General features: G+C 38.2%; 2 protein-coding genes across 3 annotated transcripts; both read right to left on the bottom strand.

Moving 5' to 3' along the window:
- Window positions 1–20075: 20075 nt before the first annotated feature.
- SP5 (Sp5 transcription factor) lies at window positions 20076–23040 on the bottom strand. The gene is given in 5 exon segments (XM_058028500.1): window positions 20076–21128; window positions 21679–21884; window positions 21887–22202; window positions 22433–22698; window positions 23007–23040. Coding segments are annotated over 5 exon segments (1875 nt in total).
- A 19191-nt stretch (window positions 23041–42231) lies between these two features.
- Window positions 42232–230579, bottom strand: MYO3B (myosin IIIB). Of its 2 annotated transcripts, XM_058027793.1 has the most exons (37): window positions 230496–230579; window positions 225510–225575; window positions 225273–225309; window positions 205851–206034; window positions 204297–204431; window positions 201070–201174; window positions 200708–200807; window positions 197138–197214; window positions 184849–184994; window positions 165000–165065; window positions 153734–153889; window positions 142623–142719; window positions 141641–141757; window positions 140702–140806; window positions 138736–138819; window positions 137859–138061; window positions 137405–137503; window positions 136691–136805; window positions 136191–136317; window positions 135837–136047; window positions 134616–134763; window positions 134226–134379; window positions 131122–131210; window positions 129476–129605; window positions 115771–115850; window positions 112719–112739; window positions 111617–111694; window positions 109550–109755; window positions 103555–103666; window positions 102315–102477; window positions 101535–101615; window positions 92807–92927; window positions 85891–85954; window positions 84869–85007; window positions 44555–44661; window positions 44134–44180; window positions 42232–42864 (listed from the first exon to the last, which is right to left on the bottom strand). In XM_058027793.1, exons 2-37 carry the CDS (start codon window positions 225514–225516, stop codon window positions 42732–42734), a joined length of 4044 nt encoding a protein of 1347 aa, XP_057883776.1. In that variant the 5' UTR covers window positions 225517–225575; window positions 230496–230579; the 3' UTR covers window positions 42232–42731. The 2 variants fall into 2 exon arrangements, with proteins under 2 accessions (XP_057883776.1, XP_057883777.1); XM_058027794.1 differs by lacking the exons at window positions 197138–197214; window positions 200708–200807; window positions 201070–201174; ... (3 more) ...; window positions 225510–225575; window positions 230496–230579 and adding an exon at window positions 188543–188625.
- Between the last annotated feature and the right edge of the window lie 2210 nt (window positions 230580–232789).

Raw genomic sequence — 232789 nt, forward strand, 5'->3', positions numbered from 1 at the left:
TACAGATTGATCTGCTATTTTAAAATGTTTTTTTAGTCAACAGTCAGTTTAAAAATGCAAATTTTAAACAACCAACCAGCTAGCCAGCTAACTAACTGAGCACAAAAGATGCAAAATCCTTTTTAAAGCCATACAACATCCAACAATTATCCTTAATTTTCACTTTGAATTAATTCTCTACAGAAGAACAAGAATACAGCGGTAATGACAGTGACTCCAGGAATGATCTGAGATGCCACTGGGACATAGATATTTATCTTGGACCAAGATAAAGTACTGGAGAGCTGCAAAGGTACTTCTGCAACACAGGAAGATCTCTTTGAGTAATTAATCTCCAAACCTGTGATTTCATGTTCTTCATGACGCTGGGGTTAAACAAAGAAACAGACCCTACAAAGCTAAGGCCTGTTAAGAGGCACAAGTTTTCAATCACCATTCTCTGTCATGTTTATCCTATTATTCCTGCATCAGGAATTACTGAAAGGAAAATAACACAACACAGAGATATCACTTTGGCTAAAGGCAGAAAGAAACCCATGGAAGTTCTTTTTATGGGCACACCTATCTAAGCATGAGAATATTACCCTGTTATTTCTCCAAGACTTATAAACTTCATTAACTATCATTTAGACACATCATTGATAAACAGAGGTTTTTCTTACACTAAGGTAAAAGAAATACACACAATATTATAGCATGAAATGATTACAATATAGCCCTAAATACTACTACCAGGCCCTAGAATTTCTGCAGTGAAAAGCAATACTAAATTTTAATGTACTCATGTGTTAAATAAAATATGTTTATTGTATCTTTTCTTCTGTCTACCCCAGAACAGCATGTTAGCTGTGTTTGGTTCTCATTAGTTAACTTTACTGAATGTGATTACACTCAGTCCAATTCTCCACACCCATATAACTGCAGGTTTTGTACAGTAAAATTATTAATATCTAAAAAAACCCTGTAAATAAAGTAGGAGATGGGTACAAGCCTTACCTGCAGTAGCATGGCTCAATCAAAGTACTTTTTCACCACCTTAAAACCAGAGAGTAGCACCATCTGTCAAGTTAGATGCATACCTTTTTACAGGAATGTCAGCCAATGTACATCCAAACTTCTAAAAATATTTTAACTTATCTATTTCTTTCTGCATTGTAACATGGTTCACTTAGTCCTCACCATGTGGACACCAACTGATTTGAGGTAATACATATGGCAGACATCCCACATAGATGTCTGCATTAAAAATGGCAAAGATATTAGTATAAAATGTAAACCATCTTGAGTTTTTATACATGATCTATTCTTGAGCTACTCTACTAAAGGGGAATTTGACTCTTAAGAGCATATCTGAATCATTTTCAAGTTTTAATGTCAGTCCAGAAAAATAAGCATTTTTATAAAGTAAGAAGAATGACTCCCAGCCCACGTTTTTTTCCTGTCATTAGTAAAAGCATTCATATGAATTCACTTAGTTTTTCAGCAAATTGTTTTCTCTTAGGAAAAAAATGCAAATTCAAAAACAAGCAATAGAAGAAAAACAGACATAGCAAATTCAGACACCAGGTTAAACCTTTGCTATTGCTCCACAATAGCAAAACATTAAATTCTCATATTATTTTGCATACCACTTGCACATATGCACTAAAAAGTGAGCAAAATCAAATTCAAAAATCTCACAGAGAAGAATAAATTTGAAGATGAAAATTGCTCTAATTACATCCTTCAAGATTCTGTTAGACACTGGCTGTGCAATTGTAATTTTTCAAAAGCTAACACAAATTTTGTTAGTTTTGTTATAGCAAAGTGCCAGTATTTTGGGGTTTACCATCCTACCTCCTCTTGTCCATCTTCCTTCTCTACTGCATTTTCTACAAAACCCAGCTGCAGTAGTTGAAATGAAGGTTCCCTTCCCCATCCTAAAAAACAATGCATGCAGGAGCTTGTGACCAAATAATGAACAGGGAGCCAGGAGAAATCAGCTGAAGTCACTTGGAGGCAACAACAGCAACAGACATCAAAATAAATATCAAAATAAAACACCAAAGCCAACCATTAAATTAAGTGCCAGCAGTCAGGCAGGTGAAAGAGAAACTGATATAGCCCTGATCATCATGTACTTAGGGCCTCCAAAGTTGTGCTGCTTCGCAAACACAGCAAAACATGGAAATATATTTCTCATCAGGAGCTGTCACTGGGAAATCACAGGAATAACTGACACAATGTAGCATGGACATTTCTCACTATAAACCAAAATCTTGAGTAAATCTAGGTCTGTGAATGAAAAGCTGTCTAAACAACCTGGTCTAGTGAAAGGTGCCCCTACCCATGGCAGGGGGTTGGAACTAGATGGTCTTTAAGGTCCACCCAAACTAAGACTATCCTATGATTCTGTTGTATTATTCCACAATTCATACACCTCTTTTCAAAATTACCAAAATCTGAGTCAGCATGTGCTGTGAATACAAGTGCAGAAATTCTGGAAATTAGGCCTCAGTACATTGCCCATATTGAAATCTCCCTTACACTGTGAGTCCCCAGGAGGAGCAGAACCTTGCAATGAATTCTGATGCACTGCAGTAACAGGACATATACACACACGACTTCAAGACCAGAAGAATAAAAAACCACATAGTACCTGGTTTATACTTGACATGCTCATAGGTTTCTCTTAGCTTTAGAAGAATTTTAGCTGCAGTGCTTAAATTTTCCAAGTTCTAAAGGAAATACAATTCACAAGTCCACACACATTAATGCTCCTGACACACTTTCTGTTGTTGCTGGGGCACAGAATGGACCCTGGAGAAACATTTTCACAAATGTTTTTTCAACTACTGGTTCTAAGTGTAATTAATTGAAACATTCTATACAAAACAAAGGCATGTAATATTTATTTATCTATACATTCACCTATAGTTAGAATAGAAACATAAAAACAGATTACAGGACAAGTCACAGAACATGAAGATGCTGGCTTCCCATAACGTAGCTCACCCAATACTATATTTTATTTGATCTAAATTACAATGGTGCCAAGTGAACCACAGGTTAAATAGTTCATCCATGCATTTCCAGTCTTTCAAAATTAATTGGGTGACAAATTGTTGTATTATTGAGCTCTAATTGCTTAAAAAAGCATGTAATAGATCAGCTGCAAAACTGAAGACATATTACCATGGTACTGCTTGAACTGCCACTTCTGAAAAGCAAATTCAAAACAGTTGTTTCACATTTTGGTTCACCTGATGGAATTTTGTTCCTCAAATCAAATATTTCTTTGACTTTAAGTTTATGGTGAAATTTTTTAAAGTTCCACTTCAAATATACACTATCAAATTGTTCAACCCCATGCTTTGTTCAATTTCCCTGATTAAGTGATGCGTATTTTAAAGCAAACAGTATTATAAAAGTTAATTAAATAATTTATCTTTTGGCCTCTAAACACATAATTTTTCATTTTGTTTGCTTCCAAAACAGAGGCAGTAACTTTAAAAAGTTAAATTTCATATTCATGGTATTACTTAAGTCCTGAGGTAGTGAAAATTTTCACCAGTTTCAACACAAATCCATGTAAGGATAATCTGAAATTTTGGAATGTCTTAATTAACTGCATTAATATGTGAAGCAATGGAATGTAAAATATTCAATAATCTATTTCACCAAAGGAGGTGTATATTAGATTCTGGACTAAGGTGATGCTTACCTTGTTGGTCTTTGTCCTTTTTAAACAACTGTCTCTAGTAGAAAATGAAATGACAAAACAAAAGACCAACCATGTCTTTTTCTTTACAGCAGACCATCAGAATTTTTCTGAACAGACACTGAATAGCAGAACAAACAGAACACCCTTTTCCTTCTCTTTTAAAGAAGTCTTGAGACAGCACATTTTTACTTCACTTCAATTACTGAAAAAATTAATTCATATTGACTTAAAGAAAAAAATCCAACAAACAAAAAGAAAGTAAACCAGTGAGGCCTTGAACAGGGTTTCCTTTCCTACAAGTTCTTGAGGTGGGCTCTTTGCTGGGGTCTCCATCACTATTCTAAGTCATCTTTCCAGCAAAACACTGATATACAGCTCATGATCTATCTGATTATGTAAACACCCACAGCTTGTTCTCACATCCTACTGAGATCACTAAAACTTACATGGGTGTTTAAATGAATTTCTCTGGAGATTCTCCAGTAAGCAAACCACATGAATGCAACAATGATGCTCTTTAGCATTTCAGATTTTCTAGAATTTGTGATTATATTTTCTGATAGCCTTGCTTTTCCACTGTTATTAAACCCTCACACTCTACAGGTAGATTTTTGTAGTCCTAGCAGATCACCACAACAAAGCAACATGGAACAAAAATGTGGAGATTTCTGAAATGCGTCTAATGTCTACTCTTTGTCATTAGAGAAGCAAAAAATTAAGCTTCTATTTTTAATAGCCAGAAATCTTGCTGTAGAGTAATTTTAAACTCTGATTTGGTATGTCCTATTAAAATAACATTTAAATTTACCAGTTATTTCACCTCTTGCATACAACAGGCACCTTGGCCCACGCCTTGGATAACAGGAGTTGAAAAACTTAACCTGGGAGAGAACAGCCAGGACAGAGCCCTCCTGATTCACTGAGCTACTGCTGGCACTCAAGGAGAGCAAGCCTTGAACAAGACAGTTCTAGAAGCAGAGTGAAGCTGTAAACCATGCAGCCCCTTCTCCTCAGTCTAGCAGATGTCAAACCATGACTGGAAGGGTTATTTGACATCATATGACTGTACAATGGGGAAATTCTCCAGCATGAGGCACAACAACAGTATCTAGAATTGTTCATCCAGAAAGGAGTGTGAATTCCAAGAGATGTATTGCACTTTCACAAGTACCTAACCTAAAAACATTCTACAGCAGCTACAAAACCCTACATTTTTCCTCAACTGTAGCTACAGCATGACCTCCATAACTGCATAAAATCAAAGTACAAAATTTGAATGCAGAAATTGGAATAAAAAAAGCTTAAATTTTGACACATCACAAAAATTATGCCCAGTGCAGTAAGTACCATACTTAACCTACTTTGCCCTTCAGAATGTGCACTATTTATTATAATTCTAGCTTATCCACTGGGTGGATTGCTCCTTTTTTATCCACTGGGCATGATCAAATCAGTGCAATAGAAGAACTGCTGATGCATGAAATGATAGGTCAATGTAACCTTGTCATGGAGTAATATCCCTGCAAATCACAGAAAACAAATAAAACAATTCATTTTATTTGCTGTAGGTATTAGGCAAGGCATAAATTATCAAAATCTAAAGGAGGAACATTTTAACTGCAAATATAATATATTGCCCCATATTGCTACACAAAACCCTCATTTAAATAACACAACACACAATATGGGGGAAAAGCTTTTACAAATAAATGCTGGGTTTAGTCAGACTACCATCTACCACTGGACTTTCCCAAATCAGTATAACCAATGGCCTTCATACAATGAAAACTTTCTAAAAGCTTTTGTCATGATGTGTCTTTCTTTTCTTGCCTTGTCAGTTATAGATGTCTCTGGAATAAGTTCATCTAAATAACTGGCACAGTATATTTAATTTTATATATATATATATATATATATATATATATATATATATATATATATATATATATATGTTTTCTTATTTAGTTTACAAAAATAAAGTTAGAATTGCATTCTTGGAGTTTCCATGTACTTCAAAAGATATTTGTCTATGAGATGATTCATGATCATATAAGAAAATACTTTGGAAGGTAAGCATAAAGGTGGCAAAAATTGAGCTACTACCCCAGTGGTCACATGCTAAGATATCATCCTATAAAACATACTGGAAACATTAATGCATGATATTATTCTCATCAGCATAAAATGTTCTATACAGACCTCTGCTGTGCAGTCTCATTAATAAAAAATCTTTAAAAAATAACTTTTAGAGTAAACTCCATATATGTTTGTACCAGCATACACACACATTTGGAGAGACCATGACTGGTAAATACAACTTACAGGAGCTTACAAGGCTGGTGTTGTGCAATTCTCAGAGTACATGCTCATAATGGTTTTATGTAGCAACAGTAAAATGAGATGTAAACAAAATAAAATGGTATTTAAACTGGAAACTACAATCTTGAATGGTTTGTTATATGTGATAGCTGTATAGAGAACAAATTACATATACTACTGAGAATATAATGTGTACTGAACTTTTAAGGTGGGTGGGGTTTATTTTCTTCCCTAAAACATCCTCAGGAAAAAGCGTTCAACTTCACAAACAAACACAGAGAAACTATTTTAAATGTTAGGGATTAGTGAATGAGGGGAAAATTACATGATTATCTTATGTGAGACAATAAAAGTTTAAAAGGCATGGTTTAACATAAATAAATAAATAATGCAAAGTCATTCAAAGGTCTGAAATATAGTATTTGTAGTTATACATTTACATGAGAAGGAGGTGTTGGAATGAGGTCTTGAAAAAATTTCATTTTTTATTTGGGACATGAGTGGGAACATGTATGTTATCATGATAGATATCTCAAGTAGAATACCCTTGTCAGAGCAATTTTCCAGCAAGTGGATACGTCAGCTCATTATAAACCCCACATAGTATACTACAATTCCATTATTAATTTTAAGCAGGGCCACACAAAAGACAAGACACAAATATCAATAATATTTCTTAAAAAACTGACTAAAAAGCAAAAATAAAATCATTAGGTACTAAAATGTGTTACTGATGCCGTCATAGCAAACACACTTGCCAACATTTTAATAACAGACTTGGAAATTAGAAACTCTTACTAAAAATACTACCACATTATTTGTAGTCACTTCATAAGAAAATACAACTGAAATGATCTCTTCTGGCATTCCAAACTCCTGAAAAATAAAATTAAACATAAAGAAATAATTTTAAAACAAGTTTCACAACCATATCCACATAAAATCTAGCAGAGATCTGAAGGCTCCTATAAACAGAATCAGCTGTTTTCCTTTAATCTTAGGCTGAAAGGGTCTGTGACACAGTAGTCATTTACCAAATAACCCCTAGGAACATTAAACATAAAGATCTGCAACTTTTCTGGTCAGTCTTAAGGATACCTTCATTTTTTCCATAGCAAACAAATTAGAAGTTCAGAAGCTCAATAACAAAAAGCAGAATTCCTGAGCACACAGTAGTTGCTGATCCTTGAAAGCATCGGACCAACATCTCCCTGCTCTCCTTGCCAGTACTGGCATTTATAAATGTTTTCCCCTGGCTGCTCCCTCACTTTGAAGCAGCTAAAGCAAGCTGGATTTTGTGGCTGGGTTTTGGGCTCCCCTCACAGAAGGCACACAGCTGTCAGGAAGGCACAATGTTTTATGTTTGAATTCCACTGCAGGGCCAGACCCTGCTCCCTTAAAAGTCAGAGAAAGTTATTCCTTTAAGTTAATGAGGAGCAGAAAGAGGTCTTGAGCAGCAAGTTTCTTCAGTATTGTGTGTATTTATAGAAACATACAAAGGTTTGGAATGAAAGGGACATTAAAGATTATCTAGTTCCAAAGCCTCTGCCATCAGCAGGGACATTTTCCCCTAGGCCAGGCAGTTCAAAGCCCCTTCCAGCCGGGCCTTGAACACTTCCAGGGATAGAGCAGCCACAACTTCTCTGGGCAAACAGTTCCACTGCCTCGCCATCCTCACAGTCAAGAATTTATTCCTAATACCTGATTGAAACCTGCTCCCTTTTAGTTTGAGCTTATTACCCCTTGTCCTGCCCCTCCTTGGCCTTGCAAGAAGTTCCTTTCCAACTCTCTGGAGGCCCCTTTGGATACTGGAAGGTGCTCTAAGGTCTCCCTTGGAGCCTTCTCTTCTCCAGGCAGAACATCTCCAACTCTCTCAGCCCTTCCTCATAGGAGAGGTGCCCCAGCCCTCTGATCATCTTTGCGGCCTCCCCTGAATTCACTCCAAAGGTTCACTTCATTCCTACGTTGGAGGCCCACAGCTGGACACAGCGCTCCAGGTGGGGACCAGAGGGGATTTCAACCGGGTGAAATAACAGGCAGAAAACAATGCTACTGCCTGAGGAGATGGCTGAACTTCAGCTAGCTCATCTCACCCATCTCTGGGTGTGATCCCACTCACTCCGCTGACAACAGAGAGGAGAGGCCACTGAAATAACCGTGGCAGCACTGCACAGGTGACTTCTCAGTGCAACTCTGCCTATACCTAAGGGCTGCCCCAAGGGCTGGCAGCACCACCACACAGCTGCTACTTCTACCCCTGCCTTATTCTCACCTGCTTTTACTTTTTGTAACTTGGGCACTGATAAGACTCAGCCCAGGTAGGTTATTTTTTATATTTTATATATATATATATTTATATTTTATATATTTTTATATTTATATTTTTATTTTTATATTATTACAGTCAGCTCACGCTAGCTAGATCTGGTTATAAGACACTTTGTGTGGACTAATTCAAGAGTAGGAACAAAACAGTCAGACAAAGGGAAGAAAAACAGAAGACCAGTAATTATTTAACCTCAGCTAAGTAGCACAGAGTCCAAACATTTGACCATGCCTCTTGCAAAAAATATCCATCAGCTGAAGCATTCAGGAAATTTGACAGGTCTTGTACATTGTATTGAGAATATATATGTCAGACAATAATAACGTGTTACAAAGTTTATCCTGGGAAAAAGAAACTATCAGAAGGGCTATCACCTTTCAGATGTTACCATCTTAAATACTTTCATCTTTCTGTATGATGTAATAAAGGGAAAAAATAGAAGTCAAGATTGCTTGTCTAATCATGTCTTATATTTTAAATTAAATCAGCTTTCATGCTATACAGGCCTATAACAAAAAAAAAAATCCCAAAGACAAAAAACCTTATATTTCAACTCACTCCTTTAACTCCAAAGTTGTCCACTAATGAGAGAAAAGCTTCTCTGGAACTCACATAGCCTGCTTCAGAGACAGGGACATTTTGTAGCCCAGGGACAAGCTGTGAGGACAGAGCTGTGTGTGGAAATGCTGTTGCACATCTGACCCTCAGGAAAAATGAACCATAACAATGCCAAAAGCTTATCCAACTGCAGTGAAAGATGAACAACCCACGTTACAGAAATGAAAGCCAGAAGTCTTGAGGGCCATGTGCATTTAAAACAAAACAAAAGAAAAATCAAACGAAAACCAAACTATCAATCAAAAAACCCAACACCCCCTCCCCCCCCCAAAAAAAACAAAACAAAAAACACCGCAAAAGAAAACCAAAAACAACACACCAAAAGCCACTATATAAAAAAATTTTAGGTATCTATAACTGGACATACATACGACTCTGTAAAATTATTTCCAAGTTGCCACACAAAAAGTCTGAAATGAGTCCAACTGGTTCCTGTCAGGTTTATGTCCCCAAGCCCTCACGGCTACCATGGGTCCCAGAGCAGAGCGGGGTCAGCCCACCTGCTCAGCGCAGCGGCACGGCCGGCCTGGCCCCAGGCCGCACGGGCGCACCGACAGCCCGGAGCCCCAGGCCGCACGGGCGCACCGACAGCCCGGGGCAGCCGCCCCCGCGGGGCCACAGCGCGACCGGGCCCGAGCGCTGCTCTCCGGCACCTGCTGCTGTCCCGCCCCGCCGCCGGGATTTGTGCGGCAGGGGCGCGGCTGCCGCCGCCGGGCGCAGGGCGGGCCCGCTGTCCCGCTGTCCCACGGCTGCTCCGGGCGGGAAGGGCCGGCTGGGGTCAGCGGGGCGGCCTGGGAGCCGCTGCTGCCACTGTGGTTATGCGCCGGGGAGTGCGATGTGTGGGTGGGAACGGGCTGGAGAATGGGATTCTGTGCCGTTCCTCGGTTTTAAGGGTCATTCAGGCAACTCTGAAATGGTTATAAAGTCATCATGGTTGCTCAAACAACTCTCAAAGGATGTTGAGACTCACAAAGTGTAAATCCAGTCATAACGGGGTGAGGGAAATCTGTGATGGATTGGCCAGCCTGTGACTACTGAACACAACAAACAAAATGCTATTCCAGCTCAGGAAGTTTGTGAAGCACTGCTCCCCAGAAGCTGAGAGGCTGTGCCAAGGGAAATATCTGTTTTATATATGCCTTGTTTTTAATTCACTTTCCATAGCATCTGTTACTGGAAAACAGGCTTCTAGGTTAAACAGACCTTTGGTCTGGCTCACGATAGCTGTGCATCTCCATTATGTTTACCATTTCCCCTGAGAAAACCATTTCAAGCAACTCCATTCCTGTTTGCTCAGGGAAGCTGCGTGTAGCAGGGGCTCACCCTGCGTTCTGGGACTCTCTAATGATTATGTGGTTTGCCCCAGGGGCATGTGCAGCTCTGCAGTTTCCTTATGGCCTCAAACACATGCTCCCCCAAAGGCACCAAAATGATTTTAAACAGATGTAGCTGGGATACTGTTAGGTCTTCCCTGAGAGCATTACAGTAGAGTAGGAAAAATACTCTGATCCCAGAAATATGAATCAGAGCTCCCCCCCAAGAAGTTAGGAGAAAGCTGAGACTTGGTGGAGAGCTACTAATGAGAGTCTAATTACTGATGCCTGAGAGCTGAAGGCAGGAAGATGTGATCTTAACCACACTCATCTGTTGTCACAAAAACTTGGGGGCATTAGCTGTGTAATCTGACATGCCACCTATCTCTGGGCAGGTCTTCAGGGCCGATTCTATCGTTTAGTGAACCTTTTTGGCTGAAGTGCTGCTTATTGCAGTCTAGTTCAAAGTGAATTTTTAATGACTTATTTTAAATGAAAATAAGCTTGGTAAAAGTCACACTGTGAAAAAATGTGACTTTACACGCACAAATGTTAGAATTTATTTGTAGAATTCACATTGTAAAAATCCTTGGTATTAATCATCATTAATATAGCTCTAAATGCATCTCACACTAACAGGCATTAGTGATACATTCAGATTATTTTGTTAGGATTAACAGAAGATTGCCTTTCTGGCCAACAAATAAAAAGATGTTGCAGCTTTCTAAAAGCAAGTACCTCTTTGTGTCAGCCAAACTGCTGAAAAAAAATATTTTCCTTTAAAAATTCTTATTCTAAGACCAGATTGTAACTGGTGTCTAAGAAGCCGCTATAATGGAAAAGGAGAAGAGAAAGTCAGGTGAGCCATAGTTTGTCTCTGACTGATGTAAGACTTCATGGCTTAACTGATGAGAAGAACATCTCCTGCAGGCAAGAACTCAGATGAGACTATTTTATGCTTTTGATTTACCTTTTTGAATAAATGATGATAGAGAAAAGTGGTTATCACTACAAAAAAAAAATGCTGTGGAATCAGCAGCAAGTCAAGAGATTTGGCTGCTTTGATTGAGGTTATCACATGGCACTGGGATGGTAGGAACTCGGTCATTTCTGCAGCAAGATTTCATGAGAGGATGTGCTTACTGCTTTTGAGATCAACAGCAAAACGTTCAGGACATATTAAGGATGGTATATTACATATTTAATTTTAAAGGAATGAGGCACACCTTTAATTGGAGGTAATCTTGGTTGGATCTTGGGTTCTGTTTTAAAAAATGTGCTTTGTTGTATGCTGTGTTTTTCTTTTACACCTTTTTAATAAGAAAGAATGTTTTCTGAAGGGGTAGAGGCTCTGCTGTGATCTAGTAGTCTGCCCTTGGGAGCAGGGCAAGGACAGCAGCACCCAAGGTGGCCTTGTGCAGAGAGGAACAGCTCCTTACCCAGAGGCAATGGGTGATTGCAGCAGCTCCCAGCAAGGGTGGAGCTCCTGTTGCCAAAGGCCCCAGCCAGCTCAGGGAAAACCATCATGTCCCAGCATCACACCTGCTCTGGGGTGGCCCGTGTCCCTCTAGGGCACATAAACAGTGAAGCTGTTTCTGGACCTTGTGCAGAGACAGTGAATTCCATGGGTTCACACTCTATGCTGTCTTGCAGCTCCGTGCAGGAACCATGGGGAATCTAAACCTACATCATCATTCTAATTGTTTTTACCATCATCTAAGTTTTTAATCTTTGATAGTGTGTGTATCTTAATTAGGAGCTGGTTCTCAAGTGTATTGAAAAGCAACCAAACAAACCAAATAACTGTGTAATTCTAATACATCATTCTGGGTATTCAAAACATCTAATTGCTGTAGCTAATTAAAAACAGGCTTGAACTTACCCTCCTCCTTGTCCTTCCTTGAACACACTCACTAAATGTCAGAGGTTCTAGCAACTAGATCAGAATCTAGATCTCAGTATTATATCTGACACTTGACACCCATTTTAAATTAAGTCTAGGATGAATGAATGCATATAATAAAAAGACAAAGGAGATTCTAATGTACTTAGGCACTTTATAAGGAATTAGTTTAATGTAACATACTACTCTGCTTTACTGGCTGTTTAATATTTAATATTTCTTAGCAGATTAAAACTGTGGTTCTAATGAGAAAAATAATTGAATGATAAATCTAGAAGGTAATTCCCACATTTAAGTCTCAGTGATTTCAGTACTTTACAGTCACTTTATTTAGCTTAGGAAACTTTCATCTTCATGTGTAGTGAGGCATAGAGATTTGAAGTTTTTGGACATGAATGCAATATAACAGCTGCATAGTGGAACACCCTGCAGAAAACTCTGGGGTTGTACCAAAAACTCTCCTGAGTTGTAAAAGGAAACTGAGGAAAGTGAAGCAGCTTGAGGCTTCTAAAAAATTCTTGGGTCTTATGCTTCCTCTTTTCATCTAGGATGTGAGGGGAACCCAGACTCCTTACTAGTGTTGAGAGTTGTGAGGGCAAGCAAAGGTGGCCCATGAAAAGGAAGGTTGCCTATCTACTTTGTTTTCTCCCTTGCCCTCCTCCTTGACAGAAGCATAAAGATCTTCAGATCCATGAAGGTCTTCTTCCCCCTCTTGTGGGAAAAAACTTTAAACAAGCCCTTCCTCTCATGAGAAAAAACCATTTCCCTGTAGACTGCCAGAATATGCTGAATGTGTTTAGTGTTGCTCTGTGTATATTCAAGATCCCACTGGGGTAGCAGAGTTACAGTTCCAGTGTTCACATGCAGTTCTAAAACGTTACAGAGAACATACTTCCCCTAAAAAGATTGCTCATGGTTTGCTCTCTCCAACCTAAGTATTCAACCATGAAACACAGCTTTGATTACTGGATTTTGCAAGTAGATTCTCAGTGTCATTATACAATTTATTTAAGCATTTTATTAAGAAGCTCAGACATAGCCTTAGGCCTCATGTAGGCACATAAGAAGATTTGGTTAATATTTTGGAAAATATAAAAGTGTAATCTTTGCCAGCTTAAAACTTTCAGTTCTTTCAGAGCAAATTAATAGCAAGAAGTCAGTGGAGCCACACTGCTGAAGGGTCAGGTCATGCTGTGAAGAATGGGCTTCCTGTATTAGGCTACTAAGGTGCACAAGCAATGTTTTAGAACACGCAAAGCAAGCAGATGTCAAGTGTTTGGCTGTCCTTTGCAGAATTAAACAAGAGCAAAGCACTACCACTATTCCTGCTCAGAAGAAAAGCTAATTATTTAGATGTGAGGGGAAGAAATGAAGCATTTTCACACTCCTTTGGGGTTAACATATAATAGCTGAGACCACCTGACAGTGTCAGGCTGTGTTATCTTTCCTGTCTAATCTTTAACGCGTGAATAGTGTGCATTTTCCTTTCTCTTCTTCACATGTGGATTCTAGACCTGTGGAGAGCTGTCTGAAATACGGGCGAATGTGGCAGTGTGACTGACATCTCCTTTCCATACAGATGAGAAATCTGCATGTGGAGATCACAGGCACACCATCTGATCCTGAAAAAAGCATGTGGGATATGACCCTAAGTGAAGATATGGGCTTTGGCTAATAAAATTTCTTTTAACCTGCTTTATAATTAGAGCCTGTTTTGAAAGCATGCTCTGTGATGTCTGGTTCCTATTAAAAAGGAAAATGAAAAATGTTTTCAAGTACTATACAGGGTAATACTGGAACATTGTTTAAACAGCCAGTACTGTTATAAGAACAGGAACTTAGAGATAATAGGAATATATTGCTTTTGCAGACAACACTACCTTTTAAAAATGCAAAAACATAGGTACATGCTATTGTTTCTGATAAAGCTGTTGACTTTGGTATTTGCAAACTGACACGTTTAAGTTGTGAAAAATATAATCTTATGGCATTTGAGTATTATTTTCCCCCCTTGTGGTTCATCATTCCTCCATACTAAATGCCATGGTGATGTAATATACTCAGTTCAGGACATGTCAGTCATTGTCATGGTAAAGGCCTATAATTCAATGGCAACAGAAAATAAAAAATGTAAAAAAGATTGCACCTTATGATGGCACAGGTTGACAGGAGTTACTTGGTCATTACTGGCATTAATGGCCACGACCAATACTTCAGAGAAGGCAGATTGAGATGAGCTGCCTTAGTACAAGGCTCCTTTAAAAGTGCCTTGATAACATGTGCACAGAGACACAGATTTGTCCTATTTGTGAACTTCTGAGTGGTCTGCCACATTCATTGAATATCACTGAACAGTGAAGGGTATATTTCGTCTAAGAGCTTCAAGACAGGAGCACTGTGGAATCTGAATTTATACAGACACACTGTACAAGGGCTCTGCACCTATAAAGAGTGCACTTTAATTATTCAGTGAATAGCAGCTCAGTTTGTACCTCAGTACAAACTTGCCAGTTCTTCAGAAGGTCTTGGCCACTAACTTCAGTACATTGCAGCACAGGATGCACCCCAGAGCCACCTGAAGAGGACATGGAGCTCTGCTGCATATCTACATGTCCCTGCATGCCCTTGAGAGGACATCCATAACCCTTCTCAGGAGCACACAGGCTTTGTGCACCGCCCCAGCTTCGCTCCTGCTGACATGGCTAAGGATTGATGTAATCACCAGGCCTGGGTCAGGGACACCATGGGATTTTGTGTGTCCTTAAGTAAATGTGTAACACAACAGATATTAAGAGATGATGAGAAGAAAAACAGTACTGATGTCCTCCAGGCTAAAAGCCAAATTTCACTATCCATAATCTCCTTCTGACTTGTCACAGTCAGAAGGTCAAAATACATGTTTGTTTTCTCTGATTTTCATTATCCATCCTGAAACACCTACATAACTTCAAATCAGTTTAGAGTAAATATTAACAGGAATAAAACCCATAAAGTTATTTAAGAGACCCTTTGGATTACATGCACTTTTATTCCTTCAATCAGCCTGGGGCCTTGGATCCCTCTTCTCTATGCTGCATATTAACACTTACCTGACAAGAGTGAGCCTTGCTGGGTGCTGCACAGTTCCAGGTCCTCGGTGGCTGGGACAATATTTAAATACAAAGTTATTAAAGATACATGTTAGGCAATCCCTTTGAAGGAAAGCTCAGTAGTCTTGAAGATTAAGGGATCCTCTTTGGTAAAAAGTTTTTTTTTTTTAAGTTTGGCAAGAAAATCCAATAGGTCTTTGAGCTGATTCTATCATGTGCCAGAGTGGAAGACCCCACATTCACAAGAATCTCATAAAAAGTGTGAAATAATGCCAAAAACTGTAACAGAGGAAAAACAATGTTCTATGGAAACTATAAAATCTGACAATAAGCTGGACATTATACTTCTGTTTCTTACTGCTCAGTATGAGAACAGGCTGACAAGATCCATAAATATTACAAGACTCATTTAAAAGGGCCTCAGTAATCATGCAAGTACTTGCACAGAGACACAAACCTGACCTATTTATGAACTTCTGAGTGCTCTCCTGAGTCACTGAATATCACTGAACAGTAAAAGGTATCTTTCATCTAAGAGCTTCAAGACAGCAGCATATTATATTCCCTATTTCTTCAGTATTCAGCACTATTACTAGATATGTGAATTTACCAAATGAGATAGTTAAGTTGCAGTTACTTTAAAATGCAATCTATCAAAATCTGCAAATAATTCAAGATTAAATATTTCTTTTAAAAATTACACCCTTATTTTAATATGGAAGGAAAAATTACACTATGATAGTTTTAGGAAGTACATCTCCTAGTACAGCTTAAAAATCTTTATCTTTTTCTCTAATAGTAGTTGAGGATGTAGGAAACATAAATTTTATAAATTTGTTGGATTATTGCAATGAAAATCTGGTCAGCTGGGACCAAAAGGGCAATCCTGCAACCTTCTGCCAGGTGAAAGTCTTAGTCCATTTGACCTTTGACTAAAAATAATTTGATTAAAAACATAGTAAAAACCCCCAAACTATCTGAAAAACAATATTGATTAGTTGTGGATTTTTTTAAATGCTCGCTGCCTAAAGACCAAATCTCAACTTTTTTTACTATATCCCATTTTTTTGTTGAGGTTAATTTATTTGAATTAAATACCAGATGAATTGGTTTATAGGATATGTCTATTATACCAATGACATTTAAGTTTTAAAATCAGGAAATGAATTGACCTTGAGCAGCATATGTACTCAAAAATTATAATTAAGAAGAATATTAATAATTTAATTTCATAAAATGAACAGCTGTTCTAGTTGATTGGAAACAGCTAAAAGTATAAAATGTATTTTGTGAATGCAAAATTAAAAGTTAATTTTATTATGGAGTGCAATTTGGCAACTAGAAATAAATTCTTGAGATGTAAGCAATATATTTTTGTAATGCTCTACCTATACATCAGAAAGGTCACATGTATATTTAAATACCATATTACTAAAAAAGTTTAATGATTTCAATTGAAAAGCTATCATATGATTCAGCTATTTACAGATGAGTATGAAGCAGCTATGATGCATTTATACTTCCTTTGCCCAATGAACTAGTTAAAAGCTTTACAAAGAAATAGTTTTATTAAATATTTTTTGTATTATAAACTGTTAGTTTCACTTACCTAAGTAAGTCTCCTAAGTCCTTAATTTTCTGCCTTATTTTTTGTGCGTATGTGATTCTTAGAGATTAAGATTTTCCTTAGCATTTGATACTATGGGTTTTCACTTAAAATACATTTCTCTCTCTCATGACAGGCTTTTAACTAATTTTGACTGTTTGTATTTTAACCTGTGCACTTTCAAGCTTAATGTAGTCATTACACACATATACAAGGTGCATAGGCTACAACACAACACCACTGTGGTGGGTTTTGGTTTTTTTTGGTAAATCAGATACCACCACCCCTTCGAAATGGTGCTGACACTGCCTGGGCTGCAGTCTTTTGCTTCAAACCTGGATTATTTGCAGGCTCATACTTAAGTGAGTGGTACAACTTTCAGTATTTCAGTACAAGCTGTGTCTTGTAGAATGAACAAGAACCCAAAATAGTCTGCTAGACCAGACAACATACATGTTTGGCAAATTCAGCATGTCATCAAACTGGAGAAAAATCTTTCCATAAGGGTCCAGTTTAGAAGTCACCACATCTACCATTATGAGGCTAATTTCTGCTAGTTACATCTGCTCTGAGAGGAACAGGTCTGTAACTCCTAGGCTAGACTTGCCCCAGAAGCCATCTAAGGCATTGATTCAGCTCACACCAATACTCCATCCAATACACGAATACTCCATCCAATACACTGATATTCCATCCAATATACTAAAACTCCATCCAATACACTAATACTCCATCCAATACACTAATACTTCATCTTCATCTTGGCACTCACTCTGCAGGAAAGGCCATTGCCATGAGGGAATTATTCTGTCCTGTAAGAGACCTCTCCTACTCTGGGACACTGTTGTTTCTCCTGTACTGCTACCAACAAAAGCACTTTCCACAAGTCTCCATTTTAAGTAGTTTTGATCCATACACAGAATTGAAAGACTGTTTAGTGAAACAAACTCTCTTTTAAAGCAATCTGAAAAACTCTAACTCTACGTTCTTAGTGTAACTTAATATCAATAAAAGGAACTAGATTGCCACTGTGTGCCATGAAACATTTTAAAAAGCAAGAAACCCTTGCACAAACACATTTTAAAATTACAGAAACACTGTAATTCCTGATGAAATATTTCAATCCTACATCAGTAGTAAACAGGATGCACTTTTGTCTCAAAGATTTCTTTTACTAAGGACTTCTGGATCAGGTCCATCGTTTATTTCTTGCCTTGCTGTCACTCCATCTGGACTACTAAAGACATCTACTTAATATCCCTCAACCACACGCTTCTGACACCTGAATCTTTGGCAAAGGATTGCTAACTGATGAAGCTAAACATATTCCTCTCAATGTTTTCTATAACACAACAGTTTATAGAAGATTCTCCAGTAGAAAAGAAGATAGCTGCTTATGATTATTAATTCAGTAAGTTGACCCTAAGAACATGGTGTAGGAAATTAATTCATAATAATAAATATTAAAATATTGTTAATGACCCATACCATGGTAACTGTCCTTTAACCTCTCATTACTTCAGATACGAGGGTTCTCGTGCTATTGTCTCATCTCATTATTCCCCAGAAGAAATTCTTGGTGGTATTTGACATACATACAAACACATTCGTTTTACATGTCCTGTCGTTCCAAACACTATTGGGCTGTATTTTTTCTTGATTCAGAAGTCCATGGCAAAGTGTATCTCTATCAAGACAGCTGTGCCAAAGCTTGCTTGGCACCTCCACCAGAGGATCTCACCTGAAGCTGAACAGTTCCAGATTAGTCCTGGTGAAGTTTTGAAGGCACTTTTTATTTCACTATCTCATTAGGTAATCAGAAAATAAAGCTGATGTTGTAAAAATATAAGGAGCAAATAAGTAGAATTCTCAATGTTAGAATGCAAAATTCAGCAAATCACTGATCAGATTGCTCAGCTTGTTTGGCTACATAGATTTCAATTAAAAAAATAAATAGGAATCTCGCTGCAGTAAGAAAAGTTATTATTTTAAAAGAAATATGTCCATACTTACGTGATGCCAAGCGAGAAATAAGAAACCCTAAAGGCTGTCACTATCTACTAGATACTTCTAAACACAGTTTAGTGCCAAGGGTCTTCCCCTTTGCAGGACAGTGACTGCCATTTTGTGTACTGGCAGGGTAACACGTATCTCAGCCCCTCAACCGTGCAGCTTTACAGAAAGTTAACATTCGGGAAGCATGCTTTAGCTCTGCTGTGCCGCAGGAGCTCAGGCTGGCAGTGGCTGTCTGGGGCTGGCCCTGTGGCCTGGACCTCTCTGAGAAGGGGCATCACTAACACTGACCGCTGTCCACTTCTGCACAAATATAAATCCCGGTCTTAGAACTTGACCTGCATGTTCATTCCCAGTACTGACACCATGCGTTTCTCTTTTTTCCCTCAGCTTCATGTGTGGGAAACAAAATATTGAAAATAATTTAAAAAACCTAAACCCAAACCCAACCCACCAACCAAAGCCAACAGACACACCCGTCCGAAGCAGCTCCCGGTATTTTAAAGGTGTTTACCATGAGCAGCTCTGGGGTCACCGTGCGCTGAGCTCCGCTCGGCCGCCGCGATGGAGCCGGGGCCGGAGCGGGCCCGCCGCACCAGCGGGAAATGGCGGGAAGGCGGCGGCCGCGCGCGGGGCCCCCGGGAAAGGATCAAACGAGACCGACGCGGCGGGACCGTCCCTGCTGACCCCGGTGTGAACGTATTTATTTCACGCTGCGGTCGCGGGTCGCTTTACAGAAACATCTCATGCTAGACCCCGCGCGGGGTCGAAGACGGAGGGGAACACGTGTATTCAAACGTAACTATTAAATAACCTGTACACAAAACTTCAGTCTGTTACCCTGAAAGCACGAAGGCCGAGCCCCAGCACGGCCACACCGGCGCTGTCACCTCACCCCGAGGTGTCTGTAAGCCTCGACCCCCGCGGCCGGCCCGCTCGTGCCCCAGTGCCCGGCTCCCCCCCTCAGCCGCGCTCCAGGGCGGCCACGGCCCCGGGGCCCTATGAGCGTCCAGTCCCGGGCCTGAGGGTCCGCGGGGGCCGCCCCCAGCCGGGGTACTGCTCGCCGTGCCCGGCGAGAGTCCGAGAGCCAGCCGCCCTCTCCCCGCCCCCCGGCCCGGGTCCCGCCGCGGCTCGGCTCGGCTCGGCTCGGCCCGCGGAGGCAGCAGCCGCCGGCTATCCCGGCGGTCACAGGTCGCGGCTGTCCTCCCTCTTGACGCCGTCCGCCGCCGCCTTCAGCTTCTTGTTCTGGTGGGTCTTGACGTGCTTGGCCAGGTGGTCGCTGCGCATGAAGCGCTTCCCGCACTCGGGGCAGACGAAGCGCTTCTCGCCCGTGTGAGTCCGCAGGTGCCGCTGCAGCTCGTCGGAGCGGGTGAAGCTCTTCCCGCAGAAGAGCCAGTTGCAGACGAAGGGCCGCTCGCCCGTGTGCCAGCGCAGGTGCGCCTTCAGGTGCGAGGTCTTGCCGTACACCTTGCCGCAGCCGGGGATGTGGCAGATGTGCTGCTTCTTCTTGCCCGGCTCCGCCTCAGGGGCGCTGCCCGCGGCCGACTGGCAGTTGGGGCAGCGGCAGCGGCGGCACCTCCTGGCCGTTGCCGCCAGGGGAGACTTGGTCTGCAGCAGGGCGGCGATCTGCGTCTGGTACTGAGCGAAGTCCGAGTGCCCCAGCACCAGGCTCCGCGGCAGCGCCGCCGCTGCGGGGAAGCGGTGGCCGCAGCCGCCCGGGGCGCTGGCCTGCTGGATGCTCCACCAGGGGATGTCCTCGGGCGGCGGGTTGGGCGACAGCTGCCGGCAGGGCTGGGCGGGCGGCAGCAGGTTGGAGTACCCGGGCGGCAGGGCGGCCTGGGCGGCGTAGGGGACGTAGGCGGGCGGGCAGCTGGACGGCAGGGCGGCCATGGAGGAGGGCAGCATCTTGACGGGGGAGAACTCGTAGGGATAGGAGGGGTCCGCCGGGGGGGTGAGGGGCAGTTCGTGAGAACCCCCGAAGGAGGGTTGCAGGTGGTTCTTCTGAGGGGTCAACCCCAAGCTGGGATGCGGCGGCGGCAGCCCTCCCGGGGAGTGCGCTGGCATCTCGCCGCTCCACGGGTGGAAGATCCTAGAGGGGGATCCCAGCGTCGGGTCGTAGGAGACCGGCAGGAAATCCGAGGGCGCTGCGCCCGGTTGCCCGATTCGGCTACAAGTAGCGGCCAGAAGAGCCAGGGGCGAGTGCTTGGCCAAGTCTGGGGAGGCGCTGGGGGTGCGGTCCTGCGCAGGAACGGGAGGGAGGGGAGAAGGGAAGGAGGGAAGAGAGCGCGTTACTTGCCGCCCGCAGACACCGGCCTGCGAGAAACTTCCCGCACCACTGCCCGTGCGCGGCTGGGGCCGGCCCGCCGCTCCCCGCACGGCCGGTAAACTTTCCCAAAACAATGCGCACCCAGAGGGCAGGACGTGCCCGGCCCCCCCGCTCCGCCCAGAGACCGGTCCCGCCTGCGGCCGGCGCTGCCGGCCCCGCCGCCGCTCCTTGGCCGGGGAAGCAGCCGCTGTGGGCAGGGAGGCAGCCCCCGCGCCCCCCACACCCCTTGCCACGGAGCACTGCCTGGAGTTACTGACGGGCTGCTAGCGGGAGAGGGAAGTTCCAAGCCCGAGAAGCCCGAGCCCGGCCTCCTACCACCGCAGGGTCCCCACCTACCTCTCCGGGCCGCCCGCCGGGAAAAGCCCCGGGAGGGAGGCGGCTGACGCCAGCTGCCCCCGCGCAATGTGGGTCACAACCGTGGGACTCGGCGCAGTTCGAGGAACACCGGGTGCGGGTACTGACCTGGAGGAAAGCCTGGAGGGAATCGTTCCGGAGGACTGCCACCGCGGCCATGGCTACTGCGCCCGGGGCGAAGGGAAGGCGCCGGGGCACTGCCGAGGCATGAGGACGCCAAGGGGAAGACGAGAAGCTGCCCAGTTTCCTTCTCTCTCCCCCTCTCTCTCCCCTTCCTTCTGATCTCTTCGCCTCCGTGCGCGTCCCACCCCCCCGCGCTGCGCGATCTCCGCGGACTGTCTGACTGCGCCAGGATCACCTCCAAGAATTTGATAAGGACTTTGCCGGGCCGCCAACCAGTCAGAGGGAAGATTTATGGCTTTGAAGTTTGCCGCTACCCAATCATCAAAGAATAGCGGCTCTTTCAGAAGCGAAAGCAAATCCTTTGAATCCACAAAGCTCCTATGGTGTGTTTGTTGGTCTGGATAAAAGAACTGATTATTAGGGGGGATGGGAAGGGAGGAGATAAAGGCGGGACAATTAATGAAGTAATCACTATGTGGGAAATGTATATACACAAATAATTGGATTTTCTTGATCAAAGGACCCCTTACCGCCTAGAGACCCTCGCGTTGGATGTGCAAGACACTGGATCCCCCCTCTTTTTTTTTTTTTTTTTTTTTTTTTTTTTTTTTTTTTTGCAATTAAATTTGTGGCAGAGTCCTAAAGTGACAACGCCTCTTTGTTATCGCTCGAGGAATCTGCCTCCGGATTCCTCTGATAGTGTTTAAAGACTGAAGGTAACATAGCACATGGAGTTCACCTGGTCGGGGCTGGTCGATCCCAGCCGTAAAACTTCCCTGGAGTAATTGTCGGTGGTTCCTCCCCGCTCCCTCCCTCCGCCCGCCCTTCCCCCGAGGCTGAGGGGTATGCCCTCGATTTGACTCGGCAAATAACCGCGCATTTTCTCCTCTGGTAGCTGAATTTGTTTCACTTCTCTCAGCCGGCATTGCCCCCTTGTTACCGGGAGCCCCCGCCTGGCGCGGGGCCAGGCCAGGCGCCCAGCCGGGCCCGGGGAGGAGCAGCGGGCTGCCACCAGCAGCAAGCGTTCTCTCAGACAGACACACCGACAAACCGGGCAGCCGGGAAACAGAAGGGAAAAGTTTCCTCTTCCCTAGCGGGAGCCGGGTGTAAGATACATGATTTCTTTAAATGAAGACCGGAGTCTCTCTTGGCGGGCCTGCCGAGCCGGCCTGTCTTGCGCCGTCGGGGAGTGGAGATCGGGGCGGCTCCTTGGGAGCACGAACGCTGCTATCGGGTCTGTGCCTCCCCTGCTCTCTCACCTCCTGCCCCAAAGACAAAGTCGGCCCCAAGAGCTTTGTTACTTCATCCCGCACCTTTCGGCCTCTGTCTATACATCTCTATACGCATGTGTGTCTGAAGGATCTAACCTGCCTTGCGTTCGACCATGTGTGAGGCTATTGACCCTCTAACCAGCACCAGGCACATCTGGGTCACAGCTTGCCGCCACCGTCGGCTGCTGAGCTCAGTGGGCTGCAGAGCTGGCGGGCCCCCTCGCATGTGCCGCCCAGCAAGGGGCAGGCGGGGCCCCGCGCCTCTCCGCGGGCCCACTCAGCTCCGCGCTCCGCCGGGGGCCCTGGAAACGCGCTCCTCTCCTCCCCGCTTCCCCATCTGCTCCGAGGCCATCGCAAACGCCGGCCTGTTTGGCCAGGTACCAAACCAGGACGTTCATCTCCGTCTTGAGGAGGTGGGGGTACCCTTTCGGGCAGATGCCGGCTGGCTCTGGTCCTCCGGAGCTGTTTGCACAGGTAACTCGATCCTCCCCGCAGTCGCTGGGTTCAATTGTATTCGCACCGCCACTGAAGTCTCTTTAAACGCCAGCACACAGAGATCTTTATCTGCCTTTCCTGTGGAAACAATCACTGTCCGCTCAAAGACTTTCAAGAGTTGTAGGGCTTGAATTAGATCGGTTTCTTTGAAGGGATTAAAGTGCCAAGTCCTCTCCCACGGCTCCATATTGAGTCCCGGGGAGAAATAAAACCTCGACCCCATGTAACACTACGCAGCAGCCATATCAAGCTCTTCCCATGTGCCAGGTAACCGCTTCACCAGGTTGGCAACAGGAAGACAAGGGTCCCGCATCCAGCGCTTTTACCACGCACTGATGCATCGAGGCAAGGTTCGCCGCTGCTGCAGGACCCTGCGGCCCGGCAGCAGCTCCCGCCGGGGCGTGAGGCTGCGGACGATAGGGCTCCCCATCCGCCTGCAGGGGTGCGGGGCTCAGGGGCTCCGGCACCTCCATCCACCACACACGAACACCTCCCAGCACCGCCGCTGAGCGATCCGCCGGGGGCTGCGCCGCGTCAACACGGGACATGGCGGCTAACGGGGAAGCACAGCGAGCCCCGGCCGACAGCGCGGCGGGCAGGACACGCACACAGGCACTGCCCCGCGCACCCCGCCCGCAGCCTCGGGTGCCCCCGCTCACTGCCACGCTCCAGCCGCGCCCCTAGAGCCGCATCGGGGCAGGAGCGCACTTGCTGTCCCCTCGAGTCTAAGCTGTAGCTGGGGCAGCCGGAGCCGAAGGGGAGCCCCCCCGTGGGGAGCCCGACCCGCACCTCGGCTGCCCGGAGGAGCAATAACTCGCTAGACGAGCGGAACGGCGGCGCTCGCGCTTGCGTTGTCCCTAAACCTCCGTATCCCCAAACTTATGTCAAACCCAGAGATATGCGAGATGCCCGATTTAACCCCTACCTCAATTTTTGTTAATTCGTTTTACCTAGTAATTGCTAGATGAATACTCAGAAAAATGTTTCTAAAGGAAATGAGAGGAGATAGGTAGATCAGGAGACACTGAACACCCCGAGGTTCCCTCCATTCTCTAAAGTACGGTATTTCCCCAGATACCTCGACGAACCAAAATGATTTGTCAAGTTGCAAAAAAGTTAGTGGAAAACTGGATAAGTTTCTATACAGCTGCCACACTACAAATGCCATAAATCTGCATCCAAGAAAGTACATTACCTAAAAATCGAGAATAAATTCTCATTTCTGGAAGAAACCAATGGGCTGAAAAATGAAGCGGTGCAGTCATAATTTTCTGTACAAATAATTAGTGTTCAAACTCGGAGCATTTCAGTCTCCTGAAATGTATTCTTAATGAAGTGATGTTCAGAGCTGTCATTAAAAATGCAGGGCTGGAAGATCAAAGTACAATATTTATTTTAGAAATTTGTTTCAGTTATCAGGAGATACAGGTATCAAGGCCAAGTGTCAATTCAGTTACACAAAGCACGATTTCCATGAGAAATGGGCTGCCGCTACGTGCTAGTGTAAAGCAAAGGGACACCAGAGCCGAGTTGCAGCGCGGGAGGAGGCGCGGGGCCGGGGGGCTGGGGGCTGCTCCCGGGGCCGCAGCCGGGCCAGGGCAGCTCGGAGAGCGGCGCTGAACAGCACAGCCCTGCGTGGGGCTTTGGCCCGCAGCCCAAGGGGCCGGTCCCCAGCGGCGGGGCTGCAGGGGCCGGAGCAGCTCTTGGGCCCGCCGGGGAGGCAGGGCAGCGCCGTGGGCAGCACGGCGGCCTGGAGGCAGAGCCGGAGCCTGAACTGCTCCAGCCACGGGGCTGAGGCGCAGGGGGCTCCCAGAGCCCCGCTGCCTCCAAGGGTCCCTGCCTGCTATGGTGGGTGGCGAGACCCCTACCGGCCCCGGGGTCAGAGGGGCTCAGGCGGCACTGGGCTGCACGGCTGCGGTCGGTTTAACACAGCACGTATAAATCACGAGTCACCATCACCGTTTCCTAGATAGGTGTCTTAAAAATCAGGATTTTTCAGATCCAGGTATCCCAGAGTGGCTGTACCACCACGCAGGGCTCTGTGGACCCTGGTTTGAATGCAGGCAGCCTACCTGGAATAACAGCTGCTTGCATGCCAGTGGTGCCCTCCATGGTTTCTGCTGTACCTCTGACTTCAGGGCCCCAAGTACCTCATCCCGGAGCCTACCCCACAACCTGTCCCAGTGATGGCTCACACTGCCACAGCCAGGTCCTCTCATGACATTCACTTCTCCAAAGTCATTTGCAGTCATCTGCCTTGACCCGCCCCCCATAATCAAACTTTGATGGGCTCTGGCCACCTGCCTGTCCACAGCCTGGGGTTCCTGCATTGCTTTCCACTAAACACTGCTCTTTAGCAATTGTGACAAAGAATCAGAGACAGGATCATTTTAAAGTGAACAGCTGCATTAACATTGAGCCAAACCTCCTAGTCAAGTTGTCCATCAGAATGGCAAAATTTAAACCTGAAAAAGCTTTAATAAGCTTGCTCCAGAAGGCAGTGTCTTCACACCATCCCTCATTTTTTTTCTGGTTTAAAGATGTACTAACAGAAACCAGCCATCCACAACAGCAAGAAGTTTCACCAGAAGGTAAACTACCCTAGGTATATAGCTTCAGGCACATGTGGATACACTGTCAATAGTTCTGAGTTATATGCCATTAATACTATTTTTATTTACTTCAGCATATTCACATTTTTACAGTAGACAACATGATTGGCATAAGATGAGGAATAACCAGTTCACACAGTGTAATTTGAACAACAGTAGATGAAAATAAAAAACATTAAAAAGTGCTATGGTATTGCCTGCTTTTTTTCCTGTCCTTTAGGGAAAACCACAAAATTCTAGACAAGATTGGCACATGTTAGAGCATATTTAGGATTTAAAGGCTTGCCTCAACGTTTCCCAGTGTACGTGTAGATTTGACAAAGATTAATAGAGGATTTCCCAAACTTCTGAAAGCTGAGTTGCCCTTTATGGGAAGTAGAACAAGTTTCATGCCTCACAAAGTTTAATGCCTCACAAAACTGTTGTCAAAGTTTTAAATATCTTAATGTATTCATCTTCTGCTCCATCCTTGGCTGGCCCTTTGTGATTTTTCCTCCTGTCTTGGGGAACAATGGTGAACATTTCTGGATATACTTCCTTCCCTGACTTCCATATTTAAAAAAAAGAATCAGACTCTTAATCATAACAATATTGAAAGTGTTATTCTTGGCTCTACTTGGAATGCCTGGGACACTTTTAGTTCAAGATGATAATTTCAAATTTTCTGGAAATGCTCTCTGCCTCTGGCATACATGGCTGCATTTTCGTCACAGCTCTAACAGCTAGAAATGGACTCCTACAAAACAGAAAGCAAGCCAAGACTCTGGTGAGCAGCTGAAAAGGATCTGCTGTGTGCATCCTGCTTGTTCTCTTCTTTGGGGAAAAACTAGGTAAAAAAAGCCTCTGTATTTTTGATGGAATGCATTTGGGGAAGACTGGATGGGAACTTTTAATTTTATGACTACAGATACATACAGCTAATTTTTTTTTTTTTTACATTGCAGTTAGTATAGAATGAAAAAGTAATTAAATTGTTATTTACTTCCTCTTGACTACAGAGAGTATATTATCTAAAAATTTGTCTCATGATAATTAGTTTTAGTTACTTAGTATACTTATTGACAAATTAAACAGCTGTCTGTGTCTATACTGTGTTAGAACTGGAAACAGCACAAAGTTTATCCAGAAAGATCATTGTTTAACCTACACATAAATACTGGATGATCACATGGCTGCCACATTGCTGTTGATTTGGCTGAGTGGATCAATCCAACACTGTAAAAATACACCTGTTATTTAACAAACTCATGCTGTAATTTTAGAACTTTTTGGTAGAGAAAATAGTAAGTATTTTCTAATGGCAGTATATTTCAATATTTCAAGAAGCACTTTTGAAATAATCCACTCTTCAAGGACTACTGAACAAGAACATATAAAAATGTCCACAATCTTTATTATAAAAGGCAAGTGCTCTACATAAACTCTTCAACAACTTCACTTTAGTTGGGGGGAAAAGCCCAGAGATATGAAGAAAAAGCCTAATAGTAGCATTTTGAGGATCAAAACACGGACACAGGTACGGTACATGACTGGCATTAAAGGTGTCTCAGGAAAGAGATATTGTCTTCACCCTATGGGAGAGAATCTGAAAACCCTCTCTGTATAATGCTTTCAAGGTAGGTTTTTCCAGTTATGCATACATTAGTGAAAGGCAGCCTATAAACTATGACATAGGTGAGTGCCCCCAACAGGGGGAGAGTTTTTGAACAGCACCTAGAAAAATTAGATTTCTAAACTGAGGTGTTTTTTTTTTTAAATGCCAGTCTTATTGACTGCCACCAGAGGTTCAGGATCCCATGAAATATTGGGGAAAATTAAATTACAATTCTGAAATGATTTATCTCTCCCTAGCTGAACAGTGCTCTCATAGACTGGCAGAAAAGTCTTTTCAGGAAAGAGTGTACAGTATGTTTCTGTGTCATTTCACAAACTGATGCCTTAAGTGGAGCAGAATAATACATAAATAGTTAAATGCATAAATTACATTAACTACCCAAATATAAATTTCCCTCCTTCCAATTCTGAAAATTAAAATACCATCAATAAAATTATTTCAAACGTATTTCAAATACACAATATTTTTACTATGCTTTCCATCTTCATAGAACTATAAAAAGGTGAAGTCATTCTAACCATACTCTTACATGCTCGAGTCAGCTTCCTTCCCCTTCTTTACAAGGGGAATGACCCTTGCCATCCACACAACTGCTCCAGGTTTGAAAAGAGGAGCTCCTTGCCTCAGTTCTGCACATGGATTATGAGGCTGCTCCTCACCAAACACTTGAATATCTTACCCCAGCTCAGCTGAAACTCAGGAGTATTGGCTGAGGCGTGCACCTTCTGCTGGCTGGCTGGCCATGCCAGTGAGAAAGCAAACAACCCTAATCTGGGAATAAATCACCTTTCACTTCAGTCTTCAATCAGCTCCTATTGCTCAGGGCCAAACAGCTTGACCAGCTGTTTGAGAACCCAGACAAGATGAGGAGAAAGGATATTCTCCTCAAAGATGAGTGTATCAGCACGGCCATGACTCATGAACCAGTCTAATGAACAGTATAATTTTTCTCACACTTCTGAAACCTCTGAGACAGAGGGAGAAAAAAGATAAGATCTTCAAATTGTTACATTTTTGGGCTTTTCTCCCTCAGTAAATCTTATACTCCTATTTTCCTACTACATGAAGAATCACATAATCTACTGGCATTGAGCTGACATAAACACATATTACACATGAAAGAAGGAAGAGTACATGGCAAAACACAGATACTGCAACAAAGTGGAAATTTATTAATCTAAATTACCTCATTCTTATGCCTGGAAATAGGAATGAGACTATGATGCTGCAGTGCTAGCACTCCAATGCCTAAATGATACAGAAATCTGCAACTGAAAACCACTGACTGCTTCTTAGGAGGTCACACTAAACCACAAAGAACTATTTTCCAAATTTTTTGTCTTAAAAAGAAACTTGGAGAAAAATCCAAGTGCCAAGTCATGCAATTTAATCTGTAATCAGACTAACTTTATAAAATACTGCCATTCTATCAATGCACAATGGGGCTGAAAAATAATACTCTGTCAAGATTCTTACAGAAGGCACTGGAGTAGATGCCCAGAAAAACTGAATTGGGCTCATGATTTACTAATTTTTTTCTACTTCCATTGCCACACATGCTAAGTGTACTTGGCACACGGAGTGATTCAAAAAGAAGCTGCTCTGTAATGCCAGTGATTCTCTTTAATGAGATACAGTTATCAGTTGATTTATGAATTTCTGCTGCCTGTTCTCATTAAGGGTAAGGTAATTTGCATTCTAGAAGTAAGACTGTTTACAAGAGAACACAGTAATCAAAATCCCTCTAAATAAAGTTTTAGAAATGTACACAGTGAGGCTAGAGGTAGTTCTAGGAATGTGCATAACTTTAGCCACTAAACTCTATTGCAAAGACTCAAGAGAAGGTGTTACATCTCCAGTTTTATCTAGTTTTCCAAATTAGTATAGCATTCATCTCAGGAATTTAATATGGGAAGAGTCAAAATGAACTTTCTGCTTGAGCCTTCTGATACCCTGGTGACCTCCTCCTCCTGGGAGATCCTATGCTGTTAATTTAGATACCATATGCCTCACTGGTCATCAATTCAACTGCTGCTCTCTATGTTAGAGCCTTCACAGGATCCTGATCACACTGCCTATAAAACTAATAATTTCCTCTACCTACTGTTGCTCTACCAGTCCGACAAGCTCCAGCTGATCAGTATTTTCTTATAAATACTTAGAAATAGCACAATCTAGTCTGCTTTGTTCTTTCTTTTGGTATATGCTTCTGCACTATAATTTAGACACTATTTGCAGCGCTCCAAAGTAAAGCATCAACAACTGGAAGACAGCAGAGGAGGAATGTAGGAAAAACAGAGCTGCACAGACTCTGAACTAACACTGGTCAGATGTCTGAATGTAGCCCAGCATTTTGGCAGGGGTGAGAAGCAAAAGCCTAACCATCTAGGTGGAGAGAAAAGGTAATCTCCAAGCAGATAGCACATCAGTGCTGAGACTGACTAGAGAAGCTAAGAATGAGCATGGAATTACACATGTTAATACTGGTGACACTGATTATGAGAATACCAAGATGAATGGAGCAGCTCAGCCTGAGCAATTGATTGAAGCTGTTTTCATCTCTGTGGGGTGTTCTTCAACAGTTCGCTCTATGCAGCCATATACAGCCACCTCTGACATTCAACTCATACATACATTCAGCCTAGATAAGGGGTGGAAACTTTGTCTCCCCTTCCCTGCTCTCTCCTGCCACCAGCCAGAAAAGCAACTACACAGTTTCCCTTTCTTCTTTTTGTAAGCTGTCAACTTGCCAAGCTTACCAGTACAGGGTATGTAAGGATATACCAGCCAGATGTGAGAGGAATATTCAGGATATTTTTCTGAGTAACAGGAGGGCAGCTGCCGAGCTGGGTGGAAACATAGAAATAGGATCAACAAGCAAAATCTTGTGACAGTCCTGTGTAAGAAGGTGGTCAAACTTCAGTGAACGTACTGGGAGGAGCTTTAGTCACTTTGAGCACATCATCTTTAAAGCATCTATCTTCACAACTCCTCTGTAAAGATGTACTATGTTATTATAGCTTTTTTATCAAAGGCAACACAGGGGATCACATCCCTTGTTCTATGTCAAACATTAACTCTACTGAAGAGCAGGGAGTTGGACTGATGAGCAGAGGCACACAACTTGGGACCAAATAACACCATGTTGCAACTTATATCCCTTGCAAAATCCAAACTCTTTTCTATAGCACTCCCATCCCCCTGCCTTCACATCAGTCTCTTCTGACACTTGTACACTCTCTTAGCAACTTTTGAATTATGAGCAGTTGTTAATCTTTCAGACAGAGTAAAACCCACATAAACTTGGACATGCAGAGAGGCAACAGTGAGACTGTGGAGGCAATGAAGAGACTAACATGCAGCCTATGCAAATAAAGCTGCATGAGCCAACACACCCACTACACCTGTATTTCTACTCTTCCTGGTGGACAGTGATAAGAGCATATGATAGGAAAAAACCAGAGCCCAGCACCTTTGCTTTACAAAGACAAAATACACATTAGGTGGGCTGTACTTAACAACCAGACATGCTTCTATAACTCTAACACTGAACATACTGAGCAGAAATAACTAGGTATTTGCTTACTTTAACAGCCCATCCTTTCTCTGCTTTAGCAAACTCCTCACTACAGGGTTATATCCAAGGCACTAGTTCCCCTTGCCAATCATGAAAACAACCTCTCTCAGTGGTGATGACCTCCCCTGCAGACAGATCTGCATGCTTTGCTCCTGAAGCAGCTTGGGGAATCAAGTAACGCTATCATCTGTATTTCCTTGATCCCACACGTGGGAGCAATTAGAAGAGCTAATTTTTCTCCACCTCAAGTAGACCCTTTTTCTATGCCAGTTTTCTCTCCCCCTCAGTAAGTGTTCCACCAACTTCTTCCAGTGAATCCTTGTACTACTGTATATGGTCAAACATAGTGATCCCCTTTGCAAACACATGAGGCACAAACTCACAACTATATTGCTGGATCAGCTAAGTTTTGGGACACTGCTTTTTGCCCTTACCATCAACTCATGTTTGGCGGGTTCCCTGTAACAGTCTTAGAGGCATTAGTTATGAGGGACGCAGCATGTTCACATAATAGAAGTCTGGAGAGTACAAAAGGGAAATAGAAGTTTGGGCTATTTTTTGCTCTTGACCATTCAGAAGAATTTAGAGGATGTGGACAATTATTTATGTCTATCCCTTGTTCGGCACCCTTCCTTGATGTCCTAAATTCAATCCAGGTTTTGTTGTTGTCCTTTACCAATATATGCTGATATACAAAGAGCTAAATGAAGATCATAGGATATTGAGAAGAAGTTTGTATTCCTGTCTGTCAAGAGTGTATGTGCGCTGCTGGTAAACACAAATTTCCAGCTACTGATTAATTATTTTGTCAAAACCAAAACCAGTGTGATCTTAATGAAAGTACCCAGGTTTAGTCTGGCTGAGCAGACAGATTATATGTTTAATTGTAATGGGCTGTAAACATCTGAGATCTTTATAAATGGAGAAACTAATAGTGTCTATATTTAGATATTTGAGAGAAGCAAGGGTTTTTACAAGACTGATCTGCAAAAATTGAAGTGATGTATTTTGATTGTTGAGTATTTTTCTGATCTCTTGCTCTGTTTAATTTGAAGGTGAAAAATATATGCTAGCAATATCCATCTCTGTGCAGTTTGTCTAAAAAAGCCAATAATTTTTTGCAATGTAATGAACCTCAGTAAAAGGAGAAAAGTAAGTTATTTTTAGACTACATCATTCTCACGATGAAGAAAAGAAAGAAAACAATCTCCTCAGATGAAAGATTACCACTATTTTTGCTTCAACATGCTTAAAAAAATGATGGAGAAATCAAAGAAAAGATATTTCCATCACACCATCTAGTAGCATATTTATAGAGAGACACCTGGAGAAATATTTGCTGATAATATATACTCTACATCACTTATGATTTTTATCATCTGCTTGGTAGTCTATGTTTCTGAAGTTAAAACCAATAAATTTCTAGCATACTGAACAATTACTATTTTTGAAAATTAATAATTCCAGATTTTTATTGTGCTGACATTTTCTGTAAACTTACGATAGAAAATACTTTTTCCAAAGCTTACAGCAAGATGTAAGATAATGATTATAAAATAATCCTTTAAAAACTTGATACGATGAAGTACTGCAAGTCTAGAGGAGAAAAAATGTTTTACTTTGAACCATCAAAAATTGAAGATTTTTTCCCTGATCTTTGAAAGAGGAACCAGATCTCAAGATACCGATTGCAGTATTACAACAATTTCCCATTGTAGAAAAGGGAGGAATTTTATATTGGGAACATTTTATTTGCCTTTACTTTTGCAATTTGAATTACTAGTCCATTTGTAATTTTGTTCTAAACTATACCACTTGGCTTCTCAAGAAGCTTCTAAAGCATCTTAAAGTGGTTTTTACTACAGGTATTACATACATTTTAAGACACTCTGCAAGATGATTTACTGCCTTATTATAGTATATGATGAGAAAAATATTTAAAATTTACTAAAAAAATTTACTGAAAAATATTCAAAATTTGCCTCTACGATGAAACCTAACGGTTCATGTATTTTTTCTTCTTGTCTCATGTAGCTTCCTCTCTTTTGTTCTAAGTCTCTCTCATAGAAGTTTTCTACCGCTTTATCCCCAAGGCCATTAATTCCCTTATGAAAGACCATTAATACCTCTCTCTTCATGCCCATCCTTTGAAAGTCCTCTCCCAAGTGTCACCTAGAAATTGGATACAACAGAGATTAACACTGTGGGAAGCCACAGGGTGAAGCAAGCAAGCTCTGCCCCCTCAGAAATAACAAATCATGTGCTCTCCATTTGGTTCCATGCAGCAGCTGGAAGAAGCAGTGAAGCTGGCACCTTATCACTGCACTGTGGCAGAGACAGTGAAGAATCCCCCTCTAATTCTTTTAACACAAAGGAAGACAGAGAGAAAAACCATGCTAATGTTTCCTGCATGCTGTAATTGAGCAGAAATGGCAAGAGAAATTTCATTAGGAAATACTGAAATTTCCCAAGAAAATATCTTATAGTCCTCAGAGTACTGTCCATAGTTCAAAAATACCTTTAAAGAAAGAAAAGTAGCCTTTAATGCAGTTGAATCAATACCTGTCATAAACACTGTATTTCCTCTGAAAGTTTGTATCACTTCTAGCCTGTCAGCAACATTTTCAAGTACTACCTGTATGCACTTCTCTTATAATCAAAGGAAGGAAATACTTATATTCTCAGAACTTCCATGTACAAATTAAAAAAAGAATTTTAAAAAGTAAGCTATAAACAGAACAGTGACTAGAATTTCTTTCTGAAAGCACTATATTGAGTTACTAATGAGTTTCTAATAGAGAAAACACTTTCTTACTGCTTATACCTAGTGGTTTAATAACACTTATGCTCACTTCTTCAATTGTACTGTTGCACAGGGAGTCCAGAATGTTGTCTTTTCTGCCTCCTATTTTCTCCATAATTTGCAGATACACTCTAAAAACCACTGGGAATTTCCAGCTTAAGTGTAAAACTCATGCAGATCTAGTTTCAACAAAGGTAGCCACCCCTAACAATCTCAGCAAACACAACACAGCTGACAGCTGAATGTTACCAGTGGGGCCTCAGAAGCAGGGCTTAACAATTTTGTTTAAGATCACAAGTTCTCCACCAACACTTGAGCCACAGAAGAATGCTCATTAGCTGTTATAAAAGTAAAATTGGTTGGGCTTTGTGTTTCAGGGGAGGGCCTGAAAGGTACATCCAAGTAGATGCACCAATACACTGGAGAGTACTATAAATTCTTAAATTTAAACAATTTGCACTCTTTTCTTCCTCTTGATAATACAAAATCATGCCTTGTTTCGGTTAAATACATTTTTTTGCTCTACGTTTAATCAGGTTCATATTTCTTTCTGTTTAGTTCCCACTAGTTTCTTTACATAGCATTCAGTATAATTTTTTTTATTGTGAAAAAACCCACATTTTGTAGCTGGAGCTGTTTTGTCCCACTCTTGTTTTCTTTAATCTTTTGTTTGATGCATGGAAAGATGCTAACGTTTTTTGTACTATCTTAACTGTAGTGATCCGGGAGCAAAGCAAATGAGATTTAGTAGATATGTTTCTGTTGTCATTATTAAACCTCATATGCTTTGCTATGTAGGCAACATGTTTTATTTCTCTTAACCTGAAAGAGGTTTCTGTCTTATTGTTGCAATTTATTAAGGGCAAACAATCTAGGGCTTATAATAGGCCTGTAGGCAGAACAAAGCCCTTGTCAAATGGAAGGGTTGGCTGCTCAGCTGGGTAGCATGTAAATGTGCAAAAAGAACTGTTCTGTTCAAAGACACTAGACATGCTTTTTAAATAAAACATCTCATAAAACTGAGAGTTGCCATTTAAATGTTGTGTTGGAAATGTTAATTTAAAACAAAATAATATCATTGAAGAAATACAGTTGCACTGAATTTTTTTTTGTAAACTCTCAAATCAAATCCCACATATCACTAAGGCTTTTATTAGAGGCTCAACATAGTATGTTCCTCAAACAGCAGTTTATTGTCATTTTATAACACTGTGTTATGCAAGTTCAGTGACTACTGTACTCACCTAGGCAGACAGTGTAAACCTAATCTTATCCAAAAGGTATTTTTCATTTTCAATACGGGAAGTCACCCTGCCTGTTTCTTTAACATAGTATCATGTCTCAAAAAGTAAGGCAGTTTCTCATTCTACAGTTCATTTAAAATTTCTCATTATGTGCCTCTTTGCAAGAGCTGAAATTAAAATGACAGATAAAGATTACAACATAATAGGCATTTTTTTAATGCACTGATCCACTTGGGCACAAGCAGTTCTTTTTTTCTCTTCTGTTGAAATGTATAATCAGGACAGTATCATCAATTAGATTTTTCACTTTAACTTTCCATAATGTTTCCAGACTTCTCTATTTGGCAAAGACAATTGGGACAGATTTCTTTATTTTTTCCTCTGGCCTAAAACTCAAAACCCCCCACTTTCCAAACTGTTACCACCGAAGAGTTTATTAAATGGCTGAAAAAGACAGCTGGTCCCACCATCTGTTAAAAATTTTCAGGGGCCAAATGAAACAGGTTACACCTTTAGCCATGCCAAGTCTTCCAATACCCCCTCCCTCTCACAGCCTGTGGAGGGCTAATCTGAATTTCACGCTCTGATTTTGCTATTGCTAATGTCTGAGCTTCTTATGTGTGCTTCTTGTAGTTGCTTATATTAGTTCTCTAGCAGTATCAAAAGCTCCCCTCTCCTTTCAACCTAGCTCATTTGCAATCAACGGAATCTTGGCTCTACAGTCTCCTTTACAATAAGATACTGTACCTTGAAGGAAACCCACAGAGAACCTAATATGTTACTTTTTTGGAGCAACAGAGAAAATCAGGAGTACATTTCTGTTGTTTTGCAGCCACTTTTCTATAAATGCTAATGGAAGTAATTCAGATGTGCCAACAAAGACAGAATCTGCAACACACTGCAGGTGTGAGGGGGCTGAAACAAAAGGGATGCTAACCCTAATGGTATTTCTTGTCATTAACAATTCTTTGATGTTCATACTCGAGGCTCTCTTTTATCTTGCAGTTTTTCAGCCATCTTTGTTAACATGCAGTGCAACTAAACCTTTTTTTCCTTAACCTTTAAAGACATCTGCAAAATGTTTATGCTAAGTTAGTTTCCACAGCATCTATCTGTAACACACATTGAAGTAAAATGAGATAAAGCTTGCAAGGTTATTACTAAAACATCAGTAAGTTCCTATCATTAAGTGAAAGGAACAGATCAATAAAAAGAAGCTCTTAATGTTACTTTAATAAGGATGAGTTTCTTGTAAAAGGACTGAGGATTAACTTCAGTGTAACAGAAGCAGTGTTTATAATATAGCAGCTATGTTGATAAGAACCAGTTTGTTTTACTTGTACTAATTAAAAAGAATTAACAATATCTGTAAGTTCCCACATTAAAACAGCATGTCACAATATAATATATTTAAGGACATTCTGGTTTTCCAGAAGGGATTTCTCTACCACTAAGTGGGCAGTGGCACTCAGTCAAGGAGCTGTAGGTGGAGATTCTCCACATCCATCTGTCTTTCCATGACTTACAGATGGAAAAACACCGTTGTCTTTTAAAATGTTCAGCTCAGTAGGATGACAGTAAAATGAAATGAACAATCAAAGCACACAAGATGCCAATCTGAGCTACTGCACAGCACTACCAGCAAACCCAGCGTTTTGCTCTCGTCCCATCGGTCATGTCCTGTTAGATCACATCCTATTTTATCACGGTCTGTTGCGTTATTGTTGTAGCATGTTGGAATGTTAAATGAGCAACCTAATCAATCAATACCAATTTCCAATTGGAACTCAGCTGTAAATCTGTACTGAGTTGAAGATGCCAGAGATTGCAAAACAAGTTACCAAAACTTACAGTTTTATGAAGCCTCACATTTTGTGTTTCTTTCAAAACTTAATTTCTAACAGGTCAATTTAATCAAATAAATCAAGTCTGTGCCTGCTTTAAGTACACCACTTACCTTTGGATTTGGATGTAAACTTCCATCAAACCAATCCTACAGAACAAGGACTGAATGTTCATTCCTGGGGTAGTAGAAATTACAAAACTAAAAGTTTCTGTTTCAAAGACTTTGTGATCTCAGTAACAGCCATTTTGTCACAGAAGTCTTTACATAATCTCTCCAGTTGTGCAACTGTGTTGATTTGTTGCTTATAACAGGGAGCAGCAGCAAAACCAAAAATCACTAAATAAACCATGTCACACAATTTTGTGTAAGTACCTCCTGCCCAATCCTTTCCTTTGCTAGGGATCCCAATGTAGCCTTTCCATATCCCCATTTCTCAGCTGTATTGTGATGCTGTACTCCAGAACCCAGCTTTCTGGGGGTCACTATCCACCAGAACCTCAAGATTTTGCTACCCCTGTCCTGGCCTCAACCATCTCCACCAGTGCATTAGACAGTATGGGATCCCCAGTTCTACTATTCCAGTTTTAGACAGGTGTTTGTCAGAGACTTGTCACGATCAGTAGCACAACAATTTTTGGATACACTCGTGACAGGCCGGCCTGCCTCCCAGCACTGAACTCCAGCCCAATGGATGACATCCAGTCTTTATTGTGGTGATATTGCTTCACTTAGAGATTGAGATGAGATTTTCACTGGTACTGGCTTAGAAATTGAGGCTTGGATCTTTTGCAGAAAAAAGCACACACGTTGATCTATCTACTTGCCATCTCCATTTGCCAACTATATTATAAAATCCTAGTTAGGTTACTGAAAAATATGTCTCTGCAATTTAAGTAAAAAATAAGCCTGCCAAACAAAAGCAAGGAAATTACCTATTACTGGCCTGATCAATAATATGTAATCTGGTTTCTGGAAACATTAGTCCAAGATATGCTTTTCACTTACCTGCTTCTATGTCCTTTAGCATCACAGCATAAGTACTACAATAAACAGTTCCATGATTACAAAATGTATGTATTTACTGTTCTGGCTGACCTTGGATTTATAGACATAATAAAATAATATCCAATAACTCTTGACAAATCTATTAAGATGAGTTAGGCCCAGTCTATGTATTTAAAGACACAGGCTCTATTATTATGAATTGTCAACGTTCTCCTTTATCTGTTCCAGTGCCCATCACAAATGAGACGCAAAGCCTCTCACTGAGTTCTGTAATCTTTAGCTCTGACCCAGCTCTGTTCCCTGGCCTTTGGTTTTCACAGCATCCTGTGCTAGTTTTGTCAGTTTGGGAGAACTGCTTTGTTGTCAAGCAGAAACAGTTTTTGTTAAGAATGCATTCTGCTACAACTCCTCCTAGGGTGAGTACTGTTAAAGACAAGGTGTGTTATCAAAACGTATTTTTAGTGTTAACAACAAAACTGACATTACTTCTCACATTTTGTTGTCAGAGTTAAAAGCAGGATGGGTAAGTTTAGTATGTGCCACGTCTCATGCATATATTGGTACTAAAACCATTTACCCACTTCTAATAGAGTATCCTTTTGTGCCATATGGCTTGATTTTCAATTATATGCACTATATTTATCTGGTTAACCCGAAGACATTTACAAATGCCAGAGTTTGGCTGTTTCTCCAAATTCTCTTTCTGTTTTGAGGCAATGAAAAAAGGAATGAGAAGTAAGAGTATGGTAGACTTGAGTTATTTATCTCATTGCTAACTATTTTACAACAAAAAAGCAATATTCCTTTATAATTGCAAATCTTGGAACAGAAGGGTATAAACATTCAATTATAATTTTTTAAAGATGAAATTTTAAAATTGGGACTTAAATCCCATTTTAATATCAATTTTTATATGGTGTAAATCAGATAGTAGCACCCAGTTTCACATAATTTATAGCCACATTTTATAAGCCTCTAAGTAACAAGTCCTTGGATAGTCTGATAGGGGCCACTTAAAAGACCTTCAGTGCACAAAGGACCTTTCCACAACTCTTACAGTGTATGGGTGAGGGAGGTCACGTTAAGGGCAAATTTAAGATGGTTGCAATTTACTCCCATTCTAAGGTCCCTTTATGTTACTAAAGTGATGTAAATGTTTAAGTCAGAAGCACATTTAAAATTACCAAATGAAAGGGGCTAATCTCCAAAAGCTCCCTGCCCGATTTTTTTTTTTGGCACAGAGACAAGTTTTTCAGCTGCCATAACTGAAAGGCAGAAATTGTCCTTAGCAAGAACCAGTTTCTAGTGCCATTAAGGTCTACAGAAGAAATCTACTAAAATCCCTTGTTGAGCTTCATCCTTTTCTCTCTCATCTGCCGAAAACTGTTTAATATATTACACACTGTCTAAGAAATTTTCTTCTTCCTAACAGGATTTAAACTCTTTACTTTTATAAAATATTAAGAACAGGATATGTTATGAACTATTAAGCAAAATACATTAATATTTCAGGATAATATACATGAAAGGAAATAAATCAGAACAATGCTTCAATGTTGTGAAAGCCAAACAAGAAAATCCAAGTAATTCTTGTTGATACGCTTCCACTGACCAGGATCATCACACTGAGATACCTCCTGTTTCACACACAAATCAATCAACCCAAACACACACTTCTATCAATATGATAACAGAAATTCAACTCTTTTGGTCAGTCTTAGTGTGACTGCCTGGCTCTACAGCAAGGCTTTTAACAATCAAAAGGTATACAAGTGTCCTAAAATCAGGATGAGAGAAGACCACCTCACAGGGTCATCTGCTGAGGATGATGCACAAAAAATAAGGATAGGGGGTAAATCCTTTCTTAGGAATGAATAAAATACACAGACTGACTTCATGCACAGTGTTTAGCTAAGAAGCAACAAGAATGAACACATTCTATTCAACAGCAGCTTTTAGGTAGTAAATTCAGTATTAAAGTATTAGTGACATTAACTAATATGAAAAAGTACAGCAGATGTAGATAGTGGCACTGTAGCCAACAAGGAAAATATTGTATTCTACCCTTTCTATGCAATTAAAGACTGCTGAAAAACTCTCTGAAGTCCATTTCTGATGGCTGAGAGTTATACAAGCTTAACAATTGGAAGAGAAGAAAGGAAGAAACCTAAGGGATGTACTTGGAGAGTTTTTGCATTTTGCCTGTACTTTAATGTTCTGATGCTGCTCTTGTTAACTCGAGCACCCATTCAGCAAAGCACTTAATCACATGCCAAAATTTCATTGATTTCAATAGAACTTCAGCTTTGGATTAAGTGCTCCACTGAACTATATATTATTTTTCACTTTACCTTACTTCTTTCCCAACTTAACTACTCAAAATAATGTATTACTCAGTGTAAGGTAAACTGCTGGTTTTAGGCAGGCGACATAGTATCGGGAAACATCACGGTCATTCAATTAAAATAACTGATAAACAATTAACTATGCATAAGGATGTGAACTGCAGTCATAATAAAGCTCTATTTTCCCTAATAGTTTTCAAAAAAGAAGGATGGAACAAGAAGGCATCAATATTGCCAGAACTCTCTGTGATCTATGCCAATGGAAGAGTAAAGCAAGTAATGTGACTGTTTAAAAATAGTCTTATTTTCTATCCAGATGTTACAAATTAACTGAGAATGCACACATTGCATAGGGAAAGTGACATAAATTTTGATGAGTTATCATAACATCCTCATTCTCATTACATTTTGACAAAATGTAAAGAAACTGATCATGTACACATGCATTCATATTACTTGCCATTTCTATTTTACATTGCACTTTTCAATGCCATTAATTCATCTGCAGCTATTCACCAATTCTCTGTTTAAGGAGTTCCTAAATTTCAAAAGCTCTTAAATGAAAGCCTTTAAAGTACACCTACCTAGATGTACATCAGAGGAGAATGAGGAGTGAACGGAACGACTTCAGTGTCTGTCAGGACTAGAACTTCCACCTTCAGCCCTCTCTCATATTTTGGGTGAAGAATGACTGAAGAATTATTCTTCCTGGACTCCTTTGCTCATCCTCATCTACCCTGCCTCCTTTGCTCACCCTCATCTACCCTGCCTAATTTAATTTCTGTGTTTGTTAGGAGAAACAAAGCTTTTGTGGAACTATCTATTTCATTAGCTTCTCTTCCCTATTCTAGCTTAGGGATATTGTGACTGCACTTGGCTCTCATTTCTCATGCTACCTTTCCTTGTCCTGTAGTCAATAAGATGATGTCAGTAAACATTGATAGTAAGAAATGATGCAGCTTAAGGAACAGGTGTGAGGTGCATCTCCAATAGGAAGATCTATTAGCACAGATCAGGGTAAACTCACTGCAGCAGAGATAAAAACAAGGATCATAACCAGGTCTGTAAAATACACAGTCAGATTTAATCAGTATTGTTTGTTTAAAAAGAAAAAAAATTAATAATTTTGAGCAAATGTGTAAGGCAGTAAATGTGAACATTTTATTTCCAAAAGTTTTTGACAAGAGCATGTCTGGAAAAGAAGCAAAGAATGGTCACAGGTCAAAATGGTGTTTCTGCACCAGAAATAAAAGAGTAAGGTGAAATAGTTGGCTTCTGCCATGGAAACAGTAACTGTCAAAGAATCTCAGTATTCTGTAGAAAGTCACGTACTGTTATCATTAAGGATTTTCAAAGAAAGTGAAAAGCAAGTAGAAAAATTTGCAGGTGACTTTTTCCCCTTTGCTACATACAAGAGGGCTGTGGAAATGTAGGAGTGATTGGAGCCCAGACATATAGCTTAAGGAATAAATTAAATATTTGCAGGGATAACAAGAATAGCAGGTCATAATGATGGTTTCAGTCACAAGGACTACATGAAGCAGTGTGTGAAACATTAGCTTTAAAACTGTTTTACTTCTTATATTTGAAATAATTCCTAGAGTTAGACTTATGGTAAACAAATGCTTTAGAAGAAAACTATTTGCAAGGTAAACTGAGACACAACTATATTTTAAATTACTTTACTCTGTACATTTTTCTAGTGTTAAGAGCCATACACGCAGAGAAAGTTATAAAGGACAATGTTTAATATCAGTCAAATGAAATACAAAACATTTTCACTATGACCCCAAATTAAAATTTTTAGTACAGTGTTCTTTTAATCTAGTTCAGTTCCTTCATCTTACTTTTCACACAGCTCTACCAGCAGCTGTGCCAGCACAACAGAAGGGATGGCACAGGGTGGGAACAGTAGCCAGGGGAGGGGAAGGCAGGAAAGAAGGGGTTAGAATTGGATAAATTAACCTTGCTGCTAAATAAGTATGTCCATTATTGACATCAACACATACAGGTACTGTTGCTCTCCTTTACTGCAATTGCTTATAGAAATACAGCTAAATGTGACAGTGTACTCCTGCAAACCCAGGTCTAAACAGTGAACTAAAGTAGCTAGCTAACATGATATTTTTAATATATTACATGAACACACATAAACAAAGTTAACTGGAAGAGCTTATCAGCAGGAAAATACTCTTACCAGTATTAGTCAATAGAATGAGTGAGGTTCAGCTTTGTGCAAAAGACACATCTCTTGTAGGAGGAGATGGAGAGCTGGGAAAACTGTCATCTTCAGGGGTAGATTCAACAGCTGACAATGATTCATAATACTCATCCTCTCCATCCAGCACTTTGATTTGGCTTGAAAATAAACAAACAACACTCCTTAAGTTAAACACTGTCAATATCTTCAGAAATAAAAACTACTCTGTGGATGCAAAAAGGAAAAGCCCTACTATAAAAATGGAAAAAAAAAGATGGGATGATTTGATGAGAAAGACACAGCTTTTATACATATTCCAACTGCTATTATATTTTATATTCTGAATGGTTCTGAGGATCAGGGAAATACAATATCATCTTACAGTTTGGGAGTATAGAATGATAGAACATCTACTTGCACCAAATGGGCATTTAATTTAAGCAATGTGGATTTTTGTCTGTGTATGTTCCACAAGTAGGATATGATTTTGGTATCATATTTCAGATGATGGTTTGCTATGAATATGAGCCAAGGACTACAGCATCAAATTTTGGGAAAAGCCCTACTGACAGCAAGGGGCTTTCATTTTTCTGTGATGTATGATGAGCACTGCAGTCTGATGTTAGTGTTCTTATTCCCAGAATACAAACTTTTTTAAACTAGGGGAGGGAGAGAAAATAAACTAAATCTTGCAAAATCTTGCAAAAATTAGGACTTTGAGCTTGACTCAAAGACATCTTGTTCATACAGTTACAGTCAGAAGATTAATAAAAACCAAAGGAAAAAAACACAGAAACACAGTTCTGGTAAATTTTTGGACTAAATGTGTCTGTAAGCATCCATCAGTTCTCTCTGATCCACGTGATCAGGCAAGTGAATATTTTGGCAATTGTAGAGGAGCCAGCCTAGTTTATTCTATCTATACCAGGAGGTAACTGCTCATGTAGCAATGAGAACTGACTGAGTTAACAGAGAAGCAGCAACTCCCTTTTGTGCAGTGGCCTCTGTCAGTCCCTCACATGTGCTCCCCAGGAAGACAAGAGGCCAGTGTGAGTGTGCTGCTGTGGGGCTGGCAGGGCTTCTGGCACTGCTCTAGGTCACAGCCCTTCAGTTCCAACACCCTTCAGCTGGCACCTTCCACTTGTGGGAAACACACTTCAAAATATGAACAATGCTATTTTTTTGGTAATAACAGCACACAGAGAGAGCTGGGGAGCATATTTTGTAAGAATCAGATCTAGTGTCTGCAGACAGCAGTACATGCAAGTTTTACATTTGCCTCTGCAGAAAATGTCCAATGTCAATGCACAGAAATATGTTAATTGTTTATTTTTAGAAACCTCTCTAGAAAGTTTTGCATATTCTGTAATATCACAAAGGACTTCTTCTGTTTACAGTTGCTTAGAACTAAGAAGATAGATATTTACCCAAGTTTTCTTGGCTTCCTCTTGCTCCCTTGATATTCTAGAGTTCCCTGTGGAGAGGGCCAAGAACATACAGTCAAAGCAAAGCAGCAAGTCGTTAATTTTTAATTCAAAGTGATTTTGTGTTGAATGCAAGCAGATGCTGATAATATCAGAAGTCACAGCATAATTTTTTTGATCAAAGGGCTCAAGTGAGCCTGATGAAGCATGCATCTTGCTCGTCTTTGATAAACCACATCAATTATTCACCGTGAAGGCAGACATCCTGACATGAAAGCAACAGATAAAGAGCATAAGCACATGTTCAAGACGAGAGCAGAAGAACGTGGGGGTGGGGCTGGAGGGGCTGAAACAGGTATTAATAACAGAATTATTAACTGGAAACAAAGCCAGTAAAACAGCTTTATTGCCACTTTGAACTCACATTTAACTGGTTATAGTACATGTTATCCTCAGGGCTATTCAGCATTTTGGGCTGCTGACATCGTCGACGAGGTGTTCTCAGCTTCTGTTCAAGACAGTTTTCTGAACCTAGAGTAAGATAACACAATTTAGTTTTAAGCTGTGCCAGGTGCTGTGAACGTCTTAGCACATTTTAGTCTGTAAACAGTCTTTTCTTCTGTCCTATTTGGTCCTGGATTTATTAGCAAGTCTGTTCTATTCAAAGTAAGCAAACAGAAACTTGGGAATCTTTGTTTTCTCTTTTGAAACTTAGCTCAAGTGCAAGTTTTGATGCAGAACTTAATTTTCACTTTTTACCGCTTTTTATTCTTCCGTATATCTATATCACACAGCTCCTTATTCCTTTCACACTTTTTCTTAATATCTTCTGTTATCTAAGCAGGAAATGAGGTATATTGTGACTAGCTAGGAACGTATCATTCAGCAGCAACAAAATAGTTTTTCTACAGTAGACAGTAATAAAGTCTCTTGATTGATGAGACCTGGTCTATTATCATCATTTCCTTTATATAAAAAGGCTACCTTCTTGACATGGCTCTCTGTTTAATCAGATTAAATGAATCAGTTTGGAATGATACTTTCTTCATATAATTTGTGATGTGCTGTAAAGTAACAGTTGCTTAAAGTCATCTGGAAAGCAGAATTTAAAGATGAAGTATTTCAGAAGGGTTTCTGAAGAGAACTAATAGCTTGCTAAGTTTTGGGTTTTTTTGGTGGTTGTTTTGTTTTGTTTGGGGGTGTGGTTTTTTTTTGTTAACGGGTTTTTTTTTTTTTTTTAGAATTCTAGAGAAAAGACATTATGGTGTGCTATATTCTGTTTTACCAGGTATTTTCCATGGTACATACTTTGGATTACAGGGTAACTATTTTCATTAAGTTAGTAAGTTACTACAAGATATTGCGGAGTAAAGAAAGGTGATTTACTTTTCAGATTATTATCCCCATGCATTTGAATTTTCTCATATCTCCCTGTTAAAAGTTATTTTAGTGACAGTATGAATAAAAACAGTTTGGTAGCACTGAAGGAAAAATATACATCTTATATATTTGCATTCCATACCACAAAAGGAACCTGCTCCTATACAAAAGATCAGCACAAAGATCAAGTAGCATGAATTCCTTTAAATACTTCAAAACTGAGGTTAATATGGCTTTTGCAGATGCAGGGCTCTAATCTCACAAATCTATTGACAAAATCTGGCCTTAAGGAGTAGGTAACATTACAGAGGTTTATTATGTACTCAGGCTTATAGTCTGTACCTGCAATCTGAACGAGGCAGAGGAGATGTTTGAACTTTGGCCTTTTCAGCCAAAGGACTGACTGTTCTTAGACATTTTCTCTCTTTCACTTTCTTCTGCTCAACAATATAATTTAAAAAATATTCATTTCCTCTCAGTGTGCAACTGCAATGTCTGCGTGGGAGGAGGAGCATTTGTTCCATTCCATCACAGCACCTGGGAGGGATGGTGGCTTAAATGACCACCAGAGCTGGGTCTAAAATTCAAACTCAATTTTATAGAGAAAGAGTGTATTTATCCACTAATACAAAAAAAACTTCAAAATAATACACTCATGCTGCTTGCTAATTTAATACCTAATGCTTCAGTACTTTATACTTTCAAAGTTAAGTGAACCTTTATTTTTTTGCTAAAGAGATTGTGATGGCTGAGCCAGAACATTTGCTATTTGCCTGTATTGTATACAAACAGACAAGGCAGAAACTGAGGAAACTGGGTGCCCAAATAATATCTGGTTTTTTGAAAGTTTTTTTCACTATGATTCAGATAGGATATAAATGCAATTTTTTTCTCTCTGAAGTCTGAAAATGTTGCAGAAGACCTGTCATAACTACATTCTAGCCTCTCTCTGCTTTGAAAGTTACTCAAACTGATCTTAGAGCTTCCTCCTTCAGGACAGCAGGGTCTGCAATTTTTGCATGCAATATTTTCAGTCACAAAGCTAGTTGAGTTTTTTTCTTACAGCAATATAGTTTTTGAATACCTCTCTATGAATTTTTTTATTCTAGAAAGAGGCTGGTATGAACTCAGGTACTCACTGTTCTGCATAATTTCACACACCTCTCTGCAGCTTGTCAGAAGTAAAAACACAGCACAAAAATATTTAGAAATTTTTAAACATTAAAATAATGTGATGGAGTAGTTTTCTTTTCCCTTTCCCCTAAGTGCTCTTGAGGCCTTTGCATGTTTCCTTTTTCAAAGCACACATATATATAGGCTGGTTTTTTAATGTCTTTCATTCATTAGGATTCTGAGTCACTAATATTTTGCTCTACCTTTTTATCCTGACACTTAATTATTTCTGTGTATCCTACGGGTGGTCTGCAGCTTGTGTTCTCCAAAGGAAATACCCTTTCAGTGGGCCCATTTGTCTTAGTTGCACACTACATGAACAGTACAAAATCTGGTAACATTTATCATAAACTACCATAGCTGGAGAAAATGGTATTAACATGTGCTCAACACTCAGCAGCTGAATAGGCATTTTAAATGCTGTTCTAAAATATTTTGCTTTGATGACAAACTTAAAGCCACCAATAAGAAAAAAGTCACTTGTAATTTAATAGAAATATTAGCAGCACCACCATCATCAACAAGGTATTGTCTATACTGCACAGAAATTGTGCCATGTCCCTCTGGCATGTCCAGGCTCCTTAGTTTGCTACAAATTTAAAAACCAGATGAGAGGGTGAGCACATGCACTTTCTTCAGGTTGTCTTTTAGCAACACTTTTTAAGAAAGAGATCTGACCCCCTTTTGTTTGGAAGAAAAACTTCTCTTGAATCTCTGAGCACAGAAATTCCTTAGGTTACAATTTCTTATTTGTTAAATCACTTACTGCAGTGCGGAAATAACTGAGAGCAGGCAAATGCTTTCTGCCAAGTGCACTATGTCAGCTGATTTAAGTGCAGGGTAGCTGAGACTCTGGGCATCCTCATCTCACTTGGGCTCAGAGAGCTGACACTGGGCTGAGCAGGCTCATGGATGCTTCCCTAAAGACACCACAAAACTGATGTGCCTTACATGGAAGGGAAATAGAAACTGGCTACTGGATCAATCTGTTGGAGTAGAAGGTAAAGAAAGTAAAGCAGCTGATGGTGTTTCTGTTTAGTCCTCTATTACCACTGTTGGTTAACCTTTTAATTTCTTTGATACATAAGAGCCCAAGCCAAAAAAAACAGGACTTGCAGAGCTCAGACAGATTAAAAAGAGATATTTGTTCAAGTAAATGTGAAGTCAAACATTCGAGATACATTTTTATAAACTGGGAATTACATAGTTGGAAAGCACTGTCTCCAGGAGAGACTTGGGAGCTACAGATATTCAGCTGAATATGAAATGGGCTGGGTGCAAAGAAAGAAAGACTACTCAACAGAAACAGAAAAACAGTCTTATTGTTGTGTACAGAATTATTTTAAGGGGAATGCAATAAAGAGCAGAATGTTTTGAGAACAGGAACAATTTGAACTCTGAAAAATCTGCCACGTGGCGAGAAATACAAGATTGTTCTACTTCATTCTTTTCAAAGGAAGGTGAAGAGGTGATCTGAAGCAAAAGTGTAAACCCCTATATAGAAGGTGGATGGGTTTTCAAATTCAAAACCAAAAGTCTAGACTAACTAATGGTCAGAAGCACGATAAAATTTTAGACCAGAACTACAGCACATACTGAAAGCAATCAACTAGTTGAAAAAATATTTAGCAGTATGATGGAAACTCAGGTTGAGACTACAAACTTTTAGAAAGGCATGTTTTGACTTAAGCAAAAACTATTGAAGATGTGATAGAGATCACATCTATTTTAACAAAAATTAATTTCTCAAATGTGATTTTTATCAGAAGGTTCAGTCTGCAGAAGATCTGTATTCATCTTTTAAATTCTAGGATTAGTTTCTGAATTTCCACATGATTCTTCTTCTTTGTTTTCTTAAGAAAAAAAATGGAATGGAAATACTTTTCTTCAGGTAGCCATCATATCCATTATACTGACATTTTTAATGATATGTTAGCTTGGAGATGATTAGCACATTTATTTTATCTTATTTAGAAGAGTTTTCTGTTTAAAAACCCATCCTTTCCATAAGCTGCAAAGGACTCTTTCAGAAAAACACAAACTGCCAAGCAGTAAGATTTAACAAAAGACTTCAAACTGCTCTTTAGCACTGACACATGGACTTCTTCATCTAGGATTTGGGCCCTGACCAATACTTTCAAAACTGTAGTGGCAAAAATGTATTTTTCTAATGACTTCCCATGGAGCAGTTGGCTTCACTTGATATTCAGTGAAGATCTCATCCTAGGTGTCTTTACTGTCCTGTTTATCTTAGTATTGAAAGCATGAGTACCAAGCAGCCAGAAGAACAGAACCATCAGATTTTGCTTGCTGAAATGTAGTAAGGGTCTCCATAAACTCCGAATGACTAAACTCTTGCTTCAAAAACCTCTTGGTGCTGATAATCTTGCCAAACATTGCTAATTTTTCCTATATGGAGAATTCTGCACAGAAGTGGTGAGGAAGCAGCTTAACTGCATTTGGAATTTGAAAAATAAACTTAGGTGAATCAGATTGTTTTAAGGGTGGTGCAGCACACCTAGGGCTCTAAACACTGTTTGCCATCTCACTTTTTTTTCAAGGAATGCACACAAGAGGTGTCAGTGTCAGTGCCCTGAAGAGGCTTTGCTGCCAATTCCCTTGCTGAAGGGACTTCATTCTCCACAACACATTTTGAGGAGTAGAGCTGAGTACACTCATTTTCCTTCTGAAGCCATTTACCCAGGCAAGTTTGGGAGGGGTTAGTCTTACCTCCTTTTCTGCTACAGGTGAACACAAACCTGGTAATCACAGGAAGGGTAGTTTTTCCCTAATTACTCAAACAAGGAGATTTAGAGTATGAGAAGGGGCAGTTTGTCAAAGGAAAGGTAATGGGGCCATTTAAGGAATCATATATATGATTAACAGAGTAAGCAAATAAAGTAGAGAAATCACTATGACAAGAAAAATAGTAAGCATGTAGCTGATTTCCAATCTATAATATCAGATGAAACATGAAAGTGCAACCCTTAATTATAAGCAAATATTAGCACAGACTCATGGGATCTCATCATAACATCTCAAGGTCTACATTCATGAAAATTTAAGCAATGTTTAAAATCATGTTAATTTGTTCTTTGTTTGTTTCTTTTCCTGCCAGTCTAATTTATTCCAAAAGACTTTGGTTCTCAAGCCTGGATATATTGATCATGCCTATGTAAAGCATTGTTATAGCCTGGGGAGAAGACTTTTGTGAAAAAACTTGTCTTTGTTCTCCTTTGATAATTTATATGTATTTTGATGTTTTCAAGTTTCCAGTTTTGAATCATTTTTCAAGGCAGCAAGTTAACTTCACTTTTCCTCTTGAAGTCTTAGGCAAATGCAGAAATGACCTCACAGACAATGATAATATACATCCTCCTCCTGGACTGGATGCTAGTGGATAATTATGTGCAGCATGCTGACTTCAAGGAACAGCTACATTTTCTTGTGTGCTATGCAAGTCTGTTCAAGGAGTGAACTCAAGGGGCTAATGATTCTGGTCCCACTCATATCAGTGTTAAATGGGACTGACTGAACATCACTTACGCAGTAAAAACTGCTGCAAATTAACTAGACTTCATAATTTTCATTATTTCAGCTTTGTTTTTAAAAAGTGATTTACAAAGGGCACACAATGCTATTTGGCTATGAGTGTTCATACAAATGTATTTTCCTTCTTTTCCATTGCCATGATTCTCCACCATCTGCACAAATGTTTATCATACCTTCAGTGTAAAACAGGAGTAAAATGAAAAATGTGCCTGGGCAGCAGAGTGAATACTCAAACAGTTAGTCCTCACTGAGCTCCTGCTGTGTCTGCCTGCCATACTCAATCCTGCTAGTGCAGAACTATCCTGCATATCCCTGTACTAAGCTGCAGTCAGTGTGACTTTAGTATGAGCACATATTAAAAGATACCCGGTTCACATCACAGGGCATTTGGACATTGCCTGTTAATGCTACCAACTATAAAAGTATCAGAAACAAGGACAGGATAACAGGTCTAATAGGCTTCACTAAACATATACTGTAGAGTAATCTGTAGCTTCATTCAGAAATAATGAAGTTACTGTGTCTATGTGACATACTATAAATTCAATTATATTATGGTAGTTCTGCAAAAATGCTGGAGGCTGATAGAAAATAAACACACTGTCTCTCTAAGATCTTTATCTCAGTCCAGTAAAACCACACCAAGAGACAACAACACAGGGTAGGTGAGAATAAAGAGCAAGACTCTTTGGTGACTTCAGTAATAAGGTATGTCTTCATTATGTTTTTTTTCCCTTTTGAAGTTAGTAAGAGGGAAAAGAGAAAACTATAGGAAAAAGAAGAAAGACAAAAAAATAAAGGATTAAGTAAGGTACTGAGAAACTGAGGAAAATAAGAAAAGGGAATAAAAACCATTAATGTGCAGCATTAGAACCTATGTTCTGGCATCAGAGGATTAAATTAATCTAGTAACATCAGGAGCCTGGAGGCATATTGACATAATACTATTAACAACTGTAATTCTCTCCAGAATATTTCATGCTTACCTACCAGTAGCTTCAGATGTCTGCAAATGTTCAATAAGGCCATCTATTCTATTGATATAATGAGATCAAGTATGATGGGAACCATTCCTGCCACCAAATTCCCTTGGTCCCTTCCTGTACATAAGAGTGTCCAGGAATATTTACAGGAGCTGGCACACTTCATGCTGCTAGTGACAAGCAAGCATGGAAAGAGCAATAAATCAGATGTGCTTTGAGGAGTTACAAGACCTCAGCCCTTGCTAGCTCACAAAGTATCTTACTGAATCTTCACATAAGTGTTGCTAATGGAAAGAATGCTAACTGCTTTAAAAATATATATATATTGATGCTTTGAAAGAATGATTAATCCTTAGCAACTCCAGTGGACTTAAGTTCTTACCTGGATTCATTACATAAAAATAATATATTAGATTTAATAATTTTCAGCGTCAAGTGCTTTGTAGTCTATAGCTCAAATGTAGCTACCCAATTCACTGAACACACAGAATCTGAAGGAGCAAAAAATCCTATAGAAAGATATAAAATAAAACAAAACCAAGCTTCACCATCACCTTGGATCCCCCACACAATTGTGGTGAACTAGAAATCTGTTTATTCAGATGGAGTGTGCTCATAGTGCCAAGAGCCATAGACTGCTAGGGAAATTAGTGTAGCCCCTTTGATGTCATGTGCATCCCAGAATCTGTAACACACTGCTGAATCTGTGAGCATATCCTTTTGTTTATAACCCTAAACAGAACCATTTGAATACACACGCTGAAAGAACTTGTAACAGAAGCAATGCATTTTCTCCCACCCAGTGATTCATTATGTACAGCTTCATTTTGGATACTGCACTTATGTGCAAAGCCATATGCTTTAGATTATAAAGCACACTAAGCAAATCATAAGTTTTTCAAGATGGTATGTAAAGGCTGGTTTTGCATCTGTTTGTTGCCAACGACCCAGATGATACTGTAATTAGAACAACAAATATTTTATGTGAAATCAATCATTTAGCTGTCTCTGAACCCTGAGACAATGGCTTTTAGATATACTTTGTTGGAAACAAGATCCATAAATAGTTAGAATCTTGGCTTTTGCTGTTTTTTTCCTTTCCAGCACAGTTCTGATCCTTCAGTATTTGTCAGTTCTTTCAGTTTCTATTGTGAGTGATTTGACTGTAGAGGGAAAAAGGCAGAGATTAAACACAGCATACCAAAGGACTCAACTTTCAGTGACTAACACAGGTAGGATTCAAACCTGTCAGCAAACAGCACGCTTCTACAAGTATGGTCCTGAAGATGTCTTCCTAGATGTTGAATATACAGAAGCCCTTATAAGCCCTGCACATAATAGCATCTAATAGCAGGTTCCAGAGGTGTGGCAATTAGTCAAAGTCCAAGAGATTTACACAAATACAACTAACTTCAGGGAAAAATAATTCATGCTAAACCATCTAAATGGCAGAAACTACTTCCGGACAATGCAGAAGACTTAACTGATTGCTATTTTTCTTTCCCTCTCAAACTTGACCCAAGGTGGTTGTGGAAGTTTTTGGTTAATTCATAAAATCATAGAATGGCCTGGGTTGGAAGGAACATTAAAGATTATCTAGTTTCAACCCCCCTAATGTGGGCAGGGACATCTTCCATTACACCAGGTCACTCAGAGCTCCATCCAGCCTGGCCTAGAATACTTCCACAGATGAGACATCTACAAATTCTCTGGGCAACCTATTCCAGTGCCTCACCAGCCTCAGAATAAAGAATTTCTTCCTAATATCTAACCTAAACCTATTCTCTTTCAGTTTGAAGCTATTTCCTTTGTCCTGACACTACATTTCCTTGTGAAAAGTTCCTCTCTGTCTTTCTTGTGAGACCCCTTTTTAGGTACAGAAGACTGCAATTAGGTAATTCCAAAAACAGCTTTTCTCCAGGCTGAACAACCCCAATTGTTCCATCCTTTCTTTACTGGAGTGGTGCTCTACCCCTATAGTCAACTTGGCAGCCCTCCTCTGAACTTGGACCAAATATTGATGCCTTTCCTGTGGTAAGAAACCCAGAGCTGGATGCAGCATTCCAGGTGGAGTCTCACAAGAGCAGAGCAGAGGCGCAGACTCACCTCCCATGATCTGCTGGCCATGCTGCTGAGAGTGCATCCCACAATGCAGTTGGCTGGTGATCTTTTCAGAAGACATGGTTACTGATGAAAACCAGGTCATCTGGGTATGCTGGAATTACTACATATCATGGCCTATTTCCTAGTTCTAGAAGACCTGGTTAATACAATAGCCACCAGATGATAAAAAATATCTATCTCATATTATTGTGTTAGCTAAGTGATGTCTCTCTCACCATTTGAGCAATGCCATATGATCACTACAAGTTAATGAAGAACTTCACAGCAGAAAAGCCTACAGAGAGCAATTAAATATGAAGACATCACTTCCAGATCAAGATATCCCTGAGCCACAAACCATGTTTGGCTGGAGAGTGTTCTGGGCAAATATCTTTGCTTGCCCTACTTCTATACTGTACCCTAAGCTTTCCCTCTTGATTACTGTGAAAAAGAGAAAATTAGGATAAATAGACTTGGATGGGACTAGAAATGTTCTTTTTTATGGGCGGTGGATTTTTCTGTTTGTTGATGTGTGTGTGTGTGTGTGTAAGGTGGCTAATGATCAAGTAAGAGATCAACTTAAAATAAATACATTCAAGCAGAACAAATCCCTGAGAGGCACCTGAAATGGAGGCTGAGGTAACTTTTCTCAAGGACAATATCAGAATCTTCACTGTAAAGATATTACAAGATCAACTGTTTATGGCAGGAAGGTTGTATTACACTTGCCTCTTTGCTAGCAGTGCACCAGATCAGCCTGAGTTTCTGAAGCTGAAATTCTGTGCGAAGATCAAGACAAAGGAAAGTCAGTAATTATTCAGTTTTCTGCACATGCCCAATTTTCCCTTCTCCATGAGTTTTTATCTGAGGTACTAGTCCTGAAGTAGAAACACCTACCCTAGGGACACCTACACAGGCACTGTGCACTCAGAGGTTTGCCATGAAGCTTGTCTCTTCAGCATTATGCCATGGCTGGCACTCAGACTGTTGATGCAGTTTATTTATTCAGTGAAGTTAAAGAAAAGAGGATTAGAAAAAATCTCAAGTGAATATTTTGTCCTTCCCTGTCTTCCAAAGTAAAACCATGCACCATGTTGGAGGTACGAGAAATTTTCAAAATTGCTCAGAAACAAAAGCTTTCAAAAAAATTCTTACAAATTCAAACAATGGAGCGACTCATGATACTTCTGCACAATTAGATGCCAGCTATTTCTTCAAAAAAGAATTAGGATGATTATTTAGTCAATATGATTAAATAAATCACTTTGGCAACTTTAAAATACAAATCCTAAATAACATGACAGTATCATCAATTTTAGAGATAGTCTCCAAAACACATTTAGAGCTACTAATACACAAGTTTTCAAACTGCAGATTGTGGATCTTAAGAGCTGCATCTCATGTGCTAATATGCTACAGAAAACTCACTGGACGCTTGGCACTGGTTCATCTTGTGGATGCTAAGAAAAGGAAAGCATATGGGGAAAAAGATGAAACAAACATGAAAAGTAAACAGTGAGATTAACTTTCAAAAATAGTCAAAACATTCAGTGCATTAAAGAAGAGTAACAAATTACAAATACCTTCCTAGCACTACTTCGCTACAGAGCCAACTGCTGCATTGCCAAAAAGCATCGTACAATGCAGAGCACAGTGTGGGGAGTCAGTGTGTGCGATCAAAAGTAGGGCAGGAGGCAATCTGTAAGTTCACACTCTATTAAGATGTGGTTCATAATGGTCTGTGTTTCAGAGTTGCTGTTGTAGCATATAGCCTGGATACATGTAAAGGTAATCCCTCACCTTCTTCCAAACGGTAATAATAGCATTTTTATCCCATGCCCTCAGAGATTAAGCCACTTGATTGACTTTGAATTCCGGACACACAGGAAATTTGTATTAATTTAGCATAATGATGAGGCGCAATAAAGGCTCTGTGGAACCACAACAGCATGGTCTCTAAGGTTTTGTTCGTTACAGAAACACAATTTGCATATCTAAAGGCTTGAAACCATGGGTCCATATTGATACAACTAGTATCTCAAATTTGAGTGTAGCAGATTCAGCATATATTTCAAAGAATAAATGGTAGAAGCCCAAGATAAAACTCTCAGTAGATTTCTTCATTAAGAAATAAGGTCTTTTTCTGAATTCAAGGTAGTTGGCAGCAGTAACTTTTAAAGAGGGTATGAAAGCAAGCTTGACTGAAGTTTGTAAAAATACCACTAGTTAGATATTTGCTTCCTGGTGTTGCTACAGTACTTTGGTCTGACATTCGTAAATACTGGAATTAAAGGAGGTACCTTGGCTAGATAAAGGAAACTAATGCTGCTGACCTAAGTTCTACAGCAATCTTTTTCTTTGAACTAGAACTACAGATTGCTGTAGATTCTTTTTAGAGTTGTTACATGCTACTGGGACCCTCAATTAATGATAGTTCAGACGTAATCTACAGATAAAACTCAGGCCACTAAATTCTGAAAGAATATTTTGAAAGAAAAACTGAAGAAGCATAAGCAAACTATTCGGTCAATGACAGATTTTTAAAAATAAGCAGGAGTAGAAAAAACCTTCAGGCTCCAAAGATGTCTGTTAACTTGTGAAAGAGCATCTAGGTTTGGGGTTTTATTAACTACTTCCAAATCCAAATCACAACCATTTATTGACAACTCACACTATGAACCTAGTGGAAGCATGCTAGATACATATAAAAATAAGGGCTCATCATTTTCAGTGGTGCAGTTCCTTATCTTTCATCCTGAAGTAGTAGATGGAGCGTCCAGTAATACCAAAGTAAATTCAGAAAATGTAGAAGAGATATTTAAAGAAGAGTGAGGGAGGTCTGCAAAGAATTCCAACCCTGGGATCTCAGTAATGATATAGCAAATTTAAGCTATGTATTCCACAGTACTTAGCAACACTACCTGTAGTAAGAGTTTGGGGAGTGCAAAGCACACAGAATATGTGTAATTTTCACCCGATCTTTCCTAAATGCTTCCACAGAAAATTTTGGTGAAGATTTCAGCTCATGGGGGCAGAGGAAGATGTACATATATGTGCACATATACAAATAAAGTAAGTTGACCTGCTGGTATTATAGTGACCTGCTTATGTGACAGTGTGTTGTTTTGTTCTTGACAGGGCACAGCTTGCATTAATATATCAGCTCACTGTATTATATTCCCCTCTGAACACAATCTTTGTTCTCGAGTGTACTTTTAAAAAATGCTAAATGCTATGGAATTAGTTAGATTCTTTATTTCTCTCATAAATATGTGACTAATTCAAGTGACTTTGATGACATTTTATTCCTCAGAACATGATGAACACTTTTTTAGAAAAATGAGCATCGATTTCAAGGTTCAAACTGAGGCATTGGAAAAACTGATTTTTAAACCATTATAGCTTACCTCTTCTAGAAAATCAGGCTCTTCCATGGTGTGTTACTGCAGGTACACAGAATTTCTTGTCACTCCAGAAAATACAGGTTAAGTGATTTCTGGAATTTTTTTGTGGAGTTGATTTGGGTATTTTTTTACCTCCTAATTACTACAGATATCTGATTTTTTCTCAACCCCTTTCTTACAAGTCTATATTAGATTCTTGGCTGCTATTGAATAGCATATCCCTGTAGAACAGCTTGTGATATAACATCAAAATCTGTTTGTGTCCTGATTCTGTACTTGGGTCTGTGGGTATTGCAGAGTATGCAAAGTTTGAGAATTAACACTTTATTAACTACTGTGCACTAATTCCTTGTGTGAATGACCTACAAAGGACCCCACAGAATTACAACATGAACAAACTGGTGCAAGTGTACCTATTGCCACAGAATGCCACTTCTGATTTCTCTCTTTTGGACAGCCAGGAAGTATGGCCATATTAACATAACTCTCTTCCATAACATCTCCTCCTCCTCAGTAGGACTAATTAGCTTAGGCACGGCACTGCACTCATCCAGCTATTCTGCCTCGGGCTCTGATTCACATCTAGCCTGAACAGCTTTGCAAAGCACTGGCATGCCTTGAGTTGCTACATCATAAATTAATATCAGCCTTGCACTTTACCAACTTTCCCATGGAGACAAAACCCAAAAATCAGCTTTACCTGTGAACAGAGTCATCAAAGTCTCCTACTGAAGTAATGTCATAATAATAAAGACAATATCCTGGCCCCAGCAGGAAGGCTCATATCCTGAAAACACTACCATGGGTGCACACCTTCCCTACTGGAACCAGTTCCTCTGAAGCCAGTCCCAACATTAGGCATATGAACACAAGGGAAAATTGGAAAGTATCAGAAAAACACCTTGATATTAACATGGCTTAGAGAAATAAGATTAACATGAAAATGTGCAACAGAATTTTAAGTCCAATCTTTAGAAAGGATTGGCTTAATTATTCCCATTATTAAAGAGCACTGTGAAGTAAAAGGCAATGGGAAGGAGAAATATGCATTTCTCCTCACTTGTAGAAGATACAGTACATTTTTAAGTTCATCACTCAGTCTATCTGCACAATACTCAAATTAACTCCTGAAGCAGTTATAAGTCAGAGATAACTGAGAGCCATATACTTTCTAACAACCCACAATAATATGTAAGAGTACTTAAGGCTAAGCTTTGATGAAAAATTCTTATGCTAGGTTCTTCAATAAAATAAATGTAAGAATAACTTTTTATTTCATGAAGAGTATGAATCCATGTGTAGCTGCTCATCGCTGTCTAAATTAAATTAATATGAAACTGTTGGGTGGGCAAAAGCAAATAGAAGATAATTAGCAAAATTTATGTTTTCAAATAATGTACAAACCACATAAATTACTTCAAAGAGACACATAAAACTATGAGTTTTGCAAAAAAAAATTATAACAGAAAAAAGGAAAGAAACATAACTTGTGGATACTAAGTTACAATTCATTGTTTGTTTTCACAAGGTAGAGCAGCAGAAAACTGTCTCCCTCTTGTAATACATTTCATTTTTGATTAGGTCATTTTACATTATTAGTAACTTTAAAATGCAGGCACAAAAATAAGAGGTTCCAAAGATATTTTTTCTACTCTGAAGATGGAAATTAATAGAAGAAAACTATCTATAACACCACATACAGGAAAACAAGATTTTCAGTTTTTGCTGCAAACACTGATTCATGCCAGCAGTATACTGTTGCCTTCTGGTATAAGGCAAGGTGACCTGGTTCTGAGGAACAGCACGGTGACCCACTCTCCAGGGTCGCTCGGGCCAATGAGCACGCAGACACCAATGTGGTGGACGGTCCAAAGGCGTTTATTAACTCTTCTCGTGGGGTTTTATAGTCTAAGGGGGTCTCTACGTCAGAGGGGGTCTGCCTCTACTATCTATGGTTAGTAAGGAGTGGACAGTTACCAGGGGTGGAAAGTTACTGGGTGTGGAATGGAAAGTTACTGGCTCTACTGTTAGGGGGGCTACTTTCTAGGGTACTCTCTTATCTTAGGGGAACAGGGGGTCCTGCCTCTCCATTACATCGCGTAATCTTCCGAATGCCTGTCCCTATCTACCACAGTATACAGGAAGTCAATGTCTTATCCCTCTGCATAATGATGGACCATGTGAGGTCTTATGAGATGGCAGCCATATTCCTTAAAATATGTTAATTTTAGTGATTTATCCCTTTTTCTTACTCTCAACCAATAATGCATGTTTTTCCAAAGCAAATTACTGTTCTTTCACGGGTTTCTTAGCACTGTTCACAATATTATTTATACAGAACCATAAATCCCTATTTTTATTTGTAAAATGCATAGGAGAGGTTAACTATATTTATTATACTTTCTTTGCATTCTGCAATTCAATCTCTGCTACTAGGGCTTGATCCGGAAAGTTTGTGCAGAGATACAAAATGTATTAGGGAGCTGTTTTGGCAAATGAAGTCTCAGCTTTACATGTTTTGTGTATTTATTTTTCAGAGAGTTGCTAGGTTTCAACAAAATCCCTTGCAGAGTAGGATGTGGGCAGGCTGGCTACACAGTTGCTGTGTGGCCTGTGAGGAGGAGGTGCCTGTCCCATCTGACAGTGCCAGCACAGGGCCAATGTTTCATTACATTGTCCTTCTCTCTCTTTCCTCCAAGGCTGCAGACAGCCAGGACTGGGATAATTGTTTGAACACCCACAGAACGGCAGGGATGAATTTCCCAGTTACCTCTGCTGAAGTATTAAATTCAGATGTCTGATGATGACATTCTAAACATTATCATTACTTATTTCACTGCAGCTCAATGCACAGAGAGGAAGAGAGGGCAATTCCTAATATGAAGAGGCCCCCGATACATTGCTCCTCTTTTACAAGGAACAGCAGTAGCTTGTGCCACTGTTCAAGAAAGATTTGAATGACCAAACAGTAGCTGGGAACCTGGGCTCACCAAAAGAAGGTGAGCTCATCAGACTTCAGTGAAACACCAAGGTGAGAGAGGGTCCAAGGTGACCATGGAGCTGAGAGAGCACAGCTGATTACCTTTCCTAGTTTTGTTTCTGGAATGAAAATATTCAGAAGCAAATATTTCATGTCCTATCATTTATCACACCACTACAGAGGCAACAAAGTTTGTCCTTCATGTAGAAACAAAAGGACAAAACCAAAAATCTTGCCTGCAATTGTGTTTTTCTCATAATTTTAAAGAATTTATGGCAAACCTGTGAATAAGAGGTACTCTGCTGCTGTCAAAGTGTAACTACAATGGCACCCAAATATTTCTAACATCTAATAAAAACAGAACTTTGCAATTTAACTTAGAACATCATAAAAATGTGCTTATTGTCCACACTCACTGAAGGGAAAAAGTCAATGACATCACAAAAAGTGACTATGTTTTGGATACTACCTTTTTTTTTTTTTTATGGTTTCAAAAGATAGCATTTGAAGATGGGAAACTATTGAAGTAGCACACAAAGTCAATAAAATGATCTCACTGCACTTGCCAATGTGCATAAGGAGTTTTATCTTTAAATAGCCTAGTTTTTAGTTGTGTAAGTTCCAAATGGCATTTAATGGATGAAAATGCCTGAAGATTTCTGAAAGGTGTTCCTACATTTTGGCTGTTAGCATTCTGCAGCAGGAAAATTTAAATCTTCTTTCAATTCTGGGTACTCAAGATCACAGTCCTCCTTACTTCTAAAGAGGAGGAACTTCCACCTCTGTGGAGGGGAAGCATCCCAACAGAAACCATCAAGCACAGCCATTGATGGGCCCTATTCAGGAAGTGCCACAACCAGACAACTGTAGAGTGTCTAACCTGAGTTACAAGTTAATGAGACTTCTTTCTTATCAATTTGTTCCCTCACTAACACTGAAATTTTAGGGCAACAAACTTTTTTTTGTGAATTCAGGTCATATTAACTAACAGTTTCAGCTGAAATAATATGAAAAAATTTCAGAGATGTTGAAAGAATTCATTCTGGCATCTCAAAAAACAAAACATTTTGATTTTGTCACAAGGGGACTCCTTTCCCAAAACAGAGGAGGTAGTGCTGCCATCCCTGATATCCAAAAGCTCAGTGATTAGGCCATGTTCTTAGATTGTAAAAGATGTAGCTTCAAGCACCTCCTTAAAGTGATTTGGTACAGGGATCTGAACCCAAACATCATGCTTCTCAGGAGAGCAGCCTAACTGCTGGGTTAGAAAATATTCTTAGGTAAGTTTCTCTCAGCCTCATTTGTTGAAAGTGTCCCATTTTACACAAAGTAGTTAAATATTCATTCAAACAGAGATTGAAAGCCAGGTGTTGGCCCCTTTTTCTCTGCCTGCTCAAATTACCAGGATCTCAAGTCATTCACATGCTCTCTGTTTCTGTGGCCTACTTACTACTTAATATACATTGCACTGATGGGAGAAAGGGGAGAAAGAGCAAATGCTTTCTTCTCTGAACTTCTGTACTGGCCTTGGGCATAGCCCAGACCAGTGAGAACATGGGTTAGTGAAAGTTTTGAGCTTTCCCTTTGGAAGGACAGTAGTATGGAAGGTAAGAAGTGATCACTTTCTAATGCATAGAGTAGATAAAAAATAAAGTAGCGTAATGACAAGAAATAGTATTACTTAAAGGAGAAAGAAGTGAGACATCTGCATCTATTTGTATCCACTGTTTATCCCTATTGGCACAATTAATAAAAGCTATGCATAAATCACACAAAGTTCATTAAATCCACTGGCTCAGGCTGCTGACTAATTGGTAAATACACACTCGATAAAAATGTAAAATGTATGCCAACTCCACATTGTACCACATTGTAAAGCTGTTTTCTAGTTAAGAAGTCTCTGCTTCTCTGTGGCTTTTCCAACAGAGCTTGATTTTCACAGTTATTGATCTTAAGGAAACAATAATGCCCAAACAGTGCCAAAAGGCCTTAGAATAGGAAAACAAAAAGCAACTATCAAGTTTACAGAGACCAAGAAGTTTACTATCCTCTGCCTACGGCAATTTTCTAACCCACCCAGGAATTTAAGGTCTGCTGATGCCTGCTCTGTACAATTCAACAGACCATTGAAGTCACTTCAACTCTTTCATGAATGTGACCTTCAGCACTTGCTTTTGCAATGTTGCCCTCATGTAGTCCAACATGAAGCAACCACCGCCCAGCAAAACTTTGCATCTTTTAAATCTATAAATTCTGACAAATTAAAGGTCTGGGAACTATGCAGGCCTGTGCAGACAGACAACCAAACACTACCAGAATTAGACACAAACAAAAACAAATTACAAAGAACATGACAAGTATGAGAGTGCCTGAGGCTGGAGAATGTCACAGAAGACCATCTCCATTCATTTGGACAGGACGAAGAATTTGTGCACTTCAGGACATTCTCCTTTTCAGAAGAGGCCAGCATCCAGCCAGTCACAGATTTTTATAGATAGGGAGCACACAAAAGGCTTTAATATTTACAGTACCTGTGCAAAAATCCATGGAAAGCTTTAAATGAAAGGTCTTTTGCTACCACCACAGAAGACTCTGTGGACAGCCTTCCTGACATCAAACAAACCCAGATGTAGAGAGACCTTGGGAACTAGCCCAGTGCTTTGTCTGGGTCTGACCTCAAGTTTTCTGTATTTACATTTTTTCCAAAACACGATTTAGAACAGATGTCACTGGACACCAGAGCTCTTCTCCAAGGCTGGAGTAGAACATAACAGGAAAAGAGGGAGATAAAGACCAGCTCAATTTACATTACATGAGAATATTGATCTGCATAGCAAAGAGAAGGAAGAATCTACACATCTCCAATTTTAGTTTAATTAGACTCATGATCAAACATCACTGCTGGTTTCCCTCTATTAAGGGTCAAGCAAAAGGCTTGGTTTGATTTTGAACAGACTTATAAACAAGTGGAATATTTTGGTTTAGGACCATCTCTGCTTGTATTCTCTATTTCTGCCATTGACTTTGGCAGTGCCTGAACAACATATTAAAAGCACTGGCCTCAAACCACACTTATGGAGGGCATGTTTGAGACAAAGGATGAAATAATGTTGAAAAACAATATAATGAAACTGATATAGATTTAGTAGTGGCTAAATGAAAGAAATGGGAATATGAAGCCCCCTTCTCTAGACAATGTGTGGTAAAATAATCTGTTTGCAATGGAGGGAAAAAGCTCAGAAAGAAACATTTGGAAACAATACAAATGACATATGGTCCCATATGTTGAATCTATAATGCTTCCTAATTCCTTCAGGGTAAAATTTACCCTTCTCCTGAACAAATTCCAAGTAATTGAGATTTGCTTGAGATGAATGTAAGAAGGACTAGAATCTTCCCTCCATACACAGACAAGAGAAGACTATGAAGCAACTTCACTGCAGTTGCCATTTTACCCATGGCTTGAAGCAGCGCCAATAATGTTTTTTGAGCCTTTTCTAGGTAATTACAATTGTTGATGCATAGGCTCATTGTCATCTCTTCTCCTTGGCTGAGTCTGCTCAGGGCATGCTTTCTCTGCAGTGTGCTCCATGGGCTCAGCTTTCTGAATCATACTAGGACAGCAGCATAGCTGGAATTGCTTTAAAAGTTTTAACTATAGCAAGCTGCATGTTGGGGCTGATAAGGCATTCTCAGGGCAATTATGCTCTGAGCATTTTTTGGTGATGCCTTTACAGCCCTTAGGTTTTTGAGATACAGGATTTCTACTCATAACTCCTGGTCCTACATTGTTCACCATTCCCTGGATGAGGGAGTGAAAGAGGAAAAAGCCTACAAAATCAGGCAACAGGTTTTATATTTTTAGCAAATGGATTTCGTAAGTGTGCTGAACACAACTGGTTAAACATCTATCCAGCAATGAAAGCAGCTCATCTCTAAATGCTCTGAATTAAATTGCAATATAATTATTATTGGAATTTTGTCATATGTTGGGTGGCTGCACTACTCAGGATTGAGCAGGCAACTGCCTCGGTGAACAAATTACTACTGGGGGTAGTTGGGCAGTCACAGTTCTGTTGACTCCTCACAGCTCTGGAAAGCCAAGCTGCCTAGAGCTAAGGTACCCACTTGCAGCTCTCATTGCTGACCCACATGGGTGTAACTTCACACTGCAATATCTCTGTTTGCACACAAAAGGAAAACTTTTCTCACAACCCTTACTCTTAACAAGAATCTTTGGGTTGTTCTAAACTTCAGATGCCCCAAAGATGGAATATATTGCTATTTGCCTGGTAATTAAAGTGAAGCTCAATGCCCATTTTAAAGGTCATTTAAGCTGTTTATTAAATTGATTCATTTTTGCCATCTCTAGTCTGCTTCAGAGGCTAGTAATTAGCTGTATTCATTGACCTATTTTGTTTGTATACAAATAGTTTTGGAACCATATGTTATTAAATATTATGCATTAGTATTCTTGTTTATACTCCTTTAAAATTTGTGTTAAATACCATGCCATCCCCAGCCTGCTAGGAAAAGAAATCTTTGCCTTTTGCTTTTGTGTTTAACCCAATTGTGGTGGTAGTAACAGGAATTACCTGTGAACATTGGAGGGAGTAACACTGCAGCAACTGGCATTTCCAGTGAAAAATGACATGATATGATGCCTATGTTTTCAGTTCAGATGAAGTCCATCAACAGAGAGGAGTTTTCAAAAGGTATATTCATGAGTGGTATAAAAATATAAAAAATTGTAACAGATATGAAATGATCAATCAAGTCACTAAAAAAAACTTCATTTAGCTGATATTCTGCTGTGAAATGAGAATAAAGACAGAAAAGTCTTTGTCCCTGATTTTGTTGGTCAAGAGAACTAGGCATTATGCTGAAATAAAATAAAAATTTTTAATTTAATTTTCCTTTAACTATGATTAAATAAAGCACAGGCTTATTATATCCTGCATTCCTCAAAGATACCTTTGTTCCTCATAAGTGAAAGCTTGCATTAAGGGAAGTTTCTAGAGAATCATAGCCTGGTTAGGGTCGGAAGTGACCTTGAAGACTGAGTTCCAACCCCTATGCCATGGGCGTGGACATTTTCTGCTACACAAAGCTGCTCAAAGCCCCATCCAACCTGGCCTTGATCACTTCCAGGGATGGGGCATCCATAGTTTCTCTGGGCATGCTGTCATTCTTAAGCATTACATCCCCCACAAACCAATAAACCTAAACATACACAGAGGCATCTTGCAGTGCCTAGGCACAAGAATGAGGAGGCTGAAGAAATTGTAGGCTGCTTCTCTGAGCTGCTCTGTAAACTGGCAGCATCTAACACCCAGGAAAGACGTCCTCCAGCATCAGACACCAGCTACAATATCCTCTCCATCTAGCAAGATAGCGCCTGAACCTCAGGAACACTTCAATATTCAAAACCTCTTTTATGCTCAGAGATTCATGAAAAATGTCTCAGACTATGCTTTGCACAGATTGACTTCTACAAATGATCAGTAATACTCATATCACACACATAGCTACCAGTTAGTGGTCAGAGTCTTCTGGAAGCCTTTTATCCCAAAGGCAGAAAAATCCACACGTGTCTGTACTGAGAATCCAGGTTTCAATAAAATGATAGTGTGTCCTGCAAAAGATCTGGCCAAGCACGGAAGAAATGGCTGTGCCAAGTACAGTTTGAATGAGTTTTTGTTCTTGAGTATTACCTGAGTTGACTGAGATGCTCCTTTGCTACCTTAGTGACCCAGCTCAATAGTGCTGTCCCAATGACACTGATCCACAGCAAACACTAGAGCCTAGCATTCAGACCTGTAAACATGAGGTGCTACACAACCCAGGCTCACAGAAGGAACTTCTACTACACAGAGGCGTTGGGGGACTGCCCTTGTCTTGCAATTAGATTGGAAAGCACAGCCCAAAGGCAACACAGGCACCATCCTTAGGAAGTAGTGTGTGCTCTAGGATTAGCATATTTTCAATCCAGATCTACTCATTTGGGCTCATCTCCAAGTAGAAGTCCACCAGAATCTATTTTTTTTTCCTGGAAGACAGATTAAAGCTATCATAAATACAGATGAGGATAAGGGCTTCAGATTTCTGAGTTGCCCCCTGAAAGAAGCAGAGATCTTTTAAATCCATAAGCAGGGATTAGGAAGTACTTTGCTCCTCTAGCTGGAGGACAGGGCTAAGAATTATCCAGACAAAAACTAAAGAAGTCAAGGAAGGATGTAAAGAAAGTATTTAGGTTCAGAACCACAATAAACTCCAAGAATAAACTTCTGCCTAGTAAATTTCTAGAGGTCACCAAGCTAACCTTAAGGCTGATCCAAGATGAGTTTTATTATCTGATAGATACAGAGCCAACAGTACATTCTAAATATATCCACAGGTACTACACTATAGGAATGAAAAACCTTCCTTTTTCAGGAAATCATCCTGTCTTGAAGGGAAAAGATGATTATCCATCTTCCAATCACCATCATTTACTCTTCTCTAGCTCTCAAAAGGGCAATGAAGGCATGGCTACTAGAAACCATTTCAAAATCTAAACCAAGATGGGGCTGAGGAAGGAATGGTGTGGGGAGGGAAGAAAATACCTATCTGTATATTTATTTCCAAAATTACTCATTGTGCCACTTGCTTACTTCTCTTTGGTTCTTTTCTCTGCTTGTAAAATTGCTTACCTGTTTATTTGGTGTCTACAACACCTCTGTCAGAATGTGAATTGACATTGGCAATGTGTCAGCCTGTGCCAGTGACAAGTGATACTGGTCATTCTCCCCCCACTGTAATGCTTACATTACTTTGTTTTTTTTTTTAATGTGAACGTGACACGATCTGCATTACCCATCACTAATACTCAGAAAGTCATCTCTCTTCTTTAATATTTCGAAATACTTAAAGAGTTTCAGGAAAATATTTTCATGGAATGTTTGAAGTAAAAAATGCTCCAAGGCAGATAGATTTTTTTCGGTTAACATTTCAAAATTGCTTCAAGACTGAATGAACCATGTGATGATACACTGCTATGTTTTAATTTTCCAGCTGGAAAATGAAAATGTATTCAATATTTAAAAGGCCTTTTACAAAATACACATAAACTATTAAAAAAAGTACCTGGGCTATTCTGCAGGAAAGTGAACAGAAAAAACCCCACACCTGGGATACAAAGCCCTGTAGCCACTCAGCAGTCCACAAAACAACTTCAGTGAGCTTAACCACATCCTTCCTTCCCAGGGAGACCGTGACTCAGAAGGCACAGAGCCAATGCACTCTTGCCAGATATTTGAAATTATAACTGAGGGAAAAAAGCATTAACTCACCCAGGACAAAGCTCAGCTTCTTCTAGATGTACCCAGGCTGGTACCTTTACGAAATGATCCTTAGACTGGCTGCAAAGAAGGGGCACAGTGTGTAATTACTGCATCTACCTAATATTTCCTGGAAGAGGACAAGAAGCAGATGGGTCTATATCCCCACTGTCAGATTGGCTAAACTGGCTTTACATACATGCAGCTGGGAATGTTTTACAGCACTCTCCTTCACATCCTTTCTCTAGCTGACCGCATTTTTCCTTCAACATCAAATTGCCTCTTGGAATAAGAGGACAGCTCCTAGACAATTTTGCACCATGCATGCATGGAATAACTGATCCATGCTTGATGTGTGGCTGTACCATTTTCTTTGGAATGGTGTAGCACTTTCAAAGTGGATGGAAGGTTGCAGAAGAATTGTGATTTGCTGATCCGCTGCCTAAACAACTTTGTCCTGACCACTCTGATCTGGCTGAAGGGAATACAGTAGCAACACTGGAGGTTTATGCAATCTGCAGAGTGTCTTATTGTCTTCTACAGTAGAGTCACTGCCACCTCTAAGCAGAAAACAGTCTACTGATCATAGCTCATTTTCTCTAATGAAATGTGGAGGCAAGATTTACTCTATAGTGATTTATAACTACTTGCTGTAGTTATATAGAAACACATAGGAACCACAGACCGACAGGAAAGAATTAGAGTTTGAGTAATACACAAGACTAAGCAAGATTTAACATTCTAGACTTTTCTCTCCCCTCTGGCAGGCTCAGCTGTGTCTAGACAGCTTTGGTGTACACATATTCTTCAAGGGGCAAATGAAGAAAAATCACTCTAGTTATTCACTCTAAGATTTTTCAGGCTGCTACAGGAAATGATAAATTTATTCTTTCATTTACAAGACTCTGCAGTACCAGCAAAACTTGTTATAAGCTCTCCCTGTTTATTTTTCTCATATTTCAAAGGAAACTTTTCACTGCAAGCCAACTCCTCTGTTAAAAGTATACCCTACCTTTTAATATTTATAACAAAGGCTTAACAGAGATCTGAAGGTCCACAGTCTTAGAAATAACGAAGCTCTAAATGTATCTCTATGATACATACATGTCTAGCTATGGCTGATTTGTGTGTGTGGAGTGTTAGGGTGGCACTGCACTAAAGCTTCTAACTCCAGTACAACCAGTGCCAGTTTTTGTGAGTACTTGTTACTCTGCCAGGAACACACATCCCAAGGTACTTTCACCTACAAATTCCGTAACAGTGAAGGACAGAAGTTTAGTCTAGCCCAAAGACACAGAAAACTTATGGCTCATCTTGACCACTCCTGTCTAAGGTTTTCTTTGAAGGAGATGACAACATTTTCTTCACCCCCTGCTACAATCCACACACAAGACTTGACCAAAATCCAACAGGATTCCCATGAATCAGCTTTTTTTGAGCCTAGACATGTACACTTAGGCATTAGAAAACACTGGTATTTCAGCTTCTTGGACAATGAAAGGGAATTTCCATATTAAAAGCTGGTAGTAAAGCTGATGGCAGTTTTCAGTTTTAGAACCACATGAGATACTTCGAAAAAAAGGGGTACTCCAGTGACACTGAGAAGTATTATGCAAACAGAATTTAGCCCAGCGTATGAACACAGTCTCAGTTACAATCTGGCCTTGAAAAAAATTCTTAATTTCTTTAAGAACCAGATCTTAACTTTGCAATGACTTCTTTTTCATCTGCATGCAAGATTTTAAAAATAGGACTGGTGTTTCCTTTAATTAGTATTTGATACAGTATTAATATTCCTATTTATCTTTTACATGCCATATGGATTAAATTCTCATTACTTTTGATCTTAATACTTTTAAAATATGTAAATCAGCAGACAGACACCCTCTTTAAAGCAGTGTTTGCACACCACATCTATTATTGCCTTGGGCAAAAGGAAAATATCTGCATTGCTGAAATTCCAGAATTGTGAGGAAATCTTGAAAAATCAGATATTAAACTGATCAATCTGGATGAATTATATAATGACCACGTAAACTGCAGTTGCTAAGCCTCAGCTGTACCTAAAATTCACATTAAAAGTAGCAAAAGGCCATCAAAGAACATGTACATAAAAGGGGTCAATGAATTTAATTTCTGTATGGAAAAGAATGTTTTCACAGGTTGAGCTAATTCCAGATGCACTGCCTTAGAAGAACACTGTGGGTTTTTTTAAAAACTCACCTTCAATGTAAGACATTAAAAACACAGTGATTTATTTTCAAGTTTACAGAATATCCTGTTATCTTAATTAATCTATAGTTCTTCCAACACCATAGCACACTGCTGATGAATAGACTTGCATTTGCGTGTGTTTCCATTTGTCTGCACGTTATGGTTAAGCAGAAAGGAGAAACTTATGGGACTTAGCAATACAAAAAAAGGGCAAAGAGGATACATGAGACTGGCCTCTGTTCACACTGTACATAATCTCCAACGATATGGGAAGCATTTGGATTTAGAGTTGAATGAATATGGTTCATGAATGTATTAGTCTGAAAACAGAAGTCGAGCCAATCATTTTACATTTGCTCTTCCTACAATATATAATTTTTTTAGCTAGCCCTGTCAAATATCCCTACCTACATTATACTGCTGAAGTGTATGCTGAGAGTTTTCAGGATAAATTAAGCAAATGCAGTTGTGGAAACCAAACCTTACTCAGTACTACCATGCTCTGAGAGGTGGAGGGAGGATGCTGCACAGCTGCAGCACACTGCCTGCCCCAGAGCATGTGTGCAGTGCCTGTGTAAGGTATTCATTCCCTACCTTTCAGCCCTGAAAACTCTGTGTCTGCTGAGAAATACCACAGGAAAACTGTTTGGAAAAAAATTAAAAATTGTTCCTCAGTATCAGAAAAGGCATGTTTTGGGAAATTTGGCACAGCAGGATCCACTTAGATCTTATTTTTATTTTTTTTCTGATCTTATCCAAAATCTACCGAGACCTTCTCCACTGTCTTGACTGAGCTCTGAGTACAGGACACAAAACCTCACAGTCTGATATATTTAGAACTTTATTTTTATTTCAGTTATTTTAGGAATCTACAGGACAAAATACTGGTGCTTATTCAAATACATCTAAGAGCACACATCACTCCTCTTTAAATTGCATCACAAGGCCGTGCTTGGCAGGGTCCACTCAAAATGAAAACCTGAGCCTGAGCTCTTTAATCCTATGGTACAAGTATAAATCATGACTTCCCAGAGTGTACACCAAGCAGAAGGTCCATAGCAATAAGGGCAGTGAAAGGAAAGAAAAAAAAAAAAAAAGCCCCTTGCTCTGAATAACAGTCCAGTTTAAGGCATAGTCTATACCAGCAAATGCTACCAATGCATTTATTTCTTGACATCATCTGGAATAGCAGAAGTCCTCAGCCAGAAACACTGTTGTTTTTTTGACCTGGCCAACTCAATCCATTTGGCAAACTGCTTTAAGAACTTCTTCCCTACGACGCATGTCTTTCCAGAAAGGAAATTTGTCGACATACATCTGCAGTACAGTTACAGTTTCAAACTCTTCTAACTGCAGATACAGCCTAACTTGCCAGTTCAGTGCAGACTTCTTTTTTCAAATGCCATCTTGCAAAAGACCACACTAAAAATTCAACATATTTCACATAAATCTGTAGGCCATAGTCATAGACATATACCAAAAAGAAGGCACATCAGAGTTCTTAAATTTTCAGGAGTCTGATAAGCACCACAAATATTATTTTGAAATTTCTATGCAACTAAATTAAAATGTTTTCCCACAGTTACTTGCAAAAGCATAATTAGTAAGGTGTTAGTAATTGAAGCAGCAACTGTATATCCCCAACTGTGTTTAGAGTAACTAGGTAACAGAATGTCTTAGAAGTAATTTAAATTTCCCCTTTAAGTGTCTTAATGGCACTGTAGGGGACAATGCAGCAGTTAGTTACTACAGTTTAAATGCTTTATGTACTTAAATCGTAATTACTGCTCATTACTGTTTCACAACACAGATATATGTAACTTTGTCTTAAACAACAAAACTATCAAATAGGAAAGTCTGTTCACAGCCATGCTATATTGTCTATACTGTTCAACCCATTTACTTTTCAAGTTATTCTATAAACATCTAATTCTAAGCAGTTATTTCGAATTCAGGTTTTGATTTTTTTTTTTAAATTTGAATGGTCTTACTTAGGCAATGACTGTTATAATGCTAAACAAGATGTGTGGGTAACCACTGCCACACCCTGAAGTACTGGGACCTTTGTGATGAACCTCTGCCTCTGGCTGCTGCATTTGTTATATGCAGAACAAGGAGATGTTGCACACAAGCCTGTGAAATTCTATGTTAATAAATCAAGAATCTCTTGGCTACTGAACTCACAGCTCTGTTCTCTAGTTAGTTCACAAGTATTTCATATCAAAGGGATGCAAATGTGAAGGTTTAGAAATAAAGGAGTAGCTCTTTCAAATTTGAAGCTAAATAAAAAGTCTGACATGCCATACCATTAACAATCTGTATCACTTTTACCCAGTCTCCTCTCTTGAAACTTAAGCACAACACTACACAGTGGGATCCCACTCTCACCACTGCTTCAGGTAGCCAATTTTGCTCAATGATACAGCATCTACAGAAACTGCATTACAGTATTTAATGGAAATGACCCCATTAAAATAAATTCAAACAGCTATTACAAACAAAACATTCCTCACTTTCCATTTTTTTTCATCACTAGGATGTGGAAACCTTCTGCCTTCTTCACTGCAATCCCATGATGCATGGCACACTCACATATATCCTTGGAATTCCACTGGAAACAGCTTCATGCTAAAGCTAACCACTTCCTCATCTCCTTTGTGAAATTATATACCCACACTGAAGCACAGAGGGCACAGTGATAGAATATAAATTACTTCCATGGGCCATACAAGAGATAGGATAGTTCTCAAAAGTGCTCACCTTCCTAACTTGTCACAGGCCACACACTCACATGAGAAGAAGCCACTAGCAGGATATCATGTCAACCAACTCTATTGTTTCAAAATAGCCAAATTGTTTTAGATTAATAATGACTTCTTTTCCTCCGCCCTAGTGAAAATGGATTCTTGTTTCAGTTCTAGATCACTCCTGGCAAGTTGGCTGGGAATATGCAGAACACAATGTACACCAGACACCAGCACACTGCTGCCTTCCTGCTCTGAGCTTTGTCATCAGCTTACATGAAAACAAGCACAGACCCATCCCACCAAAACTTGTTTTGTTCAGTTTGTTTTTGTTTCACAAGATCCTTCAGGGGAAACAATCTGGTCAAAAATCCAGCCACAATTCAAAATGTTTATATAAAAAACACTTGGGGCTGAAATCTGGGGGAGCAATATTTTAAAACGCTGGTGTTTTTTGTTTCTGATTTGCTGTTCTTACTCAATGTTCCGGTATTGGTATGAGCAAAGCCAGACAAAACCCCAAGTGTTAGTTTAACAAATGTAATCCAGATACAATGGGCTAGATTTACAGACCAGCCATGCTTGTTCATGGTGCAGCATGAAGATGCACGATGATGTTGAGCATAATAGCCCCAATTTAGAGCTGCCCTGAGGCCTCTTCAGAGAAAAAGAACATCCCTAGCACAGAGGGCCTGCTGACTGCATGCAGAGCCAGCTCCATTTTTTGTTCCTACTTGTCTCAGGATAGGAATCATTCTAAGGCAGGGCAGCACAAACCTGAACAAAAGCCACCAGGATAAAGGGCTGCAGTCCCTGAGAAATAATATTTCTCCCATATCCTCTAGTCTTTCCCATTTTCAGCTGATGTTGAACTGGAGCAACCTCTGGAGATATTAGGGACATCTTCCTTTGCTGTACCTTCTCAGAGGTTATGAGAGACATTCGTCCTGCATCAACTCAGCACTTGCAATTTTCCAACTGGCTTGCAAAGCACATGGTAGACACAACTCTAACTCCTTTACAGTTAAACTCAGCTGTCTTACAGAGCACATGTACTTCCCAAGTTTGGTTTTTTCTGACTACAGTAAAGCAACTACAAACCTAAAGGCAGACAATGCAGCTCTTATTCCTGGGATTTCTTATTTGCAGCATTTGACAATATTGAGTGAATATGTATGTCATCTGCCACTAATTTTATTTTATTTTTTAACAGAGCATAAAGAAAGAACATAAGAACACAAAGAAAGTTTTTTTTTCTAGTAAGGTTTTTTTTTGGTATTATTACTTCACTAGCTAAAGGCTTTACCCAGCCACCAATCTGGAACACACTCATTCAGCAACAAGGGACAAAAGATCTTGATAACCCATTGGTAAAGGCTGACCTTAAATATTGATCCTAAATTGTTAACTCAAACAATAAATCTGGTTCTGGTTCTCAAAAGCAACTATCAGTAGAGCTGAAAGCTGTTACTTTTAAAGAATTATGTCCAGAAAGAAAGGCACATCCACATCCTCTGCTGTGGATCACCCTGTATAATCATAAGATGTCAAGAAGCTACCACAAAAAGCTCTAGAATACTGTGAACTTGATTTAAAGCTCTTGCCAACGTTCCACTACATTTGGAAAGATAGATAAGATGCAGAAAGCCATAGAATCATAGAAAGCTTGGGCTGGAAGGAATTTTAAAAATCACCTAGCTACAATCTTCAGCCATGGGCAGGGATGTCACCCATCAGACCACACTGCCCAGGGCCCTGTGCAACCTGATCTTGAACACTTCCAGGGAAGGGACACCCAAAACTTCTCTGGGCAGACTGTTCAGTGCCTCACTACACTCTGAGTAAAGAACTTCCTAACTTCTAATCTAAATTTGTCCTTTTTTTGGTTTAAAATGGTTTCCCCTTCTTCTATGGCTATCTGCCCATGCAAAAAGTTGCTCTCCCTCTTTTTCACAAGCCCCCTTAAAGCACTGGAAGGCTGCAAAGAGGTTTCCCTGAAGCCTTCTCTTTCCAGGATGAATAACCCCAGTTCTCCCAGACTGTCTTAGTCAAAGAGGCGCTCCTGTCCTCTCACCACCTTCATGGCCACTCTGGACTCACCCCAGCATGTCCATGTCTTTCTTGTGCTGAGCTCCCCAGAGCTGAACACAGCACTCTAGGTGAGGCCTCATCAGAGCAGAGTAAAAGAGAAAAATCCCCTTCTTTGACCTGCTGGCCACACCTCTTGTGATGGAGCCATGCTTTCTGGGCTACAAGCTCACCCTGTTGGCTGATGTCCAGCTTTCCATCCATGAGAACCCTCAAGTCCTTCTCACAGGTTTACAGTAATAGTCATAGGTTTGATCATAGGTCATAAAGTCACAGATTAATGAATTTAGGCTTGACACTTTAGACACTAAACATCACTAAATTTAAGAATGTAAAGCTTTTGCTTAAGTCCAACACTGAACATGGAGATGAGCACAAACAGAGGAATTAAAAATAACACTATGAAATAACAATGAAAATGTCTTCAGTCCTTGTCTGCAAAGACAAAAACATCATGGTTGTACAGCTGCAAGGGATGTAATAGTGAAATACAGAATGTAAGACTGTAAGTCTTAAAAATCCAGCGGGGGCAATCTCAATTCCTCCTGTCTCTGTTAACTTCTAGAAACTTGCTTTAAGGCTGAATTAATTGTGTAACTCACTGTACTATCTAGAGTATTGTGCTTTACCTTGTCTCTTCTCCTGGGGAGACGATAGATACTTACATCCTTTGTTATCTTTTTTTTTGTTTGTTTGGTTAGCTTCCAAAGTTCATAAACAGAACATAAAAAAGGATCACTGAAGAAAAGGTTGTTATTACACAAGGGAAAATTTCCCTTATTTCATCTGGTCTCTTCTTTGTTTTCAAAGATTTTGGACCAATTAATGCTCTACCCTTTCAGAGACACAGGCTTCCTAAGCATAAAAAAAAAAAAAAAAATGTTGCAAATAATGACAGAAAATGTTGCAAACTAGGATGCAATTCTCTGGGCAGTACAGCAAAGAAAATTGTTTGGTAAGTATTGCCATTCAAAAAGATTTTACCTTTTAAAACAGAGAATGAATTGTAATTCTACTTTCAAATGCTCTAAACAAGAATTACACGTTTCCTGGAAAACTAGATATGAGCAAAGAAATGCTACAGAAAGCAGCAGGACATTTGCCAAGGCTACCAAGCCTTCTGATCTTACTGAAATTGAACAGTATCTTATTCGTTTTTCATCTCATTTGCTTCTTCCTCTATCACGCTTGTCTGCACAGGTTTTCTTGTTTGATAGCATATTCCCTCTTCACTCCACTTCTGGCTTGGTTTTAATTCCATGATGTCTCTCCATGTCTGTCACACGTTTTCCCTACATGTGAAGTTTGGCATTGTCATCTACCATGGTCACCATTTTCTGCCTTACTTATAATCTCTTTAAAAAAAAAAATTAGATTGGTTCCTCTTTTTTTCTTTTTTTTTTCCTTGCAAGTCACACTAAAAGTGACTACAATTCTACAAACAAGTTACAGAATTTAAGCAGAAAATTGGCAGATGCTTTCTGACTGCATATTTATTTTGTGGGTGGGACAAGAAGAGAGAGTTCTGTGAATTAACAGTGATTTTCTTCAATATGTGTCAATGATTAGCTTGTGTGGCATGCTACTACCATGGAGGCCATCTGATTTTGAAAGTTTCAGGTTGTAAGTTGCTTACAATGCTGAAAGACAATAATGAAAATTCTACTTCATTTGCAATGCCCTGAGACATATCTGCCTACGGCTGTCTGATAGCTATGTTCTTCCCAGGGAATGTTTTAAAGTAGATTGCAGTTTACAAATAAATATCTAAATATAGTCACGCAAAATTTCATTTTTCTAAAGCAGTTAAACTCCTCTGGATGAAGCTGAGGAATTTACCCTTCTTGGGCTCTAAATCAATGATCAAAAGGCACAAAGTGTGAGCCTGGACATGCAGTCAGAAAACTGATATATACTATAGACTCGAACTTACAGCTGTTCTGAATACCAGGGCAAGGAGCAAATCCTCTTGAGGAGATTAAGAACTTCCAATTTATCAGTTTCTTATGAATGAAATATTAATTGGAAGCACATTGACAACAAAGAGATGAAAGAAATTGATATCACTTAGTCTCAAAGTCTGATGAGCAAAATATGAGGGGCTAGCCCAAACGGGAATCTCATTCCTGCGGCCTTTTGGGACATTAGGCAAGACAGTATGCAGACCTGAATTCTCCTGTCTCTGAAAACAAATCAACAGGTCAAAGATTTTTGTTACACAAGTAGCCCTTTTACCAATTTTTAACTATGGCAACTAGTTCTTAATTTTTGAAACTCCACCTATCTATGCTGCTACTAAAATTAGCTTTTTTTTTTTTAGACCTGCAGCAAACTTACTTGTTGGTTTGTTTTTTTTTCTTTCCAAGTAAGCCCTTTAAAACTGACAAGCTTGCTGTTATTCATTTGATAGTCATGCTCTTTATCGTGACTAAGAATATGCAGTAAAGAACAACATTAAAAGAATGTAGAAAAAACAATTGCACCGCTTTGCTGCAGGGCATTTTTGGTGTTTGCAAATCCCAGAACTACAAAAAGAGGCTGGAACAATGTAATATTTTTTCCCTATTTCGAATGTAACTTTTGTGTGTGTGCAGGATGCAACATAAGCACATTGGTGTGATGGAGTCCCAAGAATAGCACTACACTCACAAAGACACAGACAAAGAATTGAAGAAGCTCCTCCTAGGACAAAAACTAGTTGTAACTGAAGGTAAAGAGCTGGCACAGCTTTCCAACGTTTTAGTACCAGGTAATCACATGCATTATCTATATTTGATTCCCAACAAAATGTAAGACAGTCAGATGAAGAAGGATATATTAGAGACATATAAAATATCAATATTAAAGATGATCAAATCTTCATGGGTATTCTTACTGCTATTCAGCTTGTTAGTTACATCTGCATTCTCCCTGTCAGATTTAGCCTGGTATGGCAGAACAACCTGACAAGCAAGAGGCAGTACTTAGTAATTACACAGTTGTGCTTCTTGTTTTCACATGTACAAGGCAGGATAAGCCTTAAGGCCAAATAACAGGTACTGAGGTATTTTTAGGAAAAGAAATATTAGAATTCATAAAACCTTTCTTTTACACATGGTGTGTTATGATTAAGATATGCTTGTTGCCTGCCTGACCACACAAAGGAAAGCAGCTTCTCTTTTTCCCACTGGCATCAGTAACAATACTTCCTGTGACTTTGGTACTCTGACCTTCCCTCAGGGGAAAGGTGTTATAAGCCAGAAAGGTGGAGGTGTGGCATTACTTTTCTGCTGTACTGCCAACACTTGAGCACAACAACTACTTCCTGGAATTCTCTCCATAGGCAAGGAAGAGCCTCAAGAAAGATTATCCTAACCTGGGGTCAGAAGGGAGCTTTGTAAGCTCACAATTAACTGCAAGAAGCTACTATTGGCTATTGCTTTACTCAGCATAATCATTAGAATCATCTGAGGCTATCCGTGAGAGAACTGAAATACAAAATACTTCCAGTGAGTAGAGGGAAGTAATGATGGACAGCCAAGTAATACAATCATTGTCATGAGCAGAGCTAATGAATAAGTCATGTAAGGCAATTTTTTTTTCACCCAAATGACTCAGAACCAGTTCATGATTTAGTGAATGGAATATCTATTTATCAAACCATATCTATGAGTAACTTGTAGTATCTACATCTTCACATATGTGGTTACAAACATTTTGTCCTCAGTATCTATCCTGTACTTGTCAGAGTTGTTTCAGTATTTTAGGTTTTTTTTATTTGCATTGGTCAACCATGCATTTTATATGCCATGGTTAGGGCTTTTACTAAGCTGTATATGATTTTCAGCAGCTAATCACAATCCACTAGAATAATAAATTTAGTAGAGAGGAAAAAGATCCAAACCTGTACAAAATACATTAGAAGTTAATTTGTTATGGTACTTTCTGAACTATCCCACACACCTCATGTAACATTCTGCAACATCACATTAATTATGTTACTGCTTTTACTAGCATGTTATCTCTTCACAGTATCTATGAAGAACTATAAAAATAATTTATGAAAGGATGCAGTGTCTTCTAGAAAGATGTGAAATCCAGCTATTACTACTCAGTTGTGGGGAATTCAATAGAGTGAATTCAGATTTTTAAATACCAGCAAACATTGAGAGATTGTTTGGTAACACACAGCTAGCAGATTAAATAACAGCTCTATAAAAGCAAACAATTAATGGTCTTAGCCTTTTTCTTACAAAATACCCAGAAATAAAGAAATTATCTAAAATTTTCTGATGTTTTCTGATGTGAGAAAAAGTTTTAAAATTCTGCAATTTGCAAAAAATAAAAAGCCATTGTGAAAATACTATTAGAGTTATTTTTGCTGTACTAACGCTAAACAAGTTTACTCAGAAAAAATGGTCTGTTCTTCCAGAAACAGAAAAGTAATGAATTAGGAGCAACACTCTGTGCCAGAGTACATCAGTCATCTGAGATATGCTGCTGATTCAGAGCACTACAAACTGTGGCAAAGTAACAAAAATAAGACTGATAGGGACTACTTAAAAGAATTTTCAAACAATAACAACAGGATAGTGAAGTGCTGCATGACAAAAAACTTAACTACTCACAGAGATACAACAAAAAGAAGTATTCAAACAAACCTGTATGTTGTGGATGGAAAATGAAGAAAAAGAACAGGTGAACAGCAGCTTGGATCAGTGAACATTACGTGTTAAGAGGAAAAATCGAACCCCTATTAAAACCTACAGTGTTTTGGCACAGCATTATCATGTGCTTATTATTCAACTTCATTAAATTTCTTGGGTTTCTTATTGTATTTTTCATATTTCAACGAGAGAGTTCTGCAATCCATTTTTATCACAATGTAGTCATTACAAGCTAAATTTCAACTTGTTTTACATAGAACAAGTACTGAGTTGTCTCTGGAGAACTGTGTTGCAATTTATCTCTGCAGTTTACTTGCATCTTATTTTATCTCTCACCTCTGATACTAATCAGTCATGGCTGCAGGTCAAATCTTTTCGCATTGGAAGCAATCACAATAACCAATCCAGAAGTAAACCAGTCTATAATGAAATTCACTGCCTAGGGCTAAACATAGAGCTAACATGTGTTTAACAAATCAAAGCTTGTATTTATCACTTGCCACTGTTTGTGTCTTTGCCTGTTGGAGGGGAAAAAACAATTAAGAAGCTGTGCAGTAAAGAAAGATTTATGAACAGCCAATTTCTTTTCAGATTTGTTGGTCTGATACTTTGGCAAAATTCAGGCTGCATATCATGCCATTACAGAGTAGCAAAAGATTTAACAGAAACCATTGATGGGTGAATCCGTTCAGAATGCAAACATCATCACTGCAAGTCTCAGCTGAAAAATTTACATAAGGCCGAGAGAAGTGCAACTGATGTCACTTATGTTTGCAGTTAAATTTTCTAAATTCCCACTGAATTATATGGTAAAGAACTGAAATCCTGAAAATGAGTATTGTTTCTCACCCTAATGGCTAGTGAAGCTGAAAGGCTCCTGCATACTTCCAGAAAGCAAAAATTCAGGGTTTCCACTGGGTGGGAGGTGATGGTCCCTCCTAGGGTCCCACCATGTGCAATGCAATGTACAGTACCAGGCTCCCCAAAAGCATCCATCTGCATGCATAACCATGCAGCCTCACAAGCCTAGAAAGGTGATTATCCTTTCCTATAATGATACAAACACAACCATAGAATCAACTAGGTTGGAAAAGACCTCTGAGATTGAGTCCAACCTATGACTGAACACCACCTGGTCAACTAGACCATAGCATTGAGTACCACATTCAGTCTTTTCCTTAAACACCTCCAGGGACAGTGACTCCACCACTCTCCTGGGCAGTCCATTCCTATGTTCAATCACTCTTGCTGTGAAGAAATTCTTCTTAATGTCCAACATAAACCTTTGCTGGCACAGCTTAAAACTATAACCTCTTGTCCTGTCGCTGGTTACCTGGGAGAAGGGCCTGCACCCCCCCAGCTACACCCTCCTTCCAGCGAGTTGTAGAGAGTGATAAAATCCCCCCGAGCCTCCTCTTCTCCAGGCTAAACATCCCAGCTCCCTCAGCTGCTCCTCATAGGACTCACACTCTACACCCTTTTGTCCCAAACTCCCCTAAACCACAGATATGTAGAAAACTTTTCATGTCAATTTTTTATAACCAAGAGACTCGATTCTGCTCACTGTTATGATTTTACTGACTATGGTCAAGTTTTTCATGATTTATATTCCCTCAGTGTAAGATTAGTCTCAGTGGAGAGCTTAAAAATGATGAAACGAAAGTCCTGTTTAAACAATCAAAAGTAATTCTAAATAGATTACAAAATCCTTCCTTTAAATTCCTGAGTGATAGGATTCTGAAAGGAATGGCATTATGTGTCAATATCATCCCCTCTGCCAGTGAAAACTAGTTGAAAGTTCATGCAGTATTTCACAGTACATCATGTAGTAGTGGTTTTGTTTTTACTTAGAAAGGAAGGTTTGTTATAATGAAATCAAATAGGAAGCTGAGTTACACAAACAGCTGAATGGCTTGGATTGATCTCTCTCTATTTGCACAAAGTGAAGCGGCATCTTTTGTTACAAGGCACACCCAGATCTTGATACCACATTTGGTGTGAGATACTTCCTGTTTTTTACTCTAATACTATGATATCACAGTCATGCTGGGATATTGAATTTCTGTGAATACAAGCATAAAAAGTGCCTCCATTTCCAAGTCACTACTGATTATTGCTTTGCCATAGTCATTAACATTTTTTCAAAAAAATGTAAAAATAAGAATGAAATGAGACCAGAGTTAAAACTCTACTACAACATTAAACTACCATGCAGTATAACGTACTTCTCTATATTTAAGCACCTTTCACTTGCAAACACAAGACATTGAATCAAGACTGTGCTTTGGATTGAGGCAGTTTAAAGTATTTTCAATAATAAAGTCTGGCACCAAGAAAACTGTACTCTGAAGCAAAGATCAAACAACCAAGCCACTGCTCTTTTTGGCTTGGGTATTTTAACATGATCATACCTCTTAGCATTAAAGTTGGATCACTTCTTTAAAACTGGAGTTAAGTCTGAACTTCTAATGAAGTCATCATTATTTTTAATTTCTTGTTTAGGATGATGAACCTGTAAATATCATCTGCGTGATGACAACCACAGAGTAACATTTTGGGAATAATGTCTCCAATGCCCACAATGCCCCTACCAAAACTTGTCCACAGTGGGCAAGTTAGGCAGCAGCTTGCCTCCCCATCAAGCACTAACTTGACATATTTAATTATCTGCTTGTCCTTCATCAGTGCAAAACCCAGTGACTTCATGTATTTCTCCAAACATAGCACAGCTAATTCACCAAATCCCATTTTATGATTGGTTTACCAGAAAGGAAGAGATAAAATTATCAACATAAAAAAAAAAAAAAAACAAACAAATTGCAAGAAAAACATTAAAAATGGGTCACTGACTAATGGGACTCCAGCCTGAAACATGCCAAGCCCTAATTTCCACTAGTTTTGAAAATATAAAAGATTAAAGAATCTAAAATCAAAGGCTGTACTGAAATGGACTATTCACTGCCTCAGACTGTGGCTATAGACAACACTGAAGACTATACTTCCAGACCTCGCAGAATCCTGGCAAATTTCTCTACTTTTCACAAAGTTTCAGCATTGCAATGTAGGGTGTAAGGCATAAACTGAACATATCCATAAGTCACATTGTTCTCCCATGAGAGAATGTCCACGGCCAGAGGCTCTCTGTGTATTTTCTCACTTGTTCAAAATGTCTGTGCTAAGCAAAAAAAAATACATCATCATTTGGTCAATGCAGAGATACTATTAGCTTTCCTTTTGCAAACGTATTTCCTTTGCATCTCAGAAAATCTGTCACATTTACCTTTGAAGCAAAGTTACACTGGTCAATTCCCTATGAAGCACTCTTCATTAATAATTTCAAACATCCTCATTTTCTATCTCATCTATGAGAATACCACTACTTGGCCTCTGGAGATTATATTATTTCGATTCCTTCAGTACTATATTGTGACTAGAATAATTAACTTCTGGCTTAATTGTTACTAATGACTGGACTCTCTGCCCAGGCTGTGTGTACAGCAGAAATGTTGGAGGGAATCCTCAGCATTTCTACTGGTCTTGCCCCAGTGCTCTGGCAGAGTGCAGGGGAATGTCTGTGCAGGTAAAGCCAGTCCCTGTGACTCTACAGAACCACAGCACAGGCATGCACTAGCTGTGCTTGCAGTTTGGCCATACTGCTCAGTCTTTCTATGACCCAGTGAGAAGGCTTTTGATGTGAAAAAGAGGCTTTTGTCTCTGTATTAATTACAGAGTATAGTCTTTGCATGATTTTTGTGGAAATATCCTTCTCTATTCTTCCTTTGCCAATCTGTTATTAAGAACAGGCAGCCTGTGCTATTAGACAGCCAGATAAGATATGAGAGAACAGACCGCTCGATTAATGCAAAAACACGCAAAGTGATATCAACCATTTTGTCCTTTTGTGTTCTGTCCCCTCTTGACTGAACTAGACCTCACCTACGAAGGCCTCAAGACAAATAAGCAGCCTGTCCTTCCTTTTGTGCTTAAGCCTACAGTCTTATTCCTTAAGCAAACACCAACACTGCTTCATAACTGGGTCATGGACCAGAGCAGAAACCTGTCAAATTCCCTTTCCCACTGGCCTTTGTATTTCAGGTCCAAGCACCACCAAGCTGGCAGACTAGTGCTGTCTGTAATGTAACTTACAGAGAACTAAAAACCAGTCTCTAACATTGCTGAAAAATCTTTCACTATGAAAAATAACAGTCTTTGCATTGTTTGGACTATGTACTGGGCAGCTTTTTAGTGTGAATAGCAGCTTATGTGGTATCACCCGACACCGTAAAGCTCACATATTTTTATACATGCTTTCTTGTTCCAAAGAGTTATTTCCTATTTCACTTTGTTTCCACAGTAGGTGTAGGAATACTACCTGCTTAAAAGCGTACTTCATACACTACAGCTGAATACAGACCGAGCACCAGGTGAAAGCATCTGCACCTCTGAATGCAAGCCGTGCTTTTAAAAGCACTCAAAGAAGTTATTATTCCTCACCAGGTTTACTTCTTAATAGTTACTCACTGAAGTGTGATTTATATGATCATCTATCTGCATATTTTCATGCTTATCTAGGAAACTCCTTACTTCTCTGCATTTGCATGCTAATTCATTTAAATATAGATGTCTCTTCAATAGTTCAGATCAATGTTGCATTTATCTCCTCTTCAAATTTTATTCTTCTATCATTTCACATTTTTGAAGACACTCTAGATTACTGAGTAAGGGTTTTGAATTATGTTTGCTAAGGGTGTAATTCTGCCAGTCTTACTCTAATTGTTTTACCTCAGACACAAGGTCTTAGATTTCAAGGAGACCAGTTGCAAGGTAACATACAATATGCAGTGAGAGTAAAGATGATGGATTTGGGCCCTGACTGCTTCCCTCAAGAGGATTTGCTGCAATGAAGATATTTCTGCTTGACAGGTTTATTATTTAACATGCAATAATTTAAGATAGCAATGCAAACTTTCCCTGCAGTTCCACACTATGGATTCAAAACCAATATGGACTGAAATACATGAGGAGGGAAGAATGGATTTCTCAATCTGCTCTGTTTAAATACTATTCACTTTTTAGCATGGAAAGCACATTATACCTGTTTAAAAAGAGAAAACCATTGAATTAACAGAACAAGTTGCCTATAAATACCTATCTTACCTTTACATTGAAAAGGTAAAACATTGAAAATTAAACATTGAACATTGAAATTAAACATTGAAAATTGTTTTACTGAACTCTGTAAAATTTAAACACATAATTTGCAGGATTAGAGTTTAATTATGCAGATAAATATTTGTAGATTTAGGAGATGAAAGGTGTCCCATTAAATAAATAAACAAACAGTAATGTTAATTAATAGCATGACATTATAAACAACTAATTTTCAGTATTAATCTAGAAATTAATTTACTATCATATACATTTTGGCTCTGGTTACAGATATCACATTATCAACCTACTTCATGTTAAACTGTGAAAGTTATTCTACAGTCTAGTAATAAAGTCTGCATTCATGGATTTGCAAAGATAGGATGATTATAAAACCCATGATAAGAGAAAAGTATTCTGATAAGTAATGATTTCCTGGAATATCTAAAGATAAACCAGGTAAAATTTAAAAAATGTCAAAATATTTTACTTTAAGTTTTGAAACTCTTGCTGAACATGGCAAAAGTAACATAACAGCAAATAAAAATGAAAAAAATTGCACTGCAATGATTGTAGAAGTATTGCCGATGTTCCTGTGCTGCTGACTGAATCTCTGTGTGTGAACGAACCAGTCGTCTTTCATTCTGCCCAACAGGAGAGATTTCATTTCTGTCTTTGACTTCTGAGGTTGGAAGGCAAAGGAAAGCTGAAGCTCTTGAAGGTAGATTTGATTTCATTAAAAGGGTATTTTGAGATTAGTAATGACACTTTTAACAGAAAGTGTATTTTAAAAATCATTTTACTTTTGCCTCTGTAATACAGACTTAAGGGCTTTTTTATATTTCGAGAGTGAAAGTGTAGAGAAGGAAGTTTTTCTATTATGTTTCTGCCTTTCAACGAATTGTTAAATGATCTCATCAATATATAAAGCAAGTTACATGCCGGCAACTTGTGGCTTATAAGCAGTAAACAAAATATCTCTGCTACTTTTATATATTTCTTACCTTCTTTTTTACAGGTTGTCAAGAGACTTGACAACTGATGGTCTGCAACTGTCTGGGATTGGCTAATTGATTGCGAATCATTCGTTTCAAATGAATGTTTTAGAATAAATGGAGAAGCAGAAATCTCATCCAAATTATTCTGGAATAAAGAATGCTGGTTTAGGCACATAAGAAATTTATTGATTCCACTTGCTTATGATAACTTACAGCTGTGATCTCATAGAGAGCAACTTGTTATTTTCCAAGACTCTCTGAAGCATCTAATGCTAGATTTAAGTTACACAAGATTCTTGTGGCTTTCAGCAACACCGACTTAGCACCCGTGTCACAAACATTTGTTTACTTTTTTCCATTTAACTTATTTATCCCCTTTCCTCATGCAGTTAAATCATAGCATGCACTGTATGCTGATTTCCTCTCATAGTTAATTTGTATCTTTAGAAAAAGCTATAGGAAGGTATTAATCTGCTTAACATTTCTAAGTACATCATCCAAGGGATTTTGTTTTTTTAATCTTACATATGCTCAGCAGAGTTACTGGCAAAAACTGTACATTTTCTCCATTTCATCCTTTCAACATCAAATGGTAAGCAGCAAAAATTGGATCAGACTTCAAAGACTATGCTGTGCTCCAAGTCACAGAGCGACTCCTCCATTTCACATATTGAATTCGAGCAGGATATCAAAGTGCTACCAAAGAACCTCAGGTCCTTACTAAAAAAGAGTCTCTAACATCTGTAGAAAGTGAAGTGCACAGACAAATCACCTCAGGGAGCAGCTAGCATTTATTCTCAGCAGCAAATTTCCAGCCTTTTGATTCTCTTATTCACTGTACCTCCCTGTCTCTCTACAGAACTAAAGTTCTTAGCAAGCAGGCTTTTGTCTCAAAGACTTCAAAACATCACTAACGGTTTCATGTTCAGATGGTTATGCCAAGCAGACATGAACACATTGCAGAACTGTGGACTCAGGAATTTGAAGTTATAATGGGATGTTGTTTTAGAATATAAACTTAGTAGTACCTTTTTAGTTTGTTTGTCAAGAAAATCAGGCACCACGGGAGAAGACTGGTTACTGGTTTGCTGCCTAAAAGTGAAGAAAAAGAAAAAAATTAGTTTAAATATTGTAATTTCTTCACTCTTATAAAAGGTTTACTGGCATACACACGTCCCATTTCCTCTTATAAGAAAGTGCATACTGTTAAATACAGCAACAGGCTATAAGCAATGAATTTGTCATTAAAAATTTGTGTGTCTGTGCAGATGTGTAAAATGAGTTTACAAGAATTTAATGAAATTGAAGTAATGTATTAATTTGCTAAGATTTTATATTAATTTCTTTTTCCAGGGCTGTGAAAAGCTATTTTCACACAATTCAAACTTAGACACTCGAAATCTGATGGATGAGCAAGAAGTGAAACACATGTGCTCTCCTAAAGCCATGTGGGTTAAAGACAGAGCAAGAAGTAAGATGTCTTAAGATTCTTTGGCTATATCTGTTACTATTTTACCATCACATTATGTCTCCATAAAAATATTAAAGGCCAACTCCTACTTCATTAATGCTGATTAAAGTAACATAAAAACCTTCTGCAGGCCGTGATCCTCATTGTCAGCCCTTTGAAGTCAATGGATTTCTTCAACAGTAAAGTCCATCCAGAGAGAACTTGTTTCAGAATCCCCAGCTATGCAACACCAAAGAAATTGCTACCTATTTCATTTAGTAGATTAAAAAATTTGAGGCTCATAGAAATTATTTGGTATGCTCATGGTCCTCAAACTGGGATTCAAACAAAGACTTTTTCATTGTCAAAACTGAATGAAGTTCATAAACATGGTAAACATTCATCTTTCTGTAATGTTTCAATTTCGTGAGGGAACTTTTGACTTGCATGTCAGATAAGGGGAATTTAAGTCCCCCTTTATTCTTTGACACAAAGAAAGAGAAGAAAAACATTTGCCCTAAAATGTAAATTGAATTTAAACTTCTGTTTTCCTTGGAGGAAAGGAAGTGATCCATTTTAGAAATGCATTATCATTTAGTACTGGCACACTTCTTAAAGCAGAAAGTAAAATATATGTCTAGGACTGTATTTTACACTGCATTTGTGCATATACTATATTATCTGTAAAGTTCTTTATTACTATTTATCTTGTATATTATTTAGATAATAATTTATTTAGTGTCACTGGTTAGATAACCTGCCACTTTTGCCCAAAATTTCCTCAAGCATTTTTGAGATGGTGCACTCCCCTTTTCCCCAGTATTTCTGAAAATAAATCAAATACAAGGTAAAAATTATTAATAATCCTCAAATATCACTTTGGTGGATGTCAAAATCAACATTTGCTGTCAGATTAGTATGTTGCAAATGGCCTGCAATGCCAAAACCAGACTGAATCATCATATAAATTTAAATATTCAGATTTTGGAGTGGTTTGGATCTGGATCTAAATAAGCAGCATGAAAACAATCTTTGTCCTCTACTAAAAAAATACACAACCTTGCACAGCTAGGACCTTATATATTTGTTAAAGCACAAAGACAAAAATCAGCATCTTCTCTTCTGTAAAGCTTAAGTTAGCAAAAATCAGCCTCTGGAATTTGGAAGCCCCTAAACTCCAACTCTCTGTCAGAATCCCAGTGATGCATTGTTTCTGATTAAAACAATCCTAAATTGGGTTGTATTTGCTGCAAAGGAGCCCAACCTTCCACAGAATTACTGTTGCTACCAGAAGTATGCACTTGAGTATTAGTTGTTACTCAGGAGCTTCCCATTGCATTTTTCTTCCCTTGTCCTGACAAGATGGGGAATGGCAGAACAGCTTGGTGGACACCTGGCAGCCAGCCAAGGTCAGCCCACCACAACATCAAACTGGCAGGGAATACTTCTGAAAACATGGAATCAGCTGCAGATCTGGGTTCATGAGCCTGGTTTCAGTCAGGCAACTCAACAATCTGCTGCTGACTGTTCAGCTACTGAGCTGTAATACGCCTCAGTCTTCACATACAGGCTGGCTATAAATCACTCCACTAGCAAGAAACATTGGAAAAAGAAAGAAACATTGATTCTTAAGGTCTGTCTACACATCTGTATAGTGTACAGACTCACTATCCTTAGCACTGAAAGCAGTTGAACTATAGCAACATAAATCTAGTAATGGAGATTAACTTATGCTGGAGAAAAAATACCATGTTTTGGAGTTACTCTGGCCATTACCAGTATTAGTAATGGCCCTTTCACTTTCGTTATTTAAATGCTTTGGAAAATGTTAGAAACACTACTGGGTATTCTACTAGAAACAATACAGTTCATTTTGCAAAAGCAATATTTTATGGAATAGAAAAAATTCAATCCTTCCAGCATGGGTAGATGAAGAATTCCAAAGGGGTGGGAAGGAACAAAAAACTACATGACACTAGAAAATTGTGCCCAAATTCCCATCTACACCTTTGAAAGTCCTGAGTAACTAAACTTACGAACAGTAAAGTAATTAGAAGCTCACATGACATCAGAATCAGGCCCATGGATTCTACTGCATGCCACAAGGATTGTAGACTTCCTATTTTCAGCACAAGCAATAATCTCAATGTTTGCTATGATTAAAAATAGGAAAGTGAAGGTATTAAAGGAAACCAGAATGCCTTTATACCAGCTTTTCTTGTAGAAAGAAATGAAAATTAACATTCAAAAGATGCCTTATACAAGAAATTGTGATCTTGCAATGTGATCTTGATGAAAACTGAAATCATCCAAGGAGAAAGTATGGGAAAGGTTAAGGGAATAAATTACCAAGACCCAATGGCATTCTTCTGAATATTCTGAAAAAAAAAAGGTTTAAAATGTAGAGATGTGACCCTTTAAATCAGCTCTCCATGAAGAATAGAAGCACATCAACATAGTGGTTATTTTTCTTTTTGTTTTAATCAAAAGAATTCTTGGAAAGTTTTGTTGTTGACTGACAGAGCGAACCTCACTTTAGTGAGATGAAGGCTGCAGATCAAGTCAAAGAAACCACAGCAAAAGCAGAGGAGATTTTATAGGAAACAGGAGAATTCACATGAAACCAGTTTGTAAATGAATTTGTGCTCATGTGACTGAAATCATGTTTAATCTCTCAGTGATACACAGGATACTGTGATTATGTGCTAATCCACCAATGCCCATGCAGGTAAATCCACATTTTGTGCTATTTCAATGGGCCTCCAACTGTAGCAAACCATTGAGAAATGAACCTCACTCATTCTTCAGGCACAGCAACAATGCCACTGCAAGTAAAGCAGACGTGGAGAATTCCTCTAGATCCATTTCTATACTTACTTCCCATACTGATGCAGCAACAGCTGGTGGCACTACGATGCCATAAAAGCTGGCTTGCAATGCCAAACCCACTGGCTCAGAAATGTTACAGTTCAAGAAGTCACTATGTGTTTGCAAATCATAAAAAAATTTTGACAAATCATCTAAGTCACGCCCATTTTCAGAGAAAAATCAGCTGCATCTATTTTTTTCCCCCATATATTTGCTTAACTTGATTTTAAAAACCTTCAGTGGTGGAGCTGCCAAAACTCTCCAAGGTAACCTACACTGGGTTTAACTCAACTTACCATTAGTAAGCATTTCTTGATGTCTAACCTAACATTCTTGCGCTGCAATGCAAGCCCATTATTTCTCTCTTGATTCTCAACAGAGAACAGTTTGTTTTCACTTCAGCCTTTCATGACAGGAGAAATAATACCATATGACCCTTAGTTTTTCATCTTTCTTAGACATCTTCCTGTACCATGGTTTACAGAGATATGTGATCATTTTTGCTGCCAAAGGACTTGCTAATTTTCTTCAAGGGCAGTCTCTAATATAGTACCTTAATCAAGTCTTGGCAGTGATGACAAAATGTTATGATGCACACGTGAGTTGATGTATCCTCACTGCTAGTAAACCTTCCAATGTAAACTTTTGCACTATTGACTTTCATATTGCAGTTCATTACATTTCATGTAACTGCTTCTAATTTCAATCTTACCCTCTCAAACCCTTGTACCACCACTCACTTAGTACTGATACAAATTTACTAATCAGATTCTGCTTCATCAGTCAAGCCATTAGAGAGCAGAAATCGACCCATTTCCAGAACTTGACTTTCACACACATACTTCCTGTAGAAAAATGCTGATAATTATTCTTTGTCTATAATTTTTTAAACATCTAAGTTGGTGTGCCTGTGTAGCTTTGTACAGACTATTATACAATCTTGGTTCTACAAGGGTCATGTGAATGTCATTACTAAAAATAATGGTTTTGAGAACCTAAGCTGACTAAAGCCTGGACATGACACAAAATAGGTAAAAAGAGAAAGATACGAGGGAAAAAAACCCACAATGAACTCAGTTCAAGAGTGTGAACTGTTGTTGATGTCCAGTATCTGCTACTCTTAACACACAGAGCTCCAAAGGAAACCAAGGAGCAAGGGATACAAGACCCAACTGATAAGAAAGTCACTATGTGGAAACAGTGCCTTCTTCTACACAACACAGCATGATGGCACATGTGTACATGCAACTAACTTATATTGTGATGTTTAGCAGCCAATGAACTATAGTACAGTGAGCTAGGAAAAAAAATTAACAATATAGTAAGTGTTTCCCAGGGGAAGTATCAAATCAGTATTACTTAAAACAATTTTCATTTGGGAAGGAAATGGAAAAGATGATCATGGTGGAACACGAAGGTTACAGATACTTTGATGGGGTTCTAAAGGGATTTAAAGATATTTAAGAATGACAGCTCTGTCTGAACAAGAAGATGAACACGGTAGCATAGATTAAGGTCCTTAGTCACTGAACTGTAGATTATCCTGCTAAGCAAGAAAATTTATGAAAAATATATTCACTAAAGACATGTCAATCTAACAAGTTGAATCACATGACGTTTTAGAAAATTACTTCTCACTTCTCCATAAATTATTCCTAATTAGCTCAGAAGATCCCTAACACTAACTTGAAATTTTAGCTATGCCATTGCAAAATACAGCATTTTTTATTTCTGCAATGATCAATTGCAAAATGGGGGCAGGCATTAAGTAAGGTTGGTGTCTGTGCTCTCTTTGTGAAACAGGATATCCCACCACACTCCTCCCTTTTCTGCTGCCTATTCAGCTCTATACAGAATGGTAAATCAGCTATTCAGCTGTTGTAAAAATGGCTCAGAAAGGCTTCTACTTTCCTCATTTGAGCCATGTTTTACTCATGTCTTGATCATGTTTGACTATAAAATAACTGCCCCTTTCAAGGTTTGACTGTGATTCAGTTCCTTGATGACATGCAGGCCTCTCAGTGGCTGATGATGGCAGGAACAGGCTTGGCAAGTGTTTCATACAAGTGTTTCATACATGCATGGTTTTTGGGGAATAATTAAAACTTAGCGTCAGCTTCCCAGGTACACAATTATTCCCATGATCCTGTTTCAGCAGGAGTCACAGGCACTTCCACAGATTTGTGAAACTGATGGAAAAACATTTTTTCAATGAGACAAAGCCACTTCCCTGCTAACATTTACATTATCTATTTCTACTCCAATCAGAGATATTTGCCAACTCTCAATGCATCCTTAGTTACCTATGACATCAGCTTTGCATTTAACTTGATAACCAAGTCAAGCATATAAATGCATGAAACATTTTACATGTAATACTAAATGAACAAATGTGTGCATTTAATTAGAAAGCCATGTCCTTTATTAGCTTCAGTTTGCTTAAGTCCTGCATTCACTGACTGAAGAGCATGAACTAGGTGTAGCGATTCAATTTCTTCTCCTGAATTAATTTTTTTAAAGTATTCATTTCTTCTAAACACTTTGAAATTCATGACTTAGTAAAACTGAGTGCTTTACATATAACACTATAACTCAGCTTTTACACAGATCTTTAAAAGAGCACCAGGCTGTTGCTCTTTTAATCTCTCTTTAATTAAGAACTGCCAGCAGTAATGGCACTTTCCCAACTCCAGGCAAAAGATATTTATCTATCTGACTGTAAACTGCAACCAGGACTGGGTGCAAGACCTGAATTGCCAATCTATTTTACATGGACATTTTCAGGTCGGATATCTAAATGCATTTAGACACTGATTTCAGTGTCAGTTTGGTGGCTAAACGTCTTAATGTATATATGGACTGTGTATATAGGGAAGTTAACGAAAGTCAATGCTATGAGCATACATGGAAAAAGAAATAACTGTTAACTTCTCCAGAATGGCTTCAGCAGGAGAGATCTCATAACCCTCAGTCACTGAAACTAATGAAAGGGATTAATCCTGCAAACCCAGCCACCCACCCTAGAACAATGCTGGTGACTCAAACGTAACAGATCCCTTTTGCCTCTCATAACTAAGCAAGTGTCACAGGAAGATTTGTCTGGAGTGACCCCATTGCTTTAAGTGGTAAAATACCTCTTCTCTTCAAGAAAGAGAGCACCAGCATGGTTTACAGCACTCCTAGGCTTTCTGTCAGTGACAGAAAGTGTCCATCTGCTCTTGACAGCTCTTTTCCCTGTCTCATTGCTGGTCTGCAAGGAGCTTTTTAGGCACAGAAGAGTAACTTTCTTCTCTTGGACATTTAATAACATGCACTGCAGTGAATGCTGAAATGCTGAGCACTTGCAGTTCTGTCTGCAATCTGCAGTATTCTAGGTACTTACAAGAAGTGCAGAAAACCAGGAGAGCAATCCAGAGCAAACAGCACATTTCCACTAATTGGGAGATCACTGGGATGACTAAGCTGGAGGGAGAACTTGCTAACCTACACGTGGTCACCCTCAGAATATGGCAGATTTATAAGAGCTGGCTGAATCATGATGACAAATCTGCTCCTTTCAGATCTTATTGCATGGGAAATTGCATGGGACTTTTGTTAAAGAACAGATAGTAAAGGATTCAACTTACCAGTCTTCTTCACAACCAAAATCAGAAGTAGAGCAGCTTCTTGTAAGCTGAGGATCTGCTACACACTCAGCGCTGGTTTTCAATCTTGCATAGTTTTTACGAACAATATATCCCCTAAAAGCTAAAAAACATTGAATCAGGAAGATTTTTCAGAAACTGAAACTGGCTCTGCAGTGCAGACCTGAATGTCCCCAGCTTTTACTGAATTTGTGTACAGGAACACTTAGCAGCCCACAGGAGCGACCCCAATGTTTGCAATGTTACCAACATCCGGACATTCTACAGGGCCTTACACTCTCACTGTTGACCACTTGGCACAGTCCAGGCAAGGAAAACAGGCCTCAAAAAAAGAATGCATCTAATTTAAACATTAATCCAACTCAGAATATATTAAAATAAAATCACTCCCAAAACAACTTCTTTAATCACAACTTCCCTTTGATTTAGTCATAATTTTACAAAACCAGAAGCTTAGCTTTCTTTTACTGTGGGACAATGGGGTGCAGAGCGAGGGACAGATATATTCAGTTAGTCTTCTCCTATTTTTTAAATTAACTGTAACCATGATAAAACGTTTAAAATGCCTCTCATAAAATCAGGGAAAAAATTTATAGACATTAGAATTTATACCATTCCTAAAAAAAGAAAAAAAATCATAGTGGAATGATATGGTAAATAAAATGACAATTAATAACATTTTGAGGACAGCTACATTCTTTATTTCCATAGATTGTCTCTGGGTTTGGGTACCTGAATACCATAATTATTTCTATAGTTCTAACTTGCATTCTTTACACCTGTGAACAGTAATAAAGCTCCAGCACAAACCAAAGATAGTGATGCATACTGCACTTAGGACAAAGGACTAAAATGGCTGCAATATAAACTCACAAAATTTAAGATTTGATTTTGTAGAGTTTATTTCAAGCATTATTTTAAGTAGAAATAGCTAAGGGGAGAAAGGACTTAATAATGAAAAAGTAACTACAGTATCAATGCCATTGTTTCAGTGTACAACAAGCTGAATAAGACTGAGGGCTGTGAGAGAAGGAGCTGTGTCCAGCTTAGTCCAGCAGGACTGCAGTTTTAACAGTGAGACAGTATGTAAAAGAATAGTGGAACTAAGATGAGGAGATAGGATTTTCTTAAAAATGTTTCCTGTCCAGGACAAGCTTTTATGCACACTAAATGCACACAAACCAGAGTAATTCTGAAGATTAAATACCCAAAGAAGAAGAGCAGCCCTCCCATTGGGGTCCAGGGTTACATATTAAAGGCACAGATAGGCACAGAAATGAGGTCTAAGGCAACCTCATGTAGGATCAGGATCAACACTGTAGATTGCTGAAGGAAATCAGGATGTAGGACAAATACTGAATAAATTGAGGAACGGAGAAACTGATTAGAAGATTAACAAGATTTCTCTGTATCTCACACTTCTGATTTTCTTATGAAAGCACTGAGGTTTCTGGGATAAGAAGCAACAAAAGTTGCCTTTTAATGAGAGGTTATGAAAATAAACAACCATTCACTTTACAGAAGTCATGACAGAAGTTTGACCTGCTGAGATGTTGAACCAAATACAGAGCTCAGGTATCCTGAGGCTTGAGGAACTTTCCACCCTCGATACTCCCAACTAGGAAAGCCTCCTATCTGACAGAGATGAGGCAAGTTCTCACTTGTCCCATGTGGTCAGGCTTCCAATCCTTAACAACCCCCTACTGACCAGCCAAGATCCCACTCTGCTATCAGCAGCAGAGACAGCTGGCCAGCAGCCACCTCTCTGCAGCTGAAACATGCTGAGTGGCAATCACTCGATGAACTACTATAAAGAAGCACTGAAACAAATGAACTGATAAGATAATCTTCACTTTTATCCTTCGTACCTTTTTGTACTTCTTTGTATGTGTGTCTACAAAATCAACCCTGATAATTCCTGTGATTTTATATTTAAATACTGTTTTTCTTTTTATCAGAGATTCTTACTAATGTCCATATAACCATTTTGGTCTTTGCCCCATCCACTGTGTAAAAATCTGCTATATCTGACTTAATAAACACAGTTTTTGCCCTATCTTCTGTTTTCATAGGTATTTTCAAAATCAACTCCTCTTCCCACAAGATGGTTTCTAACTTTCTTCCAAACTACCTTGAATTTGAAAGGTAAATAGCTGTATTTTTCCTACTTTCGACTCCTGGAACAACTGAAGTACAGGGTAAACAAACTTTTTTAAGACTCTCAAAAGCTTCATCAAGCACAAGTAGGCCTGCATCTTTTCAACATTTATTAACAGGGTCTATAATGCTTCAAAAGAAATACATATGCAGAGAATTCTACTGGGGCAGTCTAAGAGGCTGGGAAGCTGCTCCATCACAGCAATTTGCATTACTGACTGGTGCTGGTTTTGACACTAAGCACTTGGCTCAAAGAGTGTGAAATTAGCAGACTCATGTTGCTACTGCTCCATGAACAATCACTGCATCATTGAAGAAGAATGATTACCAGCTGTCACCTCATTTTCACCTTATTCAGTCTATATTCCAAACTTTCCAAACAGCAACAGTAGCTTTAACCCTGATCTTTACATAGCCAAAGATGACAGGATCTGACAAGCAACATAGGAACTGAACTTAATTTTAACACTTCTATTAGTAACTTGGTGTTAAATGCTTTATGTGCCACAAATTAGGACATGAATTTTTACTTCTTGTACTGATCATTTTTCACACAAAAAGAGTTTTCAGTCAGTTTCAGCACCTAGCAAACCAAGAATCTATTTACTTCAGGGAGTCTGAGATGTGGCATCTTGCAGTTTAAAACTTTTAAGGTCTAAATACCAAGGCAATATACACTACATACAATAATGCACAATTCCAGATAGGAAAAGTCCAGGCATTTGCCTTCTGGGTCCCACAGGAAATATAGAATTACAGAGCAAATTGTGAAGCACAGTGTAAAAAGATCAAAGCTAAACAATCACAGGTCTATGAGAACTATAAAGAAAGGAGATGAAGTAGTTTTTAAACAGTAGAAGGATTAATTCTCAGTCATTAAAAAATCATGTGAAACAGACTTTTTCTACACATACACATTTTTACTCTCTAACATCACCTAAAATAGCATATAACAGCAACTCAGAAGTGAAAGCTCATGCTTGCTAAAGAGAAGGTAGTTGATTTCCTAGGAACAACACATCACTTTCTTAATTTGTCTAGTTAAAAGAGCATTCAGCAACTTAACTAACAGCATCGGAGAGAAATTAGAGCCCACGAATCTGATGATTCACTCCATGCCAAATTAATGCTAATGAGCAGTAGATGGCATAGAGTCACATCCTTTGTTGGGTGCCATGAATACTTCCTCTCTTTCACTTCTCTAAATGGATATTGGGTGATGCATGTTTAACAGCAGAAAAAAACTGCTAAGTTCTCCAGCAGAAGTTTATGAGAAGGAAGTTATGAATTCTCATGTCCAAGCAGTAACTATCATTAACAGTGACTACTAGCAAGACTCACTAAAGCTGTCATCAAAGTTGGTGCCACTGATGCACATCAACACTTGGACCTGGAATCCACAGAATCACAGAATGTGCTGAGTTGGAAGGGACCAACAAGGATCATCAAGTTCAACTCCTGCCTCAGCACAGGACCATCCTGTGCCTGAGAGCATTGTCCAAATGCTTCTTGAGCTTTGTCAGGCTTGGTGCTGTAACCACCATGTACCACAGTCTCTGATCTTGAGAGTTGGTCAAATAAAAAAGTGAAGATGACTATGAAATTCTGGCAATATCAGAAAAGAAAAGGAAGAGATTTTATTGTACATTGTCCCTTCCTGATTTTAGCATGAAATCCAGTAAGAATAGTCTCCATTTTTTCTCCTCAAAATCAGAAGAAAAATAAGACATTTGGAGATTGACAGAGCTTAGCTCAGAGATGGGGATGGAATATAAAACTATAAGGCCTTCTCACTTTTCTAAAATGCTCCCTGCATATGAGGATTAGAGACATACTAAACATGAAGAATTACTGGATGCTGTAAGCTAGTATAGGACACAATGAGATGGGAGAGTAAAGTTAACCAGAGCTGTGCAGCCTGTACAAACTAGTCTGGTTTACCCTGACTGGGAAATTAGGATAATATGATAAATCAGTACAGCTGCCATTAGGAGAGACATGTCTTCAATGTTTTTTTACACTGAAAATGTAGTTAGAAAAAGGAAAACTACTGATAAAAAAATATGAAAATGGATTTGCTACTTAGGAGTCGTTTTCAAGAAAATTTTAAAGAAAACAGTTGTTGATATATTTTAAAGTGCTTAGAAGTTTTTGGAAGATTTTACTCGTGTAATTCTTACACCTATACAATGGTATTAGCTGAGTGCATGTACACACACACACATATACACAGTAATACAAATAGATTAATAAATATTGGAATAAATATGCAAAAAATACTTCCTTGTCTTCTACTGAAACTAACATTATATTTTTGCTGCTGCAAGTCCCAAAGACAATGCTTTTATTAAAATCTTGCATTTATTATAAATGTAAACCAGTAAACTGCAGCTGTTCTCTGTCCCTCTTTTTTATTAAAAGGGAATAAATTTGGCCAGAAGTACAGTTAGAGATATGTAAGCAACACTTCATCAGCAGAAGTTACAGAAAGAAAGCAATTTACAAGGGGTGCTTCCTTCTGAACAGCCATCACTTTTTATTTAAGGAAAAGAGCCCAAATGTAGAGTTCTTGATAAAGAACTTTCTACTACAGTATGACATATGGTGAGTGTGCGAGCACGTGTTGGAGGAGGAGATGGTGGCTCAGTGGATTAGTCATTTGCCTTTCACCTCTGGAAGCATAGTTAAACTCACTCTTGACCAGAGCTGCACAGTATATTCCAGATGGCTAAAGTGGACCTAATTAAAACAAATTCAGTGATGTCACCTCAGATCTAAATGAATTGCATGCACCACTCATTTGGCATTGTCAGTTCACAAATAAAATAACCAGATTAAAATCCCTCCTTAAGTCTTTTGGGACAAGTCACACTGCATGGAAATACATGCTATCATAACTAGAAAACATACTTTCATAATTGTATTATCTGTTGTTTTAAATTCTAATTATTCTAAAATAAACATTTTATGAGACTTGCATGTGAGGTAAATAAATAAAGCAATATTTCAGTCAGATGATTCAGTAGAAATACACTGATTTAAACTAGCTGTGAATCTGGAAAATAATTTTAAAAAATCTTTGACAATATATTTTTCCCTCATGTAGAATTGAATTGAATTGCCCTCTCATGTGAACTGAAACACCGTAAATTCCAATTACAAAGAAATACTCAGAAATGCAAAGTATTATCAACTCAAACACTTAACACAAAATCATCCTTTACAATTTGTTTCTGAGTTAAAAAGTAGCATTTTCTAACCCACATAGTTTGAGAAAGTGCGACTGAAGTAGAAGGAAAGGTCTTGTTTATCCTGTGTACCATTTTAGCAATGAGTCTAATAACATCTCTATATTCTGAGAACCTGAGATGTAGATATGCTGAAGTAGGGTAGCTGTTTCTTTCCCATTTAATTTAAATTCACTAATATTTTGTTTCCTAGTGAGGATTTCCCCCCATCTGAAATAATGACTTTTTTTCTTGTAATATAATACACTCAGGAATTTTATCCTCATGTATATTGTGAGCGTTGTTTTTTTTTTAAGTTTGTTTTTTCTTCCAACATTTCTTCAATGGATAGTGAACTGCCGGGCCCACAGAGATCTCCAGACCACCAGCTCATGTATTTGAAAGGCATCTGTTTATTTTTAAAATGCAAATGCAGCCTACCTCAAAGACTGACTCGCAAGAAATGAACAATCTGAACAAGTCAAGAGGTTTCCAATCAGGAGCTGTGTTCCTCCTTTTTATCAGGCTATGATCACTTGCTGTCAAAACCACTTAAACAATATCCTGGAACCTGAATGAAGTCCCCCCACAATTAAAATGAGCAGGATAATCCTGCAAGAATTATTCAGGCAAATCATTTTTCACACAGTTTAAAGTAATGATAAGGTCATTTACAAAAGAAATCAGCGCCTTTGAAATGCTGACTTGTAGACAGAGGACTGCCTGGAGGAGGGCCATAGATAACAGTGAAGACTGGCCTCCTAACACTACCCTTGCAGTCTTTGGAACTGATTCTGATGAGGAGAAGGCCCAATAAGGTTAATACCCCTACTTTGATCTCTGTCAAAGCGTACCAGCAAGAATTAATTTACATTTCAGATGAAAAAGGTTGACAGCATGAAAAGGCATCTTGTTTCTGGTATGTGAATGTGCTGTAATAGATCGGGAATTCTGAAAGGAAGTTCTGAGGAAGCTAAAGGGATAAGCTGAGCGGCTGCTTTTATTGGGAAAGAGATGAAAGGAAAACAAATTTCAATATGCGCTGTTCTGTAGAAACATGTAAGCCAAATGCTTCCTAAATTCCAAGGCCTGCTTGAGCGGGGCAGGGGGGAGGGAAAGGAGAGGCAAGTACATATAGTTTAATTATATGGTTTTGCTAATGTGGATGACGAATGCAAACAATTTATCCCACTGCCTGAAATGGCTCTTTAAAAAAATACAAAAAATGACTGTACTCCATTTTACTAGAAAGCTGGCTTGAACTACCCCCACACTGTAAGATGTGCAGAGAAGGGAGAGATTTAAAGTACCTTTTGTCTCCATGTCACCAGGCACTTGGACTGTGTAATGTTATGTAAACAACACAAAAACTGTCAGTGTATTGTAAAACCTCGAAAATGGTCATGATTAGCAAGTGTAAGCTTTGATTTGAAACAGAATAATTAGCATATTGAGAAGAGAAAACCTGCACAAGAAATATTTTCAAATAAGAAGTCCTAATATAGGTTTCCAAAGGCAGACAGAAAAGTGTTGAGGATTACTATCATTATTGCTGTTATTGTTATTGCTATTATTATTCCCATTCTACTACAGTACCAAAGACAGGAAGAGCAGCCAGCCTAATTAATACAAAGGTTCACTGTGTCACTCTTAACCCTGTAGTCCCTAATGTTTATTCACCTAGGCTGATTACTGAAACAGTCAAGTGGCAGGTTACGAAGGAAAACACTGTGTGTGTTGGAGAGAAGAGTACTAATAACATTCCTCCAGCATTAGGTCCAGAGGGCTCAACAGAGTCCCAGTTGACTCCCACTGCCTCTGCTCTGCCATGTTTAACACAGTATTTAAAAGATGGCAGGAAGCAACAGAGCTCTGAATGTCTCCCATGTGTGCTAGGAGCAGAATACATCAGTGCCTTCTCTAAAGAGCTAAAAATCTGACTGGATAAAACTCTAAGTGAGAATGTCCCCTGCAGCATCCAAGTGATAATGCTACACACAAGCTTCCTATTCCACCTGAGGTAGCTCTCATCTTAAGGAGCTGCTAATAGTGAGACTGTCATGGGTTAACTTTCCTTTCTTCAACAACAGGCTGTTGTCATCAAAGTTCAGGTATGTATATACTTGTAAAGGTAGCAAATACTCCAGGAAATAGTGGCAGGGGGATACTTTAAGATCTTCTCTCTGCACTATCATGAAAACAACTGAAAATGATAACATAAAGGAGAGGAAGAAGGAGAGAGAGTACTTGTGCAATCCTTTGGTGCTTGTTGCTAACGCAAGAAAAATTTTCTTCCGTTCAATAGAATATACTGCATTTAACCCTAGAGCTTCATGATTTTACATAGCAGCACATATGCAAAGTACAAATTATTATTTGATCCTAATGATATTCTGTTCCTTTTGGTAACTAGAATGGCATTCTCTTTTCCTCTGAAAGTCACAGTAATGCTTAATTTCAGAGTAGCCAACTAGACAACACAAAAATCAACAAATTTACTTTGTTGATGTTTTTTTTTTAATCCATGAGAATGGTTTGAGAACAAGTAAAAAAAGTATTACAACAAATATTTTTCATATACATTTCAGACTGTAAGATACAGAACAAGAAGTAACAAAGCTTAAGGAGTTGTAGCACAGGAAACTGGTAGAAGTGATATCTTGGTTTATGTGTAAACCCATTAGTTACAATGGTTTTTTATCAGTCTCAATCCTCCAACCTGGAGTTGGACAGAGAAGGGGTACTGCACTGCATCATATGGAGGCTGCTTCATATTGGCAGCATCTGAAAACACCATAGAGTTCACAGCATTCACAGCACTGGTTCTTAGATTTCTGTGCCATATGGTACTCTGCTCTCTACTAGAGACCTACACAGCCCTATGGGCCTGTTCCTCCAATAATCTCTTTAAAGTTTATTCAAATTCATATTGATATGGCTGCATAGGAGTCTGGCAGATTGTCAAAAGACTGGCCAAAGCTGGCAAACCCAGCAAGCAGTCATGACAAAAACCTGGCAACCTGCCAAGACCAGTGCTCCAAAGACAGAGAAATGCATGTCTAGTGTCTTCCATCCACATTTTTAGCCAAGAATTAACTTAACAGCTTTTAATTACTATACTTTGCTTTCAGAGAAGTACTTATAAAAGGTCTAAAGTGCGTGATACCTATCACTGATATAATTTGACACTGAAGCAAAAATAATCAGAAGTAATGTTTTTGAAGGCTTTTGTTTGGACTTAGCTTTTTTTTGGCTATAAACACTGACACACAAAAAATCACCCACAGAAAAATAGGTGTTGGAAATTGAAATACTGTTTTAATTACCTGCCTGAATATGTATAGCAGCATCAGTTCTTCTGTTCCTTATTTCCCTGTACTTCCTGCGAGCTTCATATCCTCTCCAGGCTAAAAATACAAAACCATGTGCTGGAAATTACATTTATTTAAGGAATTGCTACAGAGTCTACAGGGTCAGAGATGTGCTGAAACTTTCATTCCTTCTGCCATAACTACTTCAGCCCCCACCCCCAATAGCTCTTCCCCACCCACCCACATGTTGAACTCCGGGTTCATGACTGCAGTATTCACATCCTCACAACTTCAAACACCACTTCACTCATTCAAATTTTAATTGCCACCATGTGCTCACTGATATCCTAACTCAAAAAAAAAAGGGTGTGTCATCATTCTTGCTCACACAGTTCCCTAAATCAATACAAGGAAACCTGCTAAATTACTGATAATCAGCCTCTCAGGCCCATCTTTTGATGAATGTCTGCAATTCTGGTACAAGGCAGGGACACGTGCTACTGCATTTCAATTATAAGCTGCATGTTATTATAGACATACCTAACAATATTTTTATTTTGTGCACAAGCATCACATTCAAAATATCAAAATATTTAAATAAAGACACTCCTAAATGTTAAGATGACACTTTAGTAGAAGTAAATCAGTAACATTGGCATCAATGAGCTAGAGAGAAAACACATCCAGTCATTTAGATTTCATAATAAACTGTAATTAATAAATTAACAATGTACATGCAATTTAGCTGACTGAAATACAAAGACACTTAGTAAAACAGAGATTATGAACATTTACCTGACTGTATTGTAATAGCACTATTTTCTCTTTTATCTTTTACTTTCTTGTACCTCCTTGCTCCAAGCCATCCCTTGATATAGGCTTGCATGACCACCACCCTCCCTATGACTTCTCTCAGGAACAAATTTAACTGCTCTATATGGTAATACTTAAGGAAAACCTGTAATGGAACAACAGCAAAACAAAAAGAAAATCAGTATTATAATCAGTATTATAAACTCTTGTATTTTGCCTTCTCATTAGTCCTCCAGCAGCCTATTCAAGGGTGTAATTGCTGAGAAAACTAGAAAAATACTGATTGTACATATCATAGCAATCTTGTAAATCATTTATTTGCTCTTGTGTACTTGTGAAAATTCTTTATTCCACTGATTATAATCACCCCATTGCTAACCATGAGATTAACTTAGTTGCTTAGAGCATGGTGTTAATAACACCAAGGTTGAGGTTCAATCCCAGTATGGGCCATTCGCTTAGGAGCTGGACTTGATGATCCTTGTGGGTCCCTTCCAACTCAGAATATTCTGTGATCCTGTGCAAGTAACTCCCACACTTATCCCCTTTACAAAGTAAATTGGACAGTGGGATCTTTTCAGTTATGAACAATTTTGAAAGATGACCTTTCTTGTCAGTGGAAACAAATCCTGGATTGAATTTGGTTTTAGATATAATATTGTCTAAAAGCATTCTCCCTAAGGAGGGAAATCATATGGGCACTTACATACATGTTATTTGGATCTTGGACAAGAAAACTGTCACAGTTTTTCCTTTGTGTAATGTAAAACAAAGTACTGTGTTACGTCCTTTTAAAAGAAGTCCATCACTCCATTTTAAGCCATCAACAAAGGCTTTTGAGAGAGAGAGAAGGAGCTTACCTGAAACTCCATGAATGGAGAATGATGCCAGCCAGGCTCATATGATGGGTCAAATTGTGACATTTCAGCCATGGCATTCTTAAGAAAATGGGAAACTTCAGGAAGTCACTACAACAGCAGGCACTGGCAGAGGTACTGTCCTTATCAAGGCAGCCTGCTGAATGCACTTTGGGGAGGTAGCCAATGCACCCCTCCTCTTGCAGCACTAACTCAGCTGGCTTGGGAGGGCACTTCCATAACCTGGGAAGCTAACAGGAGCAAATTATTTGCTCTTTTGTTCATTCCTGCAGTACTTTTTGAATCCCTATTAGACATGATTTATAAAGGTATACTATCCTTGAGAAAATGTTAGCACCCCATACCTTAGTTTTCCCAAGAATCCAGTTGTCTAGTTTAGATTTCTCCAAAATAGCAAGACAGTTTTCTCTGCTGCCAAGGGGAGTCTCATGTGCCTTGAATGCAAGGTAGTAATACCTGCAAAATGGCAAAGAAAGAATTGAATCACAATCAATATGTACTTCCACTGCTTTTATCTAGCTCCAAGCTCTATCTCTAGAATTAATGGACCAAATTCTTCCTTATACTCATACCTACTTCATGACAGCTGTGTCTTCATGAATCATGACACAGCTGTCATGAATAGATAGAGATCTCATAGTTACCTCTACTTGCAACTACAACCAAGAAACCAGAAACTTATTTTCTGAAAAGTAGGGCTAGAAATCACATTTGCTTTCAGATGAGATGAAAATTTCACAACTCTACCTTTTTATTTCCGTATTTGCACTTGTTATTTCAGCATAAAATATGGCAGCCAGAAATATTTCGGTGTCCTTCATTAAACCAATACTTTTATTGTAGTTTTTAAATATATGTTTATGATGCTTCATGTGCTATTTCATAAACACACACATACTTGTGCAAAAACATATCCTTTTCCTGGTTATACATCCTGCTTGAAAATTTCCTACACCTGGCACACACTCATCTACATGTTTCCTAAAAGTTCTTGACTAATCGCGTTCTCACTAGCATTAAGACTAAGTAAGATGAAATTTCCCTTCAGAAGAACTGATTTCTCAAATCTGATGAAACTCTGGAATTCTGCATTTCTTAACTAGGGGTTTTTACTCTGCAATACATACTATTCTTCATGGATGTGAATGTTATTTCAGAAAAAACTTATATTAAAATGGGATTGACTGTACTTGCTAGTCATTAGAAATAAACCAACATTTTTTAAAAGTTGAATTTAACCTTAGAATGCAAAGCTAGGATGTACAGAAGTAAGGCTAAATGCTAAAGACATCCAAATATGCAAAGATGTGGAAAACTTCAGGAAGATGCTATGCATTAACTATCTGTTCAGGGACAAGGCATTTTAGTGTTGCTGGTTTCAGACTAAATAAACTGACTGCAAACAAATGGTTCCATTTCCCACCCCCCCCTAAAGGCTAAACTGTGGAAGTGTTCCATAAAACGCATTTAAACAGCACCATTAACTACTCTACCAGTGTCTCCTACTGAAGTTCCCTTCACATTTCAGACTTAAAGGCTGCATCCATTCTACATAATTAACTCAAAACAGTAATGATTAACCCTTTTTCTCTTTAAAACAAATCTTTGTACTAAAATGTAATGACCTGAGGTGGATAATGGTATGTGAAAAGCAAGAGGTACAAAATCCCTTTCTAGGCAGACCACAAACAGTAGGAAGATTCTCAGAATCATGAAATTATTTGTTCCTTCTCAGCTCTGGAACCAGAAACTATAAAAAAATACACTTTTTTTAGAACTACAAGAGCTGTAAAATTACTTCAAAAAATTTCTAACTTGTATTGGTTGTATCACACCTCTTTCAGAAACTTTCAAATCTGAATTCACAAAAATAATTAAGAGTATAAATAAAAATATAAATAAAAATGATACAACATCTAAGATACTCTTGATATTTATTAACAGATACCTAGCACTTACGCTGTAAATCATCTGACAAATACAGAATCAGAAATACTCTCAGAAAAGCCTAATTTGGTGCAACGTGCATAAACTATTCATAAGCAGCCAGGAGACTTTCCACTCCTAATGTTTTCCTATCATCTCCATCCCGGAACCACTTACCAGTGTTTTGTGAATGGGAAACATCTAGAAAGTGTATATGGAAGGTACAGTAGTTCACCATAGTTAAAGTGCATGGGAACATTCTATAGATGTGGTGAAATCTTAAAGCCACTGAAACAAATAAACATTTCCATAGATAATAGTAAAATCAAGGTATCAGGCAATGTTACAATTTTGTTTACAGAAATCACTTACAAACTTTGATATAGTGCAGGTTTAGTGTTAAAAGTAGGCTTGCATTAAAAATGCATCATTTATAAAGAAAGAATTTGTCCGTAGCAAGTCTGTTAACTTCTCATTTAATTCAGTGCTTCCCTGATTTTGCATAAGCAAGTGTATCACCACCAAATTTCTGGCATTAGAATAAGCACTTACTGAGGTTATATGTTTTACAGGATTGTGTAATGTTTGATCAGTTTTAATTCCTAGCTCCACTCCATGTAAAATGTGACTTATCAAGGCCAATGAGACTTTATGTGGTCATGAGAAATGTAACACTGGTGGTTTAGAAACTGTGTGTACCGTGTGTACTTACAGTGACCTTATGTAAATTTGTCCTGTGAGATTGAAAAAGCAGAAGCAGCCTCACTGGGATCACTGTTACAGTAATAGCATTGGTATTGCCATGATTGTATGATCAGAGATCATCTCACTACTGTGGAATAGGTAAATGGCTTATAGTAAAAGTTTATCCTGCATCTTAATGCAGTACAAAAGTTCTAATGTCTAACATAAACAGGCAGAAAAGAAAAAAGACAATCCTTAAATGGAACTTGTGCAAAAGTTCTCAACACATTCCTATAAGCCAATGAAGCAACACAAGCATGGCACCATTTAGTACCATCAGCCTACTGAGTCCCTTATCTTCCAAGCCACTGCACAGAACATGCAACATGAAAGGAGGATCCAGCTGGGGGCTGTGTGGTGAGGACACACCTGCACACCACATCATGTCACGAGAGCTCCAGGGCTCTCAGCAAGGAGTGCTCCTTCCAGTGGGACCTTCAGTGCAGGTCCCCATGAGAAAGCACAGCTCCTTTAAACTGCTGTGCAGTGCATGGTCACCACATGACCCCTCATTGCAGGCACACCTGGTTGACTGATCCACTGAATAACCTGCACCTAAAATCTCAGATTCCAGCCTGAAAGCCATGTTGCTTCACAGCAAACATAAGACAGATGCGTGATGTCATGGGGCGCAAGACAGGGCCAAGGGAGACACAGCGTCTAAGACTTGACAGGGATACTGTGTTTACAGGGACTGCAGATCACATTTTTCCTACTTTAAGTAAAAGAATATGTATATTTATATACATAAAACAGATGGTAATATACTTGGCTGAAGAAACATTGTGTGAATGAGTTACAATTAAGCCCTCTCCTCACCATCTGTTTTTTAACCCAATAAACTACATCCAGGTTTGCAAATAATCTGCTCTGCATGAAAACAGAAGACAGTAAAGAGTAATGTTAGACAGAGCTTTATCTTTTGTTTACCTCCCACCTGATAAACTCTGAATGGGTCTGCTCCCTGCCTTTGATTGTTTTGTCCTCATATTTCCTGCTAAGAGTTTACAAAACAGCATTATTGAACAGGCAGATAAGAAGCACACCTATTTGTTTAATAACATCAAGGGAGAAAAAATGCTGGCTCATCCATTTTGTTGTTCCGTTGCTCAAAAGGATCAAAATACCAATTAACTTGCTGGCTTAAAAAAATCTTTGATATCCTTACATTTACTGACATTTTGAAACTCTTCTTCATACTTGCCTAATGTCTTTTTGATTATGAACAAAGAAGTGCCAATCTGTTTAGCATTTGACCTGTTTTCTCAAACATTTTTATGTATTCAACTACTTAGTTCCTAAAAACACTTGACTAGTCATAGCTGGAAGTTGAGGAAAAATGTTTCTTGTTTTACTGATAGCTTTATAAAATATTGTTTGATTTTATTTGCAAGAGCAAAAGAGAATAGAATTTGTTTTAAAATAAAGCATGAGCTGAACAAAGGAGCAAGAACATCTCCTTTCCCTCCTTTTCCTTTCACTTATACTCTGAACTTAGAAGTCTTTGCTGTTGTGGAAATTAAATCTACTCCCCTCTCCTTCCCTTTTTGTGCTGATTTTCTTTCCTTAACAAATTACATCAAGTTAGACTAAAAACTTGGGGAGTAATTGACAAGATGCTAACCACAACTTGCTCTTATCTGCAGGAATGGTAAGCTACAGTCAATGCTGGTTTTATTACCATTAGTTTTCAAGGTTGTACTCAAATTCAGCACATTTTTGAAAGAAAAGGATTTCCTGATAAGAGAAGGCTTAATTTCCTCTCAATTTACACTAATTTCTGTGGAGTTAATCTTAGTTCACTTACGTGTAAATTGAATAAAAGTTGTGGTTAATAATTCTGCTTTCAGCTCCTTCAGGATATTGCAAATTGATTACATTTATTAATGATCACAAAAATTAATCTGTTAAATGTGCTCTAGAATGGTGTGACCTTACTAAAATTAGTAAGGTCACAAAAGACCAAGTGACATCAGCTGCTCCTCATATGGCTCCCCTTCAAGGCCTTTCACTATCTTTGCTGTGCTTTTTGCACACTTCTGCATAGTTTTAATGCCTTATATTGTGGTGGCCAAAACTGCATGTAATATTCAAGGTGAGGCAGCCCCAGAGCAGAAGAGAGCAGAGTGGGACAATCCCTCCCTTGCCCAGCTGGCCATGCTTTGCCTGATGCCTCCAGGACATGCTTGGCCCTCCTGGCTGCCAGTGAGCAGGACCCCCAGGTCCCTCTCTGTGGCACTGCTCCCCAGCACCTCATTCCCCAGTCTGTCTGCACATCCAGGGTTGCCCAGGTGGAGAACCTGGAACTTTCCCTTGCTGAACTTTATTTGGTGTTGCCCAGCCCTCTAATTTGTCAAGGTCTCTCTGCAGTCCCTTCCTGACTTCAAGGAGTCTGTTGACTCCTTGAAGTCCTCCCCATTTTGCATCATCTGTGAACCTGCTTAGTATCACTTCCAGCCTGCATCCAAGCCATTTATGAGGATGTTTAGGAGCACATGGCTGAGGATGGAGTCCTGTGAAACCTCATGAGTGACTGGACACCAGTCTGATGTCACCCCATTCACTATAATCCTTTTGTGCCCAAACTGTGAGCCAGTTGCTCACCCATTGCAGTGACTGGTTTATCCAGCTGTGTGCTGGACATTTTGTCCTGAAGAACCCTGTGAGAGGCAGTATCAACAGCCTTATTGAAATCCAAGAAGATGACATCAGCTGGCTTCTTCCTTATGTCAGCCAGGTGGGTTACTTTGTCATAAAAGGAAATCAGGTTTGATAAGCAAGACTTTACTCTCATGAAGCTGTGCTGGCTGTGACCAGTGACTGCACTGTCTTTCAGGTGTTTTTCAATACCTCCCAGAATAATCTTCTCCCTAATTTTACCAGGCACTGAAGTGAGACTAATGACTTGCTTTCAGTAGAATCATTAATTCTATATTGTCTGGATAAGCAACATTCAGTTAAAAAAATATCACACCATGATCTAGCCATTCACTACTTGCTCCTACTGTTGCCTAAATGGTTCATGGTAGTGCTTCTGCTCATTGTTGAATCGCCAGTTCTACACATTGAAAACCGGTAAATACCACACAAAGACACATTTAAAATATAGAGGAAACCATAATTATCATGAAACTACATTGCCATCATAAAGACAATAGCATTTCCTGAATAAAATTTGTAATTTTTTGAGATTGAGAATATGTATTAAAGCCAGTAATAGCAGCCATGAGAAGGGTTAGGGTGAACAGGGTTCTTATTATCATTCATGATATCTCTAAGATAAATGACTCTGCAAAGCTAAAGCTGAAGCTTTCATATCAGTTCATTCTTAAAAATGTACATGTTCAGCTTCATACGATGGTTGAAGGTCACTGACCTTCCAAAATCCTTGAATTATCTGAGCAGGATGCATAATTTCCACTTGCTGCCTCTACAGAGAGAACCATGGGGACAGGCTTGCTACTTGTGCTCGCTGTAGGTTTCACACTGACTGTTTTCCATTAGAGATCAGATATCTCTTGTAGTCTTTATCTCTGAAAGTCCCTGTCCTCATAAGACATTGAGAGCACACATCTATGAACAACATTTGTAGAACTTTCTGTATTTAAACATAGAATCTATCTTACTGAATAGAATATTAGGAAAACAGCCCTATGATACAAGTCTCACCTTTTTACAAACTCCTCAAAGAGGATGCGATGGGAATACCCTTTCTGACGTATCTTGACAGTTTCCAGAATTCCAGTGTATCGCAGCTGCAGCAGAACTCTCTCATGAGAGAACATCAGCGCCTCTCGATCATCGTTAGGCTTAATGCAGCGGATAAAGTGAGGCTGTCCAACAACCATTTTGGATAAAAGATCCATGAGGGAATACTAGTGAAGAAAATAAAGAAGATGCACACAATTGACAAAAAACTGCAATGGAATGACTTAAGCAGGAGATTCATATTTATAAACAGTTTGTAATGCTTGATTATATTTTAATCTGTAATGCTAATCTACATTGCTTTTTTATTCATTTTAAAGATTTCAGGTGAAACATGGAACCTATTAAAAATTTTCACTTTTAAAAAATTTAAATATTCTGAATCTGACCTCTTACTTTTTACACCTTTCTTTTCTCCTTATATAACATTTCCGTAGTTGAAGAATGTACATTAAAAAAAATGAAGTTGAAAATTGTCCTAACTATAATTCTACTGTAGACACATTTGATTGATCAAATATCCCCCAGAGAAATACAAGCTTTACCATGAAACAATCACTGAAATTCACAGCAAATGAATCTTTGAACCCAGGAAAGGGTTGCAAGAAGTCATCAGTTCAGTGCTCTGTCCATAGAGAACACCAGATGTATCTTCAACATTTCAGGTACATCTCTGTTATACAAATTTTTCAGAACCACTGAGAATATGAAGTGCAGTCTCCTTAGAAATCTGTTCTGCTGTATTATCACGACTATTCATAAACTTCTTAGCATCTAACATAAATCTTGCCACTGAAATGTAAGTCCATTACTTCTTTTCCTATCCACCCTAGACACACAAACCAATTTACTCTGTTTCATTTTAAACTGAAATGAAAAATGTTTGATCAGAGCATATATATTTTTTTCCACTGACTCCTCTGAATACTGATACTCCTGCTCCATACTTACCTCATTGAGCTGTTGCACAATAAGCATGTGTTGTCAACTATGTTCAATCTTATATAACCATATGTGTCTCAAAATCAGTTACAATTCCAAGTTCATTGTCATCACCTTGCTGCAGGTTGCACATGTATTACAGTCTACTTCCACACTCTCTTCCCCATTACACTTTTGTTTCTTTTTACAGTTTCTACAGAGCTGGCATTTGTGTGGTTCTGTGCAAGAGCTCTCTAAGTGCACACCTGTATGACAAGTCTGAATGTCAGTGTCCTTGCACTCTGCACAGCGAGGCAACATCTCAGTATACACCAGCTTCCTCTATACCCTTCCTTACACTATTCTACAAAACAAATTGATCAGACACTCCTACACAGCTTGAAGCTTTGACTCACATTGGTTAGCACAACTCTGTGAACTTCCCTATTCTACATGGCACAAGTGCAGCCCAAGAGCCAACTGCTGAAAACTTTTCCACTTTGCAATGATTGCAAGAAAAAAACAATAACCAAGAGTCTTAGACTAGCACTTTCTTGACTCCTAAGCTTTCAGTTCCAACATTCTCAATGCCCTGTCCTTGCCTGTTTGATATAAACACATGAGCAGAATGTGCATTACCTCAGACAGGATTACTACTGATAAAATGGCAACCTGTGTGATTTACAATAGTACTTCCAAAAGATGGACTGTTTTTTACTTATTAGCATAAATGAAAAATCTTAATCTTTAAAGGTATGTATGCCTCATCTTGTGAGAAAATATGAAGACTTTAGTGATAGGATCTGTTTTATTTGCACAAAATTGTGTTCTGCTTATAACGAGACCTGTTCTAGACCTCTAGCATCTTAGACAGTAAATAGTCTAGGCTCTAGGTTCTGTTATCAATGTACTCAATGAAATAACAAAAATACAAGTACGAGGAAACAAAGAGAAAAAAGCAAAGAAAAGTTTAGAATCTACAGAGGCCTTGTAACAGAATAAAAAAATTCTCTGATAATGCTCTTTGATCTTACTATCCCACAAATATTTTACATATATCTATTGGTCTTATTATCAAAATACTTGTTTTAATTTTAATTTTTGTACCCTAAAATAGGAAGCCATAGTTTGCCGCTTCATGTTAGTTGTTTCCTCAGGATGCCGCATAACCTCCATTGTGTCAACCTGGAAGACAAAACTCTGGTGTTAGGACTGTTCCAGAAACACTGCAGACCCACCCCACCTTGCCTATGAAAGCTGGGCTCAGTTTTTGTTATAGTCATTCCTTCAGGTGTGAGTACTTCAGAATACTTTATCAGAGAGAGCAAGATGCAGGACACACTCTGATTTTGGAGAGATCTCTAAGAATTTTGAATTCTTTTTCATAGTGTAAGAGCACTCTAGATTTATGATAGTATAATACTCAGCCAGTGAAACAGCAGTCAAGTTGCAATACTTTAGGAACTGATTTCTAAAAGGCATTCCTTTCATTGCCACTACAATGGACTCCAACAGGACTTGTACTATAAGAAGAGTTATTGTATTTGTAATAGTCAGGAAGTAAATTGAACAGCCTCATTTGCTCACGTATGGAAAAAATACAGTAGGATAATGAGTGGCAAACAAAGTAGGTAGTCTCAGAACATCTAAGTCTGTTCCCTTCTCCTACTGTGGTTACTATTAATTACTTTATATTGCCATTTTGATGCCAAGAATCTCAGCAATCTTATCCTACCGAACTGCCACAGCACACCACTTTTTCAGCATTGCAGAAGAGTTATTTTTAGAGGATATACATGGACAGTGAACATACTGCTCCTTATAGATTTCAGTTATATTGCTAGTACAACTGTTCATATCAAAATGAAACCAGAATTTATGAATGAGTATAACTGTGGTTATCCATAACAAGCAGATTGTGTTGCTACATTACAGCCCAACAAAATTAAAGAAAATTAACCAGCATCCTGTTTGCATGGAGCATTAACAGCATTTTAGCATTCACTTACTTTATGGCAATTTACCATCTGCTCTGACCAGGTGGCATTTGTATAAACCAGATAATGCTGTTGTCAGCACCTGTGCTACACTCCCCGGACTTTGCTCCACACAGTCATTTCTAACACTCACTGACTTAAGAATACTCTTCTGGACACTAAAATAATTGCTGAAAAATTACAGTTCTCAATAAAGTAACTGAGACTCTTACCTTCAGGAGGTATTTAGGAGACTGCATGCAAAATATAAAGGAAATGAAGCACTAAGTAATAATAGATAAAAAATGGATTTTATGTTGGGGAAGAAATCCAAAGAAATCTAGTGAGGTCAAGATTCAGAACACAGATGGCACAAATGAAGACAGAGCTCAATAAGGATGACCATAAAAATTTCAATCTGTTTTTGTAATCTGTGATGTTCTGGCCCAGAGCAGCATGCATGCACAGGTATACATTAAAAAGAGAATAAAAAAGAGAGATGCAGTTTGTTAACAGAACACTCTGTAATATATTCCAGGAAAAATGTCCTGTCTGCACAGGTAACATAAAACATCTTATGAGTTTATGTGACAAAGTAAGTACCAATGAACTAATCAAACCAGCAGGCATGCCCATGGGGAAGGATATGGGAATGTTTCAAGATTATCTTGGAAAGACATCTAGTTTCTGAGGACTGTTATCTAAATCTCTAGTAGATGTCAGGTAGAAGACACAAGCCATAACAGTGAGCACTGACAGTAAGTTCAGAATAACTGGTAATATTTAATGTTAAAAGACACACAATTTAATTTTAAATAAGATTAAATAAAGAACAAGAACAAATAGCTTGAGGACTGATCTGAGCCCAAATGCCAATGAAAATGAGGTTTTAAATAGGACTCTTCTCTGTCTAGAAAAGCAGAGACTCAGTGATGTTTTTGCAGATTGACCACTCACAGCCTCCTATATCCATATCTCATATATCTACTGATCAATAAAGGGCAGTATCATCTCCTCTTCATAGCTGCTTTTTTTCACCAAAACTGTAGAATCTGGCTATCTTGGGACTGCCACTCTATCAAATATGGCTTACAACTGCTGGGCTCCAAAGAGTTTTGTTTAGGTTTGAGGTTTTTTTGGGGCGGCAAAGGCAATGAATGCACAGAAAGACAGATGGTCAAAAACACTCACAGAGGAGATGTAAAACAATTTTTCTCAGAAAATTAGGTTGAAAGGAGTATTGTTAGATTTCTCTTCCTATGGATGAAGTTGTAAATTCAGATCTCTGCAATGTAAGAACTAGAATAAATTTCCAAATATTTTTGACAAGGAACGTTTGAAGTTTTCATCAGAAAAATTCTGATAGACCTTGAAGCTGAGGGGATTTTCTTGTAAGACTTTTAAAGAAGTTTTGTCTCTAATTAATGTTCAACACTGCTTGTCTGTGAAGCCACACAATTTTATGGTAGGGCAACAACCTCACGTACAACAGACAATAGGCCTTCTCACAACTGGCTTGCAGAAAGTGACAGAGCATAAAAAGAATGTCATGATCTAAGAATAAGAATGTCATGGTATCTCACATTTTAAATCACTATCTTCTCTTTTTAAACAAAAATGAAGATATTTCAACTATTAAGTCACATTTTTACATGACAGCCATAGTGACCTACAATATGAATTCACATAATTACAACTGTAATGGAAAACAGCCTGACCTACAAAAGTCAAACTGTTTCATCACTAAAAAGATTCCTTCTAGTAGTTTTGAAACAATATTCAAAGAATGATTTATGACATTATGTCACCTTATGAAGTCACTCCAAATTATGACTTTCTGCATATTGACCACACCTGCTGCTGGCATGGTATGAAATACTATAAAACCAAAAAATATGTTAAGCAAAAAACCCTCTTAAATTAAATAATGATAAAAAACTTCCAAACAAAATTATTACATTTGGCTTTTTTAAAACAAATTTTAAAATAATAATTTAAAATATGTTTCCTGAAATTGTTTTAATTAGTTGCTTTACAAATTTCTAAGAAATAGTTTATTTTATCTAAAAAGTATTGAAACTAACATTTTCTGAATAGTGTTGCACTTCTGCATGTCTTCTTTTAGCTCCTTTTAAAAAGTTTGAAGGATGAGTAAAGCTCACTTAAACAGTATTTATTAACTGACTGTGTTTAGCAAAGCTCTAGGAGTGAACTGCTCTGTTACAATCCTGCTGTATCACTAAAATGCCTGCTTAGAAAGCTTGTGCTGAATATATTTGGATGTAGAAGACAATGTGTATGTGACACAAGAAAACTGGAAAGGCCACCCTTCAGCACTGAAAGTATTTACACCAGACAGGAAATAATAGTCTGAAATCCACATCTGTATTTGCAGGTACAGTGAAGGATACACACATCTGGATAACATAAATCACCACACTGATGTTTGAACCTGAGCTCCAAATACCAGAAGATAACATGAAGAAATAGAAAACTCAAAACATAAAATTTTGTAGCCTTTTGAACAGTCGCTGTTACCACTCTTATTTTAAAATTTTATTACTGTTTGCTTTGGAAAAAAATCCAAACCCCCAAACCTTAACTAAGCTAACTCTAACAAGTACCACTTAGGAAGCAGGGAGGGAGTGTACATACCATCAGCTTCAAGGGACAACAGTTTCCCCACAAATTAAGTGTACTCAGTTGTAACCCTACTAATTGCCATAAAATTATCCTATCTTTTTTCAGTTATGCCATGCACTTTCATGGCAAAATTCAGCAGCATTTAAATTCTACAGCTCTTTTTACAGAAGAGTGCTTTTGCTGAGTAATGTTTTTCCAGTTATCTACCAGTCACAAACACCTCCTGGTTTTTCACTTTTAAGTTGAATTAAAAAAAAAATTAAAACAAAATTATTTTGCCTTTCATACTGTTAAATACACTATTCAAATTTTACCTAGTAAGACCTCTTTCTAGATCAAAATTGTCAGAGGAAAACCTTGACTCCTTTGGAATAAAATGACTGATATTGATATCAGATTGTAACAGATTCCACTCCAAAGGTTTAAAGATTAGTAAATTGATTCTTCACTGAATTCTGCAATAGGGTCATCACTAAAACTGGGAACCATGCTCCAAGACAAGGTGCATGTTACTGGTGGTAAAGGCAGACTCTCATGTGGTAAGAACCTCACTCTATACCCACATCAGCTAGGTATTGTGTACACAGTCTCACTGTAGTATTTTATAAACAACTGTGTGCTCTGGAAGGGAACACTACTGACCTTGATACGCCCAGCACTGAGCTGCGGAGGCAGAGACCGAGACGCTGCTGTCACTCTGGCTCTTGCTTGTGCCAAATTACCTGTTCAAAAAAAAAGAAATTCATACTGCAAAAACTACTCAAGAAGCTTAGAAGAGAAAAATTTTTACTGTGTAAAATCAGTTTGTACAATAGTAGTAAAAATAGCAGACACCACACACTTCTTCCACACCCCTCTCATTACCAATTGTGCCTGCAGAGCATTCAGCACAGGCATGACAGAGTGCAGTGTTGATTTAGAGGGGAGGAAAAAGTCAGTGATAAGGTGGTATGTCACTGACCTTAGCTACTGAGCTGATGAAAACAATGACAGCACAAAGGCATACAGCTCAATCACTAGTAATCAATTTCTCTGAGACTCATTGAGAGATTTCAAAGAGCAAAAAGACGACAGAATCAATCTTGTTTCTATGAAATCACAGGGATCCTCAAGTGTTAAGACAGTATCTTAAACTCACAAACTAACAAGAGAGATGAGAAAATGATAAGACAGCACCATTTTTTGACCTTTAGACATATAATTCTCAATCTTATTGTGACTCCGGGTTTTTAAAGACTGACTCAATTTCCCTGGCAAAAATATATTGTGGTGTCAAGCGAAAGACTAGTGCCTTCTTTAAAATGTAAGGTATGACGTGTCCTAAACTTTTTCTTCTGTACTTGTAGAAAGCCAAAGTCATCACAAAATAGCTTTTCAAAATAAAGCCTAGGAGAAGAGAGAGGAAGTGATATCGGACTTGCATATGCAAGACACTCTGTATATTTCAAAGTTTTAGCAAGTCTAGCACAAGATGTCCAAATGTTTTCTCTGGCTATATCTTCAGAGGCTAAACTGTGATTAATAGCATTGAAAGAACCCTTTGAAGCAGGATTGGTGACATCAAAGCCCTAATCCATGGGTGGCAGGATTTTTATAATGAGTGGGAAGCATTTTAACACATTTCAAAGGATTTACAGCATGAATAAACAATAGGCCTCTGCAGATGTACCACACACCTTTCAGAACCAGAACACATAAATAAGTGTCTATTTTAATTTAAATGTAAATAAAGTGTTAACACTTCTTTCAGATGCTAAATGACTTGTTTGCATCAACTCCGGTGTTTAGCTGTTAGCTTTACAGAAAGGCAGTAACTCTAAACAGTCTTCAGAGTTTTGCTAAACTCTGCAATACATAACTAGTAAGGAGGCACGATGGGAAAAACAAAAACCAAGAACACCAAATCGCCGGTAAAGAAACCCAAACGCTGGTAATAATTCCCTAAGAGAGCAGAGCAAATCCAGGGACCACTGTAACGTTGAACGGAACTTTTGCTCTTACTTTCCTCTGAACAAGAAAAATACCAAACCCCCAAAAATAATCTGGAGGCCAGCACTCATAGCACTCTTCATTCCACCACTCTGAATTCATTTAAAGAAGTATTTATCTTTTAAGCTGCTGGCACTGGTATTGACACAACACTGCAAAAGTGGCATGTCATTTCCTGATCTAACATCGTCTGTTACCTGACAGAGTAAATCATGCTCCAGAACACAAGGTATGGCCACTATTTTGGAAACTGCTTTAGGCTGTTATACTGTGTATGCTAATGAGAACCACAACTGTTGGGGAAATCTGGAAAACTGATGCACATGCATGGTACATACTGTAAATACATGTATCTCTCCAAAGTTAAAATGAGGACTTTAATGAACAAGTAGATGGTGAAATAATTTTTCTCCCAGTTGCAATTTTGTTATTTTTCTATGTTAGAAATTACTCTTTTGGGCCTTTTCTGGCTAAAATAGCTTGGAAAGGTTGTTTTTGGCTAAGTTTCAGATTAGCAAGTCTAAAACTTAAAAACCTTGCACTGAAAAGCTGATAACACATGATAAAAGAGGAGAGTTGGAAGAAGAAAGGATTTTGAATCAGACTGTTTAAAATTACTAAAATTTCATTGCATTTTGTAAAAATTTTAAAAACTCTAATACTGAAATAAAATTTAGAATGGTTCTATAACTGCTCAAGGTTCACCACGCTCACTGCTGGCATTAGGTTTCTAGGGTTCATAATTAATATCCCTGAGGTCTCCCTTAGTTTCTCATGCAAAACTAAAACTAAATGTTTCTGATCTGGTAAGCCAAGCAAATAAATAAACCTTTTAATTAATCACAAATCTTTAATGACTTCACAAACAAACAAAAACCAAAACCAAAACCCCAAACCCAACAAAACAAAAAACCACCAAACAAACAAACAAACAACCCCAAAGCGTTCAGTGCCCACTTAAAAAAAGAAATGCTTTACCTATCGTGCCTTTGTTCAGTAGTTACTTCCTTCTAGGAATGGACTCTTACCAGTGCTTATTTCATGTGTAAAGTGAATTCCTATGTAATAACTTGTAGCATTACATTAAATCCATGGAAAAAATATTACTAGGATTTTCTTTCTCAGCTGAAACACAAAATGATACTTCAATAAAAATTTCTGAATTACTTACCCCATCTAGCTCATGCTCAGGAAAAGTAACTACCAATCTTTAACATGTCTAAGCCATTAAAACTAACGAACAGAATTAATGTGGTTTGAAAATTAGTCTACATAATAAGAAATGTTTCACCCAGGGTTAGCATGGTGTTCACAGTCAGTAAAATTTGGCACCTATCCCTGCATTTGATTTTCATTTACAAGGTAATTTATGCCTTAACACAACAAAAATAATTAAATGTTAAACCATTTTGTCAAAAGCATCAATATTTAAAGAACAAATGTTTATAGGTAATTATATGGGTAGCTTGAACTGTCATGGGTTCCTTGAAAGGTTAAATTGGTTAAAGGGTGAAAGATTGCACTGTGCTTTTCAGAAATCCAGCTTCACACCAATTATATAGTCAAAACTTTACACGAAATACAAATTACACCCCTTCAGACCAAATGCTACCTACATTAAATCCAAGTCCATAAAACAGACCAACTAAGTCATATAAAACCCTCTCAAAATTGTCTTATGTTTTGGGGATTTCGTTTATTTTGGTTTTGGGTGGGGTTTTTTGGTTTTTTTTTTTTTTTTTGTTTGTTTTTTGGGGGTTTTTTTTGAGGGAGGAGAAAGAAAGTTAATGTTTAAAGTTAGGATTCATCTTTCAAACATGTACATGATTAATTTTACCCACATGCACTTCAGTTCAATGGGACTGCTCATCTGAACAATTACGGCTCTTACCTATGCACATGGATCAGAGACTAAGGTCCCTGGGACTCATTGTGACAATGAAGGAGTCAGTCAGAGCTAATGTTTCTCTTTTTTGCCTCTGTTCAATAAAGTTAAGAATTAAGTTAAAACATTCTCTTCAATGCTTTGAGAAGTTTCCAAAATTTGTGAAATGGTCTTAGAGTTTTCAAGGGAAAAAGAAGTAGCAGCACAAAATCTATGGACTCTCTGCTAAGCTTAGTGTCAATGCTCAGCAAACCTCCCTTTGTGTTGAAGCTGTTTACAAGATCTCACATCTCTGCAAAAATGTTCTTCACTGATGCCTCATTTCAGCTAGGTGAGAAAGACCATATTATCAAAGAACTGCATCTCTTCTATTATGCAAAGCCAAGCAGAAGTTTTGGAAGTCTTTACATCACACACAAAGAAATGTGTTTGTTTTTTCTTTTTGGACTTTGGAAGTGGTCTCCAGATCTCCAAAAGGACTAGTCAGCATTCCTGCCTTCTCATTTGCATTCCTGGTAGTTACCCACTGTGTGATCTGGATGAATTAATGATTGGTCCGGCTGTTGACTTTATGCACTAATTAGGAAAAGTACACACTCTGGCTGGATGTTGTGATGTTACCTATGGTTTGTGCTTCATTTATTCTTAGGTGATGGGTTCTGTAAGCAGTACCAGGCAAATATTAGCAATATCAGCACTGTATTTACAATCTCATTTTGGTTATGCCTGCAATAGATCACTCATCCCAAAGTAAGAGCATGCCAGGTAAGAAGTATGTTAAGCTTTGACACAACATTCAGTTTGTGAAGTGCAAATGACTTACAGAGAAAAAGTCTAATGACAACGTCGCCTTACTGTACATGTTGCACCAGGGATATTGCTATTGTATAGAGGGAAGTACAAGCTCTTTCCTTATCCTCATATAGTTTATTAATTTCTTTCATGCTCCTAATTTCTTTCATGCTTCTAGTTCAGATAAAGAGGGGTTACTTCAAACACCATTTAGATCCAGTATAATATGGTCAGAAATGCTACAATGCATTCATATTTCATTGAGGTTACTTCTAATCACAGCTAAGCCCTCACACTCCACAAGAGGTACAGGGCCAGACAATGTCTTTGACATACTCAGAATTTTCTCTGTCTTTCCTTTCAGTACATTTTATCTGGCCAAAGGAAGTCGACTGCTTATCTCCATAATGCATTTTCATCTTCTGCTACTGTAAGACTAAGCTTTTAGCTCAAGTACAAATGAATACATGCACTTTTTTTATTGGATACTAATTTGAATCTGTCTATCAAAACTCTGCTCTTTTGAGTCATTGAGAGTCATTGAAGTAATTTAAGCTAATCTTGTGCAATAAAAAAGCAAAGAATCCAATTTTCTCATATACTTTACATTTTACACAAGAATGTATTTATAAAAATACTGTCTGTAGAGGGCAACTATCAATACACATAGACTTCAACTACTGCTTCTTCTGAAAAGAAAATTACTTTACTTTATATTCAAAATAAAATCAAGAAATATTATTTCCAAAATCAGATACATATAACCAAACAGAATCTAATCAGCATAAAAGCTTAGTAATAGTGAAGCCCACCTGGGAATAATCTAATTATGAATATTTGCTTCAGGAGAAAAAATATGCATGTTTTTGGCCCAGATAATTTGAAATGAAAAATCCATGCCATAGTGAACTGAGGAATTCTGATACTGTTTCTCAATTAGATTAAAGATTTCTTTAGTCTTTTTTGCATGAAGTAGACACCAATCATATTTACAGATAACTAAAAACTTCACATTGCTAGACTGGGATTGGAGAACTTGAGTATAAGTTCAGTGCTGTTATGCTTTCTATTGCACACACTGCAGGCACTTCAGTGGTCACTTCCCACATTTGGAAGGCACACACTGGTAAATAAACAGCACCATGCCTACAGCAACAAATAAAACCTTGCTTGTAAGCATCAACACTGCCATGTTAAAGTATTGTTTCAACACAGTAGGTTAGGAGGCTTCTTGTAGAATGGAAGGGAACAGAGACACTGACAGCAGTTTGACAGAAGGTCAAACTGCCCACTGTATTCTGCACATATCTACATACATAGTATCTATACATACTATAGATCTGTGAATGCATGATGGCAGTAAGAAAGGTCTTAACTTTTATCCTTACCTACTAAAGAAGAACAATTTATGGTACTAATTAAACTAGTTAATGGTACTGCCCAAGGTATTTTTCTAACAAAACCTTGAGTACTAACTGCTGTTTTAAGCAACATGCCCAATTTTCTAGCTAAATTGAACCAATGTGTATTCATCAACTTGACTGGGAGTATGTACACTGAAACATGGACGTTTCCTGAATTCTCATGGGCACAGTATGTGGTCAGAAACAAGAAACCTTATGTGATTCTCAAAGTCCTGGAACATGACCAAACTTACAGACAGTAGGCAAAACATGTATGGTACAGCCTGACAACACAATAAAAAGGTTCCTAGCCACAGGCCAAGGAATGATCATGTGGTTCTGGAAAACAGAGTGGCAGAGCAGGGACTAGACTGCTATCTGGCCACTGCCAGGAGGGCATAGGTTGGGCACCTCTGTCCAAACACAGGACTAAGGATAGGAGTGGCACACTAAGTACAGTCAGTGCTAACTATTGGAACCTGCACCTAGACAAAAATAAAACACGCTTTAAAAGTTTGGAAACGGGAAAATTCTTGTATAAACAATACTGCAATTTTCTACTGCTTCATGTTCACCATTTTCTTTCTTTCTTTAGGCAGGTCTCTAGCTGACTAGCTGGAGACCTGACCAACTGGCTGGCTGAAGAGAGGCTGGTCACAGTCTGATCCAGTAAGGCTTCCAGCTCCTGCATTACAGAACAAATTGGTTCAGCTTTTTATGATTTATATGTTGTCAGAAGACATGGGCCATTTCTTTCAGATACTGTCCTTAGCAATTTCCTTACATGTCTCTTGTAGTGCACAGTTTGATGCTATTGTATGCAATCAGCCCAGTACAACAAACCTTGAATTCTCTGGGGAACAGCAGACAGGACAGAACACTGCTGCTGCCAGGACAGTACCCCTCCATCAAAGTGAGGTTTTGTGCTGCCCCAGCAGATTGGCCTGCCACCACATCTGTAACTGAGATTAGAAAAAAAACTACAGAGGTGAATTTTCTGTGAAACTTTATTGTTGAGGAATTCTTCACTGATTTTATTGGTCAAAATAACCTTGTTCTACTTACATCTACTCAGGCTGGACAAGTTTATTTCTTCTTCCAGAGGTATGTTGAAGAATAGTTCTAAAACCATACACAGGTTGGAAATATAGTTATCCCACAGTCTGATTCAGATGTAGTCTCCCTCATTGTTTTATGTAGCTGATATATTTCCTCTTGCATGTTATGTAAGCAACCCCCCCCCCCAACTATATTTGCTTTATCCAGAAAAGTGAAAGTATGATTATAAAGAACACGGTAGTTATTGTTCTATCTATAAAGCTTCATAGTGCTCAGTTTAACTTGAGGCCAAAGTAAGTTTCTAGAACAGCAGTAAATAAACAGGAAATCCAGGTGAAGTCAGAAACTGTGATTTCTAGCCCTTTGCTTGTATATCCAGAGATGTTAATTCACCATACAATGTTTAAAAAATTTACAGTATATATTCCATCACTCTGGACCTGCTGCTGAAGCTGCTCCATACAGACACACTCTGGTCAAAATCCTACCAAGCCAGTGAAGATTCCTAATGAATTCAGTGACAAAAATTCAGGTGTAAATATGCAACTGAAAGCACATAGAAAAATTATGGAACATTTTCTTTGATCTCACTATGACTATCACTATCCCCAGTCATCAAGATTCTAAGGCTAGACAAGCTAAAAAAATGGTGTCAAAACCAGGTTTTGAAACACCATGGCAAGAACTGTCTTTTTAAAGGGTTAATTTAAGATGAAACAAGATTACAGAACTTTTATAAAAGTCCCAGACCTTCCCATTTCTGAAATGCAGGCATTATTGATGTTGACAACTAATTTAATCAAGTCTCAAAGGCTTCTCAACTGAACCATTGCTCCCCTGGATCTCAGCACTTCTGTGTATTATCACAATTGATACAAAATCAGTTACTTCTGCAGTAAGGCAAAACATTAATTATATTTGTATCTCTGCTCTTAATGAAATAATTACTCATTCATACAAATATCCACAAACACATTTGCTTTGTCACACACCGTGACCCGCTACCCAGGCAGCTCAATTAACCACTCCCGCATCAAGACAAGTCAGGTTAGAGTAAGGAAGACAAAGTCAAATAATAATAGATAATGCTGGTTCAGTAAAGCACTGGCCTTTACAGCTTGCTGTAAGATGAAGGAATAAAGAAAAATGATAAAAGTACAATATCATAGTAAGACTGCATGAAATACTCTGAAATGAATATACAAGCTCTAGCACAGACTCAGAGATTTATTTTCCACCCACTACATTCATCCTTTAGATATATTAATCCCTTAATGCAATTATTTTGAAGGAGTGGGAAATATAAGCACATTCTTTGTTAAGGACACACCAAAAAACATCATGGATATTCATATGAGTAAGATTATCTGAATATTCAAGAAAGTTATCTGCTCTGAAAATTCACTAGGAAATTTTAAAATAATGCTCTTCTAGGATTTGATCTTCAGAGCTACTGAATGCTTCCAATGACATACTGAGCATCTCTGACATTGTTTGGCCTTACAGCACCCAGTGCCTATTAAAACTGCCAAGTAAACTCCCCATTAAAACAATGGTATAATTCCCTGAATATTTCTCTATTTAAATTCTGTATATGGTGTACAGTGAAACCTCACAGTCTACTCGTTAATATTAAAAACAGTAACATTTTTTATGTGATGTATCTTTTGTTTCCTCAATATCAATAGATTTTGAATTTAATTAGTGTACAATGCAGTGTTAAGATTAATTACTATGCACTACTGAGAAATCATGTTTATTACAGGATTGAGAAGTTAGGCCAGAAACATGAAAATTGGGAAAGGTATCTCTTCTGAGAAAAAGGTAAAGAAAAACTATTCTCAAGATTTGTTCTAGAGAGATTGATCTATTATAAATCAAATCAGTAAATTAAGATCTATTCTTAAACTTGTCTACTTCTACTTTTATTAGAGTTCAATTTGCAAGCACTTGGAGACAAAAAGAAAATCTATGCCCCCTTGCTCATTTTCAGTACAATATAATCTGTGAAGTATCAGATTAAAAACCAGCATAATTCTGTTTGGGTAACACCCTTTAAAAAACATAGCTGTGGTAAATCTAACTTGACAATTCTCAGCTGTTGTGCTTACTGCCATGTGCAATTCCAGAGATTCACTGACACTATTTATAGGGAGTAATTCTCAACAGTAAATAATTGTTATGCTTTATATAAAGCTTTAGCAGGACTGAGACCTTAACTTTGATCTGATAGATGGCTCTGTTTCTAGATGAGTTCCATTTTTAGGGCTATTTCAGAGCATTTTTTGGATCCTATTGCTAGTAAGTTTTATGAGTATCTGTACTACATTTGTACTATGATGCAAAACCTTAGGACATGAAGAAAAATAAACACTGAGCTGTAAAATGCTCAAGTGCAGAACTCTAAAAAGTAATTCATCGCTCTACCTCTCAAAATCAGTTAAGCTACAATTAATTGAGTTTACTGATGTCCCACATTTGCAACCCAGTAAAGTTCATGACTGTTACACTGCACAGCTGTGGTTTAAAGCTTCTCTTTGCATACCACTCACTGGCAGCAGAGCAAAAACTATTTTTGTGTTTTTAACATACAGACCAGTTAGAAGTATAAAAGCCTCCATGTCCTGAGTGAAATACACAACTTCCATTAACTTTACCAAAATTCTTACAAAATATAAATTCTGATTAATTTTTGAGTACTGTAATTACAGTGACTTTGTTTCCAATTAATTTGACTTAAGAGTGCCTGATCTCTTAAAGGTGAAAATACTAACTCAAAAGTACTGTTATAAGAAAATTTTATTGTGGAATAAATTAGTAAAATTAAAATGTATTTGAGCCTTTGGTTCTATTGTGATGTATGGAAATAAGAGGAAAAAATACACTAAACCCAAATGGAAGCATTCTGTATTTTAGTGAATAACACACACTAAACCAAGAGACCTACCACTATATATTGCCAGAGCAAGGGCCTGTGCTCAATAGGAGTGCACAGTGACAAACATGACAGCTCAAACCTACCAGGTTCTACTGAAAACAGTGGCAAAGCACCTATGATTTTGACCTGCCAGGATTACACTGAATGTATACCCAGTAGTACCTGCTCATGAGACTGAAATGCAAGAAAATCTTTCCTTTGGTTTCTGACTTGTCATGAGGAATCATGTGCTATCACACTTACACACAAGTTACACACAAGTTAAAGATAGTACTCTTGTCACCAAGAAGTGGTGAAAAGCAGTTCTCTAAAGTGGTTTAACAAAAGGCCATAGTTCTTTTGTTCTTTAGTGTGCATAAAGCTAACCTGAAACATTTTTTTCACATTTTCTCTTAGCACATGGTCCGTTAGTTGCTTGGTTTGGTAAACAAACATTCACTATTTATAATTACTTTACATCTAAGGTTTGTAAGCAAGATTAGAGACTCAAAGGCAGAAAGAACACAGACTAAAAATCAATATTGAGGAGGAGAAATGACCTTTAGACAGGTGAATTATACATAACTTGTGTCTGGAAAAAATTCTACTTTGGACAAAAAAATTACCTTGTTAAAACATGACTAATCAAACCCTTCATCCCAGTTGTAAAAACTCTCATCCCAATTCTCCTTGACAGAGAATGAATGTATATTATGTAGCCAAGCTAAACCCCTACTGATCCTCAGAGCAAGGACAAGGATGTTTTGCAGTGTCTCTACTCTTCTGGTGGGAAGGATTTCCCTTTCCCCCCCTGCAGACGATAACTTCCTCGAAGTCCTAAAGGTCTGTGAGTTATGGCAAGGACAAAAATCTGCAGGGATTCTGTTTCAGGAGTAGAAGATCTTGTTGTGGTGCAGCTTTTCTAAAAAGATAAAGTCTCAAAAACACCCAGGGGTGCTTTGCCCAAGCAATCCAACAGTACCACCCTTTATAGGTGATGCTGCAAAAATTACTGAATATCACGACAGTGAGCAAAATGGTCTGACTCCTCAATGGTGAAGGTACCAAGGCTGTTTTTAATTTTTCCAACAAAAATCCTCTATTTTTACAAGAGGACTCTATTTTCTACTTCATGTAATTCCTTTTCTCTCTGATGCTTTACCAGCAACAGTGATAAACCAAACCCAGAGATAATCAGGAATATATTCTATCTAAATGGGAACATGCATATTCATCTATAGTACTGGCAGCACAAGGAGATCTGTCTATAGAAAAAAGTAACAGATATGGAAGCAAATGGGAGAACTGTTAGATTAAATCAGAATACATTCATTCAATCTTGAAGTTAAAGGTCCCTAGAAAGTGCATATTTCAGAACACACTGAACATGACTAAATTTCCACTGGAAGATGGAAAACCAAGCTGTATATGCTACAAAATTAGTTCCAGAATGTTTAAGTTCCAATGTCTCATATGAGTAGTTGCATACTTTATTAACAATAAATTACTATTACAAATGTATATTTAATGTCCTGCTGTTAATTTCGGGCCCTTTAAACTGCAAAGACTGCTACTGTGAAATAGAAGCATTTGTTGAGAAGGGATAAGTGTACTTGATAAATTACAAGGATTAACATGATCTTAAATTAGTAAAAGAATTTAGCTTTTTAGTATTTATTTTCTGGATGCTGCTCAGTTTTTGACAGGGGAAGATATGACAGTTATATAAATATACTTCAAACAGAGGATCATCTCAGGGTGGGAAAGGCATCTTTTTGTTCTTTTTGGTATTTAAAGAAGTACATTTTCCGTCCTTGTCAGCCCCACGATTTCAGTCTCGCACTCCCTCACGCCTCTGGCTTAGCACCACCCAGCGGCTGCAACACGTACGGGAGCCCGCGCTTGGCAAAACCCAGCCGCACTGCACGTTCCAGAGATGGCTGCCAGCAGATGCGAGAGAGTGCTGGCACCCATCTTCAAACAAAACACCACACATACTGCCAGAAAGGCCATTTCAAGTCAGGGTTACCTGGAAAGATGGAATATGGCTTCCCATGTAAATTACTAACTTTTGCATTAGTCAGTAATTGACCAAAAGCTGTACCAAGGTTATGAATCTTAATCTGTATTTTTTCTGGTTTTCTTTAGGAATGAAGCACATGTTGAGTGGAGGGAAGAGGGCTAAGAGACACGGACAGAGTACAATGGGATACATGCACACTCACTATTCTTTTGTTTACAAAAGCATCTTTGTAGAAAGTTAAAAGAATAGCATTATCTTTCTTCACAGAGCAGATGATGTAGCATTGCCAGCAATGCCTTCTGTTCTCAGCCAAACCTTTCATTTATCTTGCAAGCTGCCAAAACTAAACCTGGCAACAATCTGATTTTAGAACACAGAGGCCCTAACACAGGATGTGAATGTCAATTATATCAGACAGCTGGAAAAAAGTAGCAAAATCACAAAGGCTTTTAAAAAATAAAAATTATCTAAGAGCTTGAAGCTATTCCTATAACACCATGCATAGAAGCACATGCACAATAATTTTTTTTTATCAGGATGTCCTGTACCAACTTGAGAAATACAGAAAACACTTAACTTGCTGTGTGCTCTTCATAGAAAGGTAAATGGAGGGAGAAAGCATTCCATTAATGTAAATATGAAACAAGGAAGGAATGTAAGAATAGGTAAAATACACCAGCATGGTAACTTTACATTAACTGCAATGAGAAGTATCTCTTACTGAACCTTCAATGCATCTCAGGCAAAATACTCAAGTTGAGTGCTGCTGCTACTGAAAATAACTCTATAATGCCAGAAAAAGATGAATTTGCATGAAGGCATCAGCATTCTGATTTAAAAATAGCAATAAAATAAAAATTATACTTGCAATAATTAGGACTGATAACTGAGACAAAGCACCTGATTGGTTTCATTCTGACAATAGCTCCAAGGTGTAAAACAGCTTGTAAAGAGGGGTGAGGAGGCACATTTGACCATGTGTGAACTTTCTTTCTTGCTCTTCTTGATCAGAATCTCTTCTATCAATTTAACACAGACTCAAATGTAGAGTAGTAATAGATAAAAAGATCCTTTGTTCCCCACTTGGGCACAAACCAATCCTCCATCATAAACTCTATTCCTTTCCATCTAAACTCATTACAGCTGAAGGAGAAGCAGATTCCTCACTGGATCCTCACCTCTCAAGGACCTCTGAAAGTGTAATTTGAGGTGAGGTACTTGAAAGCCTTCCAATTACAGGAAGAATTACCCTGTAACAGGAACCTATCCTCTGTAGTATATAAACAGATATTATAATATATCAATTTTAAATGTGCAAAAAAGCTCAATATATTTTTTTCTCCAGATGTTTTTTTCTAAACATCAAGAAATGTCAAGAGAGGTTATATGCATCACCAGATGCTACAACTGGGTTACTGACAGTCAAGAAATTCAAGGCAGAGAGCTGTGCACAGGCACAGGATTGCATCTACAACCAATGTACAATAAGCCTACCCAGCACTATCTAATGCATCTACCAAGTATTTCTATCTAAACATTCAACCTCATCTCCATATGTTAGCTCACAGTAATTTTGCAATCTAGTACCATCCACTGTATTTAGATTTAGTATTACATACTTTTCTCAACCATCATGAAAAAGATGCTTTAAAAGTATTGAGAGAAGTATTCATTTGCTGGCTTGTTTGCATGGATGCTGCAGAACTATCATTTGCATATGGTACTGGCATTCTGGCATCTATCCATTGAGTAATCAAACTTCATCTTGCTGTTTTATTTAGCTACAGATCTGGCACTTTCATGTAAGTCAAAGTCAACAAGCTTTAAATCAACAGAATTACTTCTAGCCTATTAGTATATGGCTTTCATAATTTGTAAGAAACAATGTATTACATCCGTGCTTCTAAATAGATGGGCATTACCTCCGAAACACCTTGATCTATATCACATGATTTATGAACTGTAAGACATGAGAATCTACCAACTGAGTACTGATCTTAGTAAAGGACTAAGAACTAGAAACACCCATATTTTTATCCTGCTCTGAGAATAAGCTCTTGCCCTATGCATCTAATAACCTCCCTTTCTCTGGAGTCAGGGAAGAATCTTGCTGCACGAGATTCATGAAAGGAAATGAAATCTTGAAATCAGAGAACAAACACTCTGGAAAGAAGACATGATAAAATAATTGAAAAAAATTTGTCCAGAATCAAGTAAGAGTTTGAGAGGAACAGGTAGTTGAAGAAGTTACAATGTCAGCAAAGCTGTGCAGAACATACCTGTTTTTGTCAATGGGCTAGAGAACAGCTGCTGGAGAAGTTTGTTCTCTGAAGTTCGCAACACCACCACTATGTCAGCAGGAAGAGTGTCTCTGTTCTTCTCAAGGAATGCAGAGGCATCATATAATACCTGGTGGGGGAAAACAGAATTAGAAATTTTGATGAAAAGCGTTACCTAAAACTTACTATGTTCTTTAAAACGTGAACGGTCAGGGTGACCAAATGGACCAGCTAGATTGGTCTGACAAGCAAATGAATTACCTGCAAAGGTCTTAAAAGTGAACTAGAGCAGTGTGTTCAGAATGCAAATTGGCTATACAGAGTATCTATATTCATAGAATGCCATTGCACATCAAATTGGGTTAAATGGCTTAAATCCTGTTGTGCTATGCTTGGCCATGTCAAATGATTCTATGCATGATGCAATACAACAGAGATCCTTCATTAAAGCTTCATTGATCATTTACTTGTGATGTGAGAAATGATTCTCAGGTGGTCACTTCACATTGCTTGTCTGCATCAAACCTGGGACCTATAAGTAGACCTGCTGGAGGAATAGTAATAAGTTGGACACAATGTAGGTATGTTAAATCAGCTTCTCATAGCACAAAAAACCACATTAGGACAACCAAACATTCCTCTATTTCAATTATTTTAACCATTTTGATTAGAAATTAATGCCTGGATATTTGTATTAATATAAGAATCAGTTAACTTTTCATTTTGTTTAATTGCACTGATTTCTTTAGAGCTGTTTTAGTGTCACTTGCAATATTCCTCTCTAGCCCAATTTCCCTGAAGTCCATTAATTTACACAGAAATTGAATGTTCTCCAGCAATAGAAAACTGGCCAGTATTGTTTTTATTATTTTATTGTATTTTATTATTTGGCCATGTGGGTACAAAGAATTAACTAAAACAGTGTGAATTTTAATAGTTATTCTTAACAAGACAAGAAGTCTGACCAAAGTTACTGGAATACATCTTAAAATTTTGGAATCTTATAATGATCCAGAGATGAGACTTAATTGATAACTATATAAAACAGGGATATTTTTATTTTGTCTATGAACAAATATTTGGGCCTGAAACTGCAAGCAAAGCTCATGTTATGGTGAAAACTGGGATGTTACTCTCCATATAAAATAACAGGTGAATGTGAACCTCTGAGAACAAAAGATACAAAGTACACCTCTACTAGCAAGTCCCAGTCTTTCCAATGCCCTCTACAGGACTTTAAGTTCTGTTACAGATACTGGTTTACACTGCTTTTCATGCATGTACTTTGCATGACACACTCACACAGAACTACTGTGGCATTCACATGCTGTTAGCAAGCACATAACCTGCCCTGGCTCCATGGAGTCCCTCCTTTGAAATGACTTCAGCACTGGCACCTCTGAGGCCAGGTTTCCTGCAGAAAAAGGATGCCTACTGTCTACAGAATCTGTGTAAGAGCCCGAAGGATAGGCTCCAAAATCAACTGCTACATATAAAAGTTTCATGGTAGAGTGTGTGTTTGCATAAACTTTATCATTTTTTCTATTAAAATGAGAGAAAAGAACCATAAAGCAGAAATTTCAGACAAAAACAAGTGATGATCATACCACTATTATCTCAACTAAATAAAAATCACATGACCTTACCTTTCCAGCATAGTGCTGAATTCCAAATGACAGTTCCACTCCTTTTGGTCTCCAGAAGTATTTGCATCGTAAGTTGTCTTCAAACTTATCTAGACATTGAGAAAAGATGTTGATTTAAGTGACAGAGTGATTAACTACAATCTTCATCCTAATTAGCTTGCTAAATTGCCGCTCAAGAAGTCAGAACTGCTATAAACACATATTATCAGATTGCTCAGAAATACCAAGCTGTCATATCTGAATAGAACAGTTCATTTTCAACTAGCCCAGTAAGACTGTCTTTAAAAATAATTGTTTGTGGATGCCTTTGTACATGGAAAAATATTAAGCAGGAAGACCCAATGAGAAGATGTGGTGATTTCTCTTAGTTTGCAATGAATTTACTTATATATATACAGGGTTTGGGGTGAGTTTCTCTCTTATATATACGTACACTCAAAACTGTGCATATATCACAGTCACTAAAATGCCTACTATTTGTATTTTCTCTTTCTTCCTTTCTGCATCCATTTAGCTTTGTACATCAGGTTTCAAGGACATGTTCATGTGCTCCGTCTGGAATTGTCCCTCATGTACCTTTGGACTTCCACAGAAAAAAAGAAGCTTCTCTATAAAACCCCTTCTAAGGAGACTTTCTTTTTCCTGTGATTACCCCTAAAGAGCTGATGGAAGAAGGAACACAAGTTTCTAAGAAAAATGTCTTTTATGCCCTGTGATATTTTGTAGGCTCTTTAGTGTTTTGTAATTAAATTAGTGCTGTCTGTCCAACACTGAGGGCCCAGGCAGCAATTCCTGCCTGCTGAGCCAAGAAAACATTCCTGGAAAGAAGCAGGATCCAAAGGAACCCATTTTAGTAAGAATTAGTATTTATACTGTGAAGCTTGCTTTTATACTAATTTACCTGAACAAGTAACTTGAGATCTGAGGCCAGAATCAATTGATAAAGTTCTCTGTCACGCTGTGTACGTCAGAAAATATTATTAAAATATTTTTTCTAATGTTAGAATCCATTAACATTTTTGTTAGGTTTTTCTTTCAATAACCAGTTAATTGAGCTTGTATTTAAGGCAAAAATAACTAAGTTTGGAATTTCTAGAGGCTGGGACAGAGTTGTGGAATTAATGATTGTCCGGCACACCTGGACATGGCAAAATATCCCACTTTGCTGGCTGCTTGAGGGATCCTGCTGTGCTATGTACAGATCAGTAGTAAGGCCCAGCAGCGCTGCACAAGGGAAAGCACCTCTGGAAGTAGTTCAATATTCAGTATTAACTAATTTACAAAAGCCAAAAGGGAGGCAGACAACTTTTGCACACAAAGGAGGAGTGCTGGAGGTCCACCCTGGAGTGTGCCCACCTCTGAGGCTCCAGCCGCTGCTCCTGCAGCCCAATTCCCCATCCGGCCGCCGCCATTACCCCGTGAGGGAGACGCGGCCGAGCTCGCGCCACAGCGCCCCCTGCCGGTGCAGGGCAATCACCGCAGCCGGGCCGGAGCCAGGAGCGCCCCTGGCGGCCGCGAGCGGAACTGCAGCGAAGGGAAGCGCCCGCAGCCCAAGGGAGGCGGCCCCGGGGCTCCGGTTCCGTTCGGTTCCCTGCTGCTGCTGCCAGAGGGGCTGGCTGTTTGTCCTGTTATACATATCTACTTGTGTATACATATTAATAAAGAACTGCTATTCTTTTTCCCATAGCTTTGCATGAAAGCTCATTAATTTCAAAGTTATAGTAATAACTCAGAGAGAAAGAGGTCATATTTTCCATTCCAAAGGAGGTTCCTGCCTACCTTGGCAGACACCGGTGTTTCAAACCAAGACAAGAAGCAGAATAAAACCATAGTACTCATTCTGTCTGTGACCTGAATTCCAGTTTCAGCTCAGCCTAGCAGTAGTGAAAAATCTTGTACATGTGTTGTGCAATTTAACTGGAAACTGTTGTTTTTCTCTAACTGTTTGGGTCTCTGCAGCACATTCCATTGAAGGAAATGGAACTCTGTGTCATATTGCAGGGAAAAATGCAGCTCTAGTAAATAAACACAACACAACAGCTTTAAACATGGCATGTGCTGTGCATTTAAAGTTAGCACCAAAATTTGTCAAAATATACGTAAAATATGTATGAAGACAAGGAAATACTCAGCCAAATGCCACACCAGAAATAACACTTCCTATGTATTATGAGATAATCCGGAGTGAAGCAGTATTTTCTAATTGGATAAACATGGGCCTAGGAGCCTGGGAAGTCTAAATTTTATTTTCAACACTAATGCTACTGTGGTGGTTTGACCAGGAAGAAGCGGGAATTCTGGTATGCTGTGGTCAAACCAATGGGTGCTTGGATTTTGATATTGGCACCTGGTGTAGCCAATGGGTTTTTGGACACACCTCTGAGAATACACAGGGGTTAAAAGCAGAGCTTCGGCCCGGGGAGGCTCTCTTGGGACTTCGAGGGACAGAGGTCGGATCTCCCTTCCCCCGTCCTGCCGCTGCTGCTGGGCAGGGGAGGGGCAGCCATGTGGTAGGCCTGGGCCTGGACAGAGATGGGAGGTGAGGAGGCCCTGGAGGATGGAAGGGTGGAGGAGCCCCAAGAGACATCGGGCAGTCAGGAGGAGAGTGTTTTTGTGAGGTTTTCATTTTCCTTGTGTTTTTTTTTGTTGTTTTTTTTTTCTTTTGTGTGTAGTTTAGCAATTGTTTGTGTAGTTTAGTTAATAAACTTTTCTTTATGTTTAAGCTGGAGCCTGCTTTGCTTATTCCTGGTCACATCTCACAGCAGACACCAGGGAGAAGGTATACTCATGGGGGCTCTGGCTTTGCCAGGCCCAAACCATGACAGCTACATGCATGGACAAGACACAGGATATTTGCTTGTAACACTGAAAAAACAATAAGCCCTTGCCACCTGATACTTAAGACAACTTTTCCAATTTAAAAAGGATAGAAAACATGTAAGCAGAGAAAAATGATGAAGCACAGTGAAAAATATACTTAGAACATCAAATGAAATGACAGCCTCAGGACAGCTAGGGTAGGAAAACTTGAATAAAGATGACATTGCATTTATATATGCATTTGTCATTTCCCAGACCTTTCCCAGAGTTTTACTTGCACATACCAACTAAAGTTAGGTCTGTTGCCTGAGGAAATCGACTTTCTTCATCTAGTAGAGACAGGAGACCCATGGGTTTCTGAAGGAACATATCTAGAAGTGGACGGTTGTCCTCATACTCCACTGTAGTGGCATCAATTCCCTCACTCTGATATTCCATCTACAAAAGTCACCAGCACAGTTTTAACACTCTAACAGTAAAAGCAACATCATCATTAGGGCATTTATGATGCACAGCAATGCTCTATAGGCCTCACCGACATTGTTTACACAGCTTCAACAGAACGATGTCACTATCTCACATTTAAATCACATACTCATTTTATAAAGTAGTCCTTAACAGGATTATGGTGTAGGATACTGAATTCAGCTAGACCTCAACAGAGTTGAATTTACCTGCTCTAGTGCAAAAATATGTTGATTGAAGTAAAACTGGATCTGTTCATTAGCGATATTTATGCACAGCTGTTCAAATGAATTTCTTGCAAAGTTCTCAAATCCAAATATGTCTAGTATCCCAACATTCATCCCACTTTCAGCATTGCTGCATGTGAAGATACAAACAAAATTCATTATGGGCAAAATTAAAATAAAATAAAATTTGCCAACTAACATTGTATAACTGATTTACTCTGCTGCAAAAATCAAGGAGGAAAAGCGTGTCTGAACCTAAGACAACTTGTGCATTTGTACAGCATTGCTAAGACTTCTGTTTTCCACTTGCTTCTTGCAAATTTCCATGAAGAAGGCAGAAAAATCATAGGTATACCGAGTAACAGACACTTAGTAGCCATATTGAAACAAGGGGTTTCAGTAGGCAGATCCCAAATAAAATCTACTGTCTGCTCCTCCAGGCAGAGAAAAGGTGTCAAGGTTTAATGGTACGTTTTTGCTACACTCATTCAGAAGGTAATTACCAAATCTGCTGCTGCTACAAGCTGAACTGTCCATGTGCTAACTCAAGTACATTCAGTCACTACCACCACAACTGCATGAAACGGATGAGATTATGTCTATATGACATAGTGAAGAAGCAAGTAGAGATCTCAGATCAGAGGAATTTTCACGTTTGCTGAGAGGTTCCTTGTTTCTAAAATCTCAACAGCTTCTTCAAAAGATCAAACCAGCCAGATCAGCGCCTGACAATGAAATCATAAGGATGTGCAATATAATGTTTCTGTAACTGTAAAAAAATTTTAAAATAATCACATCTCAATTAGCAGCACAATAATAATCTGAAATCTGCATTTATTACTTGCTTACAAAAGCAGGGGGACTGTAAGGACTGTGTACTGAACTTTTTTAGTGTACTTCAATTATTTATCAGCCTTTTGTATGATTTTCATGTTCACTACATAGGAAGCATCTTTTAAAAAAGTGGACAGCACTTCAACCACTCAATTTCCATTGACTTCAGCAGCTAAACTCTATTCAGCTCTTTGAAAATGATGGGCTTAATGTCCTGGAAACAGGATTCAGTATCACAGCATGAAAGCCATTTTGAAGCTTTAGCCAAAATAAACACAGCACTTTTTCTGCAAAATCAAAAATATACAAACGGATGAAGCCAGCCGACTCGTGCCCAGTAAGCACATGTTTCAGTGATGTGTAACTTGCCATATATTTTTATCTGGCTGAAGCAGCGTGTTAATGCGGTTTACGATCCAGCTGAAGAGCCGCCCATAAAGCGCTTTGGACATGGCATCCCGCACATCCGCGGCCTTGTCCACTGTGTTCGTTCGGATTATGGTCTCGCCCCGCGTCACAACGCAGTGGGACGTTAGGGCTTCCTGAAGTTCTTCTGACCCAATGCTTAGCAGTGCAGCAGCTGAAAGACAGTGGAAAAAGACACACAATTGTGGTTATGCAGTGGAAATCCCCAGCATTGACCTGCTGCTACCACGAGCCAGAGATTATCACAAATAGAGTCAAATTGCATATACAGAACTGACAACGTTGAAAGGTATATACCATTATCTAAGGCTTCTGGGTTAGGAACCTCACTTTTATCTGTTTGGTGTTGTGAAGAAATAGCAGCAAACTCAATATTTCCAGTATTTAAGATTCCAGTCAGTATTCTGTACACTGAATACACTTCCTGTAAAAGATGACAAGAAGACCTTTAAAGGAATTCAGTAAGACACACACATCATATTTAGGCTACAAAGGGAAAACATAATGGATATTGGAATGGATATTAAAGCTTTTAGCCTTTTCTGAGACCAAGTTCTACAAGTTCAAGTAAGCTTCTATTTACACAAGAAATAGCACAACAGAACTGCCTGAGTACTAACTGGGACCTCAGGCTGGTCTTGCCTTCTGAGTGGGAAGTTATGCTTCCACAGTTCACTTCTGTCATTACAGAGATTTTGTGGCTCACAAAACTTTGAACATCCACAAAACCAAAGGGCAGCACCGGAGGTGGTTTTCCTAAATAAGGTCAACGATGGTTTAGCAACTGAATCTCTTACCTCATCAGTAAATCCTATAATTCTAAAACAATGCTGAATTGCTTCAAATTGTCTTCCATAGGAATCTTTAGTAACAATATCATGCATTACTCTTCCAGTTTCATTATCAATATATCTAAACAGAGTGGGAGAAAGAAGGCATCACACTACCACATATGCCAATACAAGCTCCAGTGACTTAAATGCAAATACCTCAGTAACTGGAAACAACATTTATCTCAATAACTTTCAATTACATAGTGTGATGCTAATTCATAAGAAGCTTTTGTTTCTGTTGCATTAACATCTGCATTATTCTTTGTTAATGTCTAATTATGTTACCAACATTTCACACACATTCCCTCACCCAGTACTGATCAGATGCACTCAAAGTACAAACAACAATTAAAAACCTCCAAAGCATATTCTGAGTTCTTCCTGAACCTGAATGTAAGGTAAGAAATCATAAGGAGGGTTGTCTGCATTTGAAAGTATGACAAAATATCTACATAATGAGCTTGGTTCTTCCTCCTTCTGTTTTAATAGTTCAACTTCTCAAACAAATGCAAATAATGTAATGCCTTAGTGCCCATCTTCCTCCCACCTTGAGAGGATTAAAAAAGATCCTTAAGGAATGGAGAAGGATTAAGAGAGATTTGAAAGCATCATACTGAAAGCAAGTGCTGATCAATAGCTAATTACAATGAGCAGTTAAAACAAGTGAGCAATAATTACCTAGGGGGCTTTTTATCAGGAAGTCTATATTCAGAAAGTTTCTTCTGATGATAAAGGCCAGCATAAATATAATAAAATATATGGAAATTTTTTTCTCCCCTGAAAAAAAAGAAGTATCCTTTTAAAGCACCTGTGTTTATTCTTCTGGCATCTTGTACAACAAATGTAAAAGTAGTTCTTATAATGAGCTCACTGAAGCCTCCCACTTGTTTTAATAGCATAGGATTAGCAGCTGTGAAACAGAAAACCCAGTGAACACAACATTACCCCAAAGAATTAAGTGGCTCTGCCTTCAACTCTAAAAGAACAGGACTATTCTTGCTGTCATAGCACTGGTACAAAGGATTTTTATTTTAGCAGAAGACAGAAAAGTATCTAAACCACAGAATTTTTGATAATTTAATCAATTCAAACACTACAGAAATGCTATAGCACAGGCAATTAGTATACCTACACAGCCTGTTTTATGACCCTTGACTTTTCAAGTAGATATTCAGAAATCTTTGCCCCCATTACAGCTCCTGTAGGTGTAAACATCATTTCCAGATATTTTCCAAAGCGACTTGAGTTGTCATTGATGGCAGTGCAGGCATTCCCAAATGCTTCAACCAGAGGATTCACCTGGAGAATTTTCTCACGCAAAGCACGGTTATTGGCCTTGACAGAAGGGATGCAAATCAGAAGCATAATTAAGAGAATATAATGCTTACCCCCGATCCAATTCTTGCTCCAGAAGCAAAGAATCCTTTTCTCATGCTTGTATGGAATTAGGTACTGTGCTAACCTTTCTATTTATACAACAGGAGGTCTAACAAACTGATAAAATCTCGCACAGGTAGCAAAATATAGATTCTTCTTTCTCTGCAATTGTTCCACCTTTGACTTGTTTATAATTAGTAAGAGTACCAAAAGCACATTGGACTAAAGATGCCTACTAAGGGTTAAGCTGACATGGGTAATTTTCCAATTATTTGGTGTTAATAGCATTACTCATAACATTTAAATGTGTAAGAGCTTCTAAGATTAGAGCCACAATAATATTTTTCATTCTTTATTGTATAAATAATGTTATATGTGATAAACACTGTACATAGCTACAGGTACTGAACACTCAAAATTTGGAACCTTCGCTTTAAAAAGGAATTGACTGGCTTGGTATGAGTCACACTCACATCTTAATTCAATACTCTCATATGCATGATTACTATGCCCCTAAACCAAGTGTGACAATTCACATGAACAGCTTTAAGTATTAAAGATTAAATAAAGTGAACATTGGGGTAGAGTTGGGAGGATTTCTTCATAATTTTACATAATTGGCTAGGAAATACCTTTCCCAAGAAGGTCAAATGTTGGACGATCAGATGGGCACTTTCTGTCTTTCCAGCACCACTTTCCCCACTGATGATAATGCACTGAACACACAAAACAAAATATTTAAGTGCATAGTTCACCATATGGTTGTTTTCTGCTATTACTACACTCTTACCTGTTATTTCATGTTTAGTACCAAAGCTATGGAATACTTTAAGGGTCTACTCCTTTCTGAAAGGAGACATCAGCAAAGGCTCAGTGTAGTAATTTATTCCCTGGATTATTAAAATGCATCTTGCAATGCCTGATCCCAAGGTGTGAAGCAATGACTGAATTCTGAAGGGCTAGAACACAAACAAGTGACCATGTCTGAGCTCACTGCATTGACATCATGTGAACTAACATGAATCACAGGGTACAGCTGTTTTTGACATATTGACCCAAAGCTTGTTCTGAAAAATAATCTTAAATAACAGGTCCTGTGTAGAGAGGCTATTCATTAGGTGATGCTGATATTCAAGCCAGAACAGCAAACTAGAGCCTAAACATTTCAGAAAAACGTGCAACTGTTCACTGGGTGATTCTGGGAGGACATATCGACTTTCTTCTTGTGCCAGCAGTTCTTAGCACATGGTATTTTATAGGCTCTTTAAAGGCATCCAGACTCAAGAGGCTACCTAGAATGTTCTAAATTACTTTCCCTCTCTCTGCTGTTATGCTTCATGGGCAAAATGGAAGTTGAAAACCAGTTCCCACCTCAACACTGAAGAATGCAGATCATGGAAAGTTTGAATTCTAACAGCATTTATTATTTACCCTTTTCCCCCCATGTATTCTACAGACCACTAGTACAAATATTATTCTACTTAAGGCACATTATCAACAGTCATATAATTAAAACGTTAACACTGAGCAGTTGCATAGATTCACAGGTTTTTATGCAAACATCCAAAAACCATTTGCATGATACTGTGTATACACAAGATTCTTGTGTATACACAGTATACACAAGATACAAGGTCCTAAAATACTTGATGCAATGCCCCTTCATATAGAACTGAGCTTTGTAAAAAGCTTTGAAAGCTGCAGCAGTTATCTGGTGGTACCTTGTGTTGCCTGACAGCATATTTTTGCTCTAGGAAGTAGATATCATATCAATTACACTATCTAATCAGATAAAAAATTCTTACATAAGTTACTCTAACATGAGTACTTGTTTTCTTTAATACCTTTCTGATTTCAGGCTTTTTACCACTTTATACTGGTTTTGTGACTTTAAGAGAACATCTTCTATTCATTATTGTGTGATGTTGAGGGTAAAATCAGGAGAATTTTATAAACAAAAATAATTATCAGCCTTCAATATTCATGTACACACAGCACATCAAATCAGAAAGAGTATGAAGTTATAATCTTAAGAATGTAGTAAAGTCTTCTACAACACAGTATTTTATTCTCATTAAAACCATTGCTATATAGTTGGATTTGTGTCCTTATTACATTTATAACAGAACCATACTTAATTTATTTTACTAAACAATTTCCTATTTTCTGTGCCTTAGTGTCTTTTTGCAGCAGAAAAGTGGTTCAAACTCTGCTAATCTGCTATGGCATTGAGAACCCTCTATTTAACACAAGTATAAATTATTGAAATATCTAAGTCAAGACAGACCTAGAATCAGAATGTGCAGCAATACTTTGCTGCTGGAGTCAATAGCCAGGACTTCATGGCTGTCCAGGAAACTATATTGGTCAGGTACCTCCATCATCTTATTTGACCTTTCAGTCCCTTTTGTATCACTGTATCCTCTTCAGGATTCCTAAATCTGACCAGATTTCTACTCTGGTTTTGCTAACTTAGGAATAAAAGGCTTAAAGAAAAAATTTCCTAAAATACAACTTAACAGAACATTATTCACAGCCCTGTAGCACAGTGGCAGTATGCTTAATACAAAACCTAAACCAAAATGAACAGATCCTTACCTGATCCTTGCTGAATGTAACCATGCTTTGGTAGGCAGCATCTGCAGAAGCAAATATGTGGGGGGGATTTGATGAACGTTTCACACCATGGTAAAGCTTGGAGAACTAAATTCAAAGGAACACAAACAATAGTCAAAATATGCAACTTAGCTACATATTAAGAACTGAGAAAAAGACAGTGAGTATCATCTGTTCAACAGAAAGGAGTTGCCTGTTATACCACAGAATTTCCACTGAATCACCTGGAACAGGAGTGGTAATTCTTGGCACCACCCAATTTCCAGAACACAAATTACAACACTGATGTTTCCCACACAAGACAATGAGGAGAGCTGTATCACAAGGAAGAGAATTTCAAACACAAGCCTTCAGTCAAGGAAATGACCAGTTCATACAAAAGAAACTTACAGTGAATCTAAATTCTGGCCCCCTATCTGAAGCCCTGATTTTGGCATCCATGGAGACTAAGTTATTTCTAGCTCCACCTCTCTTCATATTTATAGGGAATTAAACTGGCCTTTTTCTTACAGCATTTGATTAATTTGCTTCTTTTAAGGCAGAGCTGATGGCACAGGACATATAATAAGCCTCAGTCAGAGCATTTCTTCAGCAAGCAAAAACCTCAGCATGAGGAGGTTCATATAACTGTCTTCTGTCTCCAAGAAGAAAGCCCTAAATGCCAAGCAAGAGGCACAGCTGTGCCTGGGGTAATCTCTATCCCTCATGTGGAATTTGTGTCTCCAAGAAGTGAATAAAATCAAATTAAACCAAATTTAACAAACAAAACAAAACAATTTTTTTAGCCACACTGTTCTGGAAAAAGAAAAGGCTGAGGTTTAGTCTGTCCTCCTAACTTCCAGCATCACTTAAGTATTTTAGCTAGTGGTGTTAATAGAAAATGTAAAGCAACTTCCATCTTCAGCTTGGAATTTCTCTTACCTGGGGAGAATAAATGCTGAGATTCTGGAAGGGGTTCAAGGCTATTAAAATGTCTCCAACATAAGTATAGATCTGTAAGTCAGCATAACGCTTTTGCAGCTGATGGATAATGGTATCCTGAGAAGATTAAAGAAAGTTTGATAGTTATAGAGTATTTTCCCACTTAGGAAGATTTTTATAAATATACTGAAAACATTGTTTAAGAAATGCTTATTGTGTTTCTAATTATATTTTAAATGCCAAACCCACAAAATAAAATGTTTTCAAAATTCTTGCTAATGCCATACAACTAAGTCAAATGGCAACTCCTAATTGGAAATGAGAGTATTTTCTTATATCAGCTGAGAAGTAAATCTTCTGAAGAGAAAATTGTGGTAACACATTATTGCTGCACTTCATAGTACATGACCATTTAATTTTTTTTCATTTGGCCATGAAACAAGGATAATAACTTTTCAAGGATTAAATTTTAAGTAGTGGTAAAACTGTTTGAACAGGACAATAGCACAATTTAGTATTATGCCTTTTTCTTGCTGGCATGTAATTTAAAGATTATCAACACAAAAATTTACAGATACTCTTCAAATAGCTGATACAGTGAAATTTGAAATGGATAGTTTCGTCAATTTTTAGCCAGAAGCAGTAGATAATATGTTATCCTATATAAATCAATTATTTTAGAAAAAATCACTTAAAACTACATCTTTATGACTAAACTTTGCATTTTAGGAAACTCACAAAAATAATTTAAACTAGTATAATTCATAATTAAGCTTTTCCACATTATAGTATTCACTCCTCCTACTTTTATGCAACTATATAAATTAACAAAGTGAGGGCAGCAGATCAGTCACGTGAGAATTCTTTTGCCTTGAAGGGACAAAAGTTTGCAAGAAGGAAACATTCTCATTCTGCTAAGAGATGCCTAGAAAGCAGAAATAGGCAAGAATGTGAGGAAGCTGCTACCCAGACAATACAGTACCTCATTGAGAACTTCTAGATTTACCAGATCGTCATCTAGAGAGAACTTGTCTGCTCTGTCCACATGGTAGGGTCTTCTAGTATGTATTCTTTCATGCCTGGAAGTTGTTAGCAGAGCATCAGTGTTATGAAAGTGTATTAGAGACAGCAAACATTAAGATGCAAAGGGAAGTCCTGGGTGAATGTTTTCGTCATGCACAAACACAGAACTGCTCTCTGAAATGTGGAATTTTGCTTGCAGTATCCTTTTATAAAAAAGCAATAGATCGCTTGCTGTCTGGTGTACTACCTATTTTCTCTTTCACAATTTATAACCCCATCTATTTATCAATGTCCAGCAAAGATTTACTATTTACAGACTTACTACTCCTCACTCACACTCTGTAAACTAAAAAATTCCTCCTCTTTTCCCTTCCCTCCCAGCTCTAATTTAATAAACTACCATCAGTTTAATTAAATGCTACCCCCACGTGCCCAGCCATAGTACTGTCATCTAAAGAAGATATAAGAAGCAGTAAGTAGGATAAAATCCTACTGTTACCTTGATGTATGCCAAAGTGCCTCCTCAGATGACCTTAAATGTGGCCCAAAACAACGTTTTTGAACCACAGCTGCCATCAGACTCTAAATTGTATGGATGTGCAGTCAGCTTGTCTCCAGAGATTTAAGCCACACAACAAGCAGCAGAGACAAACTGTCACATAACCCCTTTATAATCAGATTATACTGAAGGAATCTTTGAAAATGTGGTGTATATGTTTTTAAACAACACATCACGTTGAAATGGGAACAAATTAAAGGCTGTAACACGTCTTGCACAGAGGGTGTGAAATATGAATGCTGTAAGCACAACTCTGCTTTTCTTTACAACAAACATAATCAAAGCATAGTAGAAGGACACCCATGGAGATACAGTCTGCATCCTGCTGAGTAACATTTAGCATTGATCCTCAGTGACAGTCCTTGACAGATTGTTTTTGCCTTGCTTGCCATGTAGAAAGTAAGAGCCACATGATCAGGCATACCAAAAAAAAGCCGAATATTACACCAAGCAGTAACAGAACAGCACTGTAACTTGGCAGGAAACACTTCTTTATCTTTAATGTTCAAGGTTAATATGAAGATGTAGCAGGTTTCCTTAATCATATCTTCATATGCTCTTGGAAACCCTTTTTAAAAAATAAACATTGAGGCATTTTCATTTTCTCCCTTTATGTATGCTTCTATATTTCAAGCTAATCAGCTTTCATTCAGTAAAGAGAATGTTTTCATATCCAAGAGCTATTACATCACCAGAAGAATTATTGTAAGGAAAGCCTCTAATACAGAGGAAGGAGAAGAGTGTTAGTCATGAATACAGCTTCCCTGATAAATGTGAATAACATCAAATGATCACGCTTTTCTGTCTATTTTTATTCATTTTCCTCATTTCCTTTTGGCTACTCAATGAGTTTTAGAAAACCATAATGGTTTATTTGAATTGTAACTAAATAAAACCATGCAAACTGTTTTGTCAGCTAGGAAATAAAACAGTGAGTAGACAGCAGGTTTTGCTGACAGTCCCACTACATTCCTACAGATGGTAGTTTGCTTTATGTTGTACATATGAAGCAATGAAAGAAGGACACAAGAAGACAAGAAGCTATGTAAGAAAAATTGTTATAGTGGTATTATTTCCTGTGGGCAGCATGGACTCTGTTTGAATTTGTTGAAAATTCCATTCAATTAAAACTTCCCTTTTCTGGTCTTTGATTAGGCATTGGGTTTTTATTTTTTTTGAGTCACTATAAGCAAAAACATTACACTCTTCTGACAAGCTAGATCCTCAAAGGAGTAAGAATGCATGATGTACTACCAGGGTTTTTAAATGTTGTTTCCCTTTCAAATCAGAATTCAAGCTCTTATTTTACTGCACAGAAAAATTATGTTGTAAGTAACGTAAATCAGAGATGGAAGCACCCTTCAGTCTATAAACAAAGGAAATATTTTAGCAGTTGCTTTACTTCATGAAGATGTAACTAACGAAGCAATGGCTGGACATTTTAGCTAACATAACTCATCTGGGAAGCTTTTTCTTCCTGGAGCGAAACATCATAGCCACAATATTGAATTGCAACAAACTGCAAGCAGGGACACATCTACCAGAGGTGCAAGGAGGAGGGGGAAGAGGGCACATTCAAACCTAAGCATGTCTAATTGAAGAATGGCTTTGTAACCTAATCTGTTATCTGATTGTGTATTAAACTCCTGCTGTTTGTTCACCTTAACTGATAAACGAATCATTTTTTTTTACTGGAAAGGGTTCCTTTTAAAACTATGTAAATAAATAAGGAAACTGGGCTGCATTAAATATATGTAAAACATATATACCTTTGTGTAAATATTTTCCAGCACTGAACTCATTTTCCTAAGTACATGATTAAGAAGAGGATATTAGGAGCATAACATCACATTAGCTTCCAATCTCCTGCTGGCCTCATCAGTTTTCTACTGACCCTATGTCCTCCAGTGCATTGATAGAGTGGGAAGCGAAAAACCAGACACTAACCTTTAATTATTTCCACAATTTTACACCAGAAATACAATCTGCTTTTAATACATACATTAAAAATTCTTGAATAGCAGAAGGAAACACTCTTAATTGGGGAAATAACTATCAGTATATTTATTGCATAAAAAGTAGAATTATCAGCCATTTTTTCAATTACCTTTCCTTTCTGGCAATATATAAAAAGTACAAACTCTAAGCAAAAGGGAATTCAAAGGTGTTATGTTATCTTCCCTAAGCTTCCAGGAGTTTTCTGAAGCAATCCCTGCAAGATGCAGTCTCTTCCCAAAACAAAACAACTTCAATAAAGGGTGCAAAGGGCCAGTCACTCAAGGTACCTGTTTTATTCGAGCATCACAGAATGGTTTGGGTCAGAAAAGACCTGAAGAGCAGCATTAGATTGATTCCAGAAATTTAGAGCTGAGCACTGTCTGTGGAAAAAGGCTCTATGCTCTGAAGCACCTTCTTGTTACCATTTTATCATGCAGGAGTAGCTGCAAGGGACAGGTTTTGTAGGAGGAGCAAAAGCAAGAAGCATTTCTCCCTTGAGAGAACTATTTCATGAAAAGGCAGGAAGCATTCATTTGCTCTACTGGTGGTAAAGATACAGTTTGAAAGAAAGTAACCAGTTGGAGTAGTAGAAGTGCGCTGTAAATAGCTGTACACTCCTCTATCCTGCTATAAAGGGATGGGGAAAGGAAAGCTAGCTGGATCACACTGACTTCTAGATCATAAAGTCATTTTGCTGGCAGGTCCAACCTGAGCAATAAAGCAACACAGACCAAGAATTTTTGCCTTCTTTGGGAAGTTTCTTCTCTAATCTCTCTCCTTCACCCCTAACATCTTTAGAGCCTTGCAAGTGGCCTTTGCTTTGGCCTCTTGGTGCAGTTAAGCATTTATGTTTACTCTTTGTTTCTAGGATTCACAAAGGTACAATGGTTTCTGTAATTGGTCTTCTTTAGATTATTGCCAATTTTAAAATTAATTCCTAAGATTTACAAGAAAAATACTCAATACAATGAAAAACAAAAAAAAGGGAGAGTGTGATACTGTCACACAGAGATACACAGACTACTTTCCATGCATTGCTGTTTCTTTCTCTGTCTCTTTGCTGTCTCCGGCATGCGAGTTTTTCCTTCAGCTTTGGCCTCACAGACTTTTCATCTCTCTTAGACACTTCACCTAATTCAGAATAGATCTCTACTCTGTCTCATTGCAAAGACTTAATTTTGCTCCTTTACATTAAGTTTCAGCCTGAAGTAATTTGCTGAAGCAAGGTCATAATAGAGACACCAACACAGTCTTAATTACAATATAAATGCTACAGCTATATTTTACAACTCCAGTAAAAAACACATGCACTATACTCAGAACAGGATCACTTCTGGGGGGCCACAGGAGCTTTGAGATTTTTAAAAAATATATTAAAAGGGAGAAAAAGGAGTTTTAAACTCATTTGCCTAATATTCATATAGAAGAAGGCTGGAAGAATTGTCTTAAATTACATTGTGTATAGCATCAGAGAACTATTTTTTGTTCTGTTTCTGTTATTATCTCTGAGTCCAAAGAAAATTACTGGCTGGATGCAATCAAGTTCCTTGCTGTTAATTGCTTTCAAAACTAAATGTGAGCTAGCAGAGAAGCTTGATCTCTGGTAGTAAGAATTACTTCCTTGGACTGCTGCTGCAATCCAGCTGGTTCATGAGAAGGGGGAAGCTGCCAAGATGTGGTACTGTAATTCTAATATCTGACAAGGTAGCCTGAACATTCCTGCCCTTATCAAACATTAAATGCTCTTTTCTTTTTTTTCCCCCTTTTCTACATTTTTCCCCAGGCTTCTTCAAGTTTGATTCTTCCCAATGTACAGATTTGCTTTTTATCCTTCAAAATGCAAGGTTTCACAAGTGTCTGTTCTCCATTACAGAAACAAACCTCTAAATGGTGATCAGCAGTAGCACACTGACCCAGCATCATCCCAACTCCTTATTAATAGTCTACCTTAAACTTGTTTCAAACCATATTCATGCAAGTGTTGAAGCTTTTTCATTCTTTTAAAAATTGAAACCAGAGGTTAGTAGGTCTTTTCTCATTCCTATGAAGAAGCCAATATACAGACAGGAGCATAAGATACCTGTTCTGTAGGAAAACATCCAAGAGAAGAATGAGCCATGTCTGGAGCTGGCCTTATTTAAACCTGCTGATAACTGGGAAGCTGCCACTTTGAACCATAAAATCCACACTATTCAACATTAACTGTCAAACATCAAATCATTATATAACTTTTACATTGGGAGTTAGGTTAATAACATTAGGTTATTGAGGAAATACATAAGACCCTGCTTTTTCTCAACTTTTGACAGACAGAGCTAACTGAATAAATCTAGATGTCAACTGGTGATTATTAAATATTTTATTACTTCAAAATTAATATAGATTTATCTACTGCAATTCATACAGGTGCTCCACATTATCTCCTCTGAAGGAACAGCCAAATGCCACACAGAAACCCACAATATCTAAAATTTTGAAAGACAGCTTCAAAGAATATTACCAAGAGCAAAAATTTTAGAGTGCATTCTGTGAGGACTCTTCTGCCCTGTCTCCAGTTCTAAGCTTTTAATCAGGTATTTTCCTCCCTCATGTTCTGCTTCTCCACCACAGTAAAAAGGCAGCTAATAGATCTGTTACTACACTTAAATTTCTCCATCTCATATACTTTTATGACATTTCTTTTTTAGATTTTCTCCTACGTGCTATTCTGGACAGAGCAATCTGTTATTTTAAGACTGAGCACAAGTAGATAATGTCTTAATTGTGGTACATTCAAATGGGAAAAGAAAAAAACAGAACATTTTAATTTCATTCCATTCTGCTGATGGTCAGTACTTTTCAAGGCCTTCAGTTAAAGATTTAAAATTCTATAGTTTTCCATTAGTTCTACTCACATGCCATGAAACAGTTTTTGTTTTGTTTTTTATGGAATAAAATGGAAAGATTACTTTTTTTGGAGAAAGTTTTCCTAAAGGACACAAGATTTTATCATCATAATTTATGCAAGGAAGGGTTGGGACGACAGAATACCAGGGTTCCAAGTGAGCTTCCCTTTTAAATGTCTCCATGACAAGCTCCATTGTATTTTTAAACATTATTTATAGAACTTGGTGCAATTCCTAGCTTAAAAGGCTTTGAAAGTTTTTACATCTGTTTTTCAGCTTTTTCAAGACTGAAGCAGCTGCTGGCTTTGCCAGCTTGAGATAAAGTCCTGACAAGGACAAAAATATGGGGAAATATTTGATGTTTATAAGCAAACACCAGAGAATATACCCACTTTTTGCAGTGCATTTTGCCAGTGTAGACAGCACAAAGAGCCATTTAAAATTTAACAATGTTAGGAAACACACTAAATCTCTTCTGACTTTCTCCTTAAGCAGGCTGTATGTTGGAATCCCTTGTACTATGAATCAAAAAAGCAACCAACCACACTAATAAGTTCAAGAGATCAAAAGGTGTATTTGGAAAGTGAGCAGCTCTCTCATAACCTCCCTTAATGGATTATCAAACACACTCAAACATTATTTAACAACAATACAATCTCCACAAAGAAAATGTTTACTGTTAAATGAGAATGAATAATAGTCAGGATTTGTAACATATCTCTGCTTAGAGCCTTCCCAAAGCATTCCCCAGGTTCTAGGGCAGGAAGAATGAAAAGAAAAATGGCTAGAGCTCCAGGCATTATACATGTTTCTCCTCATTACCAGGTTTACAGCAACCCAACAGTACAGTACAGTATGGCTTCATAGACCAAGACAAGTTCTTACCTCAGCAAACAGCTATCTCTTTTCCATAGGTATGATATATTAAGTAAAACTATTAACAGCCATTTCATTAGTTAAAAGAACAGAGAAATATTGAGGGCAAGTGATAGAACAGAGATTACACTGCAAATCAGAGTGAGAATGAGGAATAGAACACAAACTTCTACTATGATATTGTATTAAATTCAGGAGGTGCCTAAACATTCTTGGTACTTTAATGACAAGCAATCATATGTATCTTCATCTTGAGGAACCTATCCCTGAAGTACAGCAAGTTTGTGCTAAGACTGACTTGTGTACCCTTTTTACCTAGAGCATACATTATTAATCACACTCAGACACACTGAGTATATCAACACTCCATTATTATTTTTGCAACAAAAATGTTTTTATAGTTCTGCTCATCATTCCTGGCCAATGTTTGCTTGTTCTGTTGGCACACCTTGCTGTAAATTAAAGTCCTTCTTTTTTCTCCCATTCTCCAATTTTATGCTACATGAGGTACGAGTCTTTAGCAATGAACGATATTTCTTGTTCTCACAATGTTTCTATGCATAAGGACACTATGTGAACAACCATCTTACAGTATTTGTGTGAATACAGAAGCATGAAAGCAAAAAAAAAAAAAGAAGGAAAAAGAAGGAAAAAATTGAGTGAGATCCTGTGAAAGCATCCTCTCTGATTTTAAGAAATGCTTCCTGCCTAGAGGCAGCTACATATTGATAGGAATAAGACTGCTGTGACTCCCAAGATGACCTAGAAATCAGTATCCATGTGTTAAAAAAGAATTCTGTATTTTACTTTAGAATAGATGAGGAAGAAAAATTCTGCATGGCTGGAATGACTACATGTGAAGCAACGTTCTGATGTACTAACTTTTATTTTTCAACGATTGAAGAACTTCTATAAAAATAAAACTAGTGGACTACTTAACACTGAATAAATTTCTTAGAATTAAACTTCATACAATTGTTAGTATGTCAAAGTTGTTAATGCAAAGCGAAGTGCATTGCTGTTAATTAGCAATTATGTTTTGTTATTGTTAGAAAACAAATACAGTTAACTGATAGCTTATAAAAGAGATATGTATAAGAAAGATAATGCCCAGAGTTCATCTCTACACAGCTGTGACATTAGACTTTCTCACTAAGTTTTTCCTCTTGAGAGTATAAGACACAGGCAACGCAGGTGTGGAAAGGTAATGCTGAAATGCCAAAACACAAGAATTTCAGTGTAAAAGATGCCAACAGATGAAAAAAAGAATCTTCTCCCTCCTTACAAGTGTGGAAAGAGGGATATTCCAGCTGGGTTTTCTGGAAACACTTATTTGCATAAGGATCAAAGATATCTGCACCTCACCAATGAAAATGATTTAGGGAAAAACAGAACTAGTGGAAAAGTTTCAAAGAGTATCCTTTTCAGTAAAAAGGCAGGATGAATTGTTAATGTTATTTTTATTTTTAAAAGTGGTCTTTTACCAGCATAAACATTTTCTTTTTATTATTAATTTTTAACCTAAAGGAAATCAGAATATAAAATTCTCTAGTAAGTTGCTTCATGGAAAAGTAACAACAGTATGTTCATCAGCAACAAACTGATGATAGCAACAAATGTGTGTTAACAGGCTTCTTTGAGCTCAAGGTCAAGAAAGAGCCCCTTCAGTTCAGAGGTCTGACAAAATGATCTGAAGTTAAGCCTTGCTGTACTGCACATGAAGCTGACAAAAGGAGAATGAAAGAAACTAAAATAAGGTGATGTTTCAGTCTGTGGCTCCAGAGGCCAACCCAGATGGTCCTACCAAAAGGGGCCAGTCTGTTTTTTCCTACCACTCTCCTGCTTATTCCTGGCCATGTGAAGCATTCCCTCCTTCACTTCAGCACAAATAAAAGTAGAGTAGAAAGTTATTTGTGTTTCTGCCGGCTTAGTTTTTTTCTCTCACTGTAGAAGTTCAAGCTCAGGAGGTTTCTGACAATCGTGAAGCTGCAATAAAAACAGCATCATGAGTTTGCTCCTGGGAGTTGAGGGAAAATGAAAGAAGCCAATTCTTTCCTTTTCACTAGCAGGGCACTGCTAGATCAGCTCTCCATGTCCCTCCTTCACATGCTCTAAGTCATTAGTAGTGACTCTCAAGTCTGCAGGCTGGCTCTCAGGCACAATGACCTGAAGTGATGTACCAAAATAGGCAAAACTGGCAGGGCTCCACTGGAAAGAGGATCCTATTTAAAACCCCACAGGTGCTGAGTCAGTACAGCATCAAAAGACACAAATCCAAAGCACCATCCTGGATGACTTTCATATGAGACAAAACACCTCCTGATCAGCTGCCATCACCAGTGAGTCCTTGGGCTCCCTCAGAGAAGTGCTGTTAACACAAGCACACTGATGATTTACCAGTCTCTGGAAATTTTCAGCCGGGGCTCTTGAGAACATTTTCTTTCGCTTATCTTTTAAATTATTAATTTGTAGTATTGCTCTACTCCTTAAAATGGGTGTCTATTTTTCTTTATATCTGAACACCAGGAAATTAATGTACATTGCATCATGCCTGTCATGGGAACACCAATAAACAGAAAAAACATGCACTATATTCAATGTTTTAATAGAAAAGTTTTACATAACATGGATTTGAATTGGCCTTATTTACTTTGAAGTGGTGACCATACATTCAGATACCCTCTACAGATCGTAACAAATGAATACCAGTAAATTTTTTACAGTACCATCTGGTCATATGTTCTTCTGCATGTCAAATTTTGTATTGAAAATTATGTTGTAGATGCATTACAGAGGCTTTAAAGGCTTTTAGTGGGTAAAATTTTTTCTAGAGGGTACAGTAGCCCTATTACAGAGCCAAGTTTTTTACTGATATGAGGCTATGTCAATCCTCTTGGGAAAATTCTAGTTAGATGCTCTTAGTGGTTGGTTCTTTTGTAATAATCTTATGTTTCTAGTCCAGCATTACATGTCTGGCTCACAGACTTAATATTTTGCAGGGATGTACTTTTGCTTTCTCATTAACTTTGTACCAATTTGATCAATCTTAAAATCTTTAGAATATCATACTGAACAATATGTTGTAGATTTCAGAGGTAAACAATAAGTAGATTTTTGTCCTCACTGAGCATGCCCTCAACCCCATCACAGTGGGCTGCTGCTTCACAGAAGTAAGGATACCATAGTATAATGCTAAAACAATCTGAAAGATTTTTGTTTGAAAATAAAATACTTAAGCTGGGTTAGGTGGTGACAGGACAGAGAAGGAGTTAAACTTCCTTAGATGAGCACTGATTCATACTAGGGTGCTGGGAAGCAAAATCCTTCTTACAGTCCAGTCATGTCTAAGGTGCAGTAGCTTGCCTGTCACAGCACACCCAGTTAATACATGAAAAGGCTTGAGGAAAGAAATGCTGTCGTGGTCTTGGTTCTTTGTCACTCCACATTATGGAGCTCAATCCCACAAGAATGTATCGGAATACCATGACAAATCCATTTCAGAGCTTCTCTTAGCACAAGGATCATTTCACTCTGTCTAAATGGGCAATCAGGTCAACAGCTGGAAAAATTCTTATGCTCTTGGGCCAGCCATGCCATAGCTGTAGGCAGTGTGATCTGTCAGGTGCTATCTGGGTGCCATATCTTAAGAAATGAGATAAAGCTGTAACTTCTGCTGTAATGCTGGCATGACTCCCACCCACAGTGAGCATTCCCAGGTATGTTTTCCTAGAAAACAAACAAACAAACAAACCAACCAACAAGAACAAACACACACACCCCACGAAACCAGCCAAACAAAAACTAACCACTCTCACAAGTCTGCTTCACCTTGAAACTATATTAACAACCATTCCCTTATTTTAACTTGAAGATTTTTGTTTGGGCCTTTAGCATTTCAGCTACAGAGATTTCTGGCATGCAAGCATATACACGTTTATGACTTCTGAATCATAACATTTAATTTCTTTCATCAACATTAGTAGGTGGTTATTTACAATAATGGGCCAGAGCTTATCTAACTCTAGAATTTCATATTACAGAATGATTGCTGAGCTTGGGACAATGCGTTCATTTGCATTTAATTCTCTTTTGAAACAGTGAAATTCTGCCACCCTCTGGACAACAACTAAACTAAGACACATTTACAGTCAGCCTCAAAAGATGCCACTTCTGCCAGTAAACATGCATTGCTTTTTAAGCATGTTTTAAAATTAATTATTGGGCTGAATGGAAAAATAGAAGTTACAATTAAACTACAGACAAAACAACTACTTTCAGTACTGAACAGCCTTCTTACTAAGAGGATTTAATAAAACAGCAAATGTCAAAATTTTCTGTTCTTAACTTTTTCTAGGAGTCACTTGAATACTCACAGCTGTATTTTTAAAGATTTGTTACCAAAGTACGATACAATGTTTTGTGCCAACATTTATTTCCACAAATCAGAACATTCTGCAATTAACAACATCCTTCTGATTGAGCCAAATGAGAACAAGTATGGAACAGAGTTCAGTGAGTGAAAGAAAGGCAAAGAAAGTTGCATTATAGCTGATCAAACTACCTTTAAAATGTATCAAAGGGACAGCACATGGCAAGCAGCACTTGTTGCAAATTATATTGGCATTCAACACATTAATGATCATTTGAAACAGTAAAAATCACATCCAAAGTTTCAATTTGTGCTTCCAGTATAAGTGTGGGGAAGGAGGGCTGCAGCATAAATACTGCTACATGCAGGACCTTGTACAGTACCTTGTTTTGGCTATGGAGCCCAGCTGCTGCTGTTCTTGGATGAGCTCAGCCAGCTGTTTTTGCAAAGACATCTCTTTACCGTGTACTTGCTTAATAAACGGATGTTCCAAAAGATGGGTGACCGAAGGACGCTGCTCAAAATCTTTGATCAGACACCTGAAATAGGGGTGACAGAGAAATAGGGGTCTCAGACAATGATGTTATCATTACAGCATGCATTGAGTCAGCTTACTGTGTGGCTGTCACTGTTACAAGACTCTTCCATACTGCAATAAATCTGGCATAAAATACTTAGCTAAGTGAAGGCACTCCACAAGAATACAGTATAAAGGCTAAAAACTTGAGCTTATTTAATCTCTCTTTTTAACTGTAACTAGATAAAAGGAAAAAAAAAGACATTGTATCCTGTAAGAGCTGTACAGTTAATATACATAAAAATTAAGATGAATAGACAATACTTCATTTTAATTTTCTATCTATTCTCTGATGAGAGGTTGACCATGAACTCAGTAGGGTTCAGCCTACTGAGAACCACAAGTGAAACCTGTGGTGCAGCACTACTCAGAAGGATTTGATACACAGCTTTGGTTTTAAACGAATGCTATGGGTAGATATCGCAATGATGAGTGTTAGCATAAGAATCATAGAAAATTCTGCAAACCTGCACAATTCAGTCTGGAAGAGAAAGGAATCAGTCAGAATTAAATGGTACCAAAATTCTTTCTGTGAACTGGTGCAGTACAGGTGAACTAATAATGAGTAAAGAAATACATGCTATTAAATCAGCATAAAATAAAGTACTATACTAATTTATATAATTGAGATTTAAGTTTGGAGAAACCATCACTCAAGCTGAATTATTTTCTGCATAATAAAGCTGAAATAATACCATTCAAACATAAGAATGATCCAACAGGATAAGACTGCTTTCAAGTATCCTCTAATTAAAAATATTAAATCATTCTATTCATCTTGCTCAAATAATAATGATATTGGTATTATTTGAGAATGTGAAAAAGAAGTGCTGCAATTCAGTATATACCTCCCTTCTAGTATCTATAATTTTAGCAAATTATAGCTCAAGATGAATTTATTTGATGAGATGCATTCATATTACATACTTTACAATTTCCTTTCATATTTGCTGAATAAGTACCTAAGTACTTCCCTTGCAGGGCCAAATACCACAAATCAAGACTATCATTTTAGCCAAAAGTTCAGAGAAACTTAAATACTTTTCAAAATTTATATTCCAGTAATAAAAGCAACAATGTACAAAATTTAAACTACATTACAAAAAATCATACACATTAATTGATTTCAAATACTATCAAACACATTAGCAAGTTATTAATGTTTAGCCTCACCTCAAAGACTTTACTGAAGACTAAAGTATGGTCTTAAAATGATACCGGAAATATCTTTGAACATAACTTTAATACTCTAGGTTCCTGAAAATCATTTTACTAACCTGTTTTGTACATCTATTCCAGAAAAGAAAGTCTGTAAAATGTGTTACCAGTTTTGGAACTGTTTTGGTGAATTTCGCTATAGGCTGGAACTGTAGCCTCCTGATAGAAACACTAAAGCAACACCACCTGCTTTATCTCCATCCCTCTGGGCACAACACTATAAATACCAGTCCTTCCCCTCCAGGAAAAGATCCATCATTAGCCTTGAACAGGTTCTGACAATCTCCCCTACCCCTTTTCTTTTTTGTAATCTGGGAGTTTTAAAAGTCAATACACCCACACAGACAATACAATCTATGCCAATCCCGTTTAAATTCATGTTTCCTGAGAGAAAGGAAAAAAGCATTTGAAAAGAAAGACAACATTAATCAGGAAGACAGACGAAAAGAGAACAAGACAATAAGTGCTATGCATTATACAAATTCACAGATTGATGGCAAGTACTTGAAGTGGAGATTTCAGTCTGAAAAAGCTCATGCACTCATGATTTTTACCATTCTATCAATGATTCCAATTTTACAGTGTTTATGCTTTATTGTTAATAAATAAATGTTCTTGTTAAATTTGATTTCATCCAGAGTTTTTCAGTACTATAACTGAATCCAAGTGAATCGACACCATAGGATCATGGATAGTTTGTGTTGGAAGGGACCTTTCAAGGTCATGTAGTTCAAACCCCCTGCAATGCACAGGGACATGAACTATATGAAGTTGCTCAGAACCCTGTTCAACTTGACCTTGACTCTTTCCAAGGATGGGGCATCTACCAAGCTCTGTCAGTGTTCCACCTCAACCCAAAAAAGTCCTTCTGAGATCTAGTCTGAATTCACTCTCTTTTTGCTTAAAACCTCTTGTCCTATCAGAAAAGGCACTTGCTTTTCAGTTTAAATGGATTATCTTCAAAAAATTACACAGTTCCAGACAGGATATCTTGTGTTTATCAAAAGCGTGAAGAACATGCAAATCTTAGACCTGGTGGCCTGCAGTTATTAATATGAATTCTCTGAGCTCTGAACACTCACAAAACCACTCTACAGACAGGATGCAGAAGCTGCATGAGAATTTTTCTATACACATGGCCCCTAGGTGAGAAATCAAAATGTCCAGGATACTGCACTCATTGTGGAATCCTAACAAGAAGAGACATTTTGGAGAAAAAAAGTTCTTAGCTTCTCTCTAGCATGCCTGAAATGCGAGCTTTTAGATCTGGAAGACGTTTTAATGAGCACAGGTAAGTTCTGTGAAGGAGGTGGTCTTGGAGATCTTTCAGATTATCTCTGTTTCTGTCCATAATCCTACCAATCCCCCACTGACCATTCACTTTGTGTGCATGCTTCCCTTTGCAACAACCAATGTTTGTCTCTTGTTTCATCTAAATGCAGCCTTCATCCTCTGGCAGTAGGATATTGCTGCAGTCTGTGTTCATGTAGGATTTCACTTGAAACACGACCAAAACTCTGTTAAATTGCAGGATGACTAAGTTAATGACACAAGACACATCAACATGATTCTGTGATCAAACTCTCTCTGTTCCAAGCTCAGACAGAGCACACCTCCTCTTGTGCCAAGTCTGTGCCTGCATGGGAAGAACAGAGTCCTTTCAGATGGTTAATGAGATGACACACCAAAGCAGAGAGCTAGTAACTAACAGCTGTGCAAGAGTGAGGGAAAGCTGCTTAAATTCATGTCTGTAGCTTCATGTATGAGTACTTCAGCTTCAGGGAAGAGACTAACAGGAGAATGAACATTTCCACTGGAGTTGGTTTAATCCATCAAGTCAAATGGCAAGTTCCTAGCACTCGTGTCACAAAGAAAGAGCAGGTTGGCCATGAGGAATTGAAGTGTGTGAGGCACACACCCTCCTTTGCCTCTAAACAGCAGAAGTTTTGACACAGTCACTTCTAGAAATTAGCCCTTGCTAGGTTTCAAATGCAGTAAACAGCTTGCAGCTGTCACTGTAGGTACTGAGGGCTCAGTCTGTACTCAAACATTCAGTGCCAATTTGATGTCTCACCAGGCTTGCTGCGATGGAATGTATGATGGAAAGCTGTCATGTGACACTGAAAACATAGCCCTTATGTTTCCCAGTGCATACTCCTTTGTCCTTATTCCTCTCTATGTAGGAAAGGCCTATTGATATTCTGCTTCTACACACTGTCAGTTCAACTGTGTTGCTTTTAGTGCAACATGAATGCCTGCTGCTGCTGCTGTTCTTAGTAAACATCATCTGTAAAATAAAAATTCTTGGGCCACCACTTAAGTTCTAATGAAAAATGATGCATCAGACTGCTGGTGTCACTGCAGGTGTTCAATAAGGTGTCATCATCCCCTACTAGAAGCAGTATTGACACTACAATGCTCTTCAGAAATAAACAAATATAGAATATCAGTTCTTACAATTCTAAAGCCTGCACAAAGGTGAGAATTATCACAACATTTTCTGATGACCCACACTCTGACATGGAATTATAATGTGTGGAAAAGTTAACTATATGTGTGAGTTCAAACTTGCCAGTAAATTCAGGGAGAAGATGTATCCAACATATATGCCAGAAAAAAAGACATCAAAAAGTAATAAACACTCAGTAATGTCAACATTTGGAAGAGTACAGTAACAAAACAGCTTTTACAATTTCCCTCATCACAAAATATTCCGAAAAAAATGTGTGCATTGTACAAGTGAAATACAACATAAAAAACCCTATTAATGAAGGATTTGCTTCTGAGGAAAAAAGAAAACAAAAACATCTTCAGCTTCTCATCTGAGCATTCATTTAAAACCAGTTTGGACAGTTAGCTCAGACACTGTCAAACATCAACCATACTGCAATTATTCATAAAACCAGTAAATGTGCTGCACCTGCAAATTCAGCCAAATTGTTTGGCTCATGGAAATTAAAAAAAAATATATATATAAAAGGTGGTGCATTGAGGAAATTGAATTGAGGAAATTGACTAGCAAATCGACTAGCAAATCTACTACAAGATGTGTTTGAAGTAAGGTATGATGAAAGTATCACATTTAGTCTCCTATTCTTTTAGATCAAAAATAACAGAAAGGCTAAGCAAGCAGAGATTGAAAAAAGAAACAAAAATTGTAGGTTTGCCTTGATGAAAGTCAATCCATTATCTACTTGGAAATTCCAGTATCTTCCATCATGCTTTCTTAGCAGAAAATTAATTCTCAGAATTCATTAGCGTCACTACATTAAACATTTACACTAAATAGGTTGCAGCCATTTGCTGCAATCTCACAGCCAAGCTCCTAAGCACCATTTCCATTCTGCCACAATTACAAGCAAAGATGAAGCATTTATTAGCAGAGGATAAGAGCAGCCTCCCATCCACACAGGCCCATCCGAGACAGCCTCTAAAAATTCACTGGCTGCTTGCACTCGGATGATAACATTGTTGGAATTGCTGGGTCTCGACAGTGTAAACAGCCATTTCACGAGGGGCGAATCAGATGGCTCAGAAGGAGAGATATTTATCAGCATTCATGAGCTAATATTTACTAATGAATAAATGGAAAGAAATAGCTTTCATAAGAACTGCAGTGGTGGTCTAAGTCTTCTGTGTGTTCAAAAATAGAAAAATAATTACTAATGTTACTCACTATTGCAGCCAAATCTAAGTAGAGCAGCAGCAGTTCTTTCTTTCAGAAATTCTCTTTCCTTTGATCTATTATGATCTATTTGACCCCAAGTACTTTCTTTAAAGAGAAAGAAATCAAGTAGCTGCAACTCTCACATCTTAGTTACACTATGATTTATCACCAGCATTTCGGTTTTTTTCAATTAGTACATTTTGTAAATGCTACATTTTCTCGTGATTTCTTATCTGCTAGAAGTATATTGCTGGAAGTCATTTTGCCTCATAACCCCAATACCCAACCAGACTTCAAGCACCTATTTAATACCTACATGCATGGAAGACACATAGCTTAATATTTGGAAGAAACAATGACTCTATATTAGACTACATTAGAGCTGGGGAATTCACACAACAGCCTCTGGGTAACAGTGAAATAAACTCCCTGTGCTGTTCAACTGTTATCTGTTAGCTAAAGTCCTCACTGCCACTCCTCTGGTCCTTATCTCCCTGCCACTCTCTGCCTCATCAGGGTGCTTTCCCCATCACCTGCTCCTCTCACAGCTCTAGACCATTCTCCCCTGCCCTCCACATATTTCGCTCCTTGCACTCCTTGTCTAGCACTGAGGAATCTTTCCAAGACTGTTATTAGGATAAAAGAACTTTCCAGGGTTTTGAACCAGACTCCAGGTCATCCTAAAATGCTAAGATCCTCTCATCCCAGTCCCAATAAATACAGTTACCAGACTGCCCTCAAAGATAGAGAGGTTCTAGAGTGGTTCAGCTGAGGTTCTAGAGTGGAAATTTCCCAGAGGAACAAAGGAAAGAGTAAGGTCATATCCTCTTGAAAGGAGGGAGCATTCTCTCTTTAGCAGGGAGAATGAGGTGTCTAGGTTCTGAGATCTTTTTTTTTTTTGACTCTGCATACTTACCTGATTACTTACATCACAAGGTTGCTTCATGATGCAAGATTAATGAAATCAAAACCATGACCTCAAATGGGTTGACTCCCCCTGCTTAGAGAAGTGGAAGGACAGACACTGACAAGGCAGGATCATCTATGACCACACACTAGGCTAGAAACTTTCCAGTCAAGGAAGGAAAAATAATCTCTGAGATTATTTTAGCTGGTTAAAATGCTCAGTACCTGAGTGTTCCTTCCACCTCTGAACCACATGTAGCTGTGGCAGGCACTGGTCAGTTACGAGCAGCCAAGAGGTGGAGAAGACATTTTCATAAACTACATCTGTAATAAGATGCAGGAATGTGCCTGCTTCTCTGACACTTCCCTGCTTTCCACTTGCAGGCCTGCCCAACCCCCACTGCTGCAGGTCACTAATTCACAAAAGTGAACTAAAAAAATGTGACAGCTTTGCCAACAGCATTTCTGTTTTCAGTCCTAATTCAGCAGGACTCACAGGATAGAAATAACCTTATCTTCAGGACTATATATAGCTGTCCCTTTGCAGAAAGCAAATGCTGGGCATTAGGGATATGTGTGTAGGTTGAATAGGGCTCGTGTCCTGCACAGCATCCCATGATAAATAATAAGGATTTTACTGTTCATTCTGATACAATCAAATATCAGGATGAAAGACTGAATTTATGACAAAGAACTCCATCATCACATGCATGGTATAAATTCTGATGGTCAGAACACATTTATAACATTATTGATCTGCCTTTTGGTAGCAAATGCTGTAAACTACTAATCCTCCCTAAGAATGAGACAAATACTCAAACACTGAAATGTCACCATCACCTATTTTCCTAATAAATCTTCTTTCAGTTTAATGTTCAACATCAAGCACTATATAGTATAATTTAGAGCACACATCTGAAACATAACAAAGATTCTATTGCACTGAAATTGTAAAATTAGGTGTAGTAAATACCTTTACCTCTTCTAAATCTTCAAAACTTACAGTAGGTTTCCTAGCCTTGTTTGGGCTGAGTAAGCATTTCAAGTTTTTTGGGCTCATATACATGGTTTAGAGAACAAACAACAGAAACTCTATGGAGTTGCACCTCTTGCAGATCTTTAACATGGATCTGACAATCGTTCATGTTGAAATCTTTGAAATTTTACCAGTGACAACAGAAATACTATCAGAGCAACTCTAGGGAGAATCTCAAAACCACAATACACTTATTTCTTGAATGGTGAAATTTATGAATTGCCTTTCACCAGGAATGGGTCTGCTCTGTTTCTTTGCTCTCTCCTTGAAGGCCCAGAAAAACAAAAACCCTTCAGAACCTTGGACAACTGAAGCTTTTTGTTAGAAACAGTATGTTTTGCATGTGTACCAGATATTCTCCCTTAGGTACATATCCCACTTTGACACTATAGCATGCAGCTGATTTGAGGCAGGATTTTTACTACAACTACTCATTAGAAACTTGAACATAACTCTATTCATTGTATATGTCCATTCCTCTGTATAAATCCATATGTTTCATGCAACGTTCCAAAGTGGCAGAGATCTTTTGTCAGGTACTTTAATTCAGTATTTCAAGTTCATCTGCAGACAGATTCTGAGAGTCTACATCAATGAATGAAATGCAAAAATGTACAGATTTGGTGATAACCTTACACATCCCAGTCTGTATCTTTTTGACATTTGCAAACCTCTGCCTTCCCAGACACTGTGAAATTAATAAGTTATGTCAAATGCACATCATGTTCTCAGTGAAAGAAATGTAAAATATTCTTTATGTAACATGAACAGAATGTCACTAAACAACTGCTTAAATTGTGAAAAAAACTTTATCTGCATTCAGAGAAGTTAAATATAAATGGACCACTTCAAACCTATATAATCTAGATGATCTATCAAGTGAATAACTCAAAGTAGACTCATCAACATGAAATTCAGCTTGCTAAGCCGTGTTTAAATTAAGTACAAAAAAGTGAGTTTATCAGCACAAAAAATTATCTTGGACTGTATTTGCAATGTCATTGCTAAAAGTTACATTCTGATGGTAAACATGACCATAAATCCTTAAGTTCACATTTTGACTTTATTACTTCCTGAATTTCTTAATTCTTTAATCCCCTCCAGCTCAAGAATGACTAATTAATTCAAAGAACCATAATAGCTCATCATTGGTTAAATAAATTTAAAAGGAAAATGTCTGTCTCTGGAGATACAACTACTAATTTTAATTAAAATTACCATTTTGTGATGTAATGTAAATAAAAGTTATTGCATTCTTCTGCTACAAGAATATATTAACTCTACTGTTTATCCCTCAAATCGGTCAAGCCAAGAAAATTTTTTGCCACTGCCGTGGTAGTTTACATGGTCTTACAGGTATAAGTCCTATTGATACATAGATAAAATGAAGGTAATTAATTATACATGATGACTGGAGAGGCAAATTTTCATACACAATCACAGCAGTTTAGATGAGTACACATACATAGAACTTTACTGACCTTATATCAATAAAGTATATATGTGCTGCCTGTATCTTAGTAGATAACAAATACAAAATTAGGCTGTTGCCAGAAATGAGAGCTGAAATTGTGTCTTCTCTGTATTTTTTAAAAACAAAATATCTAACTCAGATTCCCTGTCCTCATTGTAAAAATTCTTATGGGAACAACACATAACATTCTTCATCTCAAGTCAAGGTCAACAGAGCTGGGAATGGAAACAGATTCACCAAGCTAAAAACCATCTTCATACTCTCAGTTCAGATTTTGTAAACATTGCATCTGAGTAAAATGCTGCTGCAAAATCTTAATCTCTTGTGGTCATAGTATCATAACTAAAAGTATAGATTTCATTCCTGAAAAATATATGATCATGATTTCAGCAGCTTAAAGATTTACCAACAATGAAACTTCCAGCTTAAGAATGTTGAAAATCACTGGAATATGTTAGAGATCACTTATAAAAAAATCCCTCTCGAGACAACGGCATTTCAAGGGATGGCAAAATGGGGTGAAAAAAGCTACAGTGACCAAGTTTGGCAATCTTAGCATGAACAAAATTATTGCATAAACCAAACAGAAATCAAAAGCTTAGCCAAAGCTACATGCTCGGTTTTGGTCAATACAGAGATCTGGCCTGCAACTTGAACAGATAAGCTTGTTATGCAAATGACGTTAGCATCAAGAAGGAGGCAGATAATGAAATCATTCAAAAGCTAACCACTCATCACAAGGGTGACAGAAACATCAGGCAAGGTCCTAACACATGGACAAAAGGCACTATGGAATTTATACAATCACTGCTTTTAATTTATCATAACTAGGCTGTCACAAGGCCAGCATCAACAAATGCATAACTAATGCATATAAATGAGCCAATTATCAGTAATGGCTAAAAGGTTTGCAGTTGTATGATCCAATGTTTCATTATCTAAATTTTTCTAGAAAGTCCACTAATGTAAATCTAAGTCTCCATAAAAACATCCTGTAACCTCTGCATCGTAACAACTTTACTAACACATGCCCAAGAATAGAACAGTGTCAGAGAGAATTCAGTTTCTGTAGTCTCCTAAAGGCAGCTATAGCACAGGGTATTTATTACAATTGTTGCATTTCTCCATGTTAAGAGAACCATGTATGAGTATATTTCCTTACTTCACCATGCACATCACTGTAAAAATGAAAAGCAAGGCTTGAGAACCTGCAAAAGTTGATGATGAGGAAGTAATTAAGCAAAAGTAAATAATAATCCATATGATTAATAAGATACAATTTCAATATATAAAAACCTCAAAGGACAAGATTAAAAACAAGTTTTGCCACAAAGTATTAACATCTGACTCGTTCTATGACCAGTGCATGTTGAACTACATGACTGAACAAATGCTAAGAAATGTTTCACAGAGTTTTTTGTATTGTTCCAAGTCTCAGCAGGGACTTCTAAAAGGGAAGACACCAAGAAAGAAAAACTTACATAACAATGCTGAAGGTTAATGCACAATGTTCCTGACACAGGAATGCAATCTTATTTACCAGGTGCAGTGACTTTCTAAAGCACAAGTGGAATATAATCCATTAGTGCTGGTCCCCCAGAATTTAGACTACAGCCTTTAAATACAATGCAACCAATGGTTTTTTATACAGAATGAAATTTATCCATCACTTAGTGACCCTTGTACTTAAACACTGAATCTGCCATAGATGCCAATGTACCCTGCTGTGTAAACAAGGACATGCATTATGGAGATCAGAACTTGGATCAACCTGCTCTAGAGGAATGTACTTCTGCTACCTACACTGAAGAGATTCTGAGTTACACTGCAGCAATAACAAGAACAACATCCCTCCTCTGTAGGTCAAACATTACACTGTATCTCACCTTCCTGTCTGCTTAAAGATCAGCATAGTAAATATCACCATTTTTCACAGATTACGAATAAAATTTGCATTAGTGTTTTTCTTTTCAACTTCTTCTAAAATGGAAAGACATTACTACACAACTAGTTGAAAAAGGTATCAGGTAGGGATATTGTGCTCCACAAGTAATTGGATACACCAAGGAACAAAACAGATGCACAAAATGTGCATATTTACAAACCTATCATGAAAAGTCAGTACTGACAAGTGATGTTACAGTAGTATTCCCCACATTACACAATTTGGGCTGTAATTGGTTCCAATGAAATACTGAAGAATATTAAAAATCCCTCATAAAAGTGGCAGTAAGATTTTTGAATTCAATGCTAGCAACTACTAAACTATGATTTCCTAGTGTCACTGTAAAAAGAAAAAGAGAATGCAAAAGCATATTTGCATATTTTAGTTTGATGACAGCTGCATTCATCATGCTCTCCATACTATTGGTGCTCAATTAAATATATACAGTACCTATATATATATATAAAAGGCATTTCTTTCCCTTCTTATCTTTCAAATTCTTATTTTAAATGACCAGCAGTTATTTTCACTAATCCTTTTTTTCCTCAACACAATATTTCAATGGAAAACTATCAAGGAAATCAGGTATATTTGATATATCTGTTCCAGGTCCATCAAAATCAAGAGACTCAAATGAAGAAAATTACATAAGAAGATCAAACTGTGCTGTAAAACTTTTGAAAAGTGAAGCATGGCCTAGAGTTATGAAAAGAAAACTGTAGTTAAAAACCTGAAAAAGCAGTAACTCCATAAGAAAATTCTGTTTTCAGATTGGCACACATAGGTCTTGCTGAATAAGCTGTTTTAAAAGGAAAAAAAAACTCACTGTGAAATGAAATGGTTGAATCCTCTGCACCATTTTTCAGGATGTAGCAAAGTAGGTGGAGGGTTTCTGAAAAACAAAGATTTGAATTTTAAAATGTTAATGTTATCTCACAGATCAAAGATGCTCCTGGTTCCAGCAGGGAGAAAACGATACTTGAGAAAGTTACAGTTAAATTGTCTATGGGATGCCTTGAGATGCATGTTGGTTTCTCTTGCTGTTGCTTATTCACTGGCAGCTCTCTTTTCTTGTCCTTCTCCTTTTATGTCAATACCTTTGAAGCTGGTAGTCAGTACAGCTCACAATGTACTTCCCAACCTGTCCCTTTCAATTCAGCCTGACTGAAAATGTAATATTAACCTAGACATCAAACTACTTTAACCCTTTGCCCAAGATCACTTATTCTGATCAAAACTTTTAAAGTATGGATAAGAATGAGCTGTAGGATTTTCAGTCTGGGTTTCAATCTGTATTCAGTTTGGATGACACTGTAAACTCTAGAACTGTTAAAAATAGATGCTATTTCTAAACATCTAGCAGTATTTTTATATTAAATAGTAAGACAGCCTTTGTAAAAATAATTTTTCAACTCTAATACATTCCATGGTAGTTGACATAAAATTCCTTTCCATCGATTTTTACTCTTACAATTTAATTATATAAATATACAAAGCAGGACCTACAGGTCATATTGAGTGAAGCAAATTTTAAGAGGCTCAAATTTAGGATGACCAGCTTACAGCAAGAATTGTTCATAAAACCATATATTATATTCTACCATGTTATCCTCCAGAGGTTTCCTCTGCACCTTAAATTTTGCTAAGTACTGAAGCCTAATTGAACATTTTAAGATTAAACTTACAAAGGTCTTTGATGAAACCTTAATCATCTATCTTTTGCTGCATTTGAGGGTCACATATTACTGAACTGTCAGGGAAAAACAATCACAGTAAGACTTCTTCTACAACATAAACACAATAATACTGTAGATTATATAACAAATCACATCATTTCTACTGTGGCCACATTCCACAGAATAACATTGCTTGGAAACATCTCACAAAACAAAAATGAAAACAGCATAAGCAACATAAATTAGTGCTGATTTGCTCAATAGTCAGGAGTTTTTCATGCATATTCTTTGAAAAATGAGTTCCATTGAACAATTACTCTAAAAAATGCAAGCAAATTTGTTCAAAAAAATTGCTGTGGCTTTGTAATAGATGGACCATTTTGTTCATCTGCATTTTTTCAAAACAAATTCAGCCAAAAGATTGCACTGCAGCATGACAAGTTTGCTGAAATTACTACCTTATTACCTTTCTCTTTTGCTTCAGAAGACTAAGGGAATACACCTTTCTTCATGAAGTGAAGAAACCCGGAATGTCTGAGATGTCTATTAGTTAGCAAATGTGTTATTAAAGAAAAAAATATATCATTGGTTATTTTCAATGAGAATAACACTTCATGGTTGCCTCCCCTTCACCAGGCTCATATGTTTATGCACATCACAGAATCTGACTTTTTTACAAGCAGAAAAAAAAAAAAAAAAAGACTATTTCTAGGTATACTTCTAGAAAAACAAATCCTATATCAAAGAAAGGTAAAATTTAAAAACATCTTTGTCTATTATAACAATGGTTATACGCCCAGACATCCCACATCTGTGACCACTGCAAACAGCTTTAAGAAACAGCCAGCTGAGGTTAGTGTATGTTTCAGTCCTTACATTAAAGGAGCAGTTCTCTATCAGACACTCTGGATTCTGATGAACAACCAGCTTCTATTATGCTGTGAAGTACAGTGTATTTCCTTTTGGAATTATACTAGCACTGTCTACTGAATATTTACAGTGAAGTTTTGAATTTCATTGCGAAGTAATTTGCTTTTTCAAAAGCTCAATTACTATTAATGAAATATGCGGTTTTGCCTTTTCTATTCACAATGTTCCAAAAGGTTTTCCAGATGGTAACAATGATGCTGACAAAAAAGCATATGGGTTTGGAGGCTTTGTTAACAATCTCTCAAGGAAGATTTTTTCTGAAAAAAAGATGCAGAGATACTTTACATTAGTTGCAGATGTTATGATGGAAACAGGTGGAATTTCATCATGGAAGAACAGATCAGCAGAGGACATGTCATTCAGGAAATACAGTTTGTCATTTGCAGGTTAATGATTAATGGAGAAGGTCATTTTTAAACCATACACAACATTTTTTATCTAAGAATTACTGAACTACTAAGCTCTCACTGATAGCTACTCTCTTTGGCTGACCCAAATCAACACAACCAAGGAAGGAGTAACTACAGATGTTATCTTGATACTTTTGTATTTGTTGATAGAAGATACTATGTTATTCTTAGTGCTTTTGTAGCAAAACCATTCAACTCTGTACTTAGACAACTAAAATTTGATGCTTCAGGTACACCACCTGCAAAATGAAGCTGATAAACAAAGTCAGAACCTTAATTCATTAGCATTTGTAAATTACATTGGTTTCCCTTGGTGAAAATCATTAACTACAAAGTAAAAAAACAGTCAATCCTTTTCTGGCATCATGTGAATAAATGACTTCCAGAAGGAGGCACAACAGCATCAGCTTCCTACCTTCACTTTGCCTAAGACACTAGAAAATGTTTCATGGTGATCCCAGAAAACACCATGGCACCTCCAGAGGGGCACTTCTGCAGTAAAGACTCTAAGTTCTAGGGTAATAGGAAAAGGCAGAAATGCAAAGGTAACTCTAAACTTTTTCCATAAGCATAGCTGGTCTTTTGCAGTTTGAAATTAATAAACCATTAAGATACCTCTAATTCATATCCTGAGTCATATTTCATTAAAGAGAAAGGTAAAATAACTCATTTGCATCATCAGATGCTAAACCACAGAGAAACAACATTTACCTGACCACTTCAGCTCAAGGATCAAACTAGGGCCATTTTGAATTCCAGACTGTGTTAATTCCATTATTTGGAGTTCTGTGGCTTTTGTGTACTTGCACCAGCCAACATCATTGCATTTCATTAACACCTGACTATTTCTGCAGCACTCAAAACACATTCATAGAAGAACTAAAAACCTACCTCTCATTAATTTGCTGACATAACTTAATCTAGTTTTTTAATGTAAAATTAGAACACTCTGCATGCAATCTTTCAATCACTTCTGCCACAAGCTGAAGCACAATACAGTCTTATTTTCTATCATATTTGATGGAAATTGTGAGACGTAGATAGGAATATTATTGGGAAAAGCAGATATAATTGGGTTTGTCTTTTGAAAATGCCCTCTTTTGATGCAAGATGAGTAATCAACCATTTATTTCCCAACTTCGTCTTTTTTTCCTTTAGTTCTTTCTATAATTCCTAATTAGTCCCAGAACTACATGCTCTATTTCCTTACTGTAATGCACTGCCCTTGTGAGTAGTTTTTCTATCCTTATTCAGTGCTTGCCACGGTCACACTAATGCTGTTTTTCACCAAAAGGTTTGCTTCAGCAAAGAAAGCAGGGTTGAGATTGTACAAGACACCCATTCAGGGGAACAATGCTCCTTCTAAGGACAAGAAGACATTAGCAAGCTTATCAAGCAAGAACTGCCGCTGAATTCTGACTGATACACACACAGCTGTATGCTGGAAATATTTTAATCTATACAGCTTTATATGTTCCCATCATTCAAACTGCCTCCAAAGTCACTGCCTCCAAAGTCACAGCTGGTGAGGCAAAATTGGTCATTTTACCACAGTAAGGCAAATGATGCAGTCCAGTGAGCACCACTCATCCTTTACAGGTTAAACTGTGAACCTAATTACAGATCATGGACAATAGGTATTTGTTGATAATGAGAAAAAATAAATATTTCCATTTATGATAAAATTTTAAAAACTGAAAACACATCTACTATTTTTAAAAGTACTTCAGTAAACATATTCATAAATTTTACCAACAAAAATCACAACAGTGCCCCCAACTACCAAACGGCAACTGATCAACCCATCACATTGTTTCTAATGAGAAATTAGCAGATGAACAACCAACACCTGTCACCAGTACAGACTCTGACAATCACCACCCCCCATAAGCTGAACTATTCTTCTAGCCAGCTGAAGAGACTACAGTTCTGTTGACAGTTTCCTAGGTTTATACACAGCTAGTTTTTACACAAAAATACACTCTTTGGGCATATTTCAAAACACTAAGTGAATAAGATTTCCTCACAAAACAAAAAGGATTATTTTAATAAATACATGAATAATTTACAATAATAAACTTGTAGGAGAATTTATATAATATTAAAAGTCCTGCCACTCCAGAGCAGGACTCTCCACCTTGTGTAATCCTTCAAAAATAACCAGGTAATTCTCAAAAGAGCTCAGAAGATTTCCTGATACACTTGGTTTGTGGCCCATTCAAATTAATAAGAGGTGTTCACTGATCTGAAAGAAAATTTCAGACCCTAAACACTCTCCTATTCATCTGTCTCCTACTGAAGTCCACTGAAGTTCAACTGACTTCCATTAACATATTTCCCCAAAGCCCACTCAGCAGGAAGTAGTGTACTGTTATCAGCTCTGTGAAGGTAAGATAGAAACTATAGAAACTTGGAGAAGTGGAGAATCAGTACAAAATCATCCTTGTATATAGAGGCAGGCCTTTGAAGTTGATTTAGGTTGCTTTTTTAGTGGAAAGATATCACCAATCTGAATGCTGTTACATGGAGCCTCCATGGCTGGGAACTACAGCAGCAATTGGCTCAAGCGACCAGGAGATCAGAAAGAACACAGGATTTACAACAAAACTGGAAACTATATCAGAAGCATGGGACTGTGGCAAAATAGCTCCAGGCCCAATGCAATTGTCTGCCAATTGAGTAGTCTAGGGGGATCCAAAGTGCACCAGTCTAGAAACATTTCAGTGCTGCACTTTGTAGCCAATGTCTCATGAAGCAGATTGAGGGATCCTATGATTACTCATTTTCCCAAGTTTTGGCACACCATCCCATTACTCCTCACTGGTATTTTCCTTTTCCCTCTTTCAAGCTGAAGTTCAGTCAATGAGTCCTTGCTAGCTCCTGTGCTAGAGCTCTTTTTTTCCCCTTTGAGAGAGGCATATTCCCCTCAGGTGATAGTAGACCAGGTGTTGAACAGATCATCCCATGGTCAACAAACTCACAATTTTTCCAATTAAACCAGTCTCAGAGCCATGCATTGAGCTGATGGATCTGCCTATTCTTATCAATATTATTCCTTGCTACTGGAAGGATTCACAAAATCGCTATCTGTGCTCCTGACCCTTCAATCAATTGTCTCAAGGCCCTGAAGTCCCTTTTGACTGCCCTCAGATTTCTATTTTTTATTTCATCACTGCCAGCTTGAGCAACCAATAACAGACAGCAATTAGAGGTCCTTACTAGACTGGAAAGTCCTCCAGTAATGTCCCTTTTCTGAGCCCCTAGGGAACACTGGGAAAATTATCTTTGTTCTGTGAAGAGGAAAGATGCAGTACTACTTCCTGGGGGAAGTTTGGAGGAAAGGGGGAAGAAGGAGTTTGCTCCTGCTGAGTTTGCTCTCCAGACACATTTTCACCAGCAACTGAGTCACTTCTAAACAGTGTCATCTTCTTTCTCACTCTCCCCCTCCCTTTTCTCTGAGGACTCCTTTTCTTCTGTAAATATCTAATACAAAAGTGTTAACTTGCACTTCAATAACTTCTCTTCTAGAATTATCAAAGCCATATATCTATTCAAATAATGTGTGAGCACCTTAATTCTAGCAAGGCTGTGCTGCTTTAAACCAAGACCAAAATCTATTGAGGGAAAAGAATTGGTTAAAACCAAGTAGAACACGTGACACTGCTGCCTCATTACCGAAACAAAAATATTCTTCTTTCTTAAGTATTTTACTATCTTTTAATTACAGAAACAGAGTTATCTGATATTTCCCCTTCACTGGAATTTTCCATAGGCTATACACAGTTACAGAAATCTGGACTCAATCCAACAGCATATGAGGAATTTATATTGAATAGAAATTTAAATAGACTGCAGGATTCTAATTACCTGGAAAGGTCAAGGGTAGTAATGCACTTTTTCTAGTAAAAACCAGACTGGATACCTGTTTTCCCTCTCTCAGAAGAGAATGATGCCTATGTCATCTATAACACATACATACACATTTGCTTCTTTCTGCTTATGTGTTTACATGACTATTAATTTTGCTGCCACTAAGTAGGTGACTTAGCAGATTAACAATGAAATATGGGCTCAGCTGCAAAACAAATTCAAACCCACCAATGAAGAAAATATCAACTAGCTCTTTAAAGCACACTTAAATCAAGATTTATTCACAACTCTCCTGCTTATAATAGTTCATCAGGCAGAAAAATAATGAGCAAAAATAAACAGTAAAAGGTAGTCAGTTCCAGAATTATGCACAATCTCCTTTTGACTGTCAAGATTCACTTTATGCATTGCCAAAAGAGAGGTGCCTCAAGAAGACTAAAAACAGGCTGTCAAAAGAGGCTTTCTAAGAAACCTCCATCACAGGAACAATCTGCGATTCAAAATGCTATGTATCTGATAAACACCACCTTTAAAGTAATGAGTACAGACAGAAAAATGTACTAAGCACTCTAAATTATCTTGAAGGTCAAATAATGACCTTCAGAAAATGTATCAAACCAAATCCCAGTTACGTAATTTTTTTAGTCCATACAAACAGAAAGAAATAGATGAAAAAGTATTGCCAAGTGTTCTGCTTGGAAACATCTGGATTATCTTTGACTTTTTCCCCTGAACATTGCAATTCACAGGCCACTGGTTTCAGTCAGATTTGGCATCTGCAAGGTTTCATTAGCCTTTTTCAGAACCTGACAAGACATCATTTATTTCTGTCATTTATTCTTCAGTTTCCAGTTTCAGTTTCTGGCTTCACTGAGACAGAAACAAGTGTTTCATTTCAGAAATATTTTTGGATGGAGAGGAAAACATACAGCTTTGCATTCCAGTGGTCAAGCTTCCAAGCAAAAATTCAGCATAATTGACTTATAATTGTACTTTGTTATCTCATTTATTCACAGAAGTTTCAGAGAGTTAAAGAGGCACAAGCAAATTAAGAGCAATTGAAACAGGGGAAGTAATAGTAATTTTTATTTATAACCAGTGTTCATCTTTAGTGCAATGTAGTATTTTGCCTTTCTATTAAAATTGTTGCTCTGTGAACTTGCAAAGCAGTAGAATGTCAGTTGCCAAAGAAATGAAAATAGCAATACTTCTGTGCCTGACTGAAATACATATGGTGATGTCTAGACACTACACTTCTGTAGCTGGAATATTAAAATACTGCAATTACACAGCATATTTGTAGAAATTTATGGAGAAGCTAGACACCTTCTTAAATCTGAAAGTGAAAATCCCACAGATAAATTTAAGGACAATTCCTGAATTGTGTGCATTTCACACTCCCACTGTACATTAGCCAGTGGACTGAGTGGGACACCTGCCTGACAGCCCTGCCCAGTGAAGCAGATCCACTCTTGGAAAGCTGAAAGCTGGCTCAAGAAAGACACAGAGGGATGCTACAAACTGTTTCTTTCAAGCATAGGAAGATTGCCCAGGGAAGAACTAGACCATTTGGAGTCTGCCATGGAACAGTGTACCACAGTCCTGTGCTCCTGCTGAGATCTCCCTCTGCCCAGGAGGGCAAAGCAGAGCAAAGGCCCTGTCATGCCATGGTGCCTCTTTTTTCAAAGAGGAAGACACCTTCTCCTTCCATTTCACAAAGGTGAGCATTTTCTTACTTGAGGCTCTACAGAAGTACAAATAAACCTAATAGTAATCCCATAAAAGAAGTTTATTACCACATGATTATGTGACTGGTACTGAACATGCCATTCAATCACTACACTCAGCAAAAGCAAGCACTTGAACCCTGCACTTTCTAAGAAATTCAGCATCTTTGTATGTTATGACTCAAAATTTATTACATTTTTCAGTTTAGTATCGTATGAACTGGTATTATTCTGATAGCTCTGCCAGTCTAGTTCAGAAATAAACACTTGCAGAAGGAACACATTAGTTCAAGGTGGCACATTTCCAATGGGCCATTAGGAGGCTCATTATAAATATTCTGAAGCAATAGACTGAATAAATGCTGGAACCTAAAGAAATGTGCAAGATGTGTAAGAGTATAATTTTTTTTAAAAAAGGAATTATCATTTAAAGTAATATGTCTTTTGAGCAAGAAGACTGTGTGTGGAATGAAATGTATTTGTTCCCTCTCCTATTCCATCCAATAAGCTTTATTCTAAAATAGTTGAATTTTTGTCTGTTAAAAAACCCTAACCTGTATGGTTTAGGAATACCTGTACATTACAACTGGGGTGAAGCCTAATAAACATAGTATATGAGAAACATGAAAAAATTATTCATTACCAAAACGGTTCCATGACTGCAATTCAAATAAACCCTCTCTTAGGCAGAACTAAATGACAATAATACAGTAAGACTCATCCCAATAAACCTGTAAAGATGCTAATGTAAATCTCATGTGTTTCTTGAAACAGTTGGACAGGCCATGGAAAATAGTTTGGGGAAAAAATATTGACTCATGTAAGCTGGGGAATCTAGGAAAGGATAAAGGTAGCTAAACCACATGGAAGGTAAGAGCTGCTAATGATGGATGTAATGTGTAGCAAAGCAATTAGTGATGCAAGAAGAAACCAAAAAACAGCTACAGAGCCGATCTATTAAAATATCATGGAATACATGAAGATCAAGAGGGGGGATTTTTTTCTTTTAATGCAAGATTCAATCCTCACCTCATGGTGAATATTCCATGGTAAGCTCTGAAAAGAAGTATCTCCTGAATAAGTTTAAAAATTCAGAGAATGAAGAATTGAAAGAAGCAATGGTAAATGACAGACATAGGACAAGGGAACATTTTGAAGATGGGAAGCAGCTCCTTGGCAGAAGGAAAAAGACAATGCCAAGATTGGGAAAAATATCAAAGTACTAACAAAGTGAGAAGCGCAAAAAGTAGAAATGAGAGACAAAAAAGATGATAAAGACAAATTAAAATCCCCAAAGGCAAAACTAGGACAGAGAAGTAAAAATACATCTACAATAAAAATAGAGGGTATAAGATGGAACACAATTCTTCCTTCCTTCCTGAACTTCCTCTCAGTAATTAATTACAAGTAACTATGGTGATTACATACTTTTTAACATGACACGAGCACTCAATTTTAAATAACACATAGAATGGCTAAACAAAGAAGAAAATTATACTTTCATAAACGCAGATCTCAGGTTTTTTTGCAATTTAAGACTTTTTCTGTTCTTTTTGTGTCCCCAGACAGCTCAAGCAGATGCTGCCTGCTCTCAAATCTGATGCATTTGGAAGCTGGCAACAGAACATGGATCATAAACTTGCCCAATGAATCTACCTTATTGTAATTCAAAACATCTTTATCCAGCACTTGTACTAATATGTGAACAGTCTGATAAGAGAGAATCTGATAAAACTATACTGAGAATGAAGAAGATTAGCAGTCACATTTTAGCTAATTTAACCAAACTAAACTGCATAAAGTCAATCCCTTCAGTCAGCCAAGTAGAAAGATGAAAGATGTTACTACTATTTTTTTCCTAATGCTCTCAGAGACTGTGGTGCTGGATGTCAAAGCAGAGATACCAACTCATTCAAAAGGAGAAATGTTCCTTTCCCCTGTCACCATCCAAGCTACTGAAGAAAGGGTTTGCACAGAAAGAAAAGTGAGCACTCCCTTTCCGAGAGCACGAGAATTGCTTTTTTGCTTCCTCTGTTCTCACAGACATACCTCTCTATTTTGTTTTTGTAAATACAGCTCTTATTCATGGGATCTCAACATTCATTTGCCAAGTAGATTAAAATGCCAGTCTTCGAGATCTTAGATATCTACTTTATATCTTAGAGATAAGCAGGGCCATGCTCAAGTTACCTCTAAGTTTTTTTTGGATGCACTATAAAAATGCTGACACTTTTTCAATAAAACAAATATAGACCTCTGTAAGAAAAATTACATGTGCCTTGGAAAATTCACTTGGTTTTGATAAGTTTTACCAGGTTTTTTTCAGTCTTCAAACCTTTTATACCTTTTATATCTGTATGCTTTCAATGCAAATTTTTAAGGGTTACTAACAACACTAGACAAATTAGTCCAGTAATTGTTTATTCAGACTGGCTAAGTAAGTAAACTATCCTGTTTACTACCTAAATTCCTCCTGAGACCCCTATATGGATGAAGTGAACATTCTTCCCCACAGCACAGACTAACACAGGCTGAAAAGGACCTCAGAAGGTCTCCATTCCAACCTCCTGCTCACAGCAGGACCATTTATGAGTTCAGCTCAGGTTTCTCAAGGCTTTATTTTCTCAGGTCTTCACACTTCAAATTCATTTTCAGTCAATTTTCAGTAGGGACTCCTTACTTATCATGGAAGTCACCACTTTGAAACCCAGCCCTTGAACACGGCCATTGCTTCGTATCCCTACCCTCCCAAGATCACATTTAACCATATATAAATACTGAACCTTTGCACAGAACAAACTTACAGGCCATTGCACCGGGCCTTCATCATTATTTACCATTTTCCTCCTATTTCCTTTCTCCATTCCCTGCTTGCTGTTTCTTCCAACAGCACTGTAACATTTGTGAACCTAGCATTGCACAGTCGTTTAATCTGACTATGTTCCAGTTTGTTCACATGTAAAATGTGGCCTCTCTGCAGAGAATGCACTATCTAGAGTCTTGCCAGGGCATTTTTCCTTGGCCTCATGACAGTTGTGGAAACATGCACCTCCTGCAGGAACTCTTGGGAGAAGCTGCAGTACAACAGAAATCTAAATGGCATTTCATGATCATGAAATAAACCCACTAAAATAATTATTTCTCCCTGAATACTGGAGTTATAAAGATTTATGACCAATACCTACTCCAATAAATATTTCTTTAAAAATTTTATGAGTTCTAACTTATGACTATATCTCTGATGGGAAAGAAATATAAGCCACTAATTGTTATTAGTAAATGTGCAGGTATGTGCAGTGCATTATTACTGCACTAACCTTGAGTAATTATTAAATATACTGCATAAAATCTTAACATTAATCAAACTGATAACTGCAACAAGCAAATCAATACCTTTCAAAGCCCAGCTCCTTTTCACCACATACGTTTGCAAATAGTGTGATTGCTTTTTATTGCATATTTCTGAAAACTACTTTAGAGAGCAAAGCACGTAGGCATTTGGTGACTTTTTATTACAAAAAAAATAACCAACACACATTCATTATGATCCTAAGGATAACTACAATCTTGCCAGAACATGGCTAGTACCTAAAAAGTTCACTTTCTCGTTCTCCTGCTTCCATCAGCCAGTGAATAATTCCTTTATAAAAATGAACATCAATATTCTATTTTTAATAGAGGAAAGGTATCTGTTTTTCAACTACATCCCATGAAAGTTTCTGGAACTGCAAAATGTACAAGGTGCCTTATTCAGTGCAATACCAAACTATGTGAAGAGATTATCTTTTGTTCATGCAAAAATCTAATTTAATTTACTTGGCTCAATTCATTATAAATGATGTGGGCTACTCAACTCCAATATAAAGCTTATTTTGGAAGCCCACAAGGCTAATGGCATGTAATGAAGTTTCACTTCTTAAGGACTGCACTACAAACCAGAACAGAATTTTATATCTTTCCTTCAAACGTTAAGTTCTAACTTGTATTTCCAAGGCACAAGTACAAGAAGTTGCCTGTACACCAAGGGCCCTGGAAAACCACCTGTTAAATGCACAATAACTCAACAGAACACAAGACTGTGTTTTGCATGGACAGCAATCTAGGGATAAAGCCACATATAAAAAAAAAAAAAGATGTTTGACAAGGTAAGACATCGCAGGCAAAATATTAAAATTTTATGAATGAAAATTTATAGCTTTGATATGACTTTCAACCAAGACACTGTTCCAAACGTCAAAAAAAAGCAACTTTTTTGCTGTCTCCTCTTTTTCCTCCATGACTGACAGATAAGCTTTATCACCATTTCCTATAAATACCTCTCACTAAAATTTAGTCACACACACAAGAGACTGTATGGTCTGAGTAACCTGCCAGTCAGCATTACAGTTCTGACACCACAGAACGTTCCAATCAGAAAGCAATTAAAAAGGGGAGTACAGGTTCTCTACCATGCAAAAAAACTTTAATTCAAACATCACCTTTTCCAAATCCACTGCAAAACACCAAACACCTCTGTGGACTAAGCATGAAGATGGTTATCATGTGGCACAACCACAAGGTAAGGTAGGCAGACTGTGGATGTTTGATTGTCGGGAAGTCTAACTCATCCAATATTTTCCTCTGGCAGCACTGAATACAAGTCTCTTGTGAAACTAGACTTTAATGCAGAGCTCCCCTCAAAGAAATTCAGTGTGGGAACATCATTTGTCCTCCACTGTGGGTAAATCCCATGCCCAAAAATAACATCATGCTATTTGCAGCCTTTGTATGCAGTTGCAATACTTGGTATTTGGGGGCCACAAAAAGCAATCAATAACAAAATAAATGTCCCTTCTTTCCAGTATTTAGAGAATTTAGCACAGTAACTAAGGCTTTATTTGCCTGCAGCTGTTTCAGCTGTTTCATAGGAAAAAAAAGGGAGGGGGGGGAAGGAAAAAACCCCAAAAACCCACAGGAGTTTACACAATTTAAATCCTGAAGGATCATTTTAAAATGGAAGCAGAGTGCAATTTTAACAGGCCCTAAGTAGTCTGCTTCATGAATGTTCACTTAATACCAGACCATGACATTCTTAAAATTTCAAGCAGGGAAACCTGCTCTGGTTACCTTGGTGATAAACTGAAGACAAAATAGCACATAATTGTTGCTGATGTCACTGCTCCCAATTGTTTCCAAGGTTACAGAATACCTCAAATAATTGTGATGTTTCATTTCTAGACTGTATTTGAAGCCCATTTTCTGTACCCAGTAAATTGTTCAGTACTGCAGGTAATCTATCTAAACCTTATCTATTAAGCATCAGCAGCCTCTCAGCAACTTATGTAGGCTTATATGTTGAAAATATAGCTACCTAGTTGTTTGCTGAGCAACTTGACTCCTAGACTATCTTAATTATTTTTATCCTAAGAAATCTATCTCTATAACAATGTATATCAATCAATCATAAAGAAATACCTGAAGATTAAATGTCTCAGGGCAATGCAATATTACATGTGAGCTATCTACCTCAAAGGAAGCTATTCCCTGGGGTAAATAGTGGAAAATTGGTTGTAACAATTGTGAGATTTTCTCACAATCTTCAAACTCATTTTAAATGCAGAGCACAAGTCTTTTGCTGCACTAGAAATAAAAAGCAGCCATGCTACATCTTTTCCTTTGCAACCTCCACTTCACTGTGCACCACAGCATGAATCTCCTTAAAAATCAGTATATACTCTGTGTAAGGATTACACTGACAGTATTACTGCCAAAAGACAACTACAGACAATGCTGTTAACTACTGTTGTCAAGAAACAGGGAGCAGTTTTCAAAGCACACTAAAACCAACATAATTTTAGTCTACAATAATAAAAGCAAGATTGGCTAGGTCAGCTCTATCCCCTAAATCTGACTGAAACATATTTCAAATCCTCACTTCTGAAGGAGACAACAGTAGATGTCCATCTCCCACCTCTCCTCCTCCTGGATGTGCCTTTCATCACATGATTGCTCTCAGACTGCAAGGCTTGACCTTGTCAGCAAGAAATTTTCCACTAGAGCAAAACAAAATGGCATTCACAGTATCTTAGCAGTCTGTTATTACTTATGCAATGGATTTTGAAAAGTAATAATTTACTTTAGAAACTGGATGACTAAAACAGTTTATGTGCATTTAATGCACAAAATTAACTGCATATGGAGTCACTAAAAACATCTGTCAGGCATCTCAGTTTCTACCTAGGCTTTAGAGGCAGTTGAGTGCAGCATGGAGAGTAACACAGAGCATCAGAAGTGATTATTTTTTACTTGCTCAGAAAATGATTGAGAGCTGAGCATATTTATTTTCACAATTATTCGAGTTTCCTGATGAATTCATTTCAGCTGCGTACATTTTAGCTCCTCTGTGTTCTACAACAACTATACTGGCAGGAAACATTTGGTGAAAGAGTCTCTTTTAAATAAGCACCAAATAACATACCTATAAAACTGTACCCTTCTATTCATGAGAAAGCCAGTTGGAGGAGAGACTCTTAATGAATCAAAAATCAGAAACATACTGTGCAGGCAAAGTCCTCCTTAACAACTAAAACAGTAAATGCTTACAACAGACTATTCAACAGCAAGGCACAGAGCACAAATTACAATTACTTGCTGAAATTAGGCTATGAATATATATGAACAAAGAGTGCACTTGCAAAATCAAATTCTATCTATAAATGACTTACAAAAAGGAAGAGAAAGACAAAATCAATGAGAAACAGGCAGTTGTAGATAAGTTATGTGATAACTGGACAGTTAAAGGAAGGAAAGGAGGGAAATTGGACCAAGATGATTTAATTTTAGGGCTAATTCCCTATTGTCTTATGTAATATATAAAAATACTTATAATATTCTACCGCTTTCTCAAATATATTAAAATGTCAGAAGGTAAATGGAAAACAGACCCCATTTTGCTATGATATAGCTGCTAACTGCATACACTTCCATTTCTAGATCTACTGCCAGACTTAAAAGCCCAGTTATAGATGCACACTTGGAACAGTCTTAGAAATTGCTCTCTGCTTCTTAAATAAAGATGATATAATGAAGGTAAAAGTACTACAATGTACTCATTACTCTGTTAAACCCTGGCACAAATCTATTTGAATCTGATATTTAAACCCAAGGATGCATTTGATGTTTTATCAATTCATATACTTGTTAGGAATGAATTAGTAATGAGTAAGTCCTGTACATCTTTATAAGGGCAGAGCTCTTGCCCTGAAGTCCTTTGGCACTGCTGCATACTCTGAGACAGTGACAGTCACAAAAGTAAAATATCTTCTTGTCTTAGCACAAAACTGTTTCCCTGTGGACTTAACACATGTACTGCCAAATCACAGAAACATCCACATACCTACATCCCCCACTAGAGGGGTACTGCAGGGGTAAAAATGGTCCAGTCCCATTCAACATCTTCATTAATGATGAGACAGTGCATTCTCAGCAAGTTTGCATGTTCCCACCTGTGAGGAATGGCTGATACACCACAGGGTTGTGCTGCCATCCAAAGGGAAGGAGCCTCAACAGGCTGGAGATACAGCAAACAGGAGTCTCAGAAGTTCAGCAAAAGCTGCACAGAGCCCTGCAGCAGTATTTTCTGGGGGCTGATCACCAGGAAAGCAGCCTTGCACCACAGGAACTGGGGGTTCCAGTGGGCACTGGGGTGAACATGAGCCAGTTCTGTGCCCTCGTGGTAACAAAGGCTGCTGGAGCCCTGGGCTGCCTTAGGAGGGGGTGGGCAGTGGGCTCAGACAGGGGACCCTGCCTTTCTGCCAGCCCTGCTGGGGCCACAGGCAGAGCACTGTCCAGCTCTGGCCTCCAGCAGCAGAGAGGCACAGAGCTACTGGAGACAGCCCAGCAGCAGCCACTGAGACTGATCTGGGGACTGGGGCACCTCTCACGGGAAGAGAGGGTGAGACAGGCAGGGTGGTTTAGCACAGAAAAGAGAAAGCTCAAAATGGGTATTATCAATATAGAAATTCATGAAGGGAGAGTGTAAAGAAAACTGAGCCAGGCTCTTTTTAGTGGTGCCCAGTGACACCAGAGCAAGGTGAAGGTGCAGTGGGCTGTACCATAGTCACTCTATTTACTGAAGTTATATTCTATTGTCTATTCTCTTGCCATGATCATACCTTAAAAATGACAGTAATGAGTACTCTTGAAGAACTTCTTTGGAGTTTATTTACCAACATAAAAGGTGAGTGTATGGTGTACGAAGACACTGCCTATGTACAAACTACCATGAAGCTGAAGTTGCAATGGGGTAGGAGGTGATTTTATCCTGCTGGATGCAAGTCAGCTGCTGAAGCAGTCAAGCATCAGTAAATTCAAACTAATAAGTACTCCCAAGAGCTATAAGTCTCAACACAGTACAACACAAGTTAAAAACTGCACCATTCAATGACTATTCACAAGCTCAATTCCATTCCACTCGTAGCTATTTAACACGAATTAATGAAGCATAATAATTTTAAATGAAATTTCACTTAATTCTCAGATTTTGTGAGTTAGAAAATCAAATAGCCATTTTTTATTGTCACTCAATTTTAAAACAGGTGCCTTCCACTGCTCTCAGAAGAACACTTGAGTGATAGACATGAGTGAAGAATTTGGGTTAATTCCTGTTAGTGTCAGCTGTCAGTGTAGCCTAGAAAAATTGCTCTTTACCATGTCCCTGTAAAAAAGACTTTATATACAGAGACAAATCCTGAAAAGCAGGATCTTTCCAACATTATCTGAAATCCTCACTTTACACTATTACATACACCCCATCCACTCTTTCCAGACTACAATATACCATTTTTATCTCCTCTTTGCCACACAATTTTTCATAGCCATTACTTTTCAAAATTTCAATTAATTGCCTGTGATTTGTCATGATATCCTAAGAGATTGTACTGAGATAATGTAACATTTCTCACAAGATAACATAGTTTGAAGAATTTATGGACCTATTTTACTTTAAAAAGCTTAGGTGTAATGGTATTTGAGAATCTTTCATTTTGTAATATTTTTGCCAAAAGCGACACACCTAAGTAGCAACAGCAGATGGAAGAGGTTAGAAGTATCAACTCCCAAATTACCAACTTTGCTAGGCCACCTTCCTTTCATAATTTAGACCCTTCTGTTGGAGATTTGAAAATATATTCTAGGCAGATGACATGTTAACAGAATAATTTCATGGTTCAGTGTCTTCGCAGTATGATTTATCTCTTATCTCTAGGCACTGGAGGTCCCTTTTCAGGAGATTTATTAGTTAGATCCAAGAATCCATTTTGATGGGAGAGAATATGTGCATTACTGCAAAACAGAACCTTAACATTTGCTCTAAGATAATGTCTCCTCCTCATTAGTTTTAAGAAAAGTCCCATGTATGTGCCATCACAACTGTTTCTAAGATGCTGCACCTTCATACAACAAAATGTTCATGAATTAAAGAGGTTTTCTTATTGGCATTAGTCCAGGAACTTCTAAACCTACATAATATACATAGAACTAAGGTCCAGAGTCTAATGAAACATCTGATGTAAAAATTAACTAGCATTTTCTTTTTCACTCCACTTTTGCTATCGGATATTTGCTGCAGACAAATTTTGTAGGACAAGAAAAGTTTAAGCATGGGAAGTTGCTTAAACATCTGGTTCACACAGTCTCAAGCTGCACCAAGGGAGATACAGGCTAGAATTAAGGAGGAAGTATTTTACAGAAAGAGTGGTCAAATACTGGAATCATCTACCAAGGGAGGTGGTAGAGTCACCATCCCTTGAAGAGTATAAAAAAAAAAAAGACTGGATGTGGCACCTGGTGCCATGATCTAGTTGAGGTGTTAGAACATGGGTTGGACTCGATGATCTTAAAAGTCTCTTCCAACCTAGAATTTCTGTGATTCTGTGATTCACAGCTCAGGCCATATTATCAAAAGTATGAAGCTAATACTTCAATACCTTAAAAAAAACATTATGTTTTCAAAAACACTTAGCATGCAGCATCTCCTGTTGTGAAACACTAGTCAGGCTTTGAGGGAAGTGCAGCACAGTGTGATCACCTTCTTTCTTAAGCCCAAGTTTAAGTACTTGGTGATTTCTGAGAGTTCACTTGTCCTCTAGAAATATTTTGTTGAGATAAATTCAGTCCCCAATCATATTTTATGTTGCTTGACCCAATGATAGAAAATCTGAATTTAAATGGGCATAAGACACCTCCTCTTCCCACAATGCCTGGTCCAAATTACATAATGGAGGCGGGAACCTGGAAGCAGTTCCGTTTAACAGAAGTCCTTGACTTGAGTTCTACACAAGAAGATATCTCCAAAGATTTTGAGGGTATCCAACTGCTCTGACTGCCAGTACAAAACTATTCATCTAATGGTTGATTCAAATCCCATAAAGTCAAAGTAAAGACTCATTGATTTCAATTATACTCTTTTAAGACTAAGGTCTAGCTCTGCTGCTCACTATGTTGAAATTCAATGCCAAGGCTAAAAGCACAATTGCCTCTCACTAGAAAAAAAGTGAGACTAAATGACTAAACTGACATAGAAATTTGACCATTTGAGAATGGAAGCAGTCTACAGAAACACACACAGACAGTTCCTATGCCATCCAGCACTCATCACAGTTCACATCATCTAATAAGAATGTATAGTTAGAAGCAGCAGGGCTAAAGCTCATATAATGCACAGCAGAGGAAAATATCTCAACATAAAAACTGATACTATTCTATTTGGTAAATGTACACATTATTTGATTAATCAGATAGATAATTCACCTTTGTTTTGCTATGTCACACAGAGATGCAACAGCACATAAATAGGTAATCTGTAGGCAGAAATCAGACTCCACATGCTCTCTTTTTTGTATCTTCCTATTGCTTGCTCTTACTTTTGGCATCACTTCTGCCCTCTTAAACTGTTTTGAGCACTGATAAAAATTTTGAATATTGTTTTAGTAATCTGAAGCCTCCCTTGCCTTAACTGCCCAGATACGTTTTACACTCATGAAAAGGCAAGAAGATCAACTGCTGCTTCAGTATAAATAATTTTGGAGAGTGGTGGTAGTTCATGTCTGAGCCGGGGAGAAGGAGATAACTGTATGAGCCAGAACTCAGCACAACTGCATCTGCATATAAATAGACTTAATCAGAAATGCAAATTGCAATCAGATGAAATTTTAAAAGCCTATGATAACTGTGCAGATAACAAAAGGTCAAATACTTGTATTGCTGAAGGTTTTAAACTCTTAAGTCAGTGGTGATTCTTCATCAGCCAAAATGTGGAAAACACTAATACATGCCAGCCTAATCAATGATGGACAATTTCTATATTTCCTCTGTTATTACAACTGTTCTGTTGCTAAACTCTAGTTCACACTGTCAATCTCACTTATTCAAGAAGACTCAGTGAAATGAAAACAAATGAAATCAAATATAGACAGTATGAAATAATACAGCTTTACATGACTATATATAGAAAGGAATTTATATCCCTTTTCATATCTAATCTGATATAATTCATATTGGATTGTCCATGGATGACAATCCAAATCTTCAAATTTTAACATCCTCAGGTAAATGAAAAAATAAATTATGACTACAGTTTGCTGCCAGACTGCTTCACAGTACTGTCAAAATTGTATGTTTTTCTTTTACAGTAAAACAAGCCCAAGGCTAAGGAATAATATTTGAAATAATTATTTAACAAATAATGTTAAATAAACAAATGTTGGCTTCTCCATTTGAAATAAATGCTTTCATCAGCAGTAGGTAAGAAAAGTTCTGTTGGAAGGAAGGTACCTGGATATTATATGAATTTATATTCTAAGATTAGAATAAAATAAATAAGTCTTTATAATTTCAAGGAGTTCTAAATAAAATTTATTGTAGAAGACAGACTGAAAAAAAATCTTTAACATTACAGATTTTTATTGTCTTTTTGCAGAAGAGATTCTTAGGATTTTAAGCACAAACGTTGGCTAAATAGTTCTCCTTTGAGTAGACTGCCTTTGAACAAACTAGTGAGTGAAGAGAGCCATCTAGTGCCATACCTTGGAATTTTAAAAAGGGTTTTCACCGGATGCATGTCAAATAAAGGAGGGTCTCCATCCCCCAGTTCAATAGCTGTTATTCCCAAGGACCACACGTCACACCGAGCATCATATGAGTAGTCATACTGCTGCTCACAAGCAATGACCTATCAGAGGAGAAGCAGAGAAACCAATGCTTTAATCTAATTTGTAACTCCTGTCATCCAATATAGCATGAAAGTACTTTTTTGAGTCAAGTCTAAAATGCCATGTAGCTATCAAATCCATATCGTTTTTGCCTGTGTATACCAGACAAAAGAATCATCACAAAGAGGTAACAGCAAATTAGAACTTCTCTTTTGTTTGTTTTCTTTAAAAACAATCTCTTTCTTCTTTTAAAAAAATACATTAAGCTCCATGGGATGCTTCCAATATCTATACAAAGAACATCAATAACAAATTCTTTTTTGAAAGAATGACTTACAGGGACCTATTATAACAGCAGAGAACCCTATTGCTGTTATTCTTATTAACTTCCATGACCATTCATGAGGATAGACTGATTTGCACAGCTGGTTTTTAGATAAGCATATTCCATCAGAAATTTCTGCCCTTTTTGTTGTTGTTTGTTTCTGTTTTGTTTTGTACTACTGCATTTGAGTAGTTTAAAAAAATCTTAGGTAGAAAAAACCATGTACCTTGTCTAAGAAAAATGGAAGCAAGCAGGAATCTCTCCTTGGATATCAGAACTGTTTTACATCACAGACTTAATGCACACTTCTGGCCAACTCACTGATCACATTCTAATACACTAACTATTCATGTCAGCTGAATCTAAACGGCAGATTCAAATCAAAGTTTAAATTCAGCCCTTATCTTTACAAAGCGATGAGACAAAAATTGCAGCTTCAATGCAATAAAATCATAATTTTATTATAATTTGGAATTGTGTCTCAAGTTTGTCTTCCCAAATCTCATCAATTAAACAATTACTTTAAAATAATTTGTTGGATCCTGGCATATTGCTAGTAAAAGCTATGAGAAAAACCACAGAAGTTTATAAAGTATCTTTAATAATTTGTACTTAAGATAAAAATAACATGTCCTAGGGTGGTTGTACCTATGTTCTAGAAGAGATATTATACTTTTCAACTTCTGAATTACTTCTCCATTCCTGTGTTAGGGCTCCAGCTTGGAACAACACTTTGCACAGATTGCAACATGCAAGTCAGCAACGGGAGTAGCTGCTGGCAGAGTCACCTGTTATAAGAAAACCTTTCCTGGAGAAGCTGCTGATTCCATCTTAAGCTCTTAGTTACTTTCTCCATAAACTGCACCTAACAACAGCATTCCTGACTGGTACAGATTCTATCCAACATGCCCATAGAAATTCTGTCTCTTATTTGGGACTCATGACCCCACTGTAGTGCACTCGTCATTTATTTTATCAGAATAGAAATCAGGGTGTTCAACACAGTTCAAATAATACTGAAATGTTTGGGGGTGGAGGAGGTTTGCATTAAAGTTGCACATCAGTTAATTCCTTTTCTTTTCCTAGGGCAAATCAGTCAAGAAAAATGAAGACGCTTCCAAATTTTTTATCAATGTTTTGACAAGTGTTAAGATAACTCCTTCTCCTCAATTTTTTCAGTTACTATTCCAGAGAAAGGGGAAAAATGAAAGTCACGACCACAAAATAGGATTCCAAGATTTTTTCCTTCAACTTGAAGAGGCAAAGCTTTGTTACTTAATCTGGTTTTTCAAAATTGTCACACAAAGATCATTTCTCCATCTCCCTTCTCTTCATCAGCAATGCCACACACATAGCTGGTCTCCCACATTCAAAGATATCATGATCTTTCCTTACAAGCACATCACAATTGCTTCTAACTACAGCACCATGACAAACTTTGCTGTATATCTTGGTCTTACAAGGTTTGACAAACTACACTAATAAGTCCTAGTAATACATCTTCACAGTGTATTACCTACCAAAGAGAAAGGACTGTATAACACATCTTTGTGTCTTCTGCTCCACACCTAACCGATACACCTCCAGTACATGCAGTATAATGACACTATGGCAAAATACTGCCATTCTAACCCAGGGGAATTGGACACCATTAGATTCTCCTCCATTCTATTATAGAGGCTATGGTGATTATTTTAGAAAAAATATTCCCCTTAATATATATTCTTTTATAAAAGACATTCAGCCAGTGGACCATACGAACCAGTATGTTTTAGACCATTAGCTTGACAATGGTGAGATTAGCCTCACAGAAAAGATACAAATTAACTACTGTCTTCATCCAGCATGCAGAATGTAGGTGCATGTAACAATCACTTCAGTTTGAAATGAGTATTCAATTTCTGTGGAACTTACTATTAGAATCTTGCCAATTTATGTACCCCTTGCAGAAATGCAGATGCAAATAATTTCACTTTTTAAAACACAAATCAAAATTTTCATTTTTTTCCTTGATGAAAGGTGTGCATCAGCAGTTTGCTTAATGTTTTGGCAAGAGAGTGTAGTAGAGCACACTCTCTTACAATATGAAGGAGAGAGTGTTCTTTAAGTCACAGTTACAAGCCAGCCAAGTCCTCAGGAATGCCCCAGTCCTGTATTGCCTTGAAAACTATTGCTACTCCCTGCAGAGCAAAAATCTCTAAGAGACAAAACCAAAAGGGACTATTGACTTATCTTTCTTTATATTCCTGTCTCTATCAGGAACTCAGAGCTGTTTCTTTTTTTTTTTAAACATCTCTACTTTTGATTGGATTTTTGGAGCCGAGAAACCACTCAGCACTGCTGAGGCCTGCTCTGCCCAGTGGGGTATGAAGACAGAGAGCCCAGAAGACATGATCTGAAACTACAGAACATGCTTCTCCTTTTCTTTCCTTGTGCAAAGACAGCACATTTTTACCAATTTGATATCCAGCAAAATCCTCCCCTGCTTAAAAGTGAAACAGAAGACGAAGTTTGCTTTGCTGCAAACATTATGTTCATGGCAAAGCCTCAGGGGGTGATGTAGCTAATCTTGAGATTTGCTAGAAAACAACACAGGAATAAACACCAAGTCTTTCACTTCAGCATGGGCTGGCTGCATGCACACAGTGGCCTGGGTTGCTAAGGAGACAGGCTGTCATCTTTTGTTTTAGTTGTAATTTCATCATGATTTCGTGCTCATTCATACTGCTGTAGGTTGAAAAGCATTCAAACACCAGACAGAGAAACAGAAAGTGGTTGTCAACACTAATTGTGCTGAGGGTCACACTGGTACAGAATGAGGGGATAGGGAATTCACAGGTCTGGAAAAATTGTACATAAACTAATCAGTCACACTAAGTGGAGGGAATTTCGAGAAGTCAGTGCCTAGGCATTCTGTGTGATTTATAAGTTGTACAGAAACACAAAAATTCAGAGACACACAAGATGACTTATATCTTGACAAGAAAATTTTATATTCAAGAATATAATTCTGCCTGTTCTGAAATCAATATAAATATTTCTCTGAACTTCAGCAAGTGCAGCAGCAGATCAAAGGTGGAATCAGAAAAAGGGAAACCGTTAATACAGAGAACTACCTATTATTTGGACAGTGGTCATACTGACTTGCACAGAGAGAGGAAGCTGCACTATACACATGTTTAGGCGAAGCAAAATACATCAAACCCTTTTAAGTTTACCCAGAATTATCATAAGTGAACTTACTTTCACTTTGCCTCAGTAAATACAAAGCAGAGCTGCAAGCACAGGCTAACAAGAGCAGCGCAGATGCGCTACCTGGAGAGGAGAGCGGCACAGTTAGCGCTGCCGGCCCCGCGGAAGGAGCCTGGAGCCGGCAGCGCCGCAGCTGCGTGAGGCGGGGCGGCCTCAGCTGACAGAGCCGGGCAAGAGCTCAGGCGGCTGCGAGCGCGGCTGAGAAGCGCCGCGCAGGGAACACGAACGGGGCACTGAGCTGTCACCCGTGCTGCAGGGAAAACAAGGCTGCCAGCTGCGCCAGCCAAGGGAAACCAACCCACTGAACTTCTGGGCTCCATCTACACAACCCAACTTCACTTGTTTACATTGGAAATAGAATATTAAATATTCTTCTAATTCCTATGTACCAAAACAGCCTTTCATGATAGCACATAGCAGCACTGGGGGATACTGAATTAGACAAACCAAAGTGACGCTTATCTCTCTATCTCTCCATCACTGCCTCTTTCCCTCTTTTCCTTCCACTTTTCAAGCATATTTGTATATTGAATATAAAGCAATTTTGTGATTTAAATTGGTTCCATATTCCTGCCTTTTCTTATTTGGATTTCTGTTCCTTATTTTGTGCTATTATACAAATGTTTCCATAGTATATCCGAAAATTATTTCATTGTTATAAATTTTTCCAAAATAAGTAGTAAATAACATTTAAAACAAGTCCTATAAGTATTTTATTATTATCACATTTAATATTTATTTGTTGTAAATTAATTATATGTCAAGCAGTCAAATTTTACCAACTGTGAGTAATCAAATTTTATTTTTAACTCACCCAAGGGAAAAATTCCTGAGACCATTAGACTGCTCTGGCAACAAGCTACATTTGTAGGGAAACGTAATACCTTTTATTGGACCAAATGATATAGTAAGGAAAAACAGAAGCACAGAAAATTCTGTGCTTTCAAGCACAGAAATCTTGCCTTTATACCATGAGACCATCACAAACTCAATACTACTCATAATAATACAACTGGCACATGTTGCTTCTGATCTGGAGATGTACTCCTGACTAGTAAGTATATACACTACACACCTCACACAGATTTTTCAAATGGTCTTTTCACACAGAAAGCAAAAACTAAGAGCTACTCCTCCTCCACCCTCTTAAATAAACATGTTTCATGTAGGGCAACTCAGTGCAGACCCATGTGGTGTTGAACTGATTTTGTCTGATGTTTTGGGCTTGTTGTTTTGATTTATCTTTTAAATCATTAAACACCCTACATGAAAGCTTTACAACCCCTCCATAGCTGTTAAAACAAAATAGAAGCAACTCCTCCACAGCCCTTCACAACACTACGGCTATGCCATCAATGCTACTGGCAATGTTCCCTGAGGTTTCCTCCAGCTGCCATGTACTTTTCACTTCCATGCTAGCCCAGGTGGAGGTCAGCTCTCCTGGAGGCAAAGGAGGAGGGGATGCATTCTGCTAGATCCTGCTTATGAGGGAGAGCTTGCTGGTGCTGTATGTAATGTCCTTAAAGTTTGAAACCTCTGTATTCCATTTCAGACTTCTAAATCCACTGCTTTCATTATGGACTTTAAGCAACTTCAGTATAACTCCTTACTACAGCAGCTTCAGTTTGAGAGTCACAGAAAAGAAAGCAGGGGAAAAACCAGGAGAGTAAAGGCAATTTCCTTCATTTCTTTGAAGAAATGAATATCTGTATTCAGAAAAAAAAATCTATTTTAAAATAATTTTAAAATCACTCTTGGAAGATGGCATCTCAGTCACAGGCATTTCAACCATGTGCAGCCATTTAGAGACTTAATTCTATCCCACATTCTGCCACTGACCTGCTGTAAGTTCTTAAGCAAATCACTTCATTTCTGTGTCCCTCAGTTCATCCATGCAGTCTTACCCTATCTATTTAGAGCAACTGTTCCCACTCTTCCCCCGACGCCTTCCCACACTTACACTTCTGCAGTTCCTCTCTGGCATGCCTATGCCTAGTTCCACATGAAGGACAGCTCTGCACTCAAATGCAGTGCTGCATTTCGAGAGGACAGCTAGTATTTCCTAAAAATAATTGCCAGTACACTGCAGTGCCCCAGCACCCTAATCTCCCAAAAACCAGGATGGAATTTCATAATGTATGTCAAGAGGGAAGTTCCTTTCACACTAGGCTTAATATAGTATCACCTATGTGGCAAATTATTTAATGCTGCTTAACTTCAACTTTAACATTTATTTATAGCATTTATTATTTTTACCCTTTAAAAGTGTGGAATTTTAAAATATTTCACTGCTGATTAATCATGATGCCAGATGCTATAGAAGTTCTATAACAACAGCAGCAGCAGATTTGTTTCTATCAGTAAAGTTTTACTATGAGGACAGTTGTTTGGGGGTTTTGTTTTTAAATTATGCTTTCTATCTTATCTCATGTACTGTAATTTACAAGGTAAAAAGACTATAAAACTGAAAAACTGTAATAAGAGCTAATTTAATAATCTATCTCTTATCATTAGGTATATGAGAATTGTTATTATACTTTCACAGAAGATATTAAGATATTTTCACAAGTTTCCTTATTAGAGAAGATGTAATAGTATTTATCACAACATAAGCATACTTTTCCACTGTAAAACTGTTTTCAAATGGCTTTCAGGCAGAAAAGTAAGAGTGTATCCATTCTTGAGATCTATATCCTATTTATACTAAGTAGTGGATTCCTACAGTTCATTATAAATCAGCATGCACAAAAATCCTTGCTAAGGTGGCAATTAAAAGTATAGTGAAAATGTGCATATGCAAAAAGCTAATTTTAGCAAATTGACCTTGAATCTCTTGATGTAAGCAAAGGGCTGACAAACAGAATAGGCTGAAATATGACAAGATGAGACTATGCTAAATTGCTTCATTGGAATGTATCACTGTACCTGTTTAGAGTTAATTAAAAACATGAAAGGAAAGATGGAGAGGGACTTTTTACAAGAGCATATAGTGACAAATTAAGAGGGAATGGATTCAACCTGAGAGAGAGTAGGTTTAGATTAGATATTAGGGAAAAATTCCTTGCTGTGAGGGTGGTGAGGCACTGGAACAGTTTGCCCACAGAAGCTGTGGATGCCCCATTCCTGGAAGTGTCTAAGGTCAGGCTGGATGGGGCCTTGAGCAACCTGGTCGAGTGTCCCTTCCTAGGGCAGAGGACTTGGAAAGAGATGATCTTTAAGGTCCCTTCCAACCCAAACCTATGATTCAATAAGCCCAGGTTAGTGATGGGATTATCTTTTCTATGCTGTTTTCCCAATTCAGTATTTAAACTGCACATTAAATGTATTTACAACTAAATTATTTTTTCCCAAATTCTAAGACGTGAATACAGCCCTTATTTTAATAAATATTGGCTTCAGCAGAAAAGTTGACAAAAGGTTTTTGCAAAATTGTATTTTTCTCTTTGTATATTTTTAAACTACATTAATGCAAGTTACTTATTAGGGTGCTTTTTTACCAGCTAGTTTTGTTAATTTTTCATTATATTATGCAGACACACAACTTGGTACTGAAACAATGCAAATATTATTCATTGTTTCAGGATTAGACTTATTTCACACGCACATGATCAGATTTAAAGTTTAAAAAGAATACAAAGGAACATTGGGAAAAGAAAGACAATTTAAGCTATTCACCTACTGTTCTAACACTTTGGAAATTTATTCTGATCCTCAGATGTACTGAATTTTATCCCAGGAGAATGCCTTGATTCAGCAGGAGAATGGGAAACTGTCTGGGGCAATCTTACTGATCATTACTTCCGCCTGCCAGCATGGTAACAAATACTCAAAACACAGATTTGAAACAGCTTTAAATCATACTGTGACATCTGAAATATCTCTGAAAATAGGAAAATAGACCCAAGATTTTACCTGTGGTTAACTCATTATTACAGAATTCATATATCTTTACCACAATATCACAGCCTTTCCTACACATGTGTCATGTCATAATTCAACACCTAATCCTTCAAAGGATCAACTATGTTTTAATTATGTCCCTTTTAAAATACAAATATACATTCACCAGTGTCATTTTCAGCAGTTATCAGTAAAATATAACAGCATATTCCCTGCAGTTTTAAATTATCTTCAGCATCTCACCAGTTCTTTCTCACTTCAAGTATCTTGTTCTATTTCCATTCTTAAAACTAAATTTGGGCCAAATATGTACATATATCTGTACATGGAGCACATCATCTTGAGTGTGATCACATGGTACATACAGGACAACCAAGAGATTCTATCCAGCCAGGAAGGGCAGGTCCTGCCTGATAAACCTGACCTCCTTTTTTGGCCAGGTGATCTGCCTAGTGGGTGAGGGAAAGGCTGTGGATGCTGTTTACCTGGACTTGATGGTCCTTTGACACAACCTCCTAGAGCACACTCCTGGAAAAGCTGGCAGCACAGAGCTTGGACAGGAGCACTCTTTGCTGGGTTAGGAACTGGCTGGAAGGCTGGGCCAGAGAGTGGTGGTGAATGGTGCTGCATCCAGTGGGTGTCTGCCCACTTGTGGTGCCCCCCAGGGATCAGTGCTGGGCCCAGTTCTGTTTAATACCTTTACTGATCATCTGATTAAGGGGATTGAGCATGCAGCACTACAGGCTGGGGACAGAATGACTGGAAAGTTGGCCCAGTGGGAAAAATGTGGGGGTGCTGGTCAACAGCAGCTGAACATGAGCCAGTGCATGCCCAGGTGGCCAAGAAAGCCAGGGGCAATCCTGGCCTGTGTCAGGAATAGTGTGGCCAGCAAGGCTGGGACAATGACTGTCACCCTGTACTCGGCACTGGTGAGGTCACACCTTGGGTGCTGTGTCCAGTTCTGGGCACCTCAATTCAGAGAGGACATGGAGGTGCTGGAACAGGTCCAGAGAAGGGAGCAAAGCTGGTGAAGGCTGTGCAGCACAAGTCCTACGAGGAGCAGCTGAGGGAGCTGGGGGTGTTCAGCCTGGAGAAGAGGAGGCTCATCACTCTCTACAACTTGCTGCAAGGAGGGTGGAGCCAGGTGGGGGGCAGCCTCTTTTTCAAGGCAATCTGAACCAGGACAAGAGGTCATAGTCTTAAGCTGTGTCAGGGACGGTTTAGGATGGACATTAAGAAGAATTTCTTCACAGCAAGGGTGATTAAACATAAATGTTAAACATGGACTGCCCAGGGAAGTGGTGGAGGCCCAATCCCCAGAAGTGCTTAAGGAAAGTGGCACTCAGTGCCCTGGTCTAGTTGACATAACAGTTGGTCATAGGCTGGACTCAATGATCTCAGAGGTCTTTTCCACCTACTTGACTCTGTAACCCTGTTATTCTATGATATTCTGAGTTTGTTTCAAGAGTCAAGTTTTCAGCTAGATCATGATAATCTACTCATATGTGTGGAAAAAGAAATCTCAAATTCTGCTTGAACTAGATTCTGTTCAGTTGTGCACTGGAAGCTGAAAACAAGACACGTTAATGCTTAAAACCACAGATGTTAAGGCAGTTCAGTACAAAAGCTTCAAATCTGATTCATCCTGCTAGCACATAACACAATCTATTTCAGCACAACAGAACCAGATTTTAGGTAATTTAAGTGTTTGATAACAGGCAGCTTTAAACACACTAACACTATCCTGCCTTATTTTTTTATCTTTTATTGGTATGCTTGTATTCAGTGTTTCAGTTTCTGAGAGTCTACATTTATAAGCATGAAAAAATATTAATTAGGTTAAACAACAATTATTCATTTTCAGTGAGTCTGCTTTAAAGCTGCTCTCAAACTGACTTATCCTTGTCACGTTCTCTGTTGCTTCCTCACAGCCTAATTTTTACCTGTATTTTCATTTTTCAGCAAAATTTTTGTGAATCACAAGCTCTGCTCAAAACAAATGCTCAAGGACAGATCTTTTTTGTCCTGATACTGCTAAGCAAGCCTCAGAGTCATCAAAAAAAAAGGAGCCAAGATGCTTGAGTCACTCAAATATTAAGCAGTTAAGCTGCTACTTTCAAAGCTGCCAGTAAGAACACTGAGTTGAACACCTTCCTTACACCACCCTCAGACACTGCTATTTTCCTATGAGCTTCTGCTATTTCAAGTACCATGCCATATAACCCCTTTGAAATATTTTGCAAACTTAATCTTAAAAGGTGGTTTTCTTCATTTCATAGACCATTTGTGACCCAGGTTGATCTAGTGATTCCAGTTTTCAGTGTGTTTGTCTCCTGCTTATATCCAGTTATTCCTATCTGTCAGCTTTAAAACATCCTGCAGCATTCTTCTCCAGGTTTTATTTTCTTGGGTTTTACACTGGAAAATATTTCCTGTCAGCTTTATTCTACTCTGACACACTACTGTAGTCTCTTCCTCCAAGGCAAACTTTTTCATCTCCCCTCTTCACTCCTCTTTCAGATTAAATCCATCCTTCTCATTGCCAGATGAGACCCCATGATTACCTTATGCATTGACTGAGGTACCTATGTTTCACATATAGATGAAGTTCAATTGCAAAAAAAAAAATCCTTCATGCTTTTTATTTCTCTGATTAGTAGCATTTCATTTCCATTCAGTTATTTTATGATATTTTGGGGTTTGAAATAAATTCTATCCCATGTCAAAAACCTTTAGGCAGGAAGATTATTTGTAAATGAGTGCAAAAAACTGAGTTAAGTGCCATCCTAGTGTTTACTGATCTCACCACTATCTCGTCTAGAAAATACTCTTCCTAATAAACTGTTACCCAAGCATACCTTTTCATTTTCTTTTCGTTTTATTGCAGTCCTAATCTTCCATCTTTCCCATAAAAATTTGGGTGCATATTTTAAAAATACCAGAAAGATCTCCCCAGAAATAAAGTAAATTGCACGCATCCTGCACGTCACTTGAAACCTGTCATTTATATGAGCAACTGCAGAGATTTGAGCAAGCATGTTATGCAACCTGTCATTTAAAAGCCATTCCAACAACAGCATAATGGATATCTAAGCACCTTACAGCTGTTGTGCAGATTGGCACACCTATGGAGCCTGGTGTGTCTCACACAGGCATGGAAATGTAATATGGGTTACTATGGTTATGCTACTGGGTTGGTTCTTGAAGAGATCTTTTCAAAACAGGAAGAATTCAAAGATACACCTGTTCTTGTTTGGCATGCCAGGTACATAACATACGTTGATTACATGTGTGCTGTACTTTCAAGTCAAAATTTTTCAGATCAAAATATCTGCTTCTCTCTTTGGCTTTCTGCCACGAGAACAAATATCTTCAACATGGCAGGGAAGATAAATTTGGTATAATTACTGCCCTTGATGGTAATTATTCAAGCAAAACAGAACCACAAAAAGAACCTATTATAATCCATGTTCAATAAAATCTTTCATAATATGTCCACTATTATCTAGAGAAGTATTTTATAGAGGTCTCATTTTAGCAATGTCTCCAACCAAGGTGATTCCATAAATAATGCTTTCACAGTGGTTTCTAAGGTATCTTGTGTCTCCTTTGTGACGTAAACTGGTTGTTATGGAGATGGTGAAATATCAACCACTCTTTGTGAGACTGTGCAAGATCAATTTTAGACCCCTTACTGCAGTGTATTTTCTCTGCTCAGCTATAATCAGCCCTCCTTAGCAACAAAAACGGATAGATAAAAATTATGAAATGTTTTAAAACAAATGTTTGCACAATACTTTTAACTCTTCAACCTACAGAAACAGACCTGTGTGCATTTGTAATAGATAAATTCCATTCCAAATTCCCCAAAATTCTCATGGCCTTTAACAGAAAAGAGGCTTGTACTATTACAAAGGCTGAACAATTTACAAACAAACAACTCCTGTTTCAATCCTTGTTTTTAAATTTCATAATCCATATCTTTCAGAAGTACTTTGTGCTCCTTAAAGCAAGGAGTGCAAAGATTGCTATCTTGCAAAGATAAAACACATTGTTGAACAAACTTTACTTTGGTAAAGTATAAACTTGTTCAATAGTGTGTTAAAACCTTTTGGAGCTTCATGAAATAGAAGGCAAAGGGTTATGTCTGGATAATAGTATATAAAATTATGTAAGTAAGGTACTTGAAAATGGGCTAAGCTACCTGTATATTATTTTTACCAATTTTTTAATCTATGCTAGCCCATGTGTCTAAGTTTAAAGGCCCCAGTTAATTATTAAGGCTAAAGAACACATGGGTCACTCAGGGTTTTGCAGTGTGCAAGACTACAGCAAGACTGGAAAGAAGGAATTCCTCCTTCCTCCCCCAGTCTGTATTTACATCACAGGCGAGCACTCCAAAATATACAACATTTAACTGGAAAGTAATAACATTCTTAGAACCCTCATTTATTCATAGATTTGCTGTAATTTTATGGAAACACTACAGAGAAGAAAATAATGGTTATTAGAAATCCATTTTGTATACTCTAATAGTATGTTACTTTTACTGAAAAGAGGACAAGATGTAAAGCAGAAACACAGCCATAAGAGAGGGAAGAAAAGATCCTCTCCTGCCATGGGGAAGTGGCAATAAAGTCTGTATTGCAATGAATGGAGAGAAGCCAGAGAGGCACATTTGCCTACCTCAGGTGCCATCCAAAAGGGGGTTCCCACTGAGGTGTTTCTACGCAGCCTTGTGCTGGTGAGCTGGGCTGAAACACCTACAGCAAAACAGAGAAAGAAACTTGGCTTCAAAGTTACTGTCATTCCACTAAGTTTATTTCAAGTATCTGGAAAACAAAATCCAAACCTGTGAGCACAGATGCAGAATGCCTGGCCAAAGTAGGTATAAATTATTTGTTTGATTGATTTCAGTCTGCTGTTTTCTTCAGTTTATCAGAGATTTATTTTTTTTGTGAATGACTCTCAGTTTGAAGCACTTTCATTCAAACTCAAAAATTCCATTGTCACACAAATATCCCAGATTTCTTTCTGCTGTTTTCATAAGTATAAATGGGAACTATTAAAATTACAACTTGACTTTAAAACTTCTGTTTCAGAAATGTACTGCCTGAACATCACAAACAGGGAATTTGTTCATTAGTTCAACAAAACACTTATGCATCTGCTTAAATCTTTCCCTAATGAGAAAAGCTCAGAAGCTCAAGCTCACACTGCAGCTTGTACTTAGGGAATTAAACACATACTTAAAACAAAACATTAGCTTCAGAGCTTTGCTGACTGGGGCTGGACTACTGAAGCACAACTGAAAAAAACCCAAAAGAATTAACTAGAGTGCAATCCAACAATATTAACAAATCAGAATGAACTTTGACAGCAAATCTTCTGTGCTCTGGTCAACATATAATTGAATGAGTTCAGTTCAGTAGCATTCCAATGACGTGACACAAAAGCCAATATTAACTTAGAAATATATTTTGCTTTAAATTTTTTTAAAAACAAAAGCCACAGAGGTTTGCTCTTTTGGCATTACCCAGAGACAAAAATGAACAGAAACACATATAATATGCATTGACTGCTACCAATAAAAATTAGACTCATAAGTTAAATTGTTTGATTTCTGATTCCAACATTCAATTTTATATTTGTTTTTAATTTTTCAGTGTAATTGCAAGCCTTCAGTGATTTTGTGAGCACTGCTGGAAACAGTTAAGGGTTAGGACATACAACAAGCCTCTGTTCATTTCACTGTGATCTCTCTGCAGCCACCTTAATTCACAGCTGTTGTCTAGGGATATTCCAAAACAGAATACCAAAGAGCTGAGAGAGGGTGAGCATAAGTACAAATGAATGATAAGTTGCAGACATTTTAGGTCAATTTACTGTGACCATCATTTATTCAAATATATTATGCTGTCAGCAGCTGTTGAGGGAAGAAATGTGTGTTATGTTGAAAAAATAAGCTGTGAAGTCATCCAGTAAAGAAAAGCCTCAATTAAAGATATCTGTGTAACCCTCTCTGTGACCTAATATCCATATGTACAGCCTTGAATATGAAGCAGCCTTTTTAAAATCAAGATTTTGCCTCATTCTCTCGACTGAAAGAATAACATTCACCGAATAGGTCATATTTTCATTTTTTAACCCCACTGACTTGAATTCTCATTTAATATATCCAATCCTATACTAAATTTAAAATTATTATTTTCTTTTTCTTTTGACATATTTCCTTCCCCACTCACCAAGCAACAAATCTGCTTAACATTCCCACAAAATGGCAGAGGATTATTAGTTCCAGGGATTAACCTAAAAATATCCAAAGCATCCACTGTGTTTGGGTACTTAATCTGAGATCTTTCAATTGTCAGGCATTCCACAAGCCTCAAGTACAGCTATAACAGATCTCAGCTGCAGTGCAAGAACACACAGTTCTTCTGCAAAGCAGGACAATGTGTTTCAAACTGACTATTGGGAAAATGAGGAACTGCCTTTGATGTAAGTGACCCTCTAGCAGAAGGAGGAATAATCTCCAATTTGACATCATTCAACTTTCTCAACTGCAAGTCCCTTCTCTTCCTGAATTCCTTGGAATTTCACTATTTATCTTCTACTTTCTGCAAAAAAATGAGACAAAACAGTTCTACAAACAATATCACCTGTGACTCAGTCCCAATTCCCAGAGACGGTTCTGTGGCTATTAGCAGTGGACTAAGACAGGAAAAAGAGCAACTTAATAAAAGCCTGGCACCTGATACTTCTTCAGTCAGAAAGCCCATGGACATATTGGCATTTCTTGGATTTCCTAATTGTTAAGCAGTAGGGAACACTTGAGATTTAAGTCTCATTTTTTTCTGAGCCTGTCATATTTGTTGCAATTTTCTAGTGCTACTGTCCTAACATACAAAGTAAGAGAAAACCTCTGAAACCTAAATATAGACTCAGAGAGCCATGGGACACCAGAAAGATTGGGAGTCTCAGTTTCACTGAAGGTGCTACGTGGGGGTGGAGCACACTGACCTGTCTTTAAGGCCTTTAATACATCTGATAAAAACACTTTGCTTTGGGGAGAAAAGCTAGCTTTTCCCATAATGGAGTAAAACCAAAGATTAGACTGCCAAAATTCCCCCAAATGAGAAGGGATCTTCCTCTCTTCTGTTAGGTCAGGGACTCAACTCCAAGTTTTGCTTCAGGTCATAAGTTTCTCCTAGTACTATTTTAATTGCTGCCTTTACAATTCAAATAATGAAATTTTGTCCCTAGTAGATACTAAGGAATCTCTTTTGTGACAACTTACTTTAGCATCTTCAATACATATGTGTGTTAAATTTATAATACCATGACATCACCAGTACACAATTTTCTTTCCACTGTATAAATTTAATATTTTAGGATTTTTAAAAAATATTATTTGCAGATTTTTTTGACATTTCATTCTACCCTACTCTCATTTTGTGAACATTTTTCTTTACCTTCATGCACAGCTAAACAAACATGTCATTCATTCATTATTTGCAATAGCAATTACCTTATGCATTATATGGTTTCATTAATAAATCATATTACTAATGATCTGCTTCTGTTACTTTTAATAAAATTGTCCACTCCCTTGCATACTTATCTGAGGGACAAAAGTTTTGTTTATTTTTTTTTCTAAGTGTGCATTCAAAGGAATAAAATTTGAACTGTCTTTAAACCCATTGCCAAGTGCCTTTCTACCACCCTCCCTCCCTTTCTCTCTCTTGTTTCTTATGACATATCCAGACTGGTATGCTCAAATCTAAGAGCAATAATCACTAATTAAATGGATGTTGAGTTTTGGACCCAAGGGACTATTTTACCTTCTGCTCAGAGGGGAAAAAATATGCTTAAGGCTATCAAAACCATTTCAGAAAGAATGTTTGCTTTTCATATGCAAAAGACAGAAAATCTAAATTTAAATTAGGACAACTGCCCTGAAACTGACATTTCTTCTAAAATGCAAAAGAGCTTTGTAAATAAAATGCTAGCTTCAAAATTTTAAAAATTATTAAATTATGTTTAAGCTTTTAAAAATTAAAACTCTATCACTGATTTTTAGTTAGAAGTTTTATGCTTGCTTTAATCAGGTTCCTTTTGCATTTTTCCTTCTTAAAATAATTCTGAGTATGCTTCTGAAAAAGTCTCACTGTGACATTCTGCCTTCCCAGGGGAAAGTGAACAGAGCCTTTGGCTAAACTGCATGTATCAAGAAAACAAAGGGCAAGTGGTCATTACCAAAGTCAACGAGCTTGACTCCACCTTCTGTTGTCAGGAGAATGTTGTTCCCTTTCACATCCCGATGAATGATCCGGTTATTGTGTAAATGCTGAAGGCCCTATATACCAGCAGTAAGAAAAATAAGTTTATTCCCTTATTTAAAAACAATTACCCTGTTATTAAGGAATGTAATGAAGAAAATCTGCACACACTCTACAGAAACAGCTGTCCACGGATGACATGCCTTTATACAACCCCTGCTGTTGTAACAGCCCATGTGATATTGCTCCCACTCCCACACTCTAGAAATGGAGAGTGTATGTATGCAATAAGTGAACCGCAGCCTCTGCTGCCATTGCAAGCCCAATGAAGATCCTTACCAAGAGAGCCCCATACAAGATGTATGAGATGACAGCTTCATCCAGTCTTCGGCCACACTGCAGCAGGCCCTTGACAAGCTCTGTGACAGAACCTCCATTGCACAGCTGGAAAGGGGGCAGTTGTGAAGAGGGAAAAAAAGCAATTCCTCAGTTACTCAATATACTTGTTTAGGCTATAAACACCTACCATGCAAAATTGTGCTACAACACAAGTCAGGGAACAACAGAACTCCTTTTATTGGTGATGTTCATATAAATCACAGCAGCCTGAGTAAGGGGAGGGAAGAGAAAACTGAAAATTGTAAAGTGCAATTTATAAAATGCAACAAAAAAGATAAAAATTATATGAACAAGACTGTATCTCAAAAGAAGATTCATAAATCCAATTTACATTATTTGAGTATTTTCACAATACGTGCATTGTCTTTTTGAAAAAATCCTTCTGTGCAAAGGCCAGACAGAAAAGATTGATGCTCTTGATAACTGGGAAGCAACAAATTAGTCATTTTAAACTTTCACTCCATCAATGCTCCTGATGGCAGGCAATATAAAATACATAGAAGTCATATATCTATACTCAGATTTGATGCCATATACTGTCAACAACAGAGAAACATTCTAATCTAGAGAAGCAGCTTCTTGCAAGCATTTTCTACTAATTGGCTCCTAAACATCAAAAGAGGAGGAGAAAAGGTAAAATTAGAATCTTTGAAAACCTGTTGTCATCCACACCCTAACTTTACTGTCCATACCATTCTAAGCAGGTATTGATATCCATCCTTTCTCCTCTCTCTTTCCTTTAATTACCTTGATATTCACAATTGTTTGACCAAAAAAGAAAAAGATGGGAGAATTAACTGCCTTTCTTTTGCTGAATTTTCTCATCTATGCTGGTTTGTGGCCAGCACCCTTACCAATGTTCCTGCCAGAGAATCACATGCATTTCAACACAAGTTCATTTAATATTATCCGTTTAAAATACCACAGCATAAATCAGGAAAATAGTATGAAGTTATACAAACTCTCAAGATTTGCATCTTTCAAATAGCTTTTATGAAATAATGTGCATCAATTCAACCACTAATTTCTCTTATATGCTAATCCTTTCCTTACCTTATTACTAACTTCCCCTTGCATAAAAAAAAAATTCACTAGACTAGAAATTTGAGTTAATGGAAAAGGACCTTGAAGCAAAATTTCATCAATTAAAATATTGACAAATTCTGTAGGAATTTGGCTTTATTTTTTAATTCATTAGCAGGGAAAGTTTTTCTTATATTTCATAAATTTGTGGGAGCATTCAAGTCAGCATCAACGATCAAAAGAAACTTGATGTATTTACATGAAACTGCATGTTATTCTTCCCATGGTTAACCATTTGCTGACAAGTCATTAAGCTAAAGTTTTCTTTGCATTGCTTTCATTGCATTAAATTTTCTGTTTAGACAGACTATACTAAATTTATCTCTAGCCTACAAATAAAATATATAAAAACTTAAAAAAAACCCCAACTGGTTGGAACTGAAAAATAATACAGACTGACAGCTGTTTGGTAGGATATGGTAAAGGAATGCCTGACTCAAAAATGTATCCCACAAACACTACTGCAGCTGTGCCACTATTCTTGAAACTCAGCAAAGACCTCAAACAAAATGAATCTGGCACCTTCATTACCACTTTACACCTAATGGTAATACTTCAACAGGTGTAGAGATGCACATTTATATGATAAAGTTGAGAAGTTTGCTTTACATTTGTCCAAGACTTGCATCATCATAAAAATACTTAAGGTGTCACTTTTGCCAGCCTTCCTCATCACAAACATTTATCAAAGTTAAGTTCCTGCTTGTACTGAGTAAACATGGCAAAATTGTGCCTGAAGGAAAAAAAAAATCCATCTTTTTATTACAAATTTTGGAAGTCACACATCAAATAACTGTATTTCATCAAAGACTCAGGGATCAAAGTCTGAATACTTTGTATATTCCCTTTTACTGAAATGAGTCACTGTTATGCATGGATAAATATGCTGTAAATTCCAAGGCAAGGAATAGTTTGGGTTATCTGATAAATTGTTCCATATAAGAAAAACACATTTTTTATAATGTCAAATTTCTTCCAAAATCTGGATTATATGTACCAAAAGTCACCTGAAATGCATACTGATAAAATACACCCACAACTCGTTTGAATTCTACATTCAGTTTTATTTCAGAGTATACGAGGATTCTGTTCCATAAAACTCTGTCATTTGGCACTTCATCTTTGGCACAAGACTCTTTTATTAAAAAAGAAAACAGAAAGGAAATCAAGCCCAAACTCAACACAAAGATAGCATGCACACAAAAAAAACCCAACACCAAATCAAAAATACTAAGGTCACTTTTCAAAAGTTACTGAAATTTAAGAGGAAACACATTCAAAAGTTGTTATTCAAGCTACATACTGCTCCCGTACATAAAAGTTAGATATTCTACTGGGATTCCACAAGTTGTAGTGGAAATAAAGATTCCCCATTCAAGAACGGGGAGTGGAATTTTTAAAACAATCAATAATTAAAAAGTGAATCCTAGCTTTTACCAGTCTAGTTATGAAGGAAAGAAATGCTTGAATGGTTTGCCTGTGCAGAGTTCTGCATCAATTAAGCCTAGAAAGAAATCCTCATTTTACAATCACCTTTGGCAGTCACCTAAATTTGGTGGAAACAAGACCACCAAAATACATTTGACACTGTAAGAGTACTGATTGGCACTGAACAAGAAGAGTGAATAGAAGGCATTTCTGTTGCTAGGTTTCCAACAACCAGCCTCTAGTTTAAAATTACCATAGAAGAGACTTTCCCATTACACTTTCTCTGTTCACTTTTGCAGTAGGCAGCTTATTTGTTAACTACCCTCCACGTCACTACTTCATCATGCTTTGCACTCTCCTCTAATGCTTGAGTTCTCCAAAAAGTTTAAATAAATGTCTTATCTAATGTTTCCTCTAACAAGAAAAAAAAAGAGCTGCTTATTTTGGAGGCATGATGTAGCAACTCAAAGAGAAATTAAATGCAAGACCATTTCCAATTAAACACATTTTGAAGTTTGGATGTGATTTTCAACAGTAGGCTAGGACGCATCATCCCATCAGAAAATCATGAAAGCCTGTGACTCTTTTAGCAATAACAAACAAAAATCCAACCACATATGCTAAGGTAAGATGTAATATTGTCAAAATGTTATTACCTCAAGTACTAGCCACAGCTGTCCTCCCACATATTGATCTGCTTTGTAAAACATTCCATAAAATCTAACAACGTTAGGATGATTGGGAAGAAACTGCAAAATATTATATTCAGCTTCAATTTCTTCATCTACATCCTAAATAAAAAACACAAACATACAGAACATACAAATACAGTGACTCCAAATAAAGCAAGAACAAACTGTCATGGATAAAATGAACTGAACTAATTTCTCTTAGTTTGTACTTTTAAATAGTTTTACTTTAATGCAGCTAAAAGTACACTATACTGGACATTTAATGCATATAGAATTGTGACAACTGTGCTCTTCTTATACATAAAAAAGTATAGCCTGTGTAAATCAAGCAGTTATTCTTCAAGAATTCTTTCTTTACATAATATACTTAATAAGATAATTAAAAATTATAATTAACTCCTCTCAGTTGAGCAAGAAATTTACACTTGTATGACTTTTAACCTGTTTTTAATCATGCATACTTTTAACATGTGAGCTAAACTTAAATACATGAACCATTGATTTATTCCTTTTTCTATGGTCATCAGATAGAACTAAACAGAGAAACATTTCACTAAGCCTCAAAGGGGCCATCAATAAAACCAAATATGTCTTATGATGAATGACATACACCAGAAACAATGAAAGAGACATAAAACAACCACCCATGAAATAGGAAAAGGTTACTAGGTACTTGTTAATGAAAAAATTCTGTCACAGTTACAAAATAATGTTTATACCAGCACACAGGCCACAACTCAGAACAGTGCTTAAGCGCTCAAACTTTGCTCATTTCTGCACCGACTTGGCTATTAGAAAATGTAAACCTGTGCCTTCCTCAGATCCATACAAGAGAAAACCACAATGGATTTCAGTCGTGGTTGATGACAGAAACATAACATTTTTTAGTAAATATTTCAGCCCAGCTATCATGATCAAACTCCAGCTTGATACAACCTGAACAGCTGTCAGTTAAATCTTCCATGGAAAACTAGGGCCTTGGTTCTCATGGGAAGCTAGGCATTTAATACCCACCAAACCAGAGCTGGGATGTCTGCTTCTCTTTTCATCTTCATTATTGCCTCACACTATTATCTGCTTATAAAAGGTAACTGTAAAATATCATAAAGTTCACAGTGTTCCTATGATGTGAAAATTAATTCTTTTATGGAGTACACAGAATAAAACAAGAACATTAAGGTTAACTGCATCTTGTATATTCCCTGCTACAGTGGGCCCTATGAGGAATGCTTCTGTGGCATTCCTCAGGATTTGCATGCTCCAAGCTAAGATAACTAAATTTGTAGCAGAAGAATTACATGGATCTAAAACAGAAACTAGGCAAATGCTGTCCTCAGATAAGATGATGAAATTCTAAGTTGCCATTCAGTTGCTGGTACTAAACTCCTCCTGTAAATGCATTCTGTAAAACTGTTCCCTTCTGGATGTTCTCAATATGTTACACATTTGATTTACATTTCAAGTTTAAGAATTCTTTTAAATTAACACTGAATTTACAGTTTAACATTTTTTACTTACACTGACAGGATCCAGAATCTTTACTGCTGCCAAGCTTCCATCTTTCTTATTAGCAACCTTATAGACTTTACCATAAGTGCCTTTCCCAATGGTCTCTATAATTTCCCAGGTATCTGAGGGATCAGCTAATGATTCTAGTCCAATCATACTGGAATTATATTGAAACAATCCATACAATGGCTTCCTGGAAAATAAAGCAGACATACAGACAGCGGGAAGCCCTAAGTAACTTGGTACTAAAGAAGGCATCCTATGATAAAGAAATCAAATATTGTCCTAATTTAAGAAGAAATACAGATAGAATCACAAATGAAAACCAGACAAATGTATGATCACTCAATGGAAAGAAAACACTGGAGACTGCTTCCCCTTCCTTAGTTTAGTGTATTATTTGCTCCAAACATTGTCCCATATGTAGCACCATTCTAAACACATTTTAGATAAAATCTACCCTTCCCTTTACTGCACACCTTTCAATGGACATTTTACACAACTGAATTAACACAGCTCATTAAATGAGGTCCTATTTCTGGTTTTAAAAAGCCATGTCAGGGTATTTCCATAAACTTGTGTAATGCCCCCTGGAGTTTGCCAGACAGGCATTCAGTAGGTACAGCCTCACAATAGCTGATATAGATAAAACAGGGCTACATACAGCTAACAGAAGTTACGACTTGGCTGGTTGGTATCAAAATGCAAGCCAACTTGAAAATAAGCAACAGGTACATCACTGGTGTGATCTATCACTGTTGGGCTGTTTCTCAACAACTGCACTTGGCTCTCTGTCAGTCAGTCAGAGTGTGCTATGGTCTGTTACACTGGCTAAACACCTCAGAGGATCTTCAGGTGAGGGGCCTTGTTTCTCCAGATACTCCTGAGTGGATCCTGCAAATGGACCACTGCAGCCTATGCAAAGGGTGCCTTTTCACCCTGGAATTACATATATGGTAAATTCTGGAAATTAGGAAAATGACAGTACCATTTTAGGATTTCATGTAAAGTAATAGTAGTTCATCTTGTCCCTGAACTGGAATAATAGAAAGGAAAGATTAAATTTAAGATGGTATTAACTTAACTTTCCCATATTAATCATTATTAGAGAAGCTCACTGGTTGATGGCTTCTCTGAGGAAGACAATTTTTTGCCCACTTGGTGGCTGTCAGTAGGTAAATTAGCTATCTGTGTGCTTAACCAGGAGATGTAAAGTCCAAGTGTGTCCAATCATAAGAGTGTGCTAGTGACAAAGGCAACTGAAGGCAACACCATCACTAACTGCAAAAGTTCCCAGTCTTTGGAGATGGACAAACAAGCACCTCAAACATACACTTATATTTTAAGGTTTCAGCCATTTCTTTCTAAGCACACCTGATAGCTGCAGATCTGCCTGAAATAATTTTTAAAACTTGCTGTCTTACCTCTTCACCATTTCTAGCATCAGTGATAACCAGAGAAAACCTCTACTTCCCTCCTTGGTAAACCTGTATTTGCACCAAAGCTGATGCCAAATAATGTATGAAACTGCTTTGGTCTCTTTACCAAAAGAAGGCCAAAAAAAAAAAGAAGAAAAAAAGGGGAGCAAGTTTAAAAAAAAAAAAGCCAGAATCATTATAATTTATCTGCTATAATAATGTAAGTTATTAGGACAGCTCCTCAGTATTTGATCCAATCCAGCATGCTGCAAATAAAGAACAGTATTCTGAACACACAAACCTAGTACATTAACAGAGAAGGAGGTGAGCTGAAAGACTTCTCTGAAATCAGTGAACAGACTGTACTACATGCACTGAAACAGCAGCTACAGATATGGAGCTCCTGATAAGCCAACCTCAAGAACAAGGTTTGCTTGCAGGGTGGGTGTGGTGGAGAATACAAAGATGGGAACAGTTGCATGTCACAAAAAAAAGCAATACAACAAGGTATTGAACACATGGTTTTTAATCCTTTAAGTAAAATGCTAAAGACATTCATGTGCAAAGAAAGAGAAGAGAATAGACTGGAAATAGCTTTTGGTACAACCTTACAAGGAAAACAAAAACAGATTGAAAATAAGATCTCTGTAACTATGAGAACTACCCTATCACACAGATTTGCCATAAAATTATGCATGGCACTCTTTGTACCAACACAATATTATGATGTGTCCTCAAAGCAATTGTTGTGGATAAATACATCTTTCCTTAAAAAAAGAAAAAAATCTTTTGCCATTGCCTGCTCTTGTTCTGAAAATTATAACCCTTAAAATGGTATTTCCAAACATCTAATTTCATTTACAAACATTTCATTTACATGAACATTTCTTTGTACCAGAAGACAATGTTGGCAAAATAAAATCTAATGCAAAATTTTTACAGATGGAATCATGATGGATGACTGAAGAAAAATTTTGATGAGCATTTTGGTGAATTGTGATAACATGGCAGCATTTACAGATGGTATATTTATGCATTACTTGTAATCAGAGATGTGAAATTTGTACCATAAGCCTGCTTAAACTAAAACAAGCTCCTCTTGAAATCAAGTAATGTCTATCTAAATAAGGCTCTACACCTGTCATCAGTAAAAGTACCTTTTGCATCTATGACATCATTGCATTCCTACAGAAGTCATTTTACAGTACAAAAAAGCAAAAGAATAGTATCTGCTATATCTTCAATAATGTAAAATCTGGATTTAAAAAACCTGCAACCACCACAAAATGTAAACATTATGGGGAATGGCTGAAGTTGTGAAGTAAGTTTGTGCTTTTCTTTTGCTATTTCCTGATTTGTTAAGCTTCAGAAATTAAAACACCCTTATTTTAACAAAGGCTGCCATTCACTTTTTATTTATATGGTGAAAAGTTATGTATGAACCCAACCACTTCTGCAACAACAACACATTCAGAAGACCTTAACACTAAAATATTGCACCTGAAATTTATTTATGAAAAAACTTCTCCTTTTACTCCCCTCACATAAGGCCTCACATAGCTCTGGGCTTTGAAATGATGTACAAAGATTGGCTTCTATCTGTAAAAAACTCAGCAGTACCCGCCCCAGAAGAAGCCTCAACATATTAGAGACCTACCAATTACAAATATTTCTGCCATCAGTTATAGAAAACTTCTCAGTAGTTACATTTGTTTCTTCTAGGAAAGCAAAATAGACAACGCCAGATACTAAAAAAACTACATTTTGGCAATTAACTCTAGTGGCTAGGGAACATATTACACAAAGCTATTTGGGACTGCACATGTTTATGCAGTTTGAGGCAGGACTACATGCCACCAACAAACCCCTAGTGCTCTACCCTGTTTTGCACACTTGGGGAAAGGCAGAATGAAAGCACAAGGCCAACTTGATGGAGTCTACTCAAGCTGCTCTGAGGGACAAAGAGCATGATTTTTTTCTTCTAAGAGAGAGTAACTTAAATCTTGAAAAAGCTGACCAACCAAGACAAACAATAGGATTAGACAAATATTTCTTAATAGGCTTCAGCCACTGACACCGTTTCTTTCTTTTATCCATGAAAAGAGATATTCCCCATCAAAGCAAATTTCATGATTCTCTCATAACACCTGAATACTTCTATTTTGTAAACCTTTACTGTCAGAACAAATTAAATCAGACCAGGCATGACAGACTAACTTAAATGGCAGTCAGGAAAATGTGCAAGCAACATTTTTCTACTTTTAAATAAAATACTTTCCTTGAAGATCAACATTAGAATCAATGACTGGATATTATCATCCCTTATCAGTATGCTCATGATAAAGTAACTACATGTACATCTTATAAGATACCATAAAAAAAGTATAGGTTACAGACAGTGCACAAATCACTTTTCCATCTGTGAACCACAGCCTTTCAACTGTATTCCATGGCTCTAAACAGCCTCAGAAAAACCATCTAGAAAAATACGTGGCGTCCCAGAGGTTCTACTGGGATACTCGTGCCTAGGTTGTGAAAACAAAACAAAAAATTCCAAACTCTATATTCAACATGCAAATATTGTTAATGAGATAATTACAACTGGAATAAAATCAGCAATTTCTCCTCACAAATTCATTATCACAGCTCTCCTCCTCAAAAATTACAGGAAGAAAAGGGACTCACAAGCCAGAGAAACAGCTTTACAATTATTGTTCTATTTTCACTACCGCTTCACTCAACTCCTACACACAACAGTGAACCCCTTCTGCTTTCCAAAATGCACCCTCTTCTACTTACAGCAAGAGGCATTATCTATAGAGATTGCAGAATTAGTAAGAGTCTCACTTCAGCCTGGTGCCTTCTAACAATCATGACACACAGTACTAGAGAGTTGTGAGTTCTCTTATAGCTGGTAGGGACATGATAGCAATACCAGCCAATACCAGTGAAAGTAGTGAAAATCCTGCTTCCATACAAATAACACATAGACAGGGCTCCTCTCTGCAATGTTCCATTTGTCTCAGCCCTCTTGTCTCTCTCATGAAACAGCTGGCTTCAGTAAATGCAGTGTAAATGCACTTCTGGCATTGACATGCACTGTGGAAGAGTAACAATGACATATTCAAAAGTAAGGTATTTCACTCTTTGCAGAGAACTCCGTACTGCTCCCAGGACACTAAATTGTAACTCCTTGGCAGAAGAATTCAGAAGGTGAAGTTGACATTATTAGCTACAGCCTCACCTAGCCATGACAGACCCTATTCTGCTAGTAGGGGTCACACACAGACAGCTACCTCAGAAGCAATTGTTAGAGGAATTAATGAACCAACAAAAGGCACAAGAAAATCAATAGTCAGAACAGCATCCTCTGCTACTCTTCTCCTGCTATTTCTCACTGGCTACGTTAAAACAAAGAGAATGTCAATATCTTGAAATTAAGCATACAAAAAAAATCTATTAAGACACCATCCTATAACTGTTCTCAGCTGGACCCAGAGAGAGAGACTGCAGAATGTGCTGTGGATAGTTTTTTTGAGATGAAAGTTAATGATGGAAGAAGATGAAGGAGAAGGATAAAAGCATGTTCAAAAGCTATTATTGATGCTATAAAACTTATAAACAAAAAAAGAACCATACTTTAGCTGATCACATATTTTCACTAGGCAAACATAAGGCACAGAACAAGACAACCAGAATAGAACTGCTGTTATTTATAGATGAAAGGTAGATCTCTGAGAACACTCCAGCTAAATTCAGTTCACAGAACAAGTCTCACTTGAATACACAAGCCATGAAATCAACTCTGGGTGCTCAAACTGGAAACAGAAAGAACGTAAGTGGGAATACATGTTCTCTCTTTCCACATATTCTAACTTAAAGTTTTTATTATTTGTGCTTACATACATTCTCTTTGTCTACATAAAGTCCTTTAAATTCAGGAGTATCTTCATTATTTTCTCTTCTTTTGTTTCCTTTGTATGGATGGACTAGATACTCCAGGCTTTTACACTTGCAGTATTAGCCACAGAGCCAGAGTTGAGTGACAACCAGTGGCAATGGATTGTGTCTGGATGCCAGCTCTGATGAAAGCATTGTGATTATTTACCCCCCTGTCTTGTCTATGCTTCCTGACCACGAAACCAGCTACTGACCATCATGGCACAGAAATCTAAATGTCACCTAGTCCTCTAGAAATAAAGAGAACAAAGAACACTCTAGTCAAATGGTAAAAATTCATACCACCACTCCTAAATCAGTTCTGAAGTGAAGGTGCTTCTAAGATCATAACCTTAACTCAAATTTTTGGATCAAATATTTGAATCTAAACCAGAAAACTCTTCATTAATATCCTGGAAAATGTATGGTAGGAAATATATATGTGCCTAGTCCAGACAACCCAGCACATGTTTTCATTTAGATTCATTGCATAATAATGTGTTGCATTACAAATGTTTGTAAGTAAACTTGTGTTGGATCCTTATATTTATGAGGGCAACATTAACCTTTGTCCAATAACGTTTGATCATTTTTGTATTGTCCATATAAATCAAACTACTCAGGGCAAGGGGTGAATACATTACCCTGACCAGCCAGTTTCATAAACAAACAGATCCAGGATGCATAAAGGTAAAGTTCAAGTACAGCTTTGGCCCCGACCAGCTCAGGGTGTGCATTTTCAGTCTTTTCAGCAGGACTGTGTCAGATCAGGAGGCACTCCTAACTCCATTGGTAAGTCACAAAACAGAAATCAACAAAAACTTCCACTGAAATCTTGAGTACCACTGAAAATAAAGTCCCTGGTCATTCACATAGAGCTACAATTCATTAATTTAAATGCTAATAATCAGTTCCATATCTTAAACTCCAAGGACCAAATGTTGAATAAAATCCTGTATCTAGTCATTTAGCATTATTATAAATTAATTAAACATTATTAAGCAGAAATTATTTTCCAAGACCAGATCCAAATATCTGAAAGCCTGTTAAGAAGAACAGGTCAAACAATCAATTCTGATCACTGGTGCTCCTATTGCAGAAATGCTATTTACATTAGCTATTGAAATAGAATTCCAACAAGCTAAATACACTAAAGCAGTTACAAATAACTAACATCTAACACATCACTTCCATCTCAGGCTGTGAACTCAGCACTAAACTAAAGCTTATAATCCCATGACCCCATTCAGTTACAAACTGCAGGTGGCAGATCAGGTGGCTACCAGGTACACTCCCCATGCATGAAAAATCAATACCTCTTTTTTCTCTGCCTCCTTTGGTAGCAATTTACCAGGGCAAACAAAATGCATGTGTTAGTGCTAAAATGGAAGGATGAAGAGCTGCAACAGAATGGTGACCCACAGACCAAAACCAGGCTCTTCACTGCAGTGTTAATCAGAAAGTTTGATAAGCTTTGTGCATGGATGAGGAAGAAGAAATCTAAGACAGATGTAGGAGAAACTTTGGAAGAAAATTACTGGAAGAAAATAACTGCAACCTTACATTAGTGACCTATTTTCTGAAACCAGCTTATCTTATATTGGATTTCTGTCCTGCTAAGCATATCAGAATTCTTCAGCACCAAGCCAGCTTCCTCACAGGAAGAGCTTGTTTCAGCCATGCTGCACAGAACTGTGTTTCATGCACTGGTTTTCATGCCCAGTATTAGACAACAGTAGTGTGTGTAGTATCTGTTAGCTTAAGATGCAGTCATGGAGCTACAAATAAATTGGTCCAATCCTAACAGCTTCACTTCATTAATGCTAAAGATCGTTGTGACACTAATTGATACTGAGCTTGATCTATTTAACAAGTCTTTTACAAGCAGGAGCTGAAGACTTAAAGCCACTTTGTCATTCACACAGAGTGAGCAATAACTACTTAATATTTTGAAGGGATCTTCCTATTGTTTCACAATATACCTTAATTGTATAATGCAATCAATCATAATCCGTCACCATAATTCTCCAGTATTTATTTTACAGCAGTTTTATTCTAATGCAGATTTCAATAAGTAGAGATATTCTCTTTTATCCATAAGAAAAATAATAAACTATTAATCATGATATGAAGACTCTCCTTTAGTGCTGACAATGACTTCTTGCTTAGGATGAAGCATTTTCATCAGTGAGCTAGTTGTTATGCATTACCAGCTTGTGTGCAGTAGCCTAGCGTGACACCAATTTGCATAATTTCTCTCCTCTAACAAGCTTCAAAAATAATAATAGGCATATGAGAAAGTCCATTATTTTAAACTTATTTCAGCAGCTATCTTCAAGGAGCAGTTATCAGAAGAAGCTCTATAGAATTAAGTTTAATAAATTATAAATGTATTATTTGGGTTATGCTTTCTGGGCCTACAGCCACGTACATTGAATTCTGTAACAAAGACCAAGGCAAAACCACAAAGCAATTGGCTTGACATCTTCCCAGACAAGAGGCAGGACTGGGATACTAAGCAAGTTTGCAGATGATACAAAACTGGGAAGAGCTGCTGACTCCCTCAGAGTCAGGGAGGCCCTGCAGAGAGACATCAACAAATTAGAGGGCTGGGCAATTATCAATCATATAAAGTTTAGCAAGGGAAAGTGCTGGATTCTGCACCTGGGATTGGGCAACCCTGGATGTACAGACAGACTGGGGAATGAGGTGCTGGGGAGCAGTGCCACAGAGAGGGACCTGGGGGTCCTGCTCACTGGCAAGCTGGATGTGAGGCAGCAGTGTCCTGGCAGTCAGGAGGGTCAGGTGTGTCCTGTGGGCATCGGGCACAGCATGGCCAGCTGGGCAAGGGAGGGATTGTCCTGCTCTGGGGCTGCCTCACCTCCAGTCCTGCAGTTTTAGCCACCACAACGTAAGGTATTAAACTACAGAGAAATGTCCAAAGAAGCACAATAAATATGGGGAAGGGGCTTGAGGGGAGCTGTATGAGGAGCAGCTGAGGTCACTTGGCCTGTTCAGCCTGGAGAAGAGAGACTGAGAGGAGACCTCATCACAGATCTACAACTTCCTTGCAAAGGGAAGAGGAGGGGCAGCACTGATCTCTTCTCTTGGTGACCAGGGACAGGAGCCAAGGGAATGGCCTGAAGTTGCGTCAGGAGAGGTTTAGGTTGGACATCAGGAAAAGCTCTTTCACCTAAGAGGTGGTCAGGCTCCCTGTGGAAGTGGTCACAGCACCAAGCCTGACAGGGTACAAGAAGCATTTGGACAATGCTCCCAGGCACATGGTGTGGCTCTTGGGGAAGGTGCTCTGGAGGGCCAGGAGCTGGGCACAATGATACCTGTGGGTCCCTTCCAACTCAGTATATTCTGTGATTCTGTGACTGTCTAAAGGTAGCTGGACAATGCCAGTACCCACTGCTGCTCACAGTGAACTTGAAAATCATACCTGTGTATGTTATTAAATAATGCTTTATTCTACAGGGAGTTACAAAAACAACTTTTTCTTCTGATCTGAACCCAAAAGAGACCTTACCTCTTATTAATATTAAGATAAAGCAAGAAGAATAATGTCTTAACATACTTATATAACTACTGGTGGACCTTTTCTTATCTTCCTGGCTTATGCATTTCTACACTGGGAATACCAAATAATATTGCTGCAGTTTTCCAATTCTCTCAGAGAGTAATCCAGTAAAATGTCTGGCCATATGAATTTGAAGAGCAATTTAGATCCTGGTCCACTTTACTACACCTTCTGATATATGGTCATCAGTAAGAAAGATCTGATTTATCTTTATCACACAAGTCTACACAATTGACATTTAAGCCTGATGTCCACTAATACAAAAACACACCACCAAAATACTCAACTATCTTATTAAGTGAAAAGATACAAGCACCCCAGGAGAAACAATAGATGCCAATACCAACAGGAGCAAAAATTCTCAGAGCTTGCTCCTGTCAGCTATTTCACACTGAGGAGCACTAATCAATTTCAATTCCTACTGATTCAGGGGATTTGAAGGAGATTAATGCCTCCAAGAGCTGAGATCTTGAAGAGAAACAATTTAATAACAACAAAATTGTCCATGAACTTCCAGAATAGAATTTAAACACAGAATAAAGTACCAAACTAGCCTCTCCCCCAGATTAACTCTTGGGTTGCTGCAGATCGTCTGGAAGAAACGTAAGAGAATTCCTGAAGTTATTTTACAAAGAGAAAATATGACAGGTAAGAATGCTGTATCACACACTGGGTACAGTAACTATGACCTAGAATAATCAGCCTTTAGCAGTTCATTAGCAGCTATTTAGTTTTCTTTTATACATACTGTTCAGTTTAAGTAACAGCTCTGCATTCAGTACTGTGAAGTTTCAGAACTCGAAAGAGAAAAACGTTTTGTGATACCCTTCAAAAAAACAGAAAAAGAGAAGAGATAAAACAGTTGTATGTCACCACAAGCAGCACTGAAATATCAGTTAAGGCAGACTAAAAGTAGATTAGATTGCACAGACAATATGAAACAGGTCTACTGTATTACATATTTAACAATGTTTCACCTTCAGCCATTTTCTATCACTCTTCATATGACAGTGGGTCATTCCCCTTCAGTAAGGACACCCTTTGCAAATAGCCCTAGTTCCTAACTTACTGTTTAAGCAAGGAGTACCTGCTAAAAGAACAAAGTTTGAAGCACCATAAAAGCAAGATAAGCAAAACAGAAACTGACATGATCCAATTAACAAGGATACCTTTATACAGTGTGAGTGATGCAGTGTAATAAGGGTGCTCCTTTTACAAGATAGCATTACAAATAGAGCCTACATTTCAAATACAATCCTAAGAGTTCAGAGAACTCTTGACTAGAACTCACCTCCTGTACTGCAGAAATCATATTTTATATATGCTTCAGGTTCTATTTACAAATTGGACAAACTAGTACCTTCCAACAGTAATAGCTTGCATTGAAAGGTACATCTCCTACACAGACATCACAAGCTACAACTCTACACATTACAGCAATGTCCCACTGCAACAGCCCTGTCAGAAGTCTCATCTGCTGTTGCCAGGTGCCAGTGCAGAGGCAGCCCCAAGGTTTGCTCAAAGTGTCCCTTGAAGCTCCAAGCAGGTACATTTTGGCTACTCTCATCAGACATGTGACTTTGTAGACCATCTCAGCTAGCCACAGAGGCATGCTGGCAGCTTCTTCTCCCATGCCTTGAAACCCTCTCAGCTCCACAGCAAGGGTATTTTTAAACATATGTGTCAGCTGAAATAAATATATGCACAGACTTAACAGGGTTTCTGAAAACCCCTTCAGCTATTGCAAGGAACATAAACAATAAAAACAACAGATATCTTGTTTTGACTTCAATCTCAGCTTTTTTCCTGACATCTCAAAGTCTCAGCTTTTTACTATAACCAGGAGTTCCCAGTCTCTCATTTCAAGCTTGAGTCATTTACTCTGAAACACATTTGCTCTTTTCTAAATCCCTCGTCCTGATCTCTGCAGCATGCTGTCTTTTTGTGAAAAGAGAGGCTGATTTTCCTTCAAAAAGGCTGATAAGAATCCCCTTCCTCTAATCTTCTGCCCTGCCTTGCTACGTCATTTCTCTTCAAACACACTATGTGACCAAAACCTCCCACTGAATTTCAGCATCCCCCTTTAAAGTTTGATCATTGATTTGTCACACTGAGTATTCAATCCTTTATTTAATGCCACGCAGTCATCAAAATTTAATTTTTCCTATTTGTTTCACTTTTGTTCTTTTTTCCTCTAGCTTTTGGCAGGCACAAAGTTTATTTCAACCAATCTACAGAAGCAGAAGCATATCAAATAATGCAAATAAAACCAGATTCAAAGTGGTGCTTGTAGTCTGACAGATTTACACAAAAACCTTCCCAATGTCAAACAGAAATTACATTTTGTATATAGATTCCTTGAATTGTCCCAGCTGTCAATACATTTTTACTATACTCACATTTCTGTAAATGGACTTTCTCCCATCACTACTCTTCACATAATGGAAGGTTTGTTACCCAGCTTAGAAAAAATGCTTGCATCAACAAGATATTTCCTTGAGGGTGTTTGAGCAAAAACAATATTATGCTGCATTTTTGGAAATTGTCATATCTGATTTATATCCTTGTGTTGTCAATTTTACAAAGGTAATTCTCTATAATGAATTATTTATTTCCTGTAGTAATAGACACCTAAGATAGTCTTAAATATTTATATGTTTAGTTAATTCACTAATGAAAACTGAAGTAATTCTAAAATGGGATGTTATCTCAGAGGCATGGGGACCTTACAGTCTGCTCAACTTTTACATTAGTGAAGACAACCACTATGTGGGAAGCAACAGGAGGTGGAATAACCTGCTCCTGAAAGCATGGTACAGCAATGGGCCCAGGTATCAAGATAGAATATTTCTGTGTGTATTCCAGAAAAAAAAAAAATCTCACTTGTCTCTATCTCTGTTCTTCCAATTTGTAAAATGAGTGGTAATATCCTCTAATCATACTCCTTTGCAATCTCTGGGCTTCTCACTAGCATTCCAGAGAGATTCCTCTTCAGCAATGGAAATAATCTCAGACTGAGTTATTGGTTTGTCCACTGACCTGTGCAACTCCACTGTCTTTACAGCATCTACGAAATATTTTGGGTTGCTGGATGCCTGAAAGTAGTTCAGTAGCACCTATGGACTGCAAGTCTACAGACACATTTACTTTTTACACATTTGTCATGTTGTAAATTCACAACATCCTTTAAGCACACACATAAAATGAATCAAGATGTGTCTCATAGTTAAACAAGTCTTTTAAGAGAAGCTGCATGTGATAACAATGAATGTTGCTGAAGTCAGTGGTTTAGCACGCAATCCTATTTTTGAAGGATGCTGTAACAAAGCAAAGGTACTACTGCAAACATTAGGGAACAATGTTCCAGACTACCCATGCTGTCATCACTACTGAGAAAGGTCCGCTACAAACGAATGATGATTTTGAAACTGCAAATTTTGTCTTAGCTTTAGGGGGAAAAAAAACAATCCATCCGACAGAGATGAGTTGGGGAAAGCTACATTCTGCTGGACTTGATCCCCGAACAATAACTCTTTCAAGGACCTCAAATCTACAGTGATTTCAGAAATAATTCAAAGGCCTCCTAGATTCCAGGAATAAAAAGGGAGGAGAAAAAATCAGGAGATGTAAGCCACGGTTCATTCTGTACCTTCAACTACTGACTGTCAGTGAAAAAGGAAGCAAAAATCTTTCAGATGATAGACTCTAAAGCAGAGGATGTATTTGCTAATTCAGATGTAGAAAGGAAGTACAGTGCAATGTCAATGTCACAAAATCAGAAGCCATATGGTACTCCACATAAAAACAAAATCCATTACAGGTTTGAGTTTCACTATATGTACAAAGAAAACACTTAAAAAATGTGACTGTCAAAAGATGAAGAGACAACCATGCAAATTTAAAAGTTAAATAGGTCACTGGTAGAGAACTTAAGGAAAATACTGAAAATCCAGAATTAATCCTTAACAAGGCAATTAGATTGTGTCAGCAACAGAAGTCATTCATGCCAGAAGGACTCCAGTCTTGAGTGAGCTGTCCTGTGACATAATGAAGGTGTTCATGAATCCAAAACAGAAAACAGACCTGCAGCAGACAGGCATGTGAGCTCTGACTGAAGCAAGAGCAGCATGTAAAACTGCATGTAGTTTATCGACTACAAGGAGCCCAGAATAATGCCCAGCTATTTGGCAAAAGCTGGCAGTGTCAGGGCACTTCTCATGGAAGCTGCATTTAATCAGAGGCTATTCTCCTTGGTCCCTGTGCAGGCTATCCTACAGCCATGCCTGGGCCTGCCCGTGGTCCTTCTAGCTCTGCCCCATGGCCTGCTGCCTCTCTGGCACCCTTGGCTCCTCTGATCCCCCAGGGCAGCCAGCCCACTCTGCAGAGTGCCCACTGGTACTTTACTCAAGCCTTTTTTCTGCTAGCCTCCCTCAGAACATGCAAATCGTTGCACACTTTTCAAACCAATGAGTAGTGAGACCTGCAGACCTACAGATCCCTGAGTGTGTATCAAGACACAACACCAGTGAGACCAAAGAGCCTGATTAACACATGGGCCACACACATTTTTCTCATGATCACTATATATTTCACCTTCTAAAGAGGAAAACAAATGAAGGTGCACATGCTACAGCATTACCTGGTTATAACTGTTAGGGTTCACAGACTCTTAAATATTTATTGTCTGTTCCTTATGGTAACACTGTGTCTATACAAAATATTAATTAAAATTAAAAGGAATACAGTATGGAACTTGTTATGCAAATATTTTAAGGCAAGCAAACGCCTTTTTGTACTTTTTTCTTTTCCTCCTTCACACAGAATAAGCAAGCATTTGAGGCCATAAGGACATTCTGTTCTTAGCTAAGTAATTATTTAGACAACCAATATTTAATTACAGAAAAAGCCACACTGTAAGGTAGAACCTTATTTCAGAGACAGCTTTTTAAAAAATCCTCTCTCCTAAATCCTAATTTCAAATGTAGTAATTTTCTTTCTTCTATTAATAGACAGCTCCTATAGAAACCTGGCAATTCAGTATGTATTATTTAACAAAATTAGTCTTTGCCAGAAATGATAAAATTATTCTGATTTGTATGTCTCTGGAATTCATGCAAGAACAGGATCAAGTTTGAACACTAACAAAGTATTCTTCTGCCTAATGAAATATTCATACTCATTTGTCATCAAGACTTTAATAAGGAGGAATACAGCCTTCTCACTTCTATCTGTAAAGGACTAGCAAAGATCTTTACTTCATTTAATTCTGAATGTCTCCTGAACCATTCCTAATAATTTCCTTTTCCTGTACAACACAGTACTAGATACATTTAAAATTTACTTAGAAAGATGACTCCATATTTCAGGTAGAAAAATCAAGTTTATACACATGCATCACCCAAAACTTACAGTAGTTTCTCACCATTAAAACTTCAAGCTACCTCTACATTTTCTGCATCTTTCCAGAGGTATCATTAAGATCAGAAAACTCAGATTAAATAAAGAATAAAAGCTACACCACAGTATGGGGAGGCAAATACAACAAAACTTTAAGACAGCTTTATCAAAAACCATACCTTGAGGAAATGCCACCATTGCAGCCTTGTCCACAGTATAACCTCGAAGCCTAAAATGCTTTTTTTTCCATTTCACTTCTTGTGGAACTAATCAGATATCAAAAGATGTGCCCCTGGACACAGAATTTTACCTGTGGAAAAACCACTCTAATTTAAGAAGGGGGAAGCAGGGTGTGGATTCTTCTCCACAACTTTTTATGGGGAAAGCACTTTATCTGATTTAACAAGTACACAAAATTGCATTCTCAGGTGTTCCTTGTATATATTTCACCCCCAGTCTTTCAGCCTGCCACAAAGAGCTCACTCACTTTCCAGCTCAAACAGCAGATGAATCTTCTATTCCAAAGGCCTTTTGGCACACTGGTCAACAGGTGTTCTTTTCACAGCAGCCAATTTGTTGCTATGAGGAACATGAAACCAAACACATTTTCTTGGGAGTGCTGCTGAATTCTGTGAAGTTCCCAGCTGAGCAACCTTAAGCCATCAGAAATCACCATATTACCACCTTTTGCCCAACTAATAAATCAGTTAATTTCTCTGTATTACAATATCTATTATTACAGTCAGACACCATAGGCCTTCACTCTTGAAACTGGAAAGAGGTCAAACTATCCCTAGTGAGAAGCAGCTTAGCCTTACATGAGTCACCCACATATTTCTTTAGTTTATCATTAGCTGACTTCTGCAGAGCCTCCAAACCTTCTGCCAGCATATAAATTGTTTCTGGAGCTATAAAACAAACATCAGCAAGGGAGCTGCACTAACATCACTTTCCTACATATTAGCAGTTGTTAAATTCAAGTCACTTAATCTAACAGCAGTTCCTCCTCATTTGAGGACAATATTCACAGTGTTCAATACAGCAATCAGTTTAGTTTTATAATCATTCTTCACTAAGATAGTGTTTTGCCACAAACCATGAGGCATCATACTAGATATAGCTTATAAGCAAATTGCTTACCTTTTGGCATATATCAAATGTTCATTACAAAACAATGTAAGATTGACAGCTGAAAAATATCCTTTTAATTTAACTAATGGGGAATTTTCCTCATTAACATAGTTGCAAATTATTTTCAACGATTTTCCAAAACTAAAAAAGATAAAGTGATTTTTAAATATTCTTGACTTTTGAAGATACGCTCTTTTTCCTTGAATTCATTTTTAACCACAGGAAGCTTTCTGAATTATGTACTATATCTACTGTATTTATCTCATCATCTCTCCTGGCTGGCCTCTCAGAAGCATTAATTCAATGCTCCATCTGCTACAGTTGCTCATACCACAGATGACATTTACGTTGGGTTTGTTTCCTCAGAAGAAAATATATTGGAAAAGGTAGTCTGACAGGTCTTTATGCCTATTTCACAGGCTAAACACAAGTTATAAAGATCATTCCTGTAGCAACTGACAGAAATGATGAGAGAACAAGAGGAGACAACAAGATGTGCACCAAACATGCCCTCTTCTTTCAAGGGAATTGGAACTATTCGCATCTATCATTCATCCTTCCAGCAGGTTTACAATAACAGTGTAAAAAATACCCCAGGAAACATGGAAAAGGCCATTCCACTCTACATGTTTTGTGTTTTACAACTCCTCCTTCTTTATGCAGAAAAACTGCAATCAAAGGCAATATTGCATTCTTTCAATATCAGAAATAATTCTTTAATTTTTTTTTCTTTCAGAACAGATTTTATACCAATTCTGTAGAACAAACAGAATGATGTATCAAATAGCTCAGTGACAAGTTGTATGGATATACTACAACATGACAGGATTGTCCCATGGCAGAGAGTGGGTCAGTGAATATTATTCACATCCAGACTGTCTAGTAACATATTTACAGATCAGAAACTTGAAGACAGCATCTGCTCTGCATATGCCTTTAATACTTTTTAACATATTAAAAAGCATGCAGTAACTGGGACAGAGAATTACGCAACAATTTTTCCTTTTTCTGAATAAAAAATCCTCACCTATATGGAATAACAGCTTTTTAAAATATTTTTTAAAACAAATGCCTCAGTAGGATGACAGATTCTGCAAAATCTGCAGTAAGCTGCTAAGCATTTCATGAAAATAATTTTCTACCATCAGCCAGAATCTTGGTATGTTCAGAGGACTGACCTTCAGGATGCCTTAGTACTATAGGAAACCTTTACTCTGAAAAATCACTGCACCACACTAAGCTACTTCTCCATTTCCATTTTTTCTTGTTCATAGTAATTCGTACTTTGTGTCAAAATTTTGTATATATTCTGTACATGCTTACAAACAATAAAAAAAGGAGACAGAGTGAAAGAGAGAGGGAGAGAATTACTGAAAATGTTTGTCCTGTATGTCTTTCAGGCCCAAATTAATTACAGTTCATTTCCACCCTTCTGTTCATGCCAGGCTGGGTAACTGAATAGTAGTAAAAGGAAGACCATGGACGAGATTTAGAACTCTCAACACCAAAGACTGATAGAACAAATTATTCTTACAGTGAATTTCCAGTAACCATTTCTCTCTTTCTGTCACATTTGCACAATGCCTTAGGTGAGGGTAGAAGTAGCAGAGAATACTACTAGAAATCAGGAAACTTTTCACCTGGAAGAGTTCAGTAAATTCTGCTTGTGCAGGGAGGTATTTAGGAAACAAAACACTGGATGGGATTTTCTTTTTCTAAGAAGCAGTCAAGTGCAAAGACAAGATCCTCTTTGGGATCAGGACCACTGTTCTAGTTCTGTAGCTACCTAGGAAATCATAATGAGTGGAGACAGCACTCTTCCAAACTGTTTTAAGCAGCATTTGCTGTTGTTTCAGATTTCAGTGCCATAAGAAAATGTTCCTTAACTATTTCTACATTTTCCTTTATTATCCACAAAAAAGTGCTAGAGACGCATCTACCTCCTTCCACCTATTTTTACAGGCAACACATCACTTCCATATGAATCTCAAATCTCTATTTAGTGTCTGCTTACAGCTGTCCTTAAGCTGCCCATGGTAAAAGAAGTGACCTCCCCTTTGCAAGATACCTCCCCCACTGTGGGATATTATAAAGCCTTTACCAAAACATTTACAATATGCTGTTTATTTGTGACACAGAGTCCTCCTAAAAACTGTTCTGTAAAAACCGTCTATCTCCATAAAGCCACAAGTAGAAGATAGAACATCCGGAACAAGGAGATGCAGGACTGCAGTTAAAAAGCTCTATTTGAGACCTGGGTCCAAATGTGAGAAAGAGGAAAGGCTGGGAAGACAGCCAAGGTAAGGCACATCTGCATACCTACAAGTTCAGAACAGCCTCCATCGTAGAGTCAGAACTGTGTCAAGGATAGAGTAGAAGATTTACTTGGTACTATGACAATCTGATTCACCTTGGGCTTAAGGCAGCCTTACCAGTAAGGGTATCATCACTGCACCCCACAAGATCCTCCACACAGTCCCCAAAACACATTTATATGTTTTCAAGTCACAAAGTATTTTGGAGAAGAACCTGGGGCATATACTAGAAATCACTGTGCATTCTATAGATATATTTACCTTGCAAAAACAGCTTTGTCAAGGACACAGGCATCTGCTAGCTAACAGGAGTCAAATCTTTTATACATATGGATAACTGTCTATCTCTGCAAAACTTGTGCTAATCTAACTAGATTTTGTCTTGCAAGGGTGGAGATCACCTCAGCGCAACAGTGCCAACTGTGCTGTCATTAGCTCCATTATCACAACGACTTCACAAGAGCTATTCCTGTTACTACACACACATGCAAGAATGGGCTTTTTTAGAAAGAGCTAACACTTAAATGTGAAATTCCTTAGCTGGAAATTAGTACCTACAGCATTAATATTTTCAGTGAATTGATTCTGCTTTTAAAAATTTTTGATGATGAAATCCCCAGGTTGCATTTCGCAATAGGTTGACACTGACAGAGCCATGAATCCTGATAAGAAAGAAAGCTACCATTTTATTTCTTTGGCAAAGAATCCAAGCAGGAAAAGGTATATGAGTCAATTCTTCAGACAGGAGTTATAATGAAAGCTCTACTGGCTGCACCCTTCACAATCCATCCTTTCTTGTATCAAGGCTGTAAAAGCTTATTCCTCCTCCAATACTCTAGGCACTGCCCCACATCATAACTGTCAACACTACAAACTCCTAAGTCAAAACTAATAGCCTTTAAGGTGTGGTTTACAACAATCATTCTTTTGAAGGAAGACAACAGGTAAGGCCTGTAGAAACTAAGCACTGAACTTCCTCTCAGAGGTGGGACTAAAGAGTTACCTAAAAACCATACCAAGGAATTTCACCAGTCACAGAGATTTGTATTCATCATGCCACAGACCACTCAGTTCAAAAGTCTCTCTTCAGCAAGCAGTTTCTGAACAGCACTGGAAAGAGAAGGGCTGGAAAAGCCCAAAATTGCATGGGCAGTTCTACCCTTAGGGAGTGTTCAGAAATGCAATTACACCTCTAGTGCAACCTATCAAGTATAGCTGGGCTGGTACAGAAAAGAGTGGGCATACAGGAAAGTATGAAGGCCTCATTGCAAAGCAACAACTGTCAGTAACTGTTAGATTTAATTACATGTTCTCCATAACTTTCACAGTGTTCTTGGCATTAAGATGAAATTAGGAATCAGCTATTTTGCCTGGCTCACTAGCTTAACTTCATTACATGAGAAACAAAAAACAAAAAAACAAAACAAAAAAACCCAAAAAAAACAAAAAAAAAAACCTAAAAGCAAATTAATAAATACAGCTCCAAGCAGAGAAACAGTCCCCAGCTACCAGCTGACATCTCTAAGACAATTATGACTTTTCAGCAGAACGAGACAAGAATTTGTCTATTTTGTGGAAGTAAGTCAGAACAACACATCTAGTTTTTCTTCAGGGTGCCACAGGTGATGACACTTAAAAACTTTCTTACCTAAACTGGTTTGCTTCAGGACTTGCTGTGTTCTCATCTGCTGCAACAAGAAAGAGAAAAAGCCAAGGCTTGACAGTCTTCAAGACATTTGAGATCTCTGGCATTTTTCCAGATATTTCAAAGTAACAGGCTGCCCAAGCTAGCAGTTGGTACAAACCTGACTGCATTATAATTTTATTCCAAAGCTGACTAACAACAAAAAAGAATAGGTGAAAAACTAAAGGTTGAATTCCTCACCTGACATAGCTCCTGTTAGCCATATGCTCAAGCCAGGAAAATGTACTGTCTCTCTGAGCCATAAACCTAGAATAGGCAAAGCTGAATTATTAACAAGAACATGAGGAGGCCTTAAAAGCACACGATGAATGAAACAGAAATACAAAGCTTACAGTCTGAGTTAGTTTGTAAAGGAAACTTAGCGCAGGTGACCTATTTTGAACACTAAATTGCACATGGAAAGAAGCAGAATGGTGTTTTATTGTAATGTAGGGGAATGATGAACACAGTCCCTTAAAACTGTCTTCATACCAGTCTCTCCCAATGTAGAATTTCACTAAAATAGAAAAATCTGATTTTTATTATATGGCGGCTGTACACATTCCCACTCCACTGGTCACCTCTCTTTTCAGTCATTAATTGCTAATGTGCTTCCAACACTCTATTCTGGCCTCCAGCTTTTTGTACCAAACACTGTAGATGTGCTCCTCAAGCAACTTACAACTGCACTGATACAGTCTCTAGGTTCATACTGTATTTCAGGTTTAAAATTGGGTCATCCAATTAACTTTTAATATGGCACAACAGGAATGAAAGCAACAGATATCTAGGCAAAGGCTGGAACTTCTTTCACATAACTTTGTGTCTTTGGATACTGCTGATAGTAACTAGAAAGTACCAACCAACATAAAAAACCTTGCCAGGATGAAGAGAGGATAAATTGGTGTCAATATCTCCTAAGAGAGAATTTTCTAGTTCCTCTGTATTCTGTTGTGCAGTATCCTTATTATCACTTTCAATGCCATGAAGCAGACACTAATTATTAGCACAGCATTCAGAAAATTACATTATCTGTCCAGGCACTTCATACTGTTCCATCTAAATGTTAGGTTCCTAATTTTAGGGGTGGGAGACACAGGACTCATCTTAAGTACACAAATGTGAACATCCACATGGAAGTTGGACGTCTAAACCAACATTCACAATGAGAAAATAAGACCAGCATATGAAGCCTGGAGGGGAGCATCACTCAGGAAAACAAAGTCTTTGTCTGCATGGTGCCTCTGGGAAACTGGAATCAAAAGATTTAACTTCCTTACTGAAATACTTCCCCTTACTTGGAATTCACCTTTCTTTCTTATACCTTAATCTCAACTCCCTACTGGTTTGAATCACAGGCAGCCAAAAGTAAAGTGGCAGATTCCCACCTTTAGACACAAAGGAAGATGAACAATTAGTTCCTGAATTACAGAGATTAGTATTAGTTTCAGATACATACAAGGCAGGAAGCATGTGTTTATTAACAGAGATACTATCTGCTTTATAGAGTCAACCTTGCTATTTAATACACTATTTTCAGTCATTGCACACAGTGCAGGAATAGTAATTCTGCTCAGATTAAATACAAGTAATTTTTATTTTTTTTCATCAAAATGCCCAGCTTAATATATTGTTGAAGCTTTCAGCCATGAACACTGACCCCTCTGAAAATTACATCCCTTTCAAGTGTTTCAGGTTGCCAACTACAGCAATCTCCAGGGGTTACTGCAAGCATTGCTCTGTGAATCAGAGGGGTAAATGTATCACTATTATTTCTGCCACAGTAGGGGCATAAGCCTGAAGGAGATGAAATTTTCTTGAAAATTCTGGAAAGGGTATGTGATGTGAGAAAGGTCAAAGCAAAACAAAAAAGTCCATGCAGAATATTAGGAAAGCAGCTGAAGAGACTGATAGCAGTAATTATGCCATTATTTCAAGTGGGCTGAACATATTCCACAATCCCCTGAATGCACTTCTCTCCATAGTCAGTATGCTACCATGCTTCAGGAGATGAGTAAATTTTCCTGAATTTTCATCTATTTCGTAAGAAATGCTGTAAAATTATCTTAGTCCACTGTTTTCATACATGTAGTTCTGCAAATGTCTCTATCCACATACAGTGTCAGTACTCCCTCTCCACACAGCAGGATAGAGGCCATGTCTGAGGAAGAAACTAGGTGAGGGATGGAGAAAAGAGGACCAGTCAGCAAGAAGCCATGACACAACTTGTTCCTTACAAAGCAGCACCACCAGCGAATGAAAAACGTCACTGCCTCCCCCCTCACCACAGGCCAATTCCCAGCTGTGTTCAGCAGAGCCTTTCCCTACTGTATGGCACTCAGATGGAAAAGCTCAGCCTTACACTGGCAGTCATTTATCCCAGAGCAGTGCCATTCCAGCTACTGCCACACAGCTTTTCAGCTTTGGCAGCAGGGAAGCATGTATGCCCCTAAACAATGCATTATTCAGAGAAGTTCTCTTTCCCAGAGAGGGAGAAATTCCTTCCAGCGATTTTGCACAAATAAACAACAAAAGTTTGTAAAATTATTTTCCAGATTTCTGATGTGGTGCTGTTTCTTCACTATTCATGTCACATGTTCGACTCTCAAAACAAGAGCTGTACAGAGATGTGAAAGATGGATGAAAAGCAGAACAAGTTAGGAAGGAACTAGCAGAAGATTGATTTCATGCATTTTATTTATCCATCTCCATTTCTACCTGAAGAGCAGTCACCCCACTGTCCATAGAGGAATGGATGTTTCCCTCAGCTGTACACTGTAACCCCCCAGGTGACATCACCCTCACTGTGTCCTTTTAGATTTTCCTGCTGCAGCTCCCTTACCTTCTTCCTACCACCCCTCTCCATTCCAGGAGCAACATGGCTTTATCAAGCAGCAGAGACAGAATCCATCACAGCACATGAGTCCTCATGCTGGATTCCTCAGGTTAGCACTACGAGGAATATGCCTCCATATTTTCATTTTAGGAGTCTTTATTAAAAATGTCACTCTGAACTTGTGTCCTGGATGATTGCCACCCCCATTGCAGCTTGGTTATTCTGCTGCAGTACAGTTCAGTTTAAACTCACCACAATTAGAACAGAAACAAAAAGAGTAATTCCTACTGAATGAAGTGCTGATTCTTCCTGCAGGTGCAGAGCATTCCCAACTTCCCTACAGCAATCAAGCCCAAGACATCTCTCTGTTCCCTGGCTCTCTCCATTAACGAAGTTCAGCTGTAGACTGGTAAAAAGTTTAGTGTTCACCTGACCAGTTATGCTCAGGGTTTGTATGAGGCTTTTTTCCTCCTTCTCCTTTTCTGTTACTGATAAATAGGCTCATGAGAATTCATTTCTAGGGGCAGTAAGTTTGGAAAAACTAATGAAAGAGAAGCTACAGGCACAGAATGTATCTCACTAAGTGTGTTCAGATGATAACTTAAAACTAGGGCTAGGTTAAAAAAAAAAACCCAAACAGTAAAACCCAAATCTTTAAGCAGAACAAAAGTAAACCCTCACGATGACTTTCAGGACTTCAAACCCCCTTCCTGTACACAAATGTTCTTTGATTACTCTCACAGCATGGCACAGTGCATCAGCACTCCATTCATTACCCTCTTCTCCTCCAGTTTCTCATTGGCCAGAAGGCTGGTAATGACAGTAACTTCTGTCTTTGTAACACAAAATGTTTCTCTTCCCCAGGCAGCCTGCGCTCAGGAGTTCCCTGTTAGTGAGCCTCTCCAGGCATTAGCACAGCAAGAGTCATTGTCTTTGTCCAATGAACTTTTTTTTGAGAAAGCATTTGGCAAAAGCACTGCAAAACCAGTCCTGCAAGCTCTTAAAGCAACCAAACAGGCACAGCATTGCTAACTAAATCCTCTTCTCTGCAGTTAGAAAGTCAATAATATAGATACAGTACTTCTTCACATGGAGGATTCGGGGTGGTACTGGAGAATTCACCTCTTCACACACACCAACAGGCAGCACACAACACCGAGGAAGGAATCTCCCAGCGGCCCTCTCTCCAATGTGCACACACACAGTGCTGCAAATAATGCTCCCACAGCTTCCTAACCGTGGAACACCACCAAGCAGCACGTGTCAGCACAGAACTTCACATTCTCCCTGTTTCTTAAACAATCCATTTGCACTTAAACTGACTTCCATTATTAAGAGGGTCTGAAATGGCTTTCAGAAATCTATATTCACCTTGACTCCTAACCAGATTACTATATGAAAATCTTAGCCCAAAGGAAAAATAGCTCTGCTTGGCTCAAGCCATTTTTATTGTTTGAATAAAACTTGGGTGAACTCTATTTTAATTCTTGTATTACTATGTCAATAATTAACACCAACTTGGATTAACATTTGAAGAAATAAATGATATAAAGCTGGAATATTAACTGCATTACAATTTGAATTTGACATAAGAATGAGCTGGACTTCAACTTGGGAATATAAAAAGGGACTTGAAAAAGGATTTTATGTGTTTTCAGAGCATATTCTGCAAGACCCCACAGTATGTTAAGATACAATTTATAGCTTTTGACAGAAAAATACTCAGTAACTGCATCTAACTTGCTGACAGTGACCTCTATTGCTATACATCACGCTAACTGAAATTTCTGTACAAGAACATAATTTTCCACATAATAACTGCAGAAAACGTCAAAACACTGATCCTTGGTTTCCAGTGCAATGAAATTGAAATTGCAGAGTGCAGCTTTTGAAGGGGCAGATGAAGTAAGAAAACCTAGCTTTTAAAAATGAAAACTAAAAACAATTTTGTATTCACAAAACTACATGCACCACTTCAGAGAAATATTTTAAGTTAGCCTTATCTCAGTCTGCGTGCAGCACTGTCTATGGATAACAGTACCTTTCCTTTCTTTTGCTAATAGTTGCATACCTGTATGTACCCAGGAGGAAGATTTGCTTAAATGAATTTATCAAGCGTTATCATAGTATTTGCAATGTATATTATGGTCCACTAGTTACTATAGGTCGCTTAAGGAAATACTATACACTAGAGCTAGATCTATTTAGGGAACTTACAGAAACTTTTCTTCAGTTATTCATGGCCTGGTCCCGATGGGCCTGAATCCCGTGTCACGCCTACTTACTTCTTGCCTTGTAGTATCTTCGGCCATTTATAATCATGGAAGTTTTTTTTCCTGAGCATTCCTCACCTATGATTTTGGAAAAACAGGTACAGCTGGCGGCCCCCCCGGAGGCGGGGTACCCGCACAGCCTCAGCAGCAGCGCTCCCAAGGCGCCGCCCGTGTCCCCAGAGCGCCCAGAACGCAGCTCAGCGGGGCTGAGGCCACCTCCCTCCCCGCCTAAGTCCGCGGGGCTGAGAGCAGACTTCGCTGGGGCCAAGACCGGCTCCCGGCCACACTAAGCCCTGCCAATAGCGACTCGCTAGAGAATTGACAACCCCTGCCCGGCTCTGAGCGCCAGAGGACCGCAAGGCGAATGGCGAACGCCATTTCGAAGCCCCTCTCGGCTGAGGCGCGACTCCCACCCCAACTGGCGGCGGGGCGGCCTCGCAGGGCCGGAGAGCTGGCGGGAGCTGGGCACACCTGAGAGAGAGAGAGACACAATGTTCTCTCTGTCTCGGCACGGCTGAGGAGCCGGGGCAGCGCCGCCCGCCCGCCGGGCCGAGCTGAGGCGGCAGCGGCCCCGCGCTGGGCGAGCTGCGGCGGGGGCGGCGCTCGGCCCCATGAGGCGGCGCGTGCCGGCCCCTCAGGGCGGGCGCGGCCCGGGGCTCCGAAGTGGGGCCCGGGGGAAGGGAAGGGAAGGGAAGGGAAAGGTGCAGTGAGCTTTGATGGAAATAAAAGCGATGCCGACGTGGGCATAGCTAGCAGCAGTCCCTCTGTGCATTCAGTTCATTGTGGAAAAGAATAAATTGCGAGCACAGTTCCACCTGTGCTCTGAGAAACGGGTCCTGGTGAAGGAAACGGTTTTATAAAGCATTTCTTCCTCTTAAGGTGTGAGGGCGGGGAGAACTCCCGTCTTTGGGCTTCTCCTTTTGTACCTGACTGAATTGAGTTCGGTCACGCCCAATTTTCAGGTTGATTGATGAGAAGAAATGCAGGTATATATTTCTCTTTTGACACTTTTCTTTGTTTACAAAAAAATATTAGAAAACCGGGAGGTTATTAGTTTGCTCGATATGCCGATGCTTTCTCCAAGCGAACACATCACGGGGGCTGGCTCACTCAGCTCCCTGCACCTGTTCTCTCTTTGCCCTTTGCCAGCCCACCATGCCCATGCCCAGCCTCCTGCCCCGCGGCTGTAACGGGACCCGCCTCGTTCAGTGCCACAGAGAGCGGCTGCTCTATCCACCAGCTCCAGCAAGGGCTGACTCACTGCACAGCCTCCAGTACCACTTCAAACACGCTTGTCATTCTCATCTGCATTTAACAAGTACACCATTTTGAGGAAAACAAGCTTTGCAAGAGGTTTGGTAGCCAAAGTCTTGTGGCAGTTATGTTTTTAAACTAATATCTGAAATGGTATTATCTGTGCATACTTGCGCACAAAGACAGTTGCCCTAGCTGAGACATCAGGATTTTACTTCTACTATTTCAGAAGAGAAGAAAACTAGAATAGGAAAGTACTGCATTACCTGGATACTGAAACAGAAAGGGCAAAGCAACTGAGTTTTACTGCATAGATCAAAGCAAAAAAACAGCAAAGGGGACAGAAAAGGAGAAAACTTCTATTCAAAAATTCTTCAGTAGTGAAGGAAATGAACTATCAGCAATGTTAGTGTAGGAGTGGGTTCTACCACATCTCTGAAATCAATGGAAGCAGTGAGAAAAACATTGGCGCATTTTGCATATATACAAAGATAATTTAAAGAAGCCAACAGCTGCAGAAGTACAGCGAAACTAAAACTTACATAGGCAGCAGCCCAGCACTGAAAAGTAAATACACTTGTATCAGGAAGGAGCAGAGAAGCAGGTCAATAACGTAACAGTTCTAGCCAAGACTCAAGTGCAAGGTACATAACCATAGTCCAGCCCTTACAAATCACAAGCACAGACTGCAGATCTCAGGCAGACACCAGGAGACAGAAGGGGGGAGATGGAATGCCTGGTGTAGGGATAGCAGTGAAATGTAAATAGCATTGCTGAACTAAAGTGACTTGGAATTATACTGGATTCATTCCAGACTAAACTCCAGATGAAGGTGACTCACAGGACTTTTTTAAAAGCCAACAACAAAAATACACATAGAAGAGCCTACACACTGAATACTCTAGATAGCAATAGCCACAGAGTCTAGCTGGCAAAATGTACCACAAGCCCTATGAGGAACAACTGAGGGAGCTGGGGTTGTTTGCCTGGAGGAGACTCAGAGGTGACCTCATCACTTTCTGCAACTTCCTGAAAGGTAGTTGTAGTCAGGTGGGGTTGTCATCTTATTGCAGGGGCTCCATACTCTTGTCTCCTTATTGCAAAAGTTTCATACCTTG

This window comes from Melospiza georgiana, chromosome 7 (assembly GCF_028018845.1).
Source record: "Melospiza georgiana isolate bMelGeo1 chromosome 7, bMelGeo1.pri, whole genome shotgun sequence".
Classification (NCBI taxonomy): domain Eukaryota; kingdom Metazoa; phylum Chordata; class Aves; order Passeriformes; family Passerellidae; genus Melospiza; species Melospiza georgiana.

What these genes read in the sequence shown, in the direction of transcription:
- MYO3B (XM_058027793.1), bottom strand. An exon ending in TCAGTGCTGGGCGTATCAAG is followed by an intron (nt 112,740 to 115,770) that starts GTCAGTAGTGTT and finishes TTTTGCATGCAG; the next exon opens with TCTCCTAAATACCTCCTGAA. An exon ending in TGCTATACATATTCAGGCAG is followed by an intron (nt 92,928 to 101,534) that starts GTAATTAAAACA and finishes AATGTTTTTTAG; the next exon opens with CTTTTAGGGGATATATTGTT.